Here is a 224,728-nt window from a genome sequence, read left to right as displayed (position 1 = left end):
CCAAATAAAATCAAGTTCCTTGTGGAGACGATCGGCTTATGCCCTCATGGAGATAGTGCCCAACGGCGTCAAGTGGCGGGCCCAAAGTAGTGCGGGCGACCATTGGGGCTTGAAATATGTCGAGCCGATATATCTCTCTCTGTCTAGCAAGGCAGACCTCCGGCGGCGCGACTGCGCTGCTTCGAACTCATTTAAACGGCGAGCACAGTCGAAGCCAGGCGACTATACATTATTTTTATAACTGGTAACATCTATTCTACTAAGTACCTATTGCGCAGGGAGTCAGCACCATGGCCTACAACCCCCGCACTCTAGAACCTCCCAATGCAGCCTCATATTAGAGATTTCATCAGCTATGGTCAACGATAAACAACATAACTTCATAACTTTTGCGATCCGAAAGTAATATGAAATGGATGGAAATATTTTGTTGTTATATTTTTTATTTTTATAGTACAAATAGCTTAGAGTAGTAAATTAAGTTTAATTTGCTTTTGGCCCTTGGACATTCTGTCCTGTGCGTATTGGAAGAATTTTTGCGGTACCCGGTGAAAATCACCGTATTCCAAAGAAAATCTTGCCTTAAATCACGCTGTACAAAAATAATAATTTTTATTATATTACTATAATTTAATTTAAAAATACTACTTACTATGGATGGCTAGAGTAAACCGCAAGCCCCCAATAAACTTCTTGGCCGCTGTGCCACGCCAAGAGCACTGTCGTGCGATCTCATCAGCGACAATGGAACGCCAAGAGCTCCGAATCCATTTGTCAAATGCCTTTTTTTCCGACATCGCTAGCTCTGACATCTGTACCCGGGTGGCTGGGTCATCGTCGGGGTCTGCTTTGTAGTTCTTACGCGGTAGACTGCGTAATTCACGCCTCAGCAAAGTTGTGGGGGAAGCGAGCCTTGTGGTCACATCAGCATCGATACCTTCTTCCTTGGACTCCTTGTCCTGCTGCTGTTCTTGGTATTCCTGGGTTTGCGTCAAGTTGTGTTCGTTGCGTTTGACTTTTGCAGATCGACTGATCTCACAGAGGCCGCCTGCGTTTCGTTCGATTCCCGTTTTTTATCCAGAGTGCAAATAAGTGCTTCTGTATCGGATGCGATATCGCTAATGATTGTAGTAGCCAGCACAAAAATATAGGGAATTGGTTATCTTCTTTCGTCTCGTGAGACCCCCTAGTGATCTTTCAAATGATCAAGCTTTAGCCGCTCTTAAGGTTGGATCAAAGCTTTAGCCGCTCTTAAGTCCGAACGCCCACGCACACAAGCAAGCGACGGACAGTGGGAAGCATAGACGGCAATCGTACGATTGCACAGTTAAGCTATGCTGTGCATTAGACGATCGTCTAATGCTGCTCGAATGTTCTAGATCATACGATTGCACAGTTAGTAAAAAGCTCAAAAGATCTGCTGCACAGGCTACTCAGTCCATCGTCTATTACTGCTTTGAACAAAAGAAGAAAGTTCATCGATCTGTAAAGACGTGATAATTCCCGAGTGCGAGCAACATACACAGTGCACACATATATATATAGTGCTGTCCGGAAAATATATATATTTCCACATATATATGCTGGAAGCATATAATTACAAGTGCCGTACAGCCCAGTGGTCAGTGAATAAGAAGAATTTAGTGCAGATATATTTGGGGAAAAAAGGTATGTTTTCATATTAATGCCGTGCACGTGCTGACATAACCTATGTTGCAGGGAAGTGTACCTAAGCTGCCCCATCGCGGTATAGTCTCGAGAAGACTACCCTGGGAGCTGGCTTAGGCGTACAGTTGTCGAGGTCTCTCCAACTCCAACCATAATTCATCTTTTCTGGATCTTATATTACCACCGAGCTCGGAATCTCCAAAGATCCAAGTGAACCAGATCAGCCTCAATCGCCAAGAATATTTAGTGCTGCTCAGTCATAAATAACTAAATATAGGCTTGGCGGAAGATTCGTCAGTACGGCCAGGAACCATATACATCGCACCTGTTGACCTCTAACCAACTTCAGGCGGGCAAGAGTCTACAAAGCAGCCGCACGGGATCGAGTTTTGTCCAATTTACATTTAATTCATTATCAAGTTCCAACGCATAACATCAGCAGTTTAACGTAATGTAACTGAAACTTTATTAACACCCCTCTTTGATGTTACGCGCGTACATACACTTGCTCGCATATCTCTGCGTACACTTAGAAAACGAACTACATTTTCATGTTTAGTTGCGGATAACTTCTTATATAAGGCACTTTGGGCAAAGATTTTTTTTTTTATAATATTCTTTGCTTATTTCTAAACCTATCTACATTTGTTTTTTATTTAATAAAACAAACTTAATAGGAAAAAAAAAAATCATTAAAAAAAACATAAGACAAATTTGACACCTCAAAAGTCTGCGTACACTCTAACAATTCTGCGTACACGACTAAAATTCTAAGTTAATATTTTGTGGGATCTTAATATCGTTTTAAAACATCTGCCAGACGTCTAGGCATTGAGTCAACCAGATTCCTGGTGTCCTCGGCAGTTATTTTGCCCCATTCCTCCAGGATAACTTCCTTCAACATGTTTTTAGAGCTTATGGTGTGCTTACGAATCCTGCGATCGAGTAAATCCCATAGATGTTCTATGGGATTCAGGTCTGGGGACTAAGGAGGCGATCGAAGCTCATTTTGTACATTGTAAAGCAAACAGAGCTTAACATTGTGGGCAGTATGCGTCGGATCATTGTCCTGTTGGCAGCAAAAGTCGTCTTCAAGCTGTAATTTTTGGGCACTCTGGTGAAGGATATATCTATACCCTAATAATTTTCATTCTTTAAAATAATGAATTTATAACTAAACTTATATGATAATTAGGATTAAGGGAATATTACCCACAAATTAGAACCTAAGTCAATTGTTGTGTTTCTACAACTGCAACGTAATGAATATTGAAATTGAAGTCTCCCATTATATTAAAATATGAATCGTTTTGAATTGAAATGAATCTTTAAAATCATAAAAATGGTCTGTCGAGTATCCGTGCCAGGATCTTATAAAATGTGGTAAATCTTAGTAAAGGATTCATCAAGGGACAATGCAAGAACTCGAACGCATTGTCATGGTAGGGTGGGTACAGAAGAGAGGGGCAATCAACACCTAGGTTCTCTCTAAATAGAAATGGTTCAGTAGGGCTTTTATTTGGCGTGTCGGCGCTATCAGTATTTCAGTTTACTTTGTTTTTGTATAATCACTTATAGTTTCCCGTAAAGTGCACTATTTAAATGTAGTGGAGTACGATAGTACAATTAGGTGAGGAAGAACCCCGACCATCCGGCGAGCTAGACCCGAGCCTAGCAAGAGTGCACACGACCAACCCTAGTTGTACGCCGTCCTTAAGTTCAGTCATAGCCATCTGCTGATATCAAGGGCCTATATATCTGTTTACATATATATATATTTAAACTCTGGTACACTACATGATAGAGGCTCCATCCGCTCAAATGTGGCCTCCCTGTTTTGTGCCCCAGTATGACAGACAAAATCAGCATTAGCTTGAGACCCGAAAGAACTAGTTGTAATTTGAACATTCATATATGTAGGTATGGCTCTTGAAGCGTAGTAGAATATGACTTCGGAAGGTTATATCTCAGACAAATAGGGCCAGATCGATGAAGGACCAACTCTCCCAGGATCGCGAGGATCCGGACAGTCGAACGGCATCAAAATGTCGACTTCGAGAATGAGGCCGATTTTTGGCAAATTTAATGATGTAACCATCATGATTTTTTGCGTAAATCGTGAAAAAATGGATGTCCTTTTTTCCGATGGCAGTCAATTTACAGGACTCGCCCGATCACGAAAAGGCATGCCACGCTCCGATCGGCTGCCTTATAGCAGAGATATAGCGTGCAGAAAAAACCAGTATTTTAATGACATGCAATTCCGAATCTTCGGAAGGCTATATCTCAGACACATAGGGCCAGATCGATCAAGGACCAACTCTATCAGGATCGCGAGGACCCAGACTGTCGAACGGCATCAAAATGTCGACTACGAAAATGAGGCCGATTATGATTTTTGCGAAAATCGTGAAAAATGGATGTCCTTGATTTAGTCAAATTACAATAAATGGAGCGCTTAAAATCAGTCAATCTTGTAGTCAATTTTTTTATCAGTTAGCCAGTTTAAGTTAGCCAGCATTATTCAACGGAATATAAAAATTGAACAATTTGAACGTTTTTTTGTTTGACCTTTTTCTGGGCAAGATCCATTAAAAGCAAGTACACACATCGGCATAAGTATTTTGACAAAAATTATGCACAACATATTCGGTTGTAACTTCTTATTTTTTCAAAGTAGAAACTATATTCATTTATCGTAGATAGGTATTATATTAAGCTATTAACAGTATGTAAACAAAGTATGATAAGTGGGTTTATTGTTAAATGAAAATGAATTATTCCTAAACAGACGGTGGCATAAGTATTTTGACATTTTATAAAATGTAAAAAAAAAACAAAAACGAATGGAACGAACTAACTTTTTATGATGAATCAGCAAAATATATATCCTCCCTTTGCCTCTATCACCTTTTGCAGACGTCTCGGAACTGACTCCACTAAGCTGTGGATATAAGCCAGCACAATTTCTCTCCAGAGTGATTTCACCTCTCAGATTTTATTCTCACGGTTCCTTGTCAAATTTGGAGTCCGGTTTCTTTTTATATAAGACCAGAGATTCTCGATAATGTTTAAGTCTGAGCTCTGGGCCGGCTAGTCCAAAGTATTAACCCCAATGTCTTTCAAGAATTGGGTAACGACTTTAGCTTTATGACACGGGGCGTTGTCCTGTTGGAAGGTAAAGGACTCCCCAATAAAATGATCTCCAGAGGAGAAAGCGTGATTGTTTAGCACTTCCAAATATTTGTCTTTATTCATGCTACCATCAACAGGAACTAAATTTCGCGAGCCATTGTAGGCGACGCATCCATAAAACATTATGGTCCCACCTCCATGGATCGCTCTTACACATATAGGTGCCACTTTTTTGCGACGTTCTTTTAGGTTTCTTACGAAAACTTTTTTTTTTGAGCCGTGAAACTGAACGGCACTTGCTTGCATCGCTCCATTAAAAATGTTTCCAAAATTAAAATTATTTGCCGATTAATTTTTTGGCAAATTCAAGGCGCTTTGACTTATTGCGCTGTGTTATTTGCAGTATAGCTCTAGTAATATATGTTCCAAAATCAGTTTCCTTAAGATGTCTACGTATTTTCCGTTCGCTGACATCAAAATTTCCTGTTCCCTTCAAGTCATTGGCAGCCGATCGAGGAGTTTTTAAGACATCCTGCTTAAATTGCCGCAAACTAAAAGTGTCTTGGCAGTTATCTTTCGTGGTCTGCCACAACGTGTAGCGTTTTTTGCAGTGTTGGTTTTTTTAAATTTGTTTTTTTATAGCAGTTTGTCTGACGTGACATATACTATAATCTACTGATATTTTGCACTGAAATACCAGAGTTGAACTTCACTATTATTTCATTTTTAAGAGATTCACTGAATTCCTTTCGGTTACTCATATTTCACAAATTGTTGAACGAAAACAATTTTTATCAGCATTTACAATCTCTAAACTGAGATAATCCGTAATAATGGTTTCGCTTTCTATCAACAGCAGATCAATGCAAATTAATTGAAGTTCTGACAAAATACTTTTGTCCAGCCAAGATCAGATTACGAATGAGAATAAGAAGCATATTAACAAAACGCAAAATGCAACTACGAAGATAATTTGCAATATACTTTATGCATTCATGTAGTTAGTGGTAAATCAGATAAGAGAGCTGTAACACGTAGCAATTCGTCAAAATTCAACGCTAAACACTTATGCCGACGTGTGTATTTAAAATAAGCCAGTTAAGTAGAAAAATTATTCATGAATCGTATAAAATTATGTGGGCATGGCTAAATGTGCTATATAGATGAGAATATTCCACGGAAGTCCAAAAACGAGGAATATGATACATTTTCGGTATTTTTTTAGAGTGAGACCGTATATTTTATTTGGACTTTCTCTCTTTTTTTGGGACCTGCTCTCTATTTTGTGGTGGGAAATTTTCTCAAATTGAGGGAATCAATTTTCAGCTCAATCATGTCCCTACATTCCATACTCACTTCGTTTTCTTACGTTTTATGTTGCTGGCAACTTTCACTTTGTATGGGCCCTCAACATTGCGCGGATTCAGCAACATTTTGCATACCCTGGGAAATGGATATTATAGAACTGAGAGAATGTTTGACATCTAATGCACCAATAAAGGCCAAAACTATTCAAAATATCGTTGAAATACCTTTTCAACAGAGACTGAAGGTTGTGGTCTTCTTACTGAAACCAAATATGGGTATCGGGATCGAGATAAATTTATAAGACCCTAATCATATGCATTAATATGTCCAAAACATAACAATCTGAGATAATTTCTATATTAATTACGTTTTAAAACAGCTTGGAAAAACAGTTTCTTCATATATATCAATGAAATGGGTGCCCAAACCACGGTTGACGTGACATTTCATACTTACTTACGTTGCCACTTTTTTTTAGTTGACCTTTTTTTTTTGTCTTAAATAAACACCTTGTGCATTGCAGTCAAGTAAATACAATAAATTGGCGAAGACTTACTATAAAAACTAAGCCAAATCTTGTTAGAAAATTGTATTCATTAATGGCCTAAAATTATGTGGGCAGAGCTAATGGTTTTAGTTAGGCAGCATTCTTCAACGGAATAAAGAAATTGAGCAATTGGAACGATTTTTCTCTTACGTTTTATTACGTTTTTATACACTATATGTACAATAAAAGAGAGTACTTAAATTGCTTTATTGAACAGTCTCCAGTATATGAGTGTATGTATCAATCGACATCCCGGCTTGGAGATAACGAACGCAAATAAATTGCTTTATTGAACAGTCTCCAGTGCGTCATTTCACTGTGTTCTGTTACCGAGATGATCGGTTCAATTGGAGCTGCTGCGGCAGCAATTTGTGTAGTTTTATGCACTGTTGCTTTTCAAGTGGGAGCTGGCGCGGCTGAGGTCAAGTTCAAGTACGAAATCAAGGAGTTCCAAGTGCCGCTGGATCATTTCAGCTTTCTGAGCAATGCCACCTTCAACATTCGGTACCTGTACAACGATTCCTTTGTGGACAAGAAGAATGCGCATACCCCGATCTTCTTTTACACGGGCAACGAGGGCGACATCGAGCTGTTTGCGCAGAACACGGGCTTCATGTGGGAGCTAGCTGAGAAGCAGCGGGCCGTACTCATTTTTGCGGAACATCGCTATTATGGAAAATCACTGCCATTCGGCGCCTCAACCTTCAACGCCAGCATGCCGGATCACTTGGCCTACTTTACGGTGGAGCAGACGCTGGAGGATTACGCAATGTTGATCACCTTCCTACGCAACGATCTTCCGCTTCCGGTGGTGGCCTTTGGAGGCTCTTATGGCGGCATGCTGGCGGCCTGGTTCCGCATGAAGTATCCGCACCTTGTGGCCGGAGCATTAGCTGCGTCGGCACCCATTCTCCAGTTTCCTGGCATAACCGACTGTGATATATTCTACAGGATCGTGACATCGGTTTTTCAGAATGCCTATAATTCCAATTGTACGACCAACATTGGCCGATCGTGGAAGACTTTTGAGACGCTGGGTGGCACCGAGGCAGGAAAGAAACAAATCTCCGATGCTTTCAATCTGTGCCATCCTATCAAGAACGATGCAGACCTGAAGAAATTCCTGGATTACATAGAGGAGGTCTACGGGAATCTGGCTATGGTCAACTATCCGTACAACAGCAGTTTCCTGGCACCGCTACCGGCATATCCAGTGCGACAGGTCTGCTTTTATCTTAAGGATCTGCACCAGAGCGATGCCGATCTGCTGCATGCCATGGCCAGTGCCCTTGCTGTCTACACAAACTACACTGGCTCCGTCAAATGCCTGGACATCTCTGTCAACTCAAATGCTGACGATTCCGGCTGGAATGTACAGACATGCAACCAGATGGTCATGCCATTCTGCTCCAACGGCACCGACTCTATGTTCCGTCCATCGAGCTGGAACTTTAAGGAATTTTCCGACAAGTGCTACAAGGACTACCGTCTAACACCCAAGCCATACGACATAATCCTACGTTATGGGGGCAGTAATATTGAGACGGCCACCAATATCATTTTTAGCAACGGCTTGCTGGACCCATGGAGTGGAGGCGGTGTTTTGCAAGCCCCGAATAATAAGGTGGATATTATAATTTTGCCGGAGGGCGCACATCACTTGGACTTGCGACACAGCGACCCTGCAGATCCTCCGTCGGTGCGCGATGCGCGCAATAAGGAAGCTTCTATAATAGCCCGATGGATACACGAGTTCTAATTTTGAAATAATGGGTCAATTCCTACCCACCCAGAGTTTAGCCCTATTCGAACAAGCAATACAAAGCCATTATAATCAACCCTACACAAATATGTATCTTAATATGGATTTTATAAATAAATATTATATTATTTTAAAATTCTGTTCTTAAACTCATTTAAAGACTCTATGAACTTGAACTAGCGCTCGTTTTTGATTACAAACTGACCTGCCGTCTGTTCGTGATGCCCGCGATAAGGAAGCATCTATCTATTATCAATATGGATTTTATACACCATTCAAAAATTTTTTTTTAAATTTTTCTTTAATAATCATAATGCATATAAAGGTACAGTTGTTCACAAGAAAGGAAATCTTAAAATGCTACATAAATTATATAAATTTGATAACGTTTCATTGTTAACCAGATAGAAGCAGCGAAATACACAAATTTAACATTTAAATCAACCTAATTAAATACATAATAAATCGTATATGTCTAATAAATAAATGTATGTATTTTCTCAATAATTGCTCAAGCGTTAAATAATAAAAAAATATATTTAATAAACAAGTTGATAAGTATAAGGCAAATAGAATTAGGTATTTATCAAAAAATATTAACAACAAAATGTTTTCTTTTTTACTGGATGGACTTTACGCCATTTCTACATGCAATTTGCATTTTTCCGTTTTTTTTTGTTTTATTTAGTTTTTAATTTCAATTTTTGTATACGCATTTTACAGTATTTTCTTTATATAGAAAAATTTGTTGGTTGGCTTAGCACCGGCATAGGACACTTACTTCGTTTTTGTTCAATGCTCGTGATGCGCCCGCTCCTCTCCATCAAAGTGGCAGCACCATCGGACAGTCATGTCTATGGTTTTAATTTTGGAAATGAGTATCAGGAATGCATGAAAATGTCTTCGAGTCTTCGCTGCTGCTTTGTTGGTGTTAAAGGATTGGAACTGCACTGTGCTCCTGTGGCTGGTGCACTTCAAGCAGTTCAGTTGTCCTCTAACCAGGGCCGTGGGAGAGAGCTTGGCCGTTTGGTAAAGAGTATCCTTGGGCAACGACAACTGTCAGGGGTCCAGGGTCTATTCAAAGGCCAATGGTATAGGGTCAGCCGCGGCGTCTTGTAATTTGGGAGAAAAACGCTTAGCTGATCCCAAGCATTGGTCTTTGAATAGCTTTCCCAGGCATTTGGTCTATGTGGGTCATGATTTGTCTTGGGATTTTTTTAATTTTCGTAGCCGATGGATAGTCAACAGCAGCGGCTTGTGGCCATGATAATGCAAAAATGTTCCACGAGATTCGCGATACCGTGTTTTCACAAGCCGCTGGCTGCTGCAACTGCTCTTTAAATGAAGGGAGCGTGCACTTATGAGTAAAATTTTCGTGTGCGTATTTTGATTTCGTTTTAGCTTAGGTATTTTATATACAAAATGTTGGGTTCTCTATAGTTCTGGGATCATATATATATATGTCTATATATGAATATATAAATTGTTTGCTGTGCAAATATATATGTATGTATAATGTATATATCGTTTTACAAAAGTGTTTCGTTACTTTGTCGTTAGTTTGAATATAGTTTCTATCTTTCTTTCATTCATTCTTTCATGTGTTGTGTTTCTTTATGCTCGTCGAGTCTAGGGTTGTTTTTATTTTAGGGGTATACGAGTAGGTTTGATTTAATCATTATGTACAGTACAGATACAGATTTGTATATTAATTTGAATTCAATGCCTCTAGCTATATAAACATACTAAACGGTTAAATACAATAACTGTCGGAAAGTACAATTTACATAATCCAAATATTTTGAAACAGGAAATTTCTTATAAAAGGCATCGTTATGCTATAGTCTGAATTTGTTTTGATTATTTAGGGCGTTAGTCTGTTAAATTTTTTTCTTGCACTAATCCAATTGCAACTCGACAGCTTTGGTTTCGATTTTTGATTTGCGTTTGACAGTTAGGGGTTTACGTTGGCGGCGGTCCATGGGGATACGACAGCATAGGTTCCAGACTCCGGGCAAATGTGTTGGAGAACATGCACGTATAGTCCTCACCGTGGGGCACCAGAGTTGCCACACCTAAAAGCAACAGCATGAGCGCCTGTATGGGCAGGGAGGCACGGGCAACGCGGCCTAGGAATCGAGCACCGCGTGCCAGAACCGTGGTATTGATGACATCGCCATCGACAGCATCGCCATCGGTGTTGCTATAATAGGGGGTAGTCGAGATATACATTAGTTATGGCCCATACAAATCACACACACACATTTAACAATGAAAAAAATCATGCAAGAATGGACTGACTAAGCATGTGCCTATATACAGTGGGGACAATGTAAGAGGTGCACATGTTGCTCAAAATCAAATTGATCTAATTTAATCTACGATGCATTCTGAACCGAAAAATTATACTTCTATCGATATTTACTTTGCATTTTCTGTGTTTGGTGCGGCGGCCTGCATAGAAGAGGTTGATAATGTAGTATTATCCAAAAGCTAGATATGCCATAATGGAAAAGAAAGGAAATAAAATAAATTAAAAATAATATAAATCATAATCAATTTTGTTTCAATTTTTGTTTCAGTGGGTCTCCATTTATAGTACACTTGTCATTCAATTTTGGACTGCCAATTGGTTTCACTTACTTTACTTTTGGTGCGCTTACAAATCAACAAATAAAAAACAGAGTTTCTTTTTTCTTTTTGTTTAAGGACAATTCAAGTTCTTGAACGGGAACCACTTTAAGGCTTAGAGTTGGACTGGGACTTACCTCACTCGACAACATGTGTAGCGGCACACCAAGATTGTCGCCCTCATAGCCGAGCACTGCGCCCAGCTTGACGATGTAGATGCCGGAGAGGCGACGCAGGGATTGCAGACGCAGACGGAGATCGGTCAATCTGGAAAGGGTTCTAGAACATTTAAAACATTTGCCAACGGCTCTTGGGGTGTATGTTCGGATGAAGGGTTAGAATGGGCGGACGAAAGAATTTTGAGTACCAAAAATAACACAAAAAAATAAATATATGTAACGCAACAAAAACAGCAAACACAAAATGTTCTTTATAGGCAAAAAAAATGTTTGGATACGATTTGATACTGATTGTTTTTTGTAGACTAAACAACAAATGAAAAATTATCATTTCTACTAGGCGGAGTAGTGTCCCCCGATCGAGGGACATTGAAAGTGCAGAGATGTGCCGAAAGTTGAGATAGTTTTTAGTATAATTTAGTTGGAATAATGTTGATAATATTTGTACAGGAATTGGTGTTCCAAAAGAGGTTTGATTTGTTGGTGGAGAATGTAAAAAAAAGCATTAAAGGCCGATATCTTTAGAAATTTGAATGGAATAAGCACATGGAGTAGGAAGAGGTAGGAAAGATCTAACTAATAGAATTCTATTAGAAGTAAATTACTTATTTTAAGATTATCATATTGAAAAACCCAATAATTCTACAAAAAATAAAAAACAAAAATCCACAAAAATAATTTCCGTCCAACTAACGAAAGTTCTATAGCCCATCCATTTTTATTTAAACCTAACTCCTAAAATCTTAGGCATTCCTAAGCTCAAGCGGCACCTACGAATCGTTTCGTTCCGCCCTCGGAACTGGCACCTGGGAGACCTTACCTTTCATAGGTATGTTGGGACTGTTCCTCAGAGCCTTCGACAGAGCGCAGTAGCTGATCGGCGGCATCCTGTAGACTCACGACACGCGGCTCACAGCGCTCCAATTCGGCGCGCAGATCCTTGAATTTCTTGAATTTGGTTTCAAGGACCGAACGCTCCTCGGTGAGATCCACGGGCTCGGAGGCCTTGATGTTCTGCTCGGTTCGCTGCAGCCAATCGACCAGCTCATCGATGGTCTGATGGAACTCACTGTTGCCCATGAGGGCGGTCTGGAGAAGAGCCTGCCATTTGGTGGCATTGATGCAGACATTGTTCCAGCGCTCGTTATCCGCTTCGAGGCGAGAGCGTAGCTGGCGGGCCTTCTCAGTGTCCAGGGTATGGGTGGCCAGATGATCACCGACCACATTCAGCGACGAGATGATCGACTTGTGACTCTCCAGATCCAGCAGGAACTCGCGATGATCCTGTGTTACATCCTCCAGCAGTTCAATGTTGGACGGTGGGGTCGATTGAGCCTTTTGGGTGCTCTCGGCGAACTGCAGCCACTGCTCCAGGCGCCACAGATCGTTGTCGATCTGCTGCCAGTTGCGTTGCGTGCAGAGCGGACACGTTAGACGGCCGACCTCGCTAAGGAAGACAAAAAGGAAAAGATATTAGTATTTGAATTCAGCAGATGAGTACGATCTAATTGTTAGCACAAGCTGGGCCATATCAAAATAGCTTTAATTTGGCTTTAAGCAGCTGACGCTTGAGTATCATAGTTCTCCCTCTTTTGCTGTGCTCCACCTTGGAGTCTGGCAGTCATTTGGGTAGCATCTGCCAGCTTTTGTCTAGTGGAGGCTCTGTCCCAACACACGCAGAACACGGAGACACAGCAGGAGGTTGAACAAAAATTGAGGGACAGGCAGGCGGGCAGGTACATATGTATTTATGTAGGTATTTAGCGAACACTTACTGTATGCAGTTGTACTTGTAGGACGCAGGTAGTAGGCACCTGGTATCATGGCATCATGAATGCGCACGTTCGTTCAAGTTAAGCGTTTTTAGGGTGGGATGTTTTATAGAGTGTTTAGGCGTGTCGCGTGTTTGTGTGTAGTATGTGGGTGTGTGACAGAAGTAGGCAACAGCGAGAGATGGAAAGCAATAAAACATTTTGTTAGTCAAAAAACCACAACCAAACACCAATAACAGATAGATCGACCAATATCAAAGAACTTGCAAAACCAAAGGATTCAATTTAGGATTTAAAGAACAAAACAAAAGCCCAATTAGGGAAACTCGAGTCGAAATTCAATGTTACTACTATTCTCCGTCGGGCATCAATGTGCCGTGTCATGTGGAAATTGAATGGCTTGCATATAGTTATTACATTAATCCCTAGTTAACTATAACTATAACTTTAAGATTACTGTAGACAAACACAAGTCATCTGTTTTAGTATGATCCACTAGACAGGATGCCGTTTGCCTCTCGAAAAGATGTTGCTTTGGGAGCAGTTGAGACACAGAGCAAATAATGGTTATACAATATGCCACTTTCACTCCACAATTATTTTTTTATTAACTATAATTCACGGATGCATTCATCTGGAATAGACACGGAACAAACGAAGCAAACTCCACCACAAAATTAGAAAGCACACAAAAAGAACACAAGCGATAACTATCAGGAATCTAAGGCTTTGCAAATCTTCAGTAAACGTACATCTAAGAAAAGATATATCTGGGAAATGGGATATGCTTACCTTGCATTTTGATCGTGCTGCTGTCGCGCCTTCCACTGCGATTGCAGTGTGTCAAAGCGCAACGTGAGCTCTGAGACGGTTTCCGACTGGGCGGCCTGGTTGTCGGCCTGGCATTCGGTTAGGAGCAGATTGCTGAGATGCTTGACCAATTCCGTGGAGGACTGGGCATTGCCCAGCAGCTTGGCTATCTTCTGGGGTCCCGGCTTGCGCGTCTTGTCCACAATCGTGCGCTGCAGCTCGTCCAGATTGTTCTGGCACTCGGCAATGGCCGTCTGCAGCTCCATGATGTACGCATCCTTGGCAGTGATGGAGGTCTCGCGATGCATCTGCTGAGCCTGGCGTATCTTCCGTTGCGACAGCGTGTTCACCTGAACGGCTGCATTGGCCGCCTCGTTGACTGCTCCGGCAGCACTTTGTGCCGCTCTGGCCAGCCAACTGGTCTTCAGGGTGACGATCCGCGTCTGAACCGTCTGCCAGAGTGTGGTGTAGACCGTCATCAGTTCGAGCATCTGCTTCAGTTGCGGCTGCTGCTGCTTGGGTCGTGATTTGGCCTCTTGCGCCAAGGCATCCGCTTGCTGGACATGCTTTTGGGCATCCTGTAGCTTGCGCTCCAGGCTCTCCAAACGCTGCAGCACCGCCTTGGGCTCTGCCTTGCCGTTCTGTTGATCCTCGGCTGTTGCGCTGGGCAGTTGCTCTAGGGCCTTCTGAATGGCCGTCAGGGATTGAGTGGCCTCCTGCTGGGCGGTATGGAATTCTCGCAGCACCTTTGCATCCTTGTCGATGGCATCGAGCAGGGCATGACACCGGGGCGTCAGTTGGCGCCACTTGCTCAGCATCACCTTGGTGGGGAGCGTGAGTTTCTGTATGTTCTCGGGCTCCACACCAGTGCCCATCGTCAGCTTGGCGTAGGTCTGCTCCAGATGCCGCAGATTCACCGACTGACTGTCAAGTTCATCGAGCTTGGAGCGTAGCTCCTTCTGGCGCTCCTCCAGCTTCTGCTTGCCGCTGGACTTGTGGTCACGTTCGTAGCCCGCCAGCTGGGTCTCCTGCTTGCCCAGCCAGTTCTTGTGCTCGGCTGTCTGTTTGATCAGGCTCTGCAGGAGATTCCAGATGCTGAGGATGCGCTGTTTGCGCTCCGCGGACTGGCTGCACACGTTCTTCCAGCGCAGCTCCAGATTCTGGGCGGAGGAGGCCAGGCCGGAGGTGTTCACCTGAGTGCGCCAGCTGTCAGCATCGTTCAACAGCATCTCGACGAGATTCAGGACCTCGCCGACATTGCTGCTGTGGTGCTCGATGGATCGCTGGATTTGCTCGTGCTCTTTCAGCTTGGCCTCGATCACGTTCGGGGTGTAGCTCTCGAAGCTGAGGGGTTTGTCCAGCTGCGACTCGACTTCGAAGAGCCAGGCGCGGATGAGGGCTATCCTCTCCTCCAGTCGCAGCAGCGTCATCTTTAGCTCCCCGATCTTCGTGGCTCGCTGCTTGCACAGGTACTTGAGTCGCTGCCAGCGATCGATGAGGGCATCGCTCTGCTGCTGTACCTGGGCCCGAACCTCAGGCTCGTCGGCGTACAGCGTGAGCAGCTCCCGACTGGTGGACAGCAGCCATTCGCGCTCCTTGTCGCGCAGCTGCAGCTCTGCATTGACTTGCTGCTCCAGCTGCTTAGCTGCCTGCTCTGGGTTGGCCATGGCAGAGACATCGGCATCGCGCTCGACGCGCTGCTCGAGACGCTGCAGCCACTGGGAGATGCGTCCGTAGCGAATCTGGTAGTTGGATTGCAGGGACAGGCGCTCGTCGATGCTGTTGATGAGGCTCACCAGCTGGTAGTCGAGGTCCGCGTGCTGTTGCCACAACAGCCAGTTGCGCTGACGGATCGTCTTCATGTCGTGCGGGCTCACGCACTCCTTTAGCTCCTCCTGGGTGACCATCAGGCTCTCCAGCGCCGGTACCTGTGCCCCCAACTGGACACGCTGTGCGCGCAGGGCTTGCAGCAGCTGTTCAATGGCCGCCGGCTGGGTGGGCAGTGGTTCGCTGCTGCTGTCCAGCAGTTTCTGGGCTGCTCCAAACTCTTTTTGGAGCTGCAGGACACGCTGCTCGTAGGTCTCCGATAGCTGGCTGATGCGGTGCAGGAATCCCTGCCATGTCTCGAGTGCGGCACGCAGATTGTTAATTCGCTGCCCGATGCTGGCCTGCTCCATGCGCATGGCTGTGGCCAGGGCCTCGTCGCAGTGACGGGACAGCTGTTGCTGCTGCTCCTGCAGGGACTTGCTCTGCTGCTCGCCCTGGTCTAGCTGCTGGAGCAGACCGTCCAGGCGGCTCTTGAGGTGCGGCACCCGCTTGAGGTGGATGTAGCGCAGTTGGAGATTGTTGCGCTCCGCCTCGCGCTGTCTCAGCCAGTCGAGCAGGGCCGCCAGCTGCTGGCGGTAGGCGTTCCAGCCGCTCACACGACGCTCCAGTTCCCCGTTGCGTTGCATGATCCGCGACAGCGTTTCGTTGTGCAGATTGGTCAGCGCCTTGTATTGCTCGGAGAGCTCCGACTCGAGTGGCGTCTCCGCGAGCACGCTCTGCTGCGAGATGAGCAGGTTCTGGTGGATGGCACACAGCTGCTGCTGCTCTCGCAGACTGCTGTAGTCCTCGGGTATGGCACAGGAGAGGAAGGACTGGACATGCTGCAGATACTGACGCCACAGGCGCAGTGCCTCCGAGCTATTCTGGCTGCGGGCCAGACGCGTCGACAGGCGATGGTACTCCTGGAACGTGTCCTGGAATATCTTCTGCCACAGGGCCAGCACCTCCAGTATCCCATCATCGGCGCCAGTTGCGGGCGCCACTTCATTGCTTTGCTGCTGGTGTTCACGCAGCTGCCGCAGCTGCTCCTCCGTGCGGGCCAGCGTCTGTAGATGGGCACGCAGGGCGGCCAACTGCTCTTCGCTTTCCCTGGGCGTTTGCGGCGCATCACGTGATATGTCCTTCAATATGGAAAAAGAAAGAGATACATTAATATATTTGCATTGCTGGTCAGTTGTTTGTGCATCGCTAATTGGTCTGACCCTAATATGGGCTGCACTCCGATGTCTCCAGTTACCGCTGGCTGGCTGGCTCCACTGCTGCATGGCTTCGCCTCAAACAATGAAACATTGACAGCCCGTCGCAACTCTTTCTGCCACCGACTGGCAATGACCTCATGCTAACGACACGCGCTCTCTGTTTCTGCCTCTGTTTTCGCCTTTGGCTCTGCCTCTGCTTCTGCCCAACTTCAATTGTCTCGAGGTGCAGTGGGAGGCGGCGGCGGTGTGCTCTAAACTGGTTGTGGGGTGGGACACGCACACAGGTGCAACTGACGAAAATGGGTGCACCGTGGTGCAAAAGGTACTTGGAAATGGGGCTACTACCTGCACTAAACCCTAAAGACCAACATTTTGCTGTCCATATTATAAATGTTTAAAACCCTTTTGCAGACATATTGGTAAAAACAATAACAATTAAGGATATTGATCTTCAGAAATAGTTGATGGAACTGCCTCAACATTAGCTAACAATATTATGGTTTACTGAAAGTCTTAACAGCCACTTAAGGCATTCTAATAGTCCCTTAAGCAATTTACATTTCATCGAAAGTAAGATTTTGAGTCATCGAATTTTTTAATCAAGAAATACGGATATATACATATAAATTGTTTCATTTTGTGCATTGTAGTAGCCTACGATAAATCCTATGCTACAATGAACAGCTATAGCCAGAGTCACAAGGCCTTCAAAAGAAATATATGTATAATACAGGGCGGTTTCCTAGAAATCATTTAAATGTCAGCAAGGCCTTCCTGTAACTGGCTTTGCATCTGACCAACATAAAACTTTATTTGTCACCTAAACTGACTAAATGTATATCCCCCCACAACGAATTTAATATTAATACTACCTTTCTGTTTTATCAAATATTCAGCATCTTCAGAAGTCAGTTTCGTTTAGCTTTAGCTAAAGTGTCAATTATTATTTTATAAGTCTGTCGCCCCACAAGAATATCAGGTCACGCCCTGGTCACGCCGCCATCAATCAATAATGAGCCGATGTGGGGTACGGTACCACTGTGAGTGTTAGTATTGTACACGAAAAGTTTTTCAACTTTTAACCCACTTAAAATAGCATGTCCTTCGTATGGGATTAACAACAACAGTGGCAGTAGCAGTAGCCGGCTAGCCAGAGCCCCAGAGCCCCAGTGCCGTGTGTTGTGCTCTGTTTGTGTGGGAATTCCCACAAGCCCCAATCCCATCCCATCCCACCGACATCGACATCGACATCGACACCGACATCCAACCAACATATGCCAATATCCGTCCACATTCGTATTCCTAGTTATAATCGATAGATAGATGGAGCGACGGAGTGTTCCCAAGTTGCCGCCACAGACACTGTTTTCTTTCGCGTTTAACTAAAACACTCACCTGCTGCACGTTGTTGAAGTAAACCTTGGCCTGTGTCACCTCCTTGTCCAGTTCTTTGCGCTCTTTGTCCTGCGTTTCGGCCACATTGGCCAGTGTGGTGATGGCATCTTTGCATTCGGCCAAACGTTGACCCAAAGCATCCAGTTCGCCCTGCATCAGGGCTGAGGCATCCAGACCCACATCGGCGGCTATCTTGGCCACAATGTCACGCAGTTCCAAGAGTCTATCATTTTGTGTGGTCAGATTATCTTGGCAGGCCTGCGAGAAGACAGATGGAAAGAGAGTTGGAGATGGAAATCAAGTTAGTTAATGACTGCCAAAAAAAATAGAAAAAAACCTACTTAATTATATACATTTTTCCCTAAAAGAGAATCAGGTTTCTTTAATAGTTTAAGTTTCTTTTTGTATACGAAAAATATAAGGAATGAAATGAAGAAACCCCACAACGCGACTGTTGAAATATATTTTTTTGTGGATTGCATGCAAAATGTCAATCGTCTATATTTAGAGATATACTCGTATGTGTGTGCTATATAGCCGCAACAAATAGTATTTAGCTCAAGCCGGCCGGGTCTAGCCGGTCAGCCCTTATCAATTGTCGTATACCCCAGTGTCGTACGGTGTCGAGTGCAGGCGGAACGCACCACCATTTCCCTCTGCTCGACAAAATGTAATTAGGGCCCCACACCGCAAGCGCACTTTCGTTTTCAATTTAGACAAAAAAAAACAGGTCATGCTCTGTTCTGTTCTGTTTTCTCCGACACTTATTTCTAATTTAAAGGCAAGCGCATTTCTCGTACTATAAGCTGTGTAGAGCCAGAGGGCCCTTCGTTTGCTTTGCCGCGTGCCCTATGATATCATCTGTGGAATATTTGGCGGCGATGCTTTATCGCCGGGGCATGGGGCAAAAGCAAACAAAAACAAGTCCAACATTTTGGCATTGAAAACCCAACAGCCACAGTCACAGCATAGTAGAGTAGGTAGTGTTTGGAAATACATTTATCTTTTATCCCATACCGGAGGAGGCTCAAGGCATTTTGGGCCTTCTGTTGATAAAACAGCTACTGCATACATATGTATACGAAATTCTGAATGCTCCAACCGGGTTGATAAACTCTCCCTCCAACCTCCTACCATGTGAAATGACAGCTGGCGCTGTCCAAAAATATAATTACAGCAAGTTGGTACACGACCATACTGATCAATAAGCACACAGCGGACCAGCCACTGGCGACCAGCGACTGGCGACTAGAGTATGCGTTAATTTTTAAAGTAAATACCTAATATAAGAAATCAGTCATCGCACATTTTGTGTGTCTATTTGTTCGAGCATAATTTATGACACAACAAACGTTAGGGAAAAGTTACCGCACCGCGCCGCGCACACATATCACGGTATGGAGGAGCCCACCGCTCTGGGGCTATTACTATTACAACCGATTACATTGACGAGTCCAAAAAAACAGAACATAAACACAGGTAAGGTAGATATGGAACTGGATAGAACTACGGAAAATCAATGTAATTATAGGTATGATGGGTATTAGTAGGTCTGTGGAGAGCAATTAAAGGGTCATAGTTCCGTTCGTACTCGTTGCCGCCAAAAAATCAAACAGTCCACCCACCCACACATATTGGGTGGGAAAGCCCAATCAGCCCCACCAATGTACTCCTATGTCTAGGGTAGTTGTAGTGGTTGGTGGTCACGTCATCTACTTACAATAGAAAGACTTACCTTGGCATGTTGTAGGGCGTCCAAGGGCTGCTCCAAGGACTTGACCGTATCCATTTGCTGGTCAATGGAACTCTGAACGGCCGCCGAGGCGTTGCGATATTTATCCCAGAGTTCGACGGCTCGCTGGTAGCGTGTGCAGAGCTGCTGCAGATTCTCAGTGGTGTCATTCCAGGCCACTACCGCATCCTGCACAGCCGATTCGATCTGTTCGACGATTTGCACATCACAGCTCTCGATCAGGGGCTTGGCGGCGCCCTTAAGCTCATCGATCAGTTCTTCGCGGTTGTGTAGATCGCCGGCCAGACCCTGGCGATTGGACGGATATTCAAGAGACGGATGGATGGATTAGTACATTTGTATAAATGGGGATTTATAGACGCGACCGACGACCGACGAATGCGATACGCGCTCGGTTCGAAGCTAACGACAACTGCCTGCCGCGGACAAAACTTGCTACAGAAAGAGCAGGGAGAGCCGCCAGCAAAAGCTTACGCTAAAGCTTTGATACCGTGTAGAATGTACGGAATAGATAGGGCATCACGAATTTATAATCATGTTTGTCACGCACACAAACACGAATGCATAGAGCTATGCATTAGAAAAGTTCTTTGAAATTACTTATAATAAATTTGTTGGATAAGAATACTCGTACAAGAGAGGGTACTTTTGTGAACTGGCAAAGCTGGGTATGAGGAATACATGAAAAGTAAACGTTGATTTTCTTTTTTATAAATAAGTATCCTTCGATTGTGGTTTATGCGAGTGATATTTAATGTATTCTAGGAGGCACAACGAAAATTTCCTCATACAAATTAAACAAATTTTTGGGTCAATTACGAATTTAATTAAACAATTATGCTGCTTTTTCTGTACCAATTGAAGAAAATCACTACCAATTAGATAGAAACTTTTTTCGAAACTAAACTTTTTGTTAATTAAAAAATGTGGATAATAATCGATATTTTGTTATACCTCTCAAACAATATTTATGGCTGAATTTTATGGCACACAAAATGAAGAAAATATCTTAAAATTTCACGAAATAAGAGACAAATAATTTTCCAGCGCGTATGCTCAAAGCAAACTGATTGAAAATCAGAAAAGGCACCACCTTTTGTAGGAATTTTCGATTGGGAAAAACAAGAAGTTTTCAAGTGATGCTGATAAGCATAGCGAAAATGGTAGCGAAAATTCCGCACAGCAGGTAGCAGATAGCCATCTATTGTATCTCACGAGTAAACAGAGTCATAAAGGGGGATACAATGGCATGGGATGGTGTAGGGTATGGAATAGGAATGGGAGTGGGATGGGTAGGGGGAAGAACTTACCTCTAATCTTTCGGTGGCTTTCCTTAGTCGCTCATAGTCCACTTGTCCGTGCACTCGAATGAGTTCCATCATAAAGTCCGTCTCCTGCACTGAGCCATGGACCAGCTCCAACTGACGTTCGTAGCGTAGCCACATGGCCAGGCGATTGCGTAGAATGGCCATAATGTTGGTGCACTTGCTCTCGAGGAAGGTCTGATCGTCTTGAAGTTGGGAAATGTCCCGCTCGAGCTTCACCGGCGACACGGACATCTTGAGGCGCATGGGCAGGGTGTGGAGCATCTGGCGGATGCGCATGATCTCCTGCCAGCTGGAGACGAGGTCCTCGCCCACATTCTGACAGTCGGTGACGGCCTTCTCGAGGACATCAGCTCCCTGGCGCTCGGCCGCCTCGCATTCATCCAGAATGACAGAGATCTTGGCCTGGTGCTTGCGCTGGTTGCTGATCCCCTCCTGGATGGCCTGCAGCTGATCGCGCAGCACGGAGGCACCCTCCAGCTCCTCGGCTATCTGTGTGGTTATCTTGTGCGACAGGGCAAACAGCTCGCCGATCTTCTCGGGTTCGATGGCCGCCGGCTCTTGGAGTCCAATGCGACCCAGTTCGTTGCCAATGAAGCCGACGCGTGTGCGCAGCACTTGAATGCGTTCGATGTAGAGACAGAGCTCCTCCTCGTTCTTGATCACGCCCTTCATGCTGGTCATCGTCAGGTAGATCTCCTGCAGCTCACGCTCCACCAGCTTCAGTTTTTCCGCCGCTGGCATATCCTCTGAGGACAGGCACTCGACAATATTGTGTTGGATCTGTTCGATGGCCTGGGCCACGGCCTGCCAGCGGTCCTCCAGCTGGGCATGGAACTGCCGCTGCAGCATCTCATCCGCAAGCGGAATAACCTGCAGAGCTTTCTCAAAGCTATGGCCGGCATCGTTGCGTACGTTGTTGTGCAGCTCGAACCGGGCCTTGATCTCCCAGAACTGACGCATATGCTCGATGGGCTGCTGCGTGGGCTGTGCCGGTATCTGAATGTGACGCAGCTCCTGCTCCGCCTCGCGCACGAAGGCCTCCAGCTTGTCGGTCTGCTGCTCGTACTGCACCCAGATCTCCTTGAAGACCAGTAGGCGGTGCAGGTACAGGGCCACCTCTTCGCGCAGCTTCAGCAGCACAATCAGCGCCTCGTTGGTTTCCTCCACCAGATTGGGCGCCTGCACCAGTTGCTGCAGTTTGTTGGCTATCCCCGAGAGCTGGGTCATCTTAACATAATGATGGGAGATGTCGTTGCTCAGGGACTGGTAGAGCGTCGTGTACTGGTCGTAGTCCGCCGATGTCACCGCCGACAGATCGGGCACACGCTGCTGGGCCACCTGCAGCCACTGCAACTCGTCGCGCATTCCCTTCTCCAGGACGGTCCAACGGGAGGCAGCCTGCACCAGCTTCGAAGATCGTTCGGAGGCCTTGTCCAGCAGCTGAGTGGCTCGGTTGTACAGCTCCTTGTGCAGGTCCGAATGCTTCTCCCGGGTCTCCGTGTCAATGTTCTCCTCGAGGGACTCAAGCATGGCGCGGCAGTGGCTGAGGTTCACAAAGAACTTGCGCTGTTTCTGCACTTCGTTGTTCAGCTGCTCCAAAGAACTGGACACAATGGGACACTCCACAAGTTTGTCGGCGAGCACCGTGATGTTGGTGAACTCCTTGAGGGTCTGTTCGTACTCCTCTGCCAAGGATTGCAGTTGGAGGAGACGCTCTCGTTCGGCCTGGATGTTGTTGCCAATGTTCTTGCTCGTCTCGAAGGCATTGTGTACATCCTGTGGCATCTTCTTGCCTGGGAAGTCGCGCTGGAAGGCTCGTGCATTCTGCAGGAGATGTCCCAGCTGCTGCTGGGCCTGGTCATGCTCCTGCTCCAGCTCGTCCAAGTGCGAGAGTTTGGCGGACAGCGGATACTCCTGATTGGTGACCATGTCGTATCGCTGCTGCAGCTGCACTAGGACTGTGGACACGTCATTCAGCAGCACCTCAAAGCTGTGCCACTTGTCCAGATCGTTGCTGTCCTGTGCCTGATTCTGCTGTGTCACCTGCTCCACGGCTTCGACATGCTCCTTGAGCGTGTCCACACACTGATGCAGCTCGGGCTCCTCTGTCTTCGACAGCTGCCTCTCGAGTTGGTTCACATTCTGCTTGATCGTGTGCAGCTCCTCGTTCAGCTGGTTGTAGTTGTCCAGCTTCTCCTCAGAGGGTCCCTCGTTGGAGTTCTGTCGGATGAGATACACGCGATACTCGATGGTCTCCAGCCACGTCGAGACCTTCTCAATGACCGTGATGACTGTCGTCTGTATGACCGTCTTGTCGCCGCTGTTCAGAGCCGCATCTAGATTCTGCAGACCTTCGTTAACCTCCTGAAGACGCTGCTCCGTGGGCAGCTCCTTGATCTGCTCCGAAAGAGTGGCCAAGTGGAGAACATTGCTCAGGGGCGTCGTTGTCGTCGGCTGTTGTTGTGGTACCGCCTGTTTCAAGTGCTTAATGCGATCCCCAATAGCCTCCTTGGTCTCCACCAAGATGTTGGCCTTCTGTTTCGGTTGTCCAGGATAATGCTGAAGGCTCTCGCTCATGATCAGGGCCTGGGAAAGATCCTGGGAAGGCGTCTTTGGCTGGAACCAAATGCTGCTCTGCTGCTCGTTGAGGTTATCGGGCCCAGGGGTGATGGGCACCACCACCAGTTCTTCTGTGGGCGAGGATACCTCTTCGATGGTCACCGATGACGTGGGTCCCGCACCACTGCGCTCGCGTCCGGTCGTTCGGCTGCTCTGCTCTGCAATGCTCATCTTGTTCTGTTCGATTATGTGCACTGGCAGATCGGGATACTCATCGTACACCCGCGTTGTGGTGATCTGCAGCTGAACTCTTTGCGGTGGCTTCGCTGGCTCCACAAACTCCACTGGCTCCACTTCTTCCGGTGCGACGTGTTGCACCTCTTCGATCTGCTGATTGGTGGACACCACAATCCCCGACTCGGACAGCAGTTCGGGTGCTATTTCCACAGTCACACTGATCTGTGGCTCCTCTGGCGGCTGCTGTTGCTGTTGCTGTGGCTGCTGCTGCTCCTGTTCCTTCTTTTGCTTCTTTTTCTTATCCTTCTTGGAGCGCTTCTCTGGTTTGGGCAGCTCCATGGTCTGCGTGTACTCGTAGACCGTTGGCTCGGCCAGAGAGCCGGCATCCGAGTCTGCTGGTATCGCCACCGTGGTCTTCACCTCCAGTTCGTATGGTTCCGAAATGGAAATGGAGTTGGAGTCATCCAATGAAATGGGTTGTTGCTGCTGTTCCACCTCTCGAGGTGTTGTCGTCTGGGCCTCACCATCGGCTACCTGCACAAGTTCCAGCGTTGAGGTTGCCTCGTGCGCTGTCTCTGGCTTAACAGTTTCAGCCACCACCACTTCTGTGGGTTCGGGTGTGGTGGTCTGGACATGCATCTCCGTGGTCGTTGTGGTTTCAGTGAACGTTGACTGCTCTGTGGTGGGCACTGGCAGATCGATGGTCATCTCCTTGACCAAATCTTGGACAAGTGAAGGTACCACATCGTCACTGCCTGGCTCTCGCTGACGCGGTGATTCCCTGGGCGTTGTCTGCAGTTCCTTTTCAATGGTTGTGGTCACAGTGGTTTGACTGGAGATCTCCACTGTATCCGCCGGCTGGCCACTGACATCCGTTTGCATTTCAGCGGTGGATACCTCAATAACACGTTCATCGTCGCGTGGTGTTGTCTGTGCCTCAGTCTCGGCAATCTCAATGATCAGGGTTTGCGATTCCATCTCCTGGTTCTCGGGTTGGATCTCCAGACTCGTCTGCACTGACATCTCATCCAGTTTCGGTTGATGCTGTGGCGATGTCTGCACGGACTTGATGTCCTGTTCAATCTTCGCGGCTTCTACAGGCGTTGCGGCACGTGGTGTTGTCTGCTGTTCCTCATCCTCGACTAGTGAAAGTTCGACCACTTCTGTGGGTATTACCAGCTCTACGATGGGCGCACGTGGAGACTCTGAGGGCGGGGAGACGACTGCATCTTCCACAATCTTCACCGAGTCATGGGCTGTGTCAATGTCCATGCTGGACAGATCGCTATCTGCACTGATCTCCACAATCGATTCGTGGCGCACTTTGTCCTTGTCTTCGCGGGGTGAATCTTCTGGGGAAATCGGAGCCACTTCAGAGTTCTCCTTTGTGACGGACACTGGCTCTGGTTCGGTTTCTGCTTCTTGTTCTGGCTGATCTTCCTCCTGCTTTGTGTCTCTTCTCTTCTTTTTCTTTCGACGCCGCTTGGCATCGGCAGCAGGAGCTGCTGCAGCTGCAGCTGCCGTCTCAATGATGGTCATGCTCACCTTCGTGGCGGTCTGTCCTGGCTCTTCTTCGGTGCCCTTCGGCTCCTTGCCCATCACAACCTTGAGCACACCATCGCCATTATCCTCGATGGATGGCGCTGTAATCTGGTAGGACTTTTGTGGGGCCGTAGAAGCTGCAGCCTCGCCAGAGATGAACAGTTGTGTAGCTACACGTAGGTCCGTCTGTCCTGGTGCTACCTCCTTTTCCGGGGTATCGCCCGTTGGCTTAGCTGGTGCTGGCTCTTGGAGAGTGATTGCCACGCTTACCACATCCGCTGGCTGCTGTTGGGGCTCGAGTATAGAAACTTCCGTAACTTCTGTGACTTCTGCGGTAGAACCTACAGCTGTTTCTACTGCTGCGGAGGGTTCCTTTTCAGGCAATTGGATGATTGCTTCTGCAGGAACAACTGTCTCAACTTGAATGGTTGATGCTTCTTCTACTTTAAGTACAGTTTGCTGTTCCTTCAAGGCTCCGGACAAAATCTTCTCAGCTTCCAGGAAACTCTCAATGTCAGTCTTTGACTTCGGAACTTCTGTCTGCGGTTCAGGCACCACATCCACAGGCGATTCCTTGGGCTGCTCCCCTGCTATGGTCACTGTCTCGATGGTCTTAATTATTTCAATACTGGCAGAGGTCTTGGGCTCTGGCTCTGGTTTAGTCTCTGGTTCTGTTTCAGGCTTTGTCTCAGTCTCAAGTTCTTTCTTTTCTGTGGGTGATTGTGGCTCGAATTCGTAGTTTTCCAGAGTTAAAGAGTTGCCTGTCTCTGGACTAGTGGGCCAAATGGTTTCCACAGGCATGGATTCTTCTCTGATTTCTGTAGTGATTGTCGCTTCTACCGGTGTTAGTGGCTCATTGTGCTGTGAAAAGTCAATGTTGGTGGCGTTCAAATGATGTTCCAGTGGCCAAATTTCATGGATATCTTCCACCACAGGCTGAGATGATGTGATCTCTGTGGTTACATCTACGATATCTGGTAGATTGGCTGCTGTTTCTGTTGTAGTTACATCTGTTGCTGCAACATTAACGATACTCATGGATGTAGTAGTAGTACTGGCAACATCTACTGGTTCTGCAACATCTACTTGAGAAGGTGCTGGCAACTCTACTGGTGCTGGTTCTTTGATCTTTGTTTCTGTAGGTGGTGTCTGTTGTTCTGGCTGTTGTATCTGTTCTGATTCTTGCGGTATCTGTACTTGTACTTGTTCTTGTGGTGTGGTTATTGTTTCTGTGGTGGAGGTGACGTGGGTAGACTCAATATCAAATACCTGTTGCGGCGATTCTGCAGCAACTTCTTCAATGATCACGCCCGGCTCTTGCAACATCCTTTGGAACTCCTCTTCGGTGACCGTTTTTCCATTGATTGTACGCACAATATTCACATTGATGTGCGGCGCCGATTCCTCTTCGGTAATCTCGACCTCCTCGGGCTCCTCAATCACCTCCTCGGTGATATGTTCCTTTCCATCGATGATCACCACTCGCTTGATTATCTTGCGCGTCTTGCGGATCACCTTGCGGGTCACCTGCTGCACAACAGCACGAATGGTACTGCTACCGCCAATGTCCGCCAAGTGTCCTTCTGATCCAGGACCACCCACAATCTCTTCGTACGTCTCAATGGTTGGCTCTGTTTCAAATTCCTGAACAGTTACCGCCTCGGGTTGGGAGGCATCTACAACGGCGCCACGCGTTTGCTGCGTGACAACGGTGCGGTAGCTTCCCTCCTGTGGATCTGCACTGGTGTCTGTCGTCTGCACATTCTCCAGATTGATCTGTCCCGTCGAATGCACTTCAATGTTGCCATCCGAGTCGCTTACAGTCTCGATCGAGCTGATCTGCTGCTGCTGTACAATCTGCTGGCGCGTACGCGTGACCTTCTTCAAAACGATATGCTTGGTGCCATCGGGTCCCACAATCACCTCTGTGGTGGTCTCATCTGGCTCCACGAATGTGGTCTCAAATGCCTGTGGGACATTCTTCAGGATCAGCTCGGTGGCACGTTCCACATCGCCCTGGGGTCGCTGATGGTAGCGGGCCTCAATCTGCACATCTTCGGGACTGTCGGGTATATCCTTATTCAGGGTCGTGTCAATCTGTATGGTTGCCTGGCCATCCTGAATCGTTTGCGTCACCATTATGTTCTCGGTGGGTGTACGTTCCTTTTGCGTTTGCTGGGCAACCTCAGCGGTTTCCACTGCCAAGGGCTCCTCCTTGAAGCTAGTCTGCGCCTCCACAGTGCTGGTTGCCACCTGGATAGGTGCCAGCGGCTGCTGCAGGCTAAATGATGTTTGCGTCTCCACATATACCCCACCATTCGGTTTGACCTCCTCCTCGGGCATTGAGGTTGAATCAATTGTGTTCTCATTGGACTCTATTGATTCGTGTGCCTCAATCTGTGTCGGGGGCTGTATCATGGCATCGGCCTGCACTCGCTGTCGCTGGGCCTCGTCGCTCTTGGCCTTGCGCAGGTCCACAATGCGCTTCTCGATGGTGAAAATCCTTGTGGTGGCCACTGTAATCTGTTCGCGTAGAATGATTAGAATGCTCTGCAGTTGCTCCATTAGTGTATCGGCCAGGGGGGCCACATCGGCCTGCGACTGCAGCTGTCGTGTCTGTTCCAACAGATCGTCCATGGACTGCTGGCGTTCCTTGAGAGTGCGCAACAATTGCTGGCTGCGTTCCACCTGCGACTTGAGCACCTGCTCATCGGTGCTGCTGTCCGGTGTGGTCTCAAAGGATGCCAATTCAGCGGTTACCTCGTTGATCCATTGCTCTAGCTCCAGCAAATGCTGCTGGTACTGATCGATGTCCTGCTGCCGCTTCTTCTGCCCATGCATAGCATTCTAAAATACATACAATTTAGAAACCAGTAAAGATGTGACGTGGGGTTTACTTACGGCTATCATGGTGATGCCTTGTTGGGTACGACGTAGTAGCAAATCAACGCGATCTACGACTTCGTTCAGTATGCGTTCAGTTCCAGGATCTGTGGGCAACTTCTTGGCCTGGTCTTTGAGCTGGCGGGCGTTCCTTTCGTGTACTTCCAGATTCTTTTGGATTAGCTATTAGCATCAAGGAATTGAAAATAGTTATTTCAGGTTCATTCGTTTTGATAGGAATATAGTAGAGAATATTCTTGAAACAGTGTATAATCCTACAGAACAATCAAAAAGGTTCGACTTCTACAAAAAAACTGGAAAACACTAAAGGTATTCCTCTGACAGACACATTTCTTCTGTTCTAAACCAAATTGTACGATTCTGTATGGAATGATGCGCGAAGGAGTTATTAATAATCATCATACGCCCTACGACACTAGCATCCAATAATCGTTTACAAAAAGTTATGTACAGGTTCAGGTTAAGTGAGTTCTTATGTAGGAAAACTCTATCTACTACGGTTGTTATTGTCGAACATGCCTTGTCGTCGAGCATTCAAAAACGTGTTTGTTTGTTTGTTAGATATGTCTGGAGATATATTACCTTTAGTCCCTGTAGCATGCCTTCCAGGCTGCTCTGGCTCATGTTTGCGATTCCATCCTCGACGCTTGACAGCGATTGTAGCAGTTCGTCGAGATCTTGGTCAAATGCCTCCTATAATATTCGAAATTGTGCCGCAAATTGGGTTGTGGGTTGTGCGGGGTAGAAAGTGTGTGTTATTTTATTAATAAACATGGCAATCATTTTGAAGATATTTTTTGCTAAGGCATGGTTTTGTTTTTGTTTTAGCTGTAAATATATTTGTTGCCGGCTTCTATACACATACAACATATTTACAGACATATATATATATATTAAAGTAAAATTCAAAATGGATGCAATGCATACAGCCATACGACAAAAATGGTATTGGATTCGGGGAAATGCTCATAGTAAATGCTTTTCAAAATAGTAACTCTATTCAGCTCTTAGACTTAGACTTGGTAGCACATGCATTTGGCATAAATAATTATCTTAGTTTAATGTAGAATATATGTAGTATATGTTATTTTTAGGCGGCATATTTGATGAGAGAAGGCGTATAGACACAAGTACCAAAAAGCCTTATTGCTATGTCCTTGATTAAAGTTGGAGAAGAAAATTATATGCAAAAATGGAAATTAAACTTACATTCGCTTTTTTTTTTAAATAGAATAAAATTAAAGAGTAGACCTTCTCGGCATACTTTGATTTATTTTATAATCTACAGCTTGGATTTATGTTCTATTCTATTCTGAATGAACTACACACACTTTTGCACTAGTATCAGTAGGATTTTTTTGGAATTCTTGAAATTGTATATATTTGCCGATTTTTGCAGCGCCGTTCATTGCACATTGGATACGCGGTAGAGACTAAAACTTTTGAAATAAACGGGAAAGGCAGGCTATTTTTGAGCAAACTAAAACGGAGCTGGGGGCTGGGGTCTGCACTGCACGGCACCGCATGGATCGTATGGGATCGGTTGATGGGTATATATTTATAACATAAACGGAACGCCTGCAGGGAACGATTGCATTGCAAATTCTTGATATGTTCAACGTGGGACAGCAGCAGGGCGATAGCAAGGCAATGAACTCATACTATATACATACGTACATATGTATATAAATATATGGACATATGTATGTTCTGCATTGGAAATACTGTATTGTGCGCGTGCACGCACTTTTGTGTGCCACTGTCCGTGGTGGGGGGAGGGAGTAGTGCTGCGTGAAAAGAGAGGAGTGCGTGCTCGGTGCATGATTTTGTGTGTGTTCATGTGTGTGTGGAAGAAATATCTGCGAAGAAAACTACATACGGGATATACGCATAGAGATCAAAGATCATAGAGATCTCAGCTCAATATTAAAACGTGCATGTTGGTTAATATAGATTTTATTTTTAATAATTACTACCATTAGTAGTCACTGATTACTGGGCGTTTTACAATATGTTAATATCAAATTAGTAAAAGGAACTTAGCGAATGCAATTCAATTCTATAAATTTTCATACATACGAGTACATACAATCTACGGGTTATTGTTGGTGCCTTTTTATTAGGAACTACAATTACTATATTTAAGTGGTATATAAACTCAAAAAATAAGGCTTTTGGATGCATTTTTAGCAGAACAACAACACATACAATACAAATAAAAATAAAAATGAAAGAAAAATAAAACTTAAAACATAAAAAGGAAAACATTATTTTTTTTTTTGTAATTTTACGTTAGTAATTTGTTGGGAAATTGCATTTTATTGCTATGGAAGTGGCAGAAATCCAGAACCACCGCACACTCAGATATGGGACACATACTATTGTGGTTCAGTGTGGATGTGGCATGTATGGTTCTGGTTGCAGCCACAACAGCAACAACAGCGATTGCCATATAAAAGCCATGAACAAATACCGAAACCACATAGAAAAGCGGCAAATATTAGAATTATGAATAAACGAAGGCTCAATGTGATGTTCACCTTCTGGCGTTGTTGTGGATCGTTGCTGGTGTTGTCGGTTGTGGTTGTTGTTGTCGTTGTCGTGCTGCCGTTTGTTGTCGTTGGTGTTTCAACGGTTGTGGTTGTTGTCGTTACGGTTGTGGTAGTTGTTGTTGTACGCTTAAGGACATTCGTATCATCCGAATCATCCTTGCAGCTCGTTGAGGTTGAGGTTGCTGTTTCGGATGCAACTTCTGCAGGCGCCTCAACAGCAACTACAATTGCTGTTTTCTCTGGCACCTCCTGCTGAGGTTGTGCTGCCTCTGCCTCTGCTGCTGCTGTCGCTGTTGCTGGTGTTGGTGTTGGTGTCTCCTCTGGTGTTGTTGTCGTCGTAAGCTTATCAATTACGGCCTTGGCTACTGGCAGTAGAGCACTGGTTGCCACCAGTGCTGTTGCCTGTGCCGCTGCGGCTGCCGCATTCGCCTTAGCGGACAGCGTGTGAGTTGTGGCGCTTGCCAATTGGATTAGTGCGTTTGCTGTAGCTATGTGGGGACTGGGACTGCTGGGGCTTGTTTCAGGGGCGGGGACTGGGATGGTTGAGCTTGTGGGGTCAATGGTTTTAGTTTCGGTTAGTACGAACACACCTTCCTCTTTGATTGGTGATGATTCAACAACATCCACTCCTAATTTTACCTGAGGCTTCTTCTGATCGGCTTCTAAAGCCAAATAAGTACTCTGATCCCGCCAATGACCTACACCACCCGGTAAATCGGTCGACATATACTCCGATGAGCAGCTTCGATTATTCTGTTCGTACTGATCGTGTTCGGGGGTCGGCGTTGCATTACCACTACTTCCGCCGCTACCAGGATCTCTTCTATCGTTCGATTTATCATCGTCGTCGTTCGGCTTGCGTATTTCGGGCACAGTCGGCTTATCCCCGTCATCGTCATCGTCATCATCATCATCGTCCTCGTCATCGTCATCGTCATTGTCCTTCTTCTTGTCCGTTTTGTCAGTCACATCATCATCGGGTTTCTTGTCTTTGTCGAGTTCCGCCTCGGGGCTGGCAACATCAGCACGTTTCAATCTCTCAATAGTGTCCTCGACTAAATCTGCATCGACGCCAGCTGATTGCCAATCGTCCAGATACAGATTAAGCCGCAACTGGTCGAAATTGCCACTGCTCGGTGTTGGTGCTGCTGCTACTGCCTGTTCCGTGACGGTGGTAGGAATGATTGGTAATGGCGATGATGCTTCTGGTTCTTCAGTCTTATCTACAACATGATCAGCCATCAATTTGCTTGACTCTGTAATCGTGGTCGTGCTTGTCACTACAGTTTCTGTAATGATGTCAGTCTTATGCTTATCGTCTTGAGTTTTTTCCTGAGCTTTTTCCGTCGTTGTCGTTTTCGTGGTCGTGTCTGTGGAGGTCTTAGGCAATACCAACGCGTAAGCGTCTTCTGCCTGTAGTAGTTTATGGTGTTGGATTAGTTTAACGAAATTATCCTGGCTTAGATGCCAGAGAAGATCGCCGGGGCTGCTGCTAGTCAATGTCTGGGGGGTAGACTCAACAGAAGATTCTACAGAAAATGTTTCTACGACGAGGGGTTCTTCGGCCTTAGTTATTTCTATTACCTTTGTTTCCTCAACTATTTGTTCGGCTGGTTTTTCGATTGAAAGCAAATGCAACTGGCTAATGGAATCGATTGCTTTGGGGGTTTGGGACAACAGATTTTCCTGATCAAGATATAAATTGAAAGCAAGGATTTCTGAATTGATTTGGGGTATTGTTTCGGGTTCAATTATCACATAATCTTCTATCAATACTTCCTCTTCCTTGGCAATATCTGGCTCTTCAACTAATGTTGGTTTTTGGGGAATGGTTTCGACTTGCAACACTTGGTATTGCCCCTCCAATAGCTCGTATTGGGGATGCAATTTTATTGCTTCGCCATACAAATGTTCAGCGAGTATTTCCAAACTGTTTTGAGGCTTGACAGGTTCAATCAGATCAACTGCTTGGGCCTCGATCAATTTGCTGTCTGGAGTTGCTGGTTTACTAACCGATTGTGGTTGAGGTTCTACAATTTCTACAATTGTTGGTTCCTCTGTTGGTTCTGCTACTGGAATGCTTTCTACCTGCAACTGTTGGTAGTATTGTCCCTCCAATATGTCATATCGGGGATGCAATTTGGTTCCATCGCGATATAGATTCTCGGTGAGTGTTTCCAAGGTATTATCTGGTTCAAGTTCTATTGTTTTGGTGTTAATTACAATCGATTCTGGTTCAATAGTCAACTCATTTGTATGTGTGGTTACCACCGTGGATACATATGATGTTGTTTCCGGTTCGTCCTTCTGCATATCCTCTACAATTGGTGCATCCTTATGCGTGGTTACTGTCGTTGTCACATAGGTGGTTGTCGTTGTAGTCACATTCTCCGTCTGCTCCACATCGATTTGGGATTTGGGCTCCTGGAAATCTGTGGTTTTGCTCACTACAACAGTGGACCAAGCAGCCGGCGACTTTGTTTCCTCTTCCTTTTGTTGGTTTTCTGGTGCTGGGAAAACAGTCGTTTCGGTTTGAACAATCGCTGACCAGGTTGTTGGTTGATCAGTCGGTGATTGTACTGCCACCTCCTCCAAGACATCTTCTTCAATTGGTATGCTAACGCTGATGGGTTTATGGGTTTCCTCAACATCAGTCTTCACTGTCTCTGTTGTTTCAGTCGTTATTGTGGTTGTGGTTGTAGTTGTTGGCTTTTGTCCGGGTTTCAGTGTGGCAGACCAGTAGGAAGTTTCACAAATGAAAGGATCGGTTTCGGATGGCGATTGACTGGGTTCCGCAACGGGTGCAAATGGTGATAGAGGCGTTTGCTTATGTTCTGGTTCAGCAGCCACAATGACAGTTTCAACGGTTTCAGTGAAAGTTTCAATTGGTACTGGAGTAGGCTCAGCTTTTACATCTTTCGAAGCTATTTCAATAGTTGCAACTGGTGCAGTGGTTTCAACAGGCTCATCTTCGACTTCAACAGTCTCTGATATATCTTCAAATGGTGCCAAAGGTGTCTGTTCTGGTGCTGGTTCTGATGCCTCAATGACAGCTGCAACAGTTTCAGTGATACTTTCAACTGGAACTGCAGCAGTCTCGGTTTCGACCTCTTTCACAGTTTCTACAATTGTTTCATCTGTTACAGTGGTCTCCTTTGAGGACTGAGCTGGTTCAACAATCTCCTCAACTGTCTTTGATACATCTTCAAACTGTGCCAAAGGTGTCTGTTCTGGTGCTGGTTCTGATGCCTCAATGACAGCTGCAACAGTTTCAGTGATACTTTCAACTGGAACTGCAGCAGTCTCGGTTTCGACCTCTTTCACAGTTTCTACAATTGTTTCAACTGTTACAGTGGTCTCCTTTGAGGACTGAGCTGGTTCAACAATCTCCTCAACTGTCTTTGATACATCTTCAAACTGTGCCAAAGGTGTCTGTTCTGGTGCTGGTTCTGATGCCTCAATGACAGCTGCAACAGTTTCAGTGATACTTTCAACTGGAACTGCAGCAGTCTCGGTTTCGACCTCTTTCACAGTTTCTACAATTGTTTCAACTGTTACAGTGGTCTCCTTTGAGGACTGAGCATCTTCAACAGTCTCTGATATATCTTCAAATGGTGCCAAAGGTGTCTTTTCTGGTGCTGGTTCTGATGCCTCAATGACAGCTGCAACAGTTTCAGTGATACTTTCAACTGGAACTGCAGCAGTCTCGGTTTCGACCTCTTTCACAGTTTCTACAATTGTTTCAACTGTTACAGTGGTCTCCTTTGAGGACTGAGCATCTTCAACAGTCTCTGATATATCTTCAAATGGTGCCAAAGGTGTCTTTTCTGGTGCTGGTTCTGATGCCTCAATGACAGCTGCAACAGTTTCAGTGATACTTTCAACTGGAACTGCAGCAGTCTCGGTTTCGACCTCTTTCACAGTTTCTACAATTGTTTCAACTTTTACAGTGGTCTCTTTTGAGGACTGAGCTGGTTCAACAATCTCCTCAACTGTCTTTGATACATCTTCAAACGGTGCCAAAGGTGTCTGTTCTGATTCCTCAACTACAGTCTCAATTGTAACTTTGGGTTCAACTGATGGTTTCACGTGAATTTCCTTAACCGTCTCTACAATAGTTTCAACCGTGTCTGTTGGAACTTCCACTTCTTTGACAGTCTCTACTGTGACATCCACAGGCTCAGCAATCACTTCAAAAGGCGCTAAAGGTGTTTCTTCCGATGAAACATCACGAGTTTTAATCTCCCGAACTATTGAAGTGGTCTCAATAACCGTTTCGATGGAGCTCAAAGGTGTGGACTCCATGGATTCCAGTGAAATATCTGGTGATGTCTCGACGAAAGGTGCCAAAGGTGTTTTTTGGAACTTTTCGGCATTGATGAAATCAACAATTTCACTGCTATGAGACTTCTTCTTCGATTTCTGCTTGGGTTTCTTAGTTTTTGGCTCTGATGTTTCTAAAGTGATTGGAATGCTGACCTTGTGCTCCTTCGGTGGCTTCCTGGAGTCTTCAACAATTATGGACTTGGTTTCAATTTGAAGCGGACGTATTTGTTGTGCAGGTTCTGGAACATTGTGTGCGGCTATGGCTGCCCACGACATACCAGAAGTGTACGGAGAAGGAGCGGGTGTTTCCTCAACAGGAACCGAAACGGTAGGCTCCACTACCTTAGGTGGCTCTGTGGGTGTTTGAGTTTGAGGTGGTGCAGGTTTCTTCTCTTTGGGTTTCTTCGATTTCTTCTTTTGAGGCTTCTCGTCCACGTTCAAGATCTGTGATTGTTGAGAACGAGAACGCGAGCGATTCCTCTTCTTAGAAATAATCTCCAAGAAGCCGTGCCCAATCTCTGGCTGTTTCTGGGGCTCCATAAATGTCACCTCCTCAGTGACCTTTATCGTTGGTCGCGAACGTCTTTCAGGTACTGGTTCCTCTTGATACCATGACTCTACGGGCTGCACATCATCATCATCATCGTCATCAATGAGCTCCCGCCAAGACAGTTGTGATGGGTTTTCGGTGTATTCTACATCTACATCTGAATCTACAATCGGAGGAATAATGGGATCTGGGAACTCCACAATAGTTTCTTGCGGATCTTCGGGGGTCGTAGATTTCTTTGCAGCAGCCATTTCTCTTTCGGTATCCTGATACCTAATGTTCGTGTTCTTGGTATAACCTGATTTCCTAACTACTTCGGCGTAGGTCTCTGATGAGGACCATACTGACGGCTTCGCGAGCGTCGGGAGCTGAATATTAAACTCTGGCGTTGTGGCTCCTGAAGAACGTTCATTTTCTGGCGCCTTTTCATCAGCAACAATGGGGGCTTCTACAATTTGTTGCACTAGCTCTGCCTTGGGTAGTTTCTTCTCCTTTCTGGGTTTTTGCTTCTTGGGCTTTTCTTCAACATTCGTGGGTAGCTCCTGTTCTTGATGGATGATATCCTGTGGAACTATTTGTGTAGTTTCAGGCACATGCGTTTCAGTGAATGTTGGAGTCAAGTCTATGTTATGCGAAACAATCGAAGACCAGGACAAGGTTTGTATTGCTTCAGGAACTGGCGCTGTTTGTGTTGATTCAGGAACTGGCGCTGGCTGCTCTGCATCCAGGTTCTTCTCAAATATTACTTCAGTCACTTCAACAGCAGGCTTTGAAATTGGTTCCACCTTTGCCGTTTTCTTTTCCTTCTTGGGCTTTTGTTTTTTGGGCTCTTCATTCACAACGGTCGAGAAGTTCTGCTCCTGAGAGATGAAATTCTGAATGTCCTGCGACTTCGGCGACTTCTGTAAAGTTTCTGTCACCGTAGTGGTTACATCAGTTGATGTTTGCGAGACAATCGACGACCATGACATGCCCCGATCTGTAGTTGGAATTGGTTGTGGTTCTGGTTCCTTCTCCGTTAATGTTTCTGCAGAAACTGGTTCTTGAACCGCAATAACTTCAACAACGGGTTCCTGAACAGCTTCAACCTTGACAGATTTCTTTTCCTTCTTGGACTTTGGTTTCTTTATCTTCTCGTCCGTTGAAGGGACGAGTTTCTGTTCATGGTAGATAAAGTCCTGACTGTCGAGGGGTTTGGCTTTAGTTTCCGATGTTTTAGTAACACGTGTTTCGGGTATAACCGGAGATGTTTCTACAGTCTGCGAGACAATAGTCGACCATGACATGGTTTCGGATGGCACAACTTCGGGAACTGAAGGCGTTGGTTTTTCAACAATTACATCTTCAGGTTCCGCCACTGGAATGATTTCTTCAAAACCTGGTTGTGGAATAGAAATCGCCTCAACAATAGGTTCCGGAGTCGGGTCCGTCTTGGGTTTCTTCTCTTTCTTTGTCTTCTGTTTCTTTGGCTTTTCCTCCACTAATGGTATGGATTTCTGTTCTTTAGGCTGATGTTTGACTTCAGGTTCTTTAGAGACAGGAGTATCGGGAATGTTTGAAGTTATTTCTGTTGTTTGGGAAACAATAGAGGACCATGACAGCGATTGTGATTGCGAAACATCTGGCACTGAAGGCATTGGTTCTGAAACATTGGTCACCACTTCAACAACAGATTCCTGAATGGGTTCCGTCTTGGGCGTCTTCTTTTCCTTCTTGGACTTTTGTTTCTGATGTTTGTCGTTGACAACAGTTGAGAAGATCTGCTCCTGGGCAATAAAGTCAACAATATCGTGTGCTTTTGACGACTCAGTGACAATGATTTCAGTTGCGGTTGGAGTTACTTCTGTGGCCTGCGAGAGGATGGACGACCATGACAGGGTCTGAGGTGGTGAAACATCTGGCACTGAAGGTAGGGATTCCTCTACAACTACAGATTCCGGTTCCGTCGCTGGAATGATCTCTTCAACAATAGGCTCTGAAACAAAAGTAACCTCGACAACAGGTTCTTCGATAGTCACGACTTCCACAATAGGTTCCGGAGTCGGATCTGTCTTAGGCTTCTTTTCCTTCTTTGGCTTTTTTTTCTTGTGCTTTTCTTCCATTGATGGTATGGATTTTGGTTCTTCCAGTTGAGATTTGGCTTCAGTTCCTTCAGTGACATGAGTTTCGGTGATGGTTGTTGTCACATCCGTAGTTTGGGAAACAATAGACGACCATGATAAGGTTTGTGATGGTGCAACTTCTGGTACTGACGGGGTGGGCTCCTCAATAATCACCGATTCTGGTTCCGTCACTGGAATGGCTTCATCCACAATTGCCTCTGGAACAAAGGTCACCTCTACAACAGGCTCTTCGACGGCAACCACTTCAAAAGTAGATTCTTGAGTCGGCTCTGTTTTGGGTTTCTTTTCCTTCTTTGATTTTTGTTTCTTTGGCTTGCCATTTGCAGAAGTTGAGTTCTGTTCCTGTGATATGAACTCCTGAATAACTTGAGTTTTTGGCGTTAATTCGGATTCTTCAGTGACTCGAGTCTCGATGATTGTTGGAGCTACTTCCACGGTTTCCGTGACAATAGACGACCATGATGAAAAGGTATGTGATGGCAGAGCATCTGTCACAGACGTTATTGGTTCATCAACAATTGCAGGTTGTGCTTTTGTCACTGAAATGATATCTTCAACAGCAGGTTCAGGAACAAAAGTCACTTCAACAACAGGTTCTTGAACAGGTTCCGTCTTAAGGAACTTAATTTCCTTCTTGGACTTTTGTTTTTTGGGTTTCTGGTCCACATGTTCCAGTTTGGGTTCCTGTTCTGGCAGACGGGTTTCAGTATCAGTTGATTTGTTGACGCGAGTTTCGATTATGGTTGGAGTATCTTCGATAGTTTGCGATACGATCGACGACCAAGATAAGTTTTGTGAAGGAACTACGTCTGGCACTGAAATAGATGGCTCCGTTTCTGGAATGAGATCTTCTACAATGAGTTCTGTCACAGCTGTCACCACTTCAATAATGGGATCCGCCCTGAGGGATTTCTTTTCCTTCGTTGACTTTTTCTTATTTTCGCCATTCACAACAGTTGAGAAGTTTTGTTCCTGTGCGATAAAGTCTAGGACCTCTTTGGATTTTACAGTGACTTCCGGCTCTTCATTCTCAATGGTATCAGTCTGCGAGACAATGGACGACCATGACAGGGTTTGCGAAGGCGGTGAAATAGGCTCTTCAACTGTGGTTACTTCAACAACAGGCACTTCAACGGTAAAAACATCCTCAACAAGTTTTGTAATCGGTTCCGTCTTGGGTTTCTTTTCCTTCTTTGAGTTTTGTTTCTTTGTCTTTTCTTCCACTGATGGTAAGGATTTCTGTTCTTGATGCTCAGGTTTAGTTTCAGGTTCTTCAGTGACATGAGTTTCTGTGATGGTTGTCGTTACATCTGTTGTTTGGGAAACAATAGAGGACCATGACAGGGTTTGTGATGGTGTAACTTCAGGAACTGAAGGCGTTGGTTCCGCCTCTACAATTTGTTCCTCCATAGCAGGTTCTGCAACACTAATCACAACTTCAACAACTGGTTCTTGAATGGGTTCCGTCTTGGTGGTCTTCTTTTCCTTCTTTGACTTTTGTTTCTTATGTTTGTCGTTGACAACAGTTGAGAAGATCTGCTCCTGGGCAATAAAGTCCACAATATCTTGTGCTTTTGACGATTCAGTGACAATGGTTTCAATTGGGGTTCGAGTTACTTCTGGGGTCTGCGAGACGATGGATGACCATGACAGGGTCTGAGGTGGTGAAACTTCTGGCACTGAAACAATGGGTTCCTCTACAACTACAGGTTCCGATTCCGTTACTGAAATGTTTTCAGGCTCTGGAACAATAGTCACTTCAACAACAGGGTCTTTGAAAGTCACGGCTTCCACAATAGCTTCTGGAGTCGGCTCTGTCTTGGGTTTCTTTTCTTTCTTTGACTTTTGTTTCCTTGGCTTTTCCTCCACTGATGGTTCGGATTTCTGTTCTTGATGTTTGACTTGAGGTTCTTGAGGGACATGAGTTTTGTGGACAGTCGTTGCTACATCCGTAGTCTGCGATACAATAGACGACCATGACAATGTTTGCGATGGTACATCTTCTGGTACTGCAGAGGTTGGTTCTTCAACAATCACAGGTTCCGGCTCCATCGCTGGAATGACTTCATCACTAACGGGCTCTGGAACAAAAGTCCCTGCAATAACAGGCTCTCCGATAGTCACGACTTCAACCTTAGATTCTGGTGTCTGCTCTGCCTTGGAGGATTTCTTTTCCTTCTTGGACTTTTGCTTTTTTGGCTTTTCCTGCACTGGTGGTATGGATTTCTGTTCTTGATGCTTAGGTTTAGTTTCAGGTTCTTCAGTGACATGAGTTTCTGTGATGGTTGTAGTTACATCTGTTTTTTGGGAAACGATAGACGACCATAACAGGGTTTGTGATGGTTCTTCAATAACTAAAGGTTTCTTTTCAGTCTCTAGCATAACTTCTTCAACAACAGGCTCAGACGGAATAGTTGACACTTCAACAATAGGTTCCGGAATAGTTTGAACTTCAACAATTGGTTCCGGTTTGGGATATTTCTTTTCCTTCTTTGACTTTGGCTTCTTCTGATTACTGTTCACAGCGGTGGAGAAGTTCTGTTCTTGGGCGATAAAGTCCTGGTTATCTGGAGATTTTTTGGCATTGACACGAGTTTCGGTTATAGTTGGTGTCACTTCTACTGACTGCGAGACGATAGATGACCAAGACAAAGGTGCTTGAGATGTTGGGGCTGCAACTGAAGTAGGTTGTTCTTCAAGAACTCCTGGCTCTTTCCCGGTCACAATATCTTCTACAAGTACCACTTCAACCATATGTTCAGTGTCAGAAACGATTTCAACAACAGGTTCTTCAACATGTTCGATCTTCGGAGATTTCTTCTCTTTCTTTGACTTTTGTTTTTTGGGTTTTTCATCGACAGGTAATGTGGGCTTCTGTTCTTGTATTTGAGTTTCAGTGATGGTTGGAGTACCTTCGACAGTTTGGGAAACAATCGATGACCATGACATGGTTTTCGAGGTAGTTATATCGGGAACAGGAACTGACGGTTCAATCGAAACTACGGGTTCTTGTTCTGTGAAAATTTTCTCAACAACTGGTTCATAAATTGCAGAAACCACTTCAACAATTGGCTCCGGCTTCGATTTCTTTTCCTTCTTTGCCTTTTGTTTCTTTGTTTTGTCAATCGTAACGTCCGAATTCTGTTCATGGGAAATGAAATCCTGCATGTCTTGAGATTGTGGAGCTAATATTGGAGCAACTATCGACGACCATGAGGAGAATTGTGAAGGACCGTCTGCTGTGGTAGATTTTATGTCTTCAACGATTACGACATGCGGTTCCATTTTTGATTTCACAGGTTCAGCAATTGTAACTGATTTTGTCACCTTTCTTTCTTTTCTTGGCTGTTGATGTGGTTTCGCAGGAACAGTTTCATCTTCTTCTTCGGTGTTGGAGCTTTGTTGCGTTATCTTCGTGAAGGGTTCCTGTACCCCTTGTCGCACGATCGAAGACCATAATGCATTACTGGTCTGCGGAAGATTCGGTTCTATAATTTCACTTCTATCTTTATCAACCATTGCTGACCAGGATACAGTACTCTCCATTGATTTGGTTTCAACGAAATCGGGTGTTTCAGGTTCGCTAGGCTTAACAGTTTCAACAACAAGCAGTTCAACCTCATTTTCCTTAACATTATTGGGCTGTTTTTTCTGTGGCTTTTCCTTCTTTGCTTTTGTCTTTTTGGGAATATCCTCAACAATTTTAGCTGTTTCTGTGTTCTTGGTTGATTTAGGCTCAATTTCGACGTGCACATTTTTCTTCTCCAAGTCAATAAAATCGACAGTGTGCCTCAGAACATCAGCATAAGATGAATGCAGTTCCCAAACATTTTGCACATCAGGTTGTGCCACAGGTGGGGATGTTTTCGGCTGAACGATTTCCTGCTTCGGTTCATCCAAAGTATTAGCCTTACGAGTGGTATCAGTTTTGGTCACAACTGTTGTAGTAATGACTGACGTTATTGTCGTGGAATCTTCAACCACTGGAGTTTCCACAATTCGCTCTGGTTTGACCTCCTCGACAATAGTCACAGACTTGGTAACTTCGACGCCAGGAATATCCTTTTGTGGCTCAGGAATGTTAGTGACGGTTGTGATGGTCTTGGAATCTTCAACCACAGGAGCTTCAACAACTGGCTCTGGTTTGACCTCCTCGACAATAGTCACTGACTTGGTAACTTCGACGACAGAAACGTCCTTTTGTGGCTCAGGGACAGCTTCCTCTTCGTCATCGGAGAAGTTCATGGGTTCGTCCAGGACGTCCATCCATGAGCTAGATGAGTCGTCCACAGGCAAGCCGGCGTATGCTGGTTTCTTTGGCTGTTCTGGCAATTTCATGGTTTCCGGCTGTTGAGGTTCTTCAGGTATGGACGTTTCGTTAGCTGTTTCCGTTTTAGTTACAGTAGTTGTGATAGTAACGGTTGTGGTTGTCTTGGACTCTTCAACCACTGCAGCTTCAATAATTGGCTCTGGTTTGACCTCCTCGACAATAGTCACTGACTGGGTAGCTTCGACGACAGGAACATCCTTTTGTGGCTCAGGAATGGTAGTGACGGTTGTGATGGTCTTGGAATCTTCAACCACAGGAGCTTCAACAACTGGCTCTGGTTTGACCTCCTCGACAATGGTCACTGACTTGGTAACTTCGACGACAGGAACGTCATTTTGTGGCTCAGGGACAGCTTCCTCTTCGTCATCGGAGAAGTTCATGGGTTCGTCCAGGACGTCCATCCATGAGCTAGATGAGTCGTCCACAGGCAAGCCGGCGTATGCTGGTTTCTTTGGCTGTTCTGGCAATTTCATGGTTTCCGGCTGTTGAGGTTCTTCAGGTATGGACGTTTCGTTAGCTGTTTCGGTTTCAGTTACAGTGGTTGTGGTAGTAACGGTTGTGATGGTCTTGGACTCTTCAACCACTGCAGCTTCAATAATTGGCTCTGGTTTGACCTCCTCGACAATAGTCACTGACTGGGTAGCGTCGACGACAGGAACATCCTTTTGTGGCTCAGAAATGGTAGTGACGGTTGTGATGGTCTTGGAATCTTCAACCACAGGAGCTTCAACAACTGGCTCTGGTTTGACCTCCTCGACAATGGTCACTGACTTGGTAACTTCGACGACAGGAACGTCCTTTTGTGGCTGAGGGATATCTTCCTCTTCGTCATCGGAGAAGTTCATGGGTTCGTCCAGGACGTCCATCCATGAGCTAGATGAGTTGTCAACTGGCAAGCCGGCGTATGCTGGTTTCTTTGGCTGTTCTGGCAATTTCATGGTTTCCGGCTGTTGAGGTTCTTCAGGTATGGACGTTTCGTTAGCTGTTTCGGTTTCAGTTACAGTGGTTGTGGTAGTGACGGTTGTGATGGTCTTGGATTCTTCAACCACAGGAGCTTCAACAACTGGCTCTGGTTTGACCTCCTCGACAATGGTCACCGACTGGGTAACTTCGACGACAGGAACATCCTTTTGTGGCTCAGGAATGGTAGTGACGTTTGTGATGGTCTTGGAATCTTCAACCACAGGAGCTTCAACAACTGGCTCTGGTTTGACCTCCTCGACAATGGTCACTGACTTGGTAACTTCGACGACAGAAACGTCCTTTTGTGGCTCAGAGACAGCTTCCTCTTCGTCATCGGAGAAGTTCATGGGTTCGTCCAGGACGTCCATCCATGAGCTAGATGAGTTGTCAACTGGCAAGCCGGCGTATGCTGGTTTCTTTGGCTGTTCTGGCAATTTCATGGTTTCCGGCTGTTGAGGTTCTTCAGGTATGGACGTTTCGTTAGCTGTTTCGGTTTCAGTTACAGTGGTTGTGGTAGTGACGGTTGTGATGGTCTTGGTTTCTTCAACCACTGCAGGTCCAATAATTGGCTCTGGTTTGACCTCCTCGACAATAGTCACCGACTGGGTAACTTCGACGACAGGAACATCCTTTTGTGGCTCAGGAATGTTAGTGACGGTTGTGATGGTCTTGGAATCTTCAACCACAGGAGCTTCAACAACTGGCTCTGGTTTGACCTCCTCGACAATGGTCACTGACTTGATAACTTCGACGACAGAAACGTCCTTTTGTGGCTCAGAGACAGCTTCCTCTTCGTCATCGGAGAAGTTCATGGGTTCGTCCAGGACGTCCATCCATGAGCTAGATGAGTCGTCAACAGGCAAGCCGGCGTATGCTGGTTTCTTTGGCTGTTCTGGCAATTTCATGGTTTCCGGCTGTTGAGGTTCTTCAGGTATGGACGTTTCGTTAGCTGTTTCGGTTTCAGTTACAGTGGTTGTGGTAGTGACGGTTGTGATTGTCTTAGTATTTTCAATGACAGCCTCAGACGTCGGTATTGGTTGAGCCTCCTCTACAACTTTTACTGTTTCCGTGACCTCCTTGATGACAGAATCGTTGACTGGTTGTGTTGGCTTCAACTCTGTGCTGTGAATTTTATCGGTGATAGATTTCATTTCTTGTATTGTGTCGATAATCGTGCTTATGTTTGCTTCTTCGCCATTTTCAGCCAGAAGTGGGATTTCAACTTCATCCTCTATCAATTCTTTCCACGATTTGTGTTCAACAATCACGTCTTCGGGCCCATCATCAATCATTTCAGCCCATGATTTTTGTGGTTTCTCATCTCTGTCCTGTGACCATTCCGATTCTTGTAGAGGTTCCACCAGTTTCGGAGACAAAACCTTTGGTGTACGTTTTTCTTCTGGAAGTTTTTGTGTTTTCTTGGGCTTTTCTGCCTCGATGAAATCAGTTGTTTGTTGAGTAAGCACAGAGGACCACGTGTTTACTTGTTCCTTCTGGGAATGTATAAACTCAGGTGAAATACTACGAACCTTTGGCTTTGCCTGTTTTTCATAACGATCGACCTTAACCTGTTGTCTAAGAGGTTCAGGATGTTTTTGCCTTACCTCCTTCTTTGCTTTTGGTGGTAAATCGGTCATATGATCTATTTGCCTAGCGATTTTGGCCCATGTAATTGTATTTTCATCTTGAGTTGCGAGTTTCTCAACAACTTCACTATCATCTGATGATGTCGCCTGAATGACTTCGGATTCCAATTTTTCCGGCTTAACCTTCCGCTTTATGGTGCTTTCCGGCTTTGGTTTCGTCTCCGTTTTGTAGGTCTTGCGTTCCTTTCTTTGTTGCGGTTCTTCTTTACGTTCCTTCCTTTGTTGTGAATCTTCCCTACGCTCCTCCTTTGGTGCTTCGACTGGTTTTTTACGAGCAGCGATGTCATCCACCCATTCACCAGGCTTCTTCACCAAGGATGCCCAAGAGAAGGAACTGCCAGTGTCTTCAACTGGTTTTGGTTTAACAACTTGTAGTTCGGGTTCAACAACAGCCACTTCGTCGGAAGGTTCACTGCTAACTGGCTTGTTGTCGTCGCTTTCGGGCTCGGAAATGGGTTTCTTTGGCTCGGGCTTCTTCTTTGACTTTTGCTTTTTCGTCTTCTCAGGTTTTTCATGCTTCTCAGTTGGTTCTTTTACGTCTGTGGAGGAAGTTACAGCAGTTTTAATGGTAGTCACTGTAGTATCAATCCATTCGCCAGGCCTTTTGACAAGCGAGGCCCAGGAGAAACCACTGGTTTGCTGTTCCTTTTCCTTCACTTCTTCGGGTGCGACTTCCGTTGGTTTTGTCTCAATGGGTGTGTGTACAGGCACAACAGGCTCGGGTTGTTCGTCCTCGGATGTTGTGGAAACCGGCTCGACCACAGGTTTCTTGGTCTTCTTTGTCTTTTTCGCTTTTGTTTTCTTCGGTTCGTCCTTTTCCTTCGAATGGGGCTTTTCCTCAGTCACGATGGTGCTTTGTGTAACCTCCTTTTTGACAATGGTGTTATCAGACCACTCACCAGGTCTGCGTACAAGAGCGGACCACGTCAGTTCAGAGGTCCTGGAGGGTTCCCTTTCATCAGAGGAAGGTTCCTTTGAACTTTCTGTCGTTGGCTTAGATAATTCGGTTTCTGATGTCGGTTTAGACGGTTCACTGTCACTATTTGGCTTAGACTTTTCGCTTTCTGTCGTTGGCGTAGACGTAGATTCAGTGGTTCTTTCTGCAGGCTTGCGTTTTTCAGACTTAGTCTTCTTCGTCCGCTCTTGGGGTTTCACCTTGGAAGCGACTGGTTCAGCAACAACTTCTTTCTGCAGCTCAACAACAGTCGTTCTAACTTCGCTGATGACGCTAGAATTGAGCAACACATCGGCATAAGATTTTCCATCACGATTCTTTGTCCACACATTCTCAACCTCCTCGACAATCTGAATGGGTTCGTGATGCGTTGGTGGAGTAACTTGAGGAGCTTCCTCAAGAACTTCAACCTTCTTATTCTGTCGCTTTGGTGGTTTTACCTTTTTGGGCTTTTGCTGTTGTACAATCACCTGCTCCGTTCTACTCCTTGGGATGAACTCGTTGTAAACCCTTTCGTTGGCTAGGAATGTATGCGTTTGGTCAGAGAATGTATGCCTCAAATAAGATGGAGTGAACTCAGGGGCATCCGCAGACAGAGTCGAAGTAAATCCAACATTTCCAGAGCTTGGTATTGAATCCTCCAAGACACTGGACCACGTGTCAATGGGTTCTTCCAACGACTTTTCTACTTGCGTTATTCCCTCTTCAGCAATGCTTGTCGTAGTCAATGCTTCTTCAATGGGCTGGACAATGGGAGCAACTGACGCATTTTCAGGTTCCTTTGGCTCTTCGGTAATCGGAGCTTCGCTAGCTTTTTCTGTCGCAGTTACAGTGGTTGTGTTAGTTTTAGTCACTGTTGTGATTGTCTTGGACTCCTCAACGATAGGTGTTGGTTTAATGGGTTTGATCTCCTCGACGATTGGCTCTGGTTGAATTGGTTTGACCTCTTCGAAGATTGGCTCTGGTTGAGTGGTGGCGGTTGTGGTTGTCTTGGACTCTTCAACCACTGGAGCTTTAACAATTGGCTGTGGTTTGACCTCCTCGACAATGGTCACTGACTTGGTAACTTCGACGACAGGAACGTCCTTTTGTGGCTCAGGGATAGTTTCCTCTTCGTCATCGGAGAAGTTCATGGGTTCATCCAGGACGTCCATCCATGAGCTAGATGAGTCGTCCACAGGCAAGCCGGCGTATGCCGGTTTCTTCGGCTGCTCTGGGAACTTCATGGGTTCCGGCTGTTGAGGCTCTTCAGAAATAGACACTTCGCTAGCTGTTTCTGTCTCACTTACAGTGGTTGTGGTAGTGACGGTTGTGATTGTCTTGGACTCCTCAACGATAGGTGTTGGTTTAATGGGTTTGATCTCCTCGACGATTGGCTCTGGTTGAATTGGTTTGACCTCTTTGAAGATTGGCTCTGGTTGAGTGGTGGCGGTTGTGGTTGTCTTGGACTCTTCAACCACTGCAGCTTCAATAATTGGCTCTGGTTTGACCTCCTCGACAATAGTCACTGACTGGGTAGCTTCGACGACAGGAACATCCTTTTGTGGCTCAGGAATGGTAGTGACGGTTGTGATGGTCTTGGAATCTTCAACCACAGGAGCTTCAACAACTGGCTCTGGTTTGACCTCCTCGACAATGGTCACTGACTTGGTAACTTCGACGACAGGAACGTCCTTTTGTGGCTCAGGGATAGTTTCCTCTTCGTCATCGGAGAAGTTCATGGGTTCATCCAGGACGTCCATCCATGAGCTAGATGAGTCGTCCACAGGCAAGCCGGCGTATGCCGGTTTCTTCGGCTGCTCTGGGAACTTCATGGGTTCCGGCTGTTGAGGCTCTTCAGAAATAGACACTTCGCTAGCTGTTTCTGTCTCACTTACAGTGGTTGTGGTAGTGACGGTTGTGATTGTCTTGGACTCCTCAACGATAGGTGTTGGTTTAATGGGTTTGATCTCCTCGACGATTGGCTCTTGTTGAATTGGTTTGACCTCTTTGAAGATTGGCTCTGGTTGAGTGGTGGCGGTTGTGGTTGTCTTGGACTCTTCAACCACTGCAGCTTCAATAATTGGCTCTGGTTTGACCTCCTCGACAATAGTCACTGACTGGGTAGCTTCGACGACAGGAACATCCTTTTGTGGCTCAGGAATGGTAGTAACGGTTGTGATGGTCTTGGAATCTTCAACCACAGGAGCTTCAACAACTGGCTCTGGTTTGACCTCCTCGACAATGGTCACTGACTTGGTAACTTCGACGACAGGAACGTCCTTTTGTGGCTCAGGGATAGTTTCCTCTTCGTCATCGGAGAAGTTCATGGGTTCATCCAGGACGTCCATCCATGAGCTAGATGAGTCGTCCACAGGCAAGCCGGCGTATGCCGGTTTCTTCGGCTGCTCTGGGAACTTCATGGGTTCCGGCTGTTGAGGCACTTCAGAAATAGACACTTCGCTAGCTGTTTCTGTCTCAGTTACAGCAGTTGTGGTAGTGACGGTTGTGATGGTCTTGGGCTCTTCAACCACTGGAGCTTCAAAAATTGGCTCTGGTTTAACCTCCTCGACAATGGTCACTGACTGGGTAACTTCGACGACAGGAACATCCTTTTGAGGCTCAGGGACAGATTCCTCTTCGTCATCGGAGAAGTTCATGGGTTCATCCAGGACGTCCATCCATGAGCTAGATGAGTCGTCCACAGGCAAGCCGGCGTATGCCGGTTTCTTCGGCTGCTCTGTGAACTTCATGGGTTCCGGCTGTTGAGGCTCTTCAGATATAGACACTTCGCTAGCTGTTTCTGTCTCACTTACAGTGGTTGTGGTAGTGACGGTTGTGATGGTCTTGGACTCTTCAACCACTGCAGCTTCATTAATTGGCTCCGGTTTGACCTCTTCGACAATGGTCACTGATTGGGTAACTTTGACGACAGGAACATCCTTTTGAGGCTCAGGGACAGATTCCTCTTCGTTATCGGAGAAGTTCATGGGTTCGTCCTGGACGTCTATCCATGAGCTAGATGAGTCGTCCACAGGCAAGCCGGCGTATGCTGGTTTCTTTGGCTGTTCTGGCAATTTCATGGTTTCCGGCTGTTGAGGTTCTTCAGGTATGGACGTTTCGTTAGCTGTTTCGGTTTCAGTTACAGTGGTTGTGGTAGTAACGGTTGTGATGGTCTTGGACTCTTCAACCACTGCAGCTTCAATAATTGGCTCTGGATTGACCTCCTCGACAATAGTCACTGACTGGGTAACTTCGACGACAGGAACATCCTTTTGTGGCTCAGGAATGGTAGTGACGTTTGTGATTGTCTTGGACTCTTCAACCACTGGAGCTTCAACGATCGGCTCTGGTTGAATAGGTTTGACCTCTTCGACGATTGGCTCTGGTTGAGTGGTGACGGTTGTGATTGTCTTGAAATCTTCAACCACTGGAGCTTCAACTATTGGCGCTGGCGTTACTGACTTGGGAACCTCTTCGACAACAGGAGTTTCGTTTGGTGTGTTTGTCTCGAGCACCTCCTTGATGGTTTTTGTAACTGTTGTTGTAGTAATCGTGGTAGTATTCGTTTCGGTTTGAGTACTATCCCGCTCGGGAACTATGTCAGTGGGAGATATCGGTTCAGCGGAGACTCTGAAGAGAGTTTCAGCCTTGCTATATTCACTGACGTTGTACTTGGGTACTTCAAAGTTGAAGATATTGGGTATATTTGTTATGCTTTCTGGAAGTGGTCCTTCTTGCTGTGTTTTTGGGACTGTTTCGATTTTTCGTGTGACACTCTCAATTTCGTTTTTAGTAGGAATTTCTTCTGTTGTTGAAGTGGTTTCTGTTAGAACCGTTGTGGCTTCTACAGTTTTTTGTAAAAGTTCTGCCTTGTTGAGTGAAATGATGTCGTACTTAGGAACTTCAAAATTATAAATTGCAGGGAAAGTTTCGATTTCAAGAGGGATAGCAGAAGACTCTGGCGTTTTGGTGATAGTTTCAGTGATGACTATATTTTCGGGTTCGTCTGCAAAGCTTACCGTCTTTGGCGACGGAACCTCTACTGATTGAACGGATGCCGATTGATCGATTTCTTTAGCCTTGGAATTGATTATGTGATAATTACCCTCAGCAATATTAAGTTTAAGTATATCAAATGTGGGAATTTCAAAGATTTTATCAAGTGCAGAGTTTTGTTCAATATTAATGATAGTACTTAGAGTGCTTACCGTGTTAGCTACAAATGGCTCAGCAATTAGGGCGCTCGATAGGGCAGGAACAGTTTGATTAGCGGTTTTAGTAGGAGCTGGGCTGGGGCTTAACTGAGTATCTACTAGAACTTCTTCTTGACTTGGACTTGGAATGGGGGCAATTTCAGAGACTGGCGTAACCTCAATAGTTTCACGATAAATAATATCTGCTTTGGTCTGCTCGATCAGCTTAACGCTGGATATCAAAGCCTCATCTTGAGAAATATTGGGTACCAACTGCTCGGGTTCAGCCGAGAGGACTGAGGGGACGACTTCGGTTATGACCTGTTTCTCATCAATGATTTCATTACCTTTGCTTTCTTCTACAGTAATCTGAACTGTCTCTTGCTTAATGAATTCTTCGGGTATAGCCGGACGTTTCTTCTTGTCTTTCTTAGAGAGCTTCTTCTGAATGTCCTCGAACAGCTGCTGCTCTTCGGGACTCAATTCTGCAGGGGACAGGGGCTTGCTAACTTCAGGGACCAGTATCTCTTGAGTAGCTTCTGTAATTTTAACGTCTTCTGGTTGGATAGACTCTTTAAGGGGCTCGGGAATGATCTCCGCAGAGGCAATACTCGTCACTGATACAGTTTCTGTTGAATCTGTAATCTTGACAAGTTCTTCAGACTGGATTTCTGTTGAAATGGGTTCTAAAACGGGCTCTGCTGTCTCTGGCAATACCTCAACCACAGAGTTTTGACTACTTTCGGTCGTTCTTTGCAGAGACACATTTTCCGTCACCGTCTCGGTCACACGAAGACTAACCTCTGGAAAATCTAGATGCATTTTCACAATCGGTGTCTTCAGCTTTTCTTCATGGGTGATAAGGGATATCTTTTGGACTGTGCCCGGTGGATAGGCACCGTCAATGCCTTCTCCCACGAAAAGAACATTTGTGCCATCTTCGGTTTCGAAGCTGCGTCGTTGGGTTGTCGTGAGTATCGTATTTCTGGTAGTCGTCGTAGTAGTGGTAATACTATCGGTTTCGTTTATATCCCCGTTTGTCTTACTTTCGGTTCTGATCTGTTCCCTTAGGTTCGGCACATCGACAGTGTTTGTCTCAATGCCGATGACCTTCACCCCAGTGGGACTATCTTTAACTGATCCCAACTGAATGTTTGTTGCCTCTAAATTCTCCAACTTGAACTCGTTACTGGGAGTAACAACGACAGGGGAAGAGGCTGTGGCTACAACCGGACTCACTGGTCTTTGATCTGGCATTTCGATGCTTGATGTCACAGTAACATCGTCCGGTGTGTCACTTTCAGTCAGGAGTATGCGTCCGTCATTGGTTATTCTCTTGGTAATGCGCATCGTGCGTATCGTTGTGGTCTTGATAATCGCTCCATCGATTTGACTAGATGTGGTGGAGGTTTCACTGGGAATCTCTGAAATCGTTGGCGATGATTCACGGACTGTGACGGGAGGCTCACTGGTAGTGCTGCTGCTCTCCTCTTTGGTGGTTTCACCATCTTCGTTGAGCTTCTTCACGATCTTTGTCGTACGCACGGTTGTCGTTTTGGTTACACCACCACCTATCGTCTCCTCTTGAGCAACAGGCAGCGCTTGATCCGATTCTGGAGCTTCAACGATCTCACTAACGCTTTGTTCTTCGCTACTTTGCGATATTTTCTTGACAATTTTCGTTGTTCGCGTAATTGTTGTCTTGACAACATCACCAACCCCGGAGTTATCTGGCTCTGACACCAGTATTTCCTGAACTATACCATTTCCATGCTGAGGTGGTTCTGAAATTGGAGCTGCAACTTCAGAGGATTCTACAATGAGTTGTTCCGGTTCTGGAATCGTTTGTGTTGCGTTCTGTTCTGCAGAAATAAAATCTAGAATGGTTGTTTTTATTTCAGTCGTATCCGGCACGTTAGGAATAGCTGTTGATGTGGTCAGCCACTTATCTTCCGGAGCAACAGGAGCTTCTTCATCTACACTTTTATTTACAGCCTTTGTGGTTCGTGTAGTTGTGGTCTTTGTGATGCCCTCACTGTTGGATTCCGTGGTCACGGATTCAGCCACTAGGGGAGCATCCTGAATGAAGTCCAGAGAAGTCTCGGCTTCACTGCTTGTCTCGCTGATATTTTCATTCTCCTGGGAAATCTTCTTCACGATTTTCGTGGTGCGCACAATGGTGGTTTTTACTACACCACCCTCGGCAGGCTCCTCGATCTCCGAACGAGAGGCGACTGCAGGCTCCTCTTCAGTTGGCACTTCCCATGTAGCTTCAACGGGTACTTCCTCGGTTTTTGGGCTCTTGATGGTCCGAGTGGTTGTGGTTTTAGTTGTCTTGACCACACCCTCATCGCTTATTTCGCGACTGTTCGTCTCGGATTTCTCAATCTTCGGTTCGATCTGTTCGACAGCTTCTTCGGCCAGGTCAAAGGAGCCCAGGGATTGGACGTCCGAGTGCGTGGAAGATGACATATCCTGACTATCTTGCTGACTGCTGCTGATTTTCTTGACGATTTTGGTTGTACGAATGACAGTCGTTTTAATGAGGCTGCTGCCATCATCACTATTGACAGCAGATCCTTCCGATGACAGCGTTTGTCTCTCATCCGTAGTAATTGCACTTGTTATGTTCAGGGGCTCTGTGATTTCTTGTTGTGGCTGTGGCTCGATAACTTCGGCTATCTTTTGGACAATGGGTGTGGGGGCATCGCTTTCCGATTTCTTGTGTTTCTTCTTGTCCTTACGGGAAGGCTTTTGGGGCTTCTTTTGCTGCGGTTCCTCCGCAACTTCCTTCGTTGCTTCCGGTTCTATAACCAACAATGGTTTCTCGGGTTCCGAAATGGGCTGTTCCTTCTTGGCCTTTTTATTGTCCTCACTAGTTGACTTTTGCTCTTCCGGTTGGATTGTCTCTTCGGCTTGTTTGATGACTTCCGCAACCACGTTCTGGGCAGCCTCCTCGATGTTAGATTGATGCTGTTTCTCCTCCGTTGTGGTAAACGAAGAGGTTACCACTGTCGTTGGCAGCAGCGTAACATCTCTCTCCACTTCTGGTTCATCCTCAAAGACCTCCTCAACAATTTCCTCCCCGTCCTCGGTGATACGCTTCAGTATGCGTTTTGTCTTGGTAATCGTCGTCTTGGTTATCGATCCCTGTTGCACGATGGTATCCTGTGTGGTTAAGAGTCCAGTCACATCAACGGGCACCTCGCTACTTGTGGTTTCAATTGTCGGCAGATTGAACTGCTGCACGGAGATATTCTCCTCGGGCAAATCATCAATCACATCTTCCTCGACAATCTCCTCTTTACCATCCACAATGCGCTTGACTATACGCTTTGTTATGTGTTTGGTTATTGTACGCGTGGTGATGGTTGTGGTTCCACTTTCCGTTGATATTGTGTTGGTCGATATCGTGACTGCAGGTTCGCCCTCAGTGATGGTCTCACTGATTTCCGTAGAGACGGGACTTACGGACGTACTCTCCTGCAATACTGGACTACCATTCAGGGCTTCTGTCAGCGTTTCTGTGGTTGTAATTAAATCGTGTGAGGGAATTTCCACGGGCTCTGACACCGTTCTAGCCACTATTACGGGTTCAATTACTGGCTCAGGTGCTGTTACTGCGAGTATAACTTCTGGAATTGGTATTTCAACCGTTTTCTGAACTGTTTCCTCAAACTTAACTTTGGGTTCGGCCACAACATTGCTTTCAGTGACTACCGTAACAGTCTCTGTTGTGGTTTTTGAATCAACAATCACTGGAACATCCTCCACCGGAGCAACGGCTACCTCTATCTTAGAGGTAGTTTCAGGTTTGTCCTCCTTCTTGGAACGTTTTCTGTCCTTCTTTGTGGGTGTCGAAACTGTAACTTCAGGCTCATCAATTTTTTTCTCTGCAACGGGATCCGGCTCTACAATCTCCTTCGCTTTGACTGGTTCCGATTCAATTTTCTCCGTAATCATTTTCGCTTCAGCAATCTTCCCTGTGACAGACTCCGACTCCGTAGCTGGCTCAATTGTCTTGGTACTGATAACTGTAGTCTCCACAACTGTTTTAGTCTGTTTCTTTTCCCTCTTCGAAAGCGTAGATTGTCCTGCTTCGATGTGGCTCTTCAGGCCTTCGATTTGCTCCTTGGTTTCAATCACAGCTGGTGCGACGATCTCCTTTTCAATGACTGGTTCTACAATCTCCTTTTCGATGACTGTTTCCACAATTTCCTTTTCGATGACTGGTTCCACAATCTTCTGTTCGATGACTGGTTCCACAATCTCCTTTTCAATGACTGTTTCGACAATATCCTTTTCGATGATTGGTTCCACAATCTTCTGTTCGATGACTGTTTCCACAATATCCTTTTCGATGATTGGTTCAACAGATTTGGTGCTGCTGATGACAACCTTCTCCACTGTCGTCTTTGACTGTTTCTTTTCCTTCCGGGAGGGCGCAACTGGAGCTGGAACATCCTTTTTAGCTACGACAGTTTCAACTTCCTCCTTCACTTCAACCACTTCGGACTTTACAGTTGCCTTTTCCTTGACTGGATCTCCAGATTGCTTGCTGATGTGAGCCTTTTCCGCTACTGGTTTAGTGGTTTGCTTCTTTTCCTTCTTTGATGTTGGCTCAGGAGCTAAACTGACCTCCAACACAACAGGGTCAACCGTTTGGGTGGCGGTAACAGTAGTCTCTACCACGGTTTGCTTTCGCTCCAGAACAGGTGATGCTATCTTTCGGCTTGCTATAGGAGAGTTCCGCTTTCGCTCCACAGCAGGTGATTCCTTCTTAGGAACAGGAGAGGATTGCTTTTTCTCCAGACTGGGGGATGTCTGATTTTTCTCCTTATTGGACACCATTGGTGCTTCTACTTTGGGCTCCACCAACTGGACTACATCAACAATTGTTGCATTGTCGGTTGTCTTTTTCGATTTCTTTGACTTTCTTGGCTTTGGCTCTGGCTGTTTGGTGTGTTCTTCAACCACTTCTTGCACCACTTTCGTGCTTTCCACACCATTGCTCTCCGGAGATCTGTGCTTCTTGCTCGATTTGGTATCCTTACGAGTGCTCACCTTGATCGGCAATGGTTCGGGTTGCGTTTCATGTCGCACCCGCTTTGGACGCGATGTCCTCGACTCAATATTATCGTCCCTGCGCTCCCAAGTTGGCGATCTTCTTGAATTGGTAATCGTTGTGGTAGTAACTGTTGTATGCTTCGTATTGGTTGTGTGTTCAGCTGCTGCTCTGCGTTGTGTTGGCGGCGATAAGCGTACGGGTATCTGCTGTAGCTGCTGACTGGATGGCTGGAAAACTGATTGCTGTTGCAGTTCTTTGTGCTGTAGACCGAACAGGACTTCGGCATAAGTACTACCGGCACTGATATCCTGTGGCTGGATTGGCTGCTGCTGTACACGTTGGGCTTGGGGACGCACAGTGACTGTGGTCGCTGGGGTCGTTTCGGGGACTTCTGATCGAGTCTGGACCTGCTGAGTTATCACAGTTGGCTGTTCCGTCGTCTGTTCTGAGACAACAGTTTCTTGAACATAGCTTGTTGTCGTTACGACAGTGGATTGCTGTTGTGGTTGGACTTGAGGCTGGGCCTGCACTTGTGGCTGTGGTTGCACATCAACGGGTATCGTCTCAATGGCATCCATCTCAAACTGCCCAAAGGTAATGTCTGGTCGTGGCTCGTCAACCTCAAACTCCTGTGGCTCCACAGACCTCAGTATTTGCACATTCTCTTCGATATAATACTGGGGGTCTTCTTCGGGTTCGATCTGTACCACAGTGGGCTGAATCTGCTGCGTACTGGTGGTCAATGGTTCCGTGCTCTGCTGCACCATCGAAGCGAGTGTGGTGACAACGCGATCCAGCACGCTGTTACCTGTCGTCGATTCCTGTACGCTGTAGGGATCTAGCAGATAGGTCTGCTCTACCGTCTCCGGTTGATAGACTACGGTTTGGTTAGTTATTTCCTGCTGAGGCTGAGGTTGTTGCTGCGTTTGATACTCCTGCGAATACTCTACCGTCGGTTGGGTAAAGTAAATCTGCGATGGCTCTGTGGGATAGAGCGTTGAGTAAGTGTCGGTTGTGGCTATGGGCTGGTAGTAGCCGGGCAGCAGTTGAAACTGTGTTGTCGCCGGCTGTACTGCCACGGTCTGGTATTGCAGGGGATATTGCATCTGCAGGATTTGTTCATAGTAGTTCTGCGGTTGCTGCTGCTGCTGCTCCTGCTGGGGCACTGTACTGGCATTCGCCACATAGCCCCACTGGCCACTATCAGCCACATTCTCGTACATCGTTTGATACAGCTGTGGATCGGGCTGCAAGTAAGTGGCGGCAATCTCCTCCGCTGTCATGGGCACCTCGTAATTGTTGGCACTTTCTACAAGCTGTGGCAGTTGCTGCTGCTGTTGTTGGGCAGAAACATAGACATGTTCTGGATTGACTTCGCTGATATATTGCTGGTGTGTTGTTGGTTCCTCGATAATTTCTGGCTCTGCTTCGGGGACATACATGCTGGCTGCTACGGCGGCACTGGCATCCACCACATCCTGTATGGTGATATCAGCCGTATGACTCTGGACGCCTTGGGCGGCCATTTGCTCGGCTGCCTGCTGCTTGAGACGCTCCAGTTCCAGCCCGCGCAATACCTCCGCATAGGACGTCGAACCGGGCACCCACATGGGGCTACTCGATCGGGTACGATCGTCCAATGGCAAGAAGAGCTGCTCCTGTTGGTGCTGGTGTTGCTGTTGCTGCTCCTGTTGGATTGTAGGTGGCTCTCGTCGACGTCTCGGCGAACGTCCGCGACGTTCTGGCCGATTGGGAGGCTGTAGATTCTTACCCGTTTTCACATGATATTGCTGTTCGCTGTCAATGAACTGTTGACTGCTGATGGGGTTGGTGGTGGTTGATTGAGGTTGAGTCTGAGGTTGGTTAGGAACTTGTTGCTGTTGTGCCGTGCTGCTGCTGCTGTTGCTGTTGCTGATCTCGATCGACTCCACATAACTCTCGATTGGTGGTGTTGGTGTAACCTGTTGGGGGGGAACCTGAACCAGATCTCTGCTCTCATAGATCGCAGTGGTTATACCGCCTCCGTGCAGTTCGATCTGGTCTTCGTCGTGCGTACGTTTCAATGTCGTGGATGTTGTCGTAGTCGTAATGGTTGTTGTAATTGTTGTCTGATTGTTTGTCGTTTCTTGGTGGTGTTGTTGTTCTTGCCAGTTCGTTGTCGTTGTTGTTGTTTGTGTCGTAGCTGGGGAGGATACTGGTTCTTGTCTGGGTTTTCTCGTTGGGGCTGCTGTTTGGGTCGTCTCATTACCGCTTACCGGACTCGTTTGTCCCGATAACACTTCAGCATAGGTCAAACCTACGGCCGTTGGCTTCATAAGCAACGACACAGTCGATGAAGTGGTTACCACTGAATGGGGATCCAGAGCATAGGACTTTCTGGCGGTTGCATCGTAGATCTGCTGCATGCCATCGATTGATTCCCGCATTGCCTAATGTCGTTCATCATCGTTCATCAATGATATCATCAATAGAGAGAGAGAGAGAGAGAGAGAGAGAGAGAGAGATAGGGGGAAGATTTGCCAAAAACGTTAGCTTTTTCATATGGTTTTTGTTTATTTTTCAGGGGGGTCAATAGGTCAAAGGGCCACCCTACCTACAATAATGCACCTAAAGATCTTCCCTGACAAAAATCATAATCTCTTTGGGTTTTGCGTTTAAAAAAAATAGATAGGTATACATATATATATATAATTTGATAATTGTAATTTATTTTTTAGATATGTATGTATATCATATAGGATAGTATTTTTTGGTATAGATATTCCTTAAACATGTTGTGGGTCATGTGTGGCAGTTGACAGTCGTGCAGGTCGTCCCCCACTCCTGTGTGCCACACACAGAACTTTGGGAGATTGCGACGGCATGAAGCGAGGGGCGACACCAACGACTGTCAAAATAATGTTTTTGATCTAGTCCTAGATTTTGGCTTTAAAAATTAATTTTATATTTAAAAGGGGGCGGGGCAGGGGGCATCTACGGCATCTCTAAATCTCTAGCCTGGCATCGTCCGGCGTGCCCCGATGTATTAACAACTTGATGCGCTCATTACGTGCGGTTATTTTCGAATGCAGATTTTTCACACGTTCCCGGCATGCCTATATATCGAGTGTGTATGGCGGGTACATATTTTATATATATGGTGCATGTTCGATATTTGATAGTTTTGTTTTCAGAAAGAGTTTTTTCAGGCGTGAGAGAGGCAAAGAAGAAATACAAACAAAATGTCAGCATATTGAGATTTGAGTTTCATTTGATGGTAATTTATAGACAGCGCCATGTGGGGTGGAGTGGAGTGGAGAGAGAGAGAGAGACAGAGAGGGATACAAAAAGCAACCATAGACCATGTTTGATATTTTGTATATTTTGGCAGAAGAAGTAAGCAGTACCCATGTATTAATGTTTTTTGTTTTGAGTAATGTTTATGTTTATGTTGAGAGAGTGAGAGATTTGGGGTTTAGTCACAGGTTTTTCAGCAGGCGACAAGCGAGTAGCAAAGCCCAAGGACCAGAGTTAGGATCATTAGTAAACGAGCGAGATATAAATATGTTTTTATGGAGAGTGTTTAGAGCAATTTGCATGTTTTTTGGTTTTTTTGTTGTTTGTTTCAGCGCAACGACACCAGGATTTTTCGTAATATTCGTAATATATATATTCAATGAGAGATAAAAAAAGAGATACAAATTTGTCAAAAATAAAATACCAAAATCAACATTAAAAACCGTAACCATAATTAAAAGTTAACCGATTTCCGCTAATACCAAAGATAGAGATAGATTTATAGAGAAAGAGAGAGATAGGTAAGGCAATAATTGAGTGACGATAAATGTTTGTTTGGCTAAAAGCGGACTAATTAAACAAAAAAAAACTAAAAAATTAAATCATAAAAATGTTTAAGCGTAAGATTAATGAGTAAAATTTGTGGCATTTAATGCGTGAGATGTGATGACTGTACTTTTTGTTGATGAGTGCAACTGTACGTCGATCGAGTACGTGTTGAATGTGAGAAAGATGTGATTGATTGAGTGTATCCAAAATAAGTTCTCATAGCAATAGTTGCCCCCCACAATTATAATCATTTTTGTAACTACATTTCAAATATTGTTTTGGAATCCTTGAATTTAAAATTTGAGTTTTTGTTGTTTGCCACTTACCGCCAGACACTGCAATTCGCAATGTAAACTTAAATTTTATCATTAAAGAACTATAAACTATTTCAGACAGAAAGAACATTTCTTTAGGCCACCTGCTTTTGCTAAATATAGTATCATCATTTTTGTTTATAAAGAGAACAAGAACACAAAAAAAAAACCAAAATTTGATGGCCTAAAAATATAACGTCTGGAGGTAGAAAATTCCTGGCTTTTCTTTTCGTTTAGTGGGTGGACTGGCTGGCTAACCCTGACAACAAGAACTTATTTATTTTCTCGGCTATATATAAATATATTATTTTTTCTTTTGTGCTCGCAGCACGTGACAAATGAAGCAGTTCTCTGACAGATGGAAAGGGTATTACGATTTGTGGAGATTTTCCAATGAGAGGGAGAGAGACATGAGACATGAGAGAATGAGCGCTGCACGATGAGATCTGGATGGTGGTGTAATGAATAAGATGTGATGGATGGAAAACATAAGGAAGCACAGAAATGATACGCCTATGTATATGATATTTAAATGTTGATCTCAGTCTGTCTTTGTGTGCAAAATGAATTCGAAAATAAAACGTAATAGAATTTACAGAAAAAAAAAATCAAATGCCGCAAAACGAAAAAATAATAAAAAGGAAATTAATAGGAAACAAAATATATAAATAATAAATTGAAAATTTAGCGCTTTTTGTATAATAAAAGAAAAATAATGGAAAAGAAAAATACGCAGCCACCGTGCAACTTTTTATTTTATTTTTTTCTCTTGGACCTACCCGGCGCACATTTTTAAAGCGCATGGAGAGGGGGGACGGGTGGGGACGACGATTATTCAAATATTATTTTAAAATAAATATCATATGGAGTGTTAATAACTGTTGTTGTTTTTTTTTTTTTGGCTAACAAACCGGTTGTTCTGTCAACTGTTTTTGGCATAGCAATGAAAGATCGTTCTCATAGCAATGACGGGAATGCGTTATATCTATGTAAAAAGGGTGGGGAAACTTGACTAGAAAGAGCTCCTAACACAACAGAGATATATAGTCTGATCTTATCTGATCTGCTAGCTGGAAGAAACTACTAACTGGAGAGGGGGATCTGATCTATACTGTTGAAAACAAAAAGGCTCTGGGAAGTTACGTACCTGTTGATCGGCTAATGCTCGCTCACGATCGTGTGGCAAGTAGGTGGGCGCCATCACCAGACGCAGCTGTTGCTCCTCCTGGATGATGCGCTGCCGCAGCGTTTGCATCTGCTGCTGGTAGACATCGATCTGGGCGAGCGTCTGTTCGAGGCTCTGGGACTTGGCCTTCACCAATTCACCCAAGCCATCGAGCACGCGCACCAGATCGTCAACATTCTCGCTAAGGCGTGGATCACCACCCATGCCATTGCGGAAGTGAACCTGGGAACGAAACGCAGCAATGTGGGATGCGGGATGCATGGCAAAGGATTAACTATTCCATTCGGTTGGGTACTCACCTCCAGCTTCTCGATAGACAGTCTCAGTTTTGTTTTTTGCACATTTATATCGGCCAGGGTCTTCTCACAGAACCCAAGCTGATCGCGCAGCGGTTTCTTCTGCTGCTGCGACGAGTCGAGGCCCTGTTTGGTCTTCTCGTGCCAGGCGCGTATGTCCTTGATTTTGCGTTCGCATTGATCCCATTCCTCGCAAGCCTCTTGCAGCAGAGAGTTCTAATCGAAAGGAAATATTAGTTATGCTGAATAGCTAAAGATATGGGTATTCTCAATCTAGGGGTTACCCTCTCCAGCAGCACCGCTTCCACGGTTATCTTCGCATCCTCGGCCTCCTGCAGTTTATCCTTGAGATCGCCCACAGTCGTCACTTGGCCAATGTGTTCCAGTTCCTTATCCATTTCGCTCAAATGCTTGACAATCGGTTTAATACTCTTCACAGCCGCCACATAGTCGTTCAGTTTGTTCCTGGCCTCGGGCAGGGTGCGCAAGTCGATCGACTGGTCGATAAACGTACGCTTCTCCGCCGCCCAGGACATGACAATCTGATACAGATTCATGAATCTCGTCCAAGCATCCAGGCTATCGCCCACCGCCTGCTTCTTCTCGTCCAACCAGCCCCGAACTTGGGCCAGGGATGCGGCCAACTGATCGATGGTCGTCTGCACCAGTGTCTTCTCCTCACTGTTGCGGCAATTCTCGATAATCAGCTGGCCGTTGGTCTTGACCAGGGTGAAGCGTTCGTATATGGCGGTGATCTCATGATTGATGCGCTGCAGCAGCTCCTTCATCTGTGTGGGACTCAGGGTGCGCTCCTGCACCTGCACTTCGGCCTGCAGCAGCCAGCGCTGGATCTCATCCACACCGGCCACATACTCGGTGCGCACGGTCTTGGCACGCTTGAAATCCTTCTCTTTGGTCTCCATCGTCACCTGTACACGTTCCGAAAGCAACTCAAGAGCGGTAAACTCCTGGGCAATGTCGCTGGGCAGTAGATTCTGCTTGGCCTGATATTTGGCCGTTGTCTGGCTAACCAGCAAACGACTCTCCTCGGCCGCCTGCTGCACCTGGCTGTTGAGGGTGATCAGGGCCTGTTCCGTTTGGGCAATGTGCTCGTCGTAGACGTGTATCGATTGCAGTTGATCGTTCAAGGCGTTCAACTTGTCCTGCAGCTGCGAAATGCGACGGAAGACTTGCTCGATCTCGTCGAGATCCTGGCTAACCTGTTGCTCCTTCTCGCGTAGCGTGTCGTTCAATCTGCAAATAAAAAATAGGCGATGTTCAGGGTCGTGTTATTCAATGGCATGGACTGTAGGGAAAAGAGTATATGTTTTATTTGAAAAACCACGCGGTTCTGTTGCGTTGTATAGATAGAATCGCTCAGCGCGTGTCTCCTCCAACACACAATACGTGTAGGTATATATGGACGTGGATATATTGGGATTTCTTTAGATGTTCTTGTCTAAAACACAATTCTGAAGTTTTTTTCAAGATATATATATGTATTATCCGTTGGGCTATGGCCTCGGGGGTCTTCTGCGAAGATTTCCGTGAAAATGAATGCTGCCGTTTGGCTACAAGAGAGTTTTCTTAATGAAGAAAAATCCCAAAAGCACATTTTCACGAACCCCCAGACCCCAGGCTGTTCGAATTTCGAAAATTGCTCATAATTCGAAATTGCCTTGAGCCCATTGAGAGAGAGCCGAAAAGAGAGGAAAGACCAAAAGAAATAATGATTTTGAAGATCTCAGATCTCAAAAAGAGAGAGGGATATTACGAACAAGAATGATTTAAAAGCCAACAAAAAATATATATCTTTTAGATAAAACTGTTTTATGTGCGGACACGCACAACTTTTAAAATTTTGTGGATTTTTTTTTTGTTCTATTCGAATGTTTAATGTCGGCGCATGTTTAATTATGTATATTCCTCGTATATTTTTGTCGTGTGTGTGTTTCTATGCATTTCAGTCATTGTCTGACGTCATTGGGGCGTTGCAGCTTCCCAGAGAGAGATAGCGAACGAACGACTGTCAGACGAATCAATGGCCACGAATTTCCTAAAATTTGTGCATATTTTTATCCGATTTCTGGCCAAGTATTTCCAGCACATGACGCACATCACGCATACGCCTTGGGGGCACCCGAGAAGTGATTGAAAGATTTATGCCGCCGGCGAGTTTTCGTTTGGGCAAGGTCCTGAACCATGGTTAATGGAACCGTTTATTGCCCTTTACAGGCTTGGCCCGAAAATGAGACGAGATGAGATGCGGTGAGGAGGCCAAGTCAACACACATTTGGCACTCGGCCAACAACAAACAGACAGACCCACAAAAGTCGGCCGAAAAATGTTCAAATTAATTGTTAAAGAAAAATAATAAAGGAACGAAAGAAAAATGGCCAACGGAAATAAAACGGGGGATACAAGACGAAATAATTTCGGCGTCATTTTTCGGCCCAGCCTCACAAAAATCGAAATACAAAATACGAAAAATTCTCAATGTTGTTTGGGTTTGTGTTTCACACGAAAAATCAAAGATCAAACATGAAAATAAAGAAAGTAAGGCGGCTTTGGATACCCTAAAAGATAGACATCAATTTTCTATGCGTCCTATCTGATGTAGTCGTCCGATTAAAGGACCATATATAGGCTTTAACGATCGGATATTTTCTACCAAACAACTTTGTTTATTAAACATCATCACATGATAGAGTGTTCCGTTCCTACCGTTTCCGGCATAGAATTAAGCGTTTAGCAAAAAGAAAGTTCAGTGAAGAAAAGTCTGTTCCGTCCCTCGGAAATATCTCCTCAAAATCACAATACCCTCTATCTGGCCAGGGTATAAACAAGAAAAATACCGAAATAAATAAGAAAGAAAGAAAAATATTTCCCCTCTAGTCTTTTTTTTTCAGCTATTTTCAGTTTGGGGCCTGCCATTTTGTACAAATTAACGAATTTAAATTTAGTGCACGGCTCTAATTTAAATGGCAAAATATTTGAGAAATGCCACAGCAAGGCACACACACGCACAGCAGAAGTGAATGAAAGTGAAAGGCGCCCGTGTGCCTCAGAGATTTGTTTCGGATAGTGATAGGGAAAACCGCATATTGAAAACAGAAGTAATTTCTGAATCAATTATGGTTGCTGCTGCTGTGTAATCAGACGTGGAAACAACAGACGATAAGCGGCATTCGATTCGTTCGGCAGAGTTTAGGTTTTTGTTATTTCTGTCACCGACGACTACGTCATCGTTTAAAGTAGAAACGCGTGCGAGTCATATGCTCTCTGGCCCCTCTCTCTTTCTCTATTTCTCTCTAAACAAAACACCTGACGACCCTGGGCAGGTACCGGGTCTGTTAGAGGTCTCTAATTCGCGAATACAAGTACGAAAGACCCGGTAAAAAAATAAAATACAAGTTTGTTTTCTGCTGCTGTTTTGCATACGACCACCGGAGAGCCTGCTCTCTGGCTGAAACGATGACTTAACCGGGTCTTGTTCAGTCTTGGAAACGTCTCTGACTTTAGGCTTAAATTTTCGGTTGCGTTAGTTTTTATCACCTCTTGCTTTTGACGACTTTAACTAGAAGTGCGTTTAGTTGTGTTTTTCTGGTTTTTCTTTTCTGGGCAATTAGTTGGGCTCCCGTCGTTTATTTGGCTGCTGCTGAGGCGCTTCTCTGTCTTGTGGCCTTTTGGCCTTTGGGTTCGTTTGTGTCTTACTGCTGGCGACTACGTTCGCACCTCCTTTTGGCCCGGAGGCAGACGTGTGCTCAACAAGAGCCTCTCCTCCTCCTCCTTCCTCCTTCTAGCTCTTCTTAATTTCCACTAACAAACCACGAGTGAAAAGAAAGCCGCTGCTGCAAAATACAAATCTCTTTCCCTCTTTCTGAATTACGTATACGCCTGGTAATCCACAAAGCGGCGTCGTTCAGAAAACTGCATCAGCATGAGACCATGAAATGGAAAAGATAAATTGTTATTTTGTGAGCCCTTGGCCCGAATCGACTGGTATTCCATGTGGTTTCTTATACATCTCTTTCTCTCTTTTGGTGGGGGCCGCCTTTCGCTAATATTTTGCTGCTTCTCTGGTTTTTCTACTTTTAAACTTAATTTGATTTAAATATATGCGTATTCGTTCGATTGTGCTCTTCTGATAGTTTCCAGCCATCCAGTTAAGTGGAAACCACACGTCCGCTTGCAACTAACTCTAAGTAAAAACTGATTTCAGATATTCTTGGGGCCCCACGAAAAAGTGCCAAAAAATCGTTTCATTGCCGCTGGTCGGGTCGTGGTCGTGGTCGTGGTCGTGCCGTGTCGATCGTTAACAGCGCGACGGCGCACGAGAGCGAGCGAACGCGAGACGGAAATAAAAAGAACGAAACAAATTTCACCACACTTACGCATACCAAAAGATATCAGAGAGAAGGAGAGGAGAGCACTAAAAAATATATATGTTTATAGTATATGCTAAATGCGCTTGGCATTGAAATGTACTCATTAATAAGTTTCGCTGCTGCTGATTGCTGCTTGTTGTTGCTGTTGATAAAATAAAATCTCCCTACACAGCTCCACATTAACTGCATAAAATGTTGTTGCATATTTTGATAAAGCTTAAATAACATTTCGCTGGTTTTCAAAGATAAGAAAAGCCGGCTATAAAGTAACACCAGAGATAGAGAGAGTGCCATAGTACAAAAGGAGAGAAATCAGAATCTACCAAGTCCAATGAGAGAGAGAGAGAAACGCTTTGGAATCGAAACGGAACAGCACTCTTTTACATACATACAGTACGGGCTCTGGTTAAGTCTTAACAGTGCTAGTTGTACTGTAACAGAACTGTTAACGTGCTAACAGTTCGAGTGGAATGCCGTCCGAAATAAGTTTTATAATTACCCGATTACCTCATTTGGGCAGAGTTTTTATTATTATTATTTTTTTGCTGTTTGGTTTTCTCTTTTTTTTGCCTATGCCAAATGACAAATTGTTGAATGCAAATGCTGCATATGCAAATCTAAAGATTAAGTTTGAAACTTTTGGCAAGTTTTATTTCACTCTGGCTTAATCGTCCACCTGATAAGGTTTTCCATATATGTACAGAAGTATGTGTGATTCAGCTATAGTTTCGTTTCCTTTCGTTTTGATTCAATTGAAATGAAATTATATAATTTGTTGCACACTTGAGTATTGTTCACGCTTTTGCTTCATCTCTTTGCTTATTTTATTGCTCATCGATGAAGTCAGCAGCAAAGTTGAGCGAAAACAAAAAACAGGAAAGGAGGCACATTTAGATACCCTTTTCAAATGATCGTTTCCATCTGAGAAATTTACACGATTTTGATCAAGTTTGTAAAGAATTTATAGAAACCTATTAATTGGAATTTCTTAAGAAAAAAAATGTCAAACGATCCAAATTTCTTTTGAAATGTTTATGATAGATCTATGATCCCCACAGATTTGGTTATAATTTGTAAAAGGTATAGAAGATTGTATAGAAACCATATTTTTTTGAACTTTTGGATGAACATTTCTTTTAGAATAAAAATGATTTTTCTTAAGCATAAGATCGAAAGTTCTGTTAAAAGAAAGTTCTTCAAAAAATGTAGATTTATATGAAATATATCTAAATTCGTATGATCAACATTCTACGGATATCTATATGATCTATACACTGATTCGAATAGCAAATATTCCATATATTATAACCAGATAAAGGCCTTAATAATGCTGTTTATAGAAACCGATTGACAGTAAAGCTGATGAAGATAATGATCATCATGATAGCGAGCTTTCAAAAGTAAACATTTGGAAGAGTATATAAAACATTTAATGATAGTAAAATCTTCTTTATCCCCATCGCAAAGTTCTCTATAAAGAGTATACAATATTTTTCTGTTGGGGCAAAATTTGCACTTCCTCTCTATTGACGATCGACAAGTATTATTTACTTAATCTTTTATGATTTTTGTGTGGCGGCTGCTGTTTACATTTTTTCTCAATTTGTTTTTTATTTATTTTCTCACACATTTCCTTTGCTTTCTGTACATACCCAAAATTTGCCTCTCTCCCTCTCTCTCTGTCTCTCTCTCTATCTTTCTCTAGAGCAAATGATTCGAAATATTCGCTAACGAAGTTAATTCCCATATCTTTCTCACAAAATCGCAACTGCAAAATATTTATAAATAAATTATAATGCCCCGAAAAATGCAAAAAAAATAATCAAGGCTTACGCAATATTTAATGTCTTTTTCGTTGATTAGATTCTCGCATGTGCCCGACGAAAAAATGTATTTAAATCTCAAGTGTGTAAGTGCATTGAAATATTCGCGTCGCATTTTAAGGATACATAATATACTCGTAGATACATATTGTATCTCCTCCGTCCGACTATATAATTATCGATGACAACCGGCATGACTTGGTTGGTGGTGGAGGCATATTAGATCATTCTTTTCGGCTCTGATGATGCCATAGTTCTCATTTTGCTTCATTTTTGGATATCAAAACAATTAAAGGAAGACATTTTCTGCACGCTTTCTCAAGGCAAATCGATCAAGGGGAAATTATTATCTCATAAAAGATGGAAAAAATGTCATAATTTTGTTAATGAATGTATTCTTTTGATGGGATCGCTGCCTGTTAAGGGAGAACGAAACTACCATCTTAAAGACTTTAGTTCTTCATAAAATAGATATAAAAAGCATATTTTTATATACGTAACCAACTTGGGCTGTACAAACTCTAAAAATTAATGAATTTTAGTTAGTTTGATCAAGGGAAAAGTTAAACTTTTGAAATAAATATGAAATACATCATGTGGAAAATTAATTCTTCAAAAAGATAGATATAAATATCATGTTTTTGTATACTTCACATTAATTAGGCCTGAAATTAGGTCCTAATTAGGGCATCAAATATGTTTTGACATTAAGTGAATAAGGAGAATAAAAGATAATTTAAGACTTGGAATTAGATACGCTTTAGACGACAACCAAATATGGGGGCATCCAAAGAGATCCAAAGAAACCCCCATTCCTATCTAAATAGTAAAGGGATCTATTAGCGGCTCTTATTTGGAGTAGACATTTTGATGTAGATCAAGAGAATAATTCACCTCAAACAAAAATTCCGCTTGAACGTTAGATCATAGTTCTTACGATTACAAACATGTTCCGCCCAACCTATTCAATCTTTAAGACTAAATTCTCCGATATTCGCCGGCATTCTTACGCCGGTTGTCGAAGAATAAGTCTCGGACCAAAGGGAGAGTAGTTACATACCAAAAAATGTATACCAAAAATAACATTCCTTGAATTTAGGTCGATACAAAACCATTATGATCTTTCATCCGAATCAACCTCTAAGTAAACCTGATCTTCCATTAGATCATTGATGTGACAACTACGTCACCGGACCGCAAAACAGCAGTCAAAACAGTTGTCTTTCCAACCGTTTAAGCCACTCGAAAACATACGCACATTGCGGCTTGTTAGGGGAAAATGCGAGGAAAATTATAGCAACAGCTGCTGCTCTCGTTTTTCAGGCAGCAGCTCTGCTGTCAAAGAAAACCCAACAACATTTTTTGTACATATGTATAAAAATAAAACTGAAAGAACCAACAACAGAAATATAACACAAAAACATTTGGGGAAAAAAAGGAAATTGTGTCAGTGGCTGCATTAGAAGAAAAGAAAAAGGCCAAAGGCGGAGGTCTCCCTGTGGTCTCCCTCGTCAACAAGCGAGGGGTATACGTGATCTGAGAGGCGTAGAGGGTGTGGTATGCATGGTGTGCATGTTTCTGGCAACATGTTGCATGGCTGTCTGTGTCTCTTAGCACGTGATGGCCAAACTGAAAAAATTAGCAAAGAAAATAGATATAGAAATAGGAATTGGCACAATTCTTAATTTGTTCAAGCGCCAGGGCAACAAAAGAACAACAGAATAACAAAAGAAGAAGCTAAAATCCACACTTATTTATAAACGTACGACTACGAGTATTTCCGCAAAAAGCAAAGAAAAAGAATTTTTGTCATTTGATTGTGGGATCCACCTCCCTCGTCCACTTTCTTATCAAAAACCCACCAAGCGGAAAGCGTCAAATAAAATATACTCGTACTTGTAGTATTTTATATATAAATATATATGTGTATTTATATAAAGACAGGTCTTTCATATCGCCTTTGATAAGACCGAAGAGCTTTGGCACAGTTTCTAGTTAAGAACGGGATAGCCCCCTGTCAAAAGAAAAACAATGAAAAAAAGAGTTTTCTCTTTTAGTTTTCTATTCCTAGAATTACTCGTAAACATTAGGTTCTTTGTATGGGTTATAGAGGGTGAAGTGAACTGGTAAGAGGAGCGGAGCCATATATAAACTCTGGCTTACGTAACGCTCAAATTTAAGAACCCTCGCCTCCCTCTGTCGCCTCGTTGGAGGCTCTTACGAGGCGTAACAGTTGGTTAGGTCTGACGTCAGTTAGCGTCTGTTGAGCAGCAACAATGGCAACAAATTTAGAGTGCTTGACGATTCGACTAACGAGTGTAACTAAGGAAAACTACGGTTAAGCCAAGAGGCAGAGAGAACAGTAAGTGTTTTCTTATTAAAGTTGTAATTAAAAACCAAATAAAAAAGGGTAGAAACAAAGATGTTTCTTATAGAAATCTGGCAACGTAGAAAAAAAATATATAAAGCCTGTGAATACTATACTCAATACCGCCATACATCAAAAACAATATTGTAAATCCTCTTTTCAGATAATTATAGTCCTTTAAAGCCTGTCATATTTAGTGCATAAGATGTCAGAGTTTCGTACGTGGAAAGTTAATTATAATAATTTGTATTGATATTGGGTGTTTTCGGTTGATTTCAAATAAGATAGCTTCATTAGGTAGGACTTTTGCGGTTAAAAACTCATGAGATGACAACCGCTTTCGCGATCCGCTCTCTCGATATCGTGATTGGGCCCAGCCCAGGTAAACAAAAGGTGCGCTTCAACTACTGGCCATTAGATAGATTCGATCGCAACTAGATTCTGATATCTGGTTTTTTTGTACCTTCGAAATTGAGGAGGACGTAAAATATTTTTGGCAGTAATAATTATAACATAATTGATGACTTTTCATAGATCTGTAGATTTTGAATAGATCCCAAATATATATAATTACTTCTTTCTATTGATTTTTTACTTTTTGTCGTGGTTCCTAATTGATCTAATCTTTCAATCTTTTGGGTACATTGATATATATGGGTAAATAGCATTAATTCGAATTTAAAACCTGTTAAAGGTACCCTTTGATCAAATATAACCTGTTAAATTCACTCTGAATTCCACATTCATTGTCATTAGGCAACGAGTTTTTTTTTTCGTGGTACCCTAATGTATGCAGCAAGCCGATTCAATTTCCGGGCTTAAACGTTTTCGTTCAGACTGAGAACAAAAAAGTTTGATTTCGGTTTTGTTGGGGGGAATACTCGTCATATCATGTCACGCATAGCTTAACACACGATGTACATTGTACACACTTTAAATGGTTACTAAAAATAGCAATGGGAATAGTTTGAGATGTACTTACTTGGCCTGTTGTTCAACTAACTTATCCACTTTGGCCTGTATGGCCTCCGCCGAGGGTTTGTGTACTTCCCCAAGGAATGTGAGGATGGATTTTGAGAGAGTCTCGATTTCTTTATGTGATGATTTAAGTTGATTTGATTCTTCACGTAATTCCTATGTGAAACGAAGAATGTTTATTAATTATAACGTGCGAATATAGTCGAGGAATTTCAATTAATATTAATTAAGGTTAATTAAGATCTCAAGTAAACGAAAAATTTAATTAAGGGAAAGCTCTCTTTAGATCTTTTTTTGCTGCCCAACCACTAACCTGTACACATAATTTTGTAGTAGTTTTTCTTGTTATTTCACTCTCAATTTCGGTTTTGATTCCAGTTTTTTCGAGAATGTAAAAAAATGTGAAAAATAAATGTGTTGACTTGACTTTAAAGCTATTTTTGGTTTAGAAAAAAAAACCGAAGAGCTAGTGATACAACAACAAAAGAGTAAAACAAATACATACATCAAATTTATAGTCTGTTTCTGTCTATTTTTTTTCGTCATTGTTTATCATTGTTTTGTTGAGGAGGTCTTATACGAATAGTTTTGGTGTTGTTTTTTTTTTTTTGGTTGTTTTATCGCCCAGGTATCGGCACTGTATATGGCGCTTGTATGACAACATCGTCAGATCGATAAGGAGGTTGCGGGGAGGCACTCTTTTATGGTTGGAAATTGGCTTCAATTGAAATGTGATTTGAAAAGACTGCTATACAGAGACTGATAAACAAGGCCTATCTTTTGTACTTCTGTCTGCTATTAATAGTAGTACTATTTTGCACAATTATCGCCCCAAACAATGAGCTCATCTTACAGCAAAAACTCATTCAATTTTGCTGATTACAAATCAACAAATAAAATCCATTATTGATACTAATAAATAATAAAACTAATACTAATACTAATAAATAATGTTGTACAACTAAATGACACCTTGGAATTATTGAATTTACATGAAGATTAGCCAGTCGTAAAGCGTGCTTCCAGCTATCAAGCCTTATATAAGTCGCTATCATATGGGATTCCATTGAAAAACAAAGTCTAAGGAAACTGAAAGTTTTAGCATTTCTTTTTTGGTTTGTTTCTTGTTTTCCCTTAATTACACAAGCATCATTAATAGATTTGTTGGTCTATTCGACATGCCCGAAATCAGCTGCTTTATAGCTTTTCGTGAAGCTCAACTCAAGATGAGAGAGAGAGAGCGGCGACGGCGGCGGAGAGAGAGCAAAACTAAGAGAGCGGAAGCTCTTTGGGTCCACAACAACGTGACCGTGAACTTGATGTCGGCATGGGTTTGATACATATACAAAAAATGTTACATACATAGATATGTACACATATATTATATCAACATATAATATGTAAATGTAGATATACATAGCTTGGTAAAAATATTTGACATACCGTAAAGCCCAATAGGGAGGCCGGGGCGCAAATGAATGAATCGCATCATACATACAAATATGTGTGGTATGGAATGGAATGGCATGTAAATTTACTTGTGACCTTAAAAAACAGTAGGGAAGGTACTATTTCACTTTGGCACGCCGAAGCGTAAACACCCTACAAAGACTTTTAAGGAGGGTTTTTGATGCCGTACTCTCAGCCTCGTTACTAAGGCGGACCTAGGTAGGTCAGGTTCAGACGATTCCAAGGAATGATCTCACTTTTCATTAAAGATTAGAAATGCACAAAAGATAGGTCACAAACTATAAGAATAGTTTCCCTTCTTACGGCTATTCAAAATGTCGTTAAATACCTTACAAAAAAAAAGAAGAAAAACTCACCTGAATGGCATTCTTTGTATCTTCCAAATGACGTCGGGATCTTACAGTTGGATCGACATTGCGGAACTTATCCTCTAGTCGACCTAATGCCTTCTCCCAGCCGTGCAAGCTGTTCTCAAAGCTATCCCAGTGCTCGGCCAACTGTTGCAGATTATCGCGACGCTGTTCGAGACTGCGTACCAGTTCCTGCCACAAGCGATTCAGGTCACCGTTATCCTTCTCAATCAATTGGCGATTGCGTGCGTCCGCCTGGCGTATGAGGGCCTGCGATTGTTGGTTAACCAGAGAAAGGTCGCTGCTTTGACTCTGCGAAATATACGCGCCGGTTAATATCCAGTGTTACGAGAGTATGGTATGGTATATGGGTATGGGGGAGTGCGTGTGTGCGGGTGTGACGTAACCCTCACAATCGTTAGTATGTTTATATAAAAATTATATATTTTTTGTGTTGTTTTGAATATTTTAGTGTATATTTTGTGTTCTCTTGAAAGAGTTCCCTAGTCTACTATTTAAATATGTATATGTATATTTGAACCCTGACATATGTCTGCTGTTCTCTAGGGGGGTGTCAAGATGGAACAGACTGCTTATTCCTATAGAATTTTTTTCGTAGATACTTTTACACACACGCACACACGAACGCGTACACGTACACACACCTCAAATAAAGCTTCCTCTTGGTTTTCTTTTTATCTCTTTTAGTTCTTTTATAATAGATTCGATTCGAATGGCTGTAGAATGACGTTAGCCTCTGAATACGATATTGATGTCTATCCGCTTTTTGTTTGTTGTGTTATTTTTTCCTCGTTCAATTTCAATTTGCGCGTTTCAAGCACATGGCTTTTTTTTGTATCAGAACGAAACGAGTAATTCCAAATATAACAAATAACGCAATCTTTTCCCTTTCTAGACGTGTCTGTCGTCGTCGTCGTCTCTTTCCATACGTGGTATATATTCGCTTGTATATATTTTTGTATATGCTTTGGAGCAAATCGCGAATACACAACAACCGCACAGATAAACGTCTCAGATAGAAGTGAAACAACTCAAAAAACCCCAACCCCAAGCACGAGTTAGAACTGTAAAGAGCGGTGCGCCACTAAGAGAGGACTTTCCCAACAAAAGCGCACGGCTAAAGAGCTCAAAAAAAGCCGGTCGGTCACAGCTCGAAACACGTTTTTTGAGGCACCACTGTAGCAGCATATCACAGCATACATACGTGTATATGTGTAAACTCGTATGTATAGGTACGAATATATTTTTGGGTGGGCGTGGGTGTTGAGGAACTAATATCTATAGACCACTCAAAAAACCTCGAAACCTTCAATTTGAGTGCCTCTCCAAGCTTCCCAACCGGCATGCTCTGCCCTACAAAGCTACATACAGTTACAGCAAAACAGCTGTATGCGAAGAGTAAAGAGAGAGCGCTCTTAAAGCTCGCTCAGCTAACAGACAAAATAAAACGGAGAAGAGCTACCCAACATGTGTTTTTGTTGCTTTGTTACAGTGTCGGCCGCGGCTCTTGGCAACCAGGGATAGAAGATGTACAGAGTTGTATGGATAGTCCAACTGCAGTCAAAGTTCTACCACTTGAATAAATAACTTTATACAAATGAAACTTGATAAATAGAAACCATAGTCCATATTGCTACAACTTGAACGGAGCACTGTAAACCTCTATTACAAAAGATTTCATCTAAAGATGTTCTAGCTACAGACGAATCTATTATATTTATAAACATTAAGTCATAGAAGTTCACCTCTTATTTACATAGAGGTCAAAGTTATGAATTAATTTCCATACAAAAATGGTTATTTTATATTTTCATCTTTGGTATTTAGAAATATTAGACATGAATAAATCATTGCTCTCAACCGAATATATGGTCGTTTATAGATGCTGATGCCCCCCTTGGCCATGCCCATCCCTGGCTAAAAACTGGTTGCTTTATAAAGTGCTTCTGCCAGCCAGCTTGCTCTGCTGTGATGATGTCATATCGCTTAATACGTTCCGCACACAGAGCAACAGCAACAACAACAGCTGTTTTTTTTTCGCTTCGAAACTGAGCATTAAATTCGGACGAGGCTTGTTGTGCCTTGAATAATCAAACCAAAAGTTTGACAGACCGAACAGGCCGACGACGATAAGCTCTCAATATATGTATGTACGAATACACTCGAGTGTAGCGACGACCGACGAGTAGGTTAAAAGTTTAATGAGTTCCCAAGGTAACAGCAGGCGCTTACGAAAGTAAACAAATGGACTCGGGGCGCGTTCAATAAAACACTATCATCATCTGACACCTCCAGACTGGGGGGAAGAGAGAGGGCCAGACACTCTAAGAGAAACTAACGAAGAGCGAGACAACGAGAGATAGGGGAAAATGGAATTGAAAGTGTCTGGAGAGCTTTTTGCCGGCCGGCAAATCAAGTCGCAACGAGAATGCAATCGATTTGGGTGCGGGTAAATGACAATTTCATACATATTTATTCTCTTTCTCTCTCTCTCTCTCTTTCCGTCTCTCTGTCTCTTAAGGCGTTGCATTTGCACGAGTACAAGTATGGGAGTATATGCGTGTGTGCCTCTGTTTGTGGCACATCCTTGGGCAATGTGTCATTTTTTGGGTTTGTATTTTTGGAAAACAGGTCTTTCGGCTATGGCTACATATACATATTTATGTATGCACCAAAATGTGCAAGCTGCCAGCTGAATATGCATGACTAAGTACATACGTATGTATTTATGTATGGAGACGTGTACATAAGAGTGCAATTAATGCGAGAAATATTTTAAGTTTGAGTCAACTAGAGCCTTTCACTCCAATAACTCCTCTAACTTAAAGATTTTGTTGCATTCTAATCATAGTCAAATGATGCAAAATATTTAAACCAACGAAATATGAGTGTAGGCTGACATGATCATGTGATCATCCCAATCGGATGATAGCTATACGACATAATAATCCGTATAAAAAAAAAGTTTTGGCAAATTATGTACATACGAGTACAAATCACGTACTAGGCGCGGAAATAACATAAAAACCTGATCTCCAAGAGACACTTTACAACAGATCTTTCCTAAGAAAAGCTATTTGATGCAGTAAGCCGCCTTTTGGAAGACCTATACTGAGTCACAACTTCTAAAGATTGCTTGGAATATGCACATACTATAATTTTTTTCAATTAAAAAAATTTCAGACCCCACGCATGGCATACATTTGGTTTTTGTATTCCTAGTCCCGATTTTTGCACCGTCAATTTGTGCGGCCTAGCGCCAAAAGCACTACATAGGAGCAAGGGAATGCCCTTTCTTCGTCATTTGTGCATACAAATTCCAGTAAAAATACTATCCCTACAAGCGTTCCATTCACACAAAGTATCTGTGTAATCCCCGATAGATGTATGGTTTTTATTGATCCCTTCAAATGGCTCACCTGAACATTTCCAATGGCATGGGACAGCTTCTGTATGTTAAAGTGCACTCCAGCCAAATTCTGTACGGGTTCATCGCTGAATTTGGTGCGCTCAATGGTGGCCTTAACGCGATCAATCGATTGCTGATATTCGCGCCAGCGTTCGGCCTCCTGCTCCAGTTCGCTCTGCTGGGTCTTGGCATTGGCCAGGGTGTTGGTTAGTTTGTTCTGGAACTGGGCCAATTCGGAGGATAACTCCGACTGCTCGTAGTTGTTGAGCGACGACCAGATCTTGTCGGCTGCCTCTTGGATCTGCTTGTGCACCAGATTGCGGATGGGTGCCTCGTTGCCAAAGAAGATCTTGTGCTCGTCCAGGTCGTGGACCAGATGCTCATAGTCGATGCCATGCTGGCTGTTCTGCAGACGCAGCTCAGCCTCGTGGACCCAGTCGTTGAATTTGGCCACCAGTTGCATGTACTCCAGCCGGGAGTCGCGGTTGTTCTTCAGATACTTCTCGCGGTCCTCGAGCTCGTGCGGCAGGGAGGCCACCAGGGAACGACCCTCGGAAAGCATTTCCAGCAGAGAGCTGGGCATTCCGATTTCCGTCTTTACGCCATCGTTAATCTTGTTGAACTTCTGCAGATGGGCGTCAATGTCCTGGCTGAGGCTCTGGTGTTTCTGCAGCTCACGCTCCACCGACTCTGGATCACGATCGAGCAGGGGACGGGATTTGGCTGCGCCCTCATGGCTGTGCAGCCAATCGAGAATTTCGCTTAGCTCCGCGCCCATCTTCTTGTGGGACTCCAGCTGAAGCTGATGCTTCTGTCGCTGTGACTCCACGGCCTTGCGGAGATTCTGCAGTTGGTTTTTCAGAGACTGCAGCTGCTCGGTGATGCTGTTCTTGTCCGCAGCATTGCCCTCAGAGGCGATCTTCTGGCCCTTGTCGTTGGCCGAGGCCAGGACACCCTCGCACTCTTGAATCTTGACAATCACATCGTCATACTTGTTGATCTTATCCTCCAGGCTGTCGGGGGAGTTCTCAATGTCAATGATCACATCGGTGTACTTCATGATAAAGGATATGATCTCATTGATCAGCGCAATAAACTGTTCGCGAAGCAGCAAAAGCTGACGGAGATGGGCCAACTGGTCTTCAATCAGCTTGATCATATCATCCTGTTGGGCCAAAATGCTCTGCAATTCAGGCAGATCATCCATCTGCATGTCACCCATCTTGCTCTTGCTGTCCTTCAGTTCCTTGAGTATACCCTCGTAGGCACCCAACAGATCCTGGACATCCTCGATCCTCGAGCCAATCGGGCGATTCAGCTCACGCATGCGCTGCTGAATGGTGCTCAGGAACTGACTGCAATCGGCCAAACGACTCTTGGCATCCTTGTACTTCTTGATATGGTCGCCTAAGGCATTAACCCTATCATCGATAGTATTCTTTACACGTCCATAGCGGTCCTTCATGTTCTTAATGTCATCGTTTAGTTTGAGTTTATCGGCATTGCTTAGGGTTGGCAAGATACTCTTGCCCTGCTCGGATACATCGTTGCAGAGGCCGCCCATATTCTCGGCATTCTGTAGCAGCTTCTTGTAGTGCGCCAGCTGCTCTTCCAGGACAGGCAAACTGGTGGTCCTTAGCTCACCTTCGGTGGCCGTTTCCATTTCGTTCAGCCAGTCGCCCATCTTCTTCATCGAGTCTTCGAAGGCCTTGCGTCCCTGGAGTAGATCGTCCAAAGATTTGCCTCGCTTGCTGCTCTCGTCCTTCAGGGTCTGATAGTCGGCGGCTATTTCGTCGAGGATCTGCTGTAGGGCAGCCTTGTCCCCGTCATCGCAATCCTTCATGATGTTTGCTGCCTGACGTTGGACATCGCTGAGTACACTGTCGTTGAACTGTTTGGCATCATCGTCGTATTTTTTGTTCTCCTGCAGTTTCTTCTCAATCTCTCCAGAGGTCAATGGATGATAGACGGGTAGCTTGCGCACCTCCGAGATCTTTGTCTTGAGCCATTGACGGGCCTTGTCCAGATCGTTTTCCAGGCCCTTTCGTGCCTTGCTAGCCTCCAGAGCGCGATCCAGTTCGGCCTTTAGCACGCCAGCCAGATTACGATTCTCCGTGTTGAGGTTCCTCAGAGCAGACTCCAGTTGGGAGTACTCTGCTGGCTCCAATTCCGGCTGCATGTTGGCAATACGCTTCTCGAGGACATCAGCCAGGGATTGCTTTGCTTCGGCATCCTTCATCAGGCTCTTGATCTTCTGCTGACGCGCCTCGGCATCCTTGGGTGTGTATCCCAGAGGAGTGGGGGCCTGCAGCTCGTCGATCTGTTGCTTCACCCAATTCTGGAGCTGGTCAATCTCACCCTTGGCTCCATCCACACCCTTGTTGGTGACATCCAGGAGCTGGGCCTTGCGATCGATGCGCTTGCCGAGATCGGCAAAGCGACGATCCAGAGATTTCATTTGCTCTTCGACCTGCTGGCCATCCAGGTTGCTGATAACCTCTGCCACCTGTGCGGCTTTACCCTTGAGCTCCTGGATCTTGGGATGACCCTGGAGTTCGTATTCGTTTTTGATCTCATTAATGGCGGCCGTCTTTTGGGCGCAATTCAGGCCCGATCCGCGATCCAGGACATCCATGCGCTTGATGAGTGTGTCGAACCAATTTTGGACATCCTGCATGCCCTGGCGGTAGCCATCGATGACATTCTGGCCCGCCTGCTTCTTGGCAATGGCATCCATTAGCTCCGATTCCAGCTTGTCGATGTTGTCATCCAAATCTGTGTCCTCATCGCCCACTAAAAAACAAACAAATTAATATTTACGATATTTGTAATCTTTCCTTTAAGCACTCACATGATCCAGTCATTTCCAGCATCAATTGCGAGCGTTTATCGCCAATGGAATTCAATAGATCATTCATCGCCACAAGCTCCTGTTGTGCCGCCTCGGGACGGAGTTTGCTTGGACGCATCGACCAGTCGGAGACGGAGCTCTGTTGCTTCTTAACCCAATCCTGCAGCTCGGCGCGCTGCTTCTGCTGTTGCTCCAATTCGCCAACGGATGCAGTCAAACCACCCAAATGGGATTGCACCTAAACAAAGGCATTGAAACATGTTTATCTATTCGCAGTTTCTTGAGAATTTAATTGATTTTTTAAATGGAATAAAACAAGCAGTTAATAATTTAATTCAAGACATGCTGCCCCAGCCACCGCATCATGATTTGGTTCCGGATTTGTGTGATCCTTGGCATAGCTTACCTTGGCGACGAGTTCGTGCAGCTTACTCACATGGGCACTATTCAGGCGAACTATGCGACGATAGTTGCTGACACGCTCATGGGCAATCGGATCCAAACGCGCCTCATGGACATCGCTGAGCTCAACTTGGATCTCATCATCATCTTCATCGATATCGTCGGTTGAGCTCCGAGTCTTTTGCGGCGGTTGCTTTTTCGAAGCAATAGCAATGGCATAGGCAATAGGCATTTTTCGAGCATTTTTTGTTTGTTTTGGTAGTGCGTTTATACAACAGTTACGGGTTGGGTTGTGGGTCGTGGGTTGTGCAGCAAATCAAACAAAAGTTAGGGCAGTTTTGGGTGTTTTTTGTGTTTTGTTTGGGGATGGTTAGGGGTTAAATTGGAAAAACAAATCATTGGTTAGCAAATCAAATAAAATGGAAAAATCAAATAAATGTGAAATTGGTCAAGAAAGTTATTAGAAAGTAGTGCCACTCTTCCACTCTTAGGAGAACATTCGTCAAATGATGCTTGCTTCGCTGTACAAATATTCCATAAAGGAAAGGGCTTCGTCATAGTTAAGACATAGACTTCTAGTCGATCCAAGACTACTCGTCACGAACGAAAGGCGTTATATAAATTACCCATAAGCGAACGGATACATTCGTGTCGAATGACACAAGAAGAAACCATTCACAACGAGAGTTGAGGTATTTTTCACGAATAAATACTGTAGTATTTTGAATCTTGCGTGCCATTACATATTTAAATTTTCAAATTGGTTTTAAATTATATAAATTTTCTGATTTAAATTAAATTTAGATCGAAAATCGATCCAATATTATATAGTAAGAAATATAGAAAGAAATATAGTACCGCTAAAATACTGAAAATCAGCTCTATTTTGTATCAACTGATGACACATTGCCAGTCACGCGTAAGCGTTGCATATGACGAATGTACAACCAATGGAACTATGGTCTTAGCAGGAAACAAATCTACAAAATGCTTCCTTAAATAATAACTACTTGATAGTAAAAGGATCACACATCTACAAACAAACATCAAGTTATTATCTATCCAGATTCCTACCTGATCCAGCAGATCTTCAAGCTTGGCGCGCACAATCAATTCACGTTCGGGTATGGCCTGCATGGCCGTCTCCAGCGGAGAGCTGGGACGACTAATCGAGGCAGTGGCGGCTTCACAGGCCTGCACGGCGGCTGCCAGTCGGGACTTTTCGTTGTTCAACTTGTGCTGCATTTCTTGGGCGCACCTGAGTTGATTCTGTGCCAGCTCTAAGCTGGTCGCCGGTGCATCCAGTTCGGTCTGAATAATCGGCTCGTAGGCCTCCAGATTCCGCATGATGCTGTCGAGGGTATCCTCGTACTCCTGGAACTTTGCCAGTGATTCCAGCAGGCGATTCTTGATCTGCACTGAGGTCTGCAGCAGGGAGTTGTAGCTGTCCTGGATGTTCTTCAGTTGCGACTCGACCGTGGGACGGATGGCTGGAGTGGTGGATTCATAGCGTTTAATCTGCGCCTGACCCTTGGCATTCAGGTCATCCAGATTGGTCTGGTACTTCTGTATTTCAGAGAGCAATGCCTCGTGCTGTTTGATCTGCTCCTGGGTCTGTTCGCGATTCGAGATGAACAGCGAATTGTGGGCCATCAGCTGGAAGGAGATCTGCAGCAGCCACTTCTCCACATCCTGCAAACTCTGATGGTACGCATTGTAGTCGAGCATCTCCTGCTCGAGAGCCTTAATGTGCGACGAGCAATCGTTCTTTAGCTTGTCGCAACGCGACTGCAAGCGATTGACGGCATCCACTTCGGTGCCCAACTCCCGGGCCTCCGACTGCAGCTGCTCCAGATCGTTGCCCTTCTGCTTCAGCTCATTGCCCAACGTCTTGTAGCGCTCGAGAAGAGTCTTCATTTCGCTGAGCTCTCCCTTGGTCTCGGGCGCCGCCTTCAGCGTCTTCTCTGTCCCGCTTAGCCACTTCTCGAGCTTGTCCTTGTTGGCGGCAAAGTCGCTCCAGCGATTCTGGGCTTGCTTCAGGTCGCTCAACTTCTGCTTGACAGCCAGACCCAAGGCATCCCAGTCCTCGCGCACTTTGGTCATCAGCTCGCGCAGTTTCTCCTGCTTGTCCTCGGGCGTGATGTTGGAGGCCTTCGAGTAGGCATCTTGCACCAAGGCCAACAAATGCTGACCCTCGGGCAGACGAGAAGTCAGAGACTGTTGGAGGAAAAGAGAGTGTTTTTTATGTTAGAGCTTGATCATATTATAGTCTCTTCGGAACACCATCTGGTATCCCCATCAAAGACTTCTCCATTACTCACATTGACTGTATCCAATTTCTGGGCTATGATCGAAGCATCCCCTTCGGTACTGCAATCGTTGAGAACTTGCTGTGCCTTCTCTATCCAAGCATCCATTTCCTTCTTGTAGTTGAGGAACTCTGTGTGATCCGACAGATTCTTCTCGATCTTGGCCACCAGTCCCTGGGCAGAGGTCAATAGTTTGGTGTAATTGGCCTGCGTTTCAATAGTTTGATCGCGTATCCGTGTACAGGCACTCTGCTCCATCAAGAGCTCACAGTTGTCGTTCAAATCCTCGACATTGTCCTTCTCGGCGAGCACTTCCTCGAGTAATTTCTATGGGGAAATCGAAGACTTGATTATTAAAATCGAGTAAAACAGAAGTTGGAAAGCACATAAAGCATATATTAGGCATTAGACAATTAGTCTGTGTAAATGATTAGAGGCTGCAAGAGTGAGAGATAGTGATTAGCTGAAAGATTAGCAATACTGATTAGTGGTTTAGTCTATGGATTAATTTTTATTGATACAAATTTTTGGCGGTGTTTCGGTGAGACTCTACTATTGGGTGCGCGGATATATACGTATATTTTTTTAGTACAATTAGTGGAGCGTGCGACAGTTGCGTTTTTTGAGACTTGTTTTTGACAGACAGAAGACGTGAAGCAGACTTCTTCTTACCTTGGCATTAACCAAATCTTCGGTGGTTTTGTTTTCGGCTTCCTGCGATTTGGTAACGCGCTTGCTCATCGTCTCGATCCACAGATTGATTTTGTTGAACTTCTGCAGGAAGGTCTGCCAGGCATTGAGGCAGGTCTCCAGACTGCTGCGCGCATCACGCGACATTGCCTGGAGAGTCTCCCATTCGGCAGTCAAGTGTTTGATCTCCTGCGCCACATTGTCCTGACCCTCGCGGCCGCTGGTGGCTATGACCGCTTGACTGAGCTCCTCGCAGGCATCCAGCAGGGATTTGCCTTCCAGAGAGGTGGCCTGTATGTCACCCAATCGATTAAGACGACTCTCCACCTGATCCTTTTCGCCATGGCAGTCGGCGCATTGCTCCACATCGATGCGAGTGCGACGCAGCCAGTCCTGCAGCTCATTGTAGGCCTGCTTGTACTTCTCGTGGCTGTTGACCTGGTTCTCCAGGGACTCTATGATCTTGTTGACCTCCCCTTGAAGATTCTCGAATTTGCCGAGACCCGGTTGGAAGTCGTTGACATCCAGGCTATTGTCCTCACGCAAACGCAGATTGATCTTCTCCACAATGTCGTTGTGTCCGTTGATATCACGCTGGATGACGCGGAATTTCTCGAGGGCAGCGCGTTTCTCGCTCAAATCATTGAGATACTCATCGCTGGCCTTGACACTGGGCTCGGTCTCGTCCAGCCACTCGATGAGGATCTTGTACAGCTTGAAGATCTCCTCCAGCTGGGCCAAGCGGTTGGCCAACTTCTGGCGCACATCGTTGAGATCCACCAGCAGCTTATCAAAGTCCTGTTTGAGGGCCTCGGTGTCTTCTTGAATCTTGGCCGCACCATTCTGTTCCGTGTTCATGATCACCTTTTCTTTGAGCTCCAGCAGATACCGCAGCTTGTTCTGACCCGTCTCGAAGCCTTGACGGAGATTCTTGACAGTGTTCAGTTTGATCTGGACTTCATTCAGAGTGCTGGGTATGTGCTCGCAATCGGCTAGCTTCTCGCGCGTGTTCTCGATCCACGACTGGCACTCCTCGTAGAGGGAGTGATGCTGTTGATGCTCCTGGTAGTGCATCTCCAGGCGACGCATCACCTCCTTGGCCAGGGTCAACAGGGCGTTGTATTTGGTCGTCAGCTGCATGATGGCATTGCTGATGCGCGTGTCGGAGCAGGTCTCCAGCAGCACTTGGGCTTTCATATTCAAATGATCGAGGGTCTTCTGCCAGTCGAAGAGGGTCTGCAAATGTCCCTGGAATTGCTCGAGGACGACCTTCTTTTGTGTGAGGCTATCCTGCAACTTGTTGTAGGACTGTACCAGAGCCTCTGTTTTGCTCAGCCACTCCAGGGCTTCGGTGTACTGATCCTGGTAGTCGGACCACTTAACAATTCCCACCTCCAGGTAGTCCTTGGCTTTGTTCAAGGCCTCCACATAGGCATCGAACTCCTCTTGGAGTAGGGCCACCTCCTGCTCTATGATCTCACAATCCTCGGGCTCCGCACTGCGGCAGGCAATCTCGCCCTGCTCCAGGGCATTCTTTAGCTTCTGCGCACCCTCGGGCACTTCGCCCTGGAGGATCTTCAGCTGGTGGGTCTTCTCGGCGAGCGCCTGCTTGTCGCCTGTCGGCTCGGAGCACTTGCTTAGCCGCTCCTTGGCATTGCGCAGCCATGTGGCAAAGTCATTGCCGGCATCGATCAGCGACTGGTAGCTCTCGATGGTTGTCTTCTGCTTCTCATACAGATCCTTGGCTTGCTTTGTGAGATTCTCGTACTTGTCGGATATCTCTGTGGCTGGGGCTCCTTGCTGCAAATCGGAAGCCTTGGACGCGACCGACTGGATCATCGGCTCGAAGGACACAATATCCTGGACAATGTTGTTCGTCTGTCGGAGATTGGCCTTGCGCTCGCTCAGGCCACTACTGAGACCCGGTTGACCCCGCTTTGATTTGACAATCTTCTGCTCGCAGGCCTGCTGGAGCTTCGCCTCCCTGTCGGTGATCCATTGCTGCAGCTGCGTGTAGCTGGAGCTGTAGTCCGCCCACTGCAGCAGGTTCGTCTCCAGTTGGACCTTGGCATTGGACATTTTCTTCACGAGTCTGTCCCATTCCGTTTGCAGCTCCTTCATTTCGCTGTTGATCGCATCCCTGCCATCCGAGCGCGTGTTGCGTATAATCTTTTCACCATTATTGATGGCCGTGTGGACGAGATTTTGACCCACTTCCCGGTTTCGTATCAGGTCCTGAATCTGTTCGAGGCGGCGCTGGAGGGCCTCCTTGGAGCCAGCACCATCGCCGGCCGACTGAATGGCCGTCTTGGCATGGGCTATCCAGTCCTTGGCCGACCGCATGTTGCAGTCGTATTCACGATGCTGATCTCGGTTCGTTTCGACCTTTTTCAGCACATCCTTGGCCAGATTTACTTGGACCTGATAGACAGAGCTCAGGTGCCGCAGTTGATTGTTCACATACGTATCCAGATGGGACTTGAGGAGACTGGCAGCCGAGGCATTGAATCGATCAATGTCTTCTTTGCCCTTCTCCAGTCGCGACATCACATCCTTCATGTCTGCGACCTGCTTCTCCTTGTCCGGCAGATTGGGACACAGATTGAGCTTGTGATTCTTGACCAGTATATCAATCTGCTGCAGCCATTCCATGAGACGTTCGTACTCCTCTTTGTAGGCACGCCACTGAACCATGGTGACCTCTAGGTTCTCCTTCTGCTGATTGATCTCACGGAACAGACTCTCAAAGCTGTCGCGCAGGGCGCGTATGTCATTCCGTATGATCTCCTGTCCCTGCGTGGAGGTACTCGCGAGCACCACTTCGCCCGTGTGCACTAGATGCTCGACCAACAGTTCCCCTTGGGCCTGCTTATTGAGCAGGGCCTCTGTGGCCTGGACAGCATTCTCAATGGCCAGTTTGTCGCTCAAGCTGCTCTGTTTCAGGGCGGGGAACTTCTCCCGGGCGCGACCTATCCAGCTAACGAGATCATCGTATGCCTCCTTGAACAAACGATGATCCCTGTACTGATCCTGACGGTCCGACAGCAGCTTTTGTGTCTTCCCAAACAATTCATCGAAGTTGTCCAACACCTTCTGGGCCTGGTAGGCCGCCTGACTCTGCTGCCCGCTGGCAATCATTTCCTTGGCCTGTACCTTCAATGCGTCCACATCGATCTTCTCCACGCGCACCTTCTCCTCCGTGGACTTGACGCGATCGAGCTGTGCTCGCTTTTCCGTCATTGTGGTCTGATTCTCCAGCAATTCCTTCAAGAGAGCCTCCAACCATTCGTTGAACTTGCGCACATTCTGCACTTGATCGAGGAAGCCCGACCATTGGGTTATCGAGTCGTCCAGATTCGATTTCACGTCCATTATGCGCAGGGCAATGCCAGACCACAGGTCCTGTAGATCGGTGAGGTCCCTGTTGATGGCCTCATGGCCCGCAGGCGCTGTATTGGCCAGGACATGTTGGGCCTGTTCCAAGATCTTCAAAACGCGCGCAGAGCCCTCATCCTTGAGGAGTATGACATCCTGAATGGTGGCCAGTTTCTTGTCCAGTTCTTTTTGGCTCATCGAAGACATGTCCGAGCAGTAGTCGAGCTTCTCCTTGATGTCATTGATCCAGGACGTACAATCGTTTAAGGAATTATCAAAGTCCTCGTGTGTGGAGACATATTGCTGCCAGCGATTGTTCAGTTCCTTCACCTTGTGGAAGATCTGCTGGTATTTCGCGACCAATTCGGGACCCGAAGACCGGTGGCCCTTCAGGAGAGTCTGTGCCTTCTCTGTGACATTATCCACCTCCAATTCCTTGGCCCTCACATCGCCTTGGAGTGCCTTCAGAGCATCCAATTGTGTGCGCTTCTTGGGCAGATCTTCCTTCAGATCAATGGCATGCAGATTGTTGTCGGTATCGCGTATCCACGCGAGACACTGATCCCTCAACTGTTCGTATTCCAACCAGTGTTGGAGACGCGACTCTATACCCTCGATGGTGGAGCCAATGGCGGCAAGGAGACCCTCCCATTCCTGTTGCGTTGTATCGATCTGGGACTTGATATTCACTTGACCCACATCCACGGTACCGGGGATGACCTTCTCGCCCAAAGCACGCACTTGATCCACGCGAGGAAACTCATCGGCCAGACTGGCCTTGAGGTTCTTCAAACGATCCAGATTCGTGTGCAGGGAGATCTGTTCCAGGTCCAAGTCCCCCCAATAATGAACCGTATTGAGGGTGGCATCAATGAACTCCTGGGCATCCATCACCGCCTTCGAGTACTGCTGATGGGCACTCACGATGCCCTCATAGCGCTCCACAAAGGATTGCCCGCGCTTCTGTAGCTTCCCGAAGCGTTCGGCTATATCCTTAAGGATTCCATCAACATGCTCTGTTTTCTCGGGAAGATTTGCGGCAATCTCTTGCAGATTGCCCACCTCCACTTGATGGTTGTTAATGTCATTGAGTACATCCCTGTAGGTCTGTAGTTTTGTGCGCTTTTCGTCCAGCGTGGTCTTCAGTTCAATGTCCGCTGGTAAAGCATTCTCTGTCTCCTCCAGCCAGGACTTTAGGCTGTCGGCAATCTCATCGAATCCAGACCACTTGGCAATCTTATCCTGGATTTTCCTCGCCGTAATAGCAATGTTGTCAAACAGTTGATCGAACGTCAGGTCATCCAGCTGGCTGCGAATGGCCTCGCGACCCTCGGTGGCCGTTGAACCATAACATTTCTCCCCCAGCTCCACAGTGCTGTTCAGCAGCTGCGTGGCCGTGGGCTGTTGGGCCAGCAGTTCCTGGATAACCATCTGTTTCTTCAATAGATCATCGCGGGATCCCACGGCAGACAAATCACAGCAGTCGTCGTATCGTCCTTGGGCCTGGGCCAACCAGTTGGCACACTGTTTGTATTTATCATTGAAATAGCCATGATCCTGGACAGCTTGCTCGCACTTCTTCAGGATCTCCTTGGCTGTGGCTTGGATGGACTGGAAACGCGAGGATACCTGCTGTACATTCACGGCAATCCTCGTCTCGCCTGAGCTCTGCACCAGCTCCGAGGTATCGTCCTTCATTTTATCAAAGTCTGATTCGTTTTGACGCAAACTCTGGGCCAAAGATTGAAACCGATTTAGTTGTTCCTCCTTTTCTTCGAATGAGTTCTTGAGGTTATAGTTCTTCAGTGCATTCTCTGCCTCTCCCAGCCAATTGATGAGACGATCCAAATTGATCTCGTAATCGTTCCATTGCTGCAGACGGTTCTCCAGGCCGCTCTTGACATCACTCAACGACGCACCAAACTTCTCAAAGTCTGCATGTAGATTGGCCAAATCCCTGGCCATGGCCTCCTTGGATCGTGCGGGTATGTGGCTGGCATTTGCTTGGATGTGTTCTTCCAATGATTTCAGTTTGGCCACACCCTCGGGCAGGGCGTCCTGGATCTCGTTGATTTTCTGGAGGCGCGCCTGCAGGGCCGCCTTGTTGCCGGAGTAATCCGAGTAGCCCGTGAGACGATCCCACAGATTCTTCTGGTAGTCCTGTTGGGCCTTTTGGAGTTCGCTAAACTGTTGGTAGACCTCAAAAGCTGCATCCAGATCGGAGACCAGCTGGGCACACTGCTGTCCCACCTGATCGTAGCGCTTGTTCACTTCCGTCACCGCTTGGGCTATATCATCGGCATTTGGTGGGGCAGAGCTTCCTAGCAGGGCAGCTGCCTTCTCGTTGACTGCCTCCACGATGCGTTTGTGTGAGTTGATGTCCTGGTTGGTAGCCTTGTATTTGTACAGCTTGGAGCGTATCTCCTGTGCACTTGTCCACGTGGCGGGGCTCTCATTGTTTAGTAGTTTTTCGACCTGATCCAACCAGTTGACCGTTTGATTGAGGATATCCTGATAGCTGGTCAATTGGACGCCCTGGGCCTCTTGACGTTTCTCTAGATTACGTATGCCCTCGTCCAGTTTGTCCCAACGATCGCGTATGTCACGCAGGTCCTTTCTGATCTTCTCTCTTCCCTGAGTCGAAGTCTCCGGCAAAGCCTTTTCGCCAGCCCCATTGAGTGCACCGAAGAGACTCTCTGCCTGTTCTTTTTCGGATAAAAGAACCTGCAATATGTTGTGCTCCTGCTCATCCTTGAGCAGCACCTTCTCCAGTTGCACTTCAATCGGCTGCAGCCACAGATCAACCTCATTATACTTGTCCTGATAGAACTGATGATCGTCTACGAGATTCGACCAACGATTGACCACTTCCTTGCTCAACACCTGCAGCAATTGATAGCGATTCGTGATCTGTGTGGTCAACGTTTTCAAACGATCGGCCCCGCAATTGTTGAGCAGCGAATGGGCAGCATCGCCAAAGGCATCGATCTCTCGCTCCTTCTGGAGAATCAATTCGCGTTGGATCTTGTATTTCTCCAACTGTTCGACCTTCTCGTGCAGCGTCGACTGGAGCTGCTGCTCGCGGAACACGGCCTCGGCATTGCGACACCATTTAGTCAGTTCCTCGAGGGTTTTCTCGAATTTATCCCATTGGGCGAGGACATCCTTTTGTTTTCCTTCTATGCCCTCGATGTCATCAAAGTGGGACTTTAGAGTGACCTCCAGTTCATCTAATTCCTTGTCTAGGACTTCGTTACCCTTCTCAGAGGTTGTGGGCTTCACTTTGTCGAATTGCAGACGTATATCGTTGATCAATTTCATGGCTTGCGGTTTGTTCTGCGCCAGCTGTCCCAGGGTTTCGATCTTTCGCTTAATGTCCGCCTTCTCGCCGTAGGCATCATCGCACTCCAGAAGCTTGGCCTTCTCATTCGATATCCAGGTCTTGGCCGAGGCCAGACCATTGTTTAGATCGTTGTGCCTCTGCACACAGTCCTCTAGATTGTGCAAGATCTCATCGGACTTTTGGACAATATTCTGAAACAGTTCCTTAATCGAATGCAGATAGATATTCAAGGAGTTATCCTTGATCTGATCAATCAGTAACTGTGCCTTGTCGCACACATTGTCCACCAGGACATTGTGAGTGGTGATCTCCTGGTGCAACAGCTTATGATTCTGCAACTGGGCACGCTTCTCCTGCAACGTGGTCTTTGGCTCCGTGTGGCTCTGCATGGCCTTATCCACATCCTTCAACCATTTGGTCAACTGATCCTGGGCAATGCTGAATTCGTTGAACTGCAACAGACACTGATCAATCTTTTGGGTGGCCGCATTCAAATCGTCCGTGTAATTATCCCACAGGGTGCGCAGCGAACGTAACTGTTGGCGTATAATCTCACGGCCCTCGGGACTGGTGTGGCCGTACAGCTTCTCCCCGCGATCGATGAGACCCTCAAAGAGAGTCGAATCCGAGATGCGTTTGTCTGACATCTCGCGGAGTTTGTTCTGCTGTTCCTGGAGCACACTCTGATCGCCAGTGATTTCATTGGCCTTCGACAGATCATTCACAGAACGGGACAGACTCTCTTTGAACGCTGCGAAGTCCTGGTCGAAACTCTCATGATCTTTCACATAATTCACATACTTTGCAATCGATTCCTTGCACAGGTTCTTGAGCGTCTGATAGCGTGTGTTCAAGCGCGAGAGTTTCAGATTTAAGTCGGTTTCTCCCTCGATTTCACGACCTTGATCCATCAGCTCATTGATGGCCGAGCCACGACGTTCAATGTCCTTTGAAATGTCCTGAAGTTGCTTCAGATGTGCACTCTTTGCCTCCGCAGTGCTCTTGAGGCTCTGATTCTTGACGACAGCCTCAACATTCTTCATCCAGTTGTCGAGATCTTCGATAATCGAATCGAATTCGTCCCATTTCGAGCAGAGTTGCTTGAGTTTCACCAACGAATCCTCACACAAAACCATAAACTCCTCCCACGCATGCTTTGGCTCTTCAAAGCCCTTCAGCAAGGCAGGATGTCCGTTTGGATGCGTCTGTTTTAGTACAGTCTCCAACAGTTTGCGGCACGTATCAAAGATCGAATCTCCTTCGGGCTTATGCTGCAATAGGTTCTCCACAACAATCAGCTTCTCTTCGGCTCCCTCTTTTTCGAATGTGGTCTCATTGAGGATGTCTATGGCCTCTGATTTGATGGTGTTCAGCCAGTCCTGGGCCTTCTCCAGCACTTGATCGTAGGCCTCATGCTTGGTCACTTGATTGGAGACGGTACCGATACGATCGGAAATCTTTTTGGACAAAGTATTATACTCCTGAATGGACTCATCCGTCTTTCTTTCCGATTCATCATCGCAGAGAGTCACCGCCTTGTCGTGCAGTTGCTTCAGGGCATTCTTGTGCAGCGTAATCTCCTGTAGTTGCGTTTTATAGTTCTGCAGGGCTGCTTTCTTGGTGGCCAAAGTGGGATAGAGTTCATCCCCAGCTGTAACCTTGGCCCTCGATTCATTCAGATAGTGCGACACTTGGGTGTAGCTCTCCTCGATGGAGGTCTTTTGTATGAGCACACCCTCCACCTGCTGCATCAAAGCGTTCGCCTCATCTCGCAGATAGTCGAATTTCTCCCTCATTTGTCGCAGATCCGCGCGAATGCGTTCACGATTCTCTGGCGACACCACGGGATACAAGTTCTCGCCTATATCCACTGCATTGTTCAGCAATATCTGACCATTATCCAGGGTTTTGATGTAGTTTTTGATCGTCTGCAGCTGTTGGGCCGTGGCCGAAGAGGATCCAGGGGAGCCCATGCGTGCCAGTTCCTGGAATTCAATCTTGGCATCGCTCTGCCACTCATTGAAGTCCTTCGAAGCCTTGGCAAAGTTTGTGTTGGACAATTGTGCACTGCGTATCTTGTCAATGTATCCATTGAGACTCTTGCTGACGGCCTGATAACGCTGCACTAGGTGCTGCACAAATTGTCCAATCCTTGCCTCGGGATTCTTTTCAATCAGCTGTTGAGAGGTCTGCTCCAAGCCTTGGATAATCGGCTCGTGGGCCAAAACATCCTGCTGTAGGATGGCCAGCTCCTGCAGTTTCTGTGGCACTTCTGGAAGATTCACTTGACTGCAGGTCTCCGCCTTGACGCGTCCCTCCACATCGCGCAACCAATTGGATATTTGTTCATTCGATTGCTCGTATTGGGACCACAGATCAACATTCTCGTCGAGTATGCCCTTGATCTGGTCAAAGCTATCCTGCAAGGCCTTCATATCGTTGTCCAGCAGCTGGGCATCCTTTGAGAGCTCCTGTAGGTTCTGTGGGGACTCCACAGCCTTCAGCATTTCCAAAGATTTCAAGGTCTCTGCATATCTGGCCTTGCACTCGTCAATGCTCTTGCCGACCTCCTGCAGCGATGATTTCTTAACGTCCAGATTGTATTTGTCGCTCGATGATTCTGGCTGACACCAGGCCACCTTCTCGCGTTGCGTGGCTATGATACGCTTCAGCATGCCCACCCTATCCGCATGGAACTTCTTGAGGAACTGCAGCAGCGAGCTCTCAATCTTTTTGGCGTACAAGTCCACGCCTTCGTAGCGTTTCTGTACGTTGTTTAGTTCCTTGGGGATAATGGACTCACTGAATGTGGGATACAGGTTGCGCAGTTCGTCCACCTTTTGCTTGATATTGTCAATCTCGTTGCCGCTTTCATCCAGATCTTTGCGCAAGGCACGACATTGGAGTAGACGCTCCATGATCTTGTTGTTATCCCCCGACATGTCGTCGCATTTGATGAGCTGTTCGCGGAGTTTACTGACCTGTTCCCCTGCCACCTTTGAGCGCCTGCGCAACTCTTGTTCTTGATCATTAAACGATGTGGTAATGGCACTCAAGCGCTCGGCATTGTTGGATACCTCGGCAAACTGCTCATCCAACAATTGATTGAGTGCGTTCAGAGCGGGTGAATTGCCGCCCAAATCCTTGGTTTTCTCTGCAATGGTATCCTTCAAAGCCTGATAGGAAGGCAGCTCCGTTCGGTATTTACTCAGACGCATTGGGGCAAACTCGATTTCTATGGAATTGTCTGCCGCATCGCACAGACCCTGATTGGTTTCGTTTAGCCAGGGCAGCAGATCCTTTTTGGCATCTTCTATTTGTGACCAAATGACCGTTTCCGTCTCGTAGACATGCGCGTTCTTGGCGGTCTTGTCGTGCAGGTCCTGCCACTGCTGCTTGGCGGCCGTCACCTCCTGTGGCACCTCTTGTGGTATGCGTTCGCCAATGGCGCTAAACAGTTTTCCCACATTATTGCCACGTCGCTCGAGCTCATCGAGACTTAGCTTGGATTTCCTCAGCTGTTCCAGAGTCTTGCGGGTCTTCTCCGACGCTTGCTGCAGCTCCGTTTCGTCGCGTGACTGTTGTGGTATGGCATTGAACAGATCTGCCGCTTTCTTCAGCTCCTTGGAGAACTTATCCTTGGCTTCGGCATACTCCCTCAAGGCCTGACTAATCAGGTTGTATTTCTGTATGCGTTCGGCGATTTCATTCTGCAGCGAATCATAGTTCTTGTCCATCACCAAGAGACTCTCTTGGATGGCCGGCATGCTGGCTATATCCTCGCGCATCAGCAGCGAACCCTCGTCGTGTATGCGGTTCTTGAGATCTGCCTGGTATTTCAGGGCCTCATTGAGTGCCACCAAATCGGCTATGATCTGATCAATGTTGTGGAGTGTGGGCTGCTGTCGGAGTATCGCCTGCAGCTTGTCCCGGTTCTCCTGCAGCGACTGACCAAAGTTGTGCTCCAGAGCATGGAACTTGTCCTTGCGGACTGTCATCTGCTGCAGCTGCTGCTGCTGGTTCTGCGATCGAAGCTTGAGATTCTCCAATTTGTTCTCCACATCGTTGACAATTTGTGTGGCAATCAGTGGACGACGCGACAGGGCATCACGCAGCTGGATGGCAGGATTCTCATCAATCTCCTTGGCCTGCGCCTTCCAGTAGCTAATGCCCTGACCCAAGAAATCAATCTCTTGGATAACCTTGCCCAACTCTTCCGCAGCGGGTCCCTCGGGTTTATCCAACTGATGCTTCAAGTAATTCAGATGCGATTCCGTGTCATTTTTCCAGCCCAACAGCTCTGTCCATTTCTCCAGGGCCGCCTTCTTTTGCAGCATATTCGTCTCCAGATTCTGGTAATTGACCACCAGAGCGGTATAGGCATCATTCAGGGCGTTCGTTTCCTCGGGTGTGGCACCCAGAGCCAGTTGTTTGACCTCATCGTAGATGGCATTAAAGCTGGGCTTCTTGTCCGCATGCTCCTGCATCAGAGCATGAATCACATGCAGACTCGTCTCCACGCGCTCCGGATTGATTTCCTCGACCTGTGTGACCTGATTCCTCAGCTGTTCCATCCAATTGGAAAAGTTCACGAGCTTCGCGTTAAAGTCCTGCCTCGAGATAATGGCATCGGAGACCTCATTGATGTTACCCCTCGTGGCCTCCGACAGCTTCTGCAGCTTACCCTTCATCTGGTTCACGCGATCCTTGAGCGCGGCGGCACCCTCGGGGGCCAAATGCAGACTAATCTGATCGGCGTTCTGTCCCAGGGCCACCAGTTTGGCCTGCTGCTGAGAGATCTCGTTGTTGAAGGACTTTAGCTTGACCAACTCCTTCTCCAGTTTGTCAATGTGCGGGGTATTCAGCACAGCCGGACGCTTGGCCATCTGCTTTTCGCCCTGGCCAATCCAATCCTCCAGCTTGCCGGCATCGGCCTCGAAGGACTTCCAATTGCCTACCAACTTTTCGAGCTTGGCGCTCGCCTGCTTGGCATTCTCGTGGACGGCGGACCAACGCGAGTGCATGGCATCCAGTTCGTCGGGGGCATTCGTTTTACACAACATTTTATGACTGATGTTCGAGATGCCATGGAGCTTGTCCAATTGCTCCTGGCATTGTGATTCAAATTGTTGGGCATTCTGTTGCATGGCAACGGCTTCTTCAAGGGTCTGGGGCTTAGAAACTACATTATTTACCTTCACTTCGCTCTGCTCCACCGCGGGCTTGATTTGCTGTAGGCCGGCCTGGAACTGCTGCCAGTTGATGAGATCCTCTTGCACGGCCTGTGCCTGGTGGTCCACATTGCGATTGATCGCACTGAGCACCTCCTGAAGCTTGGAGATCTCACCCTTTAGACGCTTCGCCTCGGCAATGTTGCCCTCTTTCGGTGCCAATTCGGAGGCATCGGCGGCGAGTAGATCCAGCTGCTTCATGCGCTCCCCAAGGACGCGCTTGAAGCCCTGCACCTTGATCACACGCTCCTCGGGTGTGAGGTCCTCCGATTGCAGGGCTTCGATGTTCTTGGGCGCCACTTTGTTGGCCCATTCCTGCAGCTCGGCGAGACGCGTCTTGTAGTTGTTCCACTTGGCACTGTAGTCCTCCAGATAGCCAACGCGATCCTTGACATGCTCCATCGTATTGAAGAACATCTTCTCCACTTCGGTGACCTCCTTCTCCAGTATGGGACGCTTGTCGGCCGCAGCCAACGGAGCCAGTTCCGACTTGAGAGCATGCAGTTTGGGCAGCAGCTGATGCGAGGCCTGCTGCAGCTGCACATTCAGATCCCGCTTGGACTTTAGATCCTGGCTGACATTCTTCGGATCCGTCTGCAGGGGCGTCAGGGCACGCAGCTCCGTTTCGGCCGTCTGCAGCATGGAGAAGATGTCGTTCTTCTGGTCCACAAACTCACTCCACACGGCCTGGGTGCCCTTGAGTGCCTGCAGCTTGTCGGAGGTCTGTGTGTAGGCCTGGTTCCAGCCCGTCTCCAGACTCTTGACCTCGGTATTGACAAATGCCGGGGCGTGCACATCCTTGCTGAGGTCTCGGCCCCGCTGTAGCATGGACATGATGTGCGGCCGTTGATGATCCAGCTGATTGATGGCATATTGCTGCTCTTCAATCAAACGGTTCACACGCTCCAGACTGTCCGGAGCCGGAATATTGGCTGTCTGGTCCTTGACCTTGCTCAACAGGCACACCACCTCGTGCACCTCGCGACGGTAGGTGTAGCACTTGGAGAACACCTCCGTCTTGACCATCGTTATCTCAATGGTGGGTATGAGGTTCTTGTAGCGGGCAATCAGATCTTCCAGCTTCTTCTGCTCCAGGTTGGCCTCATCTTCGGTGGCATAGCTGAGCAGAGCGTCGAGCGTCTTGACCAGCCACTTCATGTCCTCGCGCTTGTTGTCTGCATCCTGGCAAATTCGCTGTTGAAAGAACAAAACATTTGATAAGTAAGGGATTACAAAAGGGTATCATTGTTCGTTCCCCTAGTTCCCTTTGGGCACATTCGTAAATTGATGTTTTTTCGCTGTTCAAATTTCGGTTCAGTGAAAGAACACATCTGTGGTACGCAACGAGGCATAAATTCATCTGATTTTGGTGTTTTTTACCATAAAATACTACAAACATACATTTATAGAGTTTACGATTAATCGTAGAATTTTCGATAATTTTCCATACAAAATATTTTGATAATTCGCCAAAAATTATTAATAAATTGCAAACGTTATCAAAAATTCGAAAAAATTATCGAAACTTCTCAATAAATTGATAAATCTTCTCAATAAATCGATACATCGCAGAAATTATCGATACATTGTAAAACAGCCTCTCGTGAACATTGATTGGCGAATGTCAATGTGCCCCCAAAATGGAACTGTGCTACGAGTAGGTAATATTTAAATGTGAAAGCATATTAATTTACCACTAGCTCCCTCAGCTTTAATGCAAGCATAATGGTTAATGAGAAGAATATATTTTTAAGGATGAAAGGGATGATAGTAATCATTCTAAGGAAAACGTACCTGGAAGACGACCTTCTCCTTTTCAAACTCCTCCATGGTATTGACTTCATTGACAATGCTCTTCAGGCTCTGATCGACGGTATTCATCCATTGGATCATCTCGTTGAATTTCTGGTGGTAGCCCTGCCATTGGGCTGGGATCTGCTGCAGTGTCTGTCGCATATCCCCCAGTTTGTTGGACAGCGAATGCCACTGGGCCTGGGCATTGTCGTAGGCCTGATCCAGAGAGATGTCCCCTGGCTGTTGCTGTCTGTGGGCCTGGGCCAGGCGTTGCATGTTCTGCAGGCACCGCTCTAGCCGTGGCACCACATCCTGTTGCACCAAAAACTGCTGATTGCGCTGCAGTATGGAGTCGACGTCTTCGTTGCGGTTGAGGGCCTGCTGCTCCAGTTGCAGCTCCTTCTCCACGTCCTTGAGCGACTGATAGAAGGCATTCTCATCCAGACGGAACTCCAGCTTCAGCAGATGGAGCGGTGCCTGCGACAGGACATTCTTCCAGCGCGACTGCAGCTGCTCGACGCTCTGCACCACCGCTGGCTGCTCCTGGGCTGGCAGCGTGGTCAGCAATTGCTGTGCGGATTGCACGAGGTCGTTCATCCAGCGATCATTGACCTGCTCAAAGAAGTATTTCTGTGTCTCGATGGTGGTCTTCGATTCGATGTGCTTCTCCACCAGCATGGATTCGGCCTGGGTGAGCCATTCACTGACCACCCGTTCGTTATCTTTGAAGTTGCTCCAGCCACCAGCGGCCGCGTCCAGACGCTGCTCCCATTGCTGGGCATTCTGGATCACATAGTTAAAGCGTTCGTTCAGCTGCTGCATTTGCTGGGAGCCAGGCGCCGTGTCGATCTTGTCATCCGATGCCACGGCCTTCAGTAGATTCTGGAACACCTTGTTCTTGCTCTCCAGCATCGAGCGGTAGTACACAGTGCGCGAAAAGTATGTCTTGTGTTTATGCAGCTGCTCGTTGATCGAGTCCCTTCCGCCCGAAAGGTTGTGGGTGCTCAGCAGCTGCTCGGCCTCGCTTAGCCACTGATGGATCTCCTTCTGACCAGCCTCCAATGATTCCTGTTGGATCTGCAGTTGATGGAAGAGATGCAGCTTGGCCGGCAGCTGTGCGCGTATGCGCACTAGGGATTCCTTCTCCTGTTTCAATAGCTTCATCATCTTGTCCACCTCATCGCGGGACAAGTCCTGTATGAGTCCCTGGAAGTTGCGGCTGATGGTCTTGAACAGCTCCTCGTTGTCGTCGATCTCGCTGGCCAACTGTTGCAGCTGTTGGCCATACTGCCGGATCTGCTCGCTGTTGCCTAGCACCTGACGCTGATCCAGCACGCTTTCGGCGCCACGCAGCCAACGGGACAGCTGCTCAATGCCCGACTTGTACTCCTGACGGGAGCGTATGATGTCGCCCGCGTGCATGTACTGCTTGGTGTTGGCAAACAGACGCTCAAAGCGGTCAGCGAGAGCGCCATGGCGCTGACGCAGCTGCTGGGCGATGGGCTCCTCGCAAGAGGCAATCAGATAATTGGCAGAGCTGGCCAGAGCATCGAACTTGTCCTTCCACACGGGTATATCCTGGAAGAACTCCAGACGGTCGTCCTCGCTTTGATTGACCTTCTGTTCGGCGAGGAGCAGCCACTCCTCGCAGCTGGGGGCCAGCTGGTTCCAGCTACGCCAACAGTTGACGACCTCTTCGAGCGAGTTCTGGCAGCACTTGAGCTCCATGGAGACGCGCTTCCAGCGCTCTTCCGTCTCGTACATGAAGCGATCGATCTCGTTGATGTCCTTGCGCGGCACATTGCCCTCGCGCTTGTACTCTTCCACGACCTGTTGCATGTCCACGAAGGCCTTCTGGAACTCCTGGAAGATCTTGTTGCGCGACACAAAGTTCTTGTACTGCTCCAGCTGCTGGGCCACCTTCTCCTCGTGCCCGTACTTCCCAGTCCAGCCGCGCATCTTGTTCTCCACGAGATTGAGGAACGCAATCAGACAGCACTTGTGCTCGAGGAACTTCAAACGGATGCGCCGCTCAGCGGCCTTGGGTCCCACCTCTTGCAGGCGTCGCTCCATATTGCGCAGCTGCTCCAGTGGCACCTGCTGGGCCAACGGCGACCGTTTGGCATTGTCGAACATGGCCAGAATGCGCGGCAGATCGGCAAAGAAGAGCTTATGCTCTTCCAGCTTTCTGCTAATCACAGCCGCCGTCTCCTCATTCATGGCATTGGGTATATCATTGTCCATCAGTAGTTTCTCGGCTTCGGCCAGCCATTTGCCAACGATGCCGAATTCGCCGGGCAGCTCGGCGTCCAACAGCCAGAGCCAGTACATCATCTGGTACTGGAGGCGCTGCCACAGCTCATTGATTTCATTCCACGATTGATGTGAGACCTGCAGGAAACCGCTTTGGCTCTCAATCAATTGCTTCAGGCGGTTGTATGCCGACAAATGGGCATCGACCTCTGAACGTGCCAGAAGATATTCACTAAAATCACGTGGAAAAGAGCTCTGCATGACCATGGGCTCATACTCGGTGGTCTTCTCCACCAAGAAGCGACGCAGCTCGTCCGCCTCTTGCTGAATATGCGATTGATCGCGTGAGGCACCCTTGAACGAAAGAGTAATATTAAAGAGGGGTTTCCTTGAAAGCCTAGGCGACTGCTCTTACCTTTGGTTCGGGATACTTGTGCAAGAACTGTGCCACATATGTCATGATACTCTTCTCATCTGGCTTGGGTACATCCACATCCTCAGCGTCCAATAGTTTGGCAATGCCCAACTTGCTTTCGGCCACATCGAAAGCTGTCTCCAAACGCTGACGATTGCTGGTCTTCTTTAGCTCTGCTAAATTGACCAGATTCGCTTTTATGGCATCGATCAAGGCTAGGAAAGCGACGCCATCTCTCCAGCTGGCGCCGAAATCTTTCACCTCCACGCCACTGTCTCTGTTTATGGGATACAAATTAGCATACCAATTCAGCATTAAACATATACAATTCTCTACTCACTTTGGCAGGGCATTTGTCACCCAATTGAGTAGCGTTTTTCTGGCTCCTTGCTTCCATTTCTCAGCCTTAAGGTCGCCATGCTTCTGATTGCCAACGCTGTCGAGGGAGCTAACCGAACCGCCAATACCATGACCCAAATATTCTAGGTTGCGGCTATTCTCCTCGATCTGTGGGTAGGATTCAAGAGATTGATTAGCGGAGGTGTCACACCAAATGCTGTGATATGTTGGGGTATGTTTTCAATGGTTAAACTTAAGATATGGATGTGCCTCAAAAGATACTATGGCTACCAACTAAAAATACGGGAAAACCTCTACCAAAAATATATGAGGCGATGTACAAGACACACAAGAACAAGAAATAACATTTAGACCAGCGGTAGGCACGGCTCGCTTTCTGTTCAACCCCTATCGGAGACTCTTAAGTCGGCCAACAATGTTCTTTGTTATGCACACGACATGTATTTTGTTTTCGGATTATCGGTACCGAGCCTTTGTCCAAGTTTCGAGTGATGCTCAAACGCGTCTCATAACGCACTCGAAATGTGTTTTGTTTAAGGATTTCTGAGGATTCTGACTGAGCTTCGAGCTTCGGCAAGATCATGCACACGGCATGTATTTGTTTCCCAGGCATTCTCTTCATCATGTACACGACATTAATTTGTATTTTACTGTTTTTAGGCATTTTTTTGCATAGTTCTCTTGTACGTCTCGAGTCTCCCTGCCTCGTCATGCACACGACATGTATTTTTTTAAATAATTTTAGTCCCAGGCTTTCTCATTTGCACTTTTTGGTTGTGCCTCTGTCTGTGTCGGCTATCAGAGATCTTTGGAACAGCTAGGACGTGCCCACCGCTGATTTAGACAGAGACTGAGTTTTACAGAAAATTGGACCTACCTGTGGCGCATAATTTATAACTACAACTAAGTTTTTCCGCCTCTTTTTACGAAGCTTGTGTGTGGGATTTAATATAGTATAATAGTATATAAGAAAAAGAAGATTTTTCATTGGGTTAATTTACGTTGACAAATTATTTGTATCATTTATGTGTGGTGGTGGGGGTGTTGGGTGTACATCTCTCTACTGGTGATGGTAGCCTCGTGAGAACGGTGTACGTACAACTAGCAATAACCAATTTTCCTTAATCGTGTGATCAAAACTGGTGCACTTTTTGTGGGTGTTTGGTGTATAGGAAATGGAGTAATAGTATACTCAGATATGATATAGTTACCTGGAAGTACAATATGATTGTCCATATCAAGCCCAACACAACTGGTGGTCTCCCATCCACCAGATCTGCGGGATTAATATTGACCAATTTGATGCGTTTGCTGGCCAAGAATTGCAGGGCCGTATTGGCATTGCTAAGGAAATGTGGTCGTCTCAGTACACGGCCCTTCTCCACGGGCAGTCGTTCACCGGACAGCACTTCGAGCAATGCAATTAGTTTTGTGCCATCGCGTAAATCATTGATTAAATCATCAATACGAAGCGGTGGAACACGCTGAAATTAAAGAAACGAGGTTAAGAGGTGAGTACAAGGTGGAAAAAGGTAAATGGTTCTTGGGGGGTTTCATCAACAGAAAAGTTACACGTAGGAAGCTTCAGCTTGGTGGCGTTTGGATCATTCGCAGGTGCAATCTAATCTATTAGATATCTAATGGAAGAATGAATAAATTCCAGAACTGTTGCTTAAAGTATATTCCAATTATTCCTTGCACGAACCGTTGAGGGTATGCTTGGATTAATATTTCCACATTTCCCTTCCTAAGTATTCCAATTTGTAGCTAAGATTCAAGCTTAGATCTTTTAATTCAGTTGAGTTCTAATTTTCCTGGATCATTAGTCGAATATCTATCATTTTGTGTGTCATGCAGCAGCGCCCCTCGGTCAGTAGAGTTTCTTCCTGGGATCCGCGCGTAGCAAGCTTCAGCTTGGTGTCATTTGGGACTACTTTCGAGTGCAGTAATTGCAGGCATCCTATTCTCTTCCTATCTTTTTCCGAATTCCTCATCTATTCCCAATATTCTGCTCTAAAAATTCCAAAATTCCATAACTGGTAGTTTTAAGAACTCATTAAAAACTACTAACTTACTTTCTCTACCCTTTAAAACATAAAATTATGGCTTTTTCCATCCCTATCATTCCTTAACCACAACTATTATCATAAGTCCTAAAAAAAACACATAACTCCCCGTTTAATCAAAATTGTTCACCCTTAACTACTGATTACATTTAATGTGCACCACAAAGAGGTCGAGTAGCGCCGACAATCACTTTCAAGTGCCCTCTAGTATAGTTTTTAATAGGATTTTGATGTGCACTATGGCACTTTGAACGCGATATGCATTCATGGCTCAATCAACAGAGTTAATGGCCCGCAGGAAAGCAGTATTTTATGGTTTTTTTTTTTTTGGGCAATTTAAGATGTTTTCTGGCGGCTGCTTTTACATAAAATCATTGCTTGAGCTAATCAATCAAATGTGTCAGCGCAGACGCGCAGACATTCAGGCAAAAATTAAATCAATTAAAATAGTTAAAATCGTTTAGCGTTTTGGCTTGGCGATAATTTGCGACAAATTGGCCGAAGGCACGAGCAGGCATTTACTTTGAATTTTCACCGCAGAATAAAGATTGCAATTTCTGCAAGTTAATGGCGCCCCATTGTGTGGGGCTGGGCGCCCCAGACCGCAACGGAAGTGCCATCGGAAAACAGAAAACAAAAGCACACGAAGCGAATGGCTTGAAAATACTTTTGTAATTGAGTGTAGCATTTAATCGAGCTTTTTCTTTCTCTGTGGCCAAATAGTTGATGCAACAAAAAAAAGTTTTCTCCCCAGCAATGACAACGACAGCTCCAACGACAAGTGGGGTTCCTTCTTGGCTGAAGTTTTCATTTCCCCACCGGGGAAAAGTTTTCCTTCTTTTTTTTGTGTGTGTGAATTCTACTCCAGAAGTCAGACATTGCGAAATCAATTTCAATGTTTCCGTTTCCTATTCTTCCTCCAAGCACACGCCTCTTTTCCATTTCCCTTCTTTTCTTTTTGGGGAATTTATGGTGTCATAAATGTTTTTGTCTATTTTGTTGTCGTTGCCCAGGGGTACCCTCTCCCTCCCGAGCACTTAATACCCTCTGGACATGGAATCAAAATGGGTCTTACGGGCTTAATCGTAAAACGGATGGCCTACCTGCCTTGGTCAGAACTCCACAGCTTTATAATTACCGCCAGTTAAGGTGATAAGTACTTAAGTTCCCCAAGTTTCCCTCTGTTTTTTACGTTTTTAAGAAGTTTCCGCATTGTCTGGACTATGTTCTATGTTTGTATCTCACGACGATTTACAGTCCAACATCCGTTGGTTCATTTAAGAACCTACAATTTAACGAAGGTGGCCTCAAAATAGTGTTGCACATAATTTATTGTAGGTAGAACACATATAAAATTTACTTCTATATTTTATTTATATAAATCCATATATTTATACTAGAAGAAAAAGCCCCCCAAAACCAGCCAAAACAATATTTCGGGCGACGACGACGACGACTACCCAAAACTATTTTATATAATAGAGAGATATATTTATTTTGTATAATTTATTTACTATTTTTAATTGTAGAATATATCGATAGGGGTCACAACAGATCTCCAACGCTTATTCTGGATGTTGTTACTGATTGTGGATCATCTTCCGGAGAGTATTTGTGGTACCCCGGTAACACCTTTGCCAAATCTTTGAGATGCTCTGCCTTAGAAGCAGCCTTCACGTACAAAGATCTCCACCATAATTATAGTTATCCAAATGATTTACCTATGATCCACAGAATCTGTAAGAATTCTCCATAAAAGAATCTTAAATCTATACATTTGGAACTGTTCTACTTTATTTCCATATATAAACTACAACCTAGATCTATGCTTTCAATCTCCCAATGGATTTACAATCGATTCCATAAAATCTGTACCCATTCTCTCCACAAAACCATCACCATTTTCCCGTCTTATGACATGTAAGCTTGGTATGGCCTTTTCACTTGTCACCTGTCGAGAGTTCAATTAGATTTTACAACCTGACAAATGTTTCGTCTCTAGACGCAGTCCGTAGCCCACTTTCACGGAGACACAAGCGAAATCCTTTCTAATTTAAGCAGCCATAATGTGTGTGTGGATCCTTTCACTTTAGTTTGATTGCAATTTTCTATAAATTCCCATGGAAATGGGGCTAGTGGCAGCACCCACTATTGTATCCACGGCACAGCTCGTGTCGAGGCGTTGCCATCAATTATGTCATAAAAATGTGAAAAATGACAAGAGGCCCGCTCGAAAATTGGGCATACAAAACAGACCATGACGTCGATGTGGTCCGGGTCCGTTCATGTGGATGTTCAACCGTATAAATTAGCTAATCAATTTTAATCAAATTCTATGAAAACAAGAGTCCAGAGCGGGTTTTTTATTTTGGGTCGCCACAGACCCCACGAGAACTCGTTCACCTTGAACTGGGTCTTTTTTTGTTGTTTTTTTTTTTTTTGGGACTGTCTCTGTTCATTCAAACTTTGACTCTCAGTCTATTAACAATTTAAACTATGCTGGCAAGTGTGTATCTATAAGATACACAAAACTGCGAGGGAATAGATGAAGATGTGTGGGGCATCGACACACACTCAACAAAAATATTTCCGGTATATTAAAAGTTGGAATTTTTATGGATAAATTCTTGACAAATGTATTCTTAAAAGCTGTGAAGAACCCCAAGAATTGTTTTTTTTTTAACAAAGTTTTGTATGTTTATTTCTACGTTTAAATAAATTTTTTGGGTTTTTTTTAGGTTTTTTTTTAAATAAAGTCCTGTCCATAAAAACGCAATGAAATAAATAAAATACCAAATCGTATTCGATACTTTTCTTTCATCGAAACAAAACAGAGACATTCTCACTAATTTGTAGGTGCTTTTTTCGGTGCATTTCTTCTTCAGAAATTCAAAGGTCCATCGAAATTTAATTCAATGTCACCGAAAGTAAATGAAATCGTATTCGAACACCACATATTAAAGGATTTGCGTGGCCAAATTTACCGACAGATAAAATGATCGAAAGAAAAAGTGTTTAATGTTGGATAGAGCTGTCCTAAAGCCCTAAAATGCAATTCAATGCAATTTATCAAGAATTTAGGGTCGAAAATATCAAATTTTACTTCATTAAGTTTGCTTTTAACACTACGATAATACCGATATTTCCTTATTCTTTATGGAAAATTGAACAACAGAAAGGAAGGTCATTGGAACATATTTTAGATGCATAAAGATGTAACACCAGAATATAAGAAATCACTACTAAAAATCCAGTTTAGAGCCAAGAGCTCTTAGGACCTCCTACAAAAAACTCAAACTCTGAAACCGTTTCTCCAAGTGTAGATGCAAATTGACAAGGTTCAATGGGCAAAAATACAAATTAAATAAATTACGTTTTATTGGCAATGTTTTTTTTTTTTTAAGTTGTGTGCCACGTTATTTATGGCTTGAAAATTAAACAAAATGTAAATAAAAAGTGTGTGTTAAGCAATTGTTGTGCAATTGAAAAAAGGCAGAGGCAGGAGAGGGCGGAAAACATCAACAAATTGCCGTTGTCATGATGCATATTACAATCGTATGTGACTCATTTGCATGTTGCATAAGCCGCGCCGTATCGTAACCGTCGTAGATGTTGTACGAGTATCTACGCGATGTATCTGTCGATGTTGGAGTCGATTTGAGTTGTCGACTCCTTTGGAAGGCGGCTGAAATATGACTTCAATCAGGGGCGACCCACGCATTCGCAGAGGCCGGGACGGGCCCAGGTCTCTCTTTCTTTGTGTGTGTGCGTGTTGCTCCTTTTACGAGTTGCAGTTGCAGTTGGCAAGCCGCCTTATCCGAGTGGCGGAACTGGTTTTTGCAACCATATTGGACCAGCCGGCCGGCCGGCAACAGTTTTTGTTGAGAGCCCCCTCCCCGACTACAGTGCAAGAAATTGCCGGTTCATGTCTGTAGATTGCCGTTGGTATTAAAAGATAACACATTAGACACACAAACGCAACATGGCACTCACTCATGCTCTTGGCTCTTGGCTCTTGGCTCTCACTCTGACACGTCTCCACGACTCTTCAGCGGCTCTCGACTTGGCGGGGACTTGCGGGTACGCCTAAAAAGAAGTGCATTAAATCCACTCTCGGGCCTGGGTCTGGGGTCTGGGGTTCGGGTCCGGGTTTTGGGGTAAAAGTAAGTCAGTAGGCGGTAGCGTGGGCTTCTTTCTGGCTTGGGGTTAATGGCAATTGCAATCCGTGGCCTGAAACGGAACTATCTCTGTTCGACATATTAATGCAACTCTCTTGTTGCAGCCACGACTTGACTTTACTTTTAGCCATGTCTCAAAAACAGCAGTCGATTTCTGCCATTCTCTCTCTCTCCCCCTCTCTCCCTGTTTGTCTGTCTGTCGTTGTGGTTTCTTTTCATAGGCACAAATATGCGTCTGTCTTGTGAGGAATTTCTTGCATTGCACTATGGGCACAAATTCACCCTTTTACTTCAGGTAGTAGTATTTTTGAAGATTTTTACGGATAGTGCGAAATATTTGTATTAACCTTCAAAACTCATTAATTTATCGTGCAAAATTAATAAGAAAAAAATTAAATAAAAAATATAAAATTAAAATAAAAAATATAAAAGTAAAATAAAAAATTAAAACGAAAAATTAAATAAAAATTAAAACTGAAAAATAAAAAATTAAAACTAAAAAATACAAACTAATACTATAAAATATAAATTGAAAAATAGTAAATAAAAATTGTATCTAAAAGATATAAATTAAAGATACAATTAAAAAATTTGAGTAAAAAATTCAAAATTGAGTAAAACGAAAAAATTCGAAATTTAAAAAAAGTTTTAAAGTCGCTATCTTTGAAATGATATCGAATCTTTGCCCATAGTGCCTTGGTTCTCGAGTTGGGTGCGTGCTTCAAAGTTATTCTTGGAAGACTTCCATCCGCAGAATACCACAGGAGAACGCTACGCTGTGCGCTGTGGCATGTCATGAATATGCTTAAGACATGATAAATGTTTGCCACAACACGAAGAGGTATGCACATACTCATATGCTAATGAAAGAAGTACTTGTTCGTAAAGAGAGTAGCAAACTCATAGAAGAAGTACGAAGAGAGTGGTGCATAGAGGGGTACATGGTATTTTTTATCATTATAAACTCTTAACCGATCACAGATCTTTAAGAGTCCCCGAAGTAGGTTTGTACTCGGGGCTCTCTTATGGAAACATACAAGGAGAAACCAATAAAACAAATCCTGACCGAAGGGGGATATCCAAACAAAAGATGTAGAGAATTTGTAGCACTACAAGTTACACCCCGAATAAAGAAGATCCATCAGCAGAAAGAGCCTTGTGGGATGCATTCTACGGGGAGAATTATATTTGTATGTCTACGTTCCATTCCTGTCATTCCAACTCGTACTAGATCTTCTGCCAGACCATTCACTCGCTGTGCAAATTTCCCATAAGCGAACTGGCACAGAAACAGTGATATCTTCTACGTTTATGTGAAAGATACAACGAATACCAGCACTTACAAGACAGGCAAAACATTTCTAGCCATTTATATGAAAGATACAACATATCTAGACATGTATATGACTGAATGAACATATCTAGAGGTTTCTATGACATACCCCCTTATTTGTACATCAAAATATTCCACCTACCACCCGAAATTAAAGCCCAATGAAAACTATTTTCAGTTAAAAATGAAAACCCCAAAACGACAAAATGATCCTCTATAGATCGACAGCGTCGACAAAAGCAAAGACCTTCAAATGTCAGGCTTTTTTCATATCATTTCCATCAAAATTATATGAACAATAATTTTGTGTGCTCAATATTTCCATCATAATTATGAGTATTTGTGAAATAAATGCTTAAATATGCTTATCACGCTTGAAAACCGTTTTTTGCATTTGCAAATGGGGGGACAATGCCACGCCCCTTAACCTATTTTACGGATTACGGGTTTAGTTTTATTTGGTTTTCGGCAGAGACCAAAAAACCTCTCACGTTTCCGTTTATCTAAACAATCAATATGCAAATTTCAATGCCACAAAATGTAGAAAAAATTCATTTGCACACTCGAGACGCTTGAAGAAAATCGATGGGTATACGGATACAGAGATAGATAGATAGATAGATTCACGACTCACCTTCAGTAGGTATGAATTAATCCAATTAGTGAATGTCTTCTTCTGCACACGTTCTTGCTCCTCTGCAAAGGTAAGAAAATAAAAAGGAAAACATTAGAAAATGAGAGAAAAAAAAACCAATGACGGGGCGGTGCATGTGCAATTAATTGTCAGACAAGTAAGTACCGTCCGTCGACGGGTACATAAAAGGCATAAACGGAGACATGACAACGAGATATCAAGCCCTAAAGACAACCGATAAGATACATTTCCAAGTAGGTACACGGTACGCGGCACGCGGTACAAGGTACAAGGTACTTGTACCTGCCTGCTCTGGGCTGGCTTGTAGCTAATGTTTGCTTTAATTGAATTATCAGTTAAGTCGAACAAATAAAAGGAAATTAACACGATGACATCATGTTTCGTTTTTGGTGAGATGTTATCGCGGTTTACTCTGTTTTAACCCGTTACTGGAGGAGGAGCTGGAGGAAAACTCTTTTATCTTGGTTGCAGAATTATCGACTTGAGAATTGATAGACTATCCAAAATGGAGGCGATTGTATCATTATTATAGCTGAAATCAGGAATAGATACAAATTCCCAAGGCTGACTCTCACGCCTCCCTCTTTCCCGGCGTGGCCTAGCAGTAGAGGGTGAGTTTTCGGGTCCAGCACGTACTCAAAGACACTCGTAGATCGATAGCTCTCTCCCAGTGAGACTTTTACTGGAAAATACTGCATAGAATGGGCTATTCTGGCATCACACCTTGGATTAGCGTGTTTTGAGTCATGCAAATGCATATAAACTTTTATATAACCGGATATCTTATTGTAGATCCACGTGTGCTTCGACTCAAAGTTTTCCACCCGAATGAATCATTAATGTGATTTTGAAAATCTTTCATATGCCATCCATAAACCATTAACCACACAATATAATCGAGCATTTCCGAATAGTATCGTTGACCCTTTGCCTGCGTCAAAAGGCGGCCCAACAAAATTATAAACAGAATATTTCTACCGATTGCTCAAAGCAAATATTTACTCCGCATTTTCCAGCCATATTTTCTTGTGTGTGTGGTTTAATTACCTCAATTTAATTTTCAGAGCCGAAATATTGCAATAATAAACAAAACGTTAAAAAACATGAACAATTTTGTAAACAATTAACGAAACGAAACGAAACACACATCGAGAAGAGTCAGCCCCAGGGCGGGGAAAAGTGCAGTCCAAATGGAATGGCAGCCAGCAGCTGTCCGGTCATAGCCAATCCATATGTAAGCCCCTTTATGTCTAAGGAACACAAAGACATGGCCCATGAGTGCGTGGTCCCTGGCAAGGGGCCAAACGCATGCCAACGGAAAATACTACGATACGAAAATAGATTTCCTCATAATAAATAACAAATTTATGGAAAATTTCTACACTCAGACGCGAAGAATGTTTGGAATAAGAATTATTACATAAAATAAAGCCAAATATCGGCCATCGAAAGACAATTACCAAAATAATTTACAAAGTAAGAACACAAATTGCAATAATTAATTTGAGCTACGAAATCATCTTGAAATTCTGTATATTTTCGAGTATTTGTAGAATTGAAATATTCATTCATTTAATGCGGGTGTGACGCAATTTTCACTGCCTGACAAAAGATTATTTAAATAGAAATTAGTTCAAGGTTGCCCGCAATTTGCAATAGCAACTGAAAGTCGCTCAAAAATATACACAAGTATGTACGAGTACAAATATATGTATGTTTTTGTTAATATTTCTAATGTCAAATAAGTATTTTTGAGATATATCTTTTGCAATTTATGCAATAAAATGAACTTGAGGCAAGGTTCTAGATTCAAATCAAAACTAAATGTTGTTTGTGACAGCATAAAAGTTCCCTAATGGCTTGTAAATATTTTATGTGCCATAGGACCTATAATAAATAAGTGCAGGCATTCTAAAATGTGACATTTTTATGTCAAAAAATAAAGTCTATAGCTATATCTTTTAGGTATAAACCCATCAGGCCACACAGACCCCAATGGTTGAACCTAGAGACAGGGACAGTGTGAGAGTTCTGAGACGAATGATTCTCAAAAAGCAAATCTTAAGTCTGTAACTAGAAACAAAATATCTAATATCTAAATCGATCTGCTTTTATGTAAAGCTTTCATTTAAATGATGCCTTCATAGGCACGTACTACAAATTCCCCCACAATATTTCCAAAAATTCATTGGTTTTAATAGTATTTGCTTGACCTGCTTTTTTAGACACATTTTTGTTTTTGTATTAAGTACTCTAGGGGGCAAGACAACTTCCGTTTCACTTTCTTAAGCAACAAGTTAAAATACCCCCAATGGACTGCGATTTATCCAGAGTTTACGTGCAGAACGACGACCCAAATCTTTTGAGAGAGAAAATGGTGCTGGACAGAGCTGGACCCTCCCTATAATTATTTCTACCGAGGCTGAGGAGGAGAGATTCTGAGGAGAAGGTAGAACTAATTTTGTGCTTCTGTTCCAGCTCTCAGCAAAAAAGTCATTGAAGCAGATTATAATTCATAAATGTCTCCGAAATATCTAAAACTTTATGAAATGGAAAAACTATGGGCACTACGTCTCATTAAGGATAAGAGGAGCAGCACAGATCCATCGGTCAAAGTATGTCCACTCCCCAGCGAATCTGACAGTAGTCTAGTAGCTAGACTTGACCCCGTACAAAATACCTTCCTTATCACATGGCCAAGTGGATTCCCCTCTTATCGTTGCAACAATTACCTCATTTTTTTTGCTATTTTTTTTTTTTTGCTGATAAAAGTTGTTGACCAACGAAAAATAATAACACAAAAGTACAAATGATTTATGGCCTACTAAATATTAACTAATACACGAGGCACATATATTTTTGGCCACAGTGCAAAACCAAAAATATATAGAGACCAAAAGTTATGGAAAAACTAGTTTTTATTTTTAAAATTAAAATTTATTCAGTATATATACCAAATGCGGTAGAAGGTTTGTTTGGTGGCCAGAAGCAAAGTCAGAAGAGGATTTGTTGTTAACCAAAAATATCAAGTTTTACTGGAAATGAATCTAAGCTGAAGAGGAGGGGCGGCTACACTTTTGGTCAAAACAACTTAATTGTTTGGGAATACGATTAGCCGTATCAGGTCATAAGAGACAAACGTGGGGAGATATTGTTTCTTGTTTCTAATCAAGTAAAAGTGAATTCATTAAAGAAGTCTCCCTCTCTCTCTCTCTCTCTCTGTGTTTTTAGGGATTTCATTCTTGGCACGTGATATGAAATTGTCGAAAATCAGCAACATCTACAGCTTCAAAGTATTGTTGAATGTTTAATTAACAATACATTTTTTTTTTATTTTTTTTTCATGTGAAACTGGTTTAAACTCCATTTTATGCCACATATTTCTGGTTAAAACCAAATAAAAATGTTTTAAGCAATTTATTGAAAGGTTTTTCAGGCTTAAAATGAATTTATTTAATGGGAATTTTTATAAGGTATTTCTAAGACGATAAATATGAAATATTGTATCTGAATTGTCGGTGAAGAGTTAAATACGTAATTTACAAGAATGGGAGTAAGAATCTGTACAGAAATACAGTGGAATCTATAGAAAAGGAGCTCAAAGTTCAAAGCAAAAGAAAAAACCTCTAGACACCAATTAAATCTTTGACTCCAATTACACATCTTGAACACCAAAATAAAGTCTGAACGAACCCAAAACACTCTCAGAAATTATACACCAAACAAAAAGTAAAAGCATATCGAAAAGTCTATGATGTGTACGCCCGAATCGTGGCTCAATTTTGGGATAGCCCTCTTCCAAAGAGTTATATTCAATTCCAGCGAACATTCAACAATGGACACACAAAAAGCAGGCCAAAGAGTAACGATTGAACGTTCAAGTTGAATGACTTTTGGGTTTTTCGGGTTTTCGGGCTTTAATTTCAATTTCCATTTCAATAATGATGTATGAAATGATTACCAGACCCCCAAAACACATATAGTCCCCCCTCAGGCGGTGTGTAGATTCTACAGCAAGAGAACACAAAGAATTCCAAGAGCGCCGATAATTTGTTTTCTTCTGTTGTCGGTTCTTCTTATGAATGGGGGGGCAGGCAGTCTCCCCAGCAGTCAGTCAGTCACTGAGTTAATGATGATGGTTATACTGATGGGTCGACTGATTATTATTTATGCTCATTTTGGTATTTTTTCTGTTTAATGAGCGTGTCTAAAAGTACTGGCGGTAGTTCATTGAAAAATCATGAATGAAACCTGACTTCTCCTGGCCATCTATTGAGCGTGAAAAATTCGCCAGCAAAAGAATGAAAACTTTTGCAAAAGGGCAGATCTGTGCAGTCAGTAGCCCAATCGTCTGGGGTTTGGCCTAGTTACAGACGGAACACAAATAGAAACGTAGCTCAGAGACCGAATAAAATAAAGTATTCCGAATGGTAAAAATAGTTTATTTACTTTCACGCATAGCTAATTGTTTGGGTTTCCCTCACAACACGAACAAAAACGAATACAAGAAAATGTTCTTCCACATTTGCATAAACAAATGGCTGTGGAGGGGAGTGCTTTCGATGTTCGGGAAATGTTTGACTGTAGAACCGATATAAAGCATATGTTTTTGGGGGCAAAAGCAAACGGAAATGCGTCGAGTCTCGAAAGGGGGAATCGGGGGATTTCCGTAATACAAAAATGCATGTTTACTTGCCCAGAGTTTCGAAATTTTGGAGTGCGGTATAACCCCCCATTGGGATGTTAGCACCACTACCTGCAGTATGTATAATTATTTTTAAGAAATTAATTACGCAATTTAATCATAAAATCATTTATCAATGTTACAAAGGTAATCCCAATCAATAAGATTTCTTTTATTTACATTTCACTCTACCAAGCACGCACTGGATTATGGTATTTAAGCTCTTGGCGGAGTATTAATAGAATCAACAATTAGCAATTAAGATTAACAAATTGTTAACAAAGAACATTCTTTGTCAAATAATGATATCAGCAGCAGAGAAGCGTTATGCAACTTTTAATAGGTTCTAGTAGGTTTTGAAAGATTAAACAAATGAAAAGCTGAAACTCGGTGCTCTCTAGGGTTATCTCACATTTCACTGCCATAAAAGATATCACCTCATGAAATTCTCCCTGAATTTCATCACTAAAATCTAAAGATTTTTCAAGGTCATATTGCCTAAAGATACATAACTATTGGGATTTTACATATTTTATAAACGGAAGACTTCAATTTCTAGTTTGAATTCTGAAAGTATCCAAAATTATTCAGTTTATAAATATTTTATGGATTGGATGATCGATACAGAAATATTATATTATAATATATTTATTATTCACAACTACAAATTTTAGAATTTTGTGTCAGCGGTATTCCAATCACGAGCCATATGAAAAAAAAGAGCCAAAAAGAAAGAAAACACACTAGTTTTGGTGAAAAGTTGATAAGTGTGACACCCGAGATTCCAACATACAATAATTCATATAGAATTGATACATAGGATGTTGGATCATGTAGGATGTAAACTATTTTTATTGTTTGATTAATTTTGTATGAGCAAAAAGCCTACCTAAGTACAATCGTAGAGTGTATTCTACAAATAGCTATAGTTCAAAACAAATGTACGATAATTACAAGTAATTTGCGATATTTGTTTTGTGGTTAAATATTTGTTAAATAATCACAAATACTTTGAAGCTTTCAATTTCAATGAAAAGCTAGAATTCCACACAAAATCAATGATAAATTGATTCCACCTAAAAGTTTATCAAATCGGAATTCCGATTCCCTATCTTAAATACCTTTAAAAAAAAACGACCAAAAATATATAAAAAGTAAGTAACTTTATCTAAACTGAAGCTGACCTAGACTTTTTTTCAAGATTATATTCCGAAGTTCAGTCGTTCAGGCAGAGATAAGGTTCTGAAAAAAGAGCGAAAGCTAGTTTTTGACTTTCTATAGGGGGGTACGGAAAGGAACTAAGAGCTAATATTAACAGATTCGACTTTTGCATGATCTTTCCCTCATAATATCCTTGCTTTCATCCGAGATTTATTGATGAATAACCAAGGAATTCACGAGAATTTACATTTATTTACATACATTTCCTGTGCATGACAAGGCTAGGACCAAATATCGGTCGCAAAAGTCCCATAACAGAATACATGTCGTGTAGATGACACATTGCTGCTCAACTCCAGTTCCTCTATTGTATTTATTTGTATTTTTTGTAGTCCTAAATATAGAAATCCAGCCCAGCGCAGGTCTATCTAATTATTATATCACCTGCTTAAATTTCGTTTAAATTTCAATTTATATTAAAATTGCAGTCCATAAAACCCACGGAAACCCATTGAGGTGTGTCGAGCGGTGCACTTGTTGTGTTTGTCACCCGCAGGCGACCGTCGACGGGTCATATATAAAATAATAAGACAGAAATGTGCATAAATTGTCTGTTTGGTGGCTGAGGGGGGGCGGGCAATATGTTGTTGAAAGCGTCTGTGGTATTACTTAACTTAACGCTTGAGTGCCTTCAACAGGTTGTGTCTTTGTCTGTGTCTGTGGCTGTATCTGTGCCTCTGCCATCTTCCGTTGAACATGTCATAAATTGTTTTTTTTTTTCGCAGCTACTTGAAAATATTAGAAGCAAATATGTATGATATGTACAGAGTACTTTACACATACATCCATACATATATTGTATTCATGGATAGACTAGGGATTGCGTCATGCCAGAGACGATTGTATACTATAATAACCAAAATCTAGAGGCGTTTATTTGTTTAGTTTATTTGTTTATTTTTGTCATTAATACCATTCACTAATACGAAACAGATAAGGAATGAAAATAAATGATGGAGCACCCAAACCAAAAAAAAAAAAGCAAATAAAAAACTAATACTCAAAAAATAAACCAATTTTATTTTTAAAGCACGAAAGTGGGGAAAAAAATCTATCAAAGAAGCGCTACCACAAAAACTTCAAACAGATTCTTCTGCCCACAATCGTAGCTGTAAAATAAAAACTGATGGAAGTAGGCGGGAAGCCGAAATATGTATGCAAATTTCTATGCCACATGCCACCAACATCTGGGCGAATTCGTCACAAGAAGATCTACAGGGGGAAGATCTGTTAGATTGAGGGAATGAGCTGCCAGAATCGACTCTACTGAAAGATACAGGGGAAGAAGATACAGAAGATATGGAAAAGGATCTGCCAGAGTCCGTTCTACTACAAAATTTAGAGAGTTGTCTGCTAGAATACGCTCTACTGGAAGATACAGAGGAACAAGAAGATATGGAAAAGGATCTGCCAGAATTCTAATTCTATACTAAAAAATCGGGAGAGTTATCTATCAGGATCTGATCGGAAAAAACGTGCCATACTGTCCCGCTTTACTGAAAGATAATCAGACAAAAAAGTACTGTCTGAATCCGCTACGGGAAGATGTGTAGGAGGATCCTCCACCGAATGATTCAGGGCATAATTTTCTGCCAGAGCTCGCTCTTCTAAAAAAAAACACAGAATGGCTCTGCGCTCTATCAAGAAATACACAGAATGGCTCTGCGCTCTACCGCAATATACAAGTACGGAAGATGATCTGCCAGAATCAGAGCCACAGCCACAGCAGACCACCATTTAAATGGGTTAAGAGCCTTCTTCTGCATCCAAGAGAGCGTTTGTTTGGTGTACACTTGAACTTTGGTTTGCCGTAAACTTGTTTTGGTTCTTAATTTAAAAATCTCTCGATTTCAACGGCACCTAAAGGGGGCGACTATATTTTAGGCATCAATTAGATGCCGCTAAACTACATTGAACAATAAATAATATTGAGACTGACAGACAGACAGCAGCAGCAATGACAGGGACAGCGACAGCGACAGCAATGGAGCTGCTTCAATAAATAATTCAACGATGATCTCAGTTGTACGGCTGCTGGGGTGCCGATTGTTCTGGGATTGTTCCGTTTCGGTCCGTTTTTATTGTGTGTGTAGATTACACTCTGACGGACAGACACATAGATCACATCGGATAACGTTAGATGGTTTTCAAATACGAGTATACCCTAGAGCAGAGGGGTATTTGCATTTGGCTGTAACAAGGAAGGTACTACCCATCAAACAGATGGAGCTTTGATGGAACTACTATATCACATAGCTATGATCGGAATACTCGGTGGAAAGTTACGCAGATTACAGAGGTATCAAACAGAATCTTATATAGAATATAAGAATCATAAAGAATGATCTTTCATTGGCAACAACCCAGCATATCATTATGCTTTTTTATTATCAAACACATACTTATCAATCGTAGGAAAAACCAGTCTCAAAATTCGTATTTCTAAGAAAATTTAGTTTAATTCTAAAGAAAATAGATCAATAGATCTCTCAAGCAAAGCGAATATTGTCTGAGAGAGCATTTCAAGCTCGGTCTCTGCTTGTAGCCCCCCTACCCTTTCTAGTTCCCGTTTCCCTTTTGTTTTAAAATATATTGTTAATTTTCATTGAGCTGAGCATTGAATGTCTCTCTCGCGTCTTCCTCTCGAGGCGCCAAATAAATCATATTTATAGTCAAATTTGTTTGGTTTTGTGGCTTTTGATGAACCTTCAATATGTGATACGCGAGTGTATACCGCAAGCAATCGATACCATATTCGAAAGAGTTGAGCGGTTTTATTTGTGGTGTGTTTTTTGCACACCCATTAAAATGGCATTAAGTATATAATTGTTTGGAAAGTGGGACAGAAATAAAGTCAAAAGCTAACCCAATCAATAGTTCCATATACTATGTGAGATACATGTGGGGCCCCGCTGCCCGGCCATCAATTAGTGAAGGCTGACGTACATTTATGCATTTTATTAGAAATTTATAAAGTGCCGTGTGCCTTGTGCTGTGTGTGTGTGTCAAGAGCGTTTCGCGATACTCAATCACTGGGCGAACCCACATTTGGGGCACAAATTTTCGTTGCTTTCTCAAATATACATATATCCAAGTCGACGAGTCGACAAGTTCCTTTCGGGCAACACGCCACATCAGAATGTTTGACAGGCACTTCCTTTCCACGGTAGAGGAGGAATCTTTCAGCAAAGGAAATCGAACAAGAAAATACTAAAAATCACGCAAACGTTTAGAATATTTATGCTTACTAATTGTCATATCAAAATGTCTAACGATTTATGATATTATCAACTTGTGGTATAGAATACTGTATCCTTGGGGTATATTATATCTACAATGTCTCAAAGCTATAAAGGCTACACTATAATTTAATAGAACTCTAACTGTGGGATCTCCCATGTCAAGTTTCTCACATCGATCCGCGCAAACAACGAGTTCCTTGATTCAATACTGACTTCCAATCTTTGCAAAGGCTTCTTTTTATGCCAAATAATCTCTACGACGCAAATCAGGAACAGACATTTCTCTATCACTTGCACTTAACAACTCTAAGGACTACGGCTCTCATCATCTCGCTACTTTAATCTGAGTGAGCCTCTCTACACACTTTCTCCCACCAAACCGTGTTCCGAAAAGTAGAATAGGAAAACGACAAGAATAACGGACAGTCGAATAGTGGAAACAAGTCAGTTCATCCACAGGAACAAAAACAATATACTCTCAGAACAATCTTATGATCTCCGACATGTACATATAATATTTATATTTTATTTTATACCGGATTCCTATAGATTCCTAAGATGCATTTGCGACTCTTTAAGATCTTTACCAGCTTTTTATAAGAAATAAAATACTTAAATAAGTAAAAAAATCGTATACTTTTATATATATTATTCTTTTAAAAGTGAAAAATCTCTAACGATAAACGAAATGGAGAGATATTTAAAATCTATAAGAGTCATGACTATGAAATATCTTAAAAAAATATAAGTGTTTGGTTCTGAATAAGGGAAAATGTAGTTTTTAATCGAATAACAGCTGAAGTAATTTAGTAAATATTTGAATACTCCTGCTTTAATCTGAGTACTTCTAATTTTTCCCAAGGTCTCCTAGGTATTCTTTAAATATCCAATTGTTGGCCTTTAATTTTAGTATAACGCACAAATGTATGTTCTGTGATCCCACATTTTACTAATATTTCTTCAATAAAAATAATTAATTTTTAATCTTTACACAGTTTCTTGAACACCCTTATACTTTTCCATTAAAACCCCAAATACCATCTTGAACTTGAATTCTTGTACATATAGTATATAGTATGTACATATCACCTGTCCGTTCTTATCTACAAAACTTTTTGAAAGCCCCAAAAAAAGAGTGCAAACATGCAATATCCATAAAAGATGGAATTGTACTATGATAATCATACATATATGTATATATATCTGATAGATAATGCATACAGACAAGTGAATGTCAGGGCGTATCTATAGATACAGATACAAATATAGAGATATTTAGACATGTACTGGTATCATCGTCAAGTGCAGCCAAAAATTGCGCTAGTCATTGAAAGGATCGGCCCAACAAAACGGATATATGTATATAGAAAGAGAGCAAAAAGAAAGAGGAGAGAAAGGGGGACAGACAGACAGAGACAGCCTGCCCGCCTGCCCGCCTCTGCCCGACACTTAATTGGTTGTTGTGCTTAACATAATAACAGCCGAGTAGAGGAGGTCACATAATAGACCCGTCCCCCCTCTGTAGATCTTTTGGGGGGTAGTTTGGTGGGCCGACTGCTTCGAGTGCTTTTTTGGCTGCCAAGAAAGAGGTAGCACAGTGCCAGCGCCAGCGCAAACGCTGCTGCTTGCCAACAGTCGAATACATAACAAACGCACTGTGTGTGTGCGAGCGTGGAGTATATAAATAAGACTCGTATACTCCGTACAACTCGTTCAGGGCACGGCGCAACCAATCGACCGACCAACCGACCAGCCGACCGACTGACTTATAACAAAATAAGCAAAACAGCTAACACACAGCAGACGAGCGTCTAAACAAGTTGGAAGTTCGAATTGCGTCGACGACAAATGTGTCGGCGGGCAGCGGCCGGCCTGTGAGTGAGGGGATGGATGGGATGATGTCATTTTGGCAGCTTATTTTATCGATTGTTTTGTCTGTAATAATTAATTAAGTCTACATCTCTCCCGCTCTGTGGGTAACCACAAAGTACCGCCGATCTGACCTTGGCATTCTATTGGTCTTGGCGAGTGGCGTCTCGATTGCCCATATATCGGTTCCCAAGGGGAAAGTCGTGCAAAATATTGCAATATCCTGTTATCGCTAAATTACTATCACTATCTAATACACCTGTTCCATTAGCAAAACATTCGGCGGCACATGATGCGAATGATATTGATTCGGTGTAGAAATTTCGCACGAATCGAGATTCATTCGAGAATCATTCGCCTCGTACGGTAGACATTGATTCGTTGTACAAATTATCCATAAGCGAAAGGACGCATTCTCTACGAATGACAAGAGCGATTTAAAAAGGATCGACATTTAATAAAAGGAACAGAAAATATTTTTAATTTGTGTAAAATTACTAAATCGGTTGGGATCTTATATGAACATAGGTCCATCCTCGTAATTTGGAAACTTGTAATATTACAGGAAAAGGTAGATATGTAGTAATAAGTTTTTAATGGGAAAGGTATACTACTGTCATACGTCAATGTTGTGCTGCTTATGAAATTTGTTTAAAATTACAAAGGTATTCCTCATCAATTCCTTGTGAAAATATCATGAAAATTGCCTTTTTGGTACCTCTGGAACCCCTTACCACTCTATCTTATTTCCATCAGATCTAACTGAATGAGCTTAAGGGATTATGGAAGATTTTGGCTAAAAGAAAGTGGTTTGGCACTTAAGACTTAAGAAGTTTCGGTAAAAATCAATGGAAATGAGGCCAAGCAGTATTTGGAATGGAGAAAACAAAGAATGGTTTCCAAATTGATTTTCAAATATGGCCATTAAAACTCATTAAAATTTAGCTGAATTTTCGGTCGGAAAAGACCTCAAAAAGAAGCGGTATCTGCCAATATGGTTAAGACTCTAGCTCTGATTGTGGTTCTAATATGATTCCCAAAAGGGATTGTCTTATAAAAAACAGAATTCAGTTTTTTGTATGATCCCTAATTATAATGCACGAATCTGGGGTGGTTAATATGTCAGCGTTAAAGATGAAGGCAAAGAGAATTAGATTGAATTTATATTAAACAAATTTTACAATTAAAGGAGTACAATCACAAAAACTTAGAAAATGGCATACACAGAGATATAGACAGCTTTGTTGAGTAGTTTGACAAATATAGATCGATTATATAACGATATTGAGCACTCTGGAAAGCGGTTTTATATGAGCGGTTTTCTATGATACAAAAATAACTGATTTTTGCCAGAAAATTATAGAAAAATATGAGAAAATCCTCTTGAAGAGGTTTTACTGTTTTAGAAGCTGAAAAACGCATTGTTTTCTCTATAAATTCATCCTTTCAAAAGTCGAAACGTTTCTATTCTGATTCTCTTTACCCCCATTACAGAGAGAGGGAGAGAGAGCCAGAGCAGTAGTACGGAAAAGTGGAATGATTTTTGATTGAATTCTTCCCACTCCACTTCCATTAATGGCTATTTGGATCAAAGGTTTACCTCGTTTCTCCTTGATATGACTGTCGTACTGGGAATTGCTGCGGGCGTAATTGATCGACGCCATTGTGGACTGGAATTCCTGGTACTCGTTTTCGTTGCTGCTGCTGCCACGGCTGCCACTTTGCTGTACTTGAGTCTGATAATCCTGTCGCAGACTCTTGCTGAAAGTGCCAATGCCGCTGAGAGCGTGGGCTGCTGTCGTGTGTGGGGCGTGTGGGGTGTGCGGAGTGGTGCTGGGCGTTGACGGGGTCACAGATCGCGAGGGTGTGGACACAATCACAATGCTGCTGGCCGGTCTGCCCTCGGTATCGGAATCGTTATCGATAATATCGCCGGCGTTCGATACGTTATCGCGACTTAGACGTATTTGCGAGGCGGTAAACGAGATATCGCCAACGGCCTGCAACTGCGAAGGAGACGGTGAATCTTCGATTAATTTGCGCGACGTGGACGTGGATGAGGAGGAGGTCGAGGATTTCGATTTCGTAGTGCTGCTGCTGCTGCTGGTGGTGGTTATCGTTTTGTGGCTCACAATTTTCCGTTGCTCTTCCGCTGAAGAACCACGCAATTGGCACGTTCCAGCTGGACTGATTGGCGGCGTTGTGCCCTGTGCCTTTCGCTCCTGCGGTTGCTCCTTCGTGCCAATCGGCGTGGATGTTAGCGGCATTGTCTTCTTCTTCGTTCCTCCTGTTTCGAGGGCCAGTTCCCGGGGACGTTGCTGTTGTTGTGGCGCTGCTGCCACGTTGCCACCCACCTGGACAGTTGTTTGTTGGTACAAACGCCTGCGGGGGTTGCTGCTACCAACGGTAATGTCAATGTTGCCCGTTGCCATGGCCGCGTCCTGTCTGCCACCAAAGTGTTGCTGCCGATTCGCTGCACTTGAATCTGTCTCGTCGTTTAGTTCGGTTCCCAGTTCGGTTTTGTTCTCCAGCTTAATGAGTATCCTCCTGCCGCCGGCGGTCAAGTCCACGCTACGCGGTGGCGTCACACTGGACCGCTCACTGCCGGAGTAACTGGAATGCGAGCGCGACCACGAGGGTGAGTCACGCGGCGAGACATATCCCTCGCCGTGGCGATAGATTTTCTCCTCGGCGTAGCCCCCATCGCTGGTCATGGAGGAGGTAATGATGGTCCTTACCCCGTCTGCAGCGGGCACCTCTCTCACCATTCGCTCGCCGTCGAGGAAGCGCTCTAGTTCCGCCCTCTTGGCGTGCCGTCGCGTGTTGGTGGTGCGGAGGGTGACATTGAAGGGCGACAGCTGCTCCTCTACGTTCCCCTGATCGGCACCAGGACTCATCCGACTGGTGGTCCTCAAGGTCACGTTAAACGGACTGGCTGTCTGCTCGCTAGTCACCTCCACCAGACGCGGCAGCGACGACGGCGGTGGGGGCGTGGTGTGCCGCAGCTGGACCTGCTGGAAGGCCAGCTTGGCTGCCTCCGCCTCGGCCAGACCGCGCTGTCGCTCCAAACGCAACCGTCGCTCGATTTCGTGGACATCAATGTCGAAGGGATTCTCCTGGTCATCATCCTGGTTCGAGTCCTGCCTTAGTTCATCGGAGCTCTCCTCGGCGGTACGTTTCCCGGTGTTGGCCAGGCCCTCCGACCAGACCTTTTCGTATTGGGCCACCTTCTGGCGCAAACGTTGGTTGCTGCTGCTGCTGGAGGCATATTCCTCTTCTAGATTGCTGCTCGATGTGGTCAAGGATGTGGTAATGGTCTTCATGTACGTTCGCGTCACTGTGGATGTCTCCAGCTGTTCCTGCTGCTCCACGTTCTCCCTCGAGGAGGATTTGTGCTCATGCGCACGACGCCGCCGAACAGCTGGGATTGGAGGCGCGTCAGCAGCACCTCCTTCTCCTCCGCCGGCATCTATGGTTGGATCCTTGCCTGGATCTGTGCTATCAGCCATGATAGCATCGATTTCGTTGAATTCCTTTCGTTATAGCAAATTCTCATTTGGACAAGCCCTTTTTTCTTTCGGTCTCTTTGCTGCCCCTTGTTTCGTTCTTTCTCCTTTGCGTTCAAAATGAACCAAAATTGATTTTTCTCACGCAACACGCACACTCATTCCGGGCATGGATTTTCACAGGAAGATTTTTCCCTTCGAACCAACCCCCGGCGGTTGGCCTTCAGTTTTCCTACTCCTCCTCCTCCTAGCGCACGTAAATCAACTTTAATTTGTTTAAAAGCCAAAAAATACGCCACTTCTTTTTTTTTTTTTTAATCACGTCAGCCTTTTGCGTTTTAGGCCATAAAACTTCACACAATTCGCACTGAAACGGACGCTGCCTTTGAGTCGTTTTGGTGAGAACAAATTCTCACAGAAGATTCCAATTAGGTTTTTTCTTGTTTCAGCAAATTCACGATTCCACTTCACTCTTTTGATTTACTCCGCGAAAAAATATACACTCTTTCATATTGTAGGCCCCACACTTTTTCGCTGCCAAGTCCCCAACGTTGGGGTAGAAAGCCGGTTCGATACTGACTGAATCTGAATCGTCGTATCCGTTAGCAGTCGTCGTTCAACATGCTACGCCTTGTCCAGCAGCCGAGCGGCAGGCATATAGTAATCGTAGTAAAGCTCATGTTTCAACCAGTCTCTCTCTCTCTCTCTCTCGCTGCCTCTCTCTGTCTGTGCCATTGTATGGGTATTTTTCTTGTACTTTTTAAAGCGCGAGAGACATTGAGAGGGGCCGGCTTTGAAAGAGCCCAGTGAGAGAGAGAGAGAGAGAGAGCACGCTCGGTTCTGTCTTATTTACGCACTTTGATGGATGTTGCTTTGCTCCACAGTACAGCCGCCTCACGTACACTCAAGCTCTCTCTCCCTCTTCAAAAAATTAACACAGACGACCGTGTTATTGTTTTGGGGTCAGGGGCGCAGTAGCCGGCTTTTGAGAAGGGGAGATACTTTGATTGTTATACGTTGAACTATAGAGGGATTTTAAGTGTAGAGACTGCACTCTTGATCTATAATTTCATCAACTAATTTCATTGTTTTATAGATTCAGAAGCGACGTTTAAGACGTTTAGATTGGCAATAAAATTAATTCTAAAATTCAATGGCTTTTGTCTGGAGTTTCATACATTTTCTTTCAATAATCCCCCCTCTAAGCAAAACAGTTGTGTATATTTTTCGCTCATCTTTGCGCGACCGTCAAAAGTTAACGCGAATCAAAAAAAGCTCTTTTTATAGGGTGGCAGTGCAATGATAAGCCAAGCCAAAGCTTAGCATTGTACTCCAGCTCTCTGCTCTCTGGCGCTTTGGCTCTCATCTGTTATACGCTCGCTCTCTCTCAGTAATTGACTTGTGCTCTTGCTCTTCTGCTTGAATGGCTGGCATTTTCAAGTTCTTACAGCCTTTGCCTTTTGGTCTGTTGTTGTAATTCCCTTACACCGTTTCGGCATGACATCATGAAGCGTGAGAAAATAGCAATTACCTGCCTGTTAAAGGGGTTGTTTTCCCACCTATGTATGAATGTTACTACCTATTATTACACCCCGAGTGCTCGTTAAACGCTTACAAATGCTGCCAATGCAATATGCATGTTCTCAAATACGTCGTCTCCTCCGCTTATCGAAATGTAGGTCAGGCAGCGCATGGCAAAGCTCAACTTACAGCAGCAAACAATTAATGAAAGTCATTCATAAAAATAAAAGCTGGAAAACCAAAAAAAAAATAACAGTGGTCGCGTTTTTTTTGTTTTTTGTTTGTTTGTAGCTTACATAATACCGCTGGGGCCTGGCTTTTGTTTATTATTTACAACAGCATAAAGCATACGAGAGAGTAGCCGAAGTGAAAGATACCCTTTCAGTGCCAATGAATGGCTGCAAAAGGGAATGCCGAAGATTGCAAAAACCAAATACATGCGTGTGCCCAACCGAGACTGGCATTGGGACCGAGTCGATATGATGCCGAACTCCGCCATCAATTTTAATAGAAAATGAAATATATCACAATAAATTTATTATTTTAAAATATATCGCTCTCTTTGGCACCCCAACCCACAAGTGTAATACCCTCTGGCAGGGTAGTATTCCCGACAAAACCAGTTTTCGTTGCTATTTTTAAAACCACAGACCAGACTCATGACGTCACGGTTTGGTGATTGCATTGCATTTGATATACATCTCGTGCCCCAATGATGTTTGTTGCCAGCTAAGAAGTTGACCTTCAAACGTGGAGTTGTCATTAGTGGTTGCACTTCAAACGGTCTCAAGCAATTTGCAATTACCAATTGCAACGCAATTTAATCTGCTATGCGCCTAGACAAATAATAATTATGCATAAAACGCATAGAGGTCGACTAATTTTCATGGTTTTGAAAGTAATCAAACGAAAATTGGTATTACAGTCGCTCCAAAAGCAGCCACCACTGACGGTAAAATTAAAAACGGTGGAAGTAGGAGTAAGAATAGAAGTAAACTCTTCTACTGATATATTTTCGACCAACTAAAAGGTATAAAGATCTATTCTGGATGGGGTAAAATCGGAGATATCGAGCATTCGAAGGAATATAATCATCAAACACTTAGTATATGTAGAACAAAAAGTTTTATGAACATAAAGATGGGAGGGGACATTGACGTCAGGCTGAAGTGCAAAAGATACCAAAAGGAAGGATTTTAGGATTGGAAAATGGCACCCATTCCATGAAGAAGAGAAAAGCAAGACAAAATGTACATAGGTCTATTATAGAGAGAGGGAGGAGTGTATACATACATATCTACCATAAGAGCTACGATAATTTCAGTTAAAAATGTGCAATTGTGCCACAGAGCTAATCTTATTGTCCGACAATTGTTTCGAATTAAGAATATAGATATGTATATATATTGACCCTTTAATGGCGTAGTAGATACTTTATCACAATCTGACCCCAAAGCAAGCTTTAATTTCTTTAACGATGATTTAATTTGGATGCAAATGATAGAACCACACACTCAACCGCCGCCACTTGAAATATCATGTAAAATAAAGCACATTAATTACCACAAAAGTAAACAATAGTGGGACCCCAACAGCTGCCCGCAAAACAGCCGCCAGTACAACGAAAACAACAGCCCCACCGCCAAGTGGCGCCTTTGTGAGAGGATTCACATGTTCGATGGGGTTTTATGGCATGATTTTATTTACGATCTGCTGCTGCTTCGTCTGTGTGTGTGCGAGCCACTGAGCGGGTTGTAAAATGCTGCTGTTAAGTGTCCGACACTTGAAAAGGCTAAAAGGGGCAGCTCGTAAGTAATTTTCTGGTAACTTAGATAAGAACACAAATTATAATTGGAAATCAAATAAAAAATAAATGATTTTAAAGCTTTAGGAGGAGCTGCAAGAAAAGACAACGTTTGAGATACATAATATCCCATTCGGTTTTAATCAGATTTTTAAATGGCCAACCTTCTGATAGCCGTGCTACCACTAAACAAATTCTTTGTAAAATTATCCCATGCGGGACATTGGAATGGAACACACGCGAAAGGAACTCATTCGTCTAGAGGGATTGTGGTATTTTTCGACGATAAAATACTACAATTGTATCGATAAAATTTCGAATTTCTTTGCTTAAAGCAGCTTAAAAAATGTATCCAATTTGCTATATCATTATAGGATTATGAAATAAATACAGATCGAAAATGATCAAAAAAATAAATTGATGGATAAAATTAGATTTCTTTGGGGAAAACCTATTTTACTGTACTAAAATTATGAGTCATATGTGAATGAGAATGAACTTAATATATTTTAATGATCCATTTACGAATGTGGATAATCTACCAATGGAACCAGCCTTTTTTTTGTGGAAAATCTTTGAATAAACCTTGAATATATGTACTTAAAGCATATAATATACACATATACTCCCGATCTAGTATCATGTGTATACATCGAACTAATTATAGACCGTCTATGTACGTATATTTATATCCATCTCCAGCACTCAAATACATTGACTTTGTGCAAACATTTTTTCGCATAAACAAAGATTTCCGCTCTCAAAAGATTGCGATTTTCTGAGCACTTTCGACACAATTTCCTTTGTCCCGAGATAGATTTGATGTTATTCCTATTTATTTCACACCTAACCATAAACTTTCTTGGTTTCATGGCAAATGGATCTCGCTTTGGGGCTCTTCAAATATTGACTTCCAAGGCATCGGTCGGGGTTCTCTAAACAGACATTCATCTAGTTCTACTACAATAATAGTTGCAAAATACAGGCATACATATGTGGCCCAATGAATCAGTCTCAAGAGTCAATTAAATAGAAATGAATGCCTTTCAAGAGTGGCCAACAGAATTTATTTGCCCAGAAATTAAGCTTTGTAGACGATTGAAAACTATTAGCCTTAAATATTTATACACTCAAGCGACCGAAAAATATGAAAAGCAATTAAAAGCCCAAAAACTCTGGGCAAACTGTCAACAATTTGTGATTTTTTTGAATTGCGGCACATTTGCCTAGTGCATATGTCTAGATATCATCATCGTCGTCATCCGTGCCAGGCCCCATCCGTATCCATGATATTTCTACGTGCGAAAAATGTTAAAATTAGTTTCGAGAATTCCCTATTTATAGACATCTATAATATACCCATATATATGGACTATCTACAGATCTCATATGTTTCCCATTTGCTGAGAGCGCGTGGGTTTTTCTCAGCAAAAACGTTTATTGTAAGATATTTTGAATTATGTTATGTATTTGAAACAAAATTGTATAAAATGATCCAACATTTTAATCAAATATAGGATTTGTGGAATTTTTGTGAATATTTTCTTGGCAGAAGATCTTTAATATTGAGAATATCATTCAAAGCGCTTAAGTTTATCACAGATAAAACATGACAGGAGATTACAAGTCTATCTATGGCTTAAAATTCAACAAAATATTGACATTTACTGAGGGGGAACCTCTCTAAGAAACACTTGTTTATTGTATTTTTATTATTTGTCATTATAAGACCTCTGTAAGATATATTATTTATTCATTATAAGACCTCTGTGAGATCTACATAGGTGATCAATAGAAAAAATGTAGGTCTCAAGATCTAGATCTAGGAAAATCTCTAGCTACGACGTATGGGAGATCTAGTATCTTGCGCTCCCCCATTCTGTGGGAGTCTATCCAGTCCGATAGATGGCAAGAATTCAATGATCATTCCTGGTCTTAGATAGGAATCTATCTTACTTCTATATAGCTCAGCATATGGCTATGTCTCGTCATGTAATTGCTGATTGCTAGGCAGTCTCTCAGGAGTCTTTTCATACTGAAATCTTTAAAAATCCTTCCATGTAGTTTTTTACTATATAATGAATTTTTGGCACTCCTTTGATGATCCTAGAAGAGCTTTTCCCCTTAAATTCAGAGATTGCAAAGTAATTTTACGCCTCTTGTAAGTTAAGTATTTTGAGAATTGTATTGCCTTATTTCCATAGGTAATACCCTAATGCCTATAAGATTCGTTGCTTTTCTAATTTCCATTGCACGTGACGCGCGTTATGCGGCAGCGCTCCTCGCTCGATTGAGCTTTTCTGCCTGCGATCCGTGCGTAACAAGCCTTAACGAAGTTACACTGCAGTTATCATTTAAAGTTCACTTAGGCTGTCAATGAAATCAACTCAAAGCAACCTCCAATTTCGTGCAAAAAAAAATATACGAGAAATTCTGACATCATTCATTTGGAAAATCTTTACCTCAGCCAATCAATCTTTTTTATTGCCAGACAGATACATTTTTATTGTTTGGTTGCTGAAAATGTTAATTTATCTTAAAAAAAAAAACAAACCAAATTCTACTTTATTTTCCTTTACTTTTTCCTGAATTGTAAGTTTATTTTGAAAATATACAAAATAAATACCCTAAATTCCTTAAAACTCGAAAAAAAACTCTATTTTTAATCGCTTTTTTCCCGTGACAAGACAAGTTCGAGTAGACCAATCTCAGAGATAAAAAAAAAAATAAAACAGTGAAAATAAAATAACTAAAAGAAAATGAGGAAAAATGCAGCTAAATTTGAAAATAAACCAGAAAGCAGGGCGAGAAAATTATACCAAAATAGCAGCATAGCCAGAGACAGAGACAGAGCCAGACAGCCAGCGTCCCTTGAGATATTTCATACCAAACAAGTATCTAAAAATAAGTTAGCCCAAAAGTGAATCCGAGAAACGAGATGCAGCATCAGTTGGTCTGTGGGGGAAAAGTTTCGGAGCAAGACAATGGGGATAGGAGATGAGAAACAGGGCAAATGCAATTTATAAATAACAAAATGAAGCCATTTCCACTGTGACATCAGCACCGGACCAAACCCCCAAACCAGAACAGAACAGTATACTACAGAGTACAGATATCATCACCGACATCAGTGGAACATGAAAAGGCAATCACACTCAGTGCCTTGTGCCTTTGTCTATAAACAACTTTTCTGAATAATCCCCTCACCAATACGCGCTGCGTTTCAATATAAAAAGTGATCTCATTCTGTGAATAAAGTACATCCAACAAAAGGCTTTATACTGGCGTAAACCTTGTCTATCCGCTGCACAACAAAAGTGTGGATCACACCGTGTTTAATTAATTGGAATAGACTTGTGCCAACAATTGCGGCTAAAAGGAAATTCGTTTTCTCTATCTAACTATTGTTCGTGATTCAATGATAGATGAATAAAACCCAACGATATCTTGGTTTAAGCTAAAAAAGTAAAAACATGCTACAATCAATACACTAAGCTTTATGAAACGAGTATCGGATAGAAATTGGTAGGATAATAATATAATCATGACAAATACATATTTGAAGAACGCTAAATTACATGTGGAACCTACTTCGGCATAAGAAAAGTAAATTCAAATAATATAAATTTCCAAGAAGTGGCATTTGAAACTTCGTGAAAGGAGTCCGCGGGGTACCGGTCCCCAGAATCCAATAACAAAATATACAGCTTTTGACGATGCGCAAAGGTAGACTGTTGGACCGAAGCTCGAGGCATGGTTCGATGCCAAGAAATCAAAAACATATACATGACTTGGGCATGACACAGAAAATTGCAAATTCTTGCTTTCATAAAAAATAATTTAAATAAAAATAAATTATGAAATTATGGAATGCCCTCTATATAGGTTCTATTAAATTATTTAAGAATTAAACTAATCTAACCAAAAAATGATTTCTTTAAAGAAATGTGTATAAAAAAGTTCGCTGAAAATCCAACAAAAAACCCCACAAAATCCAAAAAATTGTATCCGCAATGCAAAAAACAATTTGGAGTTAAATAACTTCATAGATTAATTAATTCCAAGTTTTACAGAACGTTCTAAAAAAAACTTAGTTCTTAAAAAGTTGTTCTAAAAACCAAAACAAAACCTACTAAAATATCAACAATGGCTTTAATTTAATAAACAAATATTTTCTAGGTCCTCATTCGCAGCCATTAAATATTGGATAACAAAGATTTTCTCATTCCAAGCACTTGCGAATTGTTAGAGAGCACAAAACAAAATATGTGCGAGTGTATAGAAAAATATAGTATGTATAAACTATAACAATTCATCGATTCATTTGGCATTCGATGTGGTGTTTGGCCCGTATTGGCGATTGCAATTTGCACGATTGCCAAAAAAACCAAAATTTATATTCAGTTTCCATTTTGGCCACAACATTATGTCATTATCTTACGGCCAGAATGCGGCGACCACACGAAAATAGCCAATATATACTCGTCCGAATAGTGTCCGAAGAGGGGACAAGCGGCCAGTGAAAGGTGAGAGAGGGCCAAGAATCTAGGCCATAGTCTACTTTCGAGCGATGATGTCAGGTTGGATGTGGGGACGGGACGGTTGAATGGTTCTCAAGATAATGATGATGCTGGCTGGGAGGGGGATCGTCTCTGGGTCAAGTTCGGTTGACATTTACATTCAGTTTTCCGCCCCCTCCCCAGCCCCTGCAAAGTTCAATGCTTTGCCAAGAGAAAAATCACATATTTTACACGATTTTTGTCTGTTAAATGCCGCCGTCCGATTGCCAGAAAACTGTCCCCCAAAAAAACAATTCTCGAATGAGTCATTCGCTAGGGAAAAAAGAAAGCCACTGGGAGAAATTACGAGTGAAAAGACTTACCCTGCAGCTGCAATATCGTCATCTGATATTCGGCCAGCTTCTCGTCGATATAGTCCTGCGATTGATTCGCTATTATCTCGGCGGTCGATGGACCAAACTCCTCTTCGTCATCATAAATCACATAGGATTTAGGCTGCGGAGGCTCCAGCGGCACGCCAATAAAATCGATCTGGTCCTGAGCCAGTCCGTGTCCGTGTTGTCTCGGTTGTGGTGGTATCGGTGGTCCCAGTCCCTGCTGATGGAGCTGCTGCAGGTATTGGGGCGGAGGGGCCTGCTGTTGGTAGTGCGATTGCTGGGATTGATGGGACAGCGGTGTCTGTCGATTGCTGTATGTAAAGTCCGAGCTCGGCGTCTGGCACACAATCGGCGATGGTGTGGGCGACAGCTGGAACGAGCTGGTCGGATGCTGATGCTGCTGCGATCCATACGAGTTCTGGTGCTGCAGCGGGGCCGGTCGAAAGGGACGCGGGGCAGGCGATGCCCCACCAGCACCTCCGCCGTAGTAGGGACTCGGCGGTGGCTGATAGGGGGCCGGCGATTGGTTATTTCCCGGCCACTGGGGCCTCGGATGGGGCATGTTGGTGCTGCCTCGCTGTCCGCGCACCTGATTGAGTGGCGCCGGTGACATGGCATGGCCAAAGGTTCGCGGCCCCGCAATAATGGGCGGCGGACTCGGCGCCGTCGTCCACGGCGAGGGCGGACGATACAGAAAGGACGAGGGCGAGGGTGAGGCTGGATTGTGGGCGCGTGGATTCCAGCCACGTGGCCCGTTGCCATACGGCGGCGGTTGCTGCCCGGACATCTCTACACCGCAAACGTTTTCAGACGATTCGGGATTTTGTGGTTTCCTGATTTCTGGTATTAATTCGATATTTTCTGGTTTTGGCTTACTATTTCACAAAAGACTTTTGGCACAAGGTTGGGTTTTCGTTTTAAATTAACATATTACACTGCGGAAATAATCAATTGAAAATAGATTAAAATTATTGTTTGAAACGATTTTTAGGTTTTGGGTTTATAGGTTTTAAAATTGTTCAAGTTTCGATGCATTTTCCACAGATTTTTTTTAAATTTATGTTGAGTTTATCGGTTTAAAAGGTTTCGGTATTTGTTATTTAATTTTTTTTATTATTTAAATATTTTTTTATTTTAAAATATTTTTCAATTGGGTTCTAGCTATTTTTGTAATACACTTTTCGGAAATAATGTTTTTAGAACGAATTAAAATGATAGATTTAAACGGGCCCTAAATAGCATTTAAATCCGAAATTTTATAACTTTTCTTTATAATTTTTCAAGAAATTTTTTCAGATTTGTCTATAAATTTCAAGGATATTTTTATACCCGATACTCAAAATGAGTATTGGGGTATATTAGATTTGTGGTAAAAGTGGATGTGTGTAACGTCCAGAAGGAATCGTTTCCGACCCCATAAAGTATATATATTCTTGATCAGCATCAATAGCCGAGTCGATTGAGCCATGTCTGTCTGTCCGTCTGTCCGTCCGTCCGTCTGTCCGTCTGTCCGTCCCCTTCAGCGCCTAGTGCTCAAAGACTATAAGAGCGAGAGCAACGATGTTTTGGATCCAGACTTCTGTGATATGTCACTGCTACAAAAATATTTCAAAACTTCGCCCCGCCCCCTTCCGCCCACACAAAGGACGAAAATCTGTTGCATCCACAATATTGCACATTCGAGAAAACTAAAAAGGCAGAATCATAGATAATGACCATATCTATCAGATTGCTGAATCTGGATCAGATCTGAGCGGTCACGCTCAGACTGATTTTCTGTCTCTCTCGCACGCACTCTTTGTCGTGTCGTTTAATATTAGCGGCGTCTGCCGGAGGAGAGCCATACTGACTTAGTATCGGGTATAACCGTAGAGTTGCGGTGTCCGCAGCAACTCACAACGTTCCCCCTCGTTTTTTTTAGTTTTTAGTTTCGGAAAATATTTGTATATACCAATTCGTATATTTATAAAAAAAAATATCTCCTTGCATAAACTGTGCAAAACCATAAATCATATCTAATTTTGTATTCGAAATTAATTCAATATTGTTTGATGATAGTGTTGAAATAAATACAAAATACTGTTTACCATTAGTTTCAGAGTTTAGGGAGAAATTCGTGAATATTTTTAAGGAATATTCTTCGTTCAAGAACCATTAATCATGGTAAGAATCTTGTTTAATTTCCTAAAGAACTTAACACCTAATAACTTTAAAAACAAATTGCTTAAATACAGATTGAGATGTTTGATAGATAGTTGCCTATTTCCAAAAATTCTTGTAAAATTCTCATCTCAATAAAAGCAAATATTCTTCTCATCAAAAACTAAACTGTAGACAATCATTAATCATCATTTGTTCATTAGCCCAACAATCACCTGAGTGTCCAACCCAATTATGTCAAGTGGGACAAAATACATACGTAAGAAAGAGAAACATAAATAAATCATGACCTATTCTTGAAAATTTGGTTTCGGGACTAATTTCACCAGAGACCTACACACACCAGTAAACGATTATATGTATCTGCAAGAAAGTTTCCAACGGAAGTGGTCTCAATATTTATACAATCTTTAAAAATGGCGCTGACGTTGGCGCTGCTTTCAAGTTTCCAAAGTGCCCATCCTCTTGGCTCGAGGAACATTCATTCCCTATAGTTGTCACATATATTTTGGGGTAAATATATTTTAGTGGCAGATAATTTACAATGCATGAAAAACTTTAACATTGTGCCAGATATATGTATGTACATATGTGTCTATAGCTATGGCTATGGCAACGAATGAAAGAGAGAGCGTTTGGATTAGCTGCTGTCAAAATTGTTTGAAGGCCTTCTCCAAAAGTCTGTCTATAAGGATGATATATGGCTTGAGAGTGTGCGTGTGAGCTAATATCCATTAATAATACATAGATGCTGCAAACAAATTGAAATTTAGTTGAATTTTGGGCTATAATATATGCAAATAATTGTAGGTATTTCAAGTGAATGGAATTGAGGGGAAAATGTTTGTTTTAATGGGTAATAGTCCTGGATACAGTGAATACTAGGCAGAACGAAGAAACCTTGATACGTTTGAAGAGAAAATATAATGAAATAACTAAAAAAAAACCTTTTTTAGCGGGGGCTCTTCTTTAAGGGGTTTAACATTTGACATACACCTCCCTTGTGGTTTATAGCCTAGAGCCACTGTAACAATTTCATCAAACAACAAATGATATTTCCAAAATAATTTTGCACAGTTTTTACCGCCTATACATATGTATAATTCCGTCATCTGCTTTCAATATATCGTTTCCTTTATGGATTTTCCAGCAACAAAAATTGCACAGTGTAGGCGTTGATCAGTCGGCGGGCGTACCACTACCACTTAAAAAGCACACGTCCCTCATCGCACCAGCAAAAGAAAAACCAAAGGAAAACTCATGCAGACTTTTCACTTTTGCGGGGTGGCGGTGACGGCAGCAGCGGCGGCGGCGGCGGCGGTCGCTCTACGAATTATTCAAAAATAGAAATGAACTCAGTTCGTTAAACTTTTGCTCGAAAAATCATGCCGAGAAGAAGATGCTGCCACACCACCGTTCCCGAGAGTGCAGCACGCGGTGTCTTCCACTTTTATTCTTGCGGGGCGGCCCCCACTTTTAATTGCCATCCGCTTTATGGGGTTTTTTTCTTTAATATCGCATCGTAAGGGTTATAAGTAGTTTCCCCAATTATCTGGCGGGCACGGCACAGGCACACATTCTTGAAACATTTTTCCCGAACCGGAAAAACGTGGAGGAACACGTTTTTCCTTTCACTTCAAACACACGAGCAAGCACTCTCGATTATGTAATCCATGGAAAATTAAGCATAAAACTTATGTTTCTCTAGAATTTCTATGCAATACGAATCACTCGATTGATCCACAAGGCACTTTGATGTAACACACCATAAATTTGATTCGATTTCGCGAACAATTCCAATTGAAATTTCTATATATTGCGCATATGTGGGTATATATAGTCGTGTATATAGAAGAAGACTTTTTCTATAAAGAACTTTTTTAATATTGTTGAGGAAAAACCGAGAACAACACTCGACGAGCACGAAACACTAACTGAAACGATTCCCCCAGTGCCAGGAGACAGGGCCGGGCCGCCGTGGCCGATCTTGGGGAAGATTTTCGAAAAATTTTCGGGGGAAAACAGCAGACACAGAGATCGGCAACTGCGCACGACGCGGTGTCTGTCTGTGCTCTCTCCCTCTCGTAGAATTTTCAGCCGGCTCCTCCATTTCTGTTTATATTCCTGCATTCTAAACAGAACGTATGCGCGAGGCAAGTTTCGGATAAAGTAGCGGTACAAGGAAAATCAGCACAACTGGCAGCACGTACACATTCACAGGCAATTTCGAACAGGCGGCATAAAACTGCCAGAAAAACGCCAAAATATACTTATAAACAGCAAACGCATGCATCCCCTATGTTTTAAACAATACTTACACGTGCTTAGCTTTCTTTTTGTCAATTTTTTGTAAGTTTTAAATCGTGAAAACACACAATAAAGTCGCCATTTAAAAAAAATGCGCGAAAGCACTAAAAAAGGTAGTCAGCGATGGGAGCGTCACAGCGTCAAAAAAGGGCTATCGCGTGAAAAAAAAAGTATGTGCATAAAACGGTAACAAATAGCAGAAAATAAGAGATAACCACTTCATAATACTATACATTGCACAACAAAATAGCCAAAACCACTTTTTTGTATTGTACATCTTTCAAATGTAGTCAATTAACAAAATATTTCCCGCCGGCCGGCAAGGAAACCGTTGGAATTAGAGGTGGGGTAGCATCGATATTAGCATCGATATGTTCAGGCTGTGCTGTTAAGCGCAAAGTCATAACAGCACATAATGTTCTGTCAAGAGCACTGCAAAACCAGCTGTGTCTGTTCTATCAAAATATAAATTGTCTGAACAAATTTTTTGGAAAAATGACCAGCAAGCAATTGGTAAACAATTTGGCCAAAGTTGGACGCTGTGGCCAGAACTGGCTGGCTCCATTGACCGCCGTACGCAACAACAGCTCACGCAGCGACATCGACAAAGTCACGCACACGGGACAAGTGAGTAGAAAATGTTGTTGCCGTCCTGCGATTACGCAAACATTTTTGATTTTATATCCAAAAATTATGCTCGATTAGGTCTTTGACAAGGATGACTACCGCAATGTGCGATTCGTAAATGCCAAGCGTTATGTGAACGAGAACTGGGGCATCAAAATGATCGATGAGGTGCCACCAATCGAAAGCACCGAGCGTGTGGTCTTTTGCGATGGCGGCGATGGCCCCCTGGGACATCCCAAAGTGTACATCAATCTGGTAAGACATATTCTATTGAATATCTGCGGATCTTAAACAATCTTTGGTTATAGGACGCTCCCGGCTCTCACACTTGCGGCTACTGCGGCCTGCGTTTCGTGAAGAAGGATGACCATCATCACTAGGAACTACTACCATCTTGAGAGGCCTGGGTCTGCCCATCCAATTGCTTTAGTTTAAATTTCAAACTGAATAAAATTATACCACAAAATGGCTTTGGCTGCGACTATGAGAAACGGAAAACTTTTGGAGTGCACAGGATTTTCCAGATTGAAGATATAATGCCATTGCTGGATTCAGGAGTGATTTCTTGTGTTTGTGGTCCAGATTGTGGTCTAACCTTCACGAAAGAAGCAGTCAGGGAAGTAGGGAAGTACCTTTGGTACCTTTTCGACTAAATTCTGTATAAATGAAGACAAGAAAAAGCCAACGTTGGTAACTGCTGTGTAGTGCTTGGGACAGTTCGGAATGTCTCAAGTGGAAAGGGCTCCTCCCTGACTACAGTTGATGAAACTTACACCCGAAACAGGGCATGGCAGGGATCCTAGTAATCCTATTTTTGACTATGATAAATTTAAGACATTATATTGCACAACATTTTATTTGCATGTATTTTGAATGATTTCTAATGCGTGCATGCATTATAGCCATTTGAAAGATTAGATTTCATTAAACTCAACTTAAACGTTACAGATTAGTACAACTAATAAATAAACAAATTATAGGTAGTATAATCCAGAGTTAAATTGAATAAACTGTGAGTTGAACTCTCGAAACTGGCGCTGCAGTTTTTGTAGATCAAATCACCAGGTGATTGGTGGGGGTGGGGGGCTGTGTGTCTTTCTATATATAATTTTTATGTATAACTAGTAAATCAATTAAATTATATATCAATGATAGATTGTGTGTAAATCGTTTGCCTGGTAAGCGGTAATACATATGTTGTACAGTTGGTTGGTTCTTTCAGAATGCCTTTTTGTTGCATACTACGGGCACCTTAGATGCTGCTTGCTGCTGGACACTCGCTCCATTGAGACACAGATAGTACCACGAATAACTAATACAATAAAAAATTGCCGCAATTTGGCGATGATTTGGCCAGCGTACTTTTGTTTCTCTTTTTTTGGGGCGACTGAAGCCCGCTGACCGAACCGGGCTTCAGCCTGGCTGGACTTGTCAAACTGAAAATCACGTTCACACCGTTCAACACGAGCCTGCACCTGCACCTGCTCCTGCTCCTGCTACTCTCTCATCGAGAGCTGCTGCTCCACTGCACTGCATTCCTTCTCTCAGCCGCGTGTGGGGGTGCAAACTCCCCCTGCCAGCCCAGGGAACGTTCTGTTCTGGGAACTGAAAGTGTGTGTGTGGAGCGCATTGGGGGTGCGCATGCTCACAATACACAACGACGCTGTGCGGTCGCTGCTTAATAAAATCATGGTCAATAATCGTCGTCATCTGTTGTCTCAACTGAGTTTCATCTAAAACACCAAACACTAAGGAGAATGTAAACTAAAATATAGTAGGTTCTAATTTGGATGTTGTGTGGATGTGGTGGGACTATGTTGCCGACGAATCGCTTTAGCTTATCTGCATACTGTTGTTGCTGTTGCTGCTGCTGCTGCTGACGCTGCTGATGCTGATGCTGGCGTTGCAGCAGAGATCGCTTGTCTTGATTGGGGCAATAGCTGTTCACCACTGGTCACCAGAGGTTCCGTGGCATGGCGTAGCCTTCTTTTGTCACAAACAGGTTGCGATCGGCATACGCCACATGCTGCTCGCCCAGAGAGCCCATCTGCGGCTTGGCCTTGGCAGCCTTGCCATCGTGGGTGACCACCGTCTCCGTGCGGCCATCTTTCATGCGAGTCACCGTGGTGGTCTTGTGCCCAGTCGCATCCTGGGCCACCTTGGTGGTCTCATAGCTGCCATCCGGCTTGCGCACCGTCTGGGTCATCACGCTTTGGCTAAACATCTTCGGACCCTATGAGAAAATATATTTATTAATTATTTCAACCTATAAATTCTGTTGCTTGTGGTTCCCACCTGATAGTTTCCATCGAATACCCCGCCGAATGGCGTCATTCCACTGCGCGGCAACATAGGCGTCATCGGAGTCCTGATCTCCGGCTTCATCCCGATGTATGGACGTGATGGACGAGCCTGTGGCACCTCTTCGCCATCGGCTGTGATAGTGCCATGTATGCGACCCATGATGATCTCCTCATCCGTCAGCTTTGCCTTCTTCAGGCTCTTTAGAAGGCGACTCTGATTGGAGGGCAAAATGTTGCCAACGGCTTCGTCGGCCGGCTCCTCTCCCTTCTTTGGATTCAGACGTTGAATGAGCGACTGCATCTGATCGGCGTAGATCCTGAAAAACCAAAAAAACATATAGTTTCGACTGAATGGGGCTGGAATGGGCTGTCTGCCAGACTTACTCGCCGTCCAAATCCGTGTCCAGCGATTGACCATGTTGCCGAGCAAATCTCTTAAGAATCGAGCTTTCAAAACCGGGCTTCAAGACATCATCTGGGAAACACAAATGGGGAAAAATGTTCGATTAATCATAGATCACATAGATCAACGACTTGGTGCTGCTTACAGAAATCATCATTATCATCATGCTCATGATCTTCGTTATCGATCGATTCGAGTAGACGCTGCATCTGCCGCTCAAAGTGCTTCTGCATCTCCAGTGGACTGGTGAACACTTGGAATGCGAACTTGCGATCATCGTCGAAGAGCTCATCGTCCGTTTCGGCCTCCTCGAACCACTGCGGCTTCCGGAACTCATCCTTGTTCGATGCGGATATATCGGCACCCCTGCAAGAGGAAGACCAATTCCGGATACACATACATTAGAATTTGTGTCCACCCCCCCCCGGGCAATCCACTCGTTTTAAACCCCAGTACGCAGCCTCCGCAAATCATGCACACACACACACACTCACACATCATGTGTGTGTGTGTGTTTGTGTGGGTGTATATATCCTGGTGAAAATGTATCTATCATGGCAGGTGCCTGGTTATCGATCCAATTGAAAATGCCACAGTCGGCGTAAGGTTTTGTTCCTCTTATTTTTAAACATTCATTTGTGTGCCGCCAAAGTGGCGGCTGGCTTGCATAATCTATTGCTATTAATCACATGTACTCAACACTCACTCCTGCTTCTTTTCCTCCTGCGATTTGAACATTTTCTTGAGTATATCCATTTCTAGTTGGTTCTTCTTCGCTGGTAAATTGATAGAACAAAAACGCAAGTGTCCTTGACAGAGTTCAAAGCAAACAGTTTAAAGAAAACTAAAAGAACCAAAACGACCCGAATGCCACAATTGCAGAAAATGTCGCTTAATTGTTCAATTAATTGTTTAATGTTTATCTAGGAATATTTTTTGCAAGAAATTTTTACACGACACCGAACTCCCGAATAAACAGCTGATCCATGGTAGAATTATTCTAAGGTACAGCGAGAGCGTTCTTCGATGGCCAAAGTTGTTTCCAGCCCTGGTTGTTGGTAGTCTATTCAGGTTTAACAAAAATAACTCAAGGAGCTCGCCCCAAATATGAAATGAATATGTTTTTATATACAGATAACTGTTTTTGGAATTCCGTCCACCAAGGACCTTAACGGTATTCTTAAATGCCGCTAATAGCGCTCGCTCACCTTTTGAATATTTCTACCCTGATCGTTTTGTCCTATCGAAATGCAAGTTGTTTGGCGCGCAAATTTGAACTGCACTTTTATCACCGCCAACGCAAGAACGAACTGCTTAAATTTTGATTTCAGTTTGTATATTGTTTTCAAAGTGCTACATGTTAAGTTTATAAGATAATATTTTGATGTTTTTTTCTAATGTAACCAGATCTATACGAGAATACATACTTATTTATAGCTGGTTCATCAAATGATTGGGGGGCAAGTCTTTTGTGAGAACAGCTTGTTTCTTTTGTTTGGTGGATATTTCCAAATTAATGACAAATATTGCTTATCATATAGCAGAGGTTATAAGCATTAAAGTAAAGAACTTTCCCAAGATGCAAAACTTTCTTTCGATGGCTTAAAAACGGCAATAGGAACATATATGATTGTTCGCAGAGAAGAATTTTTAGCATATGAAGGAGATATAAACGTTGGCGCAGCAAAACTGCATAGCCTTGATGCATTTTGGAATTGTCCCATAATATTCTCGAGTCTAGCTTGAAGATACCACACACAAACACGTATGTATCTGCAGCCAGAGCTTAAAGGTTTCCGCATTTCGAGTTCTGTTGGGGGCGGCAATTTCCTGGTCTCGTAGTCGCATTCGAAGATCTTATCTGTTGTTGCTTATCGGGCTTTTGTGTATGGGCCGTCTTCTTCGCTGTTGTTTTTGACTACGAATCGAGTGATAAGTGACTGATGAGTGACCGTGCGAATTGGCACACACCACACACGAGTGCGAACGAAATTGTGGACGAAAAAAAGGCACTGGGAATGATCTGGGTCTGTGTTTATCACGTTCAAACAAATAGTTGTCTGGATGGGCCCTAGTGTCTGTGGCTTGACGAAATGCCGCTGACTCCGCTGCCTTATCAGTGGCTAATCCACAAATGGTTGGGGCTTATCGGAGGGCTGTGGCGGTATATAGCCATGACCGATAATAAATAATGGGTGCCGTGACAGCCTCGATAAACAAAAGCCTTTGTTATTTATAATTGTAATTATTAAAATGCGGAGCAGATATATGTATTTATGTATAGAATAGAGATGTAGGCTTGAAATTCGGCAACGTGACCACGAAAGCACTAAATACACGATAATTTAAATACACAATACACAAAACTAAAGATATGAATCTCAATGGGGAGGGGGATGAATCCTGGTAGGGATGGCGATGGCGATGGCTCTGCCTTAGATTTGATTTGATTAAACAATAACAATAGTTTCCAAAATTAAACAATGGCTCTCACAAGGATCCCAACAACAACAGCAGCATAACAAGGAGTCAAAGGCGCTCGACTAGCTGATCGCCTCGTATTTGCAGATAACGGCAAACATCTCGTCGCCACCCAGATACTTAGCCAGCCACCGATTCTTGATCACGGCCAGCTTCAGGGTCTCGCAGCTGAAGTGGGCATTGAGGTTCGTGTGTAGGGCCCGTCCCATGCCCTCGATCACGAGCAGATCAGTCTCATTGGCAGCTATGGCGTCGCACAGATCCCGCGGAAGGGTTCGCATATCCAAGCAGGGTCCCGACTGTCCATTGGCATAGACAAGCAGGCGGGCAGAGGACCAGGCCGACGATAGGAGAGCACACTCGCCGGCACACTCATCGAGCAGCGCGCTCAGTTCCCGACTGGTCACATCGTTCAACGAGGGTTCACTGTTGGCGCACAGCAGCACCTTGGTTCCACGCCTCAGCAGCTCCCGGACGAAGGGCAGTATGCCGAGCACCACATCCACGCCGCTATTATCCACAAATACCACAGCGCACTTGTGCGGCTGCTGGTCGCTGCTGATTCGCAGGCGCTTCAGCCAATTGTCTAGATTATCCAGCAGCCAGGGCCGCTTCTCTATCCTGTCCAGAGCCGAGTGGAGGCCAAAGCTGCTGTCCTGTTCCAGTATGTTGGATATGGCCTGGGCGCCCCAGTCGAACATGTTGCCCGCAAGGACTCCCCGCACGAGCTCCGTCCATTTGTCATCTGGATTCTGAATAGCATCAATCTCCTCTAGCCGCAGCTTGAGGCGCGCCTTCGCCGAGGCATTCTCCGACTGCTTTTGACTTTGCCACGGATCCGTGAAGCCAAAGCGCCTCAGCATCGTTTCGTTCAGCTTGAGCAGCTCGCTGGTGCCCAGGATCACTCTGCCACTGTTGTTGGCTATATTGCTTTGATAGTCGTCCAATTGCTGGAGATAGGCTGTCTTGAACTGCTCCGCTCGCTCCTCGGCCGTCGCATCCTCCGCCTGCGATTTGGCCGCTTGCTTGGCAAATTTGATAACCATATCGCGAAAGCAAGGAAACCAGTAGGCGGCCGCTTTGGCGTCTGTATTGAGGTCCAGGGTATCTGGATGATAGCTGGCCGCATCTGGCAGCAGGACGCAGCTGTGCATGGCTTCACTGGTCGACACTTTTCGCTGCTGCTGGGCAAATGTTGGTGTGCTCAGGTGCGTAAGACGCCTGAAAATTAGCAAAATTTTAGCCGCAATTGTGTTGTTTTTTTTGTGACGTGCGCACTATTTATTAATGCGCAGACAGAGTGGCCATATATTCGGCGTTATTCTCCCCGACTGAACGAGACAGCAACAGATTACAGCAAGAAAATGAAACTATCATCTTTCACCTAATCTTTGAAAAATATTTCACTTTATATTCACTATTTTTCCGTCAATTGACGATTATAAGCTCTCCCAAACCCCAATTTAATTGAATTCGAGCTCAATAACGCGTTAGTGCCGTCAGTCAGCTGTAAGCGCAGCCAACTTCACCCCCGACTGCACCACTCACGGCTCTTTCCGGTTGGGATTTTTGACAAATCAACAACACAACAGAAAAATGGTACGAAAACAATTTAAATAAATACGCGTAATCCTCAATGGAAATGATACAAATGGACAATATATGACCTAAACATGTTATTTACTGTCAGCTGGCAGTGGGATTTAGTGGCTGAGAGTGTTGAAAGTGCATTTAATTTGTGTAATCATGTAAACTAATTTGTATTATTTTCTATATGTACGAATAGGCCAAGCGCACCAAGAAGGTTGGAATCGTAGGTAAATATGGTACCCGTTATGGTGCCTCCCTGCGTAAGATGGTCAAGAAGATGGAAATCACCCAGCACAGCAAATACACTTGCTCGTTCTGCGGAAAGGTAAGAGATCCACGCAGATTACATTCCTCCCTCATATGACTAATGTTGTGCTCCTCTTTAGGATTCCATGAAGCGCGCTGTTGTCGGCATCTGGTCCTGCAAACGCTGCAAGCGTACCGTTGCCGGTGGTGCCTGGGTGTACTCTACAACCGCTGCCGCGTCCGTGCGCTCCGCTGTCCGTCGTCTGCGTGAGACCAAGGAACAGTAAAAACATTGCTTTAATGCTCCATTGCTTATGCTAGTTCCAGTAGTTAACCCTGGAAGGATAATCCTTTTAGGGCTAATCGACAACGCGATTTTCTTGTGGTTTGCGCCGCGCCGGTCAAGTGAAAAATAATAAAAATTGTTTTTACTTTTATCAGTAAGAAAAATGAAGTGATGTTTTGTCTGTTTTTTAACTGGAATTTCCGCCCCATGGCCCCCACCCATAGTGTGAATTTGGAAGTGTATTATATTTAGCTGTAGACCTTTTCAGTGTTCTTGGATTGGAAAAAGTGCTTCTGGAAGTGGATTAGGTTCTATGGCAGAGGTATTTTAAGTTATCTTGGATGATGAAAAGCTATGTATGGAATGTATGCAGCTATCATGCTTTATGGTTTCAATGGAAAGATTAACTGGTTCAGTTTTCTTGATCATCAATTACACTCAGCCGACAGTAGATACTACTTGGAAGTCTTTGAAAGTAAGCGCATCCTCCCACCCCATAAGGATAGTACCAATGAAATTTCAGAGTTAATCTTCAGGTGAGAAATCAATTTTACGGAAGACTACAGCTTTGGGCTGTGCCGAAAAATGAATATGGTCCAGATCTCATCATAATGGAATATGTGTCATGAAGATGTTGCATGAAGGACCAAAAAGCTGCAGATATAGAAAGATCAATGCTCATCTACATACATATATTATGAATTAACGCAAATTCAGGTTCCTGTATAAAATTCGAATATGTAGGTACCATCGGAAGCATAAATTCAACGGACTACCACAACATCCTCCAAATACAAGTTTTCCGCCCATTAAGTAAAACTCTGTACTATTTATGGATTTTCTCTTAAATTTGTCATCATTTTTTTTTATTTATAAAATTTAAAAAGTCTAAACAAACACAAAATTTAATATTTAAAGGAAATTTCATAAAAATATTGGCTTACATTTCAGTTTTATGATTATCATTATCATTCCTATTAGGTTTTTCGATTTGTGTGTGGTTTTGAGAGATGTTACAATTGAGAAATGATTTGGCTAAACATATAATTCAACAATTAAAACATATAGGCAGCTCTATTGTTGCATAATATGCCATATATGATGGTTATAGATATATGGATACTAATAGGTTCTTGGTGGAAGGAGGGGTGTTTTCGACCTGCTTGTGTCTTGTGTTTCATAATTGGATTTGTTTTCCTGTTTGCTATGTTAAATGTTAAAAATTAAAATTGCACCGTCACCAGTTAAAAATAGTTACTATTTTCATTCATCATATGTATATATCGTTTCCTATAGCTATGGTCTCTGTTGATTTTGTTTAAAAATAAATTTAGCTAAAAAGTTTTACTTGGCCTGTGTCTGTGTCTCGTCCCAAGGGTTATGTTCTGTGGAATTTCCGTATACAAACATCTTTTTCATTGGAATACTTTTTTTTAAATATTTACACAATAGCTGACAGATTTCATTCATTGAGCAATTCTTTTTGTTGTGTTTTGTTTAGTTGAGAGCTATTGCTGATGGGTGTGGCCAAAACTTTGGACTAAATCTAAATTTAATTTAGAACCTAGAGTCGAACTTAGAACTAAATGCAATTTATAGTACAGTTTTTGCTTGCTTCGCATATCCGCATATACATACTATATAAATATTTTATTTAAATGTATATTTTTAATAGCTACTTTAATTTTATGTACAATTTTTCTTCTTATTTAATTTTCTTGTGGTTTATTTCTCATCTGAATTTTGTCATTTATAAATATTTGATTTTTTACACTGTATTTATGATATGCGTGCAATTTTTAAGAGATTTTCTTTTTAGTTTTGTTTTGCCATTTCTTGTATAATGATTATGGGGGTTAAGAAGCATTTTTCTTGTATGATATGAAGAGCGCATCGTTTTGGTACAAAGCAACAGATTTTTCCATTGATATATAATATATTGCCTAAAAGTAGGATAGGGACAGGGGCCGGGGACACAGGGCATGAAAACAATTGTGTCCCTCTCGTATAAATTCTATCTAGGAATGTTGGGGGAGGGCTGGGGAGTGCTGTTGTTTCATCGTATTATTAATTAAATATTTATTATATGTTTCTGCTATGACACACTTGTGGCAATTGCTCTTGGCCTTGCATTCGCTTTAAATCATATTCTGTGAAGCACAAAATGTCATTTAAATGCCAATTTATTGGTACTTGGTCGAAGCTAATGTAAATTTACAATTACCATATACATATACATATATATATATATATATAGATCTATATAAATCGTAGAACTGCCTGCCTACACACAGATGCATACATATATCTAAATTGTAGTACTGACTCTCACGCATACACTCGGGAAGACATCCTGCCGCAAAGGACAAACACATTCACTCACACATAGAGATAGAGAGAGAGAGAGAAAACTTAGATCAGAAGTAAACTTAAAGCTACATAAATGTCAATAAACAAAAGCCAGCAAAAATCAACACAAATTGGAAGTTCTCAATATAGTTAGTAGGATCCGTTTAGTTTAGTTTTGTAGTTGTTGTTAGTTAGTTGGATGTTGCGAGGGTTGCTAGTGTGCCTGCCACTTGAACTTGGACTCCATCAGCCACTGCTGACCCTTGCCATAGCTGCAGGGCCGCAACAGCGGCGTATTGGCATCATCTCTGGTGGCGCGCTGTAAGCACTGGCCCGTATTCGTGTGACGTATCCACTTCTCCTGCGATACAAAATACATTCATAAGTATCACTGATAAAAGATTATGATGTATATTTATGACAAACCTCCGCATCGTAGACCCACTCCTGATTGCCACCCATATTGTGGCAACGCACCATATTGACCGGGCCATTGGAGCTGGCCGCATCGAGGCACAGATCATCGGACATGATCTGCTGTCGCTTGGTGTAGGCAAACACCTGATTGCCACCCAAGCCATGGCAATAGCTAATGCCAACCTTTTCATTATACTTCCTGCCCATGGTATCCAGACAGGTTTCCGTTTCCGCATTGCGTATCTAAAGGGTAACAGATTAGATTATGAATTAAAATATATATTACAAAATAAATAAACATACCTCGCCCAGATAGTAATAATCCAAGGGCATTAAACTCTCTGGATAAACATTCTCCAAATACCAGCGGAAACTTTTGCATTTGAGACGATCACGCAGATCCTTGCGATCGCTAACATCTCCCGCCGAAGCTTTGCGAGCACCTAAAGTTCCAACAGAACAAAAGGAGAGAGAGATTTAAGGAGATCAGTAAGGATACTCGAGTACTTGTCGCAACAACATCAATGTAAGTGTGGGTTGTGTTTGTGTTAGGATCTACATGCGTGTTTAACATTTTAAAAGCAATTTTGAATAATAAATACAAAAGAATTTGTGCGGGTGCTGGAGGAAAGTACTATCAGAGTATTCACAACCGCAGAGATTCTTTACGATTTCCACGTTAGTACATTTAAAGCAAGCAAAGGATGCTATCTACATACATACATATATTATCCACAAAAATTACAAGGCTTAGAGCCCCAAGATATATACAATTTTCTCTTGCATACCCCAACAAAAATGTTATTATAATACACAAAAATTAGTGGAGTACAGATAATATTTAAGCATAGAAACCCGTAACCAAGATTCAAATTTTAACTAGCTTTCAAGTAATTACTTTTTAGTTTTATTGAGTAACCCTAATAAAGAAAAACATAAAAAAATGACAAATAAAAATGGCGGGGCTATTGATTCACATGTTTGGAATAAACCATAATCCAAATACCTTTCCGTGAATACCCCTGATGTGGAAAATGCAAAGACAAAACAGTGGTGGGGAGGGGGGGACAAAGAGAACAGGCGTCGGGTGTGCGGTTGGGGGAGTGGAGAGGAACTCAAGAATTATAATAGGACAGACACACAACAAAAAATATTTGCACAACGAAAAAAATACATATTTAAAAGGTGAATCGATAAAACTATTTGGTGGTTGATTGATTTGTGGATTGATTGCTTTTCGGTGGTTTGGATTTTGTTGTCACGGCCATGCCATAAATCATAAATATTGAGATATAGTAGATATATAGACAATTGCGTAATGCAGGGCGTGCGGCTTGCACTATGTATTTGTATGTATAGGGTGGGTATACGGAACAAAACACTATTTAAGAGACAGACAATAGAGAAATAGAGAAATTGAACGTGAGAGAATGAGAGACAGAAAGTGAAGGAAGCATTCCGTTTGGTTTTGGTTTGGTTTTTGTATTGTTTTGGTTTTGGTTTTGTTTTGTTTTTTATTTGTTAACCTGGATAAAAACTGTAGTAGAACTCTTTCCAGTCGTCCAGCCAAACCTCAACCAGACGCGCATTATTGTGATTCACAATCTCCGTGGTGCCGCCTGGGAAGGTATACGGCGTTGACTTGCGAAAGACATGACCCACACGGGAGCAGGGCGCTATCTCGAGGACACCGCCACACATCCAAACCTGGAGGCGGAGGCGAAGGTGGTTTTTGTGGTTTCATATTTTTTTTTTTTTTTTGTTGATTGTGTGTGGTATTTTTTTTTCATAAGAGTTTTTGTGTGTTTGACAATCGAGCATTACAATCGAGCATTTTTGGCAAAAGAAATTGGACGAGAAAGATATACACAAATATATATAGAAAAGCTGTTTTGTTAATATATAGAGTTATATAATAGCCAAGCGCAAGTTTGTAGCGAGTTCCTGCTGTAGTTTTAGCCTAAAACTAAGGGACATCGAGAAGGAGAGACAGAGAAAGAGCGACCTCAAAAAGTTAAGAGAGTTTTTGGTGGGGATTGTGGATTGTAAGCACTAGCAAATATGGAAAACGAGTAAGGATTCTGAAACTAACGAGTAGCTAAAACACATTGATTGATTGAACCTCTTTGGAGGACACAATACAGTGTCTAAATAAGGGATATTTCCGCTTGAGAAAGCTGCTTAAAGGACTACCAGTGTATTTTCTGAAGAAGTAGCGAGTTTAGATCCTGCATCTAACGAGTAGCTACAAAAACATTGAATGCTTTGAGCAGGATATAGGAAAGTTTTTTTCAGAAGCAGTATTGCATATTTTGAAGAAGTAACGACATACGATTGACAATTTCGAGTTTACAAAATCGCTAGTATGGTTCCGCATTAGTTTTAGTTAGTAAAGGCAAGGCCTACACAAATTTAACTCTCAAGAAAACTGTACATTAAACTCTCAGCGAGAAAAGAAGAGACGAGTACAGGGATTACAAAACGCCAGGCGGTAACGAATAACTGTAGTATATCTAGAGTTTTTCCACACAATGTAACGAGTCCCCAAAAGTGCTTATCAAAACCACACCCAAACCCATTGAGACACAACCAGGGGACACAAAGATTATTCCCACCAAAAGAAAACTATGATCAAATTAAATATTAGTTACAACTAAAAATAAAAAAGAACTAATTATTAAAATTAATTACCAATCGTTCTGATACTTAAAGCATAATTAATAAGCAACAAGTTATATGTATGTATGTAAGTTATTTTTAGCTTAGGATCTCAAATCGTTATTACACAACTTTCTGGTTATAAGAGAGTACTTGGATACCTATATTTAATGTTTATTAGTGGATTCTTTGATGAACGGACATGAGAGAGCGAGAGAGGGAGAGAGATGAGCATGAGCACAAAAAGAATCTTAAGAAACTGAGCAAAATCCAGTAGAATATCGATTAGAATTGCGATCAAACAAATTATATAATGGAAAAAGTTCTGAGTTAGGGATATGCCAGTGCGAAATACTTGAAGTGGAAGCTATGATTGGTCGTACTGTCATCGTTTTCGGGGTAAAGGAAGCCGTCCGATTTATACATTATATATGTTTGGATAGCTAGGAATTATTCATAGTTATTTATAGGTAGGGTAGGTATATGTTGTATGCTATATATTAGGTAGGTAGGTAGGTAGGTAGGTAGGTAGGTAGGTAGGTGGTTACACAAAAATCTTTAGCTATTTAGATTAGTTTAATAACTTGATGCTTTCGTTTATGCTCCGAACAAAACATGTCAGTTTTTGATTTAATGTTTAGGTTTTGGTTAGTGTTTTAGTTGAGGACCTTTTTTGAGTGTTTTTTTCTGTTTGTTTTTAGCGAATTAAAGCCAATTACGAATAGATAACGAGTAATTCTTAAAGTTAGGAGTTAGATGCACGCAATATAAAATCGATTTGGTGGTTTTGGAAATGTTATTTGATTGTTTTGTTTGTTGGTTTTTTTTTTGTTTTTTAATTTTTTTGATTGTTGTTTTTTGCGAACCTGTGCTCATTGCATAATAGAAATCACGCCACTCGTCCAGCCACACCTCGGCCACACGGGCCGCATTATGGAGCACGATTTTGGCCACGCCGCCGGGGAAGGTGTACGGCGATTTGTCACGGAACACGTGACCCACATGGGAGCAGGGTATTATTTCTAAAATGCCTCCGCATTGCCATATCTGAGGGTTATCATTGGATGTTATGTTTTTTTCTTGTTTGGTGTGTGTACGTTTTATGATTATAAAAAAGTTTTTGTTTCAATTTACGTTAAAATTTTAAGACTTAAAAAAAGAATGATAAAAATAAAATAAAATAAAAAAAAATTCTTAAACTTATGGAAGGACTCTTTCTGGCCTAAAGAAAACGAAAATCATGAACGAAAACAAAAGGAAGAAAAACTATTGCGAATATTTCATGTGACTTTGCCTTACACGGAACGACATTTCCAGATTCTCGCCACCCCAAATGTCCATGCCCTCGTCGTAGGAGCCAATCTCATAGAAGTAGTCCTTGTCGATGGAGAACAGACCACCGGCCATCGTGGGGGTACGCAACGGAGCAGTTCTATCGTTATTCCGACGCGACATCTCACGGGAGGGCACTCGATACCTGGGATGATAAAGGGGAAGTTATAGTATTGGATTAACAGATAAATATCCGTAGTATCCGAACCATCTAAAGTTCAGCTTCCAGTTGAAGCCTCCCCACGTTGAGTCCGAGGCTGTGATATACTCGAATGTCTCGTCCGAGATGACATCAATGATGGGGCACACAACCGTTCGACGATTCTGTACGATGCGAGCCAGCAGCGGCTCCAGCCAGCCCTCCGTGCACTCACAATGGGCATCCAGGAAGGTGATTACGTCACCGCTCACATGCTCCGCGCCCAGGAGTCGAGCACGTATCAGACCCGAACGTTTCTCTGTGCGCAGCACAAAGGTTCGTACCGGCAGCTTGGCCACATAGTCCTCCAGCTGTTTACCCAGGAAATCTGAGATGAAAAATGTAATTATTTATGGATTCTACAGAGCAAAGAATACCCTTGTTGCAGTAGGGCAGGGTATGATGGTGTGGCATTGATTCACTGGACAAATTTCGGTTTTATTTATCATCAATTTATCAACCCAGTGGCAGCCATTATCATCAGCGAAGGCTAAAGGAAACGCCATCCTACCCCTTTCACTGGCATCATCCACCAGAATGATTTCCTTGAGCAGGGCCCGCGGCGAACGATTGATGACACTCCAGACTGTTCGTAAAAGCGTCGTCCAGGCTTCGTTATGGAATACTATCACAATTGACGTGGTGGGCAGCTTGGAGGCATAGTGCTTTCGACGACACCTGACGGGAAAATATTACATTTTGGATTAGTTTTCGCAGGTAGATGATTAAGGACTCACCCCTCGTGCCGGACATCGGTTAGGGAACGATTCAAGGAGATCATGTCACTGGCCAACAGATTGAATTGATTCTCCTTGAACTTCTCCTTCATCAGATCCTTCATATCCGCGGGTATCTTCACGGGTTTACCCATCTCGCCGGGCTTGCCCTTGGTCTCCTCAACGGTGGGCGCTAGGAACCATTTCTTCAGTGACACGCTGGGATATGTCATGGATATGCCACCGGTTGCAAAGCCCTGACCCATAATCAAGGCGCTGCCCGAGTCACCATCCAAGGATTTTTCCGTATTGATTTCATTGTCGTCCACCAGTTGATTATCGTCCACCAGTGGCTCGGCATTGGGTAGCTACAAAAACGAAATGAAAGGCAATTAAATATCTGAAAAGTGTAAATCTTTTTATGCTATTGGTAGTACCTCTACATCAAACTCCCCGGAACGCTTGCAACGCCATCCGTCCTTGCCAATGCAGTCCGAATAGCGGGTGATTAGCACAAAATCAAAGATCACCCACACCAAAGAGGTGAGCAGTACAATCCGGCAGGTATTGGAGCGCATCCGTCCACGCATTTTTCGTGTGAAGCTCGAGAAGGTCATGTTTGCTGTTTGTTTTTTTTTCTTCTTTTTTTCTGTTAACTATCGTTAAGGGGCTTTCGGTTTGTTAGCCGTTGATTGGTTTGTATTTCTGATGATGTGGTGGTCTGGTTTTGCTTTCTTTTTTATTCCTCACAGAACATGTTGTTTAACTCCTGATTCTAGTAGCTCTGTTTGTCGATATGTTGATTAATGGTTGCCTTATGTTTTAAAAAAAAGGTTGTTTCTGTTGCGATTTATGTTTCTGTTTCATTCGGTTGTATCAGACTTTTATCGCTCCCTCAAGCGTGAAATTTATTTTAGTTTAAAATTGTTGTTTATTGGCACATATGGGAGCACTTCTCATCTTTCTCTGTCGTCGTCGTTGGTCTGTTTGTTGCCTTCTCTCATGGCTTCTCGCCATCAAGGGGTGTTATGCTCCTCTCACAATTCACGATCGCTAATCCATTGAGGCGACATCCAGGTCCAGTATCGCCTCGGCCAGCTCTCAGGCCCGGACCAACAGTATCCAACAGCCGTCTATCGTTCCTCAGTTCACACTCTCTTTCTCTCTCTCTCTCTCTCTCTCTCTCTCTTTCTCTCCAAAGACCTTGGGCTATTATTTAACTGCAACGAAAGCCAAACGATACAAAAACTATGATAAATCACATCGAGATAATGAGAAAATGAAAGTTATGAGATTTCATATTTTCAGCCATGATTCCATAACAATATAATCTCTTTTTTTTTTTTGTGGCTCGATAATCAGATAAATAATCCACAATTTATTATTGTTTTTATGTGCATTTCAATTGTGATTTGCTTTTGGCAAAAAGTCACGAATCATTCTCTCGAGACTAAATAATTAATTGGCAAATAAATGCACCCCACACACCGGGTACACCCGCCAACATTGGTTCTCCCTCTATAATAACGTTGCGTTAACAGTGGAACGTATTTGATTACATTAACAGATCAAGGTAATGTTAATTTGTGGAACGTATGCACTGCCTGCCATTACTTTACATTACTTCAATTAACATAGAACTGTTAATGGATATTTTTAACCTTTTATTAATCGGTCGTATGACATCAGGCTTCATTTGGAAGCTGACGTGCAATGTCTGCCACCATCAAGTGGCCAAAACGAAACCCAAGTCAAAACCTTTTACGCGAGGAGCCCAGGCAGAACCGGCACCGAGCGTGTCACGCGAATCGTATAACCGAACCGATCGCTTACATGCAAGATAGACAGGTGTTAGACCAATAATTGAGGAAAATTAAAAAATAATTCAAATATCTAAGCATGCATCTTAAATAAAAATATTTCTACGAATTACGAGAAAAATATGTTAGTTTTAGTACTTTCAGAGAGGGAATACAGAATATTATTTTTATAGGTAAAGGGCTTACACAAACAATAATTTGATTTCCCAACAGTACTCTGGGTAGTTTCATTACATTTGTGTAATTAGCAGAAGCTTAACAGCTAAATCATGTTAATAAGCGGTGCCCTTTACACGCTTGACAGAGCCTTAACATAAACATGTTAATTGTCGTGTGCCTAAAAGAGCGAGGGAATACTTAACAGTGCATTAACATGTCAATCGTGGGAGATAACACTAGGAGCAAGAAAATTTCTTTGTCAGGGTAATACATACAATATAGTAATAATCTGATCCTTGGTGGTTTCTTTTCTCAATCACAAATACAAATTTGTACACAATTTATCTACTATATAAAAATGCTTAATTTCCTATAAATTTCTCTTGGCCTTCCCATTGCTAGACCAAGATATTCTCAACTATTTGCCAATCTATTAGATAACAATAATAGATTTGGGGACTGCCTAATGCATCCATTTAAAATCTCATTTAAACCTCGAACGAAGAGAGAACGTTTGTATGTATTTACTTTGTCGCATATTTTTTCAATCTCTATTTTCAAAGCAGCAACAAAACGATTTGTTCTATTCATTTCCCCCCCATACAACAAATATTGAATAAAATTCTATGGAAAAAGTCAATTTGTCTGAAGAAAGCAAATATAATACATGCAGAATACAAAAGATACAAACATCTCAATTATTTTCATTTGCATTGATACTTTTTGTTATTCCATATAAGAATCAAGCCCCACAAGCCCCACAAGCCTCTCTTTATATGGGACAAACACACACACACACGCACACATTTCCCATGCAAATGGCACACATCTGCATCGATAAATCGAATCAAAGCTTCAATTTCAATACCTCTTTTCCGGCTTTAGGATTCGTTGGGGCTCTGGCTTCCCAGCTCTGTTGCTGGATCTCTGACTTTGGCTCTGGCTATGGCTCTGGCTCCCACCGCAAATATCTCTGAATCTCGTGCTTGCACACCCAAATGCCAACGGCATCAAAAGGAGGAAGAAAAACAGTATTTCAAATGCCGTTTTGGCCAAAAAATTCCATTGACAAAGGTCATAGTCACACAAGGCAGCAGTCAGGCGCAAACCGAGTCAGAAGCAACAGCAGCACAAGAGGGCAACAGCAACAGCAACAGCAACGGCAACAGCAGAGGCCGCAGCAGAGACGAGGTGGCATCAAGCAGACGACAAACAGACAAACAACAAGCCAAACGAGAGCTGCTGTCGAGAGTGCGAGAGCTACAGAAAAAGCGCAACAACTCTTAACGGTATTTTGCCAGGGCTTTTCAGCTGGCTTTCTTTGCATGCCCTGGAGGCGGGAGGGTAGACACAGATTTACAAGACGTTTGTAGCCCAGAGAAAGAATCATATAGAATCAAATACATGCCTCGCAGTGCGAAATTTCCCATAAGCGAATGGACATTGGTTCAAATATACTCCAACCCGATTATACCACTGAGATCAATGAATATCTTGGCTTTATAAATCTCGTGGATTACCACAGGCAACTATTCTACGATCCAACTGTCCATATCAGCGCTGGGCACGCTCTTTGACTATTTTGTTTTTGCACTCTCGGCCGCAAAAACACGTTTGTTTTGTCAGCGGTCTGTCAATGAAAGTGGGTATGTCTGATCTACGAAATCTCTTCAAAAATCCCCTCTAGGGTATTCAAACCTCGACTCAGCAAAAGCCCAGCTTCGAACACTATTTTTGCCTTTTTTTGCTTTTCTGTTGGCGCTCACATAACGTGCATTTGAATCATTCATAAGGCATGCGACGTCGTCGTTGAGCTTCGCTCTTGCCAAACTAGACAAGAGTCGAGTCGAGTCGAGTCGTCTCCGGGAGTCTGAAAAAAACCCGTTTCCCACCATCACGTTGCACGCACACTTGTATGTACCACCAGGCACAGATCCGGGGAGCGGCAGAGGCAGGCCAAGGGGCAAGGCAAGGCAAGGCCGTAGGGGATAAGGAGGCTCTAGAGTGAACACTCTGTTAAAATATGCAATTGCATGTACGAAAGGAGACCCCACACACCACAGAGACCCCAAAGTGGGGAGAAGAGAACTTCAGCTGCTACTGCTGCTGCACACAGGAGTGGCCCATCGTCGGGAATCATCAATAATAAATTTAAAAAAGCGGCAAATGAAAATAACACAAAAAGGAAATTCCAGCTTTTTTTTATAATTACAATTTTACAGGGAAGCTTTTTCGTAAGCGGTGTAGTCACACGGTTAAAACTGTACTCAAAAAACAACATGAAAAAAATATTAAAATTGAATCCCATTTTCAATGGCCCGATCTGCGAGTGCATTTAAATTTATTAATAATTCAAAATGTACTCGTGTTTCAATGAAATCTCTTAAAAACAGGAACCAGATGATACCGTAAAATTGTTTATATATTTGTGAGTCAATACGTGACTGAAATTTGGAAGAAAGACTTTTTTGAATATGAATTTTAATTAAATAAAATTTCCACCCGTATCATAATACAGTGACAACTCTTTTTGCGAACTTTGTATTTGTTTTATATATAAGATTCAAAATACACGTATAGTACACAGATTTATATACATAAATTTACATACATTTGTGTTTAAATCAAAGTGAATTCTATTCGCAAACAGAGTATTTAATTTAAATTATAATTATAATTGAGTCTCAATGAAAAATTCCTATGAAAATTTCTTTATTTAAGAAGAAATATGAAAAGCATTTATGTAAATGAATTTCTTTGGGAATATTTTATTCTAAACCTACCCACGATTACGTATGTGTACGATTAAACGCCTCGCGCGTCATGCCGCAGCGCCCCTCGGTCTCAGTTTCTTCCTGGGTTGACCGACGGGCAGTCCTAATACGTCCAGCCTTTTTCAAGGGTATTTCAAAACCCCCATATGAAGAAATCCAACCATAAAACAACATATTCATTAAATATGTTCTTTAAATTTGATTTGCTTTTATCTTGTGTTGTTTTATTCGAATTAATCAAATTTTAACAGCTCTGCTTTCACGCTTGTTTTGTGCTCCTGACATTTATTTTCATTTGCAGAACGAAAACGCTCGTACATATGTATGTACATTTTTTATGCGATAGACAATTCAATTACAATTATGTCAAATGAATACATTTTACAATTTGTGGGTGTGTGTGTGTGTTTTGTGTGTGTTCAGCTTGAAAATCATAATTGGCATCTGGGTAAAATGTTGAAATGCAATTATCCACACAGACAGGCACAGCGAGAGAGAGGGAGAGAGAGAAAGGGGGAGTGGGTGGAGCACCAGTCATGCTTTGTGAACTGCTAATTGACAGGTAATCAGGTTTGCCCGATGAACAAAAAATAACAAACAACATCATTTTTAGGTGGGATAACAAGTAGAGCGAACATTACAAGCGCCAGTGCCAGGTGCCGGGTGCCAGAAAGAGAGTGAAATTTGCCCTCTTTTCAACTCCAAAATCAATGTTAGTTTTTTTTTAGCTTAAGAATTTTAAGAATTTTTTATTCCTATGCAAATTCAATAACAATGAAATTCGCATCACTTCCCATACCCATTTATCACTGAAAACTGTTGACTCCACTTAAACAAAATGAGGTGGTATTTGTCCTGTTCTACTTTGAAAGCATTTTCGATTGCATAGTTTTTTTTTTTCGTACAGTATATATTTGCCATAAGTACTCTGCAAATTATACTTTTTCTCTCTTAATTGATGCGAATTTCCACTGTAAATTCTACTATTTCACACAATAAATCACTTCCAATTTCGCTGGAAATTCTGAAAAAAATCTATCTACAGCACCAATCCTATAGCTCCCATAATTATTGTTAGCTTTTCTATTGATTATTCGAATGTTCTTAGTTCGGAGTAATGTTAGAAAATACTCTTAAATTGCTCCGTTGCACAATCAACATATAATTTTCACTGGGAGCTCTTTTATTACTCCCTAAAATTTGTTTTAATTTTACATTAAATTCAAAAAATAATCTGTTCCCATTCTCAAATGGTCTTTAGCTTGGAATAAATAAAATAAAATTGATCCTATAGATTCCAAAAAGTATCGTTCACTGTTTCATAGTAAAACCCCCATAAGGATTCAAATTAAATACAATTTTGTAATACATCTGTGCCATCCTAAAATGTCAGATATACATCGATGCTCCTTTAAGTATTATTTATACCATTAGTATTAATTTATAATTAGTTTTACTTTATACTCCATAATAATTGTGTTTTTTTTTACTTAAGAGTTGCATTCGCCAAAGCAAACTCAAATTCAACCACAATAAAAACTGTTCGGCTTGGAAACGCATCAAAGATTTTCATAATAAAATTCTCATAAAAATTAATCATTGTTAACCGTTTTCTTGTCAATAAACAACTACATTAAACTATTATCAGATAACCATATTTATTAAATCTACATTAGCACTTAATTATAATTCAATTTAAAAGCAATTGTAGCAACAGCAGGCCGCGGCTGTCGGCGCGCACTCAAGAGGAAGACCAAGAAAGGAACAGAAACAGCAAAACAGAAGCAAAACAACAGTTACAGGCAGGGCAACAAATGTAAGCATCATGAAAGAAAGACTCGGCCAGAGAGAGAGAGAGAGAGAGAGAGAGAGCGCGGGAGAGTGTTCGGGCGGCACAGTGTTCGGAAATTGATAAAAATTAGAAGAAACGAAAATTAAGACATTCTACTGCCTAAGGATTTGCCATAGGAAAAAAAATCAAGACTGATTAAGCTTTGGTTTTTTGATTAAGTGAGAAAAATAATACACTCTGGAACTCTGGCTCCATTCCATGAAGCACAATTCCCTGCCGACAATGATTGAAATCAAAGAGGTAGTATTTGTGCTGGATATATTTATACACCTAATTTATAAGATCGGTAAGTAATTGCCATTCAAAAAGTTCTTAGAAATGTTTAATTTCATAATCTTTCATGCCCGTTTTCAGCCCACTGTTTCGGTCGGACCGGCGACGACAACAAAATTGATGATTTATGTATGACAATCGGTTTCAATTGTAGAACGGGACGGCGCTGCCGGCATCGCTGAACTTGAACTTTGATTTCTCTCTCTGTTTCTCTCGCTCTTTCGCCCGATGGTGGGTGGGCCGCTGTTGTGTCGATAAGCATTTGTTCGGTTCGTGTTTGTTCGTTAGTTCGCACTTGTGCCTTCAAGTTTTTGCTTTATGGCCCCCGTTACTGCATTGCGCCAGCAAAAAAAATGTTTTTAATTTAATTTTCTAGAATTTTTAATTAAAATAGAGAGCGCTGCGTGGACACACACACACACACACACACACACGCACACACGCACGCACAACTATCTGCAGCACGTAGCAGCGTAACCATTCAAAAACTGTCAAACTGCCATAAAAATAGTTCAATTTTCTCTTACACTCTCCCCTACCCTACCCCCTCAAGCCACTCAATCTATCTACCTATTTTTCCGCTGGTTTCTATCGTCGGGAAGCGGAAGCTAACATTTTTTACAAGAGGTAAGGAGCATGGGATGGCAATGGCACTCTGAAAGCTTTTTAAGCTTTCCTGTTTATTGCTACTGATAACGTAGGGAGGGGGGCGTAAAAGGCGTGGCAAACTATACCGAGGGTACAGTGCAATATGCTATGAATATGAATACAAAGAAGGCACAGAAGTAGAATGAAAGAAACCAGTATGTACTTTGGGTGTATTTTTTAAATTTAGTAAACAAATATTCAAGAGATTTTGAATGTCTGTTTATTTGAAAAAGTTTTATGGGCTTTTGATAAAAGACTAAAAAATTTACCTTCGATATGAAACGTTTTTATACCAAAAGCATTATTTTTTTTTATAGAAAACGATTCAATTTGTATGTTAATAAACTTTTCTTTTAAAGATTTTGTGTTTTTTAAGAATTTTATAGAGTCGAGACCGGCAAAAATATATATTCTTATTTTTTACAAAACATAATGATTTTTTAGAGTAATGGCTTCAGTTTGAGTTTAGTTTTATTTAGTAGTTAGAATATTTCCAAGTTAAAAAAAACATGCAATTTTCATCTTTTTCTCCTCTTAAATCTCTCAAGATTCGTAACGAGTGTGTCCGTTCACTTATGGGAAATTTGCACACGGAATCAACGACATTCGGGTGATTCTACGAATGTGCCACAAAAAAAAAATCCTTTACCTCCAACTTATTGACATTTTCTTAAGGTTTTAGCTATAGTTTCGCTCGGAAGACATTCCATTTACTAAATCAAATTGTACGCTACCGAATCTCTACTGTATTCCATACAGGTTCGTGCGTGTCTCTGGGTTAACTAAACTTGTGCACAACACTTAGCACGCTTGTTGAGTGTCATTGGCAGGCAGGCAGCAGCCAGCAGCCGGCAGCCACGCCATCAACGCGCGCGCTCAGAGCGCACAGCGATGTGCACTCTAAAAAGAGCAAAGCAATTAATTTGATGAAAATCTGTGTCAACTTTTAGTGGGAAATTCTTTGGCCAACGCCGACGAAAAGAGGAAGAGCCACAGCCCAGTTAGAGAGCCTCCCCCCCCACTACTAAAAGATAACAAGATCGAATCGAACCTGTTTGGCACTTGAAAGGCAACATTTTATTCCACTCTCGAGAAATCTCTGCACGGCCTGCCTTACGCCTGTAGCTGGCAATCACAATTTTGAAGCAATTTATTAATGAATTGGCGGCTGGTTGTGTTTTGCGGCGAAGGTCGCATGCCCCCTCCCCCTCCACCTCCCCCTTCCTCTCTGATCAGCTGTGACTGCCACGACAACGAGTACACTCGTATGGGAAGAATAGCTATTGCAATAATTGGGGCCCGGCAACATCGTTGTGACAATGCTTACAGAATGAAATTGTAACACAAAATGCAATTAAAAGTGCATAAAAAAATTAACACAAAAGAAATCTTGCCGAAGCTTTTGATACCCTTCTTTCTGGTTGTATTCTTGGACATACTCTTTTGCAGCATACGCTTCAGTCCACAGTGCCGGCGCATCAATGTGCCGTGTCATGAAGGATCTTTTGGTAGCAAGAACGTACCCTAAAAGATTGATTGTTTTTATTGGGACCTTTAGGTGGGGAGAGTGCACCCATCATGTGGCCAAAACGATAGCAAGTTTAATCTAGGAAGAAACGCATTCCACCTGATGCATAATCGACCCGTGGCGCTGCCACATTACGTCCGACATACGTATAACCAAACCCTTTGTTTGATCTACAACGACACAATTTGTCACATCTACATATTAAGAAGATGAAAAACACCTCAAAACTATAGCCTGTGAGAGATTTCATTGGTATATATTCAGAAACAGAAGTTTTTCTCAGAAATTGGCTTGTTTTTCGACGGATTGTCTCTATAATACCTATGGCCATGTAAAATGCTAAGTGTAAAATCTAATGTTTGCTTGATTTTTATCTTAAAAAAAACATAATCATTGAGGGCTATGTAAGTAGTACACGGCATCCCAACACATACAAAACAAAGGGTGATTTACTTTTATAACGCCTGATGTTGTTTAACAGTCAACAAAAACGACACCAAAGTATTGTTTTCCGATTGAACAAACAATTTTTAGGTGATCTATTCGGAGAAAGGATATAAATTGGCACTGAATTACAAGCACCCCCTCTGAGAGGGTATACAAAAAAACCGCAACAGGAAAATGAAAGCAAACCAAAAGCAAAACAGTGCAAAACAATTTGGAAAACGTAAGCAATTAAATGCAATTAATGAAATTGTACAATTAAGAGAGTCGTTTGCTGACCAGACGATGATGACCGACCGAGCGACCGTCCAACCGTTTGACCAGGCGACCTGTTATTATCGCTTCCCAGGGGCCCCCACAAATGACAGGCAACATCTGCCTTTTGTTTTTTACAACCACATTGTGGGAAGGGGATTCACGTGAAAACCATTTATCACACGCTGATTTAACCCTCGTTTTACTCAGTTTATGACACTTCATATGCGAAATCTTTTGATTCGCAAGTGTTTCCATCGAAAAGACATTTTTTTGAAATCTTTTATGCTGAAAGAGGTCCATCAACTCGAATGACTTTATTGAAATTTAGTCAAAGTCAAATCAAAAAGTGGTTTGGGGAAAGATCAGTAGTATTGGAAATATTGAAGATTAATAGTAACATAATTGGTGCTTTAAAAAAATATTAGAAAAATATGAGTCCCTCTTTGTAAGGATGCTAATTAAGTAAGGCCGCATTCGTCAAATGAAGGGTTTATTTGTAGTAGAAATTTGCCATAAGCGAAAGGATACCCCTATTACGAATGACACGAAACGAGGTACCTTCGCCACGAATTTGGAACTAAATTTGTAAATTAGGGGAATTTATAGGCTTTAGGTGAAGAAGAAATATCTGTAACATTCGCATATTATAAAGAGCAAACACAACGTTTGAGAAGAATATTCCTTGAATTTTTTCAGTTATTTTTCATTTGAATGCATAAACGTGGCCAAAAGTAAATTTACTGGACATTTCGGATGGCTTTTCCAATGTTAATTCTGAATGAAATGTTTCTTTGAAGAAGAATACCAAAAGAAGACGTCATAAAGGGGATCTGTTGTCCACTTTGGATTCAAAAAAGGTTACTCTGGATATATTTAAATGCACTAAACTATAACTAAAGAGTCCCATTCCTCCTATAATCTCAAAACCCATTGAATAGATAGCGCCACCTTGTAAGTAATAAAACCAATCAATTTGCAGCATGAAACAATGATGCATTTTATTCATCATCTATAGGAAATTCCCTGTAATCCGCATGGCTTCCATACGGCTTCCACACGCTGATTTGCATACCAGAAATACCTGCTCCACACACACACATAAATTAATCATTTTGATGCCCCAGCATGCTGCCCTGCCATGCCCCCATAATAAATAAATCACTCGAGTTTAAGTTGAGCCACGAAAATACTTTGTATAATTAAGTGCGCTCATTTGAGGCATCCACACACACGCACACACACACACGCCACATAACCCCCGAAAAAAGTCAAATAAAAATTCCACATAAATTTCAGGCATACTGTTTATTTGGACGGTAATGTCTGTCTGGTCTGCCGTTTGTAGGTGTGTGTAAGGGGCCCTGCACTTGGCACTTTAATGATCTGTGGCTCACTGCCAATTCCCCCACCAGTCTCTCCCTCTCTCTGTGGATGACTTTATTCTAAAGTTCTGGTGCTGTGGCGGCCTGCCCCTGCCTCCAACCAAATGTGAAAGGCGCGTAATTTATATTGCACACAAATAAAATTTATTTCTGTTTCATGTTGGCATGCAGAATGCCAGCTGAAAACAAGAAAAGGAATAATAGCTTTTCAGAGCAAAGTTGTCTCTAAAGATACTCTTGAATTTGGAAATAAAAAGAATACATTTTATCAAAACCTGCGCTCAGGGGTTTCCCTCGATGATTCTTGAAGAAATTTCCACTGCAACTTATCCATGAAAATTCAGAACACGTTCTATTGAGGCGATAAAATAGTCGTAGATTCATTCGAATGGTGTAAATGCCTAAATATTTGTTTAAAAAACAATAATCCCACACACTTCCAAAATCTATCTAAAATTTCCACTCGAACCGACTCATAATTCCTATCAAAATTCGTACATGTTAGATTCCTTTATTTGAAATCGTAATACCCTGAAGAAAGGGTAAAAAATGATACAAATTAGCGCTATAAATACGCCGCAGCAATCACTGTAAACAGTGTACACACATGCGTTCCACAATCCACAAAATAAAGGCACTCTGCTCAGGGAGTCATAAAAACAAATGGGAGGTCCGCTGCTGGCTGCTCTATTGCCGTATACTCTGTCTACTGTCCGTTGGGGCAGGTTAATGAACTAAGACGACGACGACAGACGACGACGTGGTGACGATGACTACCAACGCCTCGCAATTTCTGCTAATAAAATGTTAATTTTTACCCCCCTGGCGCCCCTAGCCCCCTCAGCCCCAAAGGCAGGTGGCTTTTGTTTTCCGTTTTATCGAATCGTGAGATACGGGAATGGCAATTAAAAGAGTGCCCCCATCCGCCTCAAAGGCAGAGCAGAGTCTGGGGAATGATGGATATCAGAAGAGTGTGATAATGTGATTTAAAAGGTTACAAATATTACAAAAAGAAGAAGGTTTAATGCAACTGATTATAGCCCAGTGGCACGTGGTAGCCCAAAAACACACACATAAATAAAAGCCCCATAAAATATTTACTATAATTTGTATTTACTTTTGTAAGCCCCCATTTGATTGCGGGGAATAAATCAAATTAAATACATATATCGTTAAGCCATAAAAAAACAAAAAAAAAAGATTAATGACGAACATTAAAGATAGGGAATTTATTGGAAAACCGAAGTGGAATTCTAAAGGAAAACAGAATACGGAAAACGACGCCATAGAACAGGAGAGGGGAAAAAAATATGTCGCCTAATGAAGAGAAATGTGAGAAATTGACAACTGAATAATCTTGGGATATAGAGCCATCGTCATTGTCATCCCCCAACCCCAGCATCATTATCATTTCCATCCATCAACTATTCAAAGCTCATAAAGGGGATTTGTGAGCTAATTTTTTCTCCCAGCTGAAATCTTTTGGCAAAGTAACAAAAAACAAAAAAAAAGGAGATTTCATGACACGCATTTTAATTAAAAACAAATAGAGGGAGAGAAAAAGTAGGTAACACAGATAGACAGACAAAGAACGAGAGAGCAAAAAAGGAGAGCTTAATGAATCTGTACATACCAGTCGATATATAGACTATGGGATACCCATTACACACAAAGGTAATTCAGAAGGAGAGCAAAAGAATCCTCTCCCCTATATAACCGGTAATACTTATACAATTTGGATAACTTTTTTTTGGTAAATGTACAGACGATTGCTATAAATGTTGATGCACAAAATCAACCCAATGAAATCTAACGAAGAGACCGAAGAGAGGGTAAGTTTGTGCGGGCTCGAAAATCATTCCTCATCTCATACAGAAATTGTAAACACCGATTTGTTTAAAAATACACAATGTTTGGGTTTTAGATAAATATAAATTCCAGCGGAAGCAAACTCATACAGACAGGCGGCTCCCGGTTTCACTTTCGAATAAACTTTCGGATTCACTTTGGAAAACGAATAAATTGGTGCTCACGTGGTGCAAAATTTTTCGTTTTCAAATAAAAACGACTTATTATACAACAAAACGAATCTTAATTGAAGAAGAAAAAAATAGTTGACTTATTGATAAATTAACTTATAATCGGCACCATTACCAGGACAATTTAGCTTAGGCCTTATTTATAAAGATTTTTGTTTAACCCAAAATCGAATTTTGCTTTGCAATAGCACTTTACGTTTTTGTGCAAACAGCTGACGCAGAACGATACATCGGATGTTACACATAACAGCGGATTTAGTGAGCTTAACAGCACTAAATTGAGACCAAAATTGGCGAAAACGGAAGCCCCTAAAAACCATACCGAAACGCACAAGTAAGTTAAAGCCGGAACCTGCCTGATAATATAATTGTGTAATCTGTAATCAAATATCAATATGTTATCTATTTTCCAATATTCAATGACTTTGTTATCTCCATATTAGGGTATTAGATAAATATAAATTCCAGAGCGAATGCAACTGCAGTATTACTCAGTAATAGCACACACCTACTCCAAAACGGGGATACCTCTTATATGTACGTACTTGCTGGGTATATATGGGAAAATGTAAGCCAAAAAGAACAGAGAACTTCAGTAACTTCTGCTTTTGGTGCTGCTGATTCTGCAGTGTTAAATGTAGCAGAAGAGGCAGATGAAAGACCAAGAGAACTCCCAGTCCCAGTCCCAGTCCGAGTTTCTGCCGGCAGGTGGAGGCGTTTAGAAAGCAGAAAATATGCTAAGCGGCCAAAGCGTTTGCATAGCAATTGCTCATTTACCAAAACTTCACTTCTTTTTTGTACCGTTCTTTTTTTTCTATCAAATAAAGTTGTTTTTTCTGTCTGTTGTATTTTTTGCTCCTGCAATTTGTAAAACTTTGCACGAAGCTGCAAACCAAATAAAAAACCAACAAAAAAAAGAGAAGAATGTGCATAAAAGGGAGTCGGACGGACCACGGGACAAGACAAATAAGTGGAACAAACGAAAAAGTTTTTTTTTTTTTCTGTGGCGTTTGACATTTGGTACAATGGTAATTTTATTTGGACCATCGCATCCGGGGCATGGGTGGTGGGATGGACGGGGGCGTGTGCAGGGGATGGTGTCCTCTGGCTTGGGGTTTGACCCGCATCATTAATTTGTTGTGTCTTGTGGCTCTCCATTTTTTGGTCTTCGGTTCTGCCATTAGGCATCGTTTATGCGATTCAACCAATTACGGAAATTAAAGTGGTTTCGACTTAATTAAAGGAAAATAAATTCGAATAATTTAGAATTAAAGATGGGAATATTTGGAAGTTTAAAGGTGGAGAAATTTCGATACCTATTATACAAAATTTTGCTATTTCTCTTGTCCACAAGATGCCATTATTCGATGGGACTTTCTACCGATTTAATGATGAACATTTTGATTGGAGAACAGAACAAAAACACACACAAAATTGTACTCTTATTTTTGTAGTTTTTTTTTGCACAAGATCACGCCTGTAGGATTCCAATAGCAGGAGAATATCACGAATGTAGACTTCGTGTAGAATTTAATAATTCATTTTGCAGTTCTGGGCTACACTCAACAAAAAATACCCTGCCATCAAATCCCATTATTTAACAGATTTAGGACTTCAAAAACTGTTTAATAAAGTATTATTTGATTTATGGTTAGGGTTTTTTTTAATGTAAAGAAAAAATTGGTATTTTGAACAAAAAAAATTAGTTGCCTATCGTTTAAAACTTTCATCGTTTATTGTACAATTTTTCTGTCTAATTTTTGTGTAATTAGTGACCTACAAAATGGCTGCAAAGGGATAGATTTTATTCGCATCGTTTTTTATTGCTTTGAACTAGTTTCAAAATTGAAATCAAGCCCAGCCCGGCCCGGCCCGGCCCTAAAATCACATTACAAATTCCCCTGCTTATCGCGATTAGCAATCACGCATGAACGCACCCGTGGGTAACAGATGTGCCGGGGAGGGAGCGGGGCGGGTGCCGGAGAGGAGATTTGACTGTTTTGCGGTTTTTCGTATAATCGACACACCCATTCACACACACACATACTATCCTCCTCCACCCATACTCGGATGCTCTCCGTTTATTCCCTTTTCTCCTTGCCTTTCTTACACACAGACGAACACACACACGCTTGCACTGAAAGCCAATCTCCTCTTTATGCCCATTAAAATGTTATTTCCTTATTATTGCCTCAACTTAATCGTTCTCCTTGCAGCAGTCGCCACCGCAGAAGCACCAGCTTCATCATCTGTGTCGCCTCGTGGTTCCTTCTTTCTTTTATCGCACTCTCTGCTACGCGACATTCTCCCCCACCGTACAGACACATCGACATAGCGACATATCGTATACATCTGTATATAGGGGACATTTGTGAGCCACTCTGACGGACTGCGGACTGCGGGACTGGCGCCTCCCCTCGTGCAGTGGGCATGGGGCATGGCCCATGTGGGATGCGTGATGCGTGTTATTGACAATGGAATACAAATTTCTATGGCATACATTTGGTTATTGTGGAGGTGCAGGGGGGGTACACAGATCCCCAATGGCTTACACCACCGCATAATCTCCAAGCGGGCGCCGCCCCGCACAAAAAAAAAAACCAATGCAAATGTGTTGATCCCTCACTACCCCACCCCCTTTCGTATAGCAGAATGTTTGAGTCATCTCTGGGCTTTATTTTTTGTACAATCTACACTCTACAGATGGTACAAAGGGATTACAAATTTGGCATCAGGGAATCATTCGAGTTAATAAATTAAATTCTTTAAAGCTGATTTCAGAGGTTTTTCGAAAGGCATTTTTCGAAAGTTTGTAATGCACAAACAGAAGACTTTCCAATACCATATAGTACATATATTAAGAATATATTCTTGATCGGGATAAATGGACGACTGTCCATCTGTTGTTATTCCCAAGATTCTCGAGGTTACTTTTATATTTAAAAGATTGATAGAAGAAGAATCTTATCTAAGCATTTCTTAAACAAGCTATGATTATCGAAATTTCTTGGGATTCTTCATGGATTGATAGGAGTAAAAAATGTATTCCTAGTCGACTATTTTGGTTAAAACAATAGAGCAGATAACAATGAGTCTTCAAAGGAATGAAAAATGATAGCAATTGTTTCATAAAATTATAGAAAAATCATATTCTTTATAAAATAAATGATCTTGGACAGCACTAGCAGACAAATAGGAGTGTGAAAGGAATTCTAGGAGAGAGCGCTGTGGCGTTGTTTACCATTTGTTTACCAAAGGCTTCTGTCTTTCATTCAATTCTTAGAACGATAAGAGTTTGTTTAGTCTATAACCTTCTATGTGGTGGAAGCTCCTCAAATTGATTAAGAACAGGGGAAATCCGATTACGTAGAACGCAACGTGGAAGCCCCAGTTAGGTCATTCTGTTGACGTTTCTTTCATTCATATACGAGTAGAGTATGTTTGTTTGTTATGACTGCAAGCTTATCTGTTATGCAAATGTTCGGAAAGGAGAGACAGGGTTTGAAATAAATCCATGAAAAGCCATTGAACTCGATGCAAATGTTGTGTAACTTTTAGTTTTGCTTAAAAATGTTGTATTTATTTTAGAAATATTCAACGTAGGTTCCATTTCCCCTTAGAAACAGTACAGAAAAGAAACCGATAGCCTTTTACTGTCGCAAGAACTTTTAGTTTTACTTAACAGCGTATCTTTTCCATTTAATTATAGATTGTGCTGTGTTTTGTACCTCTGTAGGCAAAGAAATTGATAGAAAGAAAGACAGCAACAGCAACGGCAAAGAGAGCTTACAATGTGGCAAATGTGTTCCATTCCATGTGGCATTGGTCTAATTTAAACGAAACGCTTTGCGTAACTTTTAGTGTCCCCCCAAGCATAGCAATTAGGAAATCAAATTCCTAGATGATTTTTGGGCCACGTGAGTAATACGATTGATTGGTTCTCCGCTCCTCTCCTCTGCTCTCGAATAGAGTGCAAAATATTGTTAACTTATGTTTCGTCTGGCTCTTTGACTATCTACATACATATGTTCTGTGTGTGGGCCAGATAACAGATGGGGAATAGGGGAACGGTATGGAACCTTCTTTTGTTTGTGGCTGCTTTCATGCACTAATAGTTTATCTGAATTTATGGGGCACACACTACACCACACAGCCACGGCCACCGCCACACCACCCACGTTTTGCATTTGGTCTGCCCTGCCCTCCCCTGCCCTGCTGTCTGCTGCCGTGAAAATGTGCTTAGCTGGCAGCACTGGCTGTGAAAATTTGCTACGCTGGCAGCACTGGTCGGCGGACTGGCGGACCTTTGTAGTGGCTGGAGCTCTGGCTCTGGCTCTGGCTCTGACTCTGGCTCTGGCGCTGACTCTGGCTCTGGGGGCTTTGCTGACTCTCTGCTCCACTGGTTGGTTGGTCGGTCGGTTCGGTGGGTTTTGGGTCTCTTGGTTTTGGCTTTGACAAAGTAGTACCGACCCGAACCAAACCGAACCGAACCGACCCGACCCTGGGGGCATGGCTCATAAATTTCCCTCCGCTGCTGACTGCCCGCCTGCCTTTTGCAATATGAAATATATGCAACATAATTGAATTACGCTTGTGGGGGGGCAATGCGGAGGCATTCCCTCTGTGTGGGTGTGTATCTGTGTGCAGCGTACTGTTAATTTTTAATTTATGCTCATAAATAATCAAGGCATTTTCATTAGACAACACAACACAACAGTTTTGAACAAGAATGAACAGAAACACACAAAAAAGAAGAACGAGAATAGACAAAAAGACACAAAGAAAACGAAACTCAAAGCAAAACTTAAAAGAATTGGCAAGGAAATGAAATGAAATGAAAGAATGTGGCCCACGTGGTAGGGGAATGCGAGACCAAAAGATACGATACCCCCCCCCCTTTTTAAAAGGGTATGCAACAGTCCCTCTTGTGGAAAGTATTCGAGTTGGAATAAATGCTCTTAGAGATGTTTTTGTTTGCCAAGGATTCAAAAGAAATGACAGGACCATCATACTTGTTTTCTGTCTCTTTGTAGGGTAGAAAACTTTGTGTGCGGACCGGCTAAAGAAAATGTGTGGCAACAGAACTGTTTCCTCTTTTTCATGCTGTTCCTTCTTTCAAGATGCGTAAGCAAAAAAGTGGGAAAGAAAGAACAAATAGAGAAAGATGAGAAAAGAACCTGCAAATAAGAACAAGTATTAATATTGTCTGGGGCGCGGGCTTAGAGGAAATAAGTATTTGTAGCCACAGTATGCGCCAAAAATAGAAATAAGAGGTTCTACATTTCGCGGAATATAAGCTTTAGATGCCCTTTCTTTAGGTAGGTAATAGATACGGATTAATATTCCTGTGTGTAAGTCTTTTTCTATGGAATCTCCTGAATATATTACAGATATTACAATCGTATAGATTCCATAGAAATTTCCAAGAGAAGCCACGAAAAGATGTGCATCGGCCGGACTTGCAGGGTATCGACTGCAGCGACCACTGAGTCATTCCTTCTCTTCTCACTTCGTAAAGGGAGCAGTGGTAGAGTGGAGGAGAGGAAGTGTCTATGTGTTAAATGCCGCGTAATCATTTTCGGAAGCTTAAAAGCGCCAAAGCGACGAAAGCGGGAGAACGAGAGTAGAGTAGAGCAGTAGCATATGCTAGACAGAGAGAGAGAGAGCGAGAACAAGAGCGGTGTCAAGTGGAGTGCGAGAGATGATGCGAGGAGATGGGGGTGAAATGCGAGAGCCTATTCGGAGCCAAAGCAAAGTGCGAAAAGCTGTACAAATACAGTTATCCGCTACGTCAGCTGTGCTGTAGATGTACATATGTATCTGTATTTGCAATAACTTCATGTGTGTATGTGTGCGTGCGTGAATCGGTGACATTCGTAGGAACCCAAAAAAACAGCAGTTTCGTAAAATTTAAAAACAAAAGAAATAAGGCCAATGATATTTGTAATTGTTTTCCAACTGCTGTTTCTGTATTTTTTCTCTTTTTCTATTTTCGATCGACCTGTTTTTGGATGGCAATTTCAAGGCCCCCTTTTGGAGCCACTTTGCTCCCACATGAGCACACACGATGGATGGATCGGGGGGGCCTTAAAACTCATTAACGTTTTATGAAGTGAAAAGAAGCCGCTGGCTCATGTTGGACTCTGTGTGTGTGTGTGTGTGTGCGTGTGTGTGATGTGGTATGCCCCTGATGCACACTTGCTGCAGTCAATCAGGCTCGAAAAACACACAAGAGGAGGGAAAGGCACAAGAGATGGCCCAGGATGAGTAGTTGGTCTTCATTTGGCCATGAGTGGCAGGCAGACAGACAGTGTGGCACAAACAACGGCAACAGGAGGCCGCCCATAAAAGATGACAGCGACAAGAGCACCATATATTCGCAACAGTGCCAGCTTTTGGCTCAGAGACCACAAAAAAGTGAATGAATCTAGGTGGCTTAGACTTTTGAATGCCCTAAAAAACAGTCCCCTACAAAGGTTAATCGAAAAATGTTTCTTTAGGTCTAGGAATACCAAAATATAGAAGTGGAGTTAAGGAGATTATTTCAATTAACACATTTCAAAATCAAATTAAAACAGAAATGTGTCAATTAATAGTTTTCTGTCCACGAAAATGGGGAAATCATATCATAAATTAGCTGTGCGATACCCACAATAACCAAGATATGGGACACATATTCGGTGAAGCTCTAAATACCTAAAAATTACTATATTTGAATGGGTATTACAGTTGGAATTAGTAATCTTGTGACATTTTCTTCAGCAATGTCTAAATATCTAACGAAAATGCAACTAATCGTTTGAATTTTCAATTTAAAATCATCGAAAGAAGCTGTGGAAACCAAAGTAAAAGATACAATACGTATCCACCTGAGAATAGACCAAAAAGTAATCTGGTAGACAGATCTAAGCCCTCAAAAGCAGTCTTGCCTTATTAGCCTTATGAAAATATCAATTAGAAAGAATTTAAAAAGCGAGAACATCATCTCAAATCTCTATTTTGAAGTTCCAACGAGAATGTATTCTCATCATATATTTCCCTTCAGAAAAGGTGTCCGATCATTGGGTATCGTCACGTTCCACCCAAAACCGCAGTGACAGTGCTATAAAAAAAAAGAGTATTTTCATCCTAGAGACAATTAAGATGCGAGTAAAACCAGCTTTACTATGGGGAAATCTTCCACACCATACAGCATCAGCATCGCAATGTTGATGCCATGCGGCTGCTCCTCCTCTCCGCTTCTTTTTCTAGCCATAACTGTAGTCGTTGTTGCAGGTGTGTGTTCTGCCTGTGTGTGTGTGTGTGTTAGTTTAGTGTTGGCTTCGAGGGAATTTACGGAGCGTTGATGGCTTTCTCCATCCGAATGGTGGAGGCGGGGAGGGGGGCTTAACATTGCTACATTGCGCTGATGAGAGCAATAGAAGGAGAGACCGAGAGGGAGGAGATCATCTCTCTGTAGAACATTAAAAGTGGCCCAAGGAAAAAACAAAGTTTTTCGTTCATTTATTGGCGGCATGTGGCAGTTGTTTTATACCCTTTATGCCATAGGTATCAAAAGAATTATCACTTTTGACAGAAGGCTAGTAATTACAACCTGATTCAGCAGATATCTATGGTATTTTTCTCAAGCACTTCACAAATAGGATCCCTATATCGTAAAATATTCTTTCCACAGAGAGATCTCTTGTTCGATCTAAATCAAAAAGAATTTCCCTGTCGATCTGCCAAAGGGTATCAAAAGTTTCAGCCCTCCGCTTGGATGGAGCGGCCTTCATTTCTCTCAGTCTTGTTTATGGCATAATTTGCAAGAAGTTCCGAGGAAGAAGCAAAAATACCTGACTGCTGCAGAGGCCGAGGGCAGGGCTAATTTACAGTGGGCGTTGCTCATCAATAACTGCATGGAGCGGAAGAACTACTTGTCGTAGATAAAGGTCAAGAGTGACTGAAGTTTCCACAGAGTAATCATAAATTTTCAGAAAGTACTCACTTTCTGCTGATAATCACTAAAATTTCGACAATCATTTTTTTTCGTTTCTTTGGAATTTCTTCTCACAATCTCTTCTTTGTTGTTGGTGTCCACGATCGCCCAGAGTCACGACCCAAGTATTTCTCTCTGACGGTCACTATCATCGTCGTCGTCGTCGTCGTCATCATCATAGCACTGAGGGCAATAAGTATGTACGTGGCCCATTGTCATTAGTTTGCCTCAACATTAATTACAGTAAAATACCAGTGCGACCTTAATGCATTTGGTTCCACGGTGCGACAACAACAGTGTGGGCTGATAAAAAGCAAAAAAAAAAACACAGACGGAAAAAACGCATTTGCAATGGCCAGCAACGGCAGGCGATAGGACAAGCAAGAAAACAGAAAAATCTAAGAAGAAACACAGAGAGGGAGAGCAAAAACAAAGATAACGTTAGAGTCGATATTCGAACGAGAGGATACCATACCTCTCAGACCTCTACCTTTTTTCTTCAAAACTTATTGGAATTCCATCTTCCTACGCTCTTTCGTTGGTCAGAGTGGAACGTTCATCCTGATTCCGATTCGCTCTCTAACGGATCTCTCTTTGTTCTCTCTGATCTTTCTATTGGACCAGTCCCTTTAACCCTATATTTCTGCTGTGAATATTGCAAAGCTCTTATTGTCCTTGAGTTCATTCATGAAATTTCTGCATTTCACTTGATGAGACCACTTTTAATGAGAACACCAAAGTAGAATCCTAAACAGCTTCAAATTGCTGCATATTCCATATTTTTGGTCTTGATTTTTAGAGGCGTTCCCTCTGCCACAGATCTACACTTCCTTCATATAATTCGGTAAAGAATTCTACATCTCCACGAATAAAATATACCCTGGGTAGAAAAGCCTGATGTGAAACCAGAAAAAGAAGATCTGCTGGAGCCTGGCATCTTCAGTCCAGCATCGGACTCGCAGTGCCATTCCGTGAACCGGTTTAATTGACAGCGACCTCCAATAAAAATCAAGTTCAGGAACATACATATTATACTGAAATGATTTTACGCCGAACTAAGCCCCCAAATGTGCAGAAGAGAGGAGCAAATGCATCGTGAATGGAGAATGGGAGAAAAGTATCAACAGTCGACTTACCTATGGAAATAAATCTCCGGTGCGCGTCGCTGCTGGATGGTGATGCGAGGAGATAGTAGCTGCTGCTGCTGCTGCAGGGGGGAGGAAGAGCAGGGCGGCAGGATTAACTAGTGTGTGTGTGTATGTGTATGTGGCGAATTAAATTGAACAACAAAATCAGGCACGCACACAACAGAGCGAAGAGAGAGAGAGATACGATACTCGAAAATTAAACACGTTTTCCGCAATTCTTACAGGAGAATGAGAGATGGCGAGAGGGGATGGGGAGGCGCCCCTTAGAATGTGGGCGACCCGGTTTATTTACACCGACGTATCGTATACCCGCTACCGATTTGCTTATATACTTTATTATGGACCGCGCCTGCCTGCTGCTGCACTTTCTACTACTACTACTTCTACTCTGTGTGCGTGCGCGGCGACCATCAAGTGCACACGTATGCATGTATATGTGTGTTGCTCTTTTCCTCCATCAACTGAGCTCTATCAATGAGCGCGAAAAATTATCATACAAATTTCCATGGCCCGGTACTCACACCAGCACTGCACAAGCACTTTAATTTCCTTTTTTTTTATTAATAATTAATTCATGCGCGACGCGACATATCTTCGGCAGCGGCTTGACTTCAGTGTGACCGCTTTTGCCTCAATTTTTGTGGCTCAACAACAACGTATATCGATAAGAAATCGAACTTAGCCCACTTAAGCCCCCTTAATTTAAATAGCTCAACTACTTGAGGTGAACGGCGGAAACTGGCTTATTCTAAATACTTGCTTTTATTGTATTTTGACTAAAAAAGGTTTAAAAAAAATAGTTCAACAAAAAAAACAATCGCAATGTTGCTGGTATTGGAAGACTTGTTGCTTGACAACCGGAGTATGGCCATTTGTGTACACTATTTCGTTAATTTAATATGAAGATACTGTTTTAAAACGTAATTAATATATACATTTTAGAAATCCAATAAAAGCAATTATTTAGAATAGGAAAATTGATTTGTTAATCGGATAAAATTATGTGGGCATGGCAAATTGTTTTATCTAGCTAATAATATTCCACGGAATATCAAAATTGAACAATAGGAACTACTATCCTCTTTCTTTTTTTTTTTGTTTGACCATTTTCCCTTAAACCTCTTTATACGAAAAATGCAATAAAAGCAAGTGTTTAAAATAAACCAGTCTATTAGAAAATAAATACAATAGTCGGATAAAATTATGTGGGCATATCTAAATGTTTTATATAGCTAGTAATATTCTACGGAATTTTAAAAACAAGGAATATGTATAATGGAATTTACGGTATATTTCGGTATATTTCTGAGGGTCGGACGGTATATTTTAACGATCAAATATACCAAAAAATATCAGAATATATACTACTTTTACAGAAAAAGAACAGTCGTGTCGTGTCCAACAGAAATTTCTCCGCTCTCTCGAAAATCGTAAATCATGGCCGAATTACAGGTAAAAGTTAGCTTTTATACAGACTAAAGTAACACCTATTCTATATATCTTCTCTTTTGATGTACACTTGCAGGAATTCAATCAAGCTGCCGAAGATGTCAAGAATCTGAATACCACGCCCGCAGATAATGACCTTTTGGAACTCTACAGCCTGTTCAAGCAGGCCACAGTGGGCGATTGCAATACCGGTGCGTGAGAGAACGGACAGTTGTTGGATAAAATCAATGAATTATTAATGCATTTTATGGCTTCTAATACTCTAGACAAGCCCGGTTTCTTGGACTTTAAGGGCAAGGCGAAGTGGGAGGCCTGGAATGCACGCAAAGGAATGAGTAATGCCGATGCGCAGGGCGCGTATATAGCCAAAGTTAAGGGATTGATTTCCTCCGTCGGACTAAAGTCTTAGGATGGGATACGAATTATCGTACATAATGATATTATTATATTAATGCATTTTGGAATCTCACATGTCGTAAAACGCACAAGTCTTGAGTCTTTTCCGCACAAAAAATATACTCACACACATTGAAATGTATATTTAATTTGTCATTTTGCGGGAATGCATATATACAACATAGATATATACTGTTTTAGGACTGGTTCTGCTGCTGCTGTTCAACCTCGGGCGAGGCGGCACTGTTCTGGGACTTGCGCTGTCTCTCGTACACCTCGCGCTGCAGCTCGCGTAGGTTCAGCTCCAGCGTTTCCACCACCTCGAAATTCATGTCCTGCCGTGCCTGCTTAATGTAGCCCTTTATAATATTGATTTGTTCAATGAGGGGATCGTCCAGGCCGGACTTTGAGGTGGAGGCTTGCGGGGCAGACCAGTTGTTAATTGATTGCAGATCCGACTGAAACAAGTAATAGGAATTAGTGGAGGAATCCAGATACAACTCAATAACACTCACCCCCTGAGCAAAGGACCCGCTCTCCAGACCCCCACCCGACTGTATGATTGTGGCACCCAGGCCGTAACGCTCATACGCCTCCATGGCCATCCGCTGTTCGGTGAGGATGCGCTGCTCCGTCTCCATACGCTTGCGTTCCTGTATCTGCTGGATAAGCGCCTCATCCGGCAGCGGTGGCAGCGACAACATCCGCTCCTTGATGGCCTGGATGCAGCTCAGACGAATGGCCTTCTTAAGAGACTCCTCCCGACTGCCGGGCTCACAGTAAATGGCCAGAATGCGTTTACTCCGCATATCCATGGTCTCGGCCACCTGGCCTATCTTGCCGCGCAACGCGCTAGCATCCGTAATGGTAAATATAGTCTCCCCCTCGTGCAGGCTGTTGATGATCTTCAGATACATGTCCAGGTCTGGGGTGACATCCTTTTGCAGCTGCCGGATCTGCTCATAGACCTGTACGAGCAGTGGGCGACATGTGCGGCTTTCGTGCATGTCCTGTCGTGTGTCCAGCAGCCACAGACAGTGCTCGCAGAGGCGTATGGCACGGTCACCCTGATGCATCTGCTGCAATGGCTCGCTCCGACTGGTCGAGAGGCTGGCCAATTGCACTACAAAACGGAACAAAATTATAATCAGGTGAACGATCTCAAAGAGTACTCCCACTTACAGGCATTCTCTAGGGCTAGGAACTTGGAACAATCATTGCACATAATGCCGCCACAGAGACGGCAGTGATGCTGCCTCCGGGCGATGTGGAAACTCTTGGCACAGCTGGGGCACAGCTTCACCGAAGTGCCATCCAGCCAGGCCACCGTCTGTTGTTCATGCTGCTTGCGCTGCACCGAATCCGAGGGCAAGTCTTTCAACAGCCGATGCAGTCGTATTATCAGCTTGTTCGTCTCACTCGCGTAGCGTTCCAGGCGAGGATTGCGCACAGATTGAAAGTACTCAAAGTGCGAACACTCGGCGCCGACCTGCTGCTTGGACATGTAGTTAAAGACATTGAAACGGGAGCGAGCATTGCTCAGCACCCGCTGGTCAGCGCCATTTCCATTGGAATTGGCCGATGGTCCGCCCGCTGTCGAATATGAGGAGCCCGCCGCACCGCGTTCATCTTCAAAGTTATTAAGGATTTTCTTCTTGGCCTTCACAAATATATTGAACACAGACTTGAGGGTATCCTCCTCCTCGGCATGCTGGCGCGCAAAATGATCCGTCAGTACATCAATGGATTTCAGATCTGCCCGGCAAATGGGACAGAGGAAACCCTCTAGGATCTCCCCACTGGCGGCACTCTGATCCTCATCGCTGTCGAAGGGATTACTAGCCATTTTTAAACGATGAGTAAGCACTAGATTTGGGCTATTTTTTGGTGGGTGTGTGTTTGTTGTGCCCTCGCCCACGAAACAGATTACTGTGGCCGTTCCTCTAGATGTGGGACATTGTCATGACTAGCTATGGCTTGCCGGCCACATCCAGGTAAAGTCTAGCACTTAAATGACGTGACTGCAGGCCTAGAAATACAGTTTTATTAAATTTAAAATAATGATTTTACCAAAATAATCAAACCTGCTGCAAACTCTGCTTCTTTCCACGAGGTGCCATTCACTGGGAGCCGCGCACACTTGAAACGAAAGCTCTTCGCGGTGAGTGTCCGAAATGCAAGAAGCAGACGCGTCGCAAGTTGCCTGCCTGGAAGTTTTCACGGACATATTCAGCCACCCAGCCTACGCCTTTAAAGCCAAAACACTTTGCTTTTTCGACACCTATTGGCCTTTAGTTGAGGCAGTCGCACATATCTATACCGTTTGGATCAGTGCTTTTACGCGGTCGCTGCCATGTCCGAAAGATCCAAAGGTGACGTGTCTCGCGTAAACAGCAATCCAAATACGCCGCGTGTCGTTAAAAATCCATTACTTAGCGCCTCGGTAACCGGACTCAGCTACGAAGACTTTCCCAACAAGCCGCAACTGTTGCCCGCCGCCCCGCCCGTGGTGCATGCCCCGCCGCCAGCACCCACACCCGTCCTGATCGCTGGCATTCTGAATCGCGGTAAGTGTGTCAAAGCCACAGCCAGAGATGATGTTGCTGCTTCCTCCGTTCACTTGTTGCTCATCAGCCCACCTCTGCTGATAAGCCCCGGACCGATAAGGTGGTAGTTTTATAATGTCGCTAAAATTACTTTCTAATGGCATTTTTATTTGATTTTTGTTTGGCACAATAACGTAACAATAAACTCCCTTCTTCTCGGTTCGGTTTGGGGCCCCTACTCCATACTGCGTGTCGAGTGCGAGCGATAGGTGGGCAGCTCCAGCGACACCTTCCTCCTGCGGCAGCACCACACTATGCCCCAAATAATGGCTATAATCAGCAGCAGCAGCAGTATGGCTCCCAGACAAATGGCCGCTATGGCTCCCTCGGTGAGGACCACATCCCTAACATCGATGTTGATGCTCCGCTGATTTCCAGACGCATCGTAGGCAGTGATGGCTACCTTCGGCTCGCAACAGGAGGCCATGTAGGTGGCTTTTAGGGGCTCTGTGCTGCCGGCAGTGTAGTAATTTCTATAGAACAAACCCTCGGCTGGCGTAGTCTGTAGTCGCATTATGCCCGATTGCCAGTCCTGGGCAGTCAGATCTAGTGTCCAGAATCGCTCGCCGCAGGTCAAAGACTCGGGCGTCACATAGTCGCAGCGACTGCCAAACTCCCACGAGAGCGTGGGTCCAGTTGTGTCCTGCAAAAGGTTTACTTTAATTTATATGATTCTCTTTGAGGGGGGAGCTTCTTCCACTTGCCTGAGCATCTATGCTGGACACAACTTTCAAATTGACTGCCATTGTGGCTGTTTCACGGCCATAATTGGTGAATGTGATCCTATCCGTGGTGCCCTGTGCCGTACCCGTGGGCACCAGCACGGTCAAACGCACTGTACTCGTCGCCTGAGGTCCCAGATTAAGTCTGCATTCAGAAGAAAACGTTCCATTAGATGCATAAAGGTTTTTTAAGAGCTCCAACCTACCTTGTGGGATTCAGATTTACCAGAAAGCGTCGCTCGTCCGTGACCTGTATGGTCGAATAGACCGTCTCCGTGCGCATATTGGTCACCTCAAAGAGCAGCGTGGCCGTCTGGCCAGCTGTCACCAGCAGCTGCGACTGCGTGCTCAACTCAATCTTCGTGCCACAACGTTGCTGCAGCATGGCATTCAGCGTGCTCCTCTGCTGACCCGTGGAGGCGGCCAGCAAGGTTTGATTCAGACTGGGACTGCTTTGTATTTCCGTTTCGGAGAAGGTTTCAATCTCATTTTTGGGCTCATCCGTGTCCTCTTCGAGCTTTTCCCTCTCCTTCTCGGGAAACTGGATTCTGGCCAGTCGCGACGAGGGCTTGACTTGCCCATTCTTATAGTAGCTATCAATGCGCTTGATGATGTCGCCTGTAACGAAAGGCAGTGGGGGATTAGATGCATTGCTTACACACGTGCTTGCGTCAGCGGGCAGGCAGCGATGACGCTCAGATCGACTTCCTCTACCTCACTCCAAGGTTGTCTCGGTTATCAGTACATTTTTCTGTGGACAACCGAGCAGGCAAGCAGGCAGGCAGATCAGATCCCAGGCTTTTTGCTGCCTGTTATCTCCCATGCCAGAAACAACAAACAATCATATAAGTGCCTTTTTGTGTGCGCTCTCAGTTTTGTGTGAGAATCGATCTCGCCCGGTTGCCCATAAACAAACTCACCCAAAAATACATCTGCTTTGCGTTCGGCGCGTATGAATACATTGTAGGGCTCTTCGCTGTTCAGCTCTGGATTTAGTTTCAGTTTGAAAATCGTTGCCTTGCGCAGCTTGTTGAGCGGTACGTAGGCATCCAGTTCGTTGGAATTCGTTGTTGCCGTCGCATTTGTTCCTCCGAATTTTACCAATTTCCTTAGATTAATTTCTAAAAGTGTGTGTAAACAAATTGTTAATTGGAATTCGAGGGAAAGAAATGTATATTGTGTGCCTTGCCATTCACAGTGCAACGTGCACAGCTGTTTAAGGGCGCACAGGTGTTTGGCACGACGTTGCCATACCATTGCATTTCATTTGTGTATTTAATTAAAGATTACTAGATTGTGCAATCAAACGGAGAATTGTGAGGTATTTAAAAAGAAATCTTGTTTCTCTGGGGATCTCTAGTGATAATAAATAATTATCAAGTGCCGGCTAAATATATTATTTTTCTACGGCCTTTTGGCATTGGCAACCCTGCCCGTCTGTCAGCAGCAGCTGCGCGTTGGAATCTCTTGTTGTGAAAGAAAAACACGTCCGCAAAAAAACATCCAACACAAAAACAATTGTTTTTCATTGTGAAACAAACAAATTATGAACAATTAAGTGCCGCAAAAGTGTTAGCCAATAGTCATTTCGTTTGACCACAAAGTCCATTAGAGGCGACATGGACCGCAAGTCCTAAATATTTTAACTCCATTTCGTGTTAGTGTTTTTGGTCAGAGGCCACTTTTGAACTTGGCAATGAAATGGCCGTGATGCGGATTGTCTAATTGTTGTTGTAAGTCACATACACATACACATATTTGCCTGTAATTTATTTGTAAAAAAATGTGCAAAATGGCCGGGAATCCAATTTTTGTGAGTGAATTTTGAATGCTGTGACAGGGTGCCACAATTGTTTTGATATTGGGGCAGGCAAAGAACCACCCTACCCTTATTAATTGATTTTTCCTCAGCGCCGTACCGCTTTGAGTGCTTCCGGAAAGCTCTACCGATAACTCTATTTATAAACGAAAGTTTGTGCGGACATTACTTTATTTTTTTTTTGCAAAAATTGTCGCATATGTATTTTATTGCGATAGGGCGATAAGCCGCCGTTTGGTCTCGGAACGTCCGAGAGAGCAATGAATGAGCCTCTTTGAGTCATAATTATTTTTTGTCTGGCCCCGCGGGTCTCCGCAATCTTCAAACCGAACTTTGCCCCTCAACTTCGACGTGGCGTATGATTAATCTGCTTGTAATATCATTGTCGTTTTTGTCACTAGATCCAATCAAAAGAAATTCCTCGTTCAACGTTTTGGGTTAGTTAAGAACAACATTTTGTGCGGGACAGTTGATGATAGAAAGTGCTCTGACATACATACATATATCTATAAACAAAGTGCATATATTACAATTACTTAAACGATTCTTACCTTTAAGGACGAAACACAAAGGGACAACAAAACAGTGCTGGGGGGAAAACATTAGAAAAGGCGTGTCAAAAGGCCAAAAAGAAAAGCTATATTGCTGGTTAATTTGGTAAATAACTTTTGATTTTTTCTTCGTTTTCGTTTTTTATTTTTGTGTACCCTTAATGCTAAAACATTTATTACTTTTTATTGTATAGATAAAACACATATATTGAAAATATTCTTTTGTACTACAGTTAAGTGTTATGTATTATATGGTATTTTGTTGAGCATTATACTAGCGTTTTGGTTAAGGAAAGCGTTTGGGGGTTTCGGCTATATACAAGGATCAGCAAAGCTGATTTGGGTCTAGAATAGCGAATAGGTGGCTTGGATCTTTCAAGGGTTAGTTAAAGAACTTAAAGACTAAAGACATAAATTATACATAGATAAGTACAGTTGACATTCTGGCTCGTTTTCCTGGTATTGTTACACACTGAAAGGTTAACACACTCCTTTTTTTTTGATTCAAGACTGTTCAATTACTCTGTTTATACGTTTTTGTGGTGCTACCGGCTATGTACCGGCGTGGAAGGTGCTGACAATCACGGCATTTAACAATATTTCTGACTTGCAAATTCGAGACGATTTCAAGAGGCGCAACCAACTTCACTTTTAACCGAAATCATGTGGTAAAGACCAAATCATTTTGAATTGAAGAAATAAATGATAACTGCTTAGATTTAATATGTTTTTTGGCAATGCAAATGTACTGAAAATTATCGATAGCCTTTTATATGTGGTTCCAGAAGAAAAAGGGAGGAATTTCTGCTTCTCTCTCATGAAAAGCTTCTTCGTATAAACAGAGTAAAGGTTTTTTGTGTGCCCATTTAGTAAAAAGAAGTAGACTTAAGATCTAGGCGTAGGGAGGCTTGTCACAGACTCCTACAGAATTATATGCTTCTAAAAACTAAAATACGAGTACAACCCTGCGTTAGTATGTGTGTGTGTGTGTGTGTGTGGAAATAGCAATAGAGTTGGTGTGTGCGCTATATAAGGAGTCTAATAAGAAGAACTAACCACCGTTGGGCGTCTCCATTGTGGCACGTCGCATATTCGCATCGATGCGTACATGCAGACTGGATAGCGTCGTATCCACAGGCAGTTCCAGTTCCTGATCACCCCGAAAGGCATCCGCCACTAGAGTGAGCTGCAAAACAGAAACAGAAACCAAAAAAAAAAAAAGAAAAAGAAAAGAAAAAAAACAGATCGAGATTCATGAACGAACATTTTTGGCATTTGTCTAAGTTTCCTTTCTATAAACAAATTTGCCCTTCACTTTTCTTTCCATAACCTAGTTTTTGCCAGCAGCAGCGGCAACAAAAGATGCACCATCATCAACAACAAGTCTCGGGGTCTTGAGCACCACCTGCCACCGCCTGCCTGCCTGACTCCCTGGTATGGCATGGCATGGCATGGTATGGTATGGCCTGTCCGCCTGAAAGGTAATCCAAGTTGCTTCGGTCTCAGTTGGCTGCTTGGGCAACACTTTATATGCTGCTGCTGCTGCTGCTGTTTGTGCTGCTGCTGTTGGATCTCGTCTTGTCGCCACTTTCAATTTTCAACAGTTTTTGGTAGGCCAGACGGAAGCCGCCTTCTCTTTCTCTCTCTCTGTGTTTCGCACACCCCGCTTTAATTACCCCAATTACGGGTCAGGTTTTGGTCTCTTTATTATCGTGTTCAAATCTCACCGTATTGCCTGCTATATGCTGGCCATGCTCTGTGCTGACGATGTGAATGATTTCGCCACCAGAGCGAATGGCCACCTCACCGAGGATACCACCGACAGCGTCCTCTGTTTCGTTCTCGATAACCGATTGCTCGCCGTACCACAGCAGGAATAGCTGTAAAAAAAGAACCACCGATTACAAGAGAGATCTAGTGGGGATCGATAGAAGTGTACTTACTCGGATCCTCTTCTTCAGGAGTGTAATGGCCGCATCCTGAACGAGATCCGTGTGCGGTGGAATCGCAGCCGTCGATATGAACACGGCACTGTCGTAGGGCACTAGTTCCGCCGCATGGAGAACGCCCACGAATGAGTTGCCGCCCTCGTGCTCTTTGGTGCTGTTCAATCCCGCTATGAATTCGCGTGTATTGTTGAAACTAAAGGCAGAGGGTGCACCTGGCAGGGCAGAGAAGAGCTTTATAAGACTCCCAAGGACTTGGTCGCCGTTTTTTGAGTGACTTACCCGCCGCATTCAGTGTAACGAGAACAATCTTAATGTTGATATTCTTGTCCTGCAGGGCGTCGATGTACAAACGCTTGGCCTGCTCCAAGGAAGCGGACGAGGGATCCACAATCACCGCCAGCGGCATTCGAATGTAGACATCCTTGATGTAGTTCCTCAGCTGATCCGCCGGCAGGAGTTCCGGCTTCGAGGCTGTCACCTGTATGTGCTTGGGTTGTTTGCGCGGCGTTGGCGTTGTCGTTGAAGTCGAAGTCGAAGTCGTTGTGGTGGTTGTGGTCGTGGTGCTGGGAGAAGAGGTTATGGCTGGAACCGGCGCCTGCGTGGATGGCCAATTGAAGCCACCAAAGCGAGCACGCAGCACAGGCAGTGGCTCCTGGGTTGTGCTGGTTGTGGTCGTCGTCGTCGTCGTCGTCGTCGTGGGGTCCGGCTTGATGTGAATTTCATCGTAGTAGTAGTCTTCGGTGGCGGGCTTAAACGGATTCGGTTTCGAGCGGCTGGGTAATTGCTGCACCTGAGCCTGTGGAAACGGCTGATGCTGCTCTACGTGGTACTGATCCTCGTCCATGGTTTTCACCGGCTCTTCCTCCACATAGTCGGAGCTGTCGTGCTCTTGGTCCTTCTGGGGGAACCTCTCCGCCTTGGACTTTCGCACATACTCTGGGATCATGGTGGTGGCTATCCTCGCCGTGGTTGTGGCTACTTCCACGTGTTGCTCCTCCTCTGGTCCCTCCTCGTAGTAGTAATCGTGAGAGGATCTCGTCGGAGACTCCACGTTGGTCAACCGCTTCTGAGTGGGTGCATCCGCCATCGCTTCGAAGACAGTGCTCTCATCCCGTTCCCCCGAACCTGAGCTAGAGTACGGTGACATGGTGTTGAATCCAACAGGGGGTCTCATGGTGCTCATATCCTGCTCCATGCTGAGCGAAGTCTCTGTGTGGGCCGGCAGATCCGTGCCGTCCTCTTCCACGCTATTGCGGTGATGGTCGGCCTCCACTTCCGTTTCCACCTGGGCCGGCTCGTAGATGTCTTCGCTGTGCCCGTCCATGCCATCCATGCCATAGTCTTCATCGGGTTCGGGTTCGGCAGACGCTCCTGGAGAAAGGAGCACTAGTAGCCCCATCAGCAGGCAGCCATACAATATCTTTGTTCTTAGAATCATGTCGTTGGGTATTTCTCTAGGTGTTTGTCTGTCTTTTCGTCTCAAATCTGCAGGAGAAAACAAATACGTTAAAATGTAAAAAAAATATATTTTATTTTGGAAAGCTCTCAAAGGTTCACTGATTGATTGATGGATTGACATCTTTCGCTTATTTAATTGACGCAATTATTTATTATTATGATTGTTACTCATTTTTAGCAATTTTCTATGCCATTTTTAGGGTATTTTTTTGCAACACTTTCGCTGAAATGTTTTTTGTATACTCACTGTTTGGTATATTATGAAAATCATTTGTTAACAATTATCATCTGACTGACAAATTGAACATTTAAGGGGGAAAATTGTTGGAGAAAATGCAACAAATTGGAGAGGGTTCATGGAATTTGCATAGGCGCCTAATGACCAAGTCTTTGATCATTGATTGATTGATGTATATATAGATGAAAGTTGTGTAGTACTTTTTGTAAGTGTTTTACGATTCTGATAAATATGTTTTATTGTACATTTTAAAGATAAGACACTTGTGACGTATGCTGTTTAGATGTGTAAGATCTGTATCTCTAAAAGATGAGAAGCAATGTTTTCAATAGGTAGAATAGAGCTGGCTTAACTACGGAATTACTTGGATCAATACGTATACCCAAACCATTTCAGTCTCTAGACTTTGGAATCTTGGGATTGGGATTTATTTAAGTCCATAAGGATTAAGTGTAGGAAGATAGATCAGGTCATTAAATACCAGTCATTTTAAACCGATTAAGAACCGGATTTCAGGGAGAATATGACTGGGGTATTCATCAATGAAGAGCAGACTAATCGGCACATAATTATTGGCTTTCTCTGTTCAGAAAACAGTGATGATCTTGCTTTAAAAGAGTTTCCTATTTTAGAGATCCCAACCCTTCTGTTCTCCCAAGTACAGGGCACCCACACTGCCGATCACTCGACCCCTTGAAAGGTTATTCCATTTTGTACCTTATTAAATTTAAACACACTTCCGACATGAATTCAGCAATCAGATGAACAATGTGATTAAAAACGAAAACAATATTAACTTGGGGGCGGGGAAACGAGATTACAAATTGTTGTTTTGTTTTTGTGAATTACAATTATTTTCGAAATGTCATGTTCATGGGCATGCAAAAACGCGTAAACATGCTCCAAAGATGTAGATGTGCCACCAAAAATAAGTAAAAGAAAGGCCAAAAGCAAAGGGCAGACGTAAGCCCCAATAAAAGCCCAGAGTGGAGAAGATATATGGTCAAGGTTTCTTTGAGGGTTTTGTTGTTGTTCAAAATAGAAACACACAAAAGTCAAAGACAAAGACAAAAGGCGGTGACAATAAAATGTATACTTCTTGTAGGTGAATCTACATAGTATATATTTATATATGAATGGCTTTAAACTTGATTAAAGCTGGCGGTAAACACGCGAGCATTTTCGGGCTTCAATTTGCTCAATTTATAAGCTTTAATTAAGCGAAAATATAATTAACACTTTGGTTAAAGCGTCATGCAAGCCTTTTTTCTTTACATTCTTTGCATTGGTTTAAACACTCGGTGTTTTTTTTATTTGCGGCCGTTTTGTGCGGGTATTTGTTTGAATAACAAATTACCAACAAATCAATTTGAATGATTGATTTCTTGGCTCGAGATTTTGTTCGATTCCGCTCCTCGTGATCCGATGCGATGCGATGCAGCATGATGAGGGGACGGATGCGACGGACCTCCTCGAAACACAAGCAGCTGCCATTAATTAACAAATATGCAAAAGGCACATGAACGAAAAAACAAATAAATTTACCAAAAAAAATTAAAAATCAATAAAACATTAAAGGAAAGATGGGCGGAAGAGTCGCAGTTTTGAATACTCTTTCAAGTGGAAGTTTTGTATATTCGAAAACCAAAGGTGATCCGTTAAAGGCATCTAGCAAAAGTTTTTGTAGTTTCTTCCCATAAGAAGGGGATAGAGATCGGATGGGGAAAGCATCAAAGAAGTAGCCTCTTACCAAACAAAAAGGACTTGAAAAATATAATGCCTCCTTCTGCAAAGCTTATGGAATCGGAATACCCAAAGGATTTAGACTAATTCCTAAAAATTATGCCCTATCTTATCGAAAAATTCGTTTCTCTCGGCATGGCAAAGCCTTCTTCAAAATCAAAATACCCTCTTCACAAAATGGGGTGTAAATTCAAGATTGAGATTCAAAATGTATCGCATTGATGCGTCAAATGGAAATAAATTAACTTAAAATATTCTGTCTTCGTTTTTCTCGTTTGGTCAGCCTGCCCCGAAACTGATGTTTTTTACAGGCTTTTTTTAATGCGTTGCAAGGTCAATCCGGTAGGTGAAGAATGCAATTTGATGATAGGCCTCTCTTTTCAGTCTCTCTCTATCACTCTGGGGAGGTCTCTTCTTCTCATAACCATGATATACAATAAATGTGGATTGACACCAACTGACACGTTCGTTTGTCTCTGCCACATTCGGTCGGTGTGTTTCTTTCTATCAAAGTTTAGCTCTAAAACCCCCTGCACAATGCTCATTCGTAGATCATCTTTGCGGGCGAATGTTTGAGAGCATTATTTGTTAGATTGGATCCAGCTGGTCACGTAATTCTTAAGAAGATTGCCCCCGCTGCACCGGCGGAACCCAGCCGAATCTCTTCTGTGTATATCTTGGCACTTGAATGCGAAAATGGAAAGTTTATGGCAGAGAAAGCAATCTGGGTGCTGCTCTATAGGAAATAAATAAATATAAAATAAGGTAAACAAAAATGATGAGAACATTAAATGGAACCGTTTCTTTCATATTTATATTCTTTAGTTGGTTTTTTTTTTAAATTTATATTTGATAAGATACCCAATACCCCTTCACACCTTATTCAATTCTTTGGGCGCCACAATATAACTCGATAAGTGGCCAAGTTAATTCTTAAGTGGAGATAAGATTATAATAATCAGGCAGTAAATGATATAAGGGCGTTGAGACTCCAAACAAACCATAAAGGCTATCAGTGTAGAAGAGATCCCATTTAAATTATAGAATTTAATGTATTTAGAGTTTTATATGCTATTTCTTTAATGATATTTCTATTGAAAACTCTATTCCAACTGGAAGTTAAAATATAACCAATAATCTATATAAATTCTAGGTATTATTTAAGGAGCGAATATACATAGTTGATTTTCTGCACAAAAATTCCCATAAATGAACGGACACATTCATTTCGGATTCTTCACGTGCAAGACCTGTGTTTTTACGAAACATTTTTTGGCTATGTACAAGAACCATTATCATCCATGAATTTGGATATTCCGCTAATGGAACTGTAGGGGCAAAAGGCACTTAAGATGATACCTCACTGTTTGGCAATAGCCTTCTGCTTATATTGAATATGTAAATGAATTCCTCATTCGTTTGGATGCCCCTTCTTTGTCAAGTCTCTAACGACCATCCGTCAGCACTCAAATCTCGCACTGAACTGAAGTTCTTTGTTATTTATAGGCAATTTATTTTGTAATTAAAGAAAAGTACTCTACTCGGCATAAAAAAAACCCTCATCAATCAGGCGCACAAACAGCGTCCCGAGCCAGCAGCTGATTCGCTTTGGATCATAAAAACAAAACGAAAAAAAGAGCAATAAAGGTTCTATAAACAAATTAGAGAGGCAAGCACGTTGCTAGCGTTTTTTATTATTTATTTACATATACTCGTATCTTTTTTTGCAATTACGAGAGTCGGCTACAAAGTTATTAAACAAACGCGTAAGCATTTATTTTCGCTATGATTTTTGTATCACTCGGAACGTTTTTATGGCTCGAACAAATTAATGAAAAATAATTGCGAAAATTATAAATTCAAATTGCGTTTGCTTTGTAGCCCCAGTCCGGCCCTCCCGAACCCCCTCGCCTGCTGATCATCTCATTCTGTATCGGAATCGAGCGAGCGTGTGCCTTTAAAAACAACTTGAAATGCACTCTAATTGTGGCAGCTTCATTTAACGATCGTCAGAGACAACAGAGGCCCTTCTCAGAGGTAGTACTAGGCTGTACTGCAGTGGGGGAGAGATATCCCACGCGTTGAACATTTGATTTGTGTTGACATTGAAGCAACACACAGAGATCATTGTTTTAGATTTTTCATGATTTTGGGGGAACCTTTAAAGAAGGATTTTCTACGGATTTTACGGCGGATTCGACACGCACAAGCACAATAATGCTCGAGAATTGCACATTGAAGCTCGGACTGGAGTTTCGCCGATAAGAGTTTTTTCTGTACCCCGTAATTGTTTGAACAGATGTTCGAATCAAAGTTTAATCTCTAATTGAGACTTGGAAATAAATTACAATCCAAATGGACTTCACATATTTCATATGGCAGCCTGTCCTATGAGCAGAACACCTTTTTGATTGCATTAATTATCGTAGTATTCCATTTGATTTATGATACAAAATGTGGTTTAAATTATAGCTTGAAATTTCGCATGAGAAAGAAATCTATATAATATTCTTTTGTTTCACGTTCCATTTCGGTTTTTTGATTAATTCATTCTTTCACTTGCCTTTTTTTATGGAATTTCTGGCTGTCAACGTGGCTGGATCGCGCTTATATCTTATATTTTTGTTGCTATATTAAAATATATGGTATGTGTTTCGTTTGTTGAAATCAAAACAAATAACTTAGGCAACAAACTTGTTTTGCTCTCATCCAATGAATCTTAAATACACTCTTTTTATTTCGGGTGCACTTTATTTATGAGCTTTGGCCACTTCTTTGCATTGTTTATCGAGCGAAACACCCTCTGCAGATTATGCAAATGACAGCCACTAAAATAAAACACACACTTGCACTCGCACTCTTCGCTCTTTGGCGAACGGAACGGAACCACCAAAAAATATATACAAAAATTAAGAGCGTTCAATTATTTGGTTGTTTTTTTTTTCTTGCTGTTTCTGTATTGGATTAACCCGTTTAAATTTATTTCTCATTTGGACACACGCTGGCTGTGGTGCTGCTGCTGCTGCTGCTGGGATTGTTGTTGCTGCTGCGGTGCGGGTTTTATTTTTTTTGTTTCGTTTTTTGTTGGTGTTTGCGGACCTGGTGGCTGGCGCTCGCGTCAACGTCTCAAATGAAACTGAAAGCAGAAACACAAGCCGCACACCGACAACCGCCAACCGACAATCAACAGTCGCAGACCCAGACTCTCAGAGCTCTCGGCTCGTAGCTCTCGGCTCTGGCTCTCGAATCGGGCCCGACTCTCGTCAGCAGCAGCCACCGCCACAGTTGTGTTGTGGAGTTGTGGAATCTAGAAGAGCGTGCCACTGATAAACCAAAGCCGAAACAACGTGCTGGAAGCCGCAGCTGAATGGATGCCACAAATGGATATGTTCATGACATGATTGTTTATTGCTTGAACGCGCTGCTCTTACACGACACCTTTTCCATCATCGGTTTTTGCCACAAGAAACCAAAAAATGAGCGAAACCAATGGTCGATCGATGGATGGTGAAAATAGAGTGAATTTTGTGTTAAACGAAGGCATTTATTGTATAGTTGGAGGTAAAAAGTATTCCAGGACATCAATGAATAACTGTAGCAGACAACCATCAGAAATTACATGCGAAAACCGATGGAAATTCAGTGATGGCAAAATATACCGACATTAAAATATCCGAAGAAGTGGCGTCGCGGAATCTGAGTATTATTTGTAATTTATATTTATTTGTAACAGAAAAAAAACTAACCATCATAAAAAAAATGCTGAGCAAGTTCCAACGGTTTTTAACCGTCGGTGAAGTATTTATTAAATTCCAAATTGTTCCAAATTTTAAACAGGGCCCAAATGTAGCTGAAGTACATATTATATAAAAAGTACGAGTATGTGCGAATATTGTGAATGGCAAAATTTGGCGACTGTTTAAAGCAGACCGTGTCAATGCAACTTCTAAGTGATCCCGGCTATGGAAATGTCTTTGGCTCGATTTTTCCCCATATGCTAATCAAGTTAATCTAGCAATAGAATTACCGGTGTGCTATATCTGTATACCAGTATCTGCCGTAATTAATTCAAACAAGAGAGATAGAACACGTGTCTAAAGAGCAGAGACCTTATAGAAAAATATAATTTATATATATAAAAGTATACATATAATATAATAATTTTTGAAATTGTTTTTAAAACTAATTCGAACATGAAAACTTGCAGTGCTAGGTGCCAGGGCTATAGACTTAGAAAAAGTCCCCATATTCCAGCCGTACCATATCTGGATAATCCCTGACGACTGCCCTAAATCACTCGTAGCCTTCGGTGGATGATATCTCAAGTTGATGATGGATCTTTGTTGACAGATCTAAGGTTGTTCTTTATTCACAAAATCCATCTTTTGGCGCATAGATTTAGCTAGATTTTCTGTTGATTTGTGGATCTATTTGGATACTCCAGCATGAGTAAACACGACTTTTTCCAGAACTTTTCTTTCCTATAAAAGACAGAATCTTTACTTTTGTTTTTTCTCCAAAAAACGAAATTAGATCAACCAGATCATATTTCAGTTTCTTTTAGCATACGAATTTCTTTCTATTTCTTTTCGTGTACTCCTTCCATTTCAAGTTCAAACTTTATTTTGCGATTTGTGACTTTTTTTTTTGGGTTGGTGTTAGCCAAGTTCTTTGCATGTTGACCTTTCTCTGGTGTTGGGTTTTATTTATTTATTTCTTTTTTTTGCTGAATCGCTCGTTGAGTGAATATAAATACTGCTCGTTTCGGGGATCATCAAAATTCATGCAAAGACGCTGAAAACACAAAGCAAAACAAAAACAAAAAAACTGTGAACTTGTATAGGAAGTTCGACTACCCGACACTGACTCTGACTCGGACTCTGTGTGGCTATATCCGTGGCTCTGTGGCGCATTAAAATGGAGCGTGAAATGAATTTAATATGACAACTCCGGTTCGGCATCAATAAAATCATAATAAATACAAACGTGCACATATATACTATATCATAGTGGGTATATTTAAATAATGTACGCGGAAATGCTGTTGAGGGTTCCCGTTCCCACAACCCACTACCCACTCGCAAGTGAGTAATGGAAGGGCCTGACTGCCTGCCTGCCTTCTTTTCTTTGCTTTGTACCTTAAAATACCTAAGTAAATTCTTTAGAAAAATGTGTGTTCTTTGCAGTTGCTTGTTAGAGGGCATTTGTCACTTCCACTTCCAAGCCATTAAATTCAACTATGTAAATCATTCGGCTATGAATAATGGTGGGCCACAAGCACTCTTTTTAGGCGACACTTTTAGCACAATGATTTATTTGTACCACAATTCTGTTGGAGATCTTTTGCCTTGTAATTTTCCGTTTAAAATCGTGCGCATCTTGACCTACGTGCATCTGTAGAAAACTTCCTGAAATTTGAGGTGCTTAAAGCACTCTATATATGGCTCTGAATGGATTTGGGTTTGTTGGAATCTTTGAGTGGAGATTTACATATTAATATATATGGAACAAAGCACTGAAATTTTCGTATGTACACCAAAAGAAATTAAAATTAAAAAAATAAAAAAGTTTTTCATAGAGCAACTTTTCTATTAGATACAGATGTTCGATCTAGCCAATTCCAATAAAGGGTTAGCATGAAATATAACTATATGAAAACATTCGTTGAGATAGTCTCAAAACTCGGAGAATGTCTTAATAAAAACAGACGGGCACATAGCTATCAGATCATCTTTCAGCTCGGCTTAAAATAGCTCAGATCAGCGTCTTTAGTTCAGCTCCACTTTCCGCTCCTCTTTCAGCTCCTCTTTCAGCTCCTCTTTCAGCTCCTCTTTTCACTCCTCTTTCAGCTAGAGAGTGCCCAAGCAAGCCCTAAGAAAGCATATTTTGAGAGTGTAGGATAGAATTCTTCGTTGGTTCTAGGGACATTCATCTTGGTGGTTTTATAATCTATAATATCTATTATCTATATAATATAGTTTTGCGATCCTTAGATCTCATCAGAAGTTAATTATGTCTGGCTTTGGGTCCCCATTCCCCATTCCCCACCCCAGGATATACAAATTGTCGGGAGATATTTAATTATGGCACACGTTCCCCTCTCTATATCCCCCCCCCCCCCCCCCCCCCCCCCCCCCCCCCCACACACACACACACATCCAAATTGAAAACAAATTTATTGCATTGAGAATTTATGCAGCTCACGCAATTTTCACTTTGCGTATATCTTTTTTCTCTCTTTTTTTCCTTTTTTTTTTGCCATACTTTCGTTAATAATTATGCAATCAATTTTTGCTTATGTTTTTTTGCAGTTACGCGTCGTAGTTGGTTTTTGTTGTTGGTTTCTTCTCTGTGTTGCAATTAACAACTTTCTGGCACACAGGAAAACCCTTTCAATAAACCAAGTTAAATATTTGGCAATCGTTTTGTATCGTTTTGAGTCTTGATTATCGTTTCCATTTGCTGCTTGGCTTGGCCTTTTCGTTGATGATTTTTCTGTCGCTGGGAGGCTGGTCTGTTTGAAATTTATGATGAACATATAAACACGATGTGTACGATGTGTGTGTCCCCCCCGTCCCACCACAAAAACACCAACAAAAAAAAGTGTTAATCAAAAGTAACCAAGTTGTTTTCAAAAGTGAGAAACAGACGAGCCGAAACGAGCCGCCAACAGAAGAACTGGTGCAAGGCGGTGCCTACCTTTGGCTTTTTTTTCGATTTTGGGGAAGTTCCAAATGGATTGTGTACACATGATATGATATTCTTTTTGCTTCACTAAGGGTACAGCCACAGAGCAGTAGCGTTGGGATGCTTCAAAAATATGTACACGGGCTATATGCTATCCTTGGGTTGATTTAGGTGACTGCCAGAGAGAGAGAGAGAGATAGGTAATCCTTTGAATAAAAGGCAGGACTGTTTACCACCTTTAAAACATCAACGATACACATGTTGCGAGTCATGCGGCAGTGCCCCTCGGATCGTATCGTGGATACGTTTCCTCCTGGCACCAGCCAGGAGAAGCAGAAGTCTGTTATGCGCGTATCCCAGGCAAAAACGCGGCCCTCCTCACTCCTATGTACTTAGTCCTTATATCGATCATTTTTGTAAATTTTGTAATAGATAGATTTACACGTTTACCAGTTGTTTACTTCGTTATGAGGAAACCCCCAAATGAATTTAATCTTTTAGAGTTTTCTATCGAAAAAATAATCTTTAACAACTTTCAGATAAATCTGCGTAAATATATTCTTTAGAATAGGTCTTTGGAATTGCAGATACAATTTTGTGTATTCTTTAATTGGTTTCGGCAACTTCTAGTTGCGTCTATCCTTTAGATAATCCCTTAGATATGTACGCTTATTATCCTTTACTAGTTTCTAGAACCCTTCACATGACCTTCACACACCTTCACACCCTTCGTTTCGGGTAAAATTTCGTATCCTTTCCGATTAATTCACTTTAAACACTTGACGACGTACGACGTACACTGTTTCTGGCTTTTTTTCGACAGCTCCAGATCGTTTCGCGATTGGGACTCAACTAAAACAAACTCCACTAATTACTGACCTTTTTGTACTTTTCAAAAATTGTTGTCGGCTTTGTGCGACTGGCTCATAATTTGTTTAAATATTGAACAATGGGGATAGCAAATGGCAGGGTAGATACGATACGAGTGCTCGTAGTAAAGCAAACATTGGCGGCAGGGCAGGGCACACCTCATACTCGTAATGTCGCTCAAATCGATAAGATATCGATAGCATCGGATGCGGATCCAGAAGGAAGCGAGAGATTACCCCAGATGTGTCACGTGTTTTACGTCCAAAAGAACGACTAGGTGTGGGTGTGGCGGCGGAGGTGTCGGTGGGTGGTTGACATAATTAGCATACGCGAAGAATGAGGGAAAAACCACCGAAAAAGTACCTACGAAAACATGTATGTATCACCTTTTGGGTTTATATAGGTATTTTTCACCTGAACTCGCGGCTACCTGAGTTTGTTGCCTCAGTCTTTTGTTTGTCGTGTCCTGGAATGAGAGATCGATCCCCGTAGCAATTTCTGGAAGGGTAATCCGATTTTGTCGATGGCTTTGGCAGGGTTTTAAGCCAAGTTCTAAGCCATAAAAGTCATTCATTGCCCATAAAAATCTCTGGAAATCCATTGCTTATGCGACAGCTCAAACAGTTTTACTTTTCGATGCATATCCTAGGCAATTAAGGAGAGGATCAATGAATTATTGAGACTGGACGCACTCTATGGTGAGAAAAAAATCTATTTGTGGTTGCAAATATGTATCTTCAATGAATGCATCGATTTGGTTGAATAAATCTCTAAAAAACGCTCGAAATGATGTCCGTCTTCTGGCACATTCCAAGACGTGTGTAGCACCCTCTCGGCAAGGGTATCTTAAGATGTGCACACATTTTATTTATAACATTTAGCCTCTGGCACACCGGCAGACATACCGTCTCGAGCAGCTGCTCTTCAGACTTCAGGGGTCGCTCGGCCATTTCCAAAAAAGCACGCATTTTTATTGAGATTTATTTTGATTTAATTTTGGTCTGCTTTGCTTCGGTTTTTTGTATGTGTTTGGCTCTGTTTTGCCTCAGGGTTCAATGCCAACAATTTCGCTGTTTGGTTGGTGTTTTCTTTTTATTGTGTGAAGTTTTTTTTTTTTTTTTTTGGGATGCTCACAACATTTTTGGCATGCGACCTGCACGAGCCTTTTGCGATCGTTTAAAGCCAGCAGCCCCCCTAAACAAAATTGATGGCAATCGTTTTGGGGCAGCGTTTTATAGAGAGGCATCGTCTCTGGTCTGTCGTCTGTCAGATGTGTGGTACGGTGTGTGCCCTCTCTGGTGTCTGTGTATCCTGCAAATGATTTTATCGTCATGCTCAGACGTGCTTATGTGGGCCTTAATTGTTTTATTTGAGTGCCATTATGTGGCACTGGTGCTGGCAGGTATTTCGATTGAAGTTGGAGTTGGAGTTGGAGCAGCAGCGGCCTCTTCATCATCAACATTTTCTTCTTCGGTGTCTCGTTATGATGTCATGTTCGCATTGAAACATAAAGAATTCTTCCACTTTTGTTTTATTTTATGTTTCGAAAAAAAAGGTTGTTCTACTTTATTTCCACATTTTTTGCGGTTAGACAGTCGTCTGCCTCTTTATTTATTTTAACACATTTGTCGTAATGCGTCATTGTCATTACAAAAAAATAAACAAAAAACCCCCACTAAAACTAAAAAAAAGCTGGAAACTTTTTGTTGTTTTTCAATGTTTTTCCCAGTCAAAGTCGAAGCCCCACCTCAAGAGTAGTTGCCAGAGCAAATCTTTGCATAGACATTACAAAATGGATGACCCTTTAAAAAGTGACAGCCAAGACCAGCCTTCTGACGGGGCGACGAGACAGCAAACAGCCAGCAAAAAGCAGCTTTGATCTAACAAAATACATATAGTAAAAAAGTTACAGAGTTATATAGTCGAAACCTTAAATTATTTAATTTGTTTGTTTGTTGATCAATTGAAATGATTTTGAATGCTGTAACGCAGAGACCTTTAAAGATCTTTCCCTTAAAATGGAGAGGAATACCTTGTCCCTTATCGACGATTCTCGAGGCGAGCAGCAATCTGCCTGTTCATGCTCAAGAAATGTATTTTGTTTTTGCATTATCGGTTTCCCAGAGCGATCCACACCCAGGATCAACTTTGTTTTTGCATTCTCGAGCATTCCCTTTTATACTTTTCGCTTGTGCTTCTGTCTGGCTATCTCAGAGCCATAAAAGCGATGGGATTCCCAGGATGAGAAGATGGTATTAGCCGAAAATTCTATAGGAAAGACCATTCGTCTAAAAGGTAACCAGAATCTAAACGTTTTTGTAGAGGCACATGGGTCTCTTGTTACACGAAACTGTCATAGTCTCTGAGATCTACATCTATCATCACTAAAGAGTACTGTGTAGACACATTAAGAGATTCATCATCATCTATATATACATACTATATTGAGTGCTGTCGACAAGAGACAGTTCCTGTTAAAATACCTCAATTTCAAAGTAGATTTTCTTTCACTAATCATTGATTATTCATCACAAAACGTTCAAGTTTCGTTGTAGCCCTCTAATGAGGCATATCTTATCTTTGAACTACAGCTTTAGTGACTAATTATGCTCGATAATTGAAGGCTAAGACAATATTTAAACCATTTGGCTGTGCTTAATGTGTCGAAAGATATGGAATTGTAAAAGCGAAAGTGTGGAAAACCCCAGAAACCGGAATAAACAAAAGTTTGTAAGATTTAAAGAACCATAAGAGCCATAACCATTATAAGTTGTATGCAAATTCTGGGATAACCCTGGAATATGATGGGTTGGGTGTGTTTCCCCTCAAAACAGCTTTTAGATTGTAACTAAAAGTGATCGCAGTTCTTAATATATTTCATTCTTCTTGTTACATCATGATGATAAATGCCAGCAAAACTCAATTATTAAAGCATTACCATTTAACATTTATAATCTGCATATTTATGGGATGCATGTACAATATAATGATTTAATATTCCCAAGCATTCCCATGATTAATATAGTACCTGCTCGCAGCACTGCAGCCACAAAAGATATGCAAATGTCCGTGACTATTCCGGACGCATCTGCTCTCGGACCTGCTCTATCTGCTCCACGTATAACTTATCTGCGGATACAATACTCGACTCTTGCTTAATTCTAAGAGCTCGGCTCTTCTATCTGTCATTTCTATTCTGCACTCTCCTTAGTATCTCCCTCTTACATTTGTATCTCTTACACTGGCCTCTGGCTTGGCCTGAGAGCTGGTTATGCAGCTGCGGCCACAAAAATTCCAAACTTGCGCTTAAATATGTACAAAATGCAGTTCTTAAAATAGTTGCAGCCCACAAGTCACAAGTCACATGCCGCCGCCGGCGCATTGGACATTGGAGGTGTGAAAACCAATATTCACTTCAGGTCCAATCACGTTTCAAGATCGAGGTGAATTCTTTGACGTATTCGCTTGCCAAATGACACGTTTTGGACCTGCAATTTCCAGCATTTACTTTCATTCCATAATATATGTACTTTTGCCAGAGCCATCGTCAAATGCCATGACATTTATGCTCTGCTCTGCCCTGCCGTCTGCCTACGAGTATTGTATTTTTCTTTTGGCTAATGTCAAGCTTTGGCTTTTTATGAGACGGCTAAAACTTGAATTTAATTTAAAATTTTTATGAAGACCGCTTTAAAACGCTGCTGATTGTTGAACCATAAACATAAATGAAATCAACTCAAATCGAAGGAGGAAACTGCGACTAATATGATCGGGAAATACACAAACATTTCTGGTGAATGAAAGAAAACTTTTCAACTAAATTTCTGAGATTTTGTACCCGTATTTAAAAACTCAGTGCACACAGGAAACTAATCCTGGCTATAGACTTTTTATTACAAAATTGAGTGCAATAAAAATGTTAATCTGTCATTGGACTATGACACCCGGAAGGGTAATGCTATAAAGCTCACATGGAATCCCTAAAGAGGCTTGACGACTCGACACGCACAAGCGAGAGCGCTCCAAAGAGAATGCCCAAGAATTACGAAAAACAACATACATTGCGTGTGCACGACGCTGGACTCTAGTTTCGTTGACACGGATTTTGTTGTGGTTGTAACTTAATTTAAAATGTCGCCCATCGCTGCTTTAAAGCGTCTATTCGGAACCCTCTGTCCGTTAGAAGAGTATATCAAACAGAAAGATTTAAAAGAAATAAAATCGAATCTATGGTGGTGTCCAGGCCTAATGATAATGATGCCTGACTTGTCTCTGCGGCTAGTGCCGGTTGCTGCTGCTGCTGCTGCTGGCCTAGTCCAAGCACCGTCTCCAGGTCCGAGTCCAAGTCCAAGCGGCAAACCAGTTTGGAATCCGTCGGTGTTCCGTTTGTGTTAATTGTGTTTGTCCGAGTCTCAAGTCGATTTCAATTTGCATTCATTACAGCTGATATTTTGTTGTATTTTTATGTGTGATCGGAGAACGAGAATGAGGCACAGTGTTGGACTCACACGCCCACTTCTTCCAGCAAATCTAATCGCAATCTTTCTTCTTTTCAGAGCCAAAAACTTTGGTGACCGTGGGACAGCCGTCGAGCATCGATGACAGCGAAGCCCTCGACGAGATCAACTTGAATACGAGCAGCGAGGACTCGAGTGGAGTCAGTGGTGGATCGTCGACTGCGTATCTGCGTGGCACAGGCGATGGTAATGCCAATCCCTTGCTAGAACCACCCCCGGGCGCTGGAAACGATTCATTGTTGAGCCAGGCGGCCTCATCCTTCACAGCATTGCCCTCGGTGGCCTCCAATGTGTTTTCCACCTTCTCCAAGAGAATCTACGCGGGCACAAAGGAATCGGAAGAGCCTAAGTTGGACATCCAACCCACGTACATACAGCAGGCGGGACACTACGCCCCACCGCCAGTAGCTGCAGCACCACCACCACCATTCTACGCGGCACCACCGGCGGCAGTGAATGAGATTGTTGCTGCCCCAGAACCACCCAAGTTCTATGCCCCCACGGAGGTGCCAGCCCCGAACGTAGGCATCGCCAGTGCACCACCACCCACCGCATCGGGAAATCCCAACACCTATCGATTCACCGCCAGAAAGAAGCTATACGCACCGATTCCTGGCTTCACCGAGCAGTCGGCACAGGGTCCGCAGATTCCACAGGCCCCACAGGCAGGTTTGCCCTTCCAGACGCCACCATATCCAGCCCAACAGGCAGCTCCATTTGAGATATCATCAGCATCTCCTTTTGAGATACAAGGAGCTCCCCCAGCAGCAGCAGCAGCTCCCACAGAGGAGCGCAAATCCGGCGGAGGACTATTTTCTCTGTCCAATCTTGTGCCCACTGGCGTGCTGCAAAACATCTCCGGACTTGTACAGTCCGCCACAGGCAGGAGCAGCGAGCAGGCAGCCAGTAATCCTCCACCATCTGGCGGGGGTTACTTTGACATCAACACAGTCGCTCCAGCAAATCCGAGCAACTATTTCGGTGGCCCATCAGCGGCGACACCGCCAGCGGGAAGCTACTTTGTGCCTGCCGCAGTTCCTGAGGCAGCGACAGCGATTTCTCAACTACCTGTAGGTGGGTTCTTTCCACAGCCAGCCAATCCGATAGCGACAGCTGCTGTAGCTTCAGTCGCGGCTCCTCCCACAGTTGGAGGATTCTTTGGGGCAATACCACCTGCTAATCCGCCAGCAACTGATATCAATCCCATCTCGGGAGCACCACCAGTTGGAGGATTCTTTACACCAGGTGTGACAACAGTTCCTCCCACAGTTGGAGGATTCTATACGCCCGTTTCGGCACCGATTGAGATCAATCCTATTGCTGAAGCACCCCCACCGGCAGCAGCAGCTATTCCCCCAACATCTGCACTTGCAGGAGGATTTACTGCAAACCCAGGAGTAGTGTCATCTGTGACTACATCCACGACAGCAGCTCCTCCGCCAATTGGAGGATTCTTTGATCCTAATCCAGCAGCATTTGGTATTCCTCCCACTTCCACAGTTGGAGGATTCTTTACGCCAGCAGCAGTTCCACCTGTGGCCACAGCAGCACCTGTTCCACCTGTTGCCACAGTAACAGCAGCAGCTCCTCCACTAGTAGGAGGATTCTTTGCACCCGCAGGAGCAGGGCCACCATCCAACGCAACTCCACTGGCAGGACCACCTCTGGGGACAGCACCTCCATTGGCAGGACCACCTTTAGGATCAGCAGCAACTGGCGCTGGACCACCACCTGCCGCTGGACAGGCATCGTATCGCCTCCAGAAGGGCACACGTCTCTACAAGAGTCCATTGACGGCACAGGAAACTGCCACAGCGTCTGCTTTCGGCACTCCCTTTGCCACAACAGCATCTGCCCCAGCTGCCGTCTTCAATCCATTTGGAATTGGAGCTTCAGGAGTATTTAATCCATTAGCTGGCAACCCACCAGCTGGTCAGCAGGAGAGCGAAGATAACTCAGCCGTTGCACTTTTTGCACCTCCTCCTGCACCAGTTGCAGGACAGACCATAGATCAAGGACCGGCTCCTCCAGCTGCCTTTGCATCGACTAATCAGGGAAGTCCCTTCCCCGCTCCACAGCCAGGACCCCAGGCAACGCCATTCTTCATTCCACAAACGGGGGACAGACCTCCAGTACCCACCAGCCAGGAAACTGCACCATCCAGCCAAGGAATATCCTTCTTTGAAGCACCTCCGGCATCGGACATTGCTCTCTTCACGCCGCCACCCGTCCAGGAAACTGCACCATCCAGCCAAGGAATATCCTTCTTTGAAGCACCTCCGACATCGGACATTGCTCTCTTCACGCCACCCGTCCAGGAAACAGCAGCAGCACCAATCGAATTAAAACCAATCGAAACACAAGGAATATCTTTCTTTGCACCGCAGCCAGATCTCGCACCTTCAGCAGCCCAAGAGATTCCACTGTTTGTCCCGGCAGCAGTTGACGCACCTCCAGAAGGACATCCCTTGTATCCACCTACATCTACAGCAGTCGCAGAGGATATTCCTGCAGCTGAGAGCCCCTTATTTGTGCCAGTGCCAACATCGGCAGCAGATCAGAGTCAGGGAGTACCTCTCTATCCACCAGAAACAGCCACATCTAACGCTTCATCTAGCGTTCTCTTTGCTGCATCGGAGCATCAACCGAGTCCACCATTATTCGAAGCTGTTCAACCAGCATCCACTGAGGCAGTTGATTCTTCAGCAAGCGATTTCTTTGGATCTGCCAAGGCTGAAGCTGTCGCTGCCTCTGCAAACACCGAAACGGCTTACAGCCCATTCGGACAGACGGTGAACACACCCTCGCAAGTGCTGCAGACACCACCGGCACAAGATTTACTGCCACCGCCTATAGGATTTGTTGCGCCACAACAACCAGAGGCAGAGCCAGAGCCAGAGGTGGCCGCTGCCGCTCCTCCAGCAGAATTCGGAGGAGTTACCGAAGCACTAGCCCTAGCCCACCCACCACTTGCACCATCGCCGCTTCAGAGCTTCTTTTCGCAGCCAGCGACTGCTGCCCCAGAGGATTTCAACTTTTTTGCCGCACCAGGCAGCAGCCTGTTTCCAGAACTGCCACAGCAGCGGGGCATAGCGCCGCCCCCTTTGGCACAGGAGCCACCGCCGGTAGCAGCAGAATCTGGTATTGCACCAGGACTGGGCTTTGATCAATTTCTAAGCCAATCCCAGCAAGCGCAAAGCCACAACTCCATTGGAAATTCAAATGAGAATTCCTATCAACAAAATTCAAGTGTCAATTCATTCTCTGGCTATTTTGGTGGCCCCACTGTGACAGAAGCCCCAGCCCCAGCCACAACCACAGCAGCAGCAGTGCCACTTGCCGCTCCAGTTACTAACTGTGACCCCTCCTATTTCTTTGATCAAGTGCCACAGCCACAGGCCCCGACAAACGCTAACGAGGATCAACGCATACAGAACTTCTTCAACAACCCGCCACTGCAGGACCAGCCAGCGGCACCGGGCGAACTCAAATACGATATAGTGCACAGCGGTCTGCCCGTCAAACAGTTACAGGCACGCTCCCAGACACCCATCTCCAATTTGGTGGAGCCCCCATCCTCGTCTGCCTGCTCAGAGTTTTCGACACTGGCACCAGCAGCAGCAACAGTTCCAGCAACAGCTCCGGAAACCAATCCAACAGTCGAACGTCAAACGGGCGAGGATCTACTGCAGTTGCATCAAGCGGAATTGCCGGAAGAGATTTTGAAAGAGCTCAGAATGGCCGCAAAGGCAACGACAAGCGACAAGGCAGCCACGCCCCCTGTTTCTATAGTAAGCGTTTGGGGCAGAAAGAAAGATAGAAATCAAATTAATCCCTTCCATTTTCTAGGTTTATACGCCTGCTGTGGTCCATTGGTTCTACAAACGTAGAGTGGACGCGAAACATATTTGGACACCATTCAGTCACTATGATTCAGCGCTGCTTGAGACCAGCCTCCACAATGGTAAGACCTCTGAAATATTCGTCTGCATTAACTCTAGAGATTCATCTTGGAATTCTCCCCCTCCAGAAGATTCCACACTGATTGTGCCCGTCGAGGGTGGCCGCTATGATGTCAGCATCAAGGAACGCACCAAAACCCCCGTCTATTGGGAGGGCAAGGGCATTGAGGTGCGCCGCTGCTCGTGGTTCTACAAGGGCGTAGACTCCAAGTATGTGCCCTATTCTGAGGACACGGCCGCACTGCTGGAAGACGAGTACAAACGTTCGGCAGAGACTGGCGAATGGCATCAGAAGATAATGCTGGCCAACGGTGAACAGGTGGTCTTCCATGGGCCCACAGTCATCGTGCATTTCCTGCCACAACAGAATTCGGATTCGTGGGGGGCCAGCGCACAGAGCTCCATGCGTCCGCGGGTGGTCAAGAGGGATCTGGATGACTTTGTCATCAAGCAGGGCGAGTCCCAGCGTGTGGATCATCTGTTGTTTATGGTCCATGGCATTGGTTCGGCCTGTGATCTGAAAATGCGTTCAGTGGAGGAAGTGGGTAGGTTGAAAAATATATGTATATTCCCAACAAAAAAACCAAGCTAATCGCTTGACGCTTCCTTGACAGTGGATGATTTCAGAGACATTGCCCAGCAGCTGGTTCAGTCGCACTACAAGAACTCCACAGATATGGGCCTGGTGGGTCGTGTCGAAGTTTTGCCCATCTCCTGGCATGGCCACTTACACTCCGAGGAGGAGGGCATCGATGAGAAGCTAAAATCCATTACCCTAGAGTCCATACCACGGCTACGTAACTTTACCAACGACACTCTGCTGGACGTACTCTTCTACACCAGTCCCAAGTATTGTCAAAAGATTATGAACACGGTGGCCGATGCTCTCAATGAAGTCTATCTGAAGTACAGATTCCGGCATCCGGAATTCAACGGCGGCGTCTCATTGGCCGGCCACAGTCTGGGGTCACTGATCCTATTCGATCTGCTGTGCCATCAGGAGCCACTCAAAGAGAGCGAAGAGGAGAATAAGGAGAACCCAGACCAGCTGCCGCAGAAGAACGAAAACAACTACAAGAAAGTGCAACTGCCCTCCGGCGATCTGCTGCCGAGGCAGGTCAGCTACACCATGGGTCCGGCCGGCACTGGACAGCCGGTCATCAACTACACACAGCTCATCTTCCACCCGAAGAAGTTCTTTGCCCTGGGCTCGCCCATCGGCATGTTTGTGACCATTCGGGGCATCGACCAGCTTGGCCTGGACTTTCACCTGCCCACATGTCCGGGTTTCTACAATATATTCCATCCCTTCGATCCGGTGGCCTATCGGATTGAGGCTCTCGTCAATGCGGATATGAATGGTATACGTCCTGTTCTCATACCCCATCACAAGGGACGCAAGCGCATGCATCTGGAGCTGAGGGAGACTATGACGCGTGTGGGGGCAGATATTAAGCAGAGATTCATGGACACATTCAAGACCACCCTGGACAGTGTGAACTTCTTGGCCACGGTGACCAAAGTTAAAAAGGAGGCAGAAGAGACGCTCGAAAAGCAGGTCTTAAATCAGGTTAGTACAAGATTCATTCGATACACATGGAGAAATACAGAGACATATGCTCCTCTTTTAGACTTCGTCGCAGTTCCAGAAAGAAAACGATGATCAAGAGGATATTTCTGTGGCCAGCACATCCACAAAGACAAGAAATCGCACATATTCCAACTCGACAACGGCCTCAGATCCAGAGTTTGTAGAACTGGACTTTCCGCTAGGCAAACTGAACGATTCGAAGCGCGTCGACTATGTGCTGCAAGAGGCACCGCTGGAGTTTATCAATGAGTACATCTTTGCCTTGAGCAGTCATGTCTGCTACTGGTGAGTGTCTTCTACTCTCCACGCCAGTCTTTACAGTTTACTCTAACCAAATCAATCAATTTTGTAACCACAGGGGCTCTGAAGACACAATCCTGTTTGTGATGAAGGAAATCTATGCCAGCCTCGGGATCAGCACCGACAGCCAGGTGCCCCAGCAATCCATGACCATCGAGAGGCCCGGCTCATTTGACAGTAATCAGTCGCTGTTGCCGATGTGAACACCCACACACACACAATTATACTATAAACATTTTAGAATCAATTGATTTAGACATGTTTTTGTTGTTAGAAGAATTATCTAAAGAATTTTTATTATGTGCAACGATCACTTGGTTAATGGTATTATCTAAGTAAAAATTTCTCTATCATCTGAGCAACATATTAACGTACATACTATCAGCTGGTAAAATGAACATGCATATTTTCGAGCTTTATAAATCAATTTTATCAACTATTTACCTAATGTGCGACAGATGTAATCTTTGTTATTTTTGTAATATTGCGTTTATAAAATTGACCTTTGTAACATTTATGCTAAAGAAAGTGTATGTCTAACTAATATCATAATAAATAACTAAAGAAAATCATACTTGGCGACAATTTTCAAAAGTATCGAAGTAACAGAACCGTTTCTTCCCTGGCATCGATACCAGCATACAGAAGCAGGGTGACCGTTTACGGTATTTTTCATACTTTTCGGTATTTTTTGAGTTCCAAATTGAACCGACGGTATATTTACGGTATATCGGTATATATTTTGTAAATTTTTAACGTTATATAGAAATTCAATAAAAGCAAGTGTTAAAATTAAGCCAATCAAGTAGAAAATAGATTCATTAATCGGATAAAATTATGTGGGCATGTCTAAATATTCTATATAGCTAATAATATTCGACGGAAGATCAATAACGAGGAATATGTAAAATAGAACTTGAATTCGTTAGTATATTTACGGTATATTTTTAAAATGAGACGGTATGTTTCGGTATATTTCTGAGTGTTGGACGGCATATTTTGTCGATAAGTCGCGGTCACACTGTTTCTATTTCCGTGCAGATACATTTTGTAAATATTTACGCAAATTTGCACGAAAAACCCCCTAAAAACAGTTAAAATGCGGACTTAACCATATAGCACACTGCACGTTTTTTCGCCAGCAAGTGGCAGACAAGGACGGAGGCGCATTCGATTACGCGCTGCTGTCGTCGTGTTGTACAAAAAAAACTTAATTGTAATTGCCCAAGGTGCCAAAAAAGCTCTGCAAATGTTGTCAATGTAGTGGCGCGCAGAAAATAGAGAAATGCAGCAAAGAAACAGAAACGCGATGAGCAGTAGGCAGCAACCAAGACGATGACGACGACGACGACGCCAACAACGAACAAATACCAATTCATCAGGTGAGTGAGCAGCAGCACAGCACTAACAACAATTAGAGGGGATTGCCTGTCCAAATACGTACACAGACACACATACATACATGCATACACACATGCCATAACTATGTCATAGGCTTGCACTTGTTGTTCTTTTTGCTAGTGGGGCGATGCACGTCACAGTCATTGATGAGGCGGATATTCGTTAACTTTATGTATTTTTTCAGCTTTTAATTATTTACGAGAATACTCACACAAACATACCCTACCCGGACAAAAGCACAAAACTGCGATAATATACTTACAAATACATGCCAAATTAATGCGCACACACAGACGAGGCAGTTATCAGTAAAAGACGACGCTGAAAAAGAAACCAAACCAACAATCTCTGCGCTGTACATAGACCGAAATGAGCTGGCTGCGGTCTAGTCCGCTGCGTCAGAGCGGTGGCGGGGTCTCAACCGGACACTCTTCCACGGGCAGCCTCCGCCAGAGACCCATAGATGCAGCCACCGACTGCGATCCGCGGGCCTGCTACGACAGTTTCTGCAAGCATTGGCAGCAGGCCTACGACATCATCCAGCACTATGCCCCGCCCACCCATGACGATGTATTAGGGGTGGTCTCGCATCTCGACTATATGGTCACGCTGTTGCTAGTGGAGCTGCATCATTGCAACAAAGTGTCTTTACCCTCGACGGACGCAAGTGCTGCGCCGGCAGCCCCCTGCCTGGAGTACCTGCTCAGTGAGAATCTGTTGGATAAGCTGTACGAATGGGCCTGTACAACGGGCCGCTATGCAAATGCGGTGAGGCTGGAGCAGCTGAAGCTGTACGAGCTGCTCGTGAGCCACTCACGGCATCAGCTGCTCTGCCATGAGCCCTTCCTGAGACCACTGCTCAAGATACTGGCCTCCAGTCAGGGTGAGATCTTTCCGCCCGATCTGGAGAAGCGACTGGTCATCTTGTTGAACCAGCTGTGCGTCGTACTCATGCAGAATGTCCATCTGCTGGATCTGTTCTTTTTTTCCGCACAGACGCAAGTCCAGGAACAGATACAAAATGGCAACGTGCCGCCCCCCAAAAGTGGAACTACCACCAAGTGAGTAGTAGAGCAATAGCATTCGAGATTCAGTAATTCAAGTTGAACCGCCTTTAGTTTCATAATTTTTTCGCTGCTCATCCCGTATGTGCATCGGGAGGGAAGTCTTGGCCATCAGGCACGCGATGCTCTGCTCCTTTGCATGGCCCTCTCGCAGAAGAACTCCAACATTGGCACCTACATAGCACAATACTCATCCATCTGTCCGCTGCTGGTGACCGGACTGGGTGGACTCTACTCGCGGCTGCCCAACAGCATTGAGATCAGTTCAATCGACTGGCATCGTATCACGCCGGATGATGTGACGGAGATACCAGAGCTCACATTGTTCATGAATGCCCTTGAGTTTTGCAATGCTGTGGTGCAGGTGGCCCACGAGATGATCAAGCAACAGCTGCTGGACTTTATGTACCAGGGATTCATTGTGCCCGTGCTGGGGCCAGCCGTACTACAGGTGAGACTCGCGTCACGTCTCTTGTCTCCTTTTACGTGCAAAACTTGTCTTCGATGCATTTCTGTGGTGTTGGTTGCAAGCGTATCATTTTGTGTCCTGTTCTCTGTTCTGTTTTTCTATCATTTCGATGCTTTTTCATGTGCTCTTCTTTCTGTCTGTCTGAAGGACGAAAGAATGCTGCTTGATCTTGCAATTTCTTTTGTGTGTTTTCTATTTTTTTTGTTGTGCCTTATCTTAAATACACACACAAACAAACACACACCTCGAAATCTCGAAACAACTTTTTGCGCCTCCCTTTTCGCAGACACTGAAGGGCAAACATTTTCAGACGAACATCGACTCACAAATCTCGGCCATGTCGTATCTGGATCTAATACTGCGCTCCATTACGGAGCCCGGTCTGCTGCGAGCCTTTGTCAAATTTCTCCTGGACACGGAGAAGTTCGATGGCGAACGGATACTGGACTCGTTGGTCGAGCGTCTCAACTCCCCAGATGCCAATCTCTGCATGGTGACGATGGCCCTGTTCGACACCCTGCTGGGCCTCCACTGCGAGGATCTGATGCTGGAACTGTTGCTCAAATTCATGCTGCCGGGGAAGCATGTGCCCATCTCGCACCGTCACAAGATCAACAAGATCGATCCGTATCTGAACAGCAGCGATTTTTTTCTGGAACTCTCACCGGATGTCCTGAAGCGTGCTCGTGACCTGGCCAGGCCGAAGAGCGTCCACGAGCAGCAGCCACCGTCTGGAGCAACTGGAGAGCAGCCAATTCAGCCACTGGCATGGCCCAGCCTGCCCTCGCCAGTCATGAGCAAGACAATTGGAGCCAACTGGAACTACTATGGCCTCCACACCGGCGACAGTTTGTATGCCAATCTCCAGGCATATCTGTTCGAGGCTCACTGGCGGATAGCCCAGTGCCAGCGGGATTGCCTCAAGTGGGCGAACAGCTATCGCTATCAGAAATGGCCCCGCTACGGACAAGCACGTGTCCATGCGCACGCCTTGGAGCTGGCCAGACAGTTCTTCAGCGAGTTTGGAGGTGGCCCACCCGCCATAGCCAGTGAATCGGCGGGAGAGAAACAGCTAGATAGTCTGCAGTCGATTGGCGAGTCCAGTGGCTATGAATCATTCAAGTGGCGGCCTGCCGACGAAGAGAGCGATGCCACTGACCTCACTGTGACAACAACAACAACAACGGCCAGTGAGGCGGATCTCGAGCACAATAGCAGCAGCATCAGCAGTGGAATGGGTGGAGGAGGAGGAGCGGCGGCAGGCAGACGAGGGGAAGCTTGGCGCATCTCGCACACCAATCGCAACGAGCTGCTGCTTACAGATTTGGATTTCTCAGAGGATTTGTTTGCGCAGGGCACCGTAAGCTTAGGTAAGGATTGAGAGGAATGCCAATCGCAATTACTACATATATTTTGTTGATCTCTTGCAGGTCCCTTTCTCAATGCCATCTGGGGAAAACTGCAAACCTTTACGAGCAACTCTTTGTATGTGAATTTACACCTGACTGGGCTGATCACTCGCCTGGCCTGGTATCCACTGCCGCTGATCCACTCGCTGCTGCTACGCTCTGACATCGCCATCACCTCGGACACGCCCTCCTTCCATCAGGTGTTGCGCATTTTAAAGCAACAGATCGATGCCGAACTGCCAGTGACCGAGGATTCTTTGGAGATAATCGATGTGGCACGCTCGTCACTGATTGATCGCGAATTTCGTCTGGTGAATGCCCGCAAGGGTAACGAGAACTCTCCCCTGCATCATCATCAGCAGCCGCAAACGACGCTCTCCCAGCAGCAGCAGCAGCAAGGACAGCAGCGTACCGCCTATGCGACACTGTCGGCTGCCACGCCCGTGCAGGCCACACAAACCAGCGCCTACGATCCGTTCAAGCGGAGTGATAACAAACGGAAGAGCATCAGCAAATCGATCAGCAGCATGTTTAGCAGAAGATCCACACCTAATCCCCCCTCCTCTGCCGGTGAGTAGTCAGGAAAGCAGTGTTTTCTGCATAATTTCTGCACATTTTCTTTTCAATGAAACAAGAACTCACCAACTATACAAAAAAACAAATATGCAGCGTTGGATGTTGGAAGAAAGTTGGTTTCGGGTCTTTATAATCACAAACACACACACACACATCACATCACACAGATTAGAGCCCTGCATGAGCCCACACAGTGGACCAAGAAACTAGTGTGAATCGAAGCTATCATACAATTTTCGTGAAGGGAGTTCGAAACGATCGCAAATGATAATACATACTAGTCAAAAGCGTGACTCAACCCGAGACAACTCTCGGAATCAGATCAAATACTCCGTAAAATGCTCGTTCTTTGTGTTGCTGGGTTACATCGTAAACACTTGAATCCTCTTAGATGACACTCATGCAGGGCTCTCTATCTCTCTCTCTGGTTTATCACACACATGTCCATTCACACACATCTTGTAAAATGCCTGCAGGCGTCGTTGTTAATTAATTGATTTCTTTTATTTACTTTTTTTATTGATACTCGTACAACAATCAAAAAACAAAATCCAAACAAATCTTAGCTTCATCTGGCTTATCACAAATTTACGCATTCTTCACCGGTAAATATTTCACGCTTGATAAAAAGAATTTAAAGTTTTTTAACTAAAACGTTACCCAAACTAAAACAAAAATAATAAAAAATCGTATCATAGTCTTGCTAAAAATTTATTCCGTAGATTTTCTCCTGTAGCCTGTAGAGCTTTGTACATAAAATGCTATCCCCCCTCCAACCCACTAAAATAAACAAATTTTAGAAAAATAGAAACATTTGTGTAAACCCATTTAGCCTTTGGTTGCCGTTGTATATTTTGTTGAAATTAACCTACCGAAGGTCTCAGCATCGCCATGAACTCTTGCTAATCCTGATGCTGTTCTTTTAGGAGCTGCCTCAACGTTGGTGGGGAACAATAACAACAACTCTGGCTCTGGTGGGCAATCGCAGCCATTCTCTAGCACTGGCACTGGCACCTGTGAGACCAGCCTGAGCACCAACCCGCAGTCGGGAGCAGCAGCAGCACGATCAACAGGCACAGCGACGACAGCTAATGGAAACAGCAGCAACAGCATTGGGGGATCGACGCAAACTCTCTCCGCCCACTCGAACACCACAACGTATTCGTCGAGCACATTGCACGGACTCGATGGTGGCCCACAGACAGGCAGCTTCAACTCAGAGCCAGCTTCTCTTGATTCGGTAGCCTCCATGGGTATTATCGCCAGCACAAGCGGCACGGAGCGCACCAGAGACGTGGCTCTGTGCGCTGTCCTCCTGGATGAGTGGCTCAAAGAGCTGGCGGCTATTGCGCAGGAGCAGAGCGTTGTGCTGGTCACCGATCAACTGCTTTGACATTACCGCAGAGGGCCTTTCTGATCGGATACATATGAGACGCATGTACACAATATTTTACGGATTTGTTGGCCTTTATTTATTTCAATCGTCTACTTTTACGAAACTTTTATTTTTCAACTGTTAAGTTATCGATATGGTATTGTTTTTATCCTAAATATTGTATGTATATCTTTAAAAAAAACCCATTTTAACGAAAAATTTTTGCACACTGACACGCGTTAACCAGATATGATTAGGATTAAAGTTGTAAAATCCTGATAGGACGGAGGATTCTTAAGTGTTCAGATCTAAGCGATTATTCTAATTAACATTAATATGCAATATATACAACCTTTATAGAGAGAATTATGTACTACACATACCATGAACAACACATATGTATTTTTGCAATATATATATACATATATTTTATGCTTTTACTATGTACATACATACAACATAATATACATACAACTGCGAGATCAAAAGCTTACGTTTTAGAGTCAACTTAAAATTATTAAATCGGTCCAAGCTAATGCACATACATACATTCATGATATGATACATATAAATACGTTTTTGAGCAATATAAATAGTGAATGGCCATTCAAATCCACGATCTTGTTGGAACTCTTTCGTTTGAAATTTACTTACCATTGCCAACCTACACACGGTAGTAACGAGTGGCGAAAAGACTTAAGGTAATGAACCAATGCTTAATGAGTTACATATTTAAAAAGGGCGCTCGAAGAATAAACTGAAACAGGCCCAGAAAAACTAAGACTAATCCCAGGTTATATGCGGAACCGACGGATGAGCTTAACAGGACTCAGATTTATATATACTGTGTTCATTTTGACCTAGTGGTGGATTAGTCCAATATCCTTGAAATAACAATCGGATATGCCATTAACGTGCTATCTTTCAGTCGGAATATCAGCCACAGCTTGTTCCTTATTGGAATTTCAATATTCTTCTTTAATTGGTTTTCTTTTATTCTTTAAGTTTCTCTAAAGTTATGCACTGAACAGGAATCATCCGTCGATGGACCGCAGTTTATCATGCATTTATTTGCAAAAATTATTTGGCAGTCGGACATGGTTATTTTTGAATCATATTTCAAAATATAGTATGTAAATAGTATGAATTTGATTTAAATGTCAAAGTTGAGTACTATCACCGTTATATGCCACGATCCTCATAGAATTCAAGGCTGGCTGGTGGATGCATCGGCTCAGCCGGGCGAAAAAATTTCAAAATCCTCTGCAACATCTTGAGTCTGTTCCGGTTCCAGCTCCGGTTTTAGGAATTTACGCAGTTTTTGTATCATCTTGCAACTTTCAAACAAAAAATAAATTAAACTTTTCGTTTACTGAGAAAGGGGAAATTTCAAATGTGAGAGGGTCCAGGGACAAGGTGTATTTAAATGAATAGAGACCATGCGAAGAGGCTCTGCAGATCTCTCTACTGTGGCAAACGGTTCAAAACGATTCCCATCATCAAATTTGTACCCTTCAAAAATGTTGGAACATTTTCATTTCTGTCACAAATCTAAGACTCTAAATTTCAGCCTTTAAGAAAATTCAAATTTGTAACATTTCGTAGTTTTTGATCATCACCATCATGTCCAAAGGCACGGGACCGATGTCTAAATTGTATAATGCTATCATTCTCAGCGTAGACAAGATTGTGCCCCAAGCAGCTCAGCCGCTGTGGCAGTCACCAGCAGGTGAGTCGTCGATCTCGTGCTGTAAACGATCCATAAACGATCTATAATGCGTTCTTTAGGGCCGAAAACTGTCTTCTTCTGGGCCCCGTTTTTTAAGTGGGTAAGTATTAATCGACACCGAAGTCTGAATACCATCTAAACTGTGTCCATTTAGAGCCTAGTTGCGGCTGGACTAGGCGACACTTTGAGTCGCCCGGCTCAGAATATTTCGCTGAATCAATGCGGCTCCCTGGCGGCAACTGGCTTGATCTGGTCCCGCTACTCAGTGGTTATTATACCAAAGAATTACAGCCTGCTGGCCGTCAATATGGCTGTCTTCTTCATCCAGTCGTTTTTGGTAGTTAAGCATCTGAGGTGGCGCAACGAAAAGGCCCGGAATACTGTCTTCAAGCACCCGTACTATCCCATTTGGTCGGGCGATGATTGGTGAGATCTGTAACGCCACAATACTGATGATAAATAAAACATAATCACTTTTGGTTTGCCGCTCTGGAGCTTTACCGGTTTTATTCCTTTTTTTCTTACGCATTCTTGAAATCTTCATTATTTTTATATATGTTGCTTGAAACTCTAAGATATACATAAACTAATTTTTCACGCCCCCCGTGCAGATGGTGTTTCGGGGGCGTAGGCTTGGGCATGTGACTTACGACTAAAGAACTACATATATTATGTAATATGTAACTAAGTATATCGTTTAAAAGTTGGATAGTGCAATCAGCTTGAGTCCTCTGACTGGTCCTGGTCCCGTGACTCGTGCCGGGGGGCCTGCAGGGCGGCCGGGATAGTGCGCACAAGCGGTGCTGCGATTGGTCGTCCTGTCGCCAGTCGTCCTGCAGCCAATGCGCTGCTTGCAAAGGACTCATCGTTTGTGTTGGGGATGGATGGGTGGGAGTCCTCGGGTCGGGGCTCGCCACGGGCACAAGTTAAATCGCAACGGGCCTGCAATGCAGTTGGCAAACCTCGTGGCCCTCGGCACACTCACACACACACACACTGGCACGGACGTGGCGGCAAGGACTCGGTGCCTGGCCAACAGGCGTATGGTTGATAAATTACTTAAAGAACTTTCCATGCGCATGTGAGCGAGGCAGGCCAGAGAATTACTTGGACGACTTGCACCAATCCCCGTAGAGCGTGTGAGTGAGTGTGCTCCTTCCTGGACTGCTTGACATGTTGCCAAATGCATTGCGCGCCGCATTGTCCTGGCCTGGTGCTTTCCCCTTCCCGTGGTCCCCCTCTGCACTAGGCTTCGATTCCGTACTGAACTGCCATTGGTTGGTCAGGCCTCCGATAGTTTCAGTTTGGCTCTCTGCCTGGGTCTGTCTCCACCCCAATTGGCCAACGAGGTTTCCTTTGGGCCTACTAGTCGCTGCAACGAGATATATGAAGAGAAATGGTAAACATTAGTTGGGGCTGCCACTGCCAGGCACAAGATACGTCATCAATTTTCGACACCCGTTAGGAGAGTACAGTGGAGCAGGGAAAGTTTTCAACAGAAACTATCAGAGATTTCCATTCCAGAGAAGTCATATCCCATTTACTGGATACACTCGTACTTATTTAGAGTTCTAGCACACAAAATCTTCCTATATATATGAGTATATATAAATGAAACGGACTGGTTTCAGTATCTGCAACATCATCCTTTTGGACACTGTGCTCTCTAATCCTTTTATATATCCATATAAATTGTGAGCCCTTTATGAAGATACTTACATATCTCATCTTCTTATCTCTTATCTCTAATTTCAGTGTCAGCTAACATCAGGTTCCTTTGCGTATCCCTCCATCATCTATTCTTAACTCACGTTTTTATAGACCTAGGCCACTGTGCCACCGTGGTGTTAGTGTTGGTGTTGGTGGTGATGGTGGAATGGGTAATGGGCCTCTGCCAAGATGGTAGCTTGCCAAAATCTTGACTAGAATTTTTTCTCACGCTCGCTTCCAAAAAAACCAAATAGAAAAAAAAAATTGAAATGAAAGAAAGAAAGAATCTGAGAGATGGCGGGATGGCAATGAACTTTATTGCGTAATGCAGAATCTTGGCAAGCGGCTCGCTCAAAGGGGATTCCCCATGCCTTCCCCATTCTGAGAATTCCTACAATGTAATTAAAGCGCCACCTGCCGATGGGGCCCTGCCAACGCCTGATGCGTAAACAAACGAAAAGCTGACATAATTTATGATCATGGAGTTTTGCCAATAAGTTTTCGAGATGCCGGCCAGACCCACTGTCTGCTTCGATCAGCATCGGAATGGAATCGAAATCAGCCTGAGAGTCTCACCCTCATCGTCATCATCATCATCATTATCCTCTTAATCGCTGGATGACTTCGGGAGAGTTCTCGCATTGCCTGAGGTAAGGTCGATGGTCTCGACGTCACAGAATTGTGCTATTGAACAGCTGCCAATTGCGGCCTACCACAAATGTTACTCATTCCAGAAAATACCGAGTTTTACTCCTCTCTCTCTCTCTCTCTCTCTCTCATTATTCGTGCAAGTGTTAATTGAATTATGGCTATCGGAGCTGCTCCAGTATATGGTTCTATAAGGGGCACAGATATTGGGGTAGGGCTAGGACCACACTTGGTCTTAATTGCCTTTGAAGCAGCTGCTCGAACTTGGTTCAGTCAATTTATGAGCCCAATCATTGCCAAATTATGATAAATTATGCCTGAATTTATTTTTGCCTTTGGTGTTTTCGTATTCATTATTCATTCTTGAACATGGCCGAAAATTGTATATAATTTAAAGTGTGTAAATATGTGAATTATGTAAGAGAATTTGTTTGGAACTAAGAATTAATCGTTGTGTTAATCTTATCATCAATTAACAAAGGATAATATTAATATTCATATTTTTTTTGGAAAGTATTTGGGACCTCATTAGAAAGCAATTCTTAACGTCCTTTCAGAATAAACCATCGTTTTGCAATGAATACTGCGTCTTTTGAGATTATGAGTTTTGGTTTTAGTTGCCTCCTCAAAGGCTTGTATCGTACATATATTCCAATGATCTCATCATAGATGATCTCATGTACTTTACCATTCTGTTTAAGTCCAATTCCACCAAGAGGCTGACCAAAAGAATATATTCATTATATAGTATGAAAAATTAGATATTAATTTTTTTATTATGTCAAATACATATCCTCTGTCTTAAGAAAATCCTCTATTATAGAAAGCAGACGGAACGAATTAATAGCGCAGATTTCTTTATAATATAGATCGTAGTGTCTCACGGACAGCGCAAAAAGTACAAAAATCTTTGACGTTTTAAACAAATTTCGCTGTCTAAATTGTTTTTCCTTTTGTTGTTTTTGGGTTTTTGTTGTTTCTGATATTTTCACGTTTCTGTTGTTGTTGTTTTTCAATGTTTTTCCGAGGGAAAATCGCTTTTATTTGTTTGTTCTAGAAGCTGAAAGTCGGCATTTTGGTTGGTTGAATTTTGCCTCAATTTTTTGTTCTGTTTGAATTTTCTTGATTTTGGTTGATTTTTCCTCGCTTTCGCCGTGTAGAATTTTTCATTTACCTTGCTATTTTCGGACACACTTGACGCGCGGCCCGAAGAAGATCGAAGACGAAGGCGAAAGGCGCAAAAAGCGATAAAACCGTCAAGAGCCGAAAAGAAAAGTCCGAGAAAATTGCGCAGAACTGTCGCCTGCCCTTATGTATGGCTCCGGGTGGTGGGGTAATGTGCTGGGGCAAGGGGAAACAGTGTTATATACCATATATAAATAGGTATTTAGACTGGCTCTCTATGTGTTCTTGGATCTTTGAGTTGCGATGACGCGCAATTGACGCGGGCAAAGACGCGTTGAAAGCGTCGCCGCTGCGTCTATTTTTGTGGACACAACTAATACTACTTCCACTGCAAAAGATACATTTACAGATACAAATGCATCTGGTTGTATATTTCGTTTTTCGTTTTAATCTATTTCAGTTGCTTCATCGAAAATGTATTTCGTGTGGCTCTGTGCTGTTCGTTCGGTCTGATTTTTGTTGCTTCTCTCCATCTGTCTGCCTCTGTGGTTTTTGTGTCTATAGTCTATAGGGCGATGCGGCACAAATTGTAATTAGTGTTCGTTTTTCTTAGCTTTAATTAGAATTTTTTTCGTTAATTTGCACGTTTTCTGTGCATGTGTGTGCCCATGGTAAACAAATGAACCTTGGGATACAGTAAGAGTGCAGTTTATTTATCTGATAATGATGCAAGCAACGAATTCGGGCTCCTAATTGGGTTATACTAGGGTATGAAATGAAGGTTGCGGGGCTCTGTTGGGTATAAGACTGATTATATCATTCTTACATTCTTTCGTGTTTCAATTTCTAAGGAACTTATGTTCATTTAAACTTAATTTGCATTTAAATCTTCACGTCTTCACGATAAGCTAGGAATTTAGCCAGAGGGGCAGCACTGCCAAGCAGCCATTGGATTTTGAGCGTAAGAGTGCTGCCAATGGTCCCAAAAGAAATAAAATCGTTATTCTAAAACAATTTGTATGCAATAAAAGAGAGATACAAAAATTAAAGATTTTGAAAATCATTTACATATCATTCGTTTTAATGATCTTCATACAATCGATACAACTTTTATATAACTTAACCTTTCTCTTATATATTATTATTTATTTACTGTATCCCAAAACTAGATATATTTCCTGAATTATCTTTTTGTAAACATCGACCATAAAAGTCTTTTATTTTTCCAAAAACTGACTCAAAACTTTTCTGCGTAGATAATTCTCCAGTTGTGCGCAAAAAACATTTCTATGATTATTTTTTTTTTTTTTTGTATAGTTTTGAAGAACACAGAAAAATCGTTTCAGCGAGGATTTATGTGTACAAAACGCGCTTAAGTTGTTTTGTTCCTATGGGTTTTAATTGACTCCAGCTGGACAGCTCTAATGGGAGTGGGATGCTCCAAAAAAGAGTGATGTTCAAAGAAGAAATGAACAAGATTTCACTGTCACAACTTTCACAACTGTCAGCAATGCGATCGCCTTGAAATCTGAAGAAAACTGAAAGTTAATCAAAAGAAACTGAAAATGAAAAGCAATAGAAAGATATACAGAAAATTCGGTTTCGGAAACTGAATCGGGAAATTGGCAGACAAATCTTTGAATATTAACTGTCTGGCAAGACAGCCAAACAAAAAAAGAGAGACTGAGAGGGAGACATTCAAAAACAAAAAATTCTTTGAATATTGGCCAATAAATTTTACAAGACGTTGACATTTGGCCAACCGACAGGCTAAAACGGCCTTGCCAAAGGCCAATCAAACGTCATTATCTTGTTTTATATTGTAGTATATGTATATATGTGATAAACATACAATAATCATAATGATAATTGGACACCTGTTGGCAAGTGCCAGCGAAAGTCTGGCCAAGAATTTTTTTTGGCCAATTCAACAACAATCGAGCAGCAACGATGACGTTCTCCGAGTGAGATAAAAATACTGGGCAACTCGTCAAAAATGTGCGTCAGCAATTAAAATCATAATGAGATTGCCAAGTTAGAGGCGCCACCAGCCCGATACGTTGCCAGACACGCGACCCCTGGCCACGCCCCTGCCCCCACACACACATTCCGCAGGATGCGTTGCCAACGCTGCCAAAAATCTTGGCAGCAGAAGACGCCGACTGCTGGCCACGTTTGTTGATGTTTATGTTGGTTGGGATATTTGGCTTCCAGAGGCGCAGAGGGCCCAGTGATGGTGCCAAACAGGAAGAGGAATCAAAATAGGGAAGGAAGAGCGGAAGAAGAAGGATAGAGAGCAGGCACAACGAAGATGGGATACACTTTTAAAACATTTTGAAGAAATTCCCACCAAAAGAACTAGGAGAATGATATAGATCTTCTTCGAATAAAAAGAGGAATTTTTTTAAAAGTTTTTATAATCAGTCCAGTAAATAAATGATTATTATGTGCAGAAACAAATAAATCTCCGCATAGATACTTATTTATGACTGCTGTGCGATAGATAAGTATTGTGATTCAGATGACAATTTTCAAACTTGGGGTGCCCTCTGCAAGAGTACAGTCAGTCAACCCTTTCAGGAAGGCCTCCAAAAACCCCCCGTGGAACTTGTCTTGGAAGATGGAACATCTCGTAAGTGTTGACTGGTTGCTGCTGCTGACTGCAGGCTTTCTCTCAGACTGGTAGGCGCTGCCAATTGCGGACTGCGACAATGCGGCACATAACGTATACGCAGTGCTGGACAAAGTTGCGGACACAAATGCATAACAAATAAATAACAAAGGCCTGGACCATCATTATAAAAAAAGCGAAGAAAAACTGAAAAACTTGGAAAAAATATGGAAAGAAGAACGTCCGTTCAAAGGATGGCCGAGCGAGAGCGGGCGCACTAATAAGTTTTAAGAAAAATGAAAATGAAAAATCGTTTGTGCATTTTTATAAGTGCAAAAATATGCAAATAGAGTAAATCATTACTGGCTGGATGCTGAACACTGGACCAAAAGGCAGACAAAGTTCTGGGCGGCTCTGATGACTGCAGAAGGACCACGAGGAGCACCACTGAAATCATAATTTGGCGATTTATCTGTTTGTTTGTTTTATTTGCCGCCTGTCTAGGCCATTGAGAATTATGGGTTTCGACTGTTGGACAAAACTGAAGCGGTCACAAAGTAGGAAGGAGTAGAGCCTAAAGGACGTACAGCTTAAATTTTGGCTGGAAATTCGTATTTAATGTTCTTTGACAAACATTTCTCACTGGCAATTCAATTAGTTTTAATTGCTCGACTTGGCGTTTAAAAATATCCTTCGCGGGCCATCAATAAAATCGATGCAGGCCATAAATCTTCAAGCCTTTCATTGCACAGCGAAATGCAAAATGGGAATCGGAATTTGAATCCCAATCTCTGGCGGAAACACAGATAAAGGGACTGAATAAGGAGCCGTAGAGAGAGAGAGCCTTTTGTTGGCTGGACATATGCAGCCAGTCAAGGGGAAAGGACACAATGCCTTGGACTTGGCTGCGTTTGGTTTAGTTGCCAATTTCCGGGCAAAAAGCGCTAAAAAAGTAGAGTGAAAGAAATGGATGCCCCCGAAAAAAGAGAATTATTTGCCAGGATGTCCGAAACATTGTTGGTGTCAACAAATTCCTTTTCAACGGACTGCAAAAAAATGTTCGACCATTGCCAGCAGAAGGACAGAACGAAGGAACTGACACCAAGTGAAGACAAAATTAATGTGGAAACATTAAGGAATGCCCGGAGTGTCCTGCTCTAAGTCCTGGGCAATTAAATTTCGTGTTAATTTTTTGGCTCTCCTCTGGAGCGGGAGAGTGAGAGTATCCCCTTCTTTCTGGCCAATTAACTGGAGGAGAGGTTGAAAGATTTTTAATTGCTCTAATGGCTCGTAAATCTCTTTTTGTACAACTTTCTGATTGTTGGAACTTGTTGTGTTCTTCCCCACTGCAGACAGTCATAAATTTGGGAATTTACAATTTTGAAAATTCAACATAAAACTATCAAATTTAATGGCACCGATTAGAAACTACAAAGGCAGGCAAAACACAGATATTTGCCCAAAATTAATTGTCCAAAGTACAATGTACTCTGGCGTGTTTTCTTTTTTGGTTGCACAGTCATAAAAGAGTAATCTATCTATAAGATTAATTTCTGATATATGATTTTCGTTTCATCTTGCGGCAAATGTTGAAGGCAATCTGTGAGAAGGGAATGTGGTCATGGGTGCGGGTCTGGAGCTAAGTCTGAGACCCTTCCCCACGCGTATAACTCATCCTTGGCCTCTGTTCATTGAACCATAAAGGAAGGCGGTGATATAAATCGAAGCAGGCTGCTGGTCTAAGAGTATGAGTCGTCCTTGTTGTGGGAGAGGTCTTTAACAGTTTTGGGCCAGGCCTGTAAATTCGCCTGGGAGTCTGACTAGATGTTGGATGACTCTTCTCTGGGCACGCCCCCCTACGGCGCATTTAACATTTTCGTTGTCATTTCTGCATTGCACTCGGCCTTATTTATGTGGCGCCAGGATGTGGCTCTGCCTTTGCGGGTTTTTTGGGGCTTTTTCGGAGGATGAGACTTCACTCTTTTGGCGGGCGATTATCACCATGTGGCAACAGCTGGTCTTGGCGGGTGGGAGACGGGTTAAAGGTTATCACAAGCTTTGGGTAACAGCCGCAGCGTTTGAAGAGCATTGTTTAAAAATCAGTAATTGTTTTGGGATGAAATTTAAATACATATTCTAGTACGATAATTAATTTATTGTGCCAATGGTTTATTTAAATTGAAGTAACTTTAAACTTGAAATATTCCTTTAGAAGGATTTCCTAACCTAATTTAAAACTATCCACTCTTAAACTATACTCTTTGCGACTTCTTAGAGTTTAGAAATTCCCAAAAACCATTAAGTTCTGAAAATTTGTTTAGCTGTTATGCAATTCCCGATGTTGACATTTCCTCCCTTTGGTACAAGTCTCACCAATCTTTGTGAATATAATCTACATATACTATCAAGTCTATATCTAACTATGTAGTTTTCTATCATACAACTATATATGTATGTATGATGTCCCTCCATAAGCTTATACCATAAAAAAAAGATTTTTTTCTTATATGAAATTTATCTGCCTATTGAATAGAGCACCTTTATCCATCCGATTAGTTCATTGGGATGGCTGTAGATATATTATTTAGTTCAACTCTGAATTACTTTACCCATCTTTGTCGTCCACCAGGTTTCTGGATACTTTCTGGATACTTTCTGGATTCATTTGTATTATGAATCTGTTAGCTCGAGTCTGTTGTGTACCCTCTGTAGCTGTCTATTGGCATCCTCTCTTTACTCCCATATGCACCTCTCATTATTATCATTACCGATTTTTACTTACCATTATCTGGCACTCTTCCTCGCTCAGATGTTCTCCATTTTCCACTCCTCCTCACTACGTCCTCCTCCACTCGTTCCAACGGTGCTGCTTCATCATCTTATGCTCGACGAGACCAGTGCAAGTGCCTCGCGCTGATTGAATTTAGGCTCGATCGAAATCGATCAAATAATTTTCTACAAGTGCTTGTCATTAACACGTATTCGATATAACCAGGGTTATATTATGTATTTCACTAAGAGTTTAAGAGTATTCTTTGTTCTATTGCATATTTATAAATGTTGGTTAAGTTTCAATAACGTCGTAGTTATAGTTGTTGGGGGATTAAGTACATATTCTATATAAGTTATTGCTTTCGGTTGAGTATTTTATGTGTGGTTAATTTATAATTTATATGCGATTATTCTTTATAGAGTTTTAAGCACTACGTTCACTATGTTGAAATGTTTGTAACGTTATTTAATTTATTTTTTTGTTGATTTTTTATTGGTTTTTTCTTTGAAGTGCCTCTCTGTGGATGATGTTTATCCATTGAGGTTTCGCTGGCGTTTGCCTGGCTCCGTGCTGACGTGCTGATGGTCCAGGACGATTCATTACATTAAGCCTGGTCCGATGAAACAATCAACATTGCCAAAGGTTGGTTGTTGTTCCTCTGCAGCCACTTCCACTTCCAGTTTTTGTTGGTTGTTGGTTGGGTCCGAGCCAGGGCTGCCATCATCCTGCCACCTCCTTCTCTGGCACTCTTTTTGGCACCGCAAGTTGGTCAGTCCACACGCACACATTTCCACACACACTTTTGCACACACTTTTGCACCACAGCAGCAACTGGTTGTTGGTGTTGCGGAATGATGCTCCTCCTTCTTCTTCTTCTTATTTTAATTGATGTAATTTCTGTATGATTGCTGTATGGTCGAGACGGACGTGGAGGAGCATCCTGTTGGTGGGGTCCAGCGTGGCCCATCCGTGTGTCCAATCGCGTGTGGGCCTGGTCGGCGTGTTCATCTGTGTGTGAGCTGTCAATTGGCCATCAACCGTTGTTTGGCTCGATCTTGGCCCTGATGTTTGAGTTGGCTAATCAAATGGCGAGAGCGGCCAAAAAAGTACGCTGCTGCCACTGCCACAGCCACTGCCACTGCTCTGCTTTCACTCCACATCCTGGCTGCGTGGCGATGTCTTCTTAGGCCACCTCAGTCCTCAGTGCCATGGCCAGGGGTAAGGGCCAGTTGTTGTTGGCCACTTTTCTTGGCTGGCTACGCGTCGCTCAAACTCAAACTCAATTGGCAGTCCACAATCCGCAGTCAGAACCGGTGGCCAAGGGTCCGTCCCGGTCCCGGGGCCGTGTAGCCCCGGTCCGGTCCGGTGTTGGCTGCCAGCCTTTTGTTGGCTCGCAACACCAGACGCTACCAGTTTCTTGGCCAACTGACTGACGACTGCTCGCACGGGCTGCCAAAAAGCGCACCAGAGGCCCTCGAACGCTGCTTCTCTCTGTCTCTGTCTCTGCCGTTGTCGTCGTCGCAGTCGTCTCGCTGCTTTTTGTGTCGTCATCGTCAGAGACCCAATGCTTCCACTTCCCATCTCCCATCTCCCATTCACAGACCCCTACTCATCTGTGCCCCACTCTCTCTCTCTCCTCTCCGGTGCTCTCCCATCTTTGCCGTTTGCAATTCCAACTGGCTGCGCTCCAAGCGTACGACAATCGCACAAACGGGACAAACGATCCCCCACACCCGACCCCCCACCGCACACCCCCAATTTGTATACTTTGGCGCTCGTCTGGGCTTCGGTCGCCTCTTCGGCAAATGTTCGTCGCCAGCGCCAGAGCAGCAGCAGCAGCAGAGCTTTCTCTGCTCTCTATTACTGCAGTTCTCTCTATCTTTCCTTCTCACTCTTCTAATATTCTCTGTTTTTGAGGCATTTCTTCGAATTTTTTTTCAATTCTCACGTGCCCGCATATGAATCCAGAGTTTTTGGTTTGGCCCGCGAAAAAAAATAACAGTACTGGAAGATTTATGAGAGCACGTGGTTTAGGGAACATGCGGGTGTTTGCTCCGTTTTATATAGAGGAATATATGGGAATTTGTGCTGGGGATTTATTCTAAGACAGTGATTAGGAGATCTGTGCAGCTGAGGGAATAGATGTTGCTGGAACACTCTTGATTCTAGTCGAAATATTTCATAATTTGAAATAGGGCACATCAACTAATGATAGAAACTATGTGCCTCGATATCAAAAGTGTTTTCTTGTAATAGAAAACATTAAATGAGCCAACAAATTCTTATATGACTGCGAAAGCTATCCTTTGAATAGATAAATGTCTATAAAGAGGGACGTCTAAGATAGCTCGTTTCCAAAATGTATTAGGAATTAATGATTTGCTTCAAAGACTACAGCTTCAAGTACCAATGTAGATCGACAGATTCGTTTTTGATTAAAGAAATGGTATTAATAAAATTATAACCACTTTAATAAAAGCAATAACAAAAGGATCTACAGAGTTTGGTGGACTTCTCATATGGAACCACGCTCATGCATAAAAATGCCTTTATTAGAAATGCTAAAGCGTTTTCTGACTTCGGTAATCTACACTATCTAAGAAATTTTCTTATTATAATATTATTTCTGCTTCTCTCGTGTTCCTCGACAGAACCCGATTCCCTCAAGGTATCCCCGATGGCAATCTGTGCAACAATCAATTTCCCGACCAAAATTACAAGTACGACTATGAATGCATATGCAATAGGAAAAAGAAAAGGAACAAGCAGATCTCAAAGAAGATATATAAATAGATGGGTTTGCCTTTCGACAAACGCATAAACGGAGTCATAAAATTAGAATTTAAATGAAGCAGTAAAAAGTGCAAAAACTACAAAAGCAGAAGGGCTGAAAGGGTGTCTTTCTGCAAACGACTCAAGAGGTGGGGTCTGCGCCAGGCCCTTGGGGAGCTGCTCGAGCTAAATGAATGCAAATGGTCAACAGGTTTTAGCACATGCAAGGACATCTTCACGGAGCATATCGATGCCAATCAGAATAAGTGGAACCCTCCAGAACCCACTCCATTCTGTCCCCACATACAATACGCTCTGCTCTGCTCCACTCATCCTGAGTGGATACTTTGTCTGAGTTATGAAAAGAGTGGCGCCAGTGTAAAAATTGTATGCAAGTGCAAAAATTTCCGATGTAAAAATGTAACCAGTGCTAATAAATTCCTAATAAATGCATGTTAAATAAAGGCCACAATGTTGTGCATGCACTTAAAGAAACCAAATTAAATCTGGTACTGTTAGGAATATAGCTTTTTCCGTGAGTAATAGCTTATTCACATCACAACGGGGGCGACAGTCAAAGACAATCATTTCAAATTGAAAATTGATAATACACAAAATTCGACATGCAATTCAAACGGTAACTTTCTTTTTTTACAGTGTAAAGTAGGCAGCCCTAGAGGAGGATACCGGACCGTGTTAATTGAGCACCGATTACGCTGCTATTAATGGGGGCGCGTCGTACCCCAACACGGATCGAAGGTCGGACGCGAGTTAGTTAACCGCCGAGCGAGCCGGAGAACAGCAACAAAAACTGTGACATCCATGCGAGCCACACGTTGACCACAGCAGCACGTGCTGCCAGCGGCAAAAACACGCTAGCTCTCTCCAAACCCCCGTCCCGGCCCATCCTCTGCAACTGCAACTGCCGGGTCTTAGCCACCTCACCAGGGGGTGGAACTGCTGTTGCTGTCGCCCTGTTTCCGCTACCCAACTAAACGTTTATTTATTGCCCAAACAGCGCCAAAGGACAACAAGGCCCAGCCTCCAACGAGCCACCACTTTCCACTCCCCTGGCATTCCTGCACCACTTCAGCTAGACAAAGGCCAGGCCAAAGATAAACATACGAGTACGAGGGCAGTGCTACCACTACCACACTGCCAGGATCCCCCATGTTGCCAACAGTTCTTCAACAGAGCCTGAGGAGAGCCACAAAAAGCGTGAGGACAAAAAGCCACACATCTTGATTTTTGCCAAACAAAACATTTTTGTCGAGCACTTGCCCAACGACTCCGATGGCTATAACTGTATTTGGTTATGTTAGTCACGTGGCCTTTACTTGGTTTTTGCCAAATTGCTGGACAGAACTGAAGAGTAGAGGGTTGGCTACGGTGGTCTGCATTGCGCTGACGGGGGCAAGGGGTTGACTCGCCTTGGCAGGGAAACCGCAGTTTGTATTTTTATTGTGGCAAATAGCAACCAAATAGCCATAAGTGTGTGAGAACAAGAATAATTAAATATGAAAAATTTCGTTAAAGGTTCTTTCATCCATTCCATTCGTTCTTAAAACACTTAGAAATGGAAAATATCTACTCAACCTGCATTTATTTTGGCCACTTTTAATCCTGGCAAGCTTCACTCTTAGCCCTAATATGTTTGTCTGTCAGCCTTATCTTTCACTCCTTTTTTGTCAACGGTTTAAACCCAAAAACCCTTGGCTTTTTTCTTTGTGTTTAATGCCGAGCAGGAATTTCTAATCGTTTTCCTGGAAATTACCTTCCACACATTTCTCCCGTTCTGGATGTTTTTTCGGTGAAGGCGTCGAGTTGATAATTTCCTAAGCCCGCAGAAGGCAGACACACAATGAAGAGAGAGTCACCCACATTATCGAAAAGTTTTCAGGTCATTAAGTTTTGTCGAAGAACAGGAGCAGGCCGACCAGAGTCAGCCATTCATGGAGGTGTAAATGAACCGAAACCGAACCGGAGGGCAGGCAGAACTCTGGTGGGAGGCCAATAGTAAAACAATTGAAAAACTAAAGTGGCAATTAAAGTATGTTTTAGAAATACTTTAGAGGATTTGTGCGAGCAATTTAATGCACATATGCCGAGATTTATGTGTTTTGTTCGCCACGCTTGGCCAGAAGTGCAAAACAAAGACAC

The 224,728-nt window shown here is 43.3% G+C and overlaps 13 protein-coding genes and 1 long non-coding RNA gene across 46 annotated transcripts; 7 read left to right on the top strand and 7 right to left on the bottom strand.

Annotated features, from left to right (window-relative positions):
* The first annotated feature begins 6,858 nt into the window (after positions 1 to 6,858).
* Positions 6,859 to 8,839, top strand: LOC108161748 (lysosomal Pro-X carboxypeptidase). Its single transcript, XM_017296081.2, has one exon. It carries the CDS (start codon positions 6,993 to 6,995, stop codon positions 8,415 to 8,417), a length of 1,425 nt encoding a protein of 474 aa, XP_017151570.1. The 5' UTR covers positions 6,859 to 6,992; the 3' UTR covers positions 8,418 to 8,839.
* A 1,158-nt stretch (positions 8,840 to 9,997) lies between these two features.
* Positions 9,998 to 133,616, bottom strand: LOC108161745 (nesprin-1). Of its 23 annotated transcripts, none has more exons than XM_033393545.1 (31): positions 133,598 to 133,616; positions 129,657 to 130,606; positions 106,907 to 106,968; positions 99,907 to 100,179; positions 99,573 to 99,626; positions 98,676 to 98,842; positions 98,336 to 98,612; positions 95,668 to 98,274; positions 81,907 to 95,067; positions 81,247 to 81,561; positions 80,000 to 81,142; positions 78,930 to 79,118; positions 78,524 to 78,761; positions 75,683 to 78,465; positions 72,249 to 72,554; positions 70,427 to 70,578; positions 61,150 to 62,119; positions 60,869 to 61,081; positions 60,531 to 60,791; positions 50,192 to 57,673; positions 29,139 to 29,249; positions 28,554 to 28,718; positions 21,297 to 28,499; positions 19,969 to 20,274; positions 18,234 to 18,491; positions 13,795 to 16,760; positions 13,006 to 13,044; positions 12,051 to 12,677; positions 11,189 to 11,330; positions 10,846 to 10,913; positions 10,383 to 10,623 (listed from the first exon to the last, which is right to left on the bottom strand). In XM_033393545.1, exons 2-31 carry the CDS (start codon positions 130,456 to 130,458, stop codon positions 10,383 to 10,385), a joined length of 43,581 nt encoding a protein of 14,526 aa, XP_033249436.1. In that variant the 5' UTR covers positions 130,459 to 130,606; positions 133,598 to 133,616. The 23 variants fall into 23 exon arrangements, with proteins under 23 accessions (XP_033249429.1, XP_033249430.1, XP_033249433.1 ...); XM_033393541.1 differs by lacking the exons at positions 129,657 to 130,606; positions 133,598 to 133,616 and adding an exon at positions 119,544 to 122,028 and having other exon boundaries at positions 50,192 to 50,472; positions 50,524 to 57,673; XM_033393538.1 differs by lacking the exons at positions 129,657 to 130,606; positions 133,598 to 133,616 and adding an exon at positions 119,544 to 122,028 and having other exon boundaries at positions 9,998 to 10,623.
* Positions 133,617 to 134,572: 956 nt separating this feature from the next.
* LOC108162226 (NADH dehydrogenase [ubiquinone] iron-sulfur protein 6, mitochondrial) lies at positions 134,573 to 135,247 on the top strand. Its single transcript, XM_017296847.2, has 3 exons — positions 134,573 to 134,765; positions 134,844 to 135,020; positions 135,074 to 135,247. Exons 1-3 carry the CDS (start codon positions 134,634 to 134,636, stop codon positions 135,143 to 135,145), a joined length of 381 nt encoding a protein of 126 aa, XP_017152336.1. The 5' UTR covers positions 134,573 to 134,633; the 3' UTR covers positions 135,146 to 135,247.
* A 355-nt stretch (positions 135,248 to 135,602) lies between these two features.
* On the bottom strand, positions 135,603 to 138,629 carry LOC108162225. The gene is made up of 5 exons (XM_017296846.2): positions 138,178 to 138,629; positions 137,617 to 137,837; positions 137,453 to 137,543; positions 137,061 to 137,385; positions 135,603 to 136,998 (listed from the first exon to the last, which is right to left on the bottom strand). The coding sequence occupies exons 1-5, from the start codon at positions 138,225 to 138,227 to the stop codon at positions 136,720 to 136,722; spliced, it is 966 nt and encodes a 321-aa protein (XP_017152335.1). The 5' UTR covers positions 138,228 to 138,629; the 3' UTR covers positions 135,603 to 136,719.
* Positions 138,630 to 138,723: 94 nt separating this feature from the next.
* LOC108162224 (4'-phosphopantetheine phosphatase) lies at positions 138,724 to 141,345 on the bottom strand. The gene has a single exon (XM_017296845.2). It carries the CDS (start codon positions 141,104 to 141,106, stop codon positions 140,015 to 140,017), a length of 1,092 nt encoding a protein of 363 aa, XP_017152334.1. The 5' UTR covers positions 141,107 to 141,345; the 3' UTR covers positions 138,724 to 140,014.
* Positions 141,346 to 141,453: 108 nt separating this feature from the next.
* On the top strand, positions 141,454 to 142,232 carry LOC108162227 (60S ribosomal protein L37a). The gene is made up of 3 exons (XM_017296848.2): positions 141,454 to 141,551; positions 141,739 to 141,867; positions 141,929 to 142,232. Exons 1-3 carry the CDS (start codon positions 141,549 to 141,551, stop codon positions 142,073 to 142,075), a joined length of 279 nt encoding a protein of 92 aa, XP_017152337.1. The 5' UTR covers positions 141,454 to 141,548; the 3' UTR covers positions 142,076 to 142,232.
* Positions 142,233 to 143,253: 1,021 nt separating this feature from the next.
* LOC108162223 (polypeptide N-acetylgalactosaminyltransferase 5) lies at positions 143,254 to 172,676 on the bottom strand. 3 transcript variants are annotated; one of them, XM_017296842.2, is made up of 11 exons: positions 172,570 to 172,676; positions 172,037 to 172,107; positions 150,183 to 150,965; positions 149,767 to 150,113; positions 149,541 to 149,707; positions 149,039 to 149,357; positions 148,798 to 148,975; positions 148,365 to 148,545; positions 145,144 to 145,283; positions 144,850 to 145,083; positions 143,254 to 144,784 (listed from the first exon to the last, which is right to left on the bottom strand). In XM_017296842.2, the coding sequence occupies exons 3-11, from the start codon at positions 150,360 to 150,362 to the stop codon at positions 144,638 to 144,640; spliced, it is 1,893 nt and encodes a 630-aa protein (XP_017152331.1). In that variant the 5' UTR covers positions 150,363 to 150,965; positions 172,037 to 172,107; positions 172,570 to 172,676; the 3' UTR covers positions 143,254 to 144,637. The 3 variants fall into 3 exon arrangements, with proteins under 3 accessions (XP_017152331.1, XP_017152332.1, XP_017152333.1); XM_017296843.2 differs by lacking the exon at positions 148,365 to 148,545 and adding an exon at positions 146,367 to 146,547 and having other exon boundaries at positions 172,037 to 172,674; XM_017296844.2 differs by lacking the exons at positions 143,254 to 144,784; positions 148,365 to 148,545 and having other exon boundaries at positions 144,991 to 145,083; positions 172,037 to 172,673.
* A 718-nt stretch (positions 172,677 to 173,394) lies between these two features.
* LOC108162123 (acyl-CoA-binding protein) lies at positions 173,395 to 174,035 on the top strand. Its single transcript, XM_017296698.2, has 3 exons — positions 173,395 to 173,500; positions 173,574 to 173,688; positions 173,764 to 174,035. Exons 1-3 carry the CDS (start codon positions 173,486 to 173,488, stop codon positions 173,904 to 173,906), a joined length of 273 nt encoding a protein of 90 aa, XP_017152187.1. The 5' UTR covers positions 173,395 to 173,485; the 3' UTR covers positions 173,907 to 174,035.
* On the bottom strand, positions 174,022 to 176,070 carry LOC108162122 (rabenosyn-5). Its single transcript, XM_017296696.2, has 4 exons — positions 175,978 to 176,070; positions 175,076 to 175,922; positions 174,409 to 175,016; positions 174,022 to 174,351 (listed from the first exon to the last, which is right to left on the bottom strand). The coding sequence occupies exons 2-4, from the start codon at positions 175,737 to 175,739 to the stop codon at positions 174,091 to 174,093; spliced, it is 1,533 nt and encodes a 510-aa protein (XP_017152185.1). The 5' UTR covers positions 175,740 to 175,922; positions 175,978 to 176,070; the 3' UTR covers positions 174,022 to 174,090.
* Positions 176,071 to 176,226: 156 nt separating this feature from the next.
* LOC108162121 (proline-rich protein 36) lies at positions 176,227 to 203,480 on the top strand. 2 transcript variants are annotated; one of them, XM_033393866.1, is made up of 8 exons: positions 176,227 to 176,460; positions 197,093 to 199,287; positions 199,372 to 200,844; positions 200,903 to 201,017; positions 201,084 to 201,560; positions 201,630 to 202,585; positions 202,647 to 202,891; positions 202,965 to 203,480. In XM_033393866.1, exons 1-8 carry the CDS (start codon positions 176,247 to 176,249, stop codon positions 203,107 to 203,109), a joined length of 5,820 nt encoding a protein of 1,939 aa, XP_033249757.1. In that variant the 5' UTR covers positions 176,227 to 176,246; the 3' UTR covers positions 203,110 to 203,480. The 2 variants fall into 2 exon arrangements, with proteins under 2 accessions (XP_033249757.1, XP_017152183.1); XM_017296694.2 differs by having other exon boundaries at positions 197,093 to 200,844.
* LOC108162124 lies at positions 176,611 to 192,563 on the bottom strand. 5 transcript variants are annotated; one of them, XM_017296699.2, is made up of 9 exons: positions 187,543 to 187,599; positions 181,820 to 183,025; positions 181,535 to 181,752; positions 181,319 to 181,471; positions 180,648 to 180,777; positions 178,142 to 178,342; positions 177,428 to 177,839; positions 177,204 to 177,366; positions 176,611 to 177,142 (listed from the first exon to the last, which is right to left on the bottom strand). In XM_017296699.2, the coding sequence occupies exons 2-9, from the start codon at positions 182,976 to 182,978 to the stop codon at positions 176,675 to 176,677; spliced, it is 2,904 nt and encodes a 967-aa protein (XP_017152188.1). In that variant the 5' UTR covers positions 182,979 to 183,025; positions 187,543 to 187,599; the 3' UTR covers positions 176,611 to 176,674. The 5 variants fall into 5 exon arrangements, with proteins under 5 accessions (XP_017152188.1, XP_033249759.1, XP_033249760.1 ...); XM_033393868.1 differs by lacking the exon at positions 187,543 to 187,599 and adding an exon at positions 192,546 to 192,563 and having other exon boundaries at positions 176,612 to 177,142; XM_033393869.1 differs by lacking the exon at positions 187,543 to 187,599 and adding an exon at positions 192,385 to 192,495 and having other exon boundaries at positions 176,612 to 177,142.
* A 422-nt stretch (positions 203,481 to 203,902) lies between the features above and the next one.
* On the top strand, positions 203,903 to 209,816 carry LOC108163049 (UPF0518 protein GA25918). 4 transcript variants are annotated; one of them, XM_017298120.2, is made up of 7 exons: positions 203,903 to 204,288; positions 204,492 to 205,368; positions 205,426 to 205,822; positions 206,151 to 207,210; positions 207,271 to 207,819; positions 208,392 to 208,430; positions 208,752 to 209,816. In XM_017298120.2, exons 2-7 carry the CDS (start codon positions 204,677 to 204,679, stop codon positions 209,216 to 209,218), a joined length of 3,204 nt encoding a protein of 1,067 aa, XP_017153609.1. In that variant the 5' UTR covers positions 203,903 to 204,288; positions 204,492 to 204,676; the 3' UTR covers positions 209,219 to 209,816. The 4 variants fall into 4 exon arrangements, with proteins under 4 accessions (XP_017153609.1, XP_017153608.1, XP_017153611.1 ...); XM_017298119.2 differs by having other exon boundaries at positions 206,127 to 207,210; XM_017298122.2 differs by lacking the exon at positions 208,392 to 208,430.
* Positions 209,817 to 210,415: 599 nt separating this feature from the next.
* LOC108163051 (mitochondrial pyruvate carrier 2-like) lies at positions 210,416 to 211,423 on the top strand. Its single transcript, XM_017298123.2, has 3 exons — positions 210,416 to 210,929; positions 210,989 to 211,029; positions 211,084 to 211,423. Exons 1-3 carry the CDS (start codon positions 210,824 to 210,826, stop codon positions 211,357 to 211,359), a joined length of 423 nt encoding a protein of 140 aa, XP_017153612.1. The 5' UTR covers positions 210,416 to 210,823; the 3' UTR covers positions 211,360 to 211,423.
* LOC108163052 lies at positions 211,404 to 221,232 on the bottom strand. The gene is made up of 2 exons (XR_001775621.2): positions 219,806 to 221,232; positions 211,404 to 212,301 (listed from the first exon to the last, which is right to left on the bottom strand). It is a non-coding gene; the product is annotated as an uncharacterized LOC108163052 (long non-coding RNA).
* Between the last annotated feature and the right edge of the window lie 3,496 nt (positions 221,233 to 224,728).

This window comes from Drosophila miranda, chromosome 4 (assembly GCF_003369915.1).
Source record: "Drosophila miranda strain MSH22 chromosome 4, D.miranda_PacBio2.1, whole genome shotgun sequence".
In the NCBI taxonomy this organism is placed as follows: Eukaryota; Metazoa; Arthropoda; class Insecta; order Diptera; family Drosophilidae; genus Drosophila; species Drosophila miranda.
The sequence above is the reverse complement of the archived record's forward strand: the minus strand, read 5'-3'. Positions and strand labels throughout refer to the sequence as shown.

What these genes read in the sequence shown, in the direction of transcription:
- LOC108161748 (XM_017296081.2), top strand. Translation starts at nt 6,993, where the DNA reads ATGATCGGTTCAATTGGAGCTGCTGCGGCAGCAATTTGTGTAGTTTTA.
- LOC108161745 (XM_033393538.1), bottom strand. Translation starts at nt 121,452, where the DNA reads ATGGCTGATAGCACAGATCCAGGCAAGGATCCAACCATAGATGCCGGC. An exon ending in AAGCGGTGCTGCTGGAGAGG is followed by an intron (nt 61,082 to 61,149) that starts GTAACCCCTAGA and finishes CCTTTCGATTAG; the next exon opens with AACTCTCTGCTGCAAGAGGC. An exon ending in TCCCAACATACCTATGAAAG is followed by an intron (nt 11,331 to 12,050) that starts GTAAGGTCTCCC and finishes TAAATGTTCTAG; the next exon opens with AACCCTTTCCAGATTGACCG.
- LOC108162226 (XM_017296847.2), top strand. Translation starts at nt 134,634, where the DNA reads ATGACCAGCAAGCAATTGGTAAACAATTTGGCCAAAGTTGGACGCTGT. An exon ending in AAGTCACGCACACGGGACAA is followed by an intron (nt 134,766 to 134,843) that starts GTGAGTAGAAAA and finishes ATGCTCGATTAG; the next exon opens with GTCTTTGACAAGGATGACTA. An exon ending in CCAAAGTGTACATCAATCTG is followed by an intron (nt 135,021 to 135,073) that starts GTAAGACATATT and finishes CTTTGGTTATAG; the next exon opens with GACGCTCCCGGCTCTCACAC.
- LOC108162225 (XM_017296846.2), bottom strand. Translation starts at nt 138,227, where the DNA reads ATGGATATACTCAAGAAAATGTTCAAATCGCAGGAGGAAAAGAAGCAG. An exon ending in CAGGAGGAAAAGAAGCAGGA is followed by an intron (nt 137,838 to 138,177) that starts GTGAGTGTTGAG and finishes TTCCTCTTGCAG; the next exon opens with GGGTGCCGATATATCCGCAT. An exon ending in GACACGGATTTGGACGGCGA is followed by an intron (nt 137,386 to 137,452) that starts GTAAGTCTGGCA and finishes TTGGTTTTTCAG; the next exon opens with GATCTACGCCGATCAGATGC.
- LOC108162224 (XM_017296845.2), bottom strand. Translation starts at nt 141,106, where the DNA reads ATGCACAGCTGCGTCCTGCTGCCAGATGCGGCCAGCTATCATCCAGAT.
- LOC108162227 (XM_017296848.2), top strand. An exon ending in CTTGCTCGTTCTGCGGAAAG is followed by an intron (nt 141,868 to 141,928) that starts GTAAGAGATCCA and finishes GCTCCTCTTTAG; the next exon opens with GATTCCATGAAGCGCGCTGT.
- LOC108162223 (XM_017296842.2), bottom strand. Translation starts at nt 150,362, where the DNA reads ATGACCTTCTCGAGCTTCACACGAAAAATGCGTGGACGGATGCGCTCC. An exon ending in TGGAAGCTGAACTTTAGATG is followed by an intron (nt 148,976 to 149,038) that starts GTTCGGATACTA and finishes TTATCATCCCAG; the next exon opens with GTATCGAGTGCCCTCCCGTG. An exon ending in CTATTATGCAATGAGCACAG is followed by an intron (nt 145,284 to 148,364) that starts GTTCGCAAAAAA and finishes TTGGAACTTTAG; the next exon opens with GTGCTCGCAAAGCTTCGGCG.
- LOC108162123 (XM_017296698.2), top strand. An exon ending in AGTGGGCGATTGCAATACCG is followed by an intron (nt 173,689 to 173,763) that starts GTGCGTGAGAGA and finishes CTAATACTCTAG; the next exon opens with ACAAGCCCGGTTTCTTGGAC.
- LOC108162122 (XM_017296696.2), bottom strand. Translation starts at nt 175,739, where the DNA reads ATGGCTAGTAATCCCTTCGACAGCGATGAGGATCAGAGTGCCGCCAGT. An exon ending in CCTAGCCCTAGAGAATGCCT is followed by an intron (nt 175,017 to 175,075) that starts GTAAGTGGGAGT and finishes TCCGTTTTGTAG; the next exon opens with TGCAATTGGCCAGCCTCTCG. An exon ending in GCGGGTCCTTTGCTCAGGGG is followed by an intron (nt 174,352 to 174,408) that starts GTGAGTGTTATT and finishes TACTTGTTTCAG; the next exon opens with TCGGATCTGCAATCAATTAA.
- LOC108162121 (XM_017296694.2), top strand. Translation starts at nt 176,247, where the DNA reads ATGTCCGAAAGATCCAAAGGTGACGTGTCTCGCGTAAACAGCAATCCA. An exon ending in CCACGCCCCCTGTTTCTATA is followed by an intron (nt 200,845 to 200,902) that starts GTAAGCGTTTGG and finishes TCCATTTTCTAG; the next exon opens with GTTTATACGCCTGCTGTGGT. An exon ending in TGAGACCAGCCTCCACAATG is followed by an intron (nt 201,018 to 201,083) that starts GTAAGACCTCTG and finishes CTCCCCCTCCAG; the next exon opens with AAGATTCCACACTGATTGTG.
- LOC108162124 (XM_033393868.1), bottom strand. Translation starts at nt 182,978, where the DNA reads ATGATTCTAAGAACAAAGATATTGTATGGCTGCCTGCTGATGGGGCTA. An exon ending in CGTTACACTGAATGCGGCGG is followed by an intron (nt 181,753 to 181,819) that starts GTAAGTCACTCA and finishes CTGCCCTGCCAG; the next exon opens with GTGCACCCTCTGCCTTTAGT. An exon ending in GTAAATCTGAATCCCACAAG is followed by an intron (nt 177,367 to 177,427) that starts GTAGGTTGGAGC and finishes TTCTGAATGCAG; the next exon opens with ACTTAATCTGGGACCTCAGG.
- LOC108163049 (XM_017298119.2), top strand. Translation starts at nt 204,677, where the DNA reads ATGAGCTGGCTGCGGTCTAGTCCGCTGCGTCAGAGCGGTGGCGGGGTC. An exon ending in TAATCCCCCCTCCTCTGCCG is followed by an intron (nt 207,820 to 208,391) that starts GTGAGTAGTCAG and finishes AACAAATCTTAG; the next exon opens with CTTCATCTGGCTTATCACAA. An exon ending in AATTTACGCATTCTTCACCG is followed by an intron (nt 208,431 to 208,751) that starts GTAAATATTTCA and finishes CTGTTCTTTTAG; the next exon opens with GAGCTGCCTCAACGTTGGTG.
- LOC108163051 (XM_017298123.2), top strand. Translation starts at nt 210,824, where the DNA reads ATGTCCAAAGGCACGGGACCGATGTCTAAATTGTATAATGCTATCATT. An exon ending in GCTGTGGCAGTCACCAGCAG is followed by an intron (nt 210,930 to 210,988) that starts GTGAGTCGTCGA and finishes TGCGTTCTTTAG; the next exon opens with GGCCGAAAACTGTCTTCTTC. An exon ending in GGGCCCCGTTTTTTAAGTGG is followed by an intron (nt 211,030 to 211,083) that starts GTAAGTATTAAT and finishes GTGTCCATTTAG; the next exon opens with AGCCTAGTTGCGGCTGGACT.